At 50.2% G+C, this 282,211-nt stretch overlaps 10 protein-coding genes and 1 long non-coding RNA gene across 40 annotated transcripts; 5 read left to right on the top strand and 6 right to left on the bottom strand.

Annotated features, from left to right (window-relative positions):
* The first annotated feature begins 46,996 nt into the window (after positions 1-46,996).
* Positions 46,997-49,811, top strand: Ier5l (immediate early response 5 like). Its single transcript, XM_034493797.2, is given in 2 exon segments — positions 46,997-47,537; positions 47,539-49,811. Coding segments are annotated over 2 exon segments (1,212 nt in total). The 5' UTR covers positions 46,997-47,346; the 3' UTR covers positions 48,560-49,811.
* Positions 49,812-71,928: 22,117 nt separating this feature from the next.
* On the bottom strand, positions 71,929-103,094 carry Ptpa (protein phosphatase 2 phosphatase activator). 4 transcript variants are annotated; one of them, XM_034495205.2, is made up of 10 exons: positions 102,820-103,094; positions 95,616-95,713; positions 93,693-93,779; positions 87,987-88,112; positions 84,227-84,344; positions 82,456-82,555; positions 81,767-81,891; positions 80,355-80,455; positions 76,293-76,400; positions 71,929-73,309 (listed from the first exon to the last, which is right to left on the bottom strand). In XM_034495205.2, exons 1-10 carry the CDS (start codon positions 102,848-102,850, stop codon positions 73,232-73,234), a joined length of 972 nt encoding a protein of 323 aa, XP_034351096.1. In that variant the 5' UTR covers positions 102,851-103,094; the 3' UTR covers positions 71,929-73,231. The 4 variants fall into 4 exon arrangements, with proteins under 4 accessions (XP_034351096.1, XP_034351097.1, XP_076784563.1 ...); XM_034495206.2 differs by having other exon boundaries at positions 102,841-103,022; XM_076928448.1 differs by lacking the exon at positions 102,820-103,094 and adding an exon at positions 102,575-102,594.
* Positions 103,095-103,111: 17 nt separating this feature from the next.
* Crat (carnitine O-acetyltransferase) lies at positions 103,112-117,365 on the top strand. Of its 8 annotated transcripts, none has more exons than XM_076928443.1 (15): positions 103,112-103,815; positions 105,247-105,383; positions 106,029-106,292; positions 109,134-109,252; positions 110,414-110,467; positions 110,962-111,127; positions 111,303-111,477; positions 112,033-112,211; positions 112,696-112,796; positions 113,855-113,974; positions 114,068-114,190; positions 114,287-114,422; positions 114,784-114,846; positions 115,586-115,723; positions 116,534-117,365. In XM_076928443.1, exons 2-15 carry the CDS (start codon positions 105,357-105,359, stop codon positions 116,747-116,749), a joined length of 1,881 nt encoding a protein of 626 aa, XP_076784558.1. In that variant the 5' UTR covers positions 103,112-103,815; positions 105,247-105,356; the 3' UTR covers positions 116,750-117,365. The 8 variants fall into 8 exon arrangements, with proteins under 8 accessions (XP_076784558.1, XP_034351095.1, XP_076784559.1 ...); XM_076928442.1 differs by having other exon boundaries at positions 103,806-103,925; XM_076928445.1 differs by having other exon boundaries at positions 103,807-103,943; positions 106,089-106,292.
* Positions 117,366-118,786: 1,421 nt separating this feature from the next.
* Positions 118,787-127,097, bottom strand: Dolpp1 (dolichyldiphosphatase 1). The gene is made up of 8 exons (XM_034495209.2): positions 126,885-127,097; positions 123,563-123,663; positions 123,276-123,360; positions 123,084-123,183; positions 122,846-122,944; positions 122,248-122,376; positions 121,819-121,908; positions 118,787-120,166 (listed from the first exon to the last, which is right to left on the bottom strand). Exons 1-8 carry the CDS (start codon positions 126,958-126,960, stop codon positions 120,130-120,132), a joined length of 717 nt encoding a protein of 238 aa, XP_034351100.1. The 5' UTR covers positions 126,961-127,097; the 3' UTR covers positions 118,787-120,129.
* Positions 127,098-133,191: 6,094 nt separating this feature from the next.
* On the bottom strand, positions 133,192-154,911 carry Miga2 (mitoguardin 2). Of its 5 annotated transcripts, none has more exons than XM_034495296.2 (16): positions 154,792-154,911; positions 150,906-151,138; positions 149,611-149,821; positions 148,286-148,398; positions 147,435-147,552; positions 146,996-147,132; positions 142,373-142,490; positions 141,360-141,460; positions 140,706-140,821; positions 140,276-140,348; positions 140,058-140,144; positions 136,760-136,858; positions 136,438-136,572; positions 135,482-135,535; positions 135,002-135,118; positions 133,192-134,778 (listed from the first exon to the last, which is right to left on the bottom strand). In XM_034495296.2, exons 1-16 carry the CDS (start codon positions 154,877-154,879, stop codon positions 134,572-134,574), a joined length of 2,007 nt encoding a protein of 668 aa, XP_034351187.2. In that variant the 5' UTR covers positions 154,880-154,911; the 3' UTR covers positions 133,192-134,571. The 5 variants fall into 5 exon arrangements, with proteins under 5 accessions (XP_034351187.2, XP_034351189.2, XP_034351188.1 ...); XM_034495298.2 differs by having other exon boundaries at positions 133,192-133,580; XM_034495297.1 differs by having other exon boundaries at positions 154,524-154,804.
* Positions 154,912-159,724: 4,813 nt separating this feature from the next.
* Positions 159,725-173,862, top strand: Sh3glb2 (SH3 domain containing GRB2 like, endophilin B2). Of its 6 annotated transcripts, none has more exons than XM_034495011.2 (12): positions 159,725-159,910; positions 163,495-163,636; positions 164,173-164,301; positions 167,897-168,030; positions 168,170-168,262; positions 170,046-170,108; positions 171,548-171,571; positions 171,963-172,052; positions 172,236-172,336; positions 172,612-172,626; positions 172,736-172,976; positions 173,251-173,862. In XM_034495011.2, the coding sequence occupies exons 1-12, from the start codon at positions 159,848-159,850 to the stop codon at positions 173,356-173,358; spliced, it is 1,203 nt and encodes a 400-aa protein (XP_034350902.1). In that variant the 5' UTR covers positions 159,725-159,847; the 3' UTR covers positions 173,359-173,862. The 6 variants fall into 6 exon arrangements, with proteins under 6 accessions (XP_034350902.1, XP_076784550.1, XP_034350904.1 ...); XM_076928435.1 differs by having other exon boundaries at positions 172,236-172,382; XM_034495013.2 differs by lacking the exon at positions 170,046-170,108.
* Positions 173,863-174,486: 624 nt separating this feature from the next.
* Nup188 (nucleoporin 188) lies at positions 174,487-233,452 on the bottom strand. The gene is made up of 44 exons (XM_034493774.2): positions 233,367-233,452; positions 224,495-224,549; positions 222,250-222,323; positions 219,690-219,774; positions 219,484-219,564; positions 218,841-218,885; positions 216,480-216,572; positions 216,245-216,364; positions 210,296-210,507; positions 208,645-208,759; positions 207,474-207,674; positions 205,158-205,247; positions 202,486-202,551; positions 199,836-199,955; positions 199,125-199,251; positions 194,487-194,639; positions 194,184-194,310; positions 193,960-194,047; positions 193,783-193,859; positions 192,871-192,985; positions 191,039-191,159; positions 190,848-190,914; positions 189,830-189,958; positions 188,805-188,944; positions 187,355-187,461; positions 186,005-186,211; positions 185,749-185,918; positions 184,419-184,488; positions 184,002-184,069; positions 183,352-183,547; positions 180,319-180,396; positions 180,025-180,110; positions 179,683-179,828; positions 179,283-179,464; positions 177,814-178,014; positions 177,597-177,689; positions 177,242-177,400; positions 176,873-177,010; positions 176,283-176,357; positions 175,961-176,200; positions 175,703-175,834; positions 175,420-175,493; positions 175,177-175,306; positions 174,487-175,067 (listed from the first exon to the last, which is right to left on the bottom strand). Exons 1-44 carry the CDS (start codon positions 233,396-233,398, stop codon positions 174,891-174,893), a joined length of 5,262 nt encoding a protein of 1,753 aa, XP_034349665.1. The 5' UTR covers positions 233,399-233,452; the 3' UTR covers positions 174,487-174,890.
* Positions 233,453-233,490: 38 nt separating this feature from the next.
* Dolk (dolichol kinase) lies at positions 233,491-235,587 on the top strand. The gene has a single exon (XM_034493772.2). It carries the CDS (start codon positions 233,808-233,810, stop codon positions 235,416-235,418), a length of 1,611 nt encoding a protein of 536 aa, XP_034349663.1. The 5' UTR covers positions 233,491-233,807; the 3' UTR covers positions 235,419-235,587.
* Positions 235,588-238,724: 3,137 nt separating this feature from the next.
* On the bottom strand, positions 238,725-257,125 carry Phyhd1 (phytanoyl-CoA dioxygenase domain containing 1). Of its 4 annotated transcripts, none has more exons than XM_076928437.1 (12): positions 256,999-257,125; positions 252,388-252,466; positions 249,522-249,680; positions 245,912-245,987; positions 245,721-245,768; positions 243,575-243,630; positions 243,425-243,487; positions 242,984-243,005; positions 240,816-240,944; positions 240,612-240,728; positions 239,792-239,918; positions 238,725-239,106 (listed from the first exon to the last, which is right to left on the bottom strand). In XM_076928437.1, exons 2-12 carry the CDS (start codon positions 252,418-252,420, stop codon positions 239,061-239,063), a joined length of 876 nt encoding a protein of 291 aa, XP_076784552.1. In that variant the 5' UTR covers positions 252,421-252,466; positions 256,999-257,125; the 3' UTR covers positions 238,725-239,060. The 4 variants fall into 4 exon arrangements, with proteins under 4 accessions (XP_076784552.1, XP_034349658.1, XP_034349659.1 ...); XM_034493767.2 differs by lacking the exon at positions 256,999-257,125 and adding an exon at positions 252,714-252,732; XM_034493768.2 differs by lacking the exon at positions 256,999-257,125 and adding an exon at positions 252,536-252,605.
* LOC143441252 (uncharacterized) lies at positions 250,515-255,462 on the top strand. The gene is made up of 3 exons (XR_013108478.1): positions 250,515-250,617; positions 253,963-254,109; positions 254,449-255,462. It is a non-coding gene; the product is annotated as an uncharacterized LOC143441252 (long non-coding RNA).
* On the bottom strand, positions 255,584-281,323 carry Lrrc8a (leucine rich repeat containing 8 VRAC subunit A). Of its 8 annotated transcripts, none has more exons than XM_034494642.2 (5): positions 281,151-281,323; positions 278,215-278,323; positions 264,878-264,935; positions 262,229-264,393; positions 255,584-257,599 (listed from the first exon to the last, which is right to left on the bottom strand). In XM_034494642.2, exons 4-5 carry the CDS (start codon positions 264,383-264,385, stop codon positions 257,324-257,326), a joined length of 2,433 nt encoding a protein of 810 aa, XP_034350533.1. In that variant the 5' UTR covers positions 264,386-264,393; positions 264,878-264,935; positions 278,215-278,323; positions 281,151-281,323; the 3' UTR covers positions 255,584-257,323. The 8 variants fall into 8 exon arrangements, with proteins under 8 accessions (XP_034350533.1, XP_076784541.1, XP_034350534.1 ...); XM_076928426.1 differs by having other exon boundaries at positions 278,215-278,340; positions 281,151-281,268; XM_034494643.2 differs by lacking the exon at positions 281,151-281,323 and adding an exon at positions 280,287-281,028.
* Between the last annotated feature and the right edge of the window lie 888 nt (positions 281,324-282,211).

Raw genomic sequence — 282,211 nt, 5'->3', positions numbered from 1 at the left:
CGGGAAGGGAGGGGACTGTACTGGGTAATGTTTTGTCAACTTGACACAAGCTAGGGTCATCTGGGAAGAAGAAATCTCAACTGAGAAAACACCTTCATCAGATCACCCTGTAGGCAAGTTTGTGGTGCATGTGGTTCTTGGTTAATGAGTGGTTCGGACGGTGCAGCCCACTGTGGGGGTGCCGCCTCTGGGCAGGCGGTCCTAGGTTGTATAAGAAGGCAGGCTGAGGAAACCATGGATGGAAAGCTGGTGAGCTTCACTCCTTGCGGCCTCTGCTTCAGTTCCTGTCTCCAGGTTCCTGACTTCTTGAGTTCCTGCCTTGACTTCTCTTCATGGCGGATAGAGACTGGGACATGTAAACCAAATAACCCTTTTCCTCCACAAGTTGCCTTTGGTCATGGTCTTTATCACAGTACAAAGCACAGTGGGACAGAGACATACCCAAGCTGGTTCCTCCACTGTGTGTACCTCCAAACAGCAAGGAGGGATCTGATAGAAGCCTTTCTCAGTGACTGGCTTTCCCAGTGGACTTACGCCCGGCCACCAGCTACCTATAGAACTTGGGATGATGGAGGGGTGGGGCTGGAATGGTCTCCAGCATCCAAGCCCTCAGGAGCTCCCAGCTTGGATGGAGCCCCAGCCACCTACTGGCAACCCCCCCTACAGAGTTGTCTCTTCCTTCCCCTTGCCCCCTCAACCCTGACACACACATGCAAGCCCACAGTCTCCCCAGCCAACCACCAGACCTCATTTCTGGCTTTGTTTTCAAGGTAACCCCAGCCAAGTCAGAAGCAGCAATACAGTGACTTTCTAAGTTTGTGTGATGACCATGTGAGCTGGGGGTGGCTTCCAGAGAGCATGAGCACAGCAGTTGTGACAGGTCCAGGGCAGAGTGGCAGCAGACAGATGGCCACAGCCCTGCAAAGCAAAGTGGACACTGATGGTCCCATTCGCCAACCAGAAAGCAGCCCTCTTGTGTCAAGCCAGGCCTGGCACCATCCTTGGCCATGAAGGCCACATTCTCATAGGGTAAGTGGCCTTCTGTGAATGCAAGGTGACAGCTGCCTCCAGCCCCTGCCACCAAACTTTTCTCACCACAATGGACTATACTGGAAAACTGAGCCAGAATGAGTCCTTCCTCTGGCCTTTTCCCAGGTCACAGCAACAGGACAAGCAACTAATAATACATTTCGCATGTGTGAGGTCCTAGGGTTCAATCCTCAGCAATGAGGGGAAGAAAAAAGGGGGGTAAGGGAAGAGGAGGAGGAAGAGGAGGAGGAGGAGCAGGAAATCCTAAGTCAGGCATGATGGCTTACACCTGTATTCCCAGTGCTTGAAAGAATTGCTACGAATTCCCTGCCTGGTCTACATAGTGAGTTCTGAGCTAGCCTGGGCTACACAATGAAATCTTGCTTCAAAAAACAACACACACACACACACACACACACACACACACACACACACACACACACACACAAAGTGACAGAATCCAATAGGGAAAAGAAGAAACTGAGTGAGTTACTTGAAGCCCCTCGGGGTGCTAAGAATGTGGTCAGACATGAGAAGTGACTGTGCTCACCAGGCAGGTGGGTGGGACGACATTCCAACTGCAGCTGGCACCTGAGACACAATGAAATGGGTTGGGGAAGACATGGGCTTCAAGGACCAGAGCCATGAGTCCCCACACACCAAGCTACAGTTAGCCAGACCTTCCTTGGCCCAAGGGTGTCACCTGGTCCCTGAGCTGGCAGAAACACCTGAGAAAGAGGCACAGATATTTCTCCACCCTGACAGCAGCAGCTGGGCTTTTGTGGCTGTGGCTGGTTCCAGAGGGGGTCCACTCAAAGGACCTCAGCTGTGTGCAGGCTCCATGTGGCTCTGCCAGGTTTAGACTCCACAGAGAAACATGGCTGCCCTGCCTCAGCCCAGAGCACAGCCACAGCCACAGACCAGGCTTAGACATGACATCGAGTTGCTAAAGCATGGTGTCCCCTGCGACACTGCAGCTCAGCTTAGGCCACTTCATAAGGAAGCAGCAGAGCCAGGGGCTCCCCACAGGACAGGGTCATTATTGTTCACCCAACTTTCCATGCAAGGATTGGACCCGACATTGACAGAGTGGGGTTGGCCATTAGGCTGGGCTCTGTTGCATGGACAGTGAAACCCCAAACTTGGGCAGCTCGGCACAGCAAAAGTGAGTCACGCAGCAAGGCTGTGACGTCATTGTTCCATGCCGTAGACCCTCTTGGGACCCAAGCCCGGGCAGCTTGAAGCTCTTTACCTAAAGCACATGGCCTTCTTAGGCGAGTTACCTCTCAGGTCACTGGCCCAAGGTCAGGGAAGTGAAGGCTCTAATGGTCCTTTTGGTGAGCACAAGGTCAACAGGAACATAGCGTGGCCCCAGACCTGGTGGCTTTGGCCATGAGATTTAATCTCTTGGAGTCTCCTCAATCAGGGAGGTCCCAAGAGGTAACTCAAGAAAATAAGGGTTTCGTGCCTCCCAGGCCCTGCGACAGCTGGGCCCATTGGGATTTCTGAGTTTCTCTGGTCCTTGACTGCAGGGTTGTCAGGAGAACTATCCAGACCATGTACTTCGTTTCCTCTTACCCATCAAAAAGGAAGGGGAGGGCTGGAGAGGCAGCAGCTCAGTTGGGAGAGTGTCTGCTGAGTGTGAGTTCTAGCACCGAGTCAACCAGGCAGGCTCTGGAGTCACCTGGGAGACAAACATTTGGAGAGCTCAGGGAGAACGGTTCCAGGCTGGGCTGAGATAGGAAGCCCCACACCAAAAGTGGGCAGTGCCATTCCAAGTGTAGAGCTCCTTGACTGAATACAAAGAGAAAGTGAGCTGAGTTGCAGCTCTCATCTCTCCACTTCGGTGAGCAGCTGCCTCAACCTCTGGTCACTGTGTCCTCCTTCCATGATAGCAACTGGGTATGCTGGTGAGTGCCTGTAATCCCGGCACTCTGGAGGTAAGGGCTGAAGGGGCAGGTTGAGGTCAGTTTTGGCTGCATAGCAAGTTCAAAACCAGATGGTGCCATATGAGATCAAATGCGGAAAAACAAGCTCGCAGAAGGAATGGGAGCGGGAGGAAAGGGAAAAGGCGGATGTAATGACGGGAGAGCCGGGGAGATGGCTCAGTTGGGAAGGTGCTTGTCATACAAGCAGGAGGGCTAGAGTTCAAATCCTCAGCACCCATGTAGTACCTATCCATAATCTGCAACTTGTAAAGTATCTATTGGTGCTTCTGTGGTGAAGACGGAAGAAACCTCGGAAGTTCACAGGCCACAAACAAAGAGAGTGTCCAAAACAAGGTGAAAGGTAAGGACCAACACCCAAGCTGTCCTCTGATTTTCATGTGTACATGAGAGGGGGGGTTATTAAACAAGGTATAGGATGTTGACCTCCGGTCTGTGTGCACCTGTGTATAGACACAGAGCTACAGGCATTAAGAGCGTCGGGGTCCATGGAGTCCCTTGATGCAATGTTGACCAAGGGCAGCCATCGCAGGCTCCGTCAAGGGCATGGCCTCAGACCAACTGTGTTGGGAGCAGTGAGGTAACAGCAGCATTAAAACACAGGAGACGCTGGCTGTGCACACAGAAGGTAAAGACCTATATCACAGCCAGCAGGGAGACAGACTCAGGCAAGCTGAGTACAACAGCCGCATTCCAGCATGCAAACAGTATGCAAGAAAAGTAAGGAACAAGACCAGCCCAGAGGAAAGAGAACCTTCCCCAAGGAAGACGAAGGACAATGGGATGTTGACAGTAAAAATCCGGACATTTCCCCAAAGCTGTAGGCAGGTATAACATCTTTCATCATCCTCTGCCCTGTACTCCTATCCCAGGGCTCCATCCCCCCCTGTCCCTCAAGCACATCTGTGATGCACACCTGCATCTCTCTCTTACCTTAGTGCCTCTACGAATGTCTTTTCCACTACACTGAGCTCCTAAGGAGGGATTGGGGTTGGCTCATAATTTTATACCCCACAGAGACCTCAATGATTTTTAGTTAAAGAAAAGGAGACAGATGAGCAGATGGAAGGATGGATGAGAGTGGATGGATGGATGGATGGGTGGATGGATGGATGGATGGGTGGATGGTGAGTGATGGATGTATGGATGGGTGGATGGTAAGTGATGGATGGACAGATGGGTGGTGAGTGGATGGGTGAATGGATGAGTGTGTAGGTGAGTGGGTAGATTTGTGAGTGGATGATAGGTTGATAGATGTACAGGTGAGTGAAGATACATGAGAGTAGATAGATGCATGGATTTATAAATCTGTGAGCAGACACATGGGTAGCTGGACGATTCATGGATGCAGAGAGGGATGGCGAATGTCCATCAATGAGGACATAGCCCTGCCTCACTTCCAGTCCACTCTCTGATTCATGTTTGTAGTAAACAATATGATCTCTCAGCTTCCTGGTTCTGCCACGAAGCCCGCCCTTCCCTCATGCCTCCCAGCTGTGGACTCATCCTTCTGGAACTGTAAGCCAAAATAAAATTTTCTTCCATAAGTTGCCTTGATGGGTAGGGAAGTAGATGGATAAATGGACGGATATCAGATACATGGATACATGGATGCGTGCATGGGAAGGTGACAGGTGGGCAGACAGATGGATGTGTGCTTGCATAAGTGTGCATGCAAGGACTGATGGATGAATAGAGGAGAAAGCAGATGTGTTAGGGAATGGATCGGTATCTGAGCAACTTGGGTAAAAAGATCAAGAGGTATGGAAGTGAGTTCATGGATAGACAGTTAGATAAGTCTTCTAATTCACTAGATACCCACATGCTCCACATGGTACAGAATCATCTGGAAGCTCCTAAGAGCTGGAGCACCATGGCCCTCCCAGGATCAATTAAATTGGAACTTGTGGGAAGCCCAGGCTTTCAGGAGAGCCAGTGAGCAGCTGGGACGGGCACCTACTCAAGGCTTACTCATGTCAAGGAGACAAGGTGGGACAGGCACAGAAGCAGATCCTGGTGTCTGTGCTGGCTCCTCCACTAGCCAAGGCTACCTCTGCCAGAGAAGAGGAGCTACATGAAGGAAGGAGGCTAGTCCCAAGAGCCCACACAAGACAGGGCTGCTGGTGCCTCACAGTCTGCCTTCACATGCTGGAGTTGACCAGATGTCCCTATATCTTTGACCCTGGGTTTTGAAATCTGTAAAGAGGGAAGTCTTTGTGAGACTCAGGTAACAAAGTCAGGGTAGGACTACAGTAAGTCACAAGGTGACATCCTGGCTTGTGATGGTTGTTCTTGGTTGTCAACTTGACTACATGTGAAATTAACTAAAACCTAAGAGAGTACGCCTGTGAGGGATTTTTGCTTAATTTGAAAAAAAAAAATTAAGCAGACTTCTAATCCAGACCTTGAGGAGAAAAGACACACCTTTATTCTGGGCCACACTTTCTGCTGGGATCCTCCATAAGGACGTGGGAGAAGGAAGCTCTCCTCTATACCTTGCTAGCAAGTCCATTCCTTCACTGACATTAGAGTCTACTTCTTCCAGATCCAGTATCTACTGAAGACCAGCTGGGACACCCAGCTTCAGAGTGAGCAACTTCTGAATTCTTGAACTTTCATAGCCAGCCATTTCTGGATTAGCTGGACCACGGCCTATCATTCTAATAAATCCTGGATTGATCTATCTATCCATCTATCTATCTATTCATCTATCTATCTATCTATCTATCTATCTATCTATCTATCTATCTATCTATCTATCTAAATAATTGTTCCTCCATGCTCTGCAGACTGAGCATCCCTAGAGATAGAGATAGGGAGGATAGAGATAGGGAGGGAGGGAAGGAGAGAATGAGGGGAGAGAGAGAGAGAGAGAGAGAGAGAGAGAAACACTCATTCTATAAGTTCTGTTACTCTAGAGAGCCCCGACTAACACAAGGCTAGACCCACACACAGTGCTCACAGTGTACACCATGAGCGCATCTTCCAAGCCTTGGCTGACATATGCTCGGCTGCTGGGACTGGGAAGGAGGCACACCCAGCCCAGGCTGGCCCTGTACCAAGAGCCATCATCTCAAGTTCCCCTTGCACGAGCCCCATTTGGGGGACAGGGCTATGGGGAGTAGATAAAGACCCCCAAGCCAGGGAAGAAATTCTGTGAGATGCAGCCTTCCGACACCGAGCACACTGGTTGCTCAGCAGTCACGTAGGGTTTGCAGAGGACCGGGGCTGGAGAGACGCTCAGGGGCAAGAGTGCTTGCTCTGAGTTCAAATCCCAAGCACCCGCTAAGAAGCTGTGCATGGCTGTGCATGGCTGTGCATGACTATCCCCAGCGGTGAGGAGAAGAGCAGACCCCAGAGCCCTCCAGCCAGTGGCCTGACTGAAATGGTTATCACATGCTAAGGTATGTCTCCAGGTGGAGAGCAGCAAACCATGACAGTGCATGTCCTGTTCTAGCCTCCTCGTGCATGTGCATGGGTGTGTACGTGCCCATACTTGCATGAATACACAGCATGCATATAGCATACACCATACACATACATACCATACACATGCCATACATATGCACATGGCACACACCACACACATACATAACACATACACACATGCCATATACACATATGCACATATATACATACAGACCATACATACACTTATCACATACTATAAACATGACACACATGCATAGTACACACATACACACCATACTGCATATATTCACACTACACACACTATGCAGTGTCATTACCACATACATGAACACACACATATACACTCACTACATACCATAAACCCCACATACATATGACCACAGACTACACACCTACATAGACAAACATAGACAGACACACCCCACACATACACACCACATAACACGTACTACACATAACACAATAAATAAATGCAAAATAAAATTAAAGTGATCACAAAGGACACCTAGTCACCTTTGAACTTGAGGTGAACATCAAACCAATTTTAGTGTAATATTAAAATGGTTCATATACGGTAAAAACATTATCCCCTGTTTATCTGATAGTTCAGTTTGTGTGTCTTATGTTTTATATGGCAATCCTACTATAAGGAAAAGAATTCCTATGTCATCTTCTCTCTTAAAATCCAGCTGCAGCTTCCAGTGTCATCAGACAAAGCTAGGACTGCAGAGGCCCACGCACTATGGGCCCTCTTCAGGGAGACCTCGCTGAGGGGCAGAAGGGACAGTCAGAGAGAAAAATCCCAGCTTGGACCCTCTCCTCACCAGTAAGGGGCTCAAGAAGTCCTATGGCTTGGGGGTTACCCCTGACATGGGGGGCTTCCAGGTCCCTTTCACTCATTGGCAGTGACAACTGTCAGGCCCATGCTGGGAGCTAGTTCCACTGGCTGTGGCTGCCCTTGGATTTTTTTCTGGAATCTCTTGCTTCTACACCCACCCATTCCCATCACATACATCAGTATGAAACTTTACATTTGTGGGGGATGGGGATGATGTATGGCCTTGCCACAGTGCATGTGTGGAGGTCAGAGGATGGCATCCAAGGGTTGGCTCTCTCCTTCACCATGTGACTCCCTGAGATCAAAACTCATAGTATGCCTTTAGCCTGAGCTGTGTTTCCTGCTGGCCACAGTGTGTTATTCAGGGTCTCTGCCTCCTCCCTCTCTCCTCTCTGTGAGTGGGAAACCTTTGACTTCAGATCAAAAGTACCTCTAAATCCACAGGATGCTTGAAGTCAAACTGCCACCAAGATGTAGAACACAGAGTATTCCCAAGAGTTTGTGGGGACAAAGTCAGCAACCCAGCATCATAGACCTCAGGACAAATGACAAAGGACAGAGACCTCTCTCTTCCTGAAGGCTGAGCAACAGACTAATACGACACTGTCCTTCCGTATGCTCGCAATCACTTGCAGTTTGAGCTGGCCTCAAAGGAGTGTGACCTCAAAAACTGGGTGTGGAGACATCCAACTGTGGGGAGGTGGAGGCAGTTCAAGATTACCCTTGGCTACATATTGAATCTGAAGGGTGCTGGTGTGCATGAGATGCTGAAGGGAGGGGGTGGTGACTGACTGGGGCAGACTCCAAGGTGGCCCTTTGTCACCCACACTGAGAAATACTCAGTCCCCACGTGGCACTGCCATGGCAGATACTAGATAGGTCATGTTCATATCTTAGAAGCTATATACACAAGTCACCTTCCCCCAGAGATAGGGGTCTAGTTTTGAGGGAAAGCCAATTCTGTGTGAGGACTTCATGCCTGGCTCCCGGAGCCCAACCTTAGCCTCATGCCTGGCATAGAGTGGGAATTCACTCAGAGAGAGGAAGAAGAGGGTGGGCTCCTGGGCACAGAGCTCTGGCTGCATCCTGGGCCCAGCACACCGAGGATGTCCGATGGGAGGAAGGGTGAAACTCCCCACCTTCGGGGACATCATGACATCTTCCTAGAGTCTCAGTCACCAACCCTGAGAGGGAACCCCAAAACCTTCCTTCATCGCTTCCTCTTCTTGAACCTCTTACTCGGAGCTGGGGGAGGAGATGGCCTCCTGCACTGACGTCTTTCTGGAGGTGCACTGCATCAGCGACCTTATCTCTAGCCTACCTTCCAGATGTCAGGAACAGCTCGGTAGCACACTGCAGCTAAGGCTCTCCTCCGAGAGATGAGGAGAGCTAGCAGCTGAACATCCTTGCCATGCGGGACCAGAGATGAAGGAGGCAGCTGCTTCCCTGTGAAGCTTAATGTTGTGAGTCAGGACGCATTCGCCAGATCCCGGGCTGAATGACGTCTCAGCTTTGCTACACAGCAGCCGTAAGCGTGAGCAGGTCATTTGAACTCTCTACGCCTCGGTTTTACCATCTAAAACGGGAGAGCTGATAGCAGTTAAGAAAGAGCTTACACTGCTCTCGCAGAAGACCCAAATTCAGTTCCTAGCACACAGGGCAGGCAACTCACAACTCCCGAGCACCCAATGCTTCGGGCCTCCATGGGCACCTGCGCTCACGTGTACACATCCCTGCCCAGACATACACTCACACACTTCATTTTAAACAATGAAAATACATTATCTCTTGTTTTTTAATGGGAATAACAGCTCAGTGGGTACGCCTCCAAGCCTGCAACCATGAGCTCTATCTTCACAACTCCCGTGGTGCTTGGAGAGAAGAAACCCTCACCAGCTGGCCTCTGACCTCTGACCCCCCCATGTGTGCTATGGCATGTGAGCCCACCCCACACCTCCCCCCACACACAAAATATAAATAATCAAATAAAACTACACAAATGGGAAAGGTAAGGGAAGTTGTGGATCTATGGAAGCTAACCAGTTAGCCCAGCAACACAGGCCCAGGACACAGTGCTGCTATCCAGCAGGGAGGCCTTTGGGTAGCCACAGATTGTGAGTGGACAGGTACCTTAGCATTCCTCTCCAGCCTTTCTCTGAACGAGCCATACAGCCACACACAAGCAGCAACCTGACTCCTCTTCCCATAGAGGGACCGTCATACACAAAGCCAGGGTGTGTCCACCCCTCCCTGCCCACTCAGTGCCTTACTGGAAATACCGTGTCCCCAGCCAAGTGTCCCCACACAGTCATCCCTTTCCCTCTGGCTTCTGCCGCTTCATCTATCCACATCGATTGCCTCTCTCTTTCTGTGCCACTGTGCTCTTGGCTCCCTGGGGGCCTCTGGCTGCACAGGTAAATGGTAAGAAATCCCAGAGCCCTAAGGGAAGGAGAAATGCATCCTTATGGACCCTCAGAGCTCACAGCCAGGTTAGCCTCCACATCACCCCTACACACACAGAGAGAGAAAGAGAGAGAGAGAGAGAGAGAGAGAGAGAGAGAGAGAGAGAGAGAGAGAGAGCTCAAAGTCTGTCTGTGCCACATGGCCGTTCTCACCGAACCCAACCCACACTGACCCCTCCACTTCCACTTCCCACTGGAATGGCTCTTCTGTGGGTCCACACACTGTAGGACTGACATTCTGTCTGGCTTTCAACAGGTCTGCAGAAGAGAAATGGCCAGCATGAAGCCAAGGTGAGGCCACTGTCAGCCTGGTCACAGCCTAAGCCAACAAGACCTGGAAAGCCAGAGCCATGTGACCCTCCCCTGACTGGCTCAGCACGACCCAGGGGTGGATGCTGTAGCTATTATACTGCAGTGCCACCTGTCCAAAGCAGACATCCCATCTTTGGCCAAACCAGCTGTCCCCAGCTCCCACCCTGCCACCAGGATGAGTCTAGCTCATATTAGGTGATGTTAGATATCACCCATCACTGTGACAAGCACCTGAGACCCCATGGCCACTAGCAGCTAGCCAAGGAAGATTATTCCAAGACACGACTGTCACATGCAACGGCCCTGGGGCCATTGTGAGCCTGATCTATTGTCCAGGCTGAATGTAACCCCTCAGGGCAGAGAAGGAAAGACAGGGGAGTGGAATGAGCAGGTAAGATCTTCAGGGGATGGCGTGGGAGTGGGGGCACGAAAGCTGGTGGCTTTAGTCAGGACATCAGGTCCTAAACCCCACAGTTCTTCCATAAGCACTCAGAGGCTGGCGGCTAACAAGTCCTTTGGTCAGAACGCCCATCTCTTTAGTCCTTCTTCTTATCTCTCTTCTATCACACAAACTCCTCACCAGAGAGACCCAGCAGAGAGCCCTGAATGCACACACACTCATTCACACACACACACATACACATGCATATTCACACACACATGTGTGTGTGCACACAGGCACATGCAAGCACATGTGCTCATATGCATGCATGTGCACACACACACACACATATATACACACACTGGCTGAGCCAACAGCCTTGAGGCTTTTTCAAGAAGCAGCAGCACCACCACCACCACCACCACTACATCCCTCCTCCAAGAATACCCCAGAGGCCTGTGACTTTCTGCAATGGTCCAGGACTATAAGGAGAGTGGACAGGCAGAGCTTTCTTCAAACACTGCCCAGCCTGAGGCCACAGATGTGGAGGAGAAGGAAGGTGTCAGGGAAGGAAGGAATTCTCCAGATGTTCTCCCCTGACCCATGGAAAGTCCTCTGGAGATGTCACATAAGGTTCCTCGGGCCATGCCAGTAATCTTACTGCCTGAGAAAGTAGAGGTTGAAGGAAGAGGAGTTTGAGACCAACCTGGGTTACAGGAGACCCTGTGTCAAAGAAGGAAGGGAGGGAGGAGAGAAGGAATAACGTGTACGAAGGTCTTTTGTAAGCATCAAGTGTTGAGATGTCACACCCCGAAAGGTAGGTAACTCATGTCTATAATTCCAACTTGGGAGGCAGAGGCAGGCAGATCTCTATGACTTACACAGTAGCTTGGTTTACGTAGCAAGTTCCAGGTTAGTTAGGGTAACACAGTGAGACTCTGAGTCCTAAAAAAAATAAAAATAAAAATAAAGAAGTACCCAGAGGGGCTGAGGGGGTGGCTCAGTGGTTAAAATGCTTGCCACCCAAACCTGAGGACCAGAGTTCTGAGCTTGGGTACCCAGAAGCCCTGTAAACGCCAGGTGGGCATAACAGCCCACCTCAATTCCAACTTCGGAAACCTGGGACAGAGGCAGCCTTTCTCCTGGGAGCAAGCTGGCTAGCCAGACGAGCCATGTCAGCGAGTTGTGATTGGACTGACATACCCTGCCAGGTGTGCGGCCATAGCACCCTGAACTTGCCAGGGTCAGACCTACTTAGTGGATAGGAGAGACCCTGCCTTAGTGAATACGGTGAAAATTTGATCTAAAAAGACTCCTCGGGCCTCCACTTTGCAAATGCAGACATGTGCACACACCCTTCCCACACATGTGTGCACACATACCCATACATATGCACACCTTATACACACATATACATATGCATTCACATCCTATACACATATTTGCATGCATGCCCTGTATACACATACATATGCATGCACACCCTATACATACATATACACACACCCTGCACACTCACGTATGCATGCACACCCTACACACATACATATGCATGCACACACTACACACATTTGTATGCACACCCTATACACACACATATGCACACACACACATGCACACACACCCTACACACATACATATGCACACACACCCTACACACACACATATGCACACACATACATGCACACACACCCTACACACACACATATATGCACACACACACCCTACACACACATATGTATACACACCCTACACACACACATACATATGCACACACACACCTCTGAGTAAATGAGAACAGGGCCAGGCCAGTGCACAGGTCGGATCCTGACTGGGAAATCTTACGGCTGTGTCCCCAAGCCAAGTTTGTGAAGTCCTGGCAGGATGAAGCTCCCAGTAAATATGTGCAGATTTAATAAAATTAAGAAGGGAGCTGGAAGGCGGGACGTGGCTGCAGTGAGGGGGGGGGCACCCAGTGCAGAGAGAGAAGCTGACAGGCACAGCTCCAGCTCAGCGGCGGGCAAAAGTGCTGAGCCAACCCTGCTCAGAAAAGGCCCGATTATCCTCCTAAGTCCTCATATCGCTCCATTCCAGTTTAAGCAGCTACAAATATTTGAAATGAGCCCTTTCTCCTGATGAAGAGACCCTGATTTGGATTCTGCCTCATTTATTTTGGGATTTAGGGGAGCACCAGGAGGGGGCTGCTTGGCTCTCAGGCAGCCCCGACCTCTTCCCGTACTCTTTCCTCAGTATCTACCCAAGTTCCGAGGCTAGGAGGGAAGATAGGCCAGATATAGGCATTCTTGGCCCTAGAGGCATGAGACCCCCTCTTTTCCCACATTTTCTCAACTGGGGACAGAGCTATGGGCCCACACCAGCCCCTGCCCTCTCCACTGACCTGATCATCCACCAGCCCTGCCTGATCCCTCCATCCTCACACAGCTTCTGTGGTCTCCCAGGACACACCCTGAGCCTGCCTCACCTTCCCCAGAGCTTCTCTGATTTCTTCCACTTACCTGGACCAACATGACCCAGGCCCAGACACCTTTACGTGGCTAGTACTGGCACCAACCCTGTCCTTTCTACTAGGCTTGAGCTTACTGTCATCTCCTCTACAGAGAAAAATAAAGGACACTGGGGCCACCTGACACTGCAGTGACCTGCCTGGCACTGCTTTCCCTACCAGCTGAATGACCACGGCTGTCCCCAGCGCATGTTTTTCACACTCAGTGTGGGGCCTGCACATAAGGGAACCTGTCATCATAAACACAACTGCAGGAGTCATAAATGAAGCCACTTGAGGCAGTCACAGATTAACTTGGAACTCCACTGAAAAGACAGAGGCTCCATCTCTACCTCACCCCAACCCCCAGCAGGGCCCAGGCAGCCATGGGCCGGAGAGGAAACCTCCTTCCTATCCCTGCAATTGACACCACACTTGTGATCCTGTTCCACAGGTGAGACACAAAGGGACAGAGAGGGGACATGTTCAAGAAGTAAATTCAAGAAGGGAACATCAGGGTGTAAGTGGCCTGAACTACCAGGCAGATCCCAGCTTGAGGGACATTCAGCCCCAAGGACAACAGGAGACCATTGAATCTGACATCCCATGTCAGACACTTTCTTCAGACTTGGGAAGGAGGAGGGGACAGGATAGCAGGCCCAGATAGGGGACAGGAGTGAATTTGGAGACCTAGAGACAGGACATCGACCCCAGCACATGCTATATGTGTGTGTGTGTGTGTGTGTGTGTGTGTGTGTGTGGTGTGTCTGTGGTGTGTGTCTGTGTGTGTGGTGTGTGTCTGTGTGTGTGGTGTGTGTCTATGTGTGGTGTGTGTGTGGTGTGTCTGTATGGTGTGTGGGGGTGTCTGTGTGTGGTGTGGGGGGGGGTGTATAGTGTGTGTGTGTCTATGTGTGGTGTGCATGTGTGTGGTGTGTAGTGTGTATGTGTCTATGTGTGGTGTGCCTGTGTGGTATGTGTGGTGTGTGGTATGTGTGTGGTGTGTGTGTGGTGTGTGTCTGTGTAGTGTGTGTGTGTGTCTGTGTGTGGTGTGTGTGTGTGTGTGTCTATGTGTGGCGTGCATGTGTGTGGTGTGTAGTGTGTGTGTGTGTGTGTGTGTGTGTGTGTGGTGCCTGTGTGGTATGTGTGGTGTGTGGTGTGTGTGTGTGGTGTGTGGTGTGTGGTGTGTGGTGTGTGGTGTGTGGTGTGTGTGTGTGTGTATGTATGTGTGATTATAGCTGAACAAAAAGCTAGGCTGAGGTGACAGGGTGTCCTGTGGCACTTGCAATACCTGCCGGAACACACACTCTCCTTGGGTGACAGTGGCAGGAGATAGCTCCTAGTGACATGCTGTGCAGTGGCCAGGGAGGCTCGGCTCCTGCAGAGGAGGGTGGTCACCCTCCAGGGCCATGTGCTGGGAAGAGAAAACCCATTCTTGCAATTCATACTTTGAGGGCCTTCAAAGCCCTCACAAGGCAGAGCTGGCCTTAGTCCCAAGGGGAGAGGCAGCTTAGGTGGGGTGAGTAGATGGGTTCTTGTTCCTGTCGTTTTGAAATCTCATGTTCTGGGGTGAGAGGCAGTAGGGTTACTATGTGGGGTGTCGGTTTAAATGTGGGTCCCCAGACGCTTCATAAAGGCTCGGCCTGAGCCCAGGAATCTCTATTTGATCAAAAGACCCTGTAACTGGTATGAGAGGTGCTCCCTAGTAGGTGACTCCAGCCCAGAGCATACAACTGTAGCGACAGTCCCCTGCTGTGTGGCCCAGGAAATGCCCTTCAGCCATCAATGAGGCAGATGAGCAGGTGCCCTGTCCCTGTTAGACTTTGTATTGCTACGACAGAACACCATAACCTAAAGCAACCTTGGGAGGAGCAACAGGGACTCAAGCAGGGCAGAAAACTGGAGCAGGAGCTGCTGCAGAGGCCATGGAGGGGTGCTGCTTACTGGCTTGCTCCTCGGGGCTTGCTCAGCCTGCTTTCTGATAGCACCAAGGACCAGGGGTGGTCCCACCCACAATAGCCTGGGCCCTCTCATATCAGTCAGCAATCAAGAAAATGCTCCACAGGCTTGCCCACAGACCAATATGGTGAGAGCATTTCTCAGTTAAGGTTCCCACTTCCCAAATTACTCTCATTTGTGTCAAGTTGACATAAAACTAGCCAGCACAAGTCCAAGGCTAAAGCCTCCAGGTAGACCCTGGATTCCTCTCCCACCTCTGTAGCTGCTGCCTGTGCGACTTTCTATACTGTAACCTTCTGTGTGCTGGTCCCTCACTGCAAGGCACTGCCTGGTGACGATGTTACAGGAAAGATACACTTGGTCATCAGCTCCTGCCCTGCCTCAGCAACCAAGGGGATCCTGTGGCCGTCCGGTCTCCTCTCATCAGTCCACTGGACCTCTCCTGTCCTTCCACTCAGCCCTGCCCATCCTGAGTGCTGGTCACCACCCACATCCTCACTGCCTAGTGTGGCTCCTTCTCCCCTGCCAGGCCTCAGTGCACAGGTTGGCGCCTGCTGTGTGCCGCCTTCTTATAAACAGAACACTCGTAATTGGTGTGTCTACACCAAGAAAGGATCCAGAAGCTTCAAGAACAGTGATGATAGCTAGGGAGAGGGGGGCGGGGGGCTTGTATAAGAGACTGCAGAAAGAGGTACTGTATGGTCTCTTAACCTCCCTGTGTTCTGAAGCACACGAGTGCACCAAAAATGTAGAGATAAATGAGTGTTGGTGTGAATGAGCTGAGACAGGAGCATTGCGGTTTTGGGGGAAGCCTGGGATACCTATGGATAGCTTATCTCCAAAAGTAAAGGAAAGGGAACTGCAAAATGGCTCAGCCAGTAAAGCACCTGCTGCATGGGGATCTGAGTTCAAATCCCACTTGGTGCTGTATCACACCTGTGTAACCCACTGTCATGGTGGCAGAGACATGAGGATCACTGAACCGCTGACCAGCCAACCTAACCAAATTGATGAGTCTTAGGTTTAGCGAGAGACCTTATCTGAAGAAATATGGCTCAGAGTGATTGAGGAAGACACCCACCATCAACCCCTGGCCTTTGCATGACATGAACATTTATACACACACAAACACGCATGTGTGTACACAAACACACACCAAGAAGAAAAAAGAAAGAAAAAGAAAAGAAGGAGCTAAGGAAGAAGGGACGGCAGAGAGAGGGATGGGGTCGTTTTTGAAGCTACCTCCAAGGAGAGCTCTCCCTGCCAAGCCTAGTATGTCTGCTCTATTTTTTATACCCAGTCTGGGCCCCTAACTGCCCTCATAGGAAATGCAAGTTTAACTGAGCAGTGTGTACCCCTCCCATCAAAATACTGAGCACTGAACCCTGCCACTGAGTCAGGAAGCCTGACCCTGAGGGAAGAGAGAAGCCCTGTGCCACTCTGCCCACCTGACCACACCAGGATGGAGCAGGCACACCATAGGGGCTCAGTAAGTGTCTGTCACATGAACAAAAAAAATGACTGTCTGAGACCTTTGACCTGATAGGTGAGTTCCCTTGAGGGGCCAAAGCCCCCAGCCAGGAGCAACCAGCATACAGTAGACACCCAGCAGCAGTAGCTAGGCAAGCGGTCACAGCATTGAGGACAATGTCCCAAGACCTTTATAGACTGGTGTCTGTGCTTGTGTGTGCATACTCATGTGTGCGTACACAAGCATGTGTGTGCTTGTGTGTGCACATACATGTATATGTTCATGTGTACACATGCATGTTTGTGCTCATGTGTGCACATGTACGTGTGGGTGCTTATATTGCACATGCATGCATGTGCTTGTGTGTACACATGCATGTGCATGTGCTAATGTGTACACATGGTGTGCTTGTGTGTGCACATGTATGTGTGTGCTTGTGTGTACACATGCATGTCTGAAGCTCATTAACTCAGCAAACCTCACTGCTCAGCAGGCCCCTGCGATGCTCTTGTCTCTGCCTCCCTGGTGGAGGACCAGGCCTAGCATTTATTTTGTATAACTATACATGTAAGTACATGCATCTAGTGCGTGTGGTGCCCTCAGAAGCAAAAGAGGGAATCTGACACCCTTGGACTGGAGTGACAGACGGTTGTGAGGCCCCATGTGGGTGCTGGGAACTGAACCTGGGTTCTCTGCAAGAGCAGCAAGTGCTCTTAACCGCTGAGGTATCTCCCCAGCCCTCCTGTGCCCAGCTTTTTCCTGGTGCTGAGCGTGGTTCACAGGCCCTCATGTTTGTGAGGTTTACAGACTGCGCCGGGCCTACAGCCTGCATGCTCACCGCTTCACTCAGCCGTGTGTATGATGAGACCCACTTTTGCTGTTGTCACCGACGTGTCCAGGTGGCCAGCAACACTATCCTGGTACTGTGGGGCATCTGGAAGGGAAATAAGGGATTCCTGAACTCAGCACTAGGATACTGTGACGGAGAACCTACTCACTGAGAGACCGAGTGACCAGCAGATAGGCACCATACACAGCACGGATACACTGGGCACCCGGGTGACTCAAGTCTTGGGGACAGGCACAGGATAGCATGAGAGTCGGTCAAATCCCTCCAAGTTTGTAAGTTCAAACTCACAGATTGTTTCCTGAACTTTCCACCAAACATGTTCATATCAAACTTAACCACAGACAACTGTGAAGCTCAGAGAGCAAGGTCACCTGTAAGGGATATTATTGCTAAAGTGTAGATGGCCTTCCTCGGCTTCTATGAATACAAAGAAACTGGCCCAGGAGAAGAGACTTCTCTTGTATTTTGTTGTTATTGTTGTTGTTTTGTTTTTAGAAAGGGTCTCACTCTGTAGTCCTGTCTGGCCTGGAGGTCACTATAAAGACCAGGCTGGCTTCAGATTTACAGCAATCCTCCTGCCTCTGCCTCAAAATATTGGGATTACAAGCATGAGGCACCATAGCTGACAGCACATGATTCTAGAAACAGAGTTCCTCCTTGAAACTCCCACACTGATTACGCCACTTCCTTTCCCATTTCCAGAGCCTGGCCATGTGTGTGTTTCTTGCTTGCCCTCAATTTCTAAAGAGTTCCCAACAGTTCAGGGTTGTAGAAGTCCCCAGTCCCCATGGTCCTACTCATTAATAGCTTACCTGGGGGTGGGGCAGGGGAGGGTCATCATCTAGTCCTTTGTGTGTGTGATTCCCCCATGTGTGTGATTCCCCCTGTGTGTGTGATCCCCTGTGTGTGTGATCCCCCTGTGTGTATGATCCCCCTGTGTGTGTATATGTATGTGTGATTCCCCTGTGTGTGTTTGTGTGGTCTCCCTGTGTGTGATCCCCCGTGTGTGTGTGATCCCCCTGTGTGTGTGTGATCCCCCTGTGTGTGTGATCCCCCTGTATGTGTGATCCCCCTGTGTGTGTATATGTATGTGTGATTCCCCGTGTGTGTTTGTGTGATCTTCCTGTGTGTGATCCCCCTGTGTGTGTGATCCCCCTGTGTGTATGTGTGATCCCCCTATGTGTGTGTGATCCCCCTGTGTGTGTGATCCCCCTGTGTGTATGTGTGATCCCCCTATGTGTGTGTGATCCCCCTGTGTGTGTGATCCCCCCGTGTGTGTTATTCCCCTGTGTGTGTGATCCCCCTGTGTGTGTGATCCCCTGTGTGTGATCCCCCTGTGTGTGTGATTCCCCTGTGTGTGTGATCCCCCTGTGTGTGTGATCCCCCTGTGTGTATGTATGTGATCTGCCTCTGTGTGTATGTGTGTGTGTGATCCCCCTGTGTGTGTATATGTGTGTATGATCCCCGCTGTGTGTGTTTGTGTGATTCCCCCTGTGTGTATGAGCTCCCCCTGTGTGTGATCCCCCTGTGTGCATGATCCCCCTGTGTGTGTGTGTGTGTGTGATCTTCCCATGTGTATGTGATCTTCCTCTGTGTGTGTGTGATTCTCCTGAGTGTATTATGTGATCTTCCTGTGTGTATGTGTGGTGTGTATGTGTGTGTGGGTGATCCCCCTGTCCCCGTGTGTGATCCCCCTGTCCCCAAACCCTATTTCTCCAGACCCTGCTCCCACCACCCAGAGAAACCCTGAGCCTGAGCCTGACAGTCCTGACTTTACCAGACTCCGAATTTCCTAGCACATTCTCCCAGTTACCCTGCACTCTGCATCCTATACTTGGGGCTAGGTCATCCCCACAGCCTTCTCAGGAAGAAGTTCTGTGACTGGCCATTTCCCACACAAGGAAGGGAGGGCTGGAATCACCAGCTCCCACCAGCCAATGACCATGTGGTGTCATGCTTGGCACCCTTCTGTTTCAGCCAGGACCCTACTGTCAGCCTCGGTTTTCCTCTCTGTAAGGTGGAGGAGGTGATGAGGCCCTTTCAAGTTGGTTCTTCACATTGATCCCTCCCTCCCTGGAGAGGCCCTGTGTTCGCCTCTGGCTGCGAGAGCAGCCTCGATGAGATCAGGAAAATCCCTTCCTCTGGTTTTCCCAGAAAAGGGGGAACATGGAGTTGGGAAACAGAAGTGAGCTGTGTCATTTCGTATTCTTCAGGGGCTGAGGGTTCTGCCCACCTGTCAGCACGGGCCCAGCAGGCCACCGGATAATGGAAGAAGGCGGGCCCTCTACCTCCTGGTTCTTCTTCCTTCTTAGTCCTGGTTGTGTGTGTGTGTGTGTGTGTGTGTGTGTATGTATGTAGTGCATGTATGTATGTGTGTCTTTAAAGACATGTATGAGTGTGTCTGAGTGTGCATGTGTGTGTGCGTGTGCGTGTGTGTGTGTGTGTGTATGTGTGTGTGTGTGTTTAAATTCCAGCCGCAGAGCCGTGTGTTCCCATCCGGGCCTCCTGCCTCCTCCCACCTCCTCACTGGTGGCTGTCTCACGACAGACATTTTTAGTGGTGACAGCTGGCCTTGTGGAACTCAGCTGAGTACGGGAATGAATTTTTTTTTTTTTTTTTTAAAAAGAACGAGGCAAACCACGGCCACTTTAAATAGCTGTACAGAGAGGAAAGGCGAGGCAGGAAGGCGCGGGCCGAGCTCCTCGGTAGAGGGGAAACCGAGGCCGGATCGAGGGGGCAGACGACCCTTCTTTGCCACAGCTAGTGAGTGGCAGGGCTGGCAGTCCAAACCGGCGTGGGCAGATCCTCATCGGGCACCTTCCGGCTGAGCTCACCAGCACTGCAGCTACCCCAGAGCACCAGGAGAAGGGTCTGACTGATGTAGGGTCCCCAGGACCCGGCTGCACCCACCCATCCTGCCAGACATCCTAGGTGGACTGCCCTCGTGGCTGTTCCTCCCCCTCACCAGACTCAGATCCTGTCACTTCTGTCCCCTCTGAAGCTGGGAGTGGTTGACAACTCGGTTACCCATGTGCTGCCCTCGCAAATGGTCACGTAGCATCTGCCCCGTTCCTTGGCAACAGACACATTGCCAGCATCTGGTGGAGCTGGGATGACCCTGGTTCAAGTCCTACCTCTCCCTCCTCGGAGCCTCTAGCCACAGCTCTGTGGAGCCGGAATCTGAGTGGGTGGGTGAGGCTGCGGGTCGCACATTCTCAATGCACCTTGCATGTGGCAAAAGTAGCAAGGGTGTGTGTGTGTCCCCTGCCCCAACCCCAGCCAAGCTGCATCTCTGGATCCGAGTCCCTTCACCTGTGCCACTCCAAAGAGGACCAGCACAAAGCCTCGGGAGGCATTTAGGCTGGGAGTGGGGTGGGGGGTGCACTGGTTCCTTCTTGTTCTAGTGTCACTAAAGGTCATTGCTCCCCTCTCACACCCCTTGAGCCCCCCAGACACTGTGATGTAACCACAAGCACACACACACCCCCAGTATCCCTCTACCCCAAGTGGTACATCATGGGTGTAGACCAGGGAGCTCACCCTTTGCAGAATACCACCCTCTAGAGCAAAGCAATAGAAAACGTAACAGGAAGTGTGAACACAGCAAGACTTTCCCCATCCTGGGTTACCCAGTGCCAACATGCACCTCTGTATGTCTCCCCTACAGGACCACCTGCATATCTCTAGATTAAGGTTTGGAACATCAGGCTTTTTTATGATACTGAAGCTCAGAGAGGTGAGTACACTTGCTCAAGGCCACACAGCAGTGAGTGTAGAATCCTGACCTCTGACTCCAGAGTGTATATCCTGTAATTAAGAACTCCTAGGCCCTTGGTGCTTAGAGTGCTTACCACGAAAGATCAAAGCTTGGATTCCCAAAACCCATGTCCATACTGGGTGGGCCTAGCAGCCTGCCTGTATGTAATTCCAGTGTGCAAAGGTGGAGTCACGAGCCCCAGAGCTCTGGGTTTCACTGAGAGACCCTCCCTCAATGAACAAAGTGCAAAAGCCATCACTGAAGACTCCCAACACTAATCTTGGGCCTCCACATGTGTGTGTGTGTGTGTGTGTGCACATGAGTGCATGCGTGTGAGCGTGCACATACACACAGGTACCCACACACATGCCAACACATACATACACACACATACACATTAAAATGAAAATTTTAAAAAATGTCTAGTCCCACTAGACAGAGTTATCCTGTACTGGGCCAATGAGGGCCTTATTCACCATGGGGAAGGTTCTAGAACTAAGCAAGCTAGCATGGGGCACAGAGAGCTCCCCATCATCAAAAGAAGCCAAGGAGAGATTGAACAAGTTCAGGATGGCAGGACAGGGCTTTGGGGTTTCAGTGCGAAGGAATCTCCCTCCTAAAGCTCGCACTCCAAGCTGGGCTGTGTATCAGACGTCCATTTTGAAACGTGTGGTCTCATTCACTCAGACAAGCTGGTGTGATGAGCACTGGTCTCTGCGTGGCTTAGTCAGGTTTCTGTTTATGTTGTGGAACAAACAGCCCCACCAGACTGTGGCTTGCCACACCCTTCTTCAAAGAGGTCTACGGCTACCTGACACACAGCTGCACTGTTCTGTGAGCTGCAGTCCTAACTCCAGACTCCTTGAGCAGGACAGCCAGTAGGTGGAGGAGCAGTAACACTGTTATCTCCATACTGCAGCCATTCACACAGCAGTGGATCCAGGTGAGATGCAACTCAGCCACTGGCCTCCCTGAAAGGAAGCCCAGAGAATTCCAGCTTCCTTTCCTTTGCTGTGGTAAAGTGCCCTGACAAAAAACCAGCTTCAAACATTTGGACATTGGTTACATCATAGTTCAGAGCAGAGAGAAATAGGTGCGTGCATGCTTGCTTGCTTGTTCTGTTCAGCTGGATCTCTCTCCTTTCATAGAGTTCAGGACTCTCTGTCTAGGGAATGGTGCTGCCCATAGTGGGCTGAGTCTTCCCACATCTGTTCAGCTGGATCTCTCTCCTTTCATAGAGTTCAGGACTCTCTGTCTAGAGAATGGTGCTGCACAGTGGTCTGAGTCTTCCCACATCAATTTACTTAAAAAAAAAAACAGGCCAGGATGGTGACACATGCCTTTAATCCCAGTACTTGGGAAACAGAGGCATGTGGATCTCTGTGAGTTCAAGGCCAGCCTGGTATACAGAACAGCCAGAGCTCTGTAGAGAGACCCTGTCTCAAAAGAACAAAACTAAACAAAGAGACAATTCCCCCCGCCCCCGACATGCCCATGGACCAACCCAATTGTCTTAGTTAGGTTTCTACTGCTGAGATAAAATGCCATGACCAAAAGCAACTTGGGGAGGGAAGGATTTATTCCGCTTATAGTTTTACATCACAGTCTACCACAGAGGGAGATCAAGGCAGGTACTGAAGCGGAGGCCATGGAGGAGTGCTGTTTACTGGCTTGTTCTTAACTTGTCCAGCCTGCTCTCTCATACACCCAGTGGTGGTGTGGCCCTCGGTGGACTAAGCTCTTCTCCATAGTTATTAATCGCGAGTGTGGTCAGCAGCCATGCCTGCAGGCAAATCTAATGGGGGCATTTTCTCAAGTTCCCCCTTTATGATTTGTGTCAAGTTGATTTAAAAGTAGCCAGCACACCTGCAATGACCCATTTCCTCCAACAAGGCCCCACCTCCTCATGTTTCCCCCATTCCCAATATCCCACAAAGCTAAGGATCTCAGACGTTAGCCTTTTAGTGATGTCAGAGACTTCGTGATCCAAATACCCCTTAAGGAGCACTGCTGAGTTGGGGACTAAGCCTCCAACACAGGAGCTTCTCTTTTGGGGACACTTCTGATCCAAATGTGACACACTGACAGTTTGTATATGACCGTGGTTGCCTGAACACGTCCATGTTTCCACTCCAGTCTCTCCTCTGCTGGCCCCGAGACTCAGATGCTACCTGTTTCCCCACATATCTGGCTTATTCTTTTTGCTCACAAGGGTCCTTTCCCTGATTCTCAAGTCCAAAAATCCTGCCTGTGCCTTAACATCTTCCCCAAAGGTCAACACCTACACAAAGGTCACCTGTATTCCCAATCCCCACACAGCCACTTAAGTCCCAATTGCTAGGCTCACCTCAGCCGTTCCTGTCACCACTCTAAGACATTTGAGCAAGGAATGGGGCCAGTTTGCATATGGCAGTCACCACAGAGCCATGTCTGGAAGGTGAAAGTGGGGAAGTATGATTTCTGTGTTAGTCAGAAACATAGAAACCCAAATCTGAGCTGTCCCAATCAAAAAGTGACAGCCTGCCTCAGCCAAGGCTGGATCCAAGAAAACAGCATGAGGCAGTTCGTGTCACAGGGCTGCCTGGGGGCACAGCACTGGCTCCTCAGCCTCTTTGGCCAGAGTGCTGAGACCAGGATATCCTAATCATTCCTAAGGGAAGATTCCTCAGGATCCAGGAGCCTGGAGGCACAGGAGGGCACTGGGCTGACTGATGGGTCAGCAAGCCAGGTCTGGAGGACATTAGCCGCAATGCTTTGCCCAGAGGGGAAAACTAGACAGAGTCTTTCCAAGAATCCATCTCCAAAGAGGAAAGAGGAGGGACACAGCCCATGGAGCCTGGCCTCCAGGGCACTCGGCCTCTGACTGCCCTGGGGTCAAGTGGGCTCCAATAGGACCTGTCTACTCACACTGGCCACATGTCCCTGAAAAGAAAGTCTATCTGTTGTACTCTAAGCCACACCGGTGATAACGGCAACCCTGAACAGCCTCCAGCTCTGGCTGGAAGGGCAGTACAGCCACCACTACCTTACAGGCCGTAATGGCACAGATGGTCTGTAGCTGAGGCTACGTCAGCCCTAGTTCACCAACAAGGAGCTGGGGGTCAGAGAAAGGACCCTGCCAATGTCCTGCACTTGCAGTCGGTCTGGGACCTAGGACAGGAGCCTACTTTGGCTCTAGACTCAGAAGAGCTTCAGAGTTTGTTTCTGGCTCTCCTGGGGCTCCTTATATGAGGTCAGGGGCAAAAGTCTGCATCTCCTCAGCCTCTAGGACTGATCTGCCAGAGCAGCCAGTGTCTGGGCCATCATTTGGTTTCTAGAACATCAGCTCTGAAACCAAAGGAGAGGGCTGGGACAGGCAGTAGAGGTGGCACCAGGTCCTCAGGAGCTGGCACCAGTGGGGAAGAGAATCAAGCAGATCCCAGCATCATTGTCACGCCCCTGGGCCATTGGCCTTGTCTCTCTGTCCCTGTTGGGTGTACCACAGAGTGGGATGGAGGCCTAGCCATCCTTCTGTGAGATTCAGTATCTTCATGCAGAAGTGACATGCCGTCTTGCTACCGTGTGACCTGTGTTCTAATGAAAGGGTACTCTGTGTGTTCACCATTTTATAAATTAATTGTAGACAAACCATAATGGGTGGCAGGCCTCTCGTCCAGGGAATGAGTTCACACCACCATGGTGCTCCACTCAGCACCACTAGAACTTTATCTCTGCCAGGCTTTTGGAAAGCAGAAGGCAGAGTGGCTCAGTGGTTAGGAGCTCTTGCAGCATGTTTTCAGTGAACCCCAGTTTGATTCCCAGCACCCACACTGGGCAGCTCTTAACATTAATGCCCTCCAAGGGATTTGAGTCCCACTTCCAGACTCTTCAGGGACTTACAATCACCTGGGCACGCACGTGTGCACGCGCGCGCACACACACACAAACACACACGATTTTTTTTTTAATAAAAATAAGTCTTTAAAATAGGAATGTGTCAAGTGTGGTGGTGCACGCCTTTATTCCAGCACTTGGGGAACAGAGGCAGAAAAAAATCTTCGAGTTTGAGGCCAGCCTGGTCTACAGAGCAAGTTCCAGGACAGCCAGGGCTACACAGAGAAACCCTATCTTGAAAAATAAAACAAAAGCCAGAACATTAGAATCCCAGGACAGGAGGGGACAGAGAGAATGCCTAAGTTTCAGGCATGAGCCTTGTCTCTGTCACCTCTGGGGGGAAGGGAGGGTTGAAGAAAGGCCCTCCCCCAACTTCCTGACAGCTGAGATATGTCTGGGAGAGTCTCCCTGAGAGTCTCACTCAGCAGAAATTCTTAAGGGTCTCAGTTTCCCCGGCAAGGGGCAGGAGTTCTGAGACCACCTCCTCATTCCCTACCTGGGTTCTGTGGACAAACTGAGGGTGGCAGCCACCTCGCCCTGGGAAGTGCCTGCCCCAGTGACAAGCCAGGCTGTGAAGCCCGATGCCAGGCTAGATTCAGACGCCCTCTTTACCCTTGTCAAGGAGGACCCCTCCCCTACACCGCAGTCAACACAACCTCCCCTGCCCAGTCAGCTTCCCACTCACTAGCCCTGCCCAGTCCCCTCTCATCTCCAACCGGCAAGATTCTTCTGCTCCCCCCAAAGCTCTGGGGCATCTCTCTCCTGCTCCTGACCTCGCCCACCCAGCCCAGGCTGGATGCCAGTCCACCAGTAGCCTGATGTTCTCAGACTCAGGCAGGCCCGTCTGGCCAACTCTCTGTTCTACTGGGGTCACCTAGATCTCTGTAGTCTCCTCCTGCCAGCCCCAACTAAAGCCCTGTGCTCCAAAGGGCCAGATGCACAGGTGACAACCAGTCCTGGGGATTCCAGGACTTATGAAAAGTCTCCAAGAGCCAAGGGTTTCAAAACACCATGTGGGACACACCCTGAGGTGGAGCAGTCAAGGGTGGGACACTCTCGGCCTTTCCCCTTAAAGGGACCGCAGTCCCAAACCCGGAGTACTATACTCTGCGGAGTTGCCCAGGATCCCCAGGTCACCAAGGTCCATTCTTAGAAACTGTGGAATTGAGCATCCCAGGAGACCGATTCTCAGGGTCCTGGCCGCTCAGCGGAAAGCCCCGGCCACGTGCACCCCCGCCACGCCCATCCCCAGTGGCACAGAACTACAACTCCCGAGTAGCTGCGCTCTGCACCCTCGGGGACTTCTGGGGACTGTAGTTTCCCCGGGCCAGAGCCCGTCACTGGGCAGCCAGCCTCTCCCAGCATAGCTCCCCAGGGATAGTGAGAAGCAGCACTCTGGTTTACAGAGTACCTGCTGCATCAGGCCAGGTGCTGCTCTCTGGAAAGAGGAGGAAAGTCACCGTTCTTTTTCTTTGCTACACACACACACACACAGAGTTGCTGGGAACAGCTAACCTGCAACACTTCCTTACTGTGGGGGTCCAAAGGGAAGAAGCAAGGTTATACAGTAGGTGAGGTAGTCATTCTGTCAGCCAAGATAGACCTGTAGACAGATGACCTGGAATTCACTGAGGTCAGAAGACAACTTGTCAGAGTTCTCTTCTTCCCCCATGGGGTCCAGGGATGGAACTCATGGGGTCAGGCTTTACAGCAAAGCAAACACCCTTACCTGCTGAGCCATCTTGCCAACCCTATGTGTGCGACGTAGTGTATTTGGTGTGTATACTCAATGTGTACTGTGTGCAGTGTATATGTGATGTGTGTAATGTGTGGTATATGTGGTGTGGTGCGTGTGTATAGTGTGTGTTGTATATTATAATGTGTGTGTGGTATGTAAGTCTGGTGTGTGTAGTGTATGTGTAGTATTGTGTGGTGGTTTGTGCATGTCGTGTGTGTGGTGTGCATGTGTGCATGTGTGCATGTGTGCAGGCACACATGCCATGGAACCACATGTGAAAACTGGAAGACAACTTCCTGGAATGGGTTCTCTCCTCCCTTTCTGTGAGCTCCTGGGCCCGCCCTTAAGCAATCTTGTTGGCCCTCCCACTAAATTTGCCAGGTTTTGGTCCAAGGTTCTTTAGCCCTTCAGGAAAGTCATACTAAATGCCTTGCAAGAGGCAGGGAGCAAAGAGCAAAGGAACAGGAACAACCGAAGCCCCATAACCTCCTCATGGGCACCCGCCTCTGGTGCCCTTGCCTTCCTTCCACCAGGGCCACCTCCTCAAGGTCCCAGAGCCTCCCAGTAGTGCCAGGGGTAGAGTTGACACTATGAATGCGTGGGACTGAGAGATACTCAGAGTCCCAACTAGGGCTGAGAGGACTGCAGCTCAACAGAGTTCCTGCCAAGCAGCCCTGAGCTTGACCTGAGCTTGGGTCTCCAGGATTCCTGGAAAAGGCAGGTGTGGGTACTGTCTTTTGTGAATCCCAAAGCAAGATGGTACAGCAGATAAAAACATTTGTTACCAAGCCTGATGGCCTGAGTTTGATCCCTGGATCCATATGACAGAAGGAGAGAACGGGTTCCCCTAAGTGTCTTCTGACCTCCACACATGTTCCATGACATGTACATGCCTCCCCCTCCCCATAAATGTAAAAGGATGAATGTAGAAGCGCCGTCATGGTGAGGTAACACCAGGAGGGAGGAGGTGGAGACAGGATCCCTGGAGCTCATTAGCCTACAGGCTCTCCACACAGATGAGCTTCAGGTCCAGTGAGAGACTGTCTCAAAAACTAAAGATACAAGGGGCTGCAGCAACGGCTCAGCAGTTAAGAGCACTTGCTGCTCTTCCAGAGGCTCAGTTCCCACACGGGGTTCACAACAGTCTGCAGCTCCAGCTCCAGGGGACCCCACCAGCTTCCCAAGTCACCTGGTGCACACAAATTCATACATACTCCATATTTTTTTTTTTAAAAAGAATTAGCAAATCTCTTTTTAAAAATCATAAAGACAGTGGTCAAGGAAAGACACTCAACATCTGCGGACGGTTTCTTCCCGCATACATTAACACATTACACACAAGTAGATGAAACACACAATCCAAACTATAGCAGAGCACAGACCTGGAACCTAAAACTCAGAAAGCCACAGGTCGAAGCTCGTTAGCGTGTACTGCACAGCAAGACCTTGTCTCAAAAATGGGGGTGGGGGAGGAGGGGATCTGCCCAAAGTGACAGAAGGTATCAAAGAAAACTGGTCTGAGGAGGCAGGCCCTGAGGTCGAGCTCCCCAAAGGGCAGATATTACTCAAAGACTTCCTACCCAACCTGCCACACAGTGCCTCATAAGGAGAGGGTGTGGAGGCAAACACGACTCATGCCCAGTGTCCTAAGTCACTGGGAATACCCAAGAGAGGAGCTAAGGACAGTGACCGTAGGACAGGAGTGGATCCAGAGTGGCCCGAGGGTAGCAGAGTGGCCCGAGGGTAGCAATAGGGTGGGAGTTCATAGCGACCGCCTGCTCACTCATAAAGTGCCGTGGATTGCTAGCGTTGTTCACTGTAGATCATGAAGAAACTACTACAGTGTCTTAAGCAAGCAGGGGATTCTGCCTTAGCCAGCAATGAGCCTGGAGAGGGCCATCGGCTGGTGGGACCGCGTGTGGATGTTGCCAGGCATCTGGGCTCTGTCTCCCCTTCTCAGTGTCTTCAAGTATGGAGGTCTCACCCCTTCGCATTGGCCACCTCCTGAACCAATGGAGTTGGTGCTCCTTCAGGTCTCATGTCCGTGTTCAGACAAGAGCAAAAGTGCAAAGGGCCTGTCTTTGCCAGGCACCATCTCCTTACTCAAAGTGCACATCGCTCCTTGGAGACTTTTGACCTGTAGCTCTGGCTGAAAGTGGGTTCCATGGCCACCACAATCCACACAAGGTCCTCGAGACTCAGCTCTAAAGCAGAGGAAGGAGGGAAAGAAGGGCTTGGGATGCCTTTGTTGGTTCACAGCCTTAATCATGGGTTCACAAGGCCTCTTGGAGAGAAGGAACTGGTGAAGTCGGGGTTCAAAAAGGCAAAGACTGGGGAAGGATTCGGCTATAGAAGTGGACTCCCTCTGGGGGGCACAGGGACACTTGCATAGCCTTTACAATGCTGTGACAGGGTCCTGTGTAGATTTGTGTTAAAGCTTCTATTTTTAAATCAAATAGCTATGTATGACACATTGCTAAGGAGGACCTTGTCCATGGGTACCTCAGGGACAAACCAGGAGAACCCTCAGGGCTCTAATAAACTTGACTACCTAGAGAAGGCCCCTCAGCCTAAGTTGACACCCAGCGATGCCCCACAGAGGCTCCGGGCAGTTTTCTGCACAGTACCTGTGCATGAATGGAAAGTGACTTGGGCAGGCAGCTCCTGCCGGCTAAAGCCCATTCACATCCACTGTGTTAAGGGTTTTGGTTCAAACTGCCCACAGGGGAGATCTATACGGTTCTGTGGAGCTTCCTGGTGGGGAGGGCAACTAGGTGTGCGGAGGGTAGCCACCTGGACATGGCTGTATCCCGGGCAGGCCTAATACCACCCACACTGTACCCAGGAGGAGGCTGTATATCCAGCCCTTGCTAGCCCATACATCTGCCTGTCTGCTTGGCTAAGGTCCGTGTTCTTGGAGACGAAGTGAGGGTCTTGGAGGTCCTATGTAGTGAACTTCATTTTTCTCTGCCAAGTTTAGTGAGAGATCCTGTCTCAAAACATAAGGTTGGGCCAGCAAGATGGCTCAGCTTTATTCCTCATCTTCAGAAAGGCCGCTGTCCTTGTGTGCAGTGTAGAGAACCCAGGGCCCACTCCCTACTCCCCACACCCCCATACCGCTGCGAACTCTCACAGTTTCTCTGAGACCCCCTAACCCTTCCTCTACACACCTCTCCTTTTTCTGCACCAGATGTGGGCTGCGCAGAGGATGAAAGTCCTCGCCTGGATTGTTTCGCTAGCCCTGGCCTAGGGCACACAGTAGGTATTCAACAGAAGTTTACTGAGTGCAGTAATTTGTGGACTGGTCAATGTCATTCTCTTAGAATCATACTGTCATGCTCCTCCTGCTTGAGAGCTGGAAACCTCTCTCATTCCACATTCTGGAGTCCAGGCAGGGACAGCGATAGGTGCACCCTTGATTCTAGGATCCTGTCCTGCACCTCGACACACATACTGGGTGGCCGACAGCTTCCTTTGCTGCTTGCCACTCGCCTTCAGGTTAGAGTTTGAGAACACAACAGCTGTCTTCTAGCTACATGATCCACAGACAATGCCTGGCATCACAGATATGCTGATGAATGAATGAATGAATGAATGAATGGACAGGAGTTACCACAATGATTGGTCCATTTCCCCAACCTGGAAGATCTTTGGTTTGGATCTGGTAAAGTTCATGACCTAAAAGCATGAGGGCCTGAGGTGTGTTCCTAGCACCTACATAACAAGGGCATGCTGGCGTGTGTCTGTAATCCCTAGCACAGGCAGGGTGGAGATGGGTGGGTTCCTGGGGCTCACTGGACAGTCTGCCAAGGTGAGCAGATGACCGCAAGTTTAGAGAGAGAGATCCTGTCTCAAAACATAAGGTTGGGCCAGCAAGATGGCTCAGCAGGTAAAAGTGACTTTGATTCCCAGAAGCCACAGTGGAAGGGGAGAACAGACCCCTGAACGTTGCCTGCTGACCACTGTACATGTGCCAGGGCGCACGTGTTCCAATGTTCTCACACACATCATTTGTACATACACTAATATAAATAAAAATAAACTTTTAAAATTAAAATATACAAAATAAGGTGGTAACAGGAACACCTGACATAGACCTCTGCAATACATACCTGCACACACATGAACACATATGTACATGTAACACACATACAAGTATCCATCTAGCCAGGCATAGTGGTAACACCTTTATTCCGAGAACTCTGGAGGCTGAGGAAGGCAGGTCTCTGCAAGTTTGGGGGAAGCTGGTCTACATAGTGACTTCAAGGCCAGGCAGAATTATTTGGTGAGACTCTTGTCTCAAAACAAACCAAAAGTCAGTCTCAAAGGGAGAATCACCCCTCCCTCTCATCCTGTCCAACCAATCTGAGAAATGTGTCCCCTTGGAGAAATCTTCCCCCAGCAGAGAAGAGACAGCAGGCACAGCTCAGGGCGGGCGGTCTCACTGGACACTTGTCAATCAGGTTCTGCCTCTTCCCCCAGCCCTATCCTCTTTCCTCCTCTCCCTGGATAAACTGAAGCCCCATCCCACCGAGGTTCTTCACAGAACTTCACAAACATGGGCTCCTTGCCAGGGCAAGCAATTGACCCCAGGAGCCACCCCCAAGGTGTCATGAGTCACTGTGACAATTGGCCGAGCTCTCTGTTACACACACACACACACACACACACACACACACACACACACACACACACAAGCAAGAAGGCCAGACTGCTCTGACAGGTGCCTGTACTGGGGTACTGGGCCAGGCTGGTCAGGGACCCTGGGGGCTTCCAGGCAGAATTACCAATGTTCTCAGGCCTGAGGCAGGCTGAGGTCTTCTGCCAGCTAAGGATGCTGGATATCACCCGCTCCCAATCCCTGCCCTCTCTCCAATGGCTCTGCCTCTGTGCGTCCTATGTTTTCCAGGTTTCTGCACAGCCAGAAGCCCGGTGAGTGAGTGACCACTAACCTAGAAAGAACAAGTGGTACCCACTAGACTGGGCAGCGATTATTATTATGGAAATGGACAAGCAAGGGGTCAAGTTCTAGACCTGGCACTTGAAACCTCTGGGACCTTAGACAAATGATGCAGAGTGTTTGCCGGTTGGCTTTGGGTTGGACCAACTGTCCCCAGGGCTGCCAGGCTGCCTATAAGCAGCCAGGACATGGACAGAATGTCATGGGTCCTGGAGAGTGGCCAGGTCCTTAGCAAGGCAGCATCGATGACTCTGCAGAGTTGCTCCAAGGGCCTGGAGATGCGGAGGGGCTACGTGCATCTGTGAAGCTCTACAAGAGAGGAAGGGCCATGTTACTCCCTAAGGAGGAGCTAGTCACCGAAGCCCAGCTACTGCTGTCAGTCCTGTGTGAGCGCTGGAAGCTCCATGGGTTTCTGTTAAGTACCTGGGAAATGCCAAGACTTTAGAAACACCTCCCAAGTCCCCAGTTACCGAGCAGCCTGTGTACCCCAGGTCTGTGCTGAGCACAGACACTGCTTCTAAGCCATTACAAAACAATAAGGCACTGACCAGGGGCTTCCCATTAATATCCCAGATAGAAGACCCTAAGGCAAGTGGCCAAGACCACTGACACAGGGGTAGGACACGGTGGCTTGCCACTGAGTTGTCATTCTTTCTCTAACGTCCTTCCCATGATAATGTGCCCAGATAAAGATATTCACCTCCCAGATGCCTTTGCAGCTAGGCAGGTCTCCTGGTGAAATTCTGACCAAGAGATGAAATCCCTGTTGTGTCCAGACAACAAATGTTTTTCTGATTAAAAAAAGAAGAAAAGAAAAAAGAAAAATAGAAAACAAAAAACAAATAAACAAAAAAACCTGCAAAGGGTCCTTTTCCCTTCCCCAGTTTTTCTGCCTGGCGGAAGTGAAGCAGCCGCTTTGTGCTGAGATGAGAGTCATGTTAGAGAGGCCAGAATGGCTCCTGAAGAGGCTACCCAGCTCTGCCTGCCTGCTGCAAGGCTCTAGGCTTCCATCATGGCTGGGTTTCTGTGACTTGCAGCAAACTGCAAATCCTGACTCATCATCAGGCCATCTTGGGGACCTTCAGAATGCCCAACAGCACGTCAGCCAGGACAGCTGCCTTCTAAACACTGGGCAAGGGAGAGGACATCTGTCTTCAGGAGTCAGTGCTGGGGCTGTGTGGCCTGAGCAGCACACTGCCCAGAAAGGGAAGTGCTGTGTGCTGGCTTGAGACTTAGGAGGCCTGGGGTCCCCGCAGGGCCACACTGTGTGGCCACAAGCAAGCTCCTTTTCCTCCCTGAGCCTCAGTTTCCTTTACTGAGTGGGAATAGGAGGTTTCGGGAGAGTTGGTGGGAAAATGAGCAGTCCTCTTACTCTCTACTCAGCAAGGAAGAGGCTGTTTCCATCATGCATGGGGAGGGTCTAGGAAGGGCTGGCATGGGGGAGGGTCTAGGAAGGGCTGGCATGGGGGGGAGGGTCTAGGAAGGGCTGGCATGGGGGAGGGTCTAGGAAGGGCTGGCATGGGGGAGGGTCTAGGAAGGGCTGGCATGGGGGAGGGTCTAGGAAGGGCTGGCATGGGGGAGGGTTTAGGAAGGGCTGGCATGGGGGAGGGTCTAGGAAGGGCTGGCTTTGGTTCGTTTCCCCAGGGCCAAGAGTCACTTGTCAGGAGGATGGGGAGAGGCTGTAGTCAAAGCACTTGTTGTGCAAGAGTGAAGAGTGGAGTTCAAATCCTTCCTGCCATAAAAATGCCAGATGGGTACAACAGAGACAAGGATCCCAGAGCAAGCTGGCCAGCTAGACTAGCCAGCTTGAGCAGAGGGTTCACATGGAAGATCCCACCACAATGATAATAGCCAGGGAAGACTTCTGACACTGGGTCTCCACATGCATATGCACACATATGCACAAACATGTGCACCCACACACATTCCAACATGCATATCCACATGCTCGCCACACACATGGTAGGAAGGACCATCTGAGTTCAAATCCTAGAACACACAGTAGATATACACACAATAATATATGAAATGTCATAAGTGTCATGAGCCATCTCTCTGAATCTGCAAGCAATTCTAGAGACAGGCCACTGTGTAGGAAGCTGAGGTGCAAAGAGCAAACCATCTAAGCCAAGTGCAGAGGCTGAGCCCATGCGGAACTACAGATCTGGAGCTATCTTTCCCGCTACAGGGAGACCTTCAGGAAGTGAAGCCGTTGTCCCCCAAGTCCTAGGGAAAAGACAAAAGGAGTCCCAGGCCAAGACTCAAATCTTCCTACCAGCAAAGTAGGCACCCAGACCACAAGATTGCTCCCATCACTGACCACTGAGGGGACAAAGTCTGGAAGGATGGACAGATGGCAGCACAGGGCCAGCCCCAGGGAATTTGGGGGAAGATGATACTGTGCAGAGCCACTGGAGCAGAGAATGGTTCTAGTGGGGACATTGGGAAGGCTTCCTGGAGGACGTGACTGACTTCCTGACATAAGCCACAGGAAGGCTGTGTCCTCCTGAATGGGCAACGATGAAGGCAGCTGGCCCTTAACACATTAGATGTGACTCTAGATGTGACAGAGATGCTGAGAAGCCAAGAAATGGGAGGAAGGGAGGGCTGGAAAGCAACTGAGGGCAGAGTGCTCCCTCCCCCTCTTCCCTCTCTTCCTCCCTCTTTCTCTAGCCTATGCATCTCTCATGGTGGGTCCCTTCTAGGATTCCCCCAACACACACACACACACACACACACACACACACACACACACACACACACACACACACTCACACATACACACACTCACACACACTCACACACACACATACACACACTCACACATACGCACATGTGTGCACGCACGCACACACACTCACACACACACTCACACACACAATCACACATACACACTCACACACACACACTCACACACACACTCACACACACACACTCACACATACACATTCACACATACACACACACACACTCACACACACACTCACACACACACTCACACACACACACTCACTCACACATACACACTCACACATACACACACACACACTCACACACACACTCACACACACACTCACACACACACTCACACGTACACACTCACACATACACACTCACACATACACACACTCACTCACACACACACACTCACACACACACACACACACTCACACACACACTCACACATACACACACACTCACACACTCACACATACACTCACACACACTCACACATACACACACTCACACATACACACATGTGTGCACGCACGCGCACACACACACACAAACACGTGCACATGCCCACAATTCTGAAAACAGACAAGGTTAGCAACTTTAGACTCAACCTCTGCAATGTTTCCTTTTGTGGAAAATGGGAGAATGTAGCTTCACCCCCAGGTGTGGCTGTGGAGAGGGAAGGAGGACCTTGGTGTTCATTTAGGTGTGAACTGTTATCCCACCAATGATGGTAGAGCTTGGACCCAATCAGGAGTCCTCAACCACTATTCCACTGAACTATGACAATGGGTTTGATCTCCACAGTGACCAGGAAAGGTCTGGAGACCGCCCAGAAGCCAGAAGATGACTTCACTGTTGAACCATTCCTCCTGACCAGAAAGGCTCTGTATCCTCCCAGATCACTTCTAAAATGCAAACTTTTCAGGCTACAGACATGGCTCAGTGGTTAAGAACCCAGACAACTTGGGTTCAATTCCCAGCACCCATGTGGCAGCTCACAATTGTCCAAACTCCAGTCCTGAGGGATCTGATACCCTTTTCTGGTCTCCACAGTCATATAAATGATGCACAAATGGGCGTACAACACAGAAAAACACCTATAAACATTAAATATAAAAATAAATACAAAATTTCTCAACAAAGAAGACAGGGAAAAAAATAAGTAAACCCCAAACCCACCCTCACCCAAATGATGTCAACTGGAGTCAAACACCAATGCCCTGCTTCCTCTTTTTGGAACCCTGTATGCGGAACCCACTCTTGCTTGTTATAACAGAGGGTTAGCTTTTCACAAGAGCCCAAAATCACCAGCAGAAACAGTACCAGGAGAGGCTAGACGTGGAGGAGATTCTCTTCAGACAAATGCACCTGAGTTTTCAGTCCTTTGTATTGTATGGGATACAGTAGCAGGGCCCAATTGGGACCAAGTTGGAGTGCTTACACCGACTTGAACAAATGTATCTGCAGCTACTTGAAGTTGCCCGGCCAGGTAGTATGTTTCTAATTCAACTACTCAGTCTGCTGACCCAGAGGTTCAAAGTCAACACCTCAAGGTGTAAATACAGGGTTCTGGGGAGAAAAGTCACCAGCAGTTTCAGTTTGGCCTTGAACCCTGAGAACTACAGCACCAACCTGCCAGGCAAGATGTGCCCCTGGTACAGTCGTGGCATGGTTGTGGTAGGGGTAACCAGCTGTTTTCTGTAGAGATGTGTGGCTTACTACATAGGAAGAAATCCTTGCCTGGTACTGTAAATAAGATCAAAAACCCATGGCCCAGGTGCTCAGAGGCCCTAGGGGGAAACCTACAACTGTTGTTTGTTTGGCTAAATAGACACAGAATCAAGTAGGCTTCTGAATATTACTGTTTGTATCCATACATCTGTGCTGCCCTCAGCCTTGGTCAGAGACGCTTCTATCTGCAGAGGGCAGTGATTGTTACAGAGCCTCAGAGCTAGTCAAAGGCTGAGCACGGATGATTTCAAGAACTCAGCATAAATTGGACGGCTACATCACCCTCTTTAAGATTTAAGAAACAGGACACCGATTTCATCCCCTCCAAGATTGCAGAAGAACATCAAAACAGTAAGACCTGGAGGCTAGGGAGAGCTGTGGAATGTTGTCTTCTGACACGGGTGGGTGATGCCCTCATGAGCTCACATGGTTATCTAAGAAGAGATCAGAAGGTGCCCTGTGCCATATGTACCCCAGTCTGTATGTGTGTGTGTAAGTACACACGAGTGCCGGAGGCGTAAGACAGTGTAGAGAATCTTTCTCACTGGCTGTCCACCTTGTAGATCAAGGCAGAGTCTCCCCTTGAATTTGGACTCATCAGTCTTGACTGGCTGAGAGCTCTAGGGAATCCACCTTTCTGCACCAGGGTCACACATGTCACCACTCCTACCCCCTGCATGGATGCCTGCCAGGGTCCCAATGCTTGTGCAGCAAGCACTTTACTGGATGATTCATCTACTCAACCACCAAAACGTTTGCAATGAGGATCATGTCTCCTTCCTAGCCACCCCACCCCCATCCCCACACTGGTACTGCATGCAACTCTGCTGCAATGAGTTAGCTCACCTTCCTTGGTGAGCAACTCTGTGGGCACCTGAACCTATCTAGCCAAACCTCGCAGGGGTATGCATTCAACCAGAACCCAAGGAAGCTGGGCTTGCAATAGACTCTCCACACCAGCCCATCTGTGAGGCAGCCAGAGAGTGGAGTCCTTGGCAGCGGTTCCAACCCCCAGCCTTGCACTTTCTGACACTGTCAATCTAACAGAACAGGGATGCCTCATACATTCCCATCTCATCTAGAAAATGAGCCAATGACCAGATATGGGGTAGGGGAACCGTGTGTTATTGTAGAGTATGGGGCAATCCAATTCCTGAGCTGGAATGCAAACCCCTCCTATGAGGAAATTATTGAAGTGTTGTCTCCTCGTCTGTAAAATGGGAATGAAGGATGGTGTCAATGCTTGGTGTGAGAGCAAGCATGGGTGTCTTGCTCAGTGTTATTCACATCTCAGCAAAGATCCGCCCCCATCTCTTTTCTGAATGAACATCCTTAACAGCCTGGAACAGAACTTGCTCTTAAGGGTATAGTGATGGAGGCATGTCATAGCATGGTGCCTATTAATTTAAAACTATTTCCTATGATCAGGTGAGGCAATTGTGCATAGGGCCAGCCTGGTCTACAGAGGGAAGTTTCAAGACAACCATAGCTACAAAGAAAAACCCTGAACTAGGTCATGTGTTCCTTTAGCTTCTAACAACCACATACACATCCAGCCTCCCTTGCAGCTAGGTGGTACCATGTGACTCTTTTCTGGCCAATGGAAGGACTACTAATACAACTTCATCTTAAAACACCCTACCTTTCCCGGCAGTGGTGGCGCACACCTTTAATCCCAGCACTTGGGAGGCAGAAGCAGGCGGATTTCTGAGTTCGAGGCCAGCCTCGTCTACAGAGTGAGTTCCAGGACAGCCAGGGCTACACAGAGAAACCCTGTCTTGAAAAACAAAACAAAACAAAACAAACAAACAAACAAACAAACAAACAAAAATCCACCCTATCTTGCATGGTTACACACACACCAGAGCTCAGGAAACACTGAAGAAGAATTGGAAAGAAGTTAAGAGCCAGAGGTGGGGGTGGGGATCCGGAGTGAGATAGTGTCTCCTGAACATGCCAGGGTTCATGTGCTCCCAACAGCTCAGCTCTGGTTGTCTGAATAAGACCTGCGCAAAATCCAGTTAACACAGGGGGAGGGGGCGCTGCACCCCATCCACAGGTGTCGAGTTTTTGATCGCTGTTCACTGCTGGGGGAAGAGAGCTATTTTCCTTTTAAGAGTGTGGCTTCTGGAAGGTCGGGCATGCCCTAGTGGATGGCTCCACATCCATGGGTGGGTTTATAGACAGTGCACTTGAACTCAGTGACGTAGATTTATTAATTTTGGAAGACACAAAGTTAAAGTGAGGTAAATATGGAGGAGGTTATGGGGATTAGTGGGGGTGAATATGATAAAAAAAATCAATGTGCACATGCATAAAATTCTCAAAAATAAAATGTATTATATTTATAAACAGACAAAACCAAGCTGGAGAGATGGCTCAGGGAAAGGGCACTTGCTCCTCCTGCAGAGGACCCAAGTTCAGTTCTTAACAGCCAGCTAAGCACTCACAAACACCTAGCTCCAGGGATCCGACACCCTCCCCGGCTTCTGCAGGCACCTGAGCACATGTGGCAACCACTCACACAGACACCTAAGTAAATAATAAAGTAAGTGTTAAGAGAAAACCATCCTGACTCTACTGTACACACACACACACACACACACACACACACACACACACACACAGGTGGGGGCAGGGCGGGAGGGGGCTGGTCTACAGCTAAGCCTTGGATAGCAGGATTGTGGGCCATAGGAACTCAGGGCCTGGAGGACGGTGGTCTGGCCTACATTAGATGTGGCTGAAATGAAAGCACATGTCTATACAGTGAGAATCTGCCAGGCAGGTCACTGCTGCTGCTACAGAGCACAGCCTGGCTCATGAGTGTCCTTGGAAGGAGAGAGGGCTGGAAAACTGGGAACTGAAGGCAGACTCCAGCAAAGAAGATCGGTAGGGGCTGAGGCTCCAGGCTGGGCCATCGCAGCTGTCCCTAGAGGGGCAGTCACAAGGCAGGGCACTAGATACAATGAAATCAGGCTGAGGAGATGAACCAGAGCAAGGTGGAGAATCCCCCATTCATACCATACTCATGAACCCCAGCTCTCAGGGTTAGGGGGTCTCAGAGGCCACCTATACCCGAAAAGTGCCTCCATAGAGGTCAGGACTAAGAAGGGTCTATTCTGGCGTCAAACAAGCACACCCTATCTGTGAAATGGGTATGACAGTAAAAATACTTCAGCCCGGTTCCTGAGGGGGTCCCATGAACCACTTGTGTAGAGAATTTGGTGACATGCACTGATCCTTCACCAAATAAGCTAAGCGGAGAACAGGAGAGCCACCGTGGCAGGCAGGAGGCCACAGCCGGGGCCAGGTCTGGGGAAAGAAGCCCTGTTCTTCACAACCTTATCTATGGCTCCCTTTCTCCTCTCCATCCTCAGGCGTCTGAGGTCACGGGTGAGACCCACTCTTTTACATTTGAGAAACACACCTGAAAGAGGCAAGACCAGAGACAAAGACCCAGCAGGTCATGGGGGTCAGCAGAGCCTGAGTCCCCATCTACTCCACCACCTGCTAGAGGGAGGGCGACACCCCAAACCATTTCTGTCTCCGTGCCTGTTTCTGCATCGGCCTGGCAACAGGGCGTGAATCCCACAGAGCTAGGTAGGCGCATGAGGACCCGGATGTGGGGCCTTTTGGTACCTCCACCAGCATGAGGGCCAGAAGTGAAGAGAGCACTGGGTTTTTGTTTCTTTGCTTCGCTTTGACACAGAAGCTCAGATAGCCCATACTGGCTTAGGATTCAACATTGTTATGCAGCTGGAAAGACCTTGACCTCTGGCCTCCATCTCCCAGGCGCTGGGACTACAGGTGTGGGCCATGGTGCCTGCTTTATGAGATGCTGGGCAAGCACCTTCTGAGCTCCCTTTCCTGTTTTTAGCTTTGTTGTTTTTGTGGTAGTGGATTGAACTCGGCTTGGCATATATGAGGCAAGCATTGTAATGAAGATATATGCCCCACACCTTCAAAAAAAAAAAAAAAAAAGCAAACCTATCTTAAAGCAGGGTCTTGCCAAGTTGCCCATATGTACCTTAAACTCTTTTGATAGCTCAGGCTGGCCTTGAACTGCTGATCCTCCTGCTCCACCTCTGGAGTAGCTGGGTTCCTGCCTGTACTATCCGGCTTTGTTTTTGCTTTTTTTACTAAGTGAGAATAGAGAGGAGTTTGCGAGATGAATTAAGGACAAAGGAGCTAGAAACTGTCAGTGGGTTCTGTGCACTCACTCCCTTCATACACATGCAGACGTGAACACACACATGTGCGTGTGCACACACACACAAACACACACACAAGAGGAGTGAGTGCTCTCAAAACAAAAACTCTTTGTTCTGTGGAACCAGCATTAAAAATTCACCAGTTTGGGGGAGCAGGAGTGACAGAGGGGCAGCCTCAGCTTCATGCCCTGAACAATGAGCGGCAGGGGCGCCACCCACCAATGAAGGGGACCTGACCCTCTGCCCTGTGACCTGAGAGGATGAGCACTGTCATCTCCTTCTAGCCTCTCTTGTCTCCTTTATTCTTCAAGGCAGTCTTGTTTGCTTGCTTGTGACAGTCTAGCTGTATAACCCAGGCCTGCCTCACTCTCTAGCCTCTTGCCCATCCCCCACCCTCGAGTCCAGTTCACAGGCACCGGTCGCCATACTCTGAGCCTTCCGGTACACTTCTCTGCCCACTTATTCTTTGTTCCACCTGAAGTAAATGTAACGATAGTTCCTGACAGCAGGACTCCCATGGCTCTGGGAGCGGCACTTAAGAGACCAGTGCGTATGGGCAAGACCAAGACTGGAGGTGGCAGGGCAGGCGTGGGTAGAGGGCATTTCTTCCCAGCTCGGACAGACGTTGGTCAGGTCCACATGTGGAGCACAGAGGACGACTGTGTGACTGGCCTCTCCTCCCACCTCTGTGTGAGTTCTCAACTGGACTTGTCAAGTGCCTTTACTCGGAGGGCCATGCCAGGGTACGGCCTTCCCATCATCAGTCTATTTCCCTACAACAGCCTGCCCATCAATTTCCCTACTCCCTTTTTGTTGTTTGCTTTTTGAGACAAGATTTCTCTGTGTAGCCCAGGTTGGCCTTGAACACAACAGAAATCCACCTGCCTCTGCCTCCCCAGAGCTGCGATTAATGGGGTGCAGCCCAGTCCTGCTATGGCATCCCAGCTGGCCTGGCACTAATTATGTAGCCCAGGCTGGCCTCCCAGGTACTAAGATTACAGGCAGGGGCCACCACACCCAGTGTCACTCAGTGTCATTTGGTTTAATTTGGTTTCATTTACTGATGTTGGCCTTGAGATCACCCTGTAGCTTGAGTCCCTCTTGTCTGCACCTCAGGTGCTGGGATGACAGGCATGTACCACCACACCAGGCTTGGAACTTTGCTTCCTTGGACCTCAGTCCACTTAGCTCTCAAATAGGTCTGCAACACTGCCCACTATAGTCAATTGCTTTGAGAATTACTAAAAAGTAGCTCATGGCAAGGCCAGTGCTGACACAGTGGGGCCCGGGGTTATTACCTTTAAGGTGTGGGGACGAGGAAACGCTGTTCTCCTCAGCAGCCTCCACCACCCAAAAATAAAATTCGAAGGCTCTGTTCTAGGAGCCTTAGAAACTCCCAGCAGAGCTGTGCAGGGACAAAGGCCTGTACTGAGTTCTAAAAACAACTGGAGGGTTTAGCTGCTACCATTCTCACCTAACTCAGGTCAACGAGGCTTAGCCCAGCCTGCCCAGGGTAGTGTCTAGCCAGAATCTGAGGAAGAGAGGAAAGAACTCTCACCCTTCCCAGCTCTGCTCTCCTTTCCTCCAGCTTCTCAAAGGACTTCCTTCCCTTTGATGCTGGACCCACAACCCACACTCAATCTGTTGGAACCCCTAGGTGTCCAAATTGCCTAGCATACTGGTCTTGAAGACTCCAGCAGAGCCCTTGGCAGACATCACTAATCAACTGGGGCACATATCAAATTCCTTCTCACCCAGACCTCCAGGCAGACATTACCAATCAATTGGATTGGTCAGGGGATGAAAAGGATACTTCAAATTGAACTCCAGGTAGTGAGATCTGCTGTGTGTTCTTCCTACAGCCTAGTCAGTGCCTACAAGAAGGCTAGCCTGCAGACTGAATGAATAAACAAATGTACACCCAGCTAGCCCAAGTGTCCAGAAACCCAGGATAGAAGAGATATTGGCAACAGTGTACATTGTGAGCACAAGTACAGAGTCACCTGGAAGGCCAGTGTGTGTGAATGGTAGGGACCATAGCCCCTTCACCACCCTGGAAGGCCAGTGTGTGTAAATGGTAGGGACCGTATCCCTTCACCACCCACGGTATGGTGTCTATCTCTTCCAGATCCCACCACCTCTCCTCCTAACTGTATGACCTCTAGAAGGGCACATACTCTGTGCTTCTGTCCATTCATCCATGGGGCATGAAATGTAAGAGGCCCCGCCTTAATGACCAGTGTGGGCTTCCACTCTGGCCTGGTGAGAGGTAAGGGCACAAGTTCTTCAGAGCTGAGATGATGCCAGTCTTTCTTACTAGGTGAAGGTCCTTGAGGTCACTGAAGCCAGGCCCCATTGTCTTCCTAGGACTGCACCTCTTGCTGGGACCATGTAATGCAAACAGACAGTTGGGATCTTAACTTCTACTGTTCCCTTAGGGCTGAGAACAGCTGCTGTCCTGGCTGCAAGACCCCAAGCTTCCTCCCCAGCACTCCTGACTACATGATGACCTTCCTAGGGTACAGCTACAACCTCGCACATCTAAGAATAACCATTCTCTTGGACTCAGACAGGCCCCAGCAGCAAATCCTGCACTGCCATGCCCAGCTGCCACATGAGGCCCAGGGTCTCTGACCCCATAAAACAAGTCAGATATGAAACCACAGCCTCAGCTAGAGACTGGAGCACAGGGAGATAGACTAGTGTTGAAGGGGCCTCTAGGTCCCCAATGGAGAGTTAGAGAAAGGACTGAAGGAGCTGAAGAGGTTTGCAACCTCATGGGAAGAACAACATCAACCAACCAGACCCCCAGAGCTCCCAGGAACTAAACCATCAACCAGAGAGTACACATGGAGGGACCCATGGCTCCACCAACCAAAGAGCACACATGGAGGGACCCATGGCTCCAGCTGCATATGTGGCAGAGGATGGCCTTGCCGGGCATCAATGGGAGAAGAGACCCTTGATCCTGGAAGGCTCGATGCCCTACTGTAGGGGAATGGCAGGGTGAGGAGGCGGGGGTATGTGGGTGGGGGAACATCCATAGAAGCAGGGGGAGGGGAAATGAGATGGGGGCTTGGTGGGGGGGCAGGAAAGGGGATAACATTTGAAATGGAAATAAAGAAAATATCCAATAAAAAAAGAATCTCAAAAGTAAAAATAAATAAATAAATTTAGGTATCTCATAAAAGAATTAAAAAAGGGGGTGGGGAGGCATCTAAGCCAATTCCCAGAACACATCCCACCCTCTCTCTGGACTTCAGTTTACTGGTCTGGAAATGGGGAGAAGGGGTGCTTGCCCTTAGACTTTATAGCTTCTACACATTACATTCACTATAATGCTACAGATATTTATTGAGCACCTACTATAAACTAGGCCCTCATTGCACCCCCTTCCTGACTCTGTACTTGTGGAAAGCATCTCTCCCTGTTTGGTCTTAAGGTCTTGGTTTTATCACAAGGAGCTTCCTGGGCCTCCTGTCTGCTCTGTGAGATACCATCTCCTTCCCCGACTGCAGGGGACAACAGTTGTCTTGTTCTTCCTTACACTTCCATGGCCTCCAGGCAAAGGTTCCAAAAGCTTCTCTCAGCAGAGTGAGCAAGTAAACAAATCAAAGAAGTCCATTCCCCCCCCCCTGCCCGCCCTGCCCCACCCCTCCTAGCACAACGCCTCCAAGATGCTTTTTGACTGGGCATCTCCCCAAAACCATCCCAAAGCCCCAAAGGTTAAATCCCATCACTGGCCAGGTACCTTCCTAGATGCCCTGAGGACTGGTGTATGCAGCTTCTGTGTGCTCACAGGGCATAAGGGCACTGACCCACGAGGGGCTGGAGTCTCCTGGGGTTTGACTGGAACCCAGGTCCCCAGTGATCCGTGCCCTGCTCCAAGCTACCATCCCAGCAGACACTTGGTAAATATTGTGGCATTAATTAACTTCCTCTAGGGAATGGTGACTCAGGTCAGATGTACTCTCCCCAACTCAAGGAAGAAAGGGGAGTGCCCCAACCTCACTCAGGTGATCTCTAGAAACCTGATCTTGTGCACTGTTTCCCTCCACAAGGTGACTGCTGAGGGCCCTGCTCACTCATAGGAATACATGCACACACACACACATTGAATGGTCTCTGTAGCACACACACAGACACACACACAGACAGACAGACAGACAGACAGACAGACACACACACACACACACACACACAATGAATTGTCTCTGTAGCACTCTGCCAAAGCACTGTGTGCCCAAGCAGAGGTCTGTATGCAACTGACCCCTCTATCCATATTTATAAATCCTTACCGGGTGCCACCCCCAGTCCCAGCCACACCTCCCCCAGGACACCCCTACACACACACACACACACACACACACACACACACACAATTCAGCTGCCCTTTGCCCCTTTCAGCGGGAGGTTTTTTGAAACATCTGCAACTCCCCTGCCCAGAGCTACCTCAAAAAAGATCAAGGGGTTTTATTAAGCCAAACAGCTGCTCAGCTTGCTGACCCCAGAGCCCATGCATGCATCCTTGGGAAGGAAGACTGAGAACAGGCAGCAGAGAGAGAGATCCCCCCAGTGGGGCCACACAGGCCTCCCAGAGTGGCTGCACTTTGCCTGTCTCCGCCCCATTCCACCCCCAAGGCTCACGCTCACTCACACACACACACACACACACACACACACACACACACACAGGTGGAAGGGCCTTAGAGTTAGTTCAACACTCACCTTGGTGCCTGGGGGTGTGGCTCAGTGGCAGCTCAACTGCCTCAGAGTGTGAGACTTCATCATTCGAACTGAAAAGAACTTCACTTTCAGTGGTGGCTGGGGAAGGGATGGAGGGTACCAAGCCCAAGAGAGGGGCCTGATTTCCTGGCTGACCACCCACTTCCATTCCCTCTGATTCCCAGGCTGGTCCCTAGAGCTATATTCTGTGTCACAGCGCTAAAAATGACTATGAATACATGGAACCAAGAATGATATCTGTCTCCCCAGGAGCTCTGGAGAATCCTGGTCCTGGGGCACTTGGCAAAAATAAATAAATAGATGGATGGATGGATGGATGGATGGGGCAGGGGTGTTAAATCATTCATTGGGAGCTGGGCCAGAGTAAGTGCACTTGGCCCCACTGACATATTTCTAGGCACCTACAGAACTTGGTTCAAATCCTGCCACCACCTTTCAAGTCTCAAGTTTCTTCAGTAAATACTGGGAAGGGACAGCCCACATTGTGAGCCACAGACTCCTCCGATTCCAGCTCAGTCCTCCCAGCTGTGGGAGCATCTCACTCTCTTCCTGAGCCTGTACGCTTCCGAGATAGGTACTCAGGAGGTAGGCAGAGGTATGGCTTTCTACCCCCAGGATTCATGAGGGAACATCCCCAATGCCATATGGCCAATAGGATGCCAGGCAAGTGTGCGTGTTCTGAGCGCCCGCCCCCTCCCCACCATGTAATCCTGGCCTCTCAGCTGAAGCAGGTAACAGTTCCGTGTTCCCAGACGGCACACATGGAGTACTGTGCCTGGAGCCTGTGGTCGTGGACAAAGCCTCTCTAGAACTAGTGTCTAAGTTTCCTCATCTGAAAACCTGAGCAAACTGTTCCCTGCTTTTGACACTTGCCAAAACTTAGAGAAACATTTGCTGAGTCCTTTCCTTTGAGTCAGCAACAAAGGGACAGAGGTGCTGAGAGGGTCCAAAGGCAGAAAGTTTCACTGGAACCTCTACTCTCCAGCCCCACGGGTCCCATTTGCCATCAGTCATCTCTGTAGACGATGCTCGCCCCAGAGCCCAGCCCTGGACTCTTCCTGGGCCTTGAACGCGGTGGACGCGGCTTCTGGATGGCATCTTGGACACGTCCCCCAACACCACCCCCCCACGCGCCCTCTTACTCTCTTTAAGTTTCTCAGTACAAAAAGAGACTCCCAGGCATCTTCTCTCTTTTCTAGTGTCTGTCCTCAATTGGTCGCTAGATAAGTCAGACTAAGGACATAAAAGTCGAGGAGCCCTTGGCCTGGATACTCCTGGGGCTCACGGTTGCAACCAAATCTTAACAGACTCACTCAAGCAGGTCTCAGGCCTGGGCTCCAAGAACCTTAGAGAGAGGAATTCAGACCTTTCTGGTAAGAGATCCAAGCTAGGCACTTAGTAAGGGCTTCTATTATCATTGATATTAAGTCAGAAAAGAAGAGGCCACCCAAAGGAGGAAGCATGGGGCGGGATCATAGCCCAATACCCCAACCCCACCCCCAATCCGGGCAGGCACACGATCACAAAGTTTCTCTACTAGAAATCAAAATTCACTGGGTTTTGAGTCAAACAGAAGGGGAGGCCCTTCCCTGACCATTCCCAGAAGCCCCTGGGCTAACACATAAGGTAATCAGGCCTCAAACTCTCTCTTCTAAGAGGGTACCCTAGTTCCCAGGTGGGCCCCACCAGCAGCAGCTTTTCTCGGAAGAAGGCTCATCTCGCCCAGGTTACCCCCGGCCGTGGCAGGTGGAAAGAGGAGGCGCCGCGTGGCCAGAAGCGGGGAACCGCGCGCACCTGCGGCAGGTGAGGCCCAACCATGCGGAAGGGGGCGGAGCCATCTCCGCTGCGCTCAGGTGAGCCGACCCCCAGTTCGCAGGAGCCGGGTCCAGGATAGCTACGAGGTTCGACGTGGCTCCCAAGAGGCGACCCAAAGCTCTGAGCGACTACCTCGGAGGCTCCGAGTCCCACGAGATGCTGCGGCCCCCGGAGAACATTCGAGGCAGCGGCGGCGTTGGAGGCCCGGGGTCCGTTCGTTATTTGAATAGCACAAAGGAACCGCCTTGGTCTGATTGGCCAGCCAAGTGGCCCCGGGGCGGGCAGAGGCTGTCAATCGGAAGGCTCTGCACGCTTCTATTGGCTAATCTATAGTGGGGCGGGGCGCTGCTGCCCAGCTAAATACTTGGGGCCGGGGCCGGCTGAGGCTCATTGCTTTGGCGCCGTCTGGGGAGCGTGAGCCTGCGGGTGGCGCGCAACGCATGGTGGCCACTTCTCTCGGAGTGTCGCCGACCCGCCGACCCGGGCTCGGTTCCCTGTGCCCGGCGCGCCCGGGCGACCAACTGGAGACACACGCAGGCAGCAGCATTCGCAGCACCAGAGGCGGCTGCTCCGCCGCCCGCGTCTCCGCGGGAGCATGGAGTGCGCCCTGGACGCCCAGAGCCTGATCAGCATCTCCCTGCGCAAGATCCACAGCTCCCGGACCCAGCGCGGCGGCATCAAGCTGCACAAGAACCTCCTGGTGTCCTACGTGCTCCGCAACGCGCGCCAGCTCTACCTGAGCGAGCGCTACGCCGAGCTCTACCGGCGCCAGCAGCAGCAACAGCAAGCCGCCCCACCACCAGCACCTCGCTTACGCGGCGCCCGGAATGCCGGCCAGCGCGGCCGACTTCGGCCCGCTCCAACTTGGCGGCGGCGGAGACGCGGAGGCGCGCGAGCCGGTCGCCCGGCACCAGCTGCACCAGCTCCACCAGCTTCACCAGCTGCACCTCCAGCAGCAGCTGCACCAACACCAGCACCCGGCGCCCAGGGGCTGCACGGCGGCGGCACCGGTAGCGGTGGCCGGGGCGCCCGCGGGCTGCGCGGGGGCGCTCTCGGAGCTGCCCGGGTGCGCTGCGCTCCATCCGCCTCACGGCGCGCCCCACCGCGGGCAGCACTTGGAGCCGCTGCAGCCGGGTCCTGCGCCGCTGCCGCCGCCCGCGCCCGCCGCGCTCTGCCCGCGGGACCCTCGCGTCCCGGCCGCTTGCTCTGCGCCCTCGGCGCCTCCGGGGGCTGCCCCTCCGACCGTCGCTGCCTCCTCTCCGCCCGCCTCTCCAGCCCCTTCCTCATCCCCTGGCTTCTACCGGGGCGCGTACCCGGCCCCCTTGGACTTCGGCGTGCACTGCAGCAGCCAGACCACCGTGCTGGACCTGGACACTCACGTGGTGACCACCGTAGAAAACGGCTACTTGCACCAGGACTGCTGCGCCTCCGCCCACTGCCCCTGCTGTGGCCAGGGCGCTCCGGGACCGGGTCTGGCGTCCGCCGCTGGTTGCAAGCGCAAGTATTACCCTGGCCAGGAGGAAGAGGACGACGACGAGGAGGACGCGGGCGACCTGGGAGCCGAGCCCCCCGGGGGCACCCCGTTCGCCCCCTGTAAGCGCGCCCGCTTCGAGGACTTCTGCCCGGACTCGTCCCCGGACGCGTCCAACATCTCAAACTTGATCTCCATCTTTGGCTCCGGCTTCTCGGGACTGGTGAGCCGACAGCCGGACTCCTCGGAGCAGCCGCCGCCGCTCAACGGGCAGCTGTGCGCCAAGCAGGCGCTCGCCAGCCTCGGCGCCTGGACTCGAGCCATTGTCGCCTTCTAGGGACCCCCGAGGGCATGGGGACCCTGGGCCCCGCAGGGCTAGGGCCAGACAAAGACTCGGCCAAGGGGCGATAGGGAGCGAGCGGGTCCCGGCCACTCGGGGCTGAGCTGGGGGCGAGCAGAGGCTGATGTTTTATAAATTGTAAAATAAAAAAAAAATCTAAAAATCTTGGACTTTATTTTTGCAGAGAAAAAGCTCCTATTTAAGTATGCTTTGTGTTTCTCTTACTCTTTTCCCCCCTTTTTATTGTACTGATTGCAGTGGTGTTTAGCGAGGAGCCTGCCACGTGAGGCAGGGCTGCTGCCCGGAGGAGGTGCCTGGCCTCCGGGGGCGAGGCTGGGTGCCCGGGCGCTCCGGGGGCGCAACGTAGGAGGGCGCGGGGCCCAGGACGCCGATTCTAATCAGTTGTCAGAGCCGGGAAGCCCGACGTTCCGCTCTCCTGAGTGCCTCTCTGGGGTGAGGAACGGGTCTTGTGAAACCCTGAGCAAAAAAACAAAGGCAAACTCTATCTCCAAAAGGGACGTTTCGGTCACATTTCCTCTCTGGGGGCGGCCTCCAAAGTTCTCAAAATGAGAAGGCAGAAATGAAAACATTTCAACTTTTTTTTCTTTTCTTGCCGGGTTGGGCGTCTAGAACCCCTCCTCTCCCCGCCCCTCTGGCTCCGTCCTCCTCCCCCTCCTCCACCCGCCTCGCGGACTCGGGCGGGGGTGGGGGGACACCCTGACACTCAGCACAGTTGGGAAAGGGGTGGAGGGCGAGCAGGGCGAACTACATTTCCCATCATGCCCAGCACTGCGGTCCTCACTAAACAAAAAAGGAAGTCAATTCCTTCACCTGGATCCCCGGGGGAGGGAGGGGCCCGGACCGCCGACTGCGCTGGAGACTTTTCGCTTAGCTCCTGGTCAGCTGTAGTGTTTGTGCGCGCTTCTAAGTTACCTTGTCGTGCTTTAGCCTTCGGTCCCATCTCATGAAACCAGCATTGTTCCAGCCTGTGAGAACCCTGTCTGCGTCCTCAGCTCGATAGATTTTGTTTAACTTAAAAGCCTTTTGTTGTGAGAAGGTGAGGTTCGCCTAGTGCCCCTCTGGGTCTATGCCATCAACACCCCAGGGACTCCAAAACAAGTTGCCAGCCTTGCCTTCCCGGCCCTTCTTCCTTCTGTTTTTGTGCATACTGAATTGTATCTCACCGGGTAAAACTGTTCAGGTTATTTGTTTAAATTTATAATCTTAATAAAAAGTCGATTGTAGAGTGTATGGTGGTTCTTTGCTTTCACATGGGCCTAGAGGTGAGAAAACACACACATACACAAACGCAAGCAAACTCCAGCTTTCCAGGGCTGTGGTGGGCCGGATCTGCCCACATCCGCAGGGCCAGGGTTGGGAGTCGGGGAGACGTGTGTGTGTGTGTGTGTGTGTGTGTGTGTGTGTGTGTCCGTGCGCGCGCGTTCTGGGGATGGAAGCGGGTGCTACAGGTCTTCTACTCCCTGCGCCCTCCTCACCAGCTGGTCTTGCCCCCTTGGGAACCCGCTGCCCCTGGGTCTCCAGCAGGAAGCTGAGCCAGCCTCCAACTTATTTCCCTACGCCACCAGGGTTGCAAGGGCCTAGTTGGCCCCTAGTCCCTGCAGCAGGGAGACTTCTGGGCCACCCACACTCCCTGCCCCGCTCCTCGGACCGCACGTCCGCACGTCTCAAGCAAGCAACTTGGGGAAGTTTTTCCCTTTCCTCTTTCCTCTCTCTTCTTTCTTTCTTTCTTTCTTTCTTTCTTTCTTTCTTTCTTTCTTTCTTTCTCTCTTTCTTTCTCTCTTTCTTTTTTTAAAGTTGAGTTTGTTATCACTGCTCAGTGCCACTTGGTGGTGTGCTGGCGGCGTCTCCCTCCCTACTCGTGCCCCTCCCCTCTCTTTTTCTGCTCCCTCCCGCCCGCCTCTCCTCCCTCTTCTGTGGATGGAGCAGGAAGGCTCCAGGCGCGCGCTCCCCTCTGACCACCTACGGAATGACCTCAGAGTGGGAGAATGTGCCAAGGCACCGATGGAAGCTCGGGTTCTTCCCACTGGAACCAAATTCACATCTGGAGCCGCGGCTCCGGCCCCAGGGCACAGGGTGGTTCCAGCTTTGCTAAGGGGATAGGAAAGAAGAACCAACCGGGGAGGCGTGGAGGGCGGTAGGGGAAGATAAAACCGCAGCCTTTGCTGTTTTGGGGTAGCGTCTCTCGCAATGTCTCTCGTTTCTGGCTGCCTCCCTAAAGATTTCTTGCTCTCACTGGCTCGCCCCCGTGCTCCCCTTCTCTGCGCAAAAGCTGCCAGCCACTGGCCAGGCGACTCAAGCCGCCCCACCCCTAAGCCTCGGTGGGCGAGAGGAGGCGCTGTCGCCCAGCGCCCCAAGCACAGACGAGAGGCGGATGCTATTTACTCTCAGGGGGCTGCTCGGCTCTGGATCTCTCTGTTGCGCGTGGCGAAGTTCTTGGGGACACTCCAAAATGCGGGGAGGGGGGCGGGGGAAGAGGTCGCGAAAGTCCGCGATCCGGGTTGGGTAAGAGGGATGCTCTGGAGGTGTGAGTTACCGGGAAGACACCTTCACCTCACCACACACCCAAAGACTGTGCTCTCGGCCTCCCACGAGGAGAGACTGGAGCTAAGGAGGGGGTGCATCTTCCCCCCTCCCCATTTCCCCCTGCAAGTGTAAGGAAATAGCTGTTGGATGCAGTTTTGAGTCAATCCAAGCCAGTTGCCACGGCTCCCCCTAGCGTCAGTTGGAAGGCGCTGCAGCGTGTGCGGATGGGAGTGGGCGAATCGCAGCCGGGGGCGGCCGGGCTGCTGGGGGAGGTAACACAAGCACCCGTGGCCTAGCATCGCGTCCCCACCCATCCCTGGTCTGAACCGGGAACCTTGAGCCCGGAGCCTCCCCTCTCCAGGTCCGCGTGCAGGAAAGCACATGGTCGGACTCCTTTGTTGGGAGCGCAGAGCTGGGAACAGCGAGACTCCCAGTGAGGGGCTTAGGACCTTCGCATCTGTCCTTGGGACCCATGTGGCGAAAACCTGTAGGGGGGTGTTTGGGTGCGAAATAAAAGCTCTAAGATCAGCAAGACGACAGACTAGGGTCCTCTGCTCCCTACCCGCCAGGTGTCCTGAGCTTTAGCCCAGGGTATTGGTTACATTGGGATCTAGTGAAATTGGTCTTGGGGGGCGGGGAGCTCAAGGAGCTGCACAAGAGAGGACACCCCCCCCCCAGCCACACTGGGTACCTGGGGTCTTCAGGCCCCAGGTACCCTGAGCAACGATACAAAGGGTTGAGGACTTGCTCCACAGGGGACACAGATATCCCCCTGAAATAAACAGCAGCTGGCCACAGAGCACGGATGCTAAGGCCAGGCACTGTATTGAGGGCCATCCTCCTTCCAACTGCCTCGAACACGTGAATCTCCAAGCATCCTCCTCTCCTCACCCCACTCACAGCCCCTGGAGCTTTCTGTGCAGCACACAACGTGGCGGTCCAGAACTCCCCGGGAGAGACTGATGCTCCACAGACATACTGGGAGAAGAGGTGGGGCTGTCTAGCTATGAGATTACTAGGCTTGGGGTCACTGGTGTGGAGTCATCAGGTCACCTCCAGCAAGACCAAGGTTGAAGGGGAACTAGAAGAGACTGAGGGCTCTGCATGGTTGGCAGAAGGCGCTATCCAGAGAACAGAGGCTCAGCCATTGGTCATCCCCAGCTAATCGACTCTTCCCCAACATAAAACATGACCCAAGGCAGGTTGCCTCTGATGCTGGGGAAGGGCTAAGCCAGTCTCTAGCTGTGCTTGGAGCTAGATGCCAAGGTGACAGCTATAGAGCCTCACAGAGCTGCCCTCCAGAGCATAGTGTGGCTGGGGGTGCTCTAAACTCCCGGGAGGACCACTGTGTAGAGAAACAGGATGCACACCAAGTGCTGTGTCTTACTGTCTCTGTCCACTGGGTGCACATCTACAAAGTGTGCGCTGGCTGCTTAGCCCCGGGAAAGCTCTCTCAACACCACCAAAGCAATAAATACCCAGGGCAGCAAATGCCTCTGTGGATTACTAATTTCAACTTCCCAGCCACCCTTAGAGGTGGATTCAGCCTTTTGGAAATGAAAACATTCGTCCAAGGTCACAGCATTTAGGAGCCAGCCTCTACCTGTTGGAGCTGCCAGTCTGGTGAGGAGGATATTTGGATCCTTATGACTGGAGCCGGATGCGGCTTAGATGGCCAGATCGAGAATTCACAATTGACTGTTTATTAGGCTACAGGATCTAGTCATGTCCGAGCTGGCAGGTTAGAAGCACATTCAGTGCTTCCTTTTGCAGAGTACAGGACAAAGGCAGAGAAGACACAGAGTAGTGTTTGTGATTTGCCCTACCCAGGAATCTTCCATTCCTGAGGACAAGGCAGCTCTGGCCTCCCAGCTCAGAGATTTGCTACCAGAGAGGGACCACCTTTTTTTCCGATAACTCAAAAACTTCCAGGGAAAGACTGTTGGATTCTGAAAGCTGTGGCCAGGCCTCACAGTAGTTGATGGCTGTCACTGGAAGCTCAGGAGCAGAAAAGTCTTTTCTCAGAAAAGGGGGCACCTGCTAAATGCAGTGCAGAAGCTGCCTCCTGACTGGGGAGTGGGGGATGGGGTGCTGCACTCAGAGCTGAGGAGGGAACTTTCTGATGGATTTGGTAAGACCTGCGGCCTGTGTAGGGCCACTTGGGGACCTGGGTGACAGGAAATGGTCAACACAGTTCTGAAGAAGATGACCTGCTCTTGGCATGGGTTCATCTGGTACCTTCCTGATTTGCCACTCAGACATGCCCAAGGGCAGGAAAACTGCATGCCCAAGGCAGGGGGTGGATTCTCCTAGAGGTCCCAGGGTAGGAGGCCCATAGGGGTCACTCCCAGGGGACTAGGGACAAGGACACTGTTTGCAAGGAAGCCATAGAGGGAACTCATGTATGTCTTCTAGGACTTTAGATAGATTCAAAAGGGGCCTTGACGGGTAGCCAAGGATGTCAGCCAACAGGCCAAAAAGAAGAGAGACACTGTAAGGCCAACATGGCTTCCTGGAGGGGCCCATGGACATCTGGAACACAGGCAGTAAGATCTAGTTACCTGTTCAGATAAACAAGGCTGAATAGGTCCTTAAGAATTGAGACCACACTAGGCAGGGAGGCTATAGATGACCCTGATTCTAAGCATCTTCAGGTGTACATCTCTGGAGTCCCTGAATTTCTACAATAAGCATGTTTCATATTTAGAAGAAAAAAATGAACACCGTATGGTAGCAGGGGTAGCACACACTGATGATGATGTACATGAGCCACCCAGCAGAGAGGAGGGCACAGGCATGTCTGCTCCGCTGGGGCCTCCCATGTGCTCAGCAAGACTCTAGTGTCAAGTTTTCCTCTTCTCACCCCTGCCCAGCCCTCTGTTACTGTTGAATGAAATCTGAGCCAAGAATACAAGTTTGTGTCTGGGGCGTAGTCGGTGGAGAAGCAGTTGCCTGGCATGCACAAGGCCCTGGGTTTGATCATTCACTCTAAAAATAAACAAACGGCTGGAGAGATGGCTCCTCAGGTCAAAGAATTTGCTACTCTTGCACGGGACCTGGGTTTGGTTCCCACCATGATGTCTCACAAACTACCTCTGGCTCCTGTTCTATGAGATCGGATGCACACTGCTAGCCTTTGTGTGTGGCAGGCATGCAAATAGTGGACACACTTGCATACAATCACACAATTAAAGAAATAAGCAAATTAAACCGGGCAAAGCTAGCCTATCTAAAACCCTATCTCAGAGAGTGGGAGGAAACCACTCTTCCATTTCTGGCTAGGCAATGGTGGCACAAACCTTTAATCTCAGCACTCGGAAGGCAGAGGCAGGCAGATCTCTGAGTTCCAGGATAGCCAGGCCTACACAGAGAAACACTGTCATAAAAAAAAAAAAAAGAAAGAAAGAAAGAAAAAGAAGAAAACATATACAAATATGTAACTATGTGTGTGTGTGTGTGTGTGTGTGTATATACATATGTCTAGCCAGGCATAGAAGCCTTTAATTCCAACACTTGGGAGGCAGAGGCAGTAGAATCTTTGTGAGTTAAGAGTCCACCTTGGTCTACCTAGAAGTCCTCAGGACAACCAGGGCTACACAGAGACCCTGTATCAAAAAAAAAAAAAAAAAAAAGTAAAAAAAAAATGATTTCTTAGAGCTGTAGAGATGGCTTGGCAGTTAGGAGCACCCATCGCTCTTGCAGAGGACCTGGGTTTGGTTCCCAGCACACAGGTGGTGACTCACAACCATCTGTGACTGTGGTTCCAGGAGACCTTCACTGTTACTGAACATACATGGTGTGCACACAAGTGCATGTGTGTGTGCACACACACAAAACATTTTTGTGCATATGAGTGTTTTGCCTGTACCGCGTGTGCCTGGTGCCCATGGAGGGCAGAAGAGGACACTGTACACCTCCATCCATTTCCTCCCTCCCCCAGCCCCAAACTGTTTAAGAATAAGTAAAAGAAGCCTACAAGTTTATCTCGTGGTGAGATCATGGAGCCCCTGCAGAAGCCCTGTGTGTCTTTGTGGGACATGCGCATGCGGCAGCCTGAGGTTGGCACTAAGTGTCTTCATCAACTATTCTTCACCGTATTTCTGGAGACAGGAGACAGGGTAGCCTCCCCGCCCCCTGGAGCTGGCCTTATCCACTGATAAGGCTGACTTGTTACTGAGCTGCAGAAATCCACTGTCTGCCCACCACACAGTGCTGGGGTGACAGACTGAGTATCTAAAACTTACATGGGTGTTGGGATCTGGAATTAGGTTCTGTTCACAGCAGACACTTTCCTAGTGGAGCCATGTCCCCAGCTACAGGAGGGACCCTCCTCATTGTCACCTCTGAGCCCATCCCAGCTGCTAGCTGCCAGGAGTGCACTTGGGCAGGTGTTGGAGAACATGGCAGAGGCTATGAGGGAGCCACTAAGCTCAGTAGGAGGGGCTATTGACCAGGTGTCTAAAGACTCAGGGAAGGTTCTGGCAAAGCCAAATATCTATCTACCTTGGCACCTAGGAGGGGCCACTTCCCTTCCTTAACCAATCCATGTCTGTAAAGCTAAGGAGAGAGGAGAAAGGTTCCAGGCAGTTTTGACTCTGATGCTCCAGAAGTCAGAAAAATAACTACGGCTCCTGACTTTCTGATGACTTAAGGCTTTGTGCTCGCTGAGAGTTAGAAACACACAGCAAGCAACAGCACATCACAAAGACACCTCTCCCGGAGCATGGCCGGCTGCCTGTAACATTCACTCAATTAATGAACATTGTGTTTCTTGGGCACCTACATCTGCCAGGTCCTGGACTAGGAACCAGCCATGAGGCAGACAGTTGAGGGTTCTGCCTCAGAGGAGATCTGGCATCTAGTGGAGGAGACTGAAGACAAGAAGTAAACGAAGAAACTGTTAAGCAAGCGTTACAGTAAAATCCGAGCTTTGGGCTGGTTGGAGGAGGTGGATCACGACATTTGGTGATCTGAGAAAATGTCTGAAACCTAAGCAGATCAGATCAGCCAGAACTGGACAGGCTGCCTGCCTGCCATCAGCAATTAACCCCCAACCCGAGAGATCTGACAAGGACAAGGTTATTCTTAATTATTTTTATTTATGTACTTGTGTGTATGTATGCACACGGGTGCACGTGTTGAGAAACGTATGCAGAAATCACTGGACAACTTGAAGCAGGTTCTCTCCCTCCACCGTGTGCATCCTGGAGACCAAACTCAGGTTGTCAAGACTTTACCAGACGAGTTATCCAGATATACTCAAGGTTTATTTGTTGACTATGCAAAGTCCAGCTAAGTCAGACATCTCTCACAGAGACTCTGTGTTTCAACTGCTTCTATCTCCACACTGCCACAGCCACAGTGGCAGAAAATGAAAGTAGAGTCCTGTGCAGGCTCTGTACACCTCAGTCTGACAGTGACTCACCTCACCTACAACTCCTAGTCATTGGTCAGAATTAGTCTTGTGTCTCCACCTATCCCAGAGAGAGATAGAGATGCAGAGTTTGTGGTCAGCACTAGGAATCTCTATCACACCAGCAGATGGTGGAAGGGCATGCAAAGCTGGGCTGACAGAGAGGGAAAAGATGGCCCTGCCATGTAGGGAGGACCAGAGTGACAGGTGGAGCCTGGATTGTCAGGGGTGGGTCTGGCTGGAGGTGTCAGCCATTAACTGTGGAAACCCAATTCAGGGCATGAAAACTCTTATGGGGTGGGGGCATCCATTGCAGCTAGCCTCAAGCCTTGGCTCTGCCCGCCTCTGATGGGTGGGGGGACCACTGGTCTGGCATTTCTGAGCTTAGTTTCCTTACAGAACCAACTAACTGTAGGGACCCAGCAGTGTCTGGCATCCAGCTAGCAGTCAGGTACAGCAACAATTCTTGGTGTTACAGGAGACTCTTTTCTTTCCCTGGGCCAGTGGGAGGGGCTGAGGATGAGTGAGGGGCCAGTGGTCTTGGCAGCTGCCCCAACCAGTTTTCCTGGTTGTGCTTGGCAGGCTGGGGCTCCACAGAAATTTTGTCTGTTGCATTTCCTGTTGGACTGAGCCTAACACCCCTATCTCAGTGACCCTTAGAGTAGAAAGGGGGTGGCCCTAGCTGTGTGCTGGATTCCTGCTGGTGAAAGCCACATTCAAGTATGTTCAATGGCTGGTGACAGACTGGCCACCCCCTCTGGAGTGCTGGCCCCAAATCCAGGCAGGTGGTTCCTGGTCAGGCTTGAGCCACACTGGGGACCTGCCAGCTCTGTTTATGTAGGAGGTGATAAGTAATTTACCTTTGTCCACACAACTGAGATGCCAATGTGCAGTGAGTCCTGCACAGCAGCATCTTACGCACAAAGGTGCCCAGCCACAGAGATAGTGTTTGGGAGGCCATCTCCTCCTGGGATGTCACTCTCCTCCTGAGAGGCCAAGTCTTTCTCCTGTGGCTGCCCTGTTTAAGCCAAGGCTTAAGAAACAGAAGTCTTTCCTGGAGGACCCCAGCCCTGACCTCTTGCCTGGCCACAGACACAGTGGGCTGGCTTATCTTTCCTGCAGATTGGTGTTTTTACTGTCACAGTTTGCCTGATGGTTTTGTTTTTATTTGTTGTTTGATTTGGGGGAAGGGGGCGGGGAGTGCCTCACTATGTAATCCAGGCTGGCATCTACCTCCCAAGTCCTAGGATTGCAGGTATGCACCACCACACCTGGCCTGGTACCCATGTTTCAAAACAAAGGTTTATTTATTTATTTTATGTAGACGAGTACACTGTAGCTGTCTTCAGACACACCAGAAGAGGGCATCAGATCCCCTTACAGGTGAACCACCACGTGGTTGCTGGGAATCGAACTCAGGACCGCTGGAAGAACAGTCAGTGCTCTTAACCGCTGAGCCATCTCTCCAGCTCCCATCTCTCCAGTTTTTAATTCTGTCTTTACAAAAGAAATTTCAAGCCTGGTGGTGGCTCACACCTTTAATCCCAGTACTCAGGAGGCAGAGGCACGCAGATCTCTGAGTCTGAAGCCAGCTTGGTCTATAAATTAAATTCCAGGACAGCCAGGGCTACATAGAGAAACCCTGTTTCAAAGTGAACAAAACAAAACAAAAAAAAACTCGAACAAAACAAACAAAAGAAGGAAGAGAAGGAGGAGATTTCAACATGTATGGTGGTGCACACCTTTCATTTCCAGCACTGAGAGGCAGATGTGAGAATCTGTGAGTCTGAGACCAGCCTAATCTACATAGTAAATTCCAGGACAGCAAGGGAGAGGTAGGTTGGATTTCAGGGCTGAGATGGCTCAAAGGTACCTCTGAGTTCTATCCTCAGGACCCAGAGACCAGGGAGAGAGACCTGATTCCTGCCAGTTTTCTGACCTACACAGACAGTGCCTGGAGGGTATGTGCTCACAAATACACACCAAATAAAAATTTTCTAATGTCTAAAAAACTTTAAAAGAATCTAGAAAGACAGCTTGGAGGTCAAAAGCATACAAAGTTGTAGCAGAGGACCCCAGTTCAGTTCCCAGCCCTGGCCAGCATAAGGGCCTGTAACTTCAGATGCTGGGGGATTCCATGCTTTTGCCTTACACACACACACACACACACACACACACACACACACACACACACACACACACAAATTCTTGAAAGAAATTTCTGTCAAGATGTGTGATTGCAGCCTGACTGAACAGACTATCCATTTCAGGGTGTCTTAAAGAGGAAGCCGTTGGCTGGATGACCGAGAACCTGAGACTGGATAGGGCAAGGGTCTAGAGAAAAGCCAAATACCCTTCTTCTAGTTAATGCTGCAGTATCCATAGATCGGTGCCACATTCAGTCCTCAGAGGCTTCTTGCAGTAGACAGGAACTCACTCACAGAGACCCACAACTGCCTAATACGCAGAGGTCTCAGTCCCAAATGGGATGTCTTCATCAAACCCTCCCTGCTGGGCTTAGAGAGGTGTATGGAAGATGAGACAGGACTGACTGACTAGAGGAGGCAGAGGAGATGACTCCATGACACTGTGCTCCAAACACAACAGGACTGATGTCCTATGAATTCATGGTATGGCAGCATGGACAGGCCTGCACAGGTTCAAGTCAGATGGGGCGCCAGTCCTGAGAATGAGAAATGGGTATGAGCTCCCATCCCTACCCAAAAAACTAGTGGCAACAGACCAGCTTGCAAGGAAAAGTTTTCTCCAACGGCGTCTCATTGTCTACACTGCCACTTCAGGACAGGCCCCTTGACCAGGAGTAGTTGGCCAACATCAACAAACTCAACAGTATTTTTGTAGACTTTTTTGTTTGTTTGTTTGGACATTTTAAATTTTTGTCTACTGGTCTTTTGCTTGTATATTTTTGTATGTGTGTGGTTTTGTTTGTGTGTTAGTTTCATGGTTTCTGTTTTTGTTTGTTTTGGGTTTTTTTGTTGTTGGTTTTGGTTTCGTTGAGACAGGTTTTTTTGTTTGTTTGTTTGTTTGTGTGTGTGTAGTCTTAGCATTCTGAGAACTCTGTAGATCAGGCTGGCCTAGAAAAATCACTGCTTCTTAGTGCTTTGATTAAAGACACAGCAGTTTGTTTTAGATTTTTGAGACAGGGCTTTCCTGTGCAGCCCTGGCTGTCCTGGGCTAGTCTGGCTTTTTTTTTTTTTTTTTTTTTTTTTTTGGCTGGGGATGTGTGTGGGCTGGCTGGAGTTGGGCGGAACTGGGAGGAGTAGGAGTAGAGGGAGGGAAAAAGTGTGACCAGAATATAATGTAAGAAATAAATGTTTTTCCTATTAAAAAAAAAAAATCAACATTCATTAAGAAATGTTCCCCATGCAGGTATGGTGGAACATTCCTTCAATCCCGGCACTCAGGAGACAGAGGCAGGCAGATCTCTGTGAGTTTGAGGCCAGCCTGGTCTACAGAGTGAGTTCTAGGACAGACAGAGCTCTATGTCTCAAAATAAAAGATAAAATGAGATAGGGCTGCTCCCCTTTCTTCCCTATCCAGGCCCTCCCACTCCCATAGCTACCCGTCTCGCTTCCCACCTGACCCTACATTTCCTAGTGTATTCCCTGGGCAGAAGGCTGGTGAAAACAGCCTCAGCATGATGGGCAAGCGCCTTTCCTCTGGGTTTCTCCTTAGCTCTGGTTTTGTGTGCGTGTGTGCGTTTTGTGTTTGTCTGTGCAATGTGTGAATGCAGCACGGGCTTCAGCCAGAGGGCGTCAGATCCTCTGGAACTGGAGTTAGCATTTGAGACGCCATGCTAGTGCTGGGAACTGAACTCAGTCCTCTGGAGGAGTGGCCAGCATGCTCAAACATCTGAGCGATCTTCCCCAGCTCTTAGTTATTTCTGAGATAAGGTTTTGTCACATATCCCAGGCTGAGCTTGAGTTCACAGCACTCCCCTGCCTCTGCGGGAACAGGGGCTACAGTCCTGTGCTGCAGGGATGACTAATGTTCCCAAGTACTCACTGCCCTGCTCCTGTCTGTAAGTCCCAAGTACCTTCCGGAGTCACACAGACATGTCCCTCCACTGCCGCCAGCAGCCAGCCTGGAGAGAAGCTGAATGAGAGGGAAAGGTGCTTTCCTTTGTTCTAGAAAGAAACCTGGCCTAAGAGAGCTGATGCAGAGGACAAGCAGAGCTGTGAAAAGTGGGCTCAAGTCAGGAAAAGACCCCAGAGCCAGACATGTAAAGCCCAGCACACAGGAGGCTGAGGCAGGAGGATCATGAGTTTCTGGCTAGCTTAGGTTGCATATGCAAACAAGTCTAAAAAAAAAAAAAAGGAAGGTAGGTAGGTAGGAAGGAAGGGAGGGAGGGAGGGAGGAAGGAAGGGAGGGAGGGAGGAAGGAAGGAAGGAAGGGAGGGAGGGACAGAGGGAGGAAGAAAGGAAGGAAGGAAGGAAGGTAGGAAGGGAGGGAGGGAGGGAGGGAGGAAGGAAGGAAGGTAGGAAGGGAGGGAGGGAGGGAGGGAGGGAGGGAGGGAGGAAGGAAGGTAGGAAGGGAGGGAGGGAGGGAGGGAGGGAGGGAGGGAGGGAGGGAGGAAGGAAGGAAGGTAGGTAGGTAGGTAGGTAGGTAGGTAGGTAGGAAGGAAGGATGGAAGGAAGAAGTGGGTGCACTGGCCAGGCGGTTTGGAAAACCAGCTTCTCAGCAGGGAATAAGGAGGTCCACCAATGTTTCAACTAAGTGCAGCTGGACACATGATGTCATGGGCTCATGGCTGCCTCTTCGTGCTTCAGTGTCTTCAGCCTTGTTGTTTTTTTGCCAGAGGCAATGTAGTTGCACCGCCACTTCACAGGCCAGCGCTCTGTGGTTACCGTCTACAAACCACTGAGCCACAGTTTGAACTTGGGTTTTGCTAATGAATTCTAGGACAGCTGGAGAAGTATACTGCTTGCAGAGAGTCCATGGCAGCCCTGGGTCTAGTCTCCAGCACCTCATAAAAACAGGTTTGGTGGGCATACCTGTGATCCCAGACCTCAGGAGGTGAAAGCAGGAAGGCTTGGAGTTCAAGGTCATCCTTGGCTACACTGTAAGTTTGAGGTCAGCCTGAGCTACATAAGACCCTACTCAAATCTATTTACTTAGCACCGGTCACTGCCCTGAAGCAGCCACACAGAGCCGTCTGGTAGCCAGCCAGGCTGTGCCTAAACGTGGCATGAGCCTCCCACCCCCCTCTGGCCTAGGAACTGAGAACCTCAGAGCACTTAAGTGTGGTAAGCTGGTCAGTGCGTGCAGGATGAGGTGGTTCTGGGGCTTAGGACATTGACCTGAGGGTGCTCTCCTCTTTCTGTACCCTGGCTGGTGTTTGTTTTGGTCAGCCTTAGAGCAAGCCTCAAAATACAAATTGCATATTTCTGTGATTCCAAGTCAGCACTGGAGTGAACTGGGTGCTTCATGTGTGTCTATGAAGCTGGTGGCACACAATAGACGGTAAGCTGCATAGATAATACGCCTTCATTTTTTCCTTATTTAAAATGATATCGAATAAACCATTTAAAACACCATAAGGGGGCCGGAGAGACAGCTCAGCAGTTAAGAGCACTGACTGACTGCTCTTCCAGAGGTCCTGAGTTCAATTCCCAGCAACCACATGGTGGCTCACAACCACCTGTAATGGGATCTAATGCCCTCTTCTGGTGTGTCTGAAGACAGCTACAGAGTACTCACATACATTAAAAAAATAAACAAACCTTTAAAAAAACGAACACCATAAGGATTTTTGAGCTTTCTGAGTCCCCCCTCTGCTTTGCAGAGGGTCCTTTTCTCTGGATCTGTTACATGTATTTCCTCACCCCCAGTAAATGACTTAATTAGAAAAAAAAGCACCCTAAGTTTTGACAGAGATCATGGGAGTGTCAGTCCCTGGCCTTTTGAGCAACAGGCCTTTCATTTCCCTTTGCACTAAGCTCCACACATCCTACCCCTGGCCCTGACCCTGATATCCCCAGCAAGTCCCCAGCTCAGGATCCCAGGCAGAGGGGGTGCCCAATGACACTCAATGGTACAGCCTGGGCCACATTTTCTTTTTTCTTTCTTTTTTTTTTTTTTTTAAGATTTATTTATTTTTATATATATGAGTACACTGTAGCTGTCTTCAGACACACCAGAAGATGGCATCAGATCTCATTATGGATGGTTATGAGCCACCATGTGGTTGCTGGGAATTGAACTCAGGACCTCTGGAAGAGCAGTCAGTGCTCTTAACCTCTGAGCCATCTCACCACTGGGCCACATTTTCATGCCTCCAGCAGCCACAGTGGGTGGGAAGACAAGGTCCTGCTGACCGGCAGGCAGGTCTGGGCAGAAGGCCAGCCCTAAGTCTAGGAGGCCGGTGAGCCTCATCTTTGCCCCTTTTAATGGATTCTCTCGGGAAAAGGCTTCCATGCCCAGAGGGTCTGCAGGCCGGGCGGTGGTGGTGCACGCCTTTAATCCCAGCACTTGGGAGGCAGAGGCAGGTAGATTTCTGAGTTCGAGGCCAGCCTGATCTACAGAGTGAGTTCCAGGACAGCCAAGGCTACACAGAGGAACCCTGTCTCAGAAAACAAACAAACAAAAAAACAGAAGGGTCTTCAGAGCAACAAACCACATAATCTATCCTTGACTCACCTCACGCTCAGCTATAAACTAAAAAGAAAGATTGTCTATGTTGAAAAGACTAAGGGGCCTGAGAGACCATCCCTCCTGCAGCTCAGGGTGTAGAAGCCAGACTGGGTCGGGCTAGCAGACAGTGAATAGCCAACAATGGGGACTAAACTGACCATGGTACAGGTGAGAGAGGCAGACGGGTCTAGTTTATAATTTGGAGGGAAAGGAAATAGGGCCTGCTCAGGGGCTGCATTCCTGGGGTGGTACCTGGACTTAGGCCTGCTAACAGATCGCCTACTGCAGAGACATCTAGAGTGCACTGCACATGCAGGCCCAAGAGTAACAGGTCAGTCAGGCCTCACATCAACATAGCAAGAGCAGCTGGATGCCCTGGACAGCCACTGGTGCCCCTAAAACAGATGTGGTGGCACTTTCTCTGCTGGTTGTGGAATCCTATGAGGGCACAGACGCCGCCATCTCACTGTCAGCAAGAGCCATCACAGCCATAGCTACAATCTTGATGTTCTGCCGTGTCTGCACCCAGCACCTTGCCTCCTCTGGTGCCTCTGAGCCAGGACCAATCTGCAAAGATGGCTTCTGAAGCAAAGAGGGGCTGCTGACCAGCAGGGCAGGCCAGTACTTGGCAGCTCTAGATCAGTCAGCACCCTGAGCCAGCTGCTTTGGTGCTCTTCTCTGAGACATAAGGACACTTTTGAACACTTAGCTCCACATCTGATATGCAGACTCCATTTAGGAACCACCAGTTCCTGCCAAGTGCCCAGGGGTAGTAGGTTTGGTGGCTGGTGACTATAGTCCCTCAAGACTTAGATAGAAAAATTTCCCTGAGTTCTAGGTAGGGTTGGGCTACAGAGAACCTGTCTCTAAAACCCAAAACAAACAAAACAAGAAACCCCCAGAGAGCAAAATTAGACCAGCTTCCAGAGCCACAGCATATGCACAGAGCAGGAGCTGCTCCAGACAGGACTTGTTCATCAGGGAGGAGCCACCAGTCAGCCTAGCCCAGATGGGATGGCAGGCCTGTAATCTACAGTCTGCGAGAGTGTCCCCATGGGATCTTCACTAAGACCCTATCCACAGAGAGGCCTTCTTCCACTTAGTCCTGTAGTGCCCACAGCTCTCAAACACCTTCCCATGTCCCCAGAAGGCCTCCTAGGAGGAAACACACTTGCAATCTGCCCCCTCCCTTGCTCTAAGTCCTCCCTCAGAGCTTCACAAGAACAAGCACAGAATAAGCACTGTTCTTACCCTCTGCATGGCTCCCCATATGCTCACTTCAGGCCTAGAGATAAAAGGAGACTGTACCCGCCAAGCCCCCTGCCTTCACACTCACCCCCATAAGGCCATGCTTACTTATACATGAGGAAACCAAGGCTCTGAGTGATTAATGATGGCTCTAGGTCACACACCAGCCAGTCCATGAGCTAACTTCAGGGTCCAGAACTCCCTTGTTCACATTAAGAGCTGATATTTAGAAGGGTTGGCACATCCTGCCAGCCCAGTCAGAGTAGCCAATCAGGAGAGCCACCTGGGCCTCTGGTAGTCACCTGAGAACAAGCCACACACACCCTGCCCGTGGCTTGGGTGATTCTATTTCAGTTCAGTCCCCTCCACACACACACTTTTTTTTTTTTTGGACAGGGCCTCACAACATAGTCCTGGCTAACCTGAACTCTCTATGTAGACCAGGCTGGCAGATATCTGCCTGCCTCTTCTTCTCCCAGTGCTGGGATTCCAGTGTCCCCTTTTAAAAAACCTCAACTTAATCTCAAGCAAATAATGAGAGTAACAGGATTTGTCTACACCCAGACCAAGAGAGCTTTCTGGGATCAGCAAAGGTCCCGTCCTGTTGGAGAGGTTGCCGCTGATTGAAGAGACAGCACTCAAGCCACATGGAACATGACTTCTGGCTTACCAGCTACACCTGCAGCCTCTGTGTGGGCTGCCGAGAGCCACAGACAGCTGTGTCAGATCCTCCTTACCAAAGAGCTGTTGGGGCTTGTCCTGATCAACTCTGGGGCAGAGAAAAGTGTGGATGAGGCTGGACCACCACAGAATCAGTGTTGGATAAAGTAGCCATCTTGTCTTGGCTTCTATCCACACTTCCCACTCTAGGCCATCTGCAGGCAAGAACCCTCCCTCACCTTGAAGCTACAGCTGCATCTAATCCATCAGAAGATTCAGGAAAGCCAGGCTGGGCCCCACGGGGGCATGCCAGGCCAGGGAGGCTTCAGACACACACCAGGGAGACATGTCTGTCCCTGACAGAAGCATGTCATTCCTCAGGACTCTTCAGTTGAGCTCTCCCAGCAGTCTCCATCTGTCCTAGAACCACAGTAAGATGCAGGCATTGTAGACAGACTTCAGAGAAAAGCAGCTCAGTATGGAATCATGACAGAATGTCAGCATTCAGAAGGCAGAGGCAGATGGAGCCCTGTGAGTTTAAGGCCAGCCTGGTCTACATAGGAAGTTCTGGGAAAGCTAGAAAATACAGTGAGATTTGGTCTCAAATAAACAAAAGGGAAAGCCAACTGGAAGGCCTTTCTTTGCTGGGTCAGTGGTGGTCAGCATTTTTATAACCATACTTGATGGCAGGAAAGAACTCAGATTTCCCAAACCCCTCAGTTCCTCAGGCAGAGTAAGCACGCTACCACCTACATCCACGCAGGTGGATAGCGACAGAGGCCAAGGATAGGGACTTGCTCCTCTACCAAAAGGGAATGGCCTTTCTCGGTCTCCTTAGCTTCTTGCCCTACTTACCAGGCCTGTCACCAAGAGGAGCATAGATGCCTGTCATCTGACAACCACTGTGACTGCCCCAACTGTTCAACACATGGGCATTCCCAGCGTTTGCGTAGGAGAGTAAAGGGCTGACTTTGTCTGGATGCTTCACTGCAGCTTCCCAGTTTCTGCAGAGCTGGAAGCAGAGGGCTCTGGCCACACTACGCCAATGGAAGAGCTCAGGCCTGGCTACATCTCTGGCTTCATGCATCCTGGGAGTCGCTGGTGTGAAGACACACTGGGTCCTCTTTTCCCTCCAGCCCACAGCACTTCCACTTCAGGACCCTCGGAACTGTGTTGTCTGAGGTTCCCCATCTCCAGTTCTAGCTACCGGCTCAGCCTCCCCTTCCTGTATCTTCATCATCTCTGCACAGGAAGAATCAACCATCCTGACTTTAACCTGGCCATTCCCAAGTATAACCCAAACATCTGCAGTGTAAGGCACACTCCCACACTCCTAGGGACAGCAGGGAACAACACATGAGATCCCTGCCCTGCAGGAGCACTGATAGTGGCTCTGAGAGAGAATAGGGTGTTCATCAATCCCACAAGGAAAGCTGCATCTGCAGCACCAAGCACCCTGGGTCAAGCACATCACTGCCTCTCCCTGTTCAGAAAGCTATTGCAGGCCGGGCGGTGGTGGCGCACGCCTTTGATCCCAGCACTCGGGAGGCAGAGGCAGGTGGATTTCTGAGTTGGAGGCCAGCCTGGTCTAGAGAGTGAGTTCCAGGACAGCCAGGGCTATACAGAGAAACCCTGTCTCGGGGAAGGGGAAAAAAAAAGCTGCTGCAGTTTCAGCTGAGACAGGCAGCCCAGCTTCCACAGCTGTGTGCCTAGTGTGTGGAGTGGGAGGGGCAGCTTGGTTTAGAAGGCCACATGAGGCCTTTCAATCAACTGAGACCTGAGCTGAGCCCCAAAGAAACAGGGGGTTCCCTAATAGGGGTAAAAGGTCTAATCTAATCTCAGTAGGCAAGAGAGTGAGAGGAACAGAGCAGTCAATGTAGCTAGAACGTGGAAAATAGGAAGGAAGGCAAGGAACCCAAGACCCAGTGGCCTGGCTCTCCCTCTACCCACCAGGAGGGAGATGGCAGCCTTGCCAGGCCTTACCAGCCATGTCCAACATGCTACCCGGCAGCATCTCTAACCCAGTGGCCCTCGCTGAGCAGTGTCTTTCCTTAGAGCCTACTCTTTTTCCCTACCAAAGGTGATGGGACCCAGGTTCAATGAACCCTTCCTTCTTCTTCACCACCTAATCTCTCCACCTCTCGAGCAGCCCAGACCTCCTTGGCCTGAATCATTAGGTGACACCAGCTTCCAGGACAGCACCTACCCAGATGCCAGGAGCTTCCCCACCCTCTATATAGGTCCCTCAAACATTCATACAAACCCAGAGGGACCACTACATACAGCTCTTAGCCTCCTAGCTAGTCTATGCTGCGTGACAGGCTCTCGGGTCAACGCCCTACTCTCCTGAAGCTTGCCTACCAGAAACAGTAAGCATTGTGCAGAGAACTAATCTAAGTGCAGTTCTGTGGAGAGTCGAGGTGAAGTACAATGTGCTGTGGGTGTCCACAAGCATGACTCCAAGCTCCAGGAGGCCAGCACTTGAACTCACCTTCACAGCTCTCCTACCTATATGCTTTGCTGTCACAGGCTGAGATGATGCCCATGGTCTGTGGCCCTTGTTAGAACTCAGCTCACAGGCTGCTCTCCAACATCTGAGAGCCTTGGAGGCCAGCTTCCTTGATAACTAGCCACCTCCTTCCACAGCTGCTCCATCTTGTTCCCCACCTGTCAGTTTCCCGAGGCAGGAAACACTCATCCTATGAAGTGCTTGATATTGGGCAGACTCAGGGAAAGCATCAAGGAGCAGCGGTAGCGCACCCCTTTAATCCCAGCACTCCAGAGGCAGAGGCAGAGGCAGGAGGATCTCTGTGAGTTCAAGGCCAGCCTGGTCTAGAGTGAGGACAAGCAGGGCTACACAGAGAAACTCTGTCTTGTCATGTAAAACTGAAACAAAACCTATGTTGGGAACAACCATGCCCCCAGGTTTGTTTTTCCTGCAGGATTCTCTCCTAAGAACGGGCTCCTTCCCATCACCTCCCTGGAGCAACCAGGCTGACACATAGACTCTCAAACACAAAATGCATAATCCAGCTTGTTGTCAAGGTCCATTTAGCTTAGGATGGTGAGCAGAGACATGGCCATCCACTGAGAGCATGGCATGGCAGCATGGCAGGCATCCTTCATGGGTCCAGTATGGATGGGCAGTATGAAACCTCTCATCCATCTCCAAGGTATGACTGTACCTGTACCTCCCACCCACTCACGTCCACAGGGCTCTAATACCCTTATGCCCTGAGGCAGCTGATAACCGTGCCTCACATTCCTTGCTCAGGTAAGCCTGGTACAACCCAGCAGACAGCACCCTCTTGTAGACAAGGACCCGCTAGCTACCTGGGTAAGACTGCCCATGGCCTCAAGGGTTGACTCCATCTCTCCTCTGCTCTCCAGCATCACCTATGATGAATCTCATGGCCTCCAGTCTCAACCACCCACAGGTTCTTCTATCCTACAGGCAGACAGGCTGTGGTGTTCAGGGTAGCATGAGTACACACGGCCGTGCTGCACATCCCTCCTTCCTCTGAAAGCGCTGACCAACCTGATTCAGGAAGCTCTTAGACTGGCTAGTAATCACTGTGAGTTGTGGGCTTACTGCCCAGGGCCTGGCAATCTCACCTTCCTGCTCCCAGTCCTCAGGTCCCCACCCCCAGTCCTTGCCTTTGCTACAGGGAAGCAGTCCTCAGCAAGGGTGAAGGCCATTGCTCTGCCACCAAAGCCTTCTCCCCCGCCTCTCCTCGGGCACTACTCACACTTGGCAAGGGTCTGCTGACTATATCTGATCTCGATGCCAACTGCTCTGATTGCCTCACCCAGTGTTGGAGCAGGGACTCGGCACCTCCTCCCCACACTTTTAGAAGGTATACATTACCTTGGGTACTCCCTTCTCCTCCCACCGGGAACAGTCGAGCTATGCAAGCCAACAACTTCCTTCCCTCACTCGACTGGATTACTGCACAGCCAACCCTATCCTTGGGCCAAACACAGCTTCTGACTCCCAATCAGGATTCTTACACTTCAAACTAAAACCAAACCCCAAACTCCTGGAGCCTACAGCAACACCATGGTTACCTCCCCTGAGGACTTACCTCCATTTCCTTCAAGGTATCTATCTACTCATGCACACTCAACTGTAAACATAAAAGTATCACGAGACTTTCAACTGGAGGTGTGGTGGCTCAGTGGGCAGACCATTTGCCTAACATGCACAAAACCCCGTTGTCTCCTGCACCTCCACAACTGCGTATGGCGGTGCATGCTTCTAATTCCAACACTGAGTGGCCAGACATGGGATGATCAAGAGTTCGTCAAGGTTTTCTTCAGCAACTTATCAAATCTGAAGCAGCCTGAGATACGTGAGACAGTCTCAATAAATTTTTAAAAATGAGATTTAAAGTTCTGCCGGGCGGTGGTGGCACACGCCTTAGATTCTAGCACTCAGGAAGCAGAAGCAGGCGGATCTCTGAGTTTGAGGCCAGCCTGGTCTACAGAGTGAGTTCCAGGACAGCCAGGGCTACACAGAGAAACCCTGTCTGAAACTACCCCATACACATACACAAAAAGATTTTATTTTGAAGGTCTGTTTATTTTGAAGGCTGAGCATGATGGTACACTTTAATCCCAGCACTCAACAGACAAGAAGCAAGCAAGTCTGTGAGTTTGAGGCCAGCCAGTGCTATGGAAAGAGCCTGTCTCAAAAAACAAGTTTGTGCTTTGTCTGCATGTAAGCACACCTGCGTAGTACCCTTGGAGGCCAGAAGAGGGCACTGGATCACCCTGAAACTCAAGAAATTTATGAGCCACTGTGTAGATGCTAGGAACTGAATACAGGTCCTCTGTGAAATTAGCAAGTGACTTTAAACACTGAGCCATCTCTCTGGCCTCTTACTTTTATTTGAAAAGTTATTATGTGTATGAGTGCTTCACGTGCACGTATGTTTGTGTGTTACACGCATGCACTGCATGTGGAGGCCAAAGAGGGTATCAGATGCCCTGGAACTGGAGTTCCAAATGTGAGCCCTTGTAGGTGCTGGGAGCCAAACCTGATGCTGAAGCTTCTGGACCTTAGGCTGAGCCCTCTCCAGGCCCAGCCTCATGTATTCAATTGTTTACATGCTTACTTATTGCCTGTATGCATGTGTGATGGTGTTGGATTCCCTGGAACTGGAGTCAGACAGTTGTGAGCTGCCATGTGTGTACTGGAAACTGACCCTGGGTCCTCTGGAAGAGCAGCCAGTTCTCTGTACCACTGATCCACCTCTTCATCCCCCCAGCCCTTATTTTTAATCATACACATCTGGGTGTGAATGTGTGCACCTAAGTGCAGTTGCCCATGGGTAGATAACACTAGAAGACGGTTCTAGACCACGAAACACGACTGCACTGCTCTCAGGAATTAGCTTTATAGAAAACCCTGAGTCATAGTGTGGCAGTCTGCATGAAAATGGCCCCCACAGGCACACAGGGAGTAGCAATATTAGGAGCTGTGGACTTGTTGGAGGAAATGTATCAGTGGGGGTGGGCTGTGAGGTTTCAGAACCTCAAGCCAGGCCCAGTGACCCTCTTCTTGCTGCCTGCTGATGCAGATGTAGAACTCTCAGCTCCTTCTCCAGCACCATGTCTGCCTGCCTGCTGCCATGCTTCCTGCCATGAAGATAAAGCATGAAACCTCTGAACTTAGAAGCCAGCACCAATGACTAAACCTCTGAAACTAAGCCAAGCTCAATTAAACATTTTCCTTTATAAAAGTTGCTGTGGTCATGGTGTCTTTCCACAGACTAAAACCCCAACTAAGACATAGTATCAAAACTTAATTTCTTAATTACAATTCACTAACTACTGTTCTTTTCTAGTTCACTGTGGCCACAAATACACAGCTACTGCCTGTGAAACGATTAATCCTCCAGACCAGTGGTTCTCAATCTGGGGTCACAACCCTTTGGAGGCTAAAGGATACTTTCACAGGGCCACCTAAGACCACTGGAAAACACAGATATTTACATTACAATTCCTAACAGCAAAATTACAGTGATGAAGCAGCAACGAGAATGGCCTTGTGACTGGAAAGGAGCACACAGTAGGAAGCTGCGACCCACCGTGCTAGACCGCAGTGCATCATGATGCCTGGGTTTCAGATCAAGAAACTGGAGCTCAGAGCAAGTCAAGTCAGCCATCACAGACCCCCTCTATTGTAAGCAGTTGGCCTTGAGTCTGAATTCAAGTGTGCTGGACACTGGAGACATGGCTTTGGGTAACCAAGGATGTCCAGAGGAAGAGCACAGTGACTGAGCTGCGGCTCCTCCTCCTGCCTTTGTGCAAAGCCTCCAGAACAGCAGAAAGGCTCCTCCTTGCCTCCTCTTGGGACTGCCTGCTGTCTAGGAAGACGTGGTTCAACTCAGCCCTAGCATAACAGACCAGAAGGTGGGCTAAGGACAGAGAGGCCTCCATCTAACAACTGCGGATGCAACTTTCAATGTCAGCCTCATCTTTGGGCTGACATTTGGTTCCTGCTTAGCACATGCCAGGTCTAGGACCCATGCCTAGCAGGCTCAGGAGGTACACACACATCAGTGACAACACAGCATGTGCTCTGAACCAGGCCTAGACTCAGGGTCACCAGTGCCACTTGTGATTGTACCCATTTTCTAGATGAGGGTGCTGGGGTTCAGAGTAGCTCAGAAACTTACCCACAACTTTGCTGTTAGGAGTGAGCAGGGGATGGTCAGGATTTGAACCCTGTGGTCTGCATTAGTCGTTGTCACATATGCCATCCCCAGAAAGTCAACTGGTAAGGAGACCTGCTAGGGGACAGCCACTCAGACGTGTCAGGAAAAGATGTGTCACACAGGGGACAGGTGTAAAACAGAGGCTTTAATCCAAACAGCAAGGAAGGCGCGGGGCTGGGGACCCAGGGACAGGGAAGGGAGCCAGAAAGGCCGTGGCCTGACCCTGGAAGGAAGGCTGGCACTGGGCCTTTCCTGGGAAATTGCCCGAGACTCTGATGACTTCAGTCCCAGCTCTACCCAGATCATAGCTAACCCCTGGCCAAGCCCCTGGGTTGTGCTTCTCAGTGTCCACTCCACAAAAGCTAAGTGGGCACGCCCAAGTAGGCCAGGGAAGCCTGCAGGTACCAGCTCAGCCACAAGCTGGGAGAAAGCAGGGGACTGTGGCTAGGTCCCCTTAGCAGCCCTACCCATTCTGAGTGTATGCCCAGGCCCAGGCAACACTTACCTCATCTCACAAAGGGAAGCGGGAGAAGAGGGCTGCTGCTTTCTTTGCTCTCCTACACAAGCCACGAACTGACCCAAGGGAGCAGAGCAGCAAGCCAAGGGCCTCAGGTGAAGCTCAAGACCACTCAAAGCACGTAGGAGGCAGCAGAATCAGTAGGCCTGAGACTGACTGGAGGAAACTAGGTTCTCCACAGACACAACAGTCCTATTGCCTCCCTGGGTCTCTACCTCTCCCTGCTTGACAGTTCTGGAAAGTCAAATCTCACCCAAGCAATGGGCTTTCCCAGGAGCCCAGGACAGCTTCCATAGCTAGGCTATCCCCAGGAAGGGGAATGTTATGTTAACAGTCAGGAGACCTAGCAAAGCCAAGGGCCAGGGAACAAAAGCCAGCACGAGGATGGACACAGGTCCCCCAGGGCCTAGGATGGTACTTTGAGAAGACCAGCCTCATCATCCACGGCCCCTACACAGCCATCCCCCCAACCCCAACCCTCCCCACAGCTGATGGCAGCCTGACCCTCCAGCCCCATAGCAGATACCCAGTGGAACATGGCTGGCAGGAAACCGCCCACTCGCCCGCCCCTGGAGACATCACATTCATGGGGAGGAAAGGGAAAGCACTGGGAGGACAGGATGTCCTTGTCTCCTCCACATGGGCCAGGGCAGGAGGGAAAGGAAGCAGGAGCACGGGGATGGGCAGGGCCCGGGACCACATCCAAGTCCCTCTCTTCTTGCTTGTCCACCAGACAGACAGTCAAAAACTGGCCATACTTTAGTCAATTCCCCCAACTTGGGCCCTGCTTAGCACCCATCTCAGTAAACAGCCTCTCATCAAACAGAAAGAACAGAAGGTGGGCGGGAGGGGTGCTGGGTCAGAGTGGGCACAGGAACCTGGCCAGGGTGGCTCTGGTAGCTCAGCCTCTCCTAGCCTGATGTGACTGGATGGATGGGCAGCAGGCTCCCGAACTTGAAGTGCTGGATCACAGGGAACTTCTCCAGGCACTGAGAAAGGAGGGGAAAACCAGGGAGGTGAGGCCTGTCGTGCCTCTTACATCCCCAGGGACCCAGACACACATGAGGTTTCTGACTGCAGCCACCTCTGTGGGAATCCACCAGTGCTCAAGAGCACCCAGTCAGAGCAGCCCCTGGCCTAGGAGGAAGGTGGTCTTTTTTACCTTCACCTCATCCCCACCTCCCATTCAAAGGCACTCATACACAGTAGAAGCCAAGACAGGGAGCTGGGAGACACCACTTGACCCAGAAGGGAAGTGAGCCCTAAGAAACGGCAAAAAGCCCAAGCACAACCCCCAGCCCAAGCCTGACCCTAGTTGGATCGGGACATCTGACGACAACTGTGAAGAGGTTAGGGACTACTTTCTGTAGTCTTTGGCCTCAAAGGACATCTCAAGGACACTTCAGAGTGAGACAATAGGAGTGGGCTGACACCCCTGCCCTACCCTGGCACAGCCCCGTGGAGCTCTGGAGCTCGTGGCAATAACACTGATGGCAGGCAAAGGAGTGGGGACTCCTTGAGCCCATTCAGACCCCTGGCAGCCTAAGCCCACAGACTATGTATCTTTGCCTGTTACTGGCTTGTTCTGTCTCCCAGCCAGTAGCCTTAGCCAGGGTGTGAGGCTGGCCTCCTAAAAAACCCTCGGTGTGCTCAGGACCTGTAGGAGGAGACTTAGGGCCTCAGAGATGAGGGCCTGGCTACCTGTGTCAAAGGACTAACCTGATGGGCTCACCTTCCCTCACCCCAGAAGGCGGCTTCAGAAGAAGTAGGGACACATGTAGGAGCAAGTAGGACAGAGAGAGACTCGACTCTAGTATAGGGCCAGGCCTGAGCAAAGTGGGGAGAAGGAGGTGCAGTCTGTCCTGGGGGAGGAGCAGCATGTCCAGGCCCGAGGCAAGGCAGCTGCCGGTGCTTAGGTCATCAGGAAGTGGTGGGAGTTTGGAAGGCACCCCCACCCCCAGGGCCTGGAATTCCAGAAAAGGTCAAAGGTCAACCTGCCTCAGGCTCTCACAGAAGAAAAGCCAGAAAGGCAAGTGGGGGGAAGGGCCCTGTTACAGGACAAGCATGAGCTACATTGGTAGGAAGCGGCTGGGGTGGAGAAAGTCCAAGGCTCCAGGGCAACAGAAGCATCCAGGAGGGTTTTTCTCCAGTCCAGCAATTGGTCCTGGGCTTTAGAAACCTGGCACCTCCTGACCTAGCACAGAGTCCAGGCTGGGTATTCAAGAAGTCCAGTTATGGTGATAGCCTCCCTTATAGAGAGATCCCCGTCACACAAGGCCCAGAAAGCAAGCCCCTGGTACTTCTCTTCAAAACACCAGGTCAGGGACCTTCAACAGCTTAACTGCATATCCTGAGGCTGCCTACTGCCATGCCTGGTCAGACTCCCGCTGGCAGCTCAGGGGTCTTCCCTGTGGATGGAGAACTAGGCTGAAAAAGTAGGTTCTTTCCTGGGCCCTCTGAGCAGGGCTTATGGTGCCCTATACTCAGGGATTAGAGATGAAGAGCACCAGTGACAACTGGGTATACTGCCTGGAGGTGGTGGCGCACACCTTTAATCCCGACACCTGGGAGGCGGAGGCAGGTGGATTTCTGAGTTTGAGGCCAGCTTGGTCTACAGAGTGAGTACCAGGACAGCCAGGGCTACACAGAGAAACTGTCTCAAAAAACAAAACAAAAACAAAAGACTGGGTGCTACACAGCCTTAAGACGCTCATGGCTATCTGCGGGTGGCACAATTAGCCTGTAAACCCAGCCTGGCATGAGCCAGCTCCCACTTGTGGCGTGCACCAGGTGAGATGTCCAGTCTTTAGTCACACATCCTCAGTCGACAACTGCAGGGACACGCAGCATCGCCTCTAGGCCCTAAGGCTTAGGTCATGGCTTCCAAGGCCTGTACCTTGTATGCTCTTCCCTCCCGCAGCCTGCAGGTCTGCTGCTGCTGAAAGGGGGACAGAGTTTTGGACTCTAAGCAAGGAGGTACTGGAGTCCTGCCTTTGATGTGGGAGTGCTGTACACCCTCCTAGCTGACCCTCTGGGGGTCAGCAGAAGTAAGGCTGTGGAGACAAGGACCAAGGGTAGGTGGTGCCAGGGTGCTGGGGCCGGCCTGTAGAGCAGGAAGAGGTCTGGGCAGCTCCAGGAATGGCCTCCCAGATGACAGAGGTGTGTGGGCTGAAGCCTAAACACAGGATGTGAATCTAGAGGAAGAGGATCCAGGAGAGAACAGAAAAAGCTAGCCAGGCCCAAGCCCAAACCTGGTAGATCATGCTTTATTAACCCTGTCAGGGCCAAATCCAAGTGTGCCAGGCCAGTGGGAAATATCTGCACTACCAAATCCAGCTGTCCCTTCCTCATGGTCCCACCTCTGAGGGTGGATGGGGTGAGCTCTGAGATCTGTGAATGAGACTCCTCTCAGAATCAGAGAGAGGCTGCTCCAGGGCAACACTGAGGCTGTCAGCACATGCTGGGGTGGGGCGGGAGTGGGAGAGACACGTTTGGATCTCACAGCCCAAAAAGGCCAAAGTCAAGTAGCTCTAGATACTGGAGGGGCCAGGCAAACAGGTAGGAAGGGCATACTCTCCCTTCTGTGGAGAGTATGGAGTCCCTAGGAAGGTAGGCACCTTTCAGCAGGGAGCTTCCCAGCCCAACATCCTTCCCAGCAGCAGTTATGAGCTGGAAGCAGAAAAGACCACCTACCCTGTCCCATGTTTGATGTCCTAGTCACTGTGAGAGGCACTAAGGTTATCAGAGCTTTGCCTCCTGACAGGGAGAGAGAGCCCCTAACTTCTCCAGCAGCACAGGCTATGAAGAAATGAGCTGGGCTCTCTGCCTATCCATCAGGTTCTGAGGGCCCCAGGTTTCAGACAGCTGGCCAAGAGCCAGAGCAAAACAATGTGATGAAGAATCAGAAGTCCTGAGTTCGGCCCCAGGACCAAGTGTCATCAGGGGCAGGCAGGCTGGCCAGACCCCACTCACCTCTGCCTTATACATGCGAATGAGGCCCTGGTTCACTTTAGACCAGGAGGGGACAGCACTGATGTTCCACAGCTGGTTGGAGTGCTCTGCAAAGGGGCCGGTCTTCATCTGGAAAAGAAGTCCAGGAACTAGAGAGGCAGAGGAGACAGACACACACACACACACACACACACACACACACACACACACACACACGGGCTTGGCCTACAAGGGCTGCTGCAAAAAATATAAACCTCTTTCACCCACCCCCATCCTCTGCTTACTACCTCTTTCACACAGACAAAACAGAAGCTCCATTCCTAATACCTATCAAATTTAGCAACCCTAGGAAGAGACAATCTCCACCCTGGGAGAGCAGAATGTGCTGCTATCCAGATAGCAGCCAGGCTCCCTTCCCCACTCTGTAAGGTGCTTGGCCTGTACCTGCCAGGAGGACAGGAAAGGGACCATGGTGGGCTCTGATGCATCTGGCCCTCTGCACGGTAGATAGGGAGGCTCCAGATCAGTACAGGAGAAGTTTGTTTAGCAAAGTCAAGAGTAGGGCGGGGGGAAAAGCCACAGCAGCAAGATGAGCGGGCACAGGAGAGCGAGCCCAACACTGCAGTTCCTGCACTCTCGCAGTGCAGTGCAGTTCCTGGGGCATCAGAGTCTCAGCCCGGAACAGGGCAGGGAAGCCTGTGCCCTGACTACATCTGCCAGTTAGAGCGCCAGGCCGGCACAGTTGTACTTATCAGGCATGCAGTTCAGCACACCCTCCTCGCCCCCTTCAGGTTCCAGGCAGCATCTATGTTGGGGAGCAGGGCTCAGCGTCCAGCCCCACACTACAGACAAAGACGGAGAAGCTCAGTGAGTCTGACAAGGAAGCAGAGACTTGGACCATAGTGAGTGTAAGGTTCCAGAAGAAGTCACACATGAAAGTGGGGCTGAGGTAGGGGATAGTTCCAGGAAAAAGGATCAGCCTAAACTTTCTTCACAGAAGGACATCACAGGCCACTTTACTGCTGTGGCTTCACCTGGTGGTCTGTCCGTCCGTCCTCCCACCGGCCTCTAGTTCAGTAAGGGTGATGTCTAGATTTAAATTAGAAATGCTGCCATCTTTCCATATTACCTCTCTCCCCTGGCAAAAATCACCAATGAGAGAACCTGTTTCAGTGGTTTCGCCCCAGTGTTGAGGACAGGAGGTTTCCAAAGCCTGCCCTGTTCCCTACCAGGCATTTGTGGAGTCTTTCCTTGACCACAGGCACCAAAGTTTACAGTGCCCTCAGGTTCCTGAGATTTATCCCAACACTCCAGCAAAGACTCCACCCTCAGTCTCTCTCCTTCCCCACTCTGACTCTGCACACTTGGGGGCTGGAACTACGGAACAGGGTCCCCTACAAAGCCCCTGAGTAAATCACCAGCTGCTTTACCACACAGCAGGGGCTCCAGGGCCAGCTCTGCAAGGACACTAGGACAGAGAAAAAGATGTTGAGACCCTGCCTGAGGGCAAGGGACATTCAGAAAGGGCTGGCTGGCTGCAGAGTTGGAGGCAGGCCCAAGTTGTGTAGGCCAGTCATACTCCTAGAGAGGCCGTGGCATCCTCAAGGCCTTCAGGGCCTCAGGTGTCCCAAGTCCTTCAGAAGGAGGGTCTTCAACTCAGAGAAAGGACAAAACAAACAAACAAACAAACCCCCCAAAAAACAAAAAAACAAAAAAAAAAGAGGGAAAAAAAGAAATTGGGAATGAGAAGACCAAAAGAAAAAAAATAAAGAATAAAAATTTTTTAAAAATCAGCTCATTCTAGCCACAAAGGGAGAAGAGAAAGAGCGAGAACAAGCAAGCAACTGCAGTCCCGCAGTGACCCCAGGGGAATCGTGTGAGTCAGAGCAGCCATATTGAGCAGGAAATTACTCACAGACGCTGCGTTCCTGCCTCTCCACTCCCCAGAGAATCGGCCTTTTGTAAATGGTTCCTCTGTCAGTAACTGAGGGGGATGGGCGGGGTGGGGGAGGCTCAGCACAGCGCCTTCCTGTCAGCTCCTTCCCTTCCAGCTGAAATCTGATCCCTCCCTTCCCAAAACTCCAAATTTAGAAGCCAGATTGAAACTGAAATTCTTTTCCTGCCTGCCCTGGGCTCTTAAAGGCGCCAAGGCTACATTTCCTGAAGCAGTAGGAGCCCGGCAAGGTGGGCTTCCTCTGTCGTCATGCCCAGGGCTATCAAAGCAATCCTGACAGGAGACCCAGCAAAAAGAAGTGCTTTCCTTCCCAACTTCCTTGGGTTTGGTTTGACCAGTAAAAACTGCAGGTCTCCCTGACCAAAAGCCCTGAACATCCTGTAGGCTTCTGTGCCCTGGGGTCTGGATGAGACCACTCACTTATGGGTGGGTGTTATAAATAGAAGCTGCCAACTTCATGAAGTGCAGGGGTGGGGGATATCTATATATCTGTAGCCATATCTATCTATTGGTCTCTCTGTCAACAACAGTGGCAGCAGCAGAGCCCTGTAACTGCCCTACCCAGGCAGGCAGCATGCCCTTGCTACCACAGTGCCTAGCAACCAACCAGAGCTTGACTGACCCAAGAGCCTGAAGCCAAGAGAAAACAAGCTTTGCAGAGAAGGTGTACAACAGCCAAAAGCTATCCCTCCCACTTCCTACCTCTATTACTGAAGCCACCTGAGTTCAGCGCACTTTAGCGCCTCCTTGTGGTTATTTGGACTACCTTCTATGGGGTCCTCCATTCCAAACTTTGGGAAAGGTTTTGGGGTTTTATACCAGCAGAAACAAACACACACACACACACACTAAATCTTAGCATGAGATCGATCCCTAGTCCCTGAAGCCCAGCCTGGCTAGCCTCCTTGTTAGAATTATTGACAGGGACGCAAGGGGCTTGGCCAGCCGCCAGAGGAAGCAGTAACAGCTTAGGCTTTTGCCTCAAGCAGCAAGCTCTGCAGAATCTGTGGCTCCTTCCCACCCAGTCCTTCCCTCTCACCCTAAAGCCTCCCCAGCCCCTCACGCATGCTGAAGTCCTGCAAAGCTGTCTTTCAAGGCAGTGAGCCAGGCTGCCCCCAGTCATTCTGACCTTGAGTCTGCCACACTGCTGAAGGCAGCATATCTCCAAGAACCAAGTAGTGGCCGCCCAGCCGTCAGTCCTGGCTCCATTTGCTGACTTGGAAAAAATGTGTCATTCCCCTCTGGCCCCTGGAGCTTGGCACAACCCTGAGGCAAATGCTGACCAGAAGGAACCTAGAGTCAAGGCTGCTAACTAGGCTTTCCCCTATTAACAGGGAAAACGAGAACAGGGAGCCGAGAGAGTAGCATCCAGCAGAAGACCATAGGGCAAACATGCAGGGGGGCATGGAAAGAGAAGCCAGGAGGACTGTGCAAACTTGGGGTGACACTTGATAGGTGTATGTAGAGAGAATGAGCAGTTCTAACGCCTCCTGATACTGTGGGTCCCTTGATGAGCTCCTGGCTCCTGCCCAGGAGACTGAGAGAGAAAGCAGGCATAGGCCCAAAGCCATGAATTTTCAGACTCTCTGGGCCATCTTGGGGAATGTTCCAGCACCATACTATAGGGAATCCTGCCTCAGTGAGACAAGAGCTTCCAGTCCTAGAATGTGCCCGGTGGTGTGGGCCCAGTGACAGCCACCACAGGCTGCTTGTTTTCACCTCTCGAGCACTGCTGAGGGACAGAGACAGAACTGCTCTCAGCACTTCAGCTCCTCTAGGGATTTCGGCCTGAGTCCATAACCTCTACCCTCACTGTACCCCTCTCACAATGCATGGTACCCTTTTAGGCCTGCTGCAGGGTCACCAAGTCTAGCTAACACCTACATTAACCCACCAGCCCAAGAGCCCCATGGGAGCTGAGTGTGGTGGCTTATTTTCGAATCCCAAGCAGTCAGGAGGCTGAAGCAGGTAGACTATCATCAATTTAAGGCCAGCTTGGGCAGCAGAGTGAAGATCCAACTCAAACCTAACAATCAAAGAGTTCTCCCTGGATCTGGGAGGAGGCTGGCGGCTGGGCAAGAGGGCCCCAGCAGCCAAGGCTGCCTAACAAAGGCCGGTGTAGCTCTCACCTCAGTGATGAACAGGATGCACTGGAGGAACATGTAGTCCTTGTGGTTCTCACTCACTGCTTTCTCATCCACGAAATGTCTAGGTTCCAAGTGGGGGTGGTCTGGGAAAAGCAGAGACCTGGGCTTCAGAACAGCCCTGACCCAGCCTGAGCATAAGTTGCCCACCTTAGACATTTTACAACCAGTGTGATGGCATGCTAGCATAGAGTTATGGTAGAGTGCCTATTTAGTGCACCAAGATCATAATGGGTCTGAGAATTCCTTGTCACCTAGCGAGGTGCTTACTGTACACAGTCAGCTACCATGCATGTATCAATGGTGACACTGGTAAAACACAGACCTGATACCAATCAGCAGAGATGACAGTCAGACCTGAGCATCCACTTAACCATACAGTCTTGTCCTGGCTTGTCAGCACCAGCCTCTGCTGTTTAAACATCATTAGAGCACACACCTGCCTTTACAGTTACACTGCTCTCCAGAGGTCCTGAGTTCAGTTCCCAGCAACCACAGGGGGGCTTACAACCATCTGCAGTGGGGTCTGATGTCTTCTTCTGGTGTGTCTGAAGACAGCTCCAGTGTGCTCACACACATGAAATAAGTTACCTCAGCTGGGTGTGGTAATATGTACCTTCACTCCCAGCATACAGAGATAGGTGAGTTCCAGGCCAGCCAGGAAAGAAATAAAGTGCCCCTAGTGGAGCTAACTACACTCTGGCTGTGTCAGAAAGACATCATGGTAGGGGAAGCACATGCCACAGTGCCATGGTATCCTGGAGTCTCTGGAAAGACTGTGGGGAAGGTGCCTAGAATGGCAGGTTCTCAGCCACTGGGCATCTGAGTACTAATTAGTAGCAGTTCATTCTCTATGGAACTAAAGGAACCAGGAACCCCGTCCAATGGCAGATCCCAAGATGCTAACCACGCCTGAATAATCCTTTTCAAAGTCCGGAGCGTGACAGAGCACACCTGGGAAGACACAGCCAAAAGCACTTGGCGGCAACTCGCCTGTGCCCCTGCACAGAGTTCCATCAGTTCCAACAGTTAGTAGGTGACACTCATGATCAAAAGAGCCCCTAATTTTCACTGTGAACCCCACAGCTGCTGCCAGGAGCTGGATCATTCACCTGGTCTATCCTGTGGCAGGCACACACGGTCCTGGCCCCCCTCCACGTTACTTTCCATTATCTTGGTGGCATCCATGACCATGACCTCCTCTAGCTGGCCACACTGGCTCAAAACATTAAGTCAACAGCAAACAACCTCCATCAATAGCTGGTCTAAACTGGTTTAATGTTCTGCTCTACAATGTGTCATTGTGTGTCCTGGGCAGGAGGAAGGGAACAGGAGGGACTTGGGGAACACAGCTGCACCCATGGGGTATAGGTGGAGATGTGACCACTCAATAGTACCTATGAGCTGTGAGCTGCCCCAGATGAAGGGCAGGAACTGGAAGTCATCCAGACCCCACACGCCCTGGCTGCCTGCAGGCTCCATCCTGTATGTCTTCTGCAACTTCCGCATAACCTCAAGATACCTGTGTAGAAAGGGCAGGAAGAAAGGAGAGACAACGGTGAGAAATGGCATTCTTCAGCACACGAAGGGTATGGAGAATGGTGAGGCTGAAAGAGCCAAGGGGCTTTTTTTCCTTTGCCCTCAGATGTCTTCTGTCAGGGAAAGGGACAAACCAGGCTTAGTGTCATCAACCCTGGCAACCTGTAATACCCTGGGCAGGAGTCGCTAATCTAATCTTTCTCTAATCTCAGGTACCACTGGAAAGTGGGTGAGGTCCCCGGTGTCAGAAATCAGAAGCTGTGCACATGGGTCACCTGCAGAGTTGGCGGTGTGCCAACACCAGGATGGCAGTGTGCCCCAGGGGCTGTACAGCTCAGAGCAGGTCCCTGCACACATGTGCTGCCCAAAAGAGTGCCTCCTGTCTTTAGTGGACTGTGATGTCAGCAGTGTCAGCAGATACCTGTCTCTTTCCTCTTCTATGAGAGGCAGGCAGCGGCTACTGCATAAAGTTGTGAAATTGACCTGAGAACAGCGCCTCCACGTGGTGAACACCAGGCATGACATCTTCCCCTCCAAGGTGACTTACCTATCAAACACCTTGAAGACAATAGCCACCTGGTCGTCCACCCGGAGCACACCAATCTTGCAGAGACAGCAGAGGAAAGCAGCAAAGGCAGCCTCATGCCCTGGGGAAGAAAATGTCCCAGGCTGATATCTTCTAGAAGTCCCTCAGCACTCAGCCAGAAGGCCCATACTGTGGTAGAGACCTCTTCCCAGCCCAGAAGCCCTGAGCTTTTCAACAACCACAAGCACTGGCACTCTTCCTGACCAGCCCGATGGCTACTTCCTGCACAGGCACCTGCATCTTACTTTATGGGTTTGACAAATTAGAAACCCCAGCTTACTGAGCACCTACGATGTGGACAGACACTGTCCATGCTGGAGCCCAGTAACAAATGAGTCCTTGCCTCAAAGAGCTCATGATTTGTCAGAGACCACAGACATTAAATATTAAACATACAGTTACTACTTTGAGTTTATCTATTTGGGAGACAGTTGGGTAACTGAGGCACATCCTAGGGGAACCCTAATTTCAGAGTTCAAGGTTTTCCCTTAAGGAACTAATGTTTGAAATGAAAGGGGAATGGGAGATAGCCAGCAAAAAGGGCAGTAGAAAACCATTTTAGCCAGAAGCAACAGCATACAAAGGCCCAAGGTAAGTGAACAGTGTGTCCTCGGCAGAGGACACAGAAGGAAGCCCTGACCACATGGGTCTAACAGCCATGCTTCGAGCTTGCATGAGCACTGAGGACAGATCACAAGGTAAGAAGGACCTGCCTCTCTCCCAGTCACACCCACCAGTAACAGTCGGCTCTGCACAGAGCACTGGCTAGACCCTGGACCCTGTTCCTTATGTGGTAAGACATCTGCAGGGAGGTGTAGCCAGATGTTTCAAGCTATTTCTGCAGAATAGACAGTTACCAGATATGGATGCACACACGCTCAGTTATGTTCACTTGTAAATTTCCAAATGACAGCCAGGGTACCACACTGCCCTAGAAATCGTTCCCTAGTTGGGGATTGATCAAAGCTCCCCATATCCCAGGGTCTCAGAACTGTTGCCAGCAGCAAGAGGAACAGAAGACAAGGTTCTCCAAAGCTCTGACTCCAGGGAAGCCTAACTCAGGGCCTGCTTTTGACACTAGGCTCTCTCTCGCTCTCCTTCCCCAACCAGTGGGAGACAGCACATCTCTCAAATACTTGGTTTAGGGAAAAGAGGAAAGGAAGCCCTTATCACAAGGGTCTCCTGGGCTATACAGGCTATCCCAATCTAAAGAACACTTCTCTTTAAAGTGCCCTCAACAGCTTGGCCAAAATGGATGAGAAAGCCAAAGATCATCAACACAAAGAAAATGGCTGAGAGACAAGAAATACGAGGGAGTGGGCTATCAAAGGTCTTTCTTCTCTAGGTAGCTGCCTTTAGTAAGTGCTCAATAAACTATCTGTAGAGTGATGAGGTGCCTAAGCAGAAGCCAGCTTCACCAAGAACTGAAATCAACGCTCAGCAGGTGCCATGCCTGTGGCAGTAGCGCCACCTGGTGGAATAAGATAGAGCCAGCAATTACTATCCCCCTGCAACACACTGCTGAAACCCACACCCACACAGATCCTTCTGCACATGCACACACACACACACACACACACACACACACACACACACACACACACACACACACACACAGAGAGGGGCCTGACAAACTGTTGCTTACTTGCTTACTCAGAGGCCCCCAAGACTGTGTAGAAGACGGAGAAAGCAGCAAGGCCCCAATCACCCAGAGCCCCTCAGCAGCAGATACCTGTGCCATAGTCAATTCGTGTGGAGTTCCCCACAGCCTCCTTCAGGTAAACTGCCACTTCAGGCACAGCAGCAGCAAGGTGAGTGGGGACCACTGTGGCCACCAAGTTTTCTGCTTCCTGATAACATAAGAGACACATAGTGGTAGCAGGAGATTAGGCAGCATCTGGGTGAGCAGGCACCCATTGGGAAGCATCTGCCTGGGAGCCAGACATTGAGACTTGCTTCCTTCCCAGTTCTGACTAGCCAGAGAACAGGGGAGGGACTCCTGGGGTGACTCTGGGAGCAAGATAAGAAATCAACTCTCCCAAAGGTATACAGAGATCATGGGATGTCCGGCCTATTATCCCCATAGTTGCTGGATCCACTCCCAGGGCAGTAAGCGGGTAGGCTAGAGTCTGTCATGACATACACAAAAATGTTCCAAACAGCAATATTTATACAAGCAAAACATAGAAACTCAACTGGAATGTCCCAAAACAGCAGAATAAATACAATGGACTTATTTCTACAACAGAATACTACACAACAAAGAAAAAGCTATGTCCCAAGTGACAGTATGATGAACCTGGCTGATAAAACGTCAGGTAAAGGAGGCCACACGAGCATGGATATCAGAGCACACAAATAAAATCAAGAGAGGCTGGGGGACATCAGCTTTCCCAAGTTGGAAGGGCCCTGCCAGAGAGCTGGAATGTTCCGCAGCTTGCTTGGGTGGTAGGTGCACGTCAAGAACATGAAGGCTGGCAAGCTGCTGCAGCTTCTTAGCTATGGCTAGCTTTCTTCCAAGTTCTAACTTCACATTTATCTTCCGAGACACCAAGACCACGTACCAACAGGATCCAGTGGCACCCTGAGGCTGCTCCCTCCTGGACAGTGGTGTGCTCATGGAGTGACAGATTAGTAAGGAGCATCTCTCTAACTGGGGCTGGAAGCATTGCCACCACAGGCCTTGCTCGGCCTGTGAGTACTGCTGCTCTCTATAGAGACCCAAAGCTGTATTTCCCAGATGCTCCCAAGACTAAGACCTTGGGGGAAGTGTCTCACAGTGCCCACTCTCCATGGCTCTCAAGCACGGGCTGGGGGGTTGGCACAGGACAAACTTTATGGCGTTTGTCAGAAACCCATTAAAAACTAAGCGCATTTGTGAGTCCACAGTGGTTTTGGCAGCGTTTTCCTCTGCTGCATCGTGTCAGTACAGCCTTGGTTCTGAGCACCCCACATTCACCTCTGTACCATGCATGCTGTCATGTATGCCAATGAACCCTGACTGACGCACACAGACTCAAATGTTGGGACTCTAGTCAGTTATGACCTGCAGGACTTTCTCTGCACAAGGTGTTCTCTAACAGAAACAGAATGGCTTAATTGCAGAAAACAAGGACTTCTAATGTCCCTGCTTAATTGATTGTGCCATCAATCAAGTTAACGTATCTCTAGATTGTATTGAGATGTTTGACTTGTTTTTCTGGTTTCTTAAAAACATGTGTATGCTTTGTACCATCTATGTGTTATCACGTGCATTCAAGTGCCCTTGGAGTCCAAAAGGATGAATCCATTGGAGCTGCAGTTACACAGAGTTGTTAGCATTGGGTTCTGGGACCTGAAGTCAGGCTTGCTGTAAGGGTAGCCCATGCATGGCTAGACATAGTGACATAGGCCTTTAACTCCAATACTCAGGAGACAGAGAAAGGAGGATCTCTGTTAGTTTGAGGCCAACCTACAGAGCAAGTTCCAGGACAGCCAGGATGAACTAGAAAGACTGTCTCAAAAACTACTAGCAGGTACTCTTTAACTGTTGAGCTATCTCTCCAGCCACAGAGAATATTTGATTTTAAAAACTTCGATGAGTCGCCAACCTGAGTTTTAAAAAATAAAAACAAAACCAAAATGAAGAATGGATTCTGGGAGTAAAACAGAATTTCTAATGATTCCAGTTTGTGTCTCTGTTGCTGCAATGAACACCATGACCACAAGAACAGAAACAGGTTCCAGGAGTGGGGTGCTAGACCAGACCACATTTTGTTGGAAAATTGAGGAAGTGTTTGGAACTTTAGCTGGAAAAGACATCAAGTCCTTAGAGCTTAGTGGGCTGTTCTGTGGAAGCTTGGACAAATGTTGAAAGAGATGCAGACAGTGGGGCCTGGTGTGTGAAGTTTACAGAGAAGCAGATTCTATAAAGGCTGCTCATGGGATGGTTTCCGGCCAGCTGGTGCTGAGAAATCCACTGGGATTAATAAGAGATCAGATCAGCATCATTATACAGAACTCTTCTGAGAACTCTTTCATTCACGAGGGTCAGCAGACAGAAGCTGTGGTCCTGGGGGCAAGGCTGCGTTTCAAGTTGGAGCTGAACATGGTAATGTGTACGAGTCTCCACATGGTAAGGCATGAAGGAGTCATGGAGGAGAGAAGCTGAGAATGAACACCAAGTGGTAAGGTCCTAGTCCCTGAAGAAAGGCTGAGCTATGGGGGCTATTAGTGACAGGGCAGCCTCTGTTGTGGTAGAAACCACAGGATAGCAGGTGTAGTGTAGGGCTAACCTGAGCCTACAGGACAAGCTGTGTGTGCTGCAGATGGCAGAGCCAGAAGCAGGGCTGCACAAGCCCTGTGGAGCCCAGAAGATCATGCGTGAATTCCAGATGTTACAACCTGAGTTTGTGCACTGTTGAATTTGGCTCTGCTTTGATCTGATCATAACTCTACCTTGAAGCTCCCTGGTTTTGAAATAAGAAAGTATATAACTTGTCTCTTGTTTTATAGGAGCCCGGCTAAGATTCAGATTTTAAGGAGAACTGGGATCTTTTAAGTGTTAGGAGTTATTTAAAGATTGGGGCTTTTTCAAGTTACGCTGTTGTTGTTGTTGTTGTTGGTTGGTTAGTTTGGTTTGTTAATATATAGTCCTGGCTGACACAGAACTTGTTACAGATCAGACTGGCCTAGAACTCACAGGAATCCACCTGCTTTTGCTACCCAAATATTGAGATTAAGAGTGTGTGCCACCTGGGGCTGGAGAGATGGCTCAGTGGTTAAGAGCACTGACTGCTTTTCCAGAGGTCCTGAGTTCAATTCCCAGCAACCACATGGTGGCTCACAACCATCTGTAATGGGATCCAATGCCCTCTTCTGGTGTGTCTGAAGAGAGTGCCAGTGTACTCACCTACATAAAATAAATAAATAAAAAATCTTAAAAAAAAAAAAAAAAAAGAGTGTGTGCCACCATGCCTAGGTTTCCTTATTCTTTTTCATTTTTGTTTGTTTTCTCTGAGACAGTTTCTCTGTGTAGCCCAGGCTGTCCTGAACTCAATCTGTAGATCAGGTTGGCCTTAAACTCACAGGAATCACCTGCCTCTGATTCCCCTGTGCTGGGACTAAAGGTGTGTGCAGTCCCCACCACTACCACCTGGCTTCCTTACTCTTTTTCAAATAGTTGTATAGTACTCACAGAGGGGTGGTCTAGGACAGTTAGTTAACTTGCCCTCTCATGACGGGTACCTGAATCATTTCCAATCTACTGCTAATACAACGACTTAAGCAGCCTCATACAGGACATTATGTAACCACACCTGCCGTTCCCAGAAGATTGGCCGGGAGAGGATGATTTTGTAATTCGGGTAAATAAAACCGTCATTCTGACAAATTTCCTGCTTTTATGCTTGGAAACTCAACAGGCCTGCTATGAACACACACTTGCCCCTTCTGGGACCATAGTAGTCCTCCCACTGGCCCAGCCCAGCCCAGGCTCTGACAGTCAGGCTCACCTGATCAAGTTTGGCATACCAGGTCCTGTAGGCTTTGTTCCCAAATCGGGAAGGCTGGTCCACTGGCGGGGTTTCATCAATCCACCTATCCAGCGTATCAAGAAGTGCCACCAGCTTCTCAATGGCCTGTGAAGGTGCGACAGAGGAACCACACAGCACAATGACTAATGGCCCTGCTGGAGCCACAGAGGGAAGTTCCCTAGGCTGGCAGCTCTCCTAGTTGTCCACCCTCGTTCCCAACTGTCCAGAATATGAAGGTGGGTCAGGGAGCAACCTTCCCTTCAGAGAAGGAATCACACTTGGCTAAAAGGAGAGTGTCATGGGTAGTTCCAAAATAAACACCAGCCCCAACCTTTGTTAAAGCAGATACGATTGACCTTCACTGAGTAACACTGACACAAGAACGGAAGAGATGAAAACGCAGTGTGATGCGTTAGCTCTTTGCTGGCTAATTGTATGTCAACTTAATGTAGCTAGAGTCATGTGAGAAGAGGGAACCTTAACTGAGAAAATACCCCAGTAGACTGGCCTATGGGCAAGCCTGTGGTACATTTTCTTGATTGATATGGGAGGGCCCAACTTACTGTGGACGATGGTGGTTCTGGGTTCTACAAGAAACAGAGTGAGCAAGCCAGCGAGCAGCACTTTCCATGGCCTCTGCTTAAGTTCCTGTCCTGACTTCCCTCAGTGATAAACTGTGACCTGAGTTGTAAGTTGAAATAAAACTTTTCCTCTCCAAAGTTGTTTTTGGTTATGATGCTTTATTAGAAACACTAAGTAAAACAATCTTCATTGTTGTCGTGAACACTGTAGAAACAACCCAGGGCTGTGTATGCCTGAGGACATTTTCCAGATGGTTTGACTGAGTGTGGGTAGATCCTGTAGGTGTGCCCCCAGACTGAATGGAAAGGATAAAGAGAGAGAGCGAGCTGTGCGTCAGCCTTCATTCTCTGCTTCCACATCGTGGAGCCTCACAACCCTTCAGCTTGTCCTGCCTTCTCCTCCATGATCAACTGTCAGATTAACCCCCTGCTTCCTGTCAGGTCCTGATCACAGCAACAAGACAAATACTTAATACAGCCAGTAATCCTGACCTCCAAAAACAACTACCACCTGCATCTTAGCAGCCTGGCTTGTTTTCTCTACTGTTCCCCACTGCTCAATACCGTAAGAACTCTACAGGAAGATAGGCCTGGCTCCACTCTTCCATTAGAACAGCACTGAGCTGCTTGGAGATGTGGGCTTCTGTTTCTTCATCCCAAACGTGAGGGCAAGGATCTATATATACCTCCTAAGGCACAGGAGCCTGCCATAGTGCGACGGATAGATATACTTATGCCTGCAGACCCTGAAACTGGACCATGGACAGCTGCCTTAGCCTGTTCCTTTCCCCCCGAACGTCTTTCCACACCAGTGAGGACAAACGGTCCTCACTATTCAATGTCTGGGCTATTTTCATATTTCACCACTGCAGAAAATACTGGGTCACAATTCTGTGATGCCATCTTGGTGTAAATCTGGGGCCATCTGTATGAAACTTTGAGGGATGAGAGCCTGAGACCCCATCTCTCTATACCATCCCCGCAAACAGCGCCAGGAAGCCAAGCTAGTGTCACAGGTGTGGGAGGCATCAGCTATCCGTTCTTAGTTACAGGTCAAGCTTCTATCCAGAGATACAAGGCAAATCAATGAGGTAACTAGGATGCTCCCTCCAAGTGCAGGCCTGTCTCGGAGAAACAGGCGAGGATTAAGGGCTGGAAGATGATGTGACGAAGAAACAACTCAAGGCCAGGATGCCTTGGAAAAGGATTCTTGCCAGGAAACAGATCCTGTTAGTGCCAATGGGAATGCACAGTGTAAAGAGATATCTCCTGCAGATCCTGGAACTAGGTGAGAACCAGGCATGAACCCAGGAAAGGCTGTGGTTAGGCAGACATGCTGAGGCCCTGCCTGGAGGACTATTAGGTAGTCACACATTCTGTGTCCACGCTGGTGTGGAAAGAGGTCCAGTTTCAGGGTCTGCATAAGTATGTCTCATTGCCCTGTGGCAGGCTCTTGTGCCTTAAGAGGTATATATAGATCCTTGCCCTCACATTTGGTGTTGGGATAACCCACAAATATTATATTTACTGGCTATAAAAAAAAAAGTATGTTCCTTTGTTGTCAACAGTTAATTGAATCAGTACCAGGCTAACAGGATATGTAAATGTTCACCACTTCCTCACCTGCTTAACAAAGAAAGGCAGGCTGCCTTGAAGAAGGCCACAGTAGCCCCCAAAGCCAACTTCAGTAGGGAGTGTAGCTTTCTGCATAATTAAGAGCTGCGACAGCAAGATTGATAGACAGAAAAACCCAGGCAGACAGCAGGACAGAAGGAAGAACAGGAAGAAGACAGGGAGGCAAGGCAGTGAGAGCCACGTGGAGAGACGCAATGGCAGAGAGGTTGGTTAAGTCAGAGTCTAGCTGAGAGACTGACATAGCAAACAGGCTTTAAACTATATAGATGTCTCTGTGTCTTTATTATTAAACCACACAAGCAGGACCCTGAAAACCCTGCAACATTGGGATGGTAAGTTCTTTGTATCTCCAGGGAACTGCTGGCCAGGGTCTGCAGCTGCAGGGACTCAGAAGCCACAGTCACAGAAGAGCCTGCTGCACAGCATAACAATGGCCCTGAGTGCTGCCCTCCACAACCTTCACCTATGCTTGGGGCTGGAAAGGATAAAGTTGCCTGCAGGCTGAGGCAGTGGCTGGCTGCATGACATAAAGACGTCTTGAGCAAGTACTGTCAAAGCCAGGCTTTGTGAGAAACCAGGTCACTAGGAACTGTGCTAAGAACTGAAGCTCATTTCACAGAGCAACTCTGGCATACAGGAGGTTGGAACATCTTAGTCCCAGGAAGATCTCTGCTTGTGGCCCAGACAAGGCACTAAAGGAGATAAAGAACTGGCTCCTGAGTCCAGTAGGAGCCTGGACCCCACAGCTGGCTCAGCTGGGCCAATGAGTAATTAAGACTCACAGTTCCTCCTTCTGGTAGGACTTTTAAACTGGAACCTGGAGCCACCCTATTCCACCCCAAGGCATGAAGAATAATGTGTACCCCTCCCATCCCTATAAAGGAGCCCCTTAAACTTCATGGACCACTAAAATCTCTAAAATTACACTTACTAACTTATCATTCTGCCCCTCAGGATGTTAAAAACAAAGATTTGAGAAAAAAAAAAAAAAAAAAAAAAAAAAAAAAAAAAAAAAAAAAACAACATGTACTAACAAATGCCTTTCATCCCAGCACTCAGGAGACAGGTCTCCTGTGCGAGTTCAAGGCCAGCCTGGTCCATAAAGTAAGGTCCAGGTCACACAAAGACTATAAAGATCCTATCTCAATAAACAAACAAAACACCTATCTATCACTATTTCTCTCTCTCTCTCTCTCTCTCTCTCTCTCTCTCTCTCTCTCTCTCTCTCTTTATTTATTTTATGTATATGAGTACACTGTAGCTGTCTTCAGACACACCAGAAGAGGGCATCAGATCCCATTACAGATGGCTGTGAGCCACCATGTGGTTGCTGGGAACTGAACTTTACCTCCCTAGTACTAGCATGGGTAAAATCTAAAGAACAACTTGTCCTCATGGGTCTAGACAAACTCTCTACCTGGCTATGGTTCATCCTGTTTCAAGATGTATGGAAGTCACTAGTCTACATCTCTCCACTCTCTCTTGAGCCATCTGTGCTGCTATGACTGGTACCTTCTGCTGCCCCAGCCAATAAAGGACACTTCTGGAGACCAAACTGGCTATGGCTATACACCCAGTGCAGTGGGCATAGAGATGGACCTAGCTCGGGAGGGGCTCAGCTAAAGGAACAACATTTGATGGAAAGTTAGAGCTGAGTGAAGCCCCTGACATAGAGTGCCGACAACAGCAGAGCCATTTAGCATGTGGCAAAGCCCTGTATCTGGGATCCCAGTGCCTCGCCACCTCACAGCATGCACCGTGACGAGCCAGCCACTCTACAGAACAAGAAAAAGCTGGGTGTGGTGATAAAAGGCTGAAATCCTGGCACTTGGAAGGCAGAGAGGCAGGAAGATATCAAGTTGGAGGCCAGCTTAGTCTACAGAGTGAACTCCAGCCCAGCCAGGGCTATAGCAAGACCCTAAGCTCAAAAAAGAGAGAGAGAAGGGGGAGGACATAGTCTCAAGGACTAGAACTGGAGATGGGGATGTGGCTGGGTGGTAGAGCTCTTGCCTTAGCATGTGCAAAGGGCTGGATTCTATCCCCAACATCAAAAAAAAAGAGGACAAAGCCACTCAGCTGGGAGGTGCCGTGCTAACTAGCAAACCTTCTCAGTGTAAAACATGGTATGACCCTGCCAAAAGAACAGCCCTGCAGCCAAAGCCACCCCTGGTCAGTGAGGATACAAGGAGCCTTGGGAGCAACTGAGACCCCAAAGGGATTGGTAGCTCAGTACTTGCGGGATAATTCCGGCACTCTCCTTAATTAGCTCCCCCTTGATGTCTCCGGCACACTGGGCACTGGTGAGCTCGGCCAGCCAGCCTATGTACAAGACACAGCCCAAGAAGAGCCAACCCAGGAAGTCACTTGTGGGCTTGCTCTCAAGGGACATCTGTCTCTTCCGAGTACAGCCCTAATTACCATCTCGAATAAAGAACCAGACTATGTCACCCAGAAGCCAACAGGCCAAGAAGTGACTTACTGGGGACCTAGTATGAGGGTAAAAAGGGCAAGATCAGCTGGGACAGATGAAGAAACTAGGCCAGGGCCTTACCCAACAGCCCAGCTGTACCCAGAGGGCAAAGAGCCAAAGTGCCAAGAGATAAGAGGCTCAGGGTGGCTCTGGGCCAACTGGGACATGAACCCAAGAGGCAACTGGAGGCCTGGGACCTAGTTCTGGGAGCTGACACTGGAACAGCATACAGAATGGAAGACTCCACCTTCCAATGATAGAGGTAAGCCCTGGCCTTCAGCTCGTCTTACCTGCATTATCAAGTCATCTCTACAACAAGCTGAGCACCTATTACACTGGAGGAAGCAAGAGCAAGAGCCTGCCTGTGCTATCTGCTCAGCGTTTCCACTAGGAACGAAGCCTGAGGAAACAGGGTCTACAGATCTCGCTGTTGGGTGCCCAGAGACGAAGCTGGAAAGTCAGGACCCTTTAAACAAATGAGGGACTCTCTCAATAGGGTATGCCAATTATGCCAACAGAGAGGAAGTGTGCATGCACTGTTACTGGGGTTGCCCTGGGCAGTTGTGGTGCTGAGGTTTGAACTCAGGGCCCAACGCATGCCAAAGTCTGCTGATCTACCACATCGATGCCATACACGCTACTGCTAGTCATCTCTCCACAAACTCATCTACCTCCTTCGCCTTTTTTCCAGCACTGGGCATGGAAACCAGGGCCGTGCATATTCTAGTCAAGCACCTGGCCACTGAGCCACATCTCCAGCCCCTTATGTCGTCTTTAATTTCAAGCTTAATAAAAATACCAATTAGAAAAAAATACAGATTACAAAACTGTATATTTGCTTTGATTTCAGTTATAAATATTATTTTATTTATAGATTTAAAACATTAGGACTATGGGCCGTGAATGCTCACTGCACTGTCCTGGGACAACCTATTGTCTGTACCTGCCTGCTGTGATCAGCTTGCTTGGCTCTGCAGCAGGCTTCCTGCCTGCACCTACCTCAGAGACTTTGTAGTCGAAGGTCAGCTTCTTCCCTTTCACGCCTTCATTGAGGGTAAGGATAAAGCCGATGTAGTCAGCATATGCCTAGCAAAAGCAGGGAGAACAGAAGAAAGAGGGGGTCAGGTCTCATCCATTCCAGCTTTAGCCAAGCTCCCCCAGCTCCCACTCCCAACCTAGTACTAGAAGGAGACACAGAGTACCAGATGCACACATCCTTCCCCATCAATGAAGCCAGCAATGCAGTGAACACAAGCACCCCAACCTGAAGCCTAGGCTCTGAGTGCTATTAAGACAGTCCCATGGGACCCTACTGTCACCATTTTACCAATGCAGAGACTAGGACTTCAAGGGAGGAGGTAATCTGCCATGGTTTTCCACGAGCAGGGTTTCATGAGACGCTGCCTCTGCAGCCGAGTAGCAAATGCCTGACTAGTGCCCGACAGTGCCAGCAGGAGCTGAAGGAACACCCCAGCACCCCCTTTCTCAGATCATCTTCCGGCCAGGTCCCAGGTCAGGAGGGTAGCTATAGTGCAGTCTCTGCTTCCAGCAGGAGCTATTTCCTGCCTAGGGACAGGTCTCCTGGCCTGCCAGTCCCACTCCCAAATGCACTTTCTTCCTGTTGGACTGCAGGTTACCCTAGCACGGGGAGGAACCCCAGGGAAGCCATTTCTGAGAGCAAATGCCTTCATTCCATCTTGTGTCTTCATTTCTTCCTCTTTATCCAGCCTGCGGGTGCTGGAACACCCATAACGAGCCAGGGAAACACAGGCATTTTGGCATTTAAAGGGGATGAGTCTACACTGGGCCCTCTTACCAGCATACGGGACGGCCTCCAGCAGGCCAAGAGGATCAAGCACAGACGTTTTCCCACAGGCCAGGACCAGGCCCTTGTCCAGGGCAGAGCTAGTGTATGCCATGGAATGTAAAAGGTGTGTCACAGACAAAATAACTAGATCCAGATAAGGAACAGTTCTCAGCTAGGAAGGTATAGATAGTGTGTGTGTGTGATGACATTTAGTGGGTAGAGCTTACCATTCAAGGACTGTCCCCTACAAGACTCAACTATCCCCAAACATCAATGGTGCTGAGACTGAGAAACTCAGAGGCAGAGCAACAGAGATGACAAAGGGGCTCTATCCATACCTTAAGGCCTTTGCGCAGCTAAAGAGACTGAAGTGCTTAACCTGGTGACTAGTCAGAAAAGGACGTGATAGCCATCTGCAAATGTCAGAGGGCAGGCTTGTGAAAGAGGGACAGGCTCCTGTGACTGTTCCTACTCCATGGAGTAAGGCACATGGCTGTGGCATGGACAATCTGTCACACAAGCCCTTGTGCCTGCTGTCTATACAAATGACATTCTCTGTGACAGCTGCAGACCTAGCATTAGAGCCTGGCTGGAGCCGGCCGGGCTCAAGTCCCTTCCTAAGAATTCAAAGTGGTCTTTCTTTTCCTCAGTTATGGACTGTAAGCCTAAGTTGTTTTCTTCTGCCTACCATCTGGGCTGAGCAGCAGGGAAAGCCAGCCCACTCCTGGGACACTGGCTCTCAGTTTCTAGCTATTATTAGTGTGGTCATGCTCCTGGCCCAGGTGACACAAGCTCGTCTCTTCTCCCTATGTTGCACCGGCTCTTACATTTGTAGGAGACTCACGTGTATCCAGTATACCACCAAAGGAGCAATGAATGATTTCAGCAGAGCTGGATGCTCTGGTCAAACCTTCCTGACATGGCAACCATGTGCACTGCCCGGAAGGGAGTAGGTCAGCCAGCTGCCCTCATCCCCTCCGTAGAACTGACAGTTCAGGTGTCAAGAGCAGGAAAGGCCAGGGCCATATAAGCCTGGCCTGCCTGAAAAGCCGCTGACTGAAAAGCCTCAGGTTCTCACGCTTGCTCCAACCCTCAGGTACAGGCACCACTCGTACCTGAGAGCGCTTCCATTTGCCCATATCTGGAACTGTGTGGATCTCCTTTTTTGGAATGATAAAGTTCAGAGTAGCTGGAGGGGTCTCTTCTGAAGAATCTTGATGAAGAAAACAAAAAAACAAGCAGGTGAATAATTTCTCCCTCCAGGTCCTTCCTGGGTTTTTGGAGGCAGGGTCTCTCTATGCAGCCCTGGTTGGCCTCTAACTCAGAGAGCTCTGCCTGTCGCTACTTCTCAAGTGCTGGGAACAAGGAGTGGAACACCATACCCAGTTCTCTCTCTCTCTCTCTCAAACCCCTTTGCCCCCAGACAAAGTTTTTCTGTGTAGCCACTAGCTGTCCTAGAACTCACTCTGTAGACCCGGCTGTAGACTTTGAAGTCAGAGATCCGCCTTCCACATCCTGGGATTAAAGGTGTGCACCCATATGCCTGGCTCTCTCATTTTTAAAGCAAGACTACAGCCTTTAGGTTCAAGAAAAACTTAGCCAAACCCACCAGCTTCCAGTCTTTCATTTCAGAAGTGAAAATGCTGACCAGGGAGGTGACTCAGTTGGTAAAGTGCTTGCCACACAGAATGAGAACCCGCACTCAGATCCCCAACATACACAGCAAGAGCTAGCCGGGCACAGGCTCATGCGTGCACTTCCAGGGCTGGGGAGGGATGCAGGTGCAGCCATGGAGCTCACTGGTCAGCAAGCCCCCTGAAGCCATAAGTTCCTGGTTCAGTAAGAGACCCTGTCTCAAAAGAACATGAGGGCAACGCCCAGAAACGTCCTCTGGCTTCTGCTTACGTGCTGGCACACACAGATGTAAGCACATACACACAAAGTGACTGGCAATTTTTCTAGTAGCCACTCCCTAGCTGGACAACACACTTAAAAAACCAAAACCAAGCAGGCACAGGGGCAGACATCTATAATCCATGCACTTATCTGTAGTCTCAAGATTTGGGAGGCTGAGGCAGGAGGATAATCACCAACTTGGAAGCTAGTCTGGGCTACAGAGTGAGTTCTAAGGTAGCCTGAGTCTGTCTTAGAAAGAAAAAAAGAGAGAAAGAAAGAAAGAAGAAAAAGTTGGCCTTTATTCCTCCATAGAAAAATTTAAAAATATAAACTGAAACAGCTAAAAAAAAAAACATCAACATAACTGAATAAGCAAAAAGAGATAAATTATAAATTATGCAAGGTCTTTTTCCAAATAAGGTTGGAAGATCCAAACCACGTGGCACTAATGTGAGAAGGGAACAGGGCTCTCTACTGGGACATTTAGGGGGCGCTGCCTGCTGGGGCGGCTGTGGAGCAGCACTACTCTCTTCAGGTAAAACCTGCAACAGTGACCATGGGGCTCACGGCACCATGAAGCAGTTTGCCCTACAGGTGTGATCAGAGAAACAAAATTACACCCAAAGGTCCTTGCTGCATAGGAACAATCAGAAGCACCCCAAATATCACCAGTAAGAATTTAATGGGAAAGCCTTGTGACTGTTTTTCTGCTTTTTCAATTTTGTTATTATTTTAATTTTTAAAAGATATTTTATTCCCAGGCAGTGGTGGTGCACACCTTTAGTCCCAGCACTGAAGAGGCAGAGGCAGGTGGATCTTTGTGAGTTCAAGGACAGCCTGGTCTACAGCCTTTGTGAGTTCCAGCCAGGGCTGCAGAAACTTTGTCTTGAAAAACCAAAATTAAAAAAAAAAAAAAAAATCATTGTGTTTGACCGGAAAAAAAAAAAGAAAGAAAAGAAAAACCAAAATTCAAAACAATAATTTAGTATATTAGTCATATTAATTGATATTATTTATATGTATGTGAGTTCAGGTGTGTTCAAGAGGTCAAAGGCATTGGACCCTCTGGAGCTAGAGTTACAAACAGTTGTGAACCACCCAACCTGTGCCCAAGGAGTCAGACTCAGGTCACCTGCAAAATCTCCTAACCTGCCAAGCCATCTCTCCAGCATAATTCTTATTTGTCTGTTGTTGTAAGCCCTGTCTCCCCAACCCCCACTTCCTGGTATACAGATATATACAACACACACACACACACACACACACACACACACACACACACACACACAGAGTTTCTCTTTGTAGCCCTGGCTGTCCTTAAACTCTGCTCTGTAGACCAGGCTAGTCTTGAACTCAGAGACTGATTTGCTTCTGCCTTCTTAGTGCTGGGATTAAGCTGTGCCTAACCATGCCTAGCTTCTTTTTGTGTTTCGCTTTGTTATTATTAAAGACCTATTTTAAATTTACGTGCATGAGGTTTTTTGCCCAAATACACTCAGGCGAAACTAGTTAGACAGTTGTGAGCAGCTGTGAGGACCTGGCGACAGAAACATAAAACTAGTTAGACAGTTGTGAGCAGCTGCGAGGACCTGGTGACAGAGACATGAAGGGACAGCAGCCTCACACATCAACTCATTGACAAACTCTGGTGGGTTTTGTTTTGTCAATCTTTTTACACAAGCTTTCACTATGTAGCCCTGGTTGGCCTGAAGCTGTCTATGCAAACAAAGCTAGTACTGAACTCACAGAGATCCACCTGCCTCTGCCTCCCCAGTGCTGAGAATAAAGAGGTGTGCACCACCACATACAACACTCTGGTGTTTTTTTCCTTCAAAGACTTTATTGCAGTTTATTTCTCCAAGTCTTCAAAGAATGTATGCACATATTCCCACTACACTGTTTACTGCTGTTAAAGGTGAACCGTGCCACTTCATTTTACCTGAAACCAGAAGCCCTCCCCCAAATGTTTAAAGGCTTCAAATCATCAGTGTTGATAGCTTCTGGCCGGGGTGCACGTGAAGACCCACTTTCCCTTGGGGGGGCTGGCCACTAGAAGCTGATCATGCACCAGTGAGTATATGAACAACACAAAGTGAGTTGGATTTTCTTTCTTTTGGGGGAGGGGAGGTCAGGGGAGATGGGGTGGGGCAGACATGGGGGGATTGGGAGTGTATGATGTGAGATTCCCCAATGATCAATAATTAAAATAAAAAAAAAGATATGTGAAAACTCTACATGTGTTGAAATCATACATCTCACCATTAAGTCACCTCTGGACCAAGAAAGAAATCACAAGACAAATAACGTTTTGAACTAGATCAAAGATGACAATGTGGTATATCAAAATGGTGACCAGAGCTTCAAGACTTCAAATGCAAGGACAGTCACCACTTGGTGATGTGGGAGATCTGCTTCAGCTCCTTTAGTGTGGATATCAAAATCCTCAGATGGGCAGGTCCCGTGGATCAAATGTGTCCTATTTGAGCATGGCCTCCACATATTCTCCTCTTTAAAGATTATGTAATGCTTAACACACAGTATAATGCCACGCAAGTAGTTTTCATACCACACCATTGAAGTCATGGTAAGAAAAGAATCTGCATTTTGGTCCACACTTGATAGAATCCATGTTTGCAGAGTCCCCAAGAACACAGAGCTAACTAGGTGAGAAGAAGGAACCAAATAAAAACAGAACCCAGGCCCTCTGAAAGAGTAGCCAGTCTCTGAACTTCTGGGCCATCTCTCCAGTCCATTTTTTTTGTGTTTTTAAGACAGGGTTTCAAACAGGCTGACCTGAAGCCACTATGTTCCCCAGACTGGCCTAGAACTCATGGCAAAGCTCGTTTCAGCCTTATGAGTGCCAGGATTATCAAATCCAGCAGCTTCATAGTTTTCCCCCAAGATAGGGTTCCACTATGTAGCCCTGGCTGTCCTGAAACTCACTCTGTAGACCAGGCCGGCCTTCAACTCAGAGATCCACCTGCCTCTGTCTCCCAAGTGCCAGGATTAAAGGCTTGCGCCACCACTCTGGGGAGTTTATTTAATTTTATTTATATGAATACACTGTAGCCATCTTCAGACACACAAGAAGAGGACATTGGATCTCATTACAGATGGTTGTGAGCCACCATGTGGTTGCTGGGAATTGAACTCAGGACCTCTGCAAGAGCAGTCAGTGCTCTTAACCATTGAGCCATCTCTCTGCACACAACCCCCCCCCCCCCATACACACACACACACAGTCTTTAAAAGAAATAAATATCTGTCCTGTATCACGGGCGTAGAAAGAACTTCTACATACTAACAAGTGAAGAAACTCCACAGTTCTTGGTATAACCCCATTCTTGTAAAAACAGCTTACTCTCTACTAAAGGACTAAACAGCAAAGCCCTGCCAGTCACCTCTAGCATAACTTAAAAGTGCCTTCTACTTTTAAAATTATGTTTTCCAAAATCCCTAAAAGTCTGAAAACCCTGTTATTTTTAAGTAAGTTTATAGACTAGTATATGGACACTCACAGGCTTTGTGGATCTGATGCTTAGTAAAGGCATTTACACACTGAAATGATTTTGCTTGGTTAAGAGTGCACCTCCTTTAACACAGAGAAAATGAATCCTAAATGCACCTGCCAAGGTTTCAGAGAGCGCCTCAGCCTGAGTCTGCAATTGGAGATGTGGTGGTTCAGTAAGCATCCCCTTTAAAAATGCAACTCTCAGGATGGGTGAAAGATGATGAGACTCCATATAACACACCTACCCTCGCTGCGCTCCTGTAAAGCCCAGCCATAGCTACAAGCAGAAAAAGCCACAGGGGCCTGTAGCGGCTCTGCATATGGGGCAGCCTGCTTGGAGAAACCCAGGGCATTTGGAGACTGGAGGGAAGACTAGAAAACGAGGTAAGAGCAAGACAAGTTTTCTAGCCTTGGTAGAACCCAAAAGTAAAGCATAGGGGAGAAAAGGGAAAAGGACATGCAGGGGGAGTCCGGAAGCCACCCCCACTCCTCCTCCTATCCCACACACACCTTTTCCCACAGCCCCATCTGAGGCCCTTTGAAAAAGTAAATTGCTACTTGAAGTAAGACGCTAAATAAGAAGCTTTGAAGCTAGCCTGGTGAGCCAACCACAGTTTATGGGGACATAGTTTATGAGCAATGTCTTCCCCATCCCAAGTCACCAAGCTACACACAAAGCAGCCTACTGCATCTTTGGAATCCAGTCCTCCTGCACAGCCTATTCCCTGCAAGACACTACTTCACAGAGAAGACGGCCTCCAGGCCTGGTCACTGAACAGTCTGCAGAATACACAAACCCAAATCAAAAATAAACAAGCAAACACAGCTAACAAGTCTTCAGAGAGAAGACTCTAAGAGAGACCACACTCACAGCCTCTCCAGTCTCAGGATGCCTCTGACAAGGAACCCAGAGACTCTGGACCACCTGTACTGATTAAGATCATAACACCCAAAAGTAACCCAGCAGCTAGTGACGAGCAGAGGCGCACGTCACTACAATCCCAGCACTCAGTGGGTGGAGACAGGACCCCCATTCTAGTCAGCCTTAGGCTCATAGTGAAACCCTGCCTCAAAACAAAACAGTTAAGCATGGTGACCCACATTTGTAACCCCAGCTCTTGGAAGGAGAGACAAGAGGATTGGGTACACAAAGTCATTCTTGGCTATTAAGGTGATTTTTAGCCAGTGACCTTGTATCCAAAGCACAAACTGGATACAGCAGTGCAGGCCTTTAATCCCAGCACTCAAAAGGCAAAGGCAGGTGGATTTCCGGGCCAGTCTGAGTGGACCAGTGAGTTCTAGTCCTAAACAAGCTCTGGATATGTGGCAAGTGCAGAGAACAGAGTCTGTCAGGGGATTTGGAGATACACAGCGATACCTGTCCCAAAAACAGAACAAAAACAAAAACAAAAACAAAACAACCCACACACAAAACCCCAAGAGGGTGCTGGATTATCACCTCCCATATGTGACAAGTCTGCATCTGGTGAGGATTCGCCACACCCAAACGCTCTGCTCACCTCTGACCACCACAACCGACAACTCCAGGAGGAAAGTTTGATAACCTCATTTTAAATTATTTTAAAATTAAATCTCTGTGTGTGTATGTATGAGCCACAGCATGTGTGTGGAGGTCAGAGGACAACATGCAAGTCACTTCCATCCTTCTGTCTTGTGGGTTCCAGGAATCGAACTCAGGGTGCCAGACTTGGCAGCAGGCACCCTTACTGAGCCACAGTCTCCTCAACTTCAGTCTACTAAAAGACACACATGGTGACTTGCCATATAGTCTGTGTAACTCAAAAAATGTCCACAACCTCCCTGAGGTTGGTTGGTTTCTTTTCCCCTCCAGTACACAAGTTCTGGTCCCCAACTTCCCTTTTCTATTCATCTTCAGAGACACTCATTTCAAAAGGAGTCTGATCACCTGATAGCTATTATCTCTTGATGACAACATTAAACTCGATCAGGACACATTCATAGAGGTTTTGTATAATTTAAAATAAATGTGTGGTTTTTGAGTTCCACTGTGCTCATCTATTTTGGGGGGCACAGAAATGGTGCCTCTTTTTTCAAATTTTCTCCCTCCTGAGACTTTATTTGGGACCACAAAATAGGAAGTTGTATTGGAAGGATCATCAAACATCAAACACTTTCAAAGTATGAGCTGAGTTTAGCCAACCTATCCATTCTCTGTAAGAATTTTCCAGTCCTTCTGAACTACACGGAGTCGGCAAACAGCTTTCTTCTCCTCCAGGAAAAGGGGGTGGGGGGGTGGGGCGGCCTCTCCCGAAGCATCTGGCCTCTACCTCTGCCCTAGTTACTTGAGATGGACCACAACAAGGCCACAGTGTAAATAAAAGTTACGGACGATGATGCCACCAACCCTCTCTCATCTTGCCAAACAGCCTTTTTAAATTAGTGGTTTAGACACCGCGGGTAGTTTCTCTCAATTAACTCTGCAGATACTGAAACCCCCAGAGCCAAGCCTGCAGGAGGGCGGGAGACAGAGAGAGAGAGAGAGAGGAGATGCAGGGTGGGCAGGGAACGGGGGAGGCTGGCGTCCCAGCGAGGCCCAGGTCCACTCGAGCAGTTTCCTAAAGATCCTCCTGGATCCCTCTCGCCCCGACCTCAGGCAACTCTGCCACCAGATCAAGAGCCTTTTACCTGTACGCGCTCTGCCCTTCTCCACCGCTCTGCCCGCCCGGCCCGGATAACCCTGGGCTCCCCGAGGTGGGACGCTCTCCCCGCCACCCGCCACCCGCCACCCGCCTGCAGCCCAGGGCTCTGGCCCTGCAACACCCGCCAGGCCGTCAGCTTCGCCTCCTCCGTCCCTCCATCTCCTCAGACTCCGGGGACCCCTGAGCCACACCCCTTTCCTACCCGCACGCCGGGCCCTCCGACCGCCCTACCTGGCGGCGAGTGCCGCTCACCCTCGGCCATCTTCTCGGTCAGGAGCCGGAGCGGATGGTCGCGGTTCCCTCTCACCGTTCACCCCGCACCTCTCCCCGGCTCCACCACGCTTCTAGCAGGGAAATGAGCGCTGGCCGGCTACGACCGGAAGCCGAGAATTACAGTCACTCGTGTGAAGGCGGCAGCCATGCCGGTGCGAGGCACTCACGGAGCATGCCCACCAACTGCCGTCTCGCGACGGCCGCGCCGACGGAGGCAGCGGCCATCTTAGTGCGGGGCGCCAGAGAGCATGCGCACTAACGTCTGCAAGCCAACTGCAGAGCTGGCAGCCATATTTGTGCGGGGCGTCGGGTCCCTTTTTGTTTGTTTGTTTGTTTGTTTGTTTTGGTGGGGGTGATAGAGGGAATAGGTATGGCAGCAGTACTTTCTCGGAGCAAGGCCACCTGTCATCTTTGTGCACGGCTCAACCCAAGAAATCTGAGACAGTTCCCACTTGTGTTCTCCTGCCACTCCAAGAGTGACTGACGTCCAAGGACACCAGTCAGACTTGGACGCACGCGACCGCCGCGACAGCTTAGGTAGCTTTCGGAGGCGGAGAGCGCGAGCTGGACGGTGACTACCGTTGTGACCCCGTGACGGAAGCTCAGTGCCTGGCTGCTAACGGCTGAGCTAGAGGTCCGTCTCTACAAGCCCCGCCCTCTGTGGCCACGCCCAGGCTTGGGCCCGCCCCTGGGTTCAGGCTAGCGGCGGGGACTGTGATCCACCCAAGCTCCGCCCCGTGAGTCCTGCCCCACCGGCAGCCCGCCGGGCCCGGTGGCCGCGGGGCCGCCTCTACTGGCTAGCGGCAGTGACTCGGCGACCTTGAACCTAGAGCCCGAGCCGCGAACCCACTGACCCCAGCACCCCAGCGGTGCTTTACTCAGTGCGAGGGGCGGAGCGGACCGAGTGTCCGCAAACAGACTGGGATGATGTTAGCTTTTGCTGTCAGAGCCGTGGTGAGTGCGCCCAAAAGGGCCCTGGACGGGACAAGACGGGCGGGCCTCGGGCTGTAGGGTAGCAGTGGTCAAGAGAACCCCACACCGGCTGGTAGTGTGCGATTTGCAAGGTGGGCAGAGGAGACCAGGTAAGGGGTGGGATCCAACCCAAGACCCGTGGCACTCAGTGTCAATGACCCTGAAGAAGACTGAGAAACCTAGGTTCAAGTCTTTTGTACCTTTACACTCCACTTCTCCTTCAGGCTCTCAGTTATTCGGACTCAGGCACCTGTCGGGACTACTGGCTAGAGAGCCTAGAGGGCTCAGCCCTAGGCTGTTGCTTCTGCCCAGACTAGAGCCACTTCTCCAAACCTGATCAGTTGCTCAGTCTCCTTGAGTTCATTAGATGCTCACCCTCCCCTATTGCATATGGCTAAGAGAACCTCAGGTGAAGACTAGTAGTGAAAATCCCCAAAACAGGCAGGAGGAGGCAGGAGGTGGCAGGAGGTGGCAGGCTGCCCCTTGCCATCCTTATCTAATGCAGCTAGCCTAATGGTGAGCTGCTGTCCTCTCTGATTCAAGTTATTTGTACAGCTGAGAACTGTACTGCCCTGTCAGACACTGGGTTGGCAGCTAAGACTGAGATTCTCCTAGGAGTCCCGGCAGCACCTGAGACCCTCCTTGCTCTCCTCAAAAGCCGTATCCCATCCAACAGCCTCTGGGACCACCGTGCTGGCATAACCACTTCAATGCTAGAGAGACTGAGGGAAGGAGACAATCATAGCCCATGGCTCTGCTAATCAAATTTAGCCCAATCCACAGACGAGGTCTTTGGGTTATTATTCATACCAAAAGTACTGAAGTACTGCTGCCCCCTATATCTCCCCCACTTTTGATCCCAACCTGAATGATCCAGAACTCATAAAAAAATAAAAATTAAAATAAAAAAAAAAAAACAGATTTTGGAGAGGGGTGGCCACCAAAAGCTCCTAGGTCTAGAAGAGAAACAGATGGGCAGGTTGTGGCAATCATTGTCCACTAGTGGCCCTTTCCTGGCATCTACTGTCTTGCACCATTCCCGAGCAGGACTGATTTCAGGGCCACAGGTTAGCGGCCAGACTGTTCCCACCCTCCAGCCAAGTTTTCCCACATCAAAAAGATCTATGAAGATTTTGACAGGTGGATTTTTTTAATGCCTCTTGGCTTGCCTCCCTGGCGCTGGGCCCATCCAAAGAAGAAAGGAGAAAGTTTCAGGTTTCCTCTTACCTCAGTGCCTGCCTCCAGCCCTCTTACCTGCCTTACTCCTCCTCTACTGGAGGCTAGGGAGCTACCTAGAACAGCATCTGCAGCCCAATGGCTACCACTGCTTCAGCTTCAGATGCTACCACGCCAGTGGCTACTGCCTCACGACTCCTTCACTCCTGAATTGTGAATCTTGTCTTCTCTTTCCAGTCCAGGCAGGTGGCTGCTCTTGCTAGTTTCTGCTCGTCCAATTGGTAGCACAGTTAGGCTTAGAGATCCAGCCCAGGCAGACAGACAGGGCTCACATCCTCAGTCCTGCCATGGAGGACGAGCAGCAGAGACAGAAGGTATGGAATGGCGCTTCTGCCGCTTGCCTGCCACTGTGCCAGCAGCCTGGGCCCTTCCTGTCTTGCTTTCTGCCACCTTCAGAGTCTCCGGGACTCCCTCCCCTGTCTCTCTGCTACCTCTCATCCTCCATGCCAGGCCACTCGGCTCTCTTGCTGCAGCACTGCCCACGCCCCTTACCATCGCCCCACAGTGAAGAGAGAGCACAGAGGCTGAAGCCTCCCCCAGAGGTGCTATCACTGGCTCACCCATTTCCAGTTCCCTCCTATTCCTCAGGCTGGAAGCGGGAGTTGAGAAGGTGGGGGCTTCGGCTTAGAAAGCTAGCTGCCACCTCTCTGCTGGCTGATTTATCTGCCCAGGGCAAAGATGATGGGTCTTGTGCATTCTGACAGGTGGGAGGCCCCCTTACCCCTGCCACCCCAATAATGTCATTCATCCTCACCTCCACCCTTTCCTAGCCTTCTGTGCTGCACCTCTAGGCCCCTGAGAGGTGGGACTCCTATACCTTGAGGGCTGGGCATCCAGGGCAGGCACCACCCATGAAGCCGTCTTTGCCTCTGGGGATGGCATATAAGCCCTAGGACTGTAGTTTGCCACAAGCTGTGCTTGAGTCTGAGAGAATGAGTAGACTGTTCTGCATCCCGCAGGGAAAACCCCTGGGCCTCCTCAAGCCCTCCTCCTTGATGAAGGTTTCCGGTCGCTTCAAGGCCCACCAGGATGCACTGCCACGGCTGCCAGTGCCCCCACTTCAGCAGTCCCTGGACCATTACCTCAAGGCCCTACAGCCCATTGTGAGTGAGGAAGAATGGGCTCACACCAAGCAACTGGTGGACGCGTTTCAGACCTCAGGGGGTGTAGGGGAACGCCTGCAGAAGGGACTGGAGCGCAGGGCCAAGAAAATGGAGAACTGGGTAAGTGAGGTGGCAGCATCCTGACAGTCGCCCAGGGGGCCGTAGGTCCTCCAGAGCACCCCTAGAGCTGACACTCAGGGGCATGGGAGAGAAGGCTGATAACCGGGATTGTACAGCAGCAGGTGAAGCCATGTTCAGCAGATTACATGGAGAGTTTTAGAAAGGTCCTATTGGCTGGGACTGTGGCTCTGTGGGGGCACATTTCCCTAGCGTGTATGAGACTGAGGGGAAGGAGGCAGAGACATGGATGGCAGTGTCTGTCAGAGGGAGGGCAGGAGGAAAAGGGAGCAGCAATATGGCCTGCTTTGGGATAGAGCCTGGGCTGCAGTGTGTTCAGAGCAGGATGGGCAGTCAGGAAAGGCATGTACACTTGAGCTTGGTGGGACAGCTGAGGCAGGGAATTTGTGTCAGTCTGAGGTTGTTTTACATGTTCCTCTGTGTCTGATCAGTTAAGTTAGTTCAATTTATAAAATACATCCACACTGGTGCATGGTACACATTTCTGTATTCACATTATACATAAAGATTAAGGGGGAAAAAAAGAGCCCAAGCTGCTGGGAAGGAAGCAAGGGCAGGAGCCAGGGGCAATGAAGAGGCCGAGACCTTCACCTAAAGGGAAGTGTTTGCGCCTGAGCCTGACACAAGGAGACAGGAAGTCATGAGGTCCAAGGCTGTTTGGAAGACAGCCAATGGTACTTGCTAATGCAGGGGACTGAGGAGTGAGATGCCCCCTTTTTAAAGCAGCTGGGAAGTAGGAGGTTACCAATATGAAGCTTGAGGAGGAAGCTGGCCGTGGGGGACAGCTGGGTGAAAAACAGTCACCCTCTGTGTACATGGCCCCACAGATACCAAGAACTACAGAGGTTCAAGTCCCTTAGGGAGTTCAGCATTTCGGTCTCACCTAAATACCTGTTCCCATGGACCCTAAGTCATCTCCAGATGGTGGGAGACCTAACACAGTATAATCGCTGGGTAAATAAGTATGCGTATTTATATATTTAATTTATATAGTTTATTTATTTATACAGTTTATTTACATAGTTTATATTTAGAAGAGATCATTATCAAGAAGTGAAAATAAAGGCCTATGCGTTCAATATGAATGCAAGTTTTTATTTTTCAAATATTCTCCATCTGAACTGGTGGATCTGTAGATACAGACTCTGGGGTAGACCTGTGGATCTGGGCCGACCGCAATAGGAGACAGGTCGATCGGCCTCAGTGGCGTCTGTAGCCACAGGTGGGAGTCGTTAGGGACAAGCATTTGCCAAGCCTTAGCAGGTCAGAGCCTTTGACTACTGAAGTCAGAATGCTGGCCTTAAAAAGACCTTAGAGATTCTGGGGTCTAGTGGCTTTCTGACTTCATTGGCCAAGGAATCTTTGAAGCCAAAGGCTCTGACTAGAGTTGGGACCATCTCAGGGCCCTTGAAGCATTGCTGACTCTGCCAGGAAGCACCTTCTCCCCTGTGTCTAAACTGTAGCCTGCAGTCCTTGCAGGTGTGAAGGGCCCTGCATGAGACGGAGCCCTTGTCTGTCCACTTCCTACCACTGAGGAAGCTGAGACCTAGAGAGGTGGACCAAAGTCCACATCCTCACAGTAGCTCTCAGGAAGACCCTGAGATGTACAGGAAGGCCTGCATGCCTCAGGGGGTCCAGTCCTTGGCTATGAGTCAGCAGATGGCAGTCACATGTTTATCCAGCCTGTGGCAAGTCACCTTCCCTTCTCTCTTACCAAGGGCCCTGGATGAGTGGCCTGATGCCACAGGCTAGCCACTGTATGTTACGTAGACCTATCCTGCTGCTGGTTGGGATGGGCATGGAGCACACTGGGAGGCCCAGGTCTTGAGGTCTAGGAACTTCTAAGAGACAGGGTATAGGCGTGGTGGTCCATGCCTAGCACAGGGAGACAGGGTATAGGCGTGGTGGTCCATGCCTAGCACAGGGAGACACATAGGCAGATCTCTTCGAGCGAGTCTACTCTGCAAAGCTCTAGGCTAGCCAATGGCACATAGTGAGATCAATAAATAAAAATAAAATAAAAAGCAAAGGGGGATAGGTGGAAGTTAGGGACAAATACCTACTTACTATGAGTTGTAATGAGCACAAAGGCCGTTCACCCCATGCCTATGGCTGATCCTAAGAAACCCCATCCATGGGGCAGAAAAAGGACCCACCCTCATGTTCTCACTATTACAATAACTTGCCCTCTCAGTAAGGCTCCCCCTTAGAATTGCCCTGATTTTGAGATGAAAGCCAGTGTCCATCTCCTAGTCTAAGGCCACTGAGGAGCACCAGTCCCTGTGGAGAGTCCTGATGCAGGTTGCTGGCTCCTTGGACAATTCCCAGCTGGAGATGGTTGGAAACCCACTCACTGGGCTTCCTTCTTACGTGCTATCCTTGTACTTTATTCTACACATCTAGGGATGTATTTCATTTATTACAAGGGGACTATATTATAATCATTGACAGGGAATTTGTAAGAAAAAGTAAGGGCTTAGCCACAGACTGTGCTGATTAGTGTGTGTGTGCGCGCACGTGTGTGTGTGTGTGTGTGTGTGTGTGTGTGTGTGTGTGTGTAGTTCTGGGTTCAAGCCTCACACATACACACAGAAACAAGAGGAAAGCTGCTCACTGCTATATCCCTTTGCCAAGTTTGCTTTTAGTTGTTTCTCTCAGGCTATTCTCTTGGCAGTGCCAATTGCATAAGCTCAGGGGAAGATGATGTTGAAGGAGTTATGGAGGGGTACTGTGAACCTCAGCGTTTCCTGGGAGACTGTCCTGCAGAGAGGCCAGAGGACCCCAGGGGCACCCCCTGATCAGTTCTATCTGGTCCTTGCCCAGCTGTCCGAGTGGTGGCTCAAGACAGCCTATCTCCAGTTCCGCCAGCCTGTGGTCATCTACTCCAGCCCAGGAGTGATGCTGCCCAAGCAGGACTTCATGGATCTACAGGGTCAGCTCCGGTGAGTGTCTGAGACTGGCACAAGGCTGGGCAGTGCCCATGGACAGGGTTCTGTGTGTTTCCAGAACCCTCAAGTCTGCACCCTAGGAAACTAGAAAGGCCTTGCTTGGCCTTATGCTTTTACCCCACCAACAGCCTCATCTCACAGATGGGGAAACTGAGGTTCAGAACAATGAGGGGACCATCTCCCATGGTCACAACTCAAGTTAAGAGAACAGGCTTCTAGTGCCAGGGCTTTATAATCATTCACCCTCCAACCGTGCCCCGAGTCCCTCCCACTCTCGTCAGCTGGCCACACAGTGACCTTTATACACAGTCCCCTTTTCCATATTCAGCCATGTCACCTGCCCTGGCCCCTGTTCCAGTCCTACCAGAGATAAAAATACTAACAGCAGGATCTCCTGCCCAGGAGCCTGCCACTCACTCCTGGCACCAGCTTCTCTTAAAGAGACCAGGGCAAGAACAGAGAAGCCAAAAGGGGAAAGGAAGAAAGAAGTGTGGCTCAGTGGTCCGTGACTGTCCAGCATGCGCTAGATTCTGGGCTTCACACACACAGATAATAAAGGGACCAGGGCCTCCTGGTTACAGATGGGACTCAGCCTGGGTTCTCTCACATACTGGATAAAGTATCTTTATTTTACATTTCTTACTTTATCCATCTATAATGGGGTAGGGGATAGCCTCAGACATTGGGAGGTAATTGGTGTGAGCCAGGAAATCCTGAATAGCCCAAAGAGGAAGAGGTTGACACCAGTGTCATGGGGACACAAAGACTCATAAAGAGAAAGGGACATAGCAGCAGGGATACTTGGACCCCTTAACTATTTCACCAAGGTAATGAGTCTCCACATAAGGAATACTTCAGGCCGGCCTGGCCCTCGGTGGGAGTCAGTCACCACTAGCCTCTTAGCCTGCCATAGTGCACCACTGCTGGGCAACACTCAGGGCCTTTCAGGTCCTCTCGACGCCAGCATTTCCCCACTAAAGATGAAGAGAAGTTCAGAAGGGTCTCACTACTGCGGGTCTACTTTGAATTCCTTAGGCCTGTGTCACCTGAGGGGGAGTGGTGATTTAACAGGTCCTTCCCACACTTGGCCAACATCCTTATCCAGGGTCCCCAGTAGATGTCCACATGGCTTCAGAGCTCTGCTTCATTCTCCAGGTTTGCTGCCAAACTCATCGAGGGAGTATTGGATTTCAAGTCCATGATTGACAAGTGAGCAGCCCCGCCCCGACCTGAATACCACCCTTGCCCACCCCTGCCTAATACCATAGCCACCCCTGGCTCCAGCCCTGAATAACCAGTGTGTCAGCACGGGCACCGAGCAGGCCCACATCATTTTCACTTCCTGTTGACCTAGCTTTGGAAGGGGTTTAGGACAGTGATTGGGTAGAGTGGGGACATGTAAGTCTTCTGCTTCAGCTCCCAGGACTTCTCCTAGTGACCTTGTCATCCTAGCCAAAATGGATTACAGTTGCCTGTGACAAACTGAAGCCCAGATAAGGGAGAAGGAGGCAGTTTGTGGGTGACTCATAGCAGACTCCAATCCCTCAAGGCCTGTACTTTCACCTTTACACCCTACTCACCCTGTTCACGCTGGTGGCAACTAGATACAAGGAATAGGTCCCTCACCCAGATCCAAGTAGTAGAGCAGGTGTCTGTCTACCCTGGCCTCTTCCCCATTCACCTGCCCAGTGACTCTCCTACAGCGAGACGCTGCCGGTTGAATTCCTGGGAGGACAGCCACTGTGCATGAACCAGTATTATCAAATCCTATCTTCTTGCCGCGTGCCCGGCCCCAAGCAGGACTCAGTGGTGAACTTCTTAAAGTCAAAGAAACCACCCACGCATATAACCGTGGTGCATAACTACCAGGTGGGTACACTGCCCTGTCCGAGGTGCCCAGCCCCAGCCCTCTGCCTGCCCCTCCCAGCCCAGCTCTCCTGGCCCAGGCTGCTGGTTGTGGCCTCCATTGCCAAGGCCAGGGGAGGCTGGTGGTCGTTCTCTACCTAATGATCACTCAGCCCCTTCTCTCCGTCGGGCCTAACAGTTTTTCGAGCTAGACGTGTACCACAGCGATGGGACGCCACTCACCTCTGATCAGATCTTTGTGCAGCTAGAAAAGATCTGGAACTCCTCACTGCAATCCAACAAAGAGCCTGTTGGCATCCTGACTTCCAACCACCGAAACACCTGGGCCAAGGCCTATAGCAACCTCACCAAAGGTACTTCCAGGGCAGGGGCTTCCTTACATGCTAGATAGGTCCAGTCCTGAGCTGGGGCAACCACCATTTCATCGGACCCTCTCAATTTGGAGCAGGTACTGGCCCATTTTATAGATGAGAAAACCAAGGTTCAGGTTGACAAAGCCAGTTTCTCCCTATGAAGTAGCAAGTTGGATTTAGACAAGTGTTCTGGCTGAGGTATCCTTCTCTATATACTCTTTGCTCCCAGAACCACTCCCTTCAAACCCCATACTGGCCATGGGCTGATTGCTGGTTTTGGATCCTGGACTGCCACGCCAGCTTTCCATGTGACTGTTGGACTTCTGCTTCTCTATGTCTATAATGTGCCAAGTGTTAGGCCCGGCCTTTGTCACATGGGGCATACCTGTAGGAATTCGTTGTAGGCAAAGCTCACTGTGCATTCACAGTTCCCCACATGCCCTGAAGGCACCCAAGGTGGGGAAGTCCCCATCTCCAGAGGGCATGAAGCAAGAAGAGCCCAGGGCAGTAGACAGTGGGCTCTGAGGCTCCCTACACCTACCCCAACTCCTACAGACAAAGTCAACCGGGAGTCGGTGATCTCCATACAGAAGAGCATCTTCACTGTGTGCCTGGACAAGCCAGTACCCAGAGTCTCAGATGACGTCTACCGCAACCATGTGGCAGGCCAGATGCTACACGGCGGCGGCAGCAAGCTCAACAGTGGCAACCGCTGGTTCGACAAAACTCTGCAGGCAAGTGAGGACCTGGCAGGGCCAGGGCCCCAAAGTTTGGCTCACCGAGGCTTTGAACTTCCTGCCCCCTCCTTAGGCCCAGCGTCCCCAGCCTCCTGCTTGTAAAGCAGGCAGGAAGCGAGGAGGTTGGATGCTGTGGATGCTGCTGTAATTACCAGGCAACCGGCCTGTCATTACCAGGCCTGCATGCCACTGACACCCCCAGCAGAGCCCTTCAGCATGTCAGACACCGTCTGGGGTCAGTCAGTGTGCAGTCTGGGGGTGACTTTTCCTCTGTGCTCACACACAGGAGCAGAACTGCTGGGGGTGTGCCTCTGAGGATCTGCTCTCAGATATGTGAGCAGAGAGCACTTGGGTAGATCTGCAAATGGACTGGAGATGGCTTCAGGGACCCTTCCTATGAGACCCACCCAGAGAGCAAGTGGGCCAAGGAGCCCCCCTCCAGCAATCTGGGGCTGACAGCATGTCTCCTTTCTCACCACAGTTCATCGTGGCAGAAGATGGCTCCTGTGGGATGGTTTATGAGCACGCAGCTGCAGAAGGGCCCCCCATCGTCGCTCTTGTGGACCACGTCATGGAGTATACGTGAGTATGATTCCAGCCTCATTCCCCAGTTCCTGGTGGCAGGTGGCATGCAGAGGACAGACTTAGCTTGTAGAGAAATGTTACTCTCATTTGAAGAACAGACTCCCTTTTAGATTTTTTTTCTTTTTTTTTTTTTTTTTTTTAAGATAGGGCTTCTCTATATAGCCCTGGCTGTCCTGGAACTCACTCTGTAGACCAGGCTGGCCTTAGACTCAGAGATCTAGGCAGAGATCCTGCCTCTGCCTCCTGAGTTCTGGGATTAAAGGCGTGTGCCACTACTGTCTGGCTTAGAAAAAAAATTTTTAAAGGTTTGTTTACATGTTTTATGTATATGGTGGCTTTGTCTGCATATATGCCTGCACACCAGAAGAGGGCATTAGATCCCGTTATAGATGTTTCTGAGCCACCATGTGGTTTGAACTCAGGACTTCTGGGAGAGCAGAGCAGCCAGCACTCTTGACTGCTGAGCTGAAGGAAGCCGCAGAGGCTGTAGTGTTTTAAAGTCTGCCTCTAGCCCTGAACTTCCCAGCTCGTGGCCGTGGGCAGGGCTGTTGTCCCCAGACACTCTCCCACTGGCCCCTTTGTGTTTGTTTGTTTGTTTTTAAACAGTCTCACTATAGCCTGGTTGGCCTAGAATTCTCTAACTCATCCAGGCTAGCCTCAAACTCAGAAATCCACCTGCCTCTGCCTCCTCTAAGCGGTGTAGGACTAAGGATGTACCCATTATGTCTGGCTTCCATCTGAGCTCTTAATTTTTTGGTCTTTTTGTTATTTTGTCTTTTTTTTTTTTTTTTTTTTTCAGAGCTGAGGACTGAACCCAGGGCCTTGCCCAGGGCCTTGTGCTTGCTAGGCAAGCGCTCTACCACTGAGCTAAATCCCCAACCCCCCATCTGAGCTCTTAAACGCTAGAGTGAAGTCAGTTTCCACAGGAGCTAGCCCATAATCTCTGAACCTCCTACCCCTAGCTTCAGGGACTCCTCCCCCCCACCTCTGTCTCAGGGACACTCGTGGGCTTCAGTGACACCAGCATGAGCCGTAAGCCTCCCTGTCCTATGTAGAAAAAAGCCTGAGCTTGTACGGTCTCCTATGGTGCCCCTGCCCATGCCCAAGAAGCTGCGGTTCAACATCACACCGGAGATCAAGAACGACATAGAGAAGGCCAAACAGAACATCAGCATGTGAGTGCAGGGCTGGGCCCTTTTAGGGGAGGACCAGCCATGAGGCTTCCAGGTGCCTGCTTCTCACACATGCCTCCTGCGTCTCCACCCCAGCATGATCCAGGACCTGGACATCATGATGCTGGTATTCCATCACTTTGGAAAGGACTTCCCCAAGTCACAGAAGCTAAGCCCTGATGCCTTCATCCAGATAGCTCTGCAGCTGGCATACTACAGGTGTGCCCTGCCTGATCACCTGCCCCACAGAGTAGGGGAGGGAAGGTAGAGGCAGCCCTGGGGAAACGGGTGTGCTGAGACCCACCTTCCATCCAGGATCTATGGGCAGGCGTGTGCCACATATGAAAGTGCCTCTCTGCGCATGTTTCACCTGGGCCGCACTGACACCATCCGCTCGGCCTCCACAGACTCGCTGGCCTTTGTCAAAGGCATGGATGACTCCAAAGTACCGGTGAGAGGTCTGGAGCAAGGGTGTGTAGGCTGAGCTTCTGCCATCTCCTTCCTTTCTGTTCACACTCTTCTGCACATGGATTACTCCTCTATGGTATTTCAGCCCACAATGGGCAAAGGGGTGTTAACAGAAGATGGAGCCATGAATTTCGTTCTAAGCTTTCTGGCCGCTGAAACAAAACCAGGTATCTGTAAGAGATGCCATCCTCTGTCCACTCACATGTGCATGAGTGCTGGGCTCTAGAGAATGAGGAGATGGCAATTCAGCACTTGTGTGGTGCTCGGTACAGATCAAGCTGCTAAGGTGGGAGAGGGAGAGGAAGGACAGGGCTTCAGCTACCTCTGTTCCCACCCACCCCCAGGAGCATCAGAAGGTGGAGCTGCTTCGGAAGGCTGTGCAGGCCCACCGAGCCTACACTGACCGAGTAAGTAAGCGCTGCTCCCCTTCCTCACTGTCCTTACCCTGCCTCTTTGTCCACCTTCCATCCATTCCTGCTAAGAACTGCCTCTTCCCAGAGTTTTGGAGCACATGGAAGTCTATTTTAAATTAATAACACCATTTGATAGCTGGTATAACTAGGATCATCGTAGTAACCGCCCTGGTCCCAGTTCTATGATCCCAGTGAGCACAGGCCCTCTGATCTTGTGTTTCTCACTCTCTCTCTAGAGGCCCAATACGTGGCATCTCTCCTGTTCTCCAGCAGTTGAGGAAGGTGGTGGTGTGGCCATCAGTGCGTGCCCATGCTACAAGACATACACAGACACTGCCTGTCATATGGAACGCACACTGCCCCATGTCACACAACATGTGCAGACATTGCCCTGTTGAACACATGTACAGACGCCACCTATTATACAGCATGTATAAGCCCTGCCCTTGTTACATGGCATACCCAGGCGCTGATCATGTTCCATGCACTCTCTAGCTCTCCCCTATGTTTTAATCCTGTATGCCCTGCCTCCCTGGGCAGAAGTCTACCCTCTGTAACCCTGGGTTTCCCCATCTGGGAGGTGAGGACAATTCTGCCTGGGCACCTTGGTCTCATGGTTCTAAGAGACCAGTGTCTGGAAGGGTCAACACGGTCACAGGTTCCTGAGGAGGGCAGGGATGCCTTGTGATCGACCCTGTAGCCCCTGCCTCTGACACAGTTCTTCCACCCACAGGCCATCCGAGGGGAGGCCTTTGACCGGCACCTGCTGGGTCTGAAGCTGCAGGCCATCGAGGACCTGGTGAGCATGCCTGACATCTTCATGGACACCTCCTACGCCATTGCCATGCACTTCAACCTGTCTACCAGCCAGGTAGGCCGCTGGCCCAGGAGCCCTAGGACACAGGAGAATAGAACCCATTGGCAGGGCTGGAGAGATGGCTAAGAGCACTTGCTGTTCTTCCAAAGGACCCAGGTTCAGTTCCCAGCACCCACATCAGGTCGTTTACAAGCACCTGTAACCTTAATTCCTGGGATCCGATGTCCTCTGCTAGCCTCTGTGGGCACACACACACACATAAAATATAAATAATCTTTACAATTCACTGGCAGCTGGACTTTACTGGTGATGTGGCCCACACAACACATCACCAGAGGCTCACTGCCAGAACAACTGGGTTCCCAAGCAGCAGCTTGGGGTAGGGACACTGCTGTAACAAGGGTGGGAAGGCTTAGGCCTCTTAAGAGAGAGAATGTGCCATTCACTCACTGGCCACTGTAACTGACTACCTGGTGAGTACCGGCTGGGTGCTGGGACACAGCTGGACATAAGCCACAGTCCCAGGAAGCTCACAGTATTTGTGGAGCACAAGCAAGGAGGCAGACGTGGCCTCGGGGCAGTGCTGGGAACCCTGAGGAGGGCGGAGGGAGCACCACAGGAGCCCTGAGGACAGAGGGAACACCACAGGAACCCTGAGGAGGGCAGAGGGAACACCACAGGAGCCCTGAGGAGGGCAGAGGGAGCACTAGTGCTCCCTCTAGGAATGTGAAGGAAGGCTCACCCTATGGAGAAAAGTAACGTGCACAGAAGAGGAGTAGATACAGAGGGGCAAACTGGTACACCCAAGGGGCAGGAGGGCCACCGCAGGCCTAGGTATGAAAGCTTAGATCCTGCTGTCCCCAGGTCCCTGCCAAGACAGACTGTGTCATGTTCTTTGGACCTGTGGTACCAGATGGTTATGGCATCTGCTACAATCCCATGGAGGCCCATATCAACTTTTCCGTGTCAGCCTACAACAGCTGTGCCGAGACCAACGCCGCCCGCATGGCTCACTACTTGGAAAAAGCTCTGCTGGACATGCGTACCCTACTCCAGAACCACCCCAGGGCCAAGCTCTGAGCCCAGGCCCAGGCCTGCCAGTTCCACAGCCAAACCCACTTTGGAATGGACACCTACCGTGGCTCACTGCCTTGGCTCCCAGGCCCTCCAGTTTGACTGAGCCAGAAAAGCATTCTCTAGCAAGGCCCAAGGTCCAAGCCAAGTGCCTGCCAGGCCCTGTCCTCAGCACCTGCCATAGTCTGTGTGCAAGGCTGAGTCCAGAGGCTGAACAAGACCAAGGCCCAGGTCACCAACGTATCATCCACCATGTAAACCATGGGGAAGCGATCCAGCCCATCCCTTCTCACAGCAGGGGCTGGGAAGAGTCCCTTTCCTTAGCCCTGGCCAATCTCTTTCATCTCCACAGCCAGGCCAAAATCTGTCTTCATCGGTAAATGCCCAAGGACCAGGAGTCAGAGGATTATCTATCGATGAGGGACTCTCAGCCTCCCCATAGCTGAGGGACACCTAAGGCCTAGCCTCCACACCACCTCAAGGTGCCATCTCCTGGCTGCCATGCTCTGGTGACTCTCGAGCCCCAGACTTCTTGCTTCCATTCAGCGTGATTCTTGCTGCAGTCATGGTTGCATAATGTGATTATGCCAAGTGACCAATAAAGGGAAGAAGTGCTGGTGAAGTTGATTCAGCTGAGGGCAAGCAGGGCAGACGCCCGGCTCTGCCATCTTCCACCTGTCTCTGGGAGCTGGTATCCAAGCAGGCAGTGGGCCAGCAAGCTCCCAGAGAGAACATCCTCAGGCCAAGCTATGAGAACTGAGGTGCTGAGCCAAGGAAGTCGCCAAACCCTAATGTCCTGGTTTAGGCCTTCCCAAGTCCCATGGTTAGTGGAATGCTATGGGTCTGGGATGGCAAACACTCACCAGCCCAAAGCCAGGTGCAGCTGCCCTGCACTGAACTCAACAGGAGGGGTAATGCAGCAGGGACATGCTAGATGCCCAGTCCATACAAGCAAATGCTGACTGGAAGTGGGCTGGAGAAGCAACCACTATCAGAGTCCCCAACCCTGACACTTGCTAGAGGGTACATGTCCTGTGAAAGTCCCTGGGTACATTATGTGCTTGGAATGTGACGCTGGGAGGCTGGCACACCTGTGAAGGAAGTGCTTCATGGCTTGACTGACCTGTGTGTCACCTGAGGCAGGGCCTGCACCATGTACCAGTTTCCATGTGATGAAAGCTCAGAGAAGCTAATGCCATTGCTACTGAATGGCAGGCTCCCAAGAGTACATTAGTCATCTGTAAGGCAGGAAAGGTCTGAGGTCCTAAAGCTCAGCTCACCCAGGCTCACACCACACCCCTCAGCTGTCCCAGGGTAGCAAGTATACAGAAAGGAACTGCCTAGCCAGGATGCTAGCACGGGCTAACCAGATTTCCCCAGGGGTGTATCCTAGTTCTGACTAGAGAAGAGCTGGCCTCCACTGTAACTAAAAACTGTAACAGTAATTTGAAGTCTAGAATACATTCTCTCCTGGGGTCACTACTGGTTAGAAGTCATAATTGTCAGGACCGTGGCCTCCCTCCACTGGCTTCAGCAGGCTTCCCACAGGTAAGGGTGCGTCTCCCATACACCCTCACCCAGAGGGTGTGGCCAGGGAAGAAAACTACCTGCCTCAACTAGCCTGTACTCACTCAGTGCGGCAAGGCCTCTGGCCACCAGCTTGGTGGCAGCAGTTCTGAGGTACAAGTCTCCTCAGTGGGGCAGACGATGCAAGTGGAGCTGGACATGGAGTCTTGTGAAGGGCAGATGCTCCCCAGTCCTCAGGACTACTCTATGGAGGAAAACCTGGCCAGAGGTAGCCAGGCAGGGAAGGCTTCTGACAGGAGCACAGACCAGACATCCATGGCATAGGCACCAGAGGTTGGCAGGCCTGTGGCAGATACCGGGGACCATTCAAACCCTCACTTTGGGGGCTAGAGGTGACTGACTATCCTGGAAATGCTTGTGACTTCGTGGTCTCGCCACATCCTTGTCACTGAGGGCCATGTGTGTCCCAGCCACCCCAGCCTCCTTCAGGAGCTCAAGTAATGTATACTCAGCCTCCAGAGTTTCAGATTTTATTTGAAAACAATAGTAAACAATTTCATTTGTTTTCTTAAACCACCTCACACTTGGCTTGTCTCAGGCAAAAAGTAAAAAATAAAAATCCTAGGGGAAGGAGAGGGATGTGACTGACCTACCTCCCTAGAAACCAGCCCTGGCCCTGGCATCTGAGGGGCTTGGACTCGGCCTTTAACAAACACAAAGGAAAGCACCAAACACTTGTGCTTCAGCAGCAGGTTAGGGACCTCCACAGAGAAACGGGGGAGGGTTCAAACAGCTCCCCCAGGGGCTGCTTCAGTTCTGGAAGCATCTCCACAGCTGTGGCAGGGCAACTTGGAGAGAGCCCCTTAAAAGGGACTCCTCAAAGCTGGGAAGGTGGGGATCAGAGAGCCCACACCCAGGCAGACTCCAGGGTCAACCTGCACTAGTTTCCAGCCTCCAGGGCAGGCCAGGAAGGACAGGGACAAATCCAGAGCACATGGGGCAGGCGATGGGGGAGGGTGGGTGCACTGCCACACTGCCAGCATCCCAGCTTCTGGGTCCTCTCTTTTGTTCAAGTGGGGATGAAGACAGACTGCTACCGGATGGCCAGACAAAAGGAGCTGTAAACGCTTGGGTGTGCTCACCCTCTGTGCAGGCTCTTTTGTCAGGAAGGGATAGAGGACCAGAGAAAGCCCTTGTGATGTCGGGTTGATACAGGGAAGAACACAAGCCAGCAGCCCAGGATGGGTGCTGGCTCTGGGCCCTGCCCCAGACAAGAAAACACTGACAGGGTTCTGGAATGGCAATGGTGGCAGGAACAGGGGATGCCTCACTCCTGGCCCCAGGCCCTGCTCAGGCCCAGCAGGAGGCAGGCTGTCCTGCTCGAGGCTCAGAGCACAGGGTCTGGGAGCTAACCTGGGCCCTCTGTACACAGGGCAGCCACCACGGAGCAGCCTCTTCAACATGAACTCTACATCCCAAAAGAATAAATAGTGCGCACTCCGCTACCTGGAGTTCCTGATCTCAGGACCAGAGGTGCAAGCGCTCTGCCCGTGCTCTATCCACACACTGAGGCTCATGCCAAGAGCACTTTCTAACCCAGTCAGGGCTGGCAGCAGCAGAGACAAGGGCTCTGGCCATGTGACCCCCACACAGCAGGCCCTCCCAGGGTCCTGGCTGAGGACCTGACTCAGCACTTTGGTCCACTATGTCCATAAAATTAAAATAAGAAAAAAAAAGGCTCCACTTGGTGACTCGGGTCTGTAGAGGTCTCTGCTTCACCCCTCCGTTCATCATTCTGTCCATCCTGCAAGGCATGGTGCAGGCCAGATTCGGAGGCTCGACCCAGCCACTCCCACCAGTCACTGCAGTTTTGTTCCCAGTTTGCGCTGTCTGTTCCTGCAAAATGGGGCTGCCTTAGATCCGGGGATGTCTGGTACTGAGTGGCCCAGTCAGTCCCGCAGCTCCCAGCTTAGTCTCAACATCAAACCATAGCCACCTGGGCCAGAGCCAGGCCAATTGAGCTCCTGCTGTGGGCTGGGACCTGAAGAGCATTTGGCTGGGGTGTATCATGATGACCCAGGATTCGAGCTCAGGAAGTAAGCCAGGGGAAGGCAGGACAGGGCTGGGACAAGACATGAAAGGTCAGTGGCACTTGGCTGGGCCTGACTAAGTGTGGGGAGTTCCTTTACAGAGAAGTCAGCCCAAGGTTCTGCTACCACCAAAGGAGCTGCAGAAGATGGTGTGCTCTTCCTGTAAGAGGATGCAAGCAGAGGAAAGTGCACTGAAGAGGTGCCCAGGATGAAAGCAGAGGAATCTCTGCTGTTCTCTGGAGGGCTAGCTGAGGCTCAGAGAGAACAGCGCTTGTGTGAGGTACCCATAGAACTAGAGAGCTAACCATGGCCCACAGGACCCTGGTGCGGTGTGGCCCCAGCCCTCCAACTTGTTCCCCGGCTCTCCTACACCCATCTGTCTGTCTCAAGAGCATCATGCATGCTGTTCCTCTTCTCAGATGCCTCTCTGTCAGCCCTGCTGCAAAGGCCTGCTTGTTGGCATCACTCAGGCCTGCTTCCTCCTGGGAGGCCAGTAGACTGACCTGCGACCTGCTCTACTCTGGGAGCCTGTCACTCTCTAAGCCTCTGAGCTTCACTCCCTAACACGGATCGAACTGTGTGGCCGGCCCTTCCTTCCTCATGCTCCCCGCTGCTCTGAACACCAGGAGGGTGGGAGCCTGGCTGTCTCACTCTGTGCTCAGCCTTTGCACACAGCCTGACACGGAACAGGTGCCAGGGAGAGAATGAAGGCAGGTGGCAGCTGGCTGAGCAGGGCAAGACAGCACTGGCCACTCTGGGAGCCAGGTGGAGAGCTGAGCCTGAGGTATCTGGGGCCTTTCTGCCACTAATGGGATTGCCTTGCCCTAACCCTCAAATCCCCTTTCCTCATGGATCCAGGCTTTACCCTTAAGCTTGTTAAGATAATGTGGACCTTGGTGTACTAACTAACACACTGCTTATGCTGGACACCTAACCTGTTCCACCCTTCCCAATGGCTTCTATTACCCTCTTGGAAAATCTCCCAGGCTTCCTCGGGGACCTAGGGAGAAGCTGGCTGTCCCTCCATCCCAGACTAAGGAAAGTTAAGTAGAAGAGTGTGAGTCAGGAGGCACCAAAGCCCAGCTTTGCTCCAACTTGTACTCAGTGTCAAGCTGGCCCCCAGCTCAGTGTGCCTCAGCTTACCCACCTAATAGAAAGCTAGTCAACTGAAGATGGTCACACTCATGGGCCCTGAAAAGCCCCGAGGCACAGCTCTCCAGACCTGGGCTTTAGAGGTAAAAGCAGACACACTGGGCCAGCAGTTTCCCACCTGTTCCCTCACCCACTAACAGATCTCAAGCAGCTTCCTTCTCTCTGAGCCTCAGCTTACCCACCTGAAAAAATGGGAGCACAGCATATGTCAGTGTCAGAAACCAAAGCAAGTACTTAGCTTCTGAGGAGCCTTCCTAACGGGTGGGGTTGGGGTAGGCAGTGATGACTGCTGATCCCTTAACTCACCTGGCTTCTGCCCTGGTTACTGTGTACTCAAACCAGAGCACATTGGGAATGAGGCTCGTGTCCCGGATGAGGAAAAACTCGGAGATGGGCCTGGAGAGACAGACAGATACCCAAAGGCCAAGGCCGCAGTGAGGATGTGAGCAGGCTACAAAGCCAGATGTCCCAACAGTTCCTGGAGCCCCTACAGGCTCCTCCAAGGCCCCACAAGACTCTGGCTGTCCTCTAAGTCTCTAAGTGGTGAGCCAAGGACAGAGGTCACTCTGGCTGCTGAACCTGAGAGACCCCGAAGCCACTGGGGGAGGTGGTAGCCAGGAGAGTGGGTTCTAAGCCTTGTGCCACCAGACACTGGGCCATCCAGAACACAAAGCTCTCCATAGATGTAACTACAGGAAGGGCAGGGACACAGAGCTGGGAAGGGGAAGTGCTTACCAGGCTGCTATCCTGGGGAACAGTGGGGTGAGGATTTCCTGGGTGATAATGAACCAGGCGATAGCCATGAGGCTTCCAGCAACACCCCCATAAAACACCTGGCTCCAGGTGTGATACAGCAGGTAGACCCTGGGACAAGGCCAGAAAGGAAATTCATGAGAGCCAACCAGGGAAGGCCTACACAATACCCCATGCCTGACGTTCCTAACAGGTTCCTCAGGATCCTGGGTCTAGGTGTGAAGACACACAGATAAAATAGGCACATCCAGAGGGCAGCAGGCATGCAGAAACAAGCCCATCTCCACACCTGCTCCCTTCTGCCCAGTTCTTAAGCCAGAGCTTATCCACATAGCCCACCACTCCACAGAGAGCTGGGGACAAATGGCTAATGCAAGAAGCTACCATTAGAATCATTGCTTATCTGCTACATTGAAAAGGGCAGTGGGAGCCCGTCTGTTAAAATGAGAGACTGGATTCTTTACCCAGTCAAAACCAACAGTGTCTGGCCCAGGTCCACAGAGGCTGTTCAAAAGAGACCAAGACCTAACAGGAACTAGGTGGGCAGGCTGCAGGGCTGGGGCTCCTCCTCCCTCCATACCTGCTATAGGAGACGAGAAAGGCTGCCGTAAGAAGCCCTAGAGACAGCACGTGCCTCCACAGCAAGTCCAAGAACCTGGCGTTATTTGTTTGGTGCATTCTGGGAAAAGAGGTGCATCAGACAGCCTCAGCCCACAACCTGGATCCAGGCCTCCCAACAGCCCCAGGTCCCATTCACAGGCCTTAGTCCAGCAGCCCCGCAGAGCAGAGCTGCACAGCAGGGGTGCGGGGGCACTCACCTTAAATACAGGAAAAGGAAGGAGTAGACAGAGAAGAACCACATGAACTGGGAATGGCTGGAGGGCATCCCGTACTTAGTGCCCACTGCTGTGTGTGGGCCTGGGGGAGAAAAAGAACAGGGCATCATGGGAAGATAGAGGCTTCCTCACAATGTCCAACATGGAGCCCTGGGTCCTACATCTCAGCCCTACCTCCACAGGGCCGAGGCTCCTGGATGACGTGTTTGATCAGCCAGTTGACACCCTCATTCAGTGCCAGTCCCCCAAGGAATGAAATCTGCTGGGAGAGACGGGCACTCAGCTGGACCTCTACACACCTGCTGGCTGCCACCCAGTCCCTGTGATCATGGCCTCTCAATGGACAGCCCAGACCACTGAGTGAATGACCTGGACCCAGCCAGGAGACCCCACAGGCTTTGCAGGGGAAGGCACCGTAGACCAAAAGAGGGTACTGGTCAACGGCTGGGGCCAAAGCTCACCGTGTGTAGCTCTCGCTTGAAGATGATGAGGGTCACGAAACCAACAATGACGAAAACAGGGCTGAGGCTCAGGTAAGCCAGGAGGTGGCCAGACAGATCACCTGTGGGGACAGAGGAACAGCATGAGACAGAGCATGGGATCAGAAAAAGGTTCAGCCCCTTGAAAGCCAACAGGGTTTAAACAAAAGGAGAGGTCTTAGAGTCCAGGACCACAGCCATGGACATCCCAACTCCCTCCCCCACACATACACAGTTGTAAGGGATCCACACACCATGACTTTTAAGAAGGTGTCTCTTTGTCCCCATTTTACAGAAGGAAGTAAGTCTTAGCATGGCTATGTGACTTGTTACAAGTTACACAATCAGAGAGACATAGGACCTGGATGGAGGCCAGTTTCTGGCCTGGTTGAGATATTGTACCCATCACTCTGCCAGAAGAGAAGCCTGAACCCAAGGTCCGATCTGGCATGTGTCTGGGCTGCCCTCATAGGGCTGGGGCTGCCAGAGAAGCCGGTGCTCTTCCAGGCACCAGATATAGAGTCACACTGAAGACTCCAGCAGGGCCAGCTTGAAGTGGCCCCCCACAATAGTTAGCAGCTTCTCAAAGCTTCTCCACAGGTAAGGCATTGTGTTTCCTGTCCTGTCAAAGTCTGGAGGGAGGCAGTGAGGACCACTGGCCTTTCCAAGAGGCAGAAGCTAAGATTAGAGTCATGTCTTTGGACAGGCAAGGCCATGCCCAAAGGCCACACTCTCAACACTGAAACAAGGTGGCAAACTAAAAAGCTACTCTAGGGACAGGTGCCACTATTCACTTCCTGTGGCATCTTGAGCTGCTTGCAGAATCGTAGGCAAGTCCACCTCCCTACATTCACACTCTTTCCTTTGGGATGTATCTTTCCCAGAACTGTGTAGAAGTGATGTCAAGTCCCTGGCAAATGTCTCTGGCACACAGGCCGCTCACACAGTGGTGATCACAGAGGCTGGGTGAACCCACTGTGGGAAACGGCCTGCACCAGCAGTCTGGCTTTACATAAACAGGCATACACCCACAGAGGGCAGAGAGCAGATTCCAGGCCTTAAGGGATAGATTCACATATACCTTCTCTGAGCCTACCAGGAAAGACTGACTTGAGTTGGCCAGAAACCTAGGTTCAAATGCTGATGTCCCACATCCCACTAAGTGACTCTGAGTGCCCTCCTTCCTCTGAGCCCATGTCTTCCCATACCTGAGATCCTGACTCTGTCACAGCTCAACTGATAACTGCTGGGCTATGAGGCCAGGGCACAGCTAGGGTCCCTGAACCAGCTCGTCAGGCTGTCTTATAGCAAGTAAGACCCTGAGGCTTTCCTGAGGCCAGGGACTCTACCCTCAGCTCTCTTTGGTCCACAGGCCTCCCCTGCCCCTGGGATGCATTTCCTTAGGCCCTGCTTACCAGGTTCTGTGCAGACCTGGCCCACTTCCCTCCCACCCTCTGCTCCAGTTGCAGGGACATTACTCTAGCTCCCTGAGCACACTGTGCTGTCCTACTTCTGGACCCGTGCACACGTGGCTTCCCCCACCTAGGATGATGCCTAGGTGAACTCAAAAAACAAAAGCTAAGACCCAGCTCAGCCACAGATCACACGGATGAGAGCCCATAGTCCCCAAACTCTCAGCCTGACTGATGGAGATGTGTGACTGGGACCTGGGTCATGAGGTTGGTATAAGTAGCTGGGGGGTGGAGGGGGGCTCTCTTTGCCCTCTGTACTTTAGGTCCCATGAGGGTAGTGACAAGGTCTCTTTACCCTACTGTTCTGAGTGTAGCAATGTATGACGCATCATAGGACTCAGGCATGAAAGAAGCATGTGCAGTGTAGTGAGTGACATGAAGTGCAGGGGCACCTTGCCAGATGTCCTCAGGCTCCACCAGGTCCCACATCACACACAGCCTGGATGTGCCATGCTGTGCACAGCTGCAGGGGCCTTCTCACCTGAAAGGCCACGAGCCCTCCAAGAAGCTACTCTGAGGCCAGGGAGGGAAAGGGAAGCTGTGGAGGCCCCAGGCAAGTCTCTCCTTTTCTTCAGGCCTGGTTTCCCTCCTCTGGAGCAGAGACTTCCCACAGAACCAGAGTGCAGGGACTTCACCATTCCAAACCCTGAGCTGGCCCAGGGCCTAGCACTTGGGAGATGCTACAGTACTGCAGAAGGAATGGAATGGATGGCTGGCTGGATGGATGGATGGATGGGTGGGTGGATGGATGGATAATGAACAGGCACTTTGATAGGGCCCATCCCTGCACTGCCACACCTTAAGTATAACCCAGAACATGCAGAGCCAAAGTTCTCCTGGCTTGTGGCCCTGCGTTCTCAGCAGACTCAAGCGCTCAGGTCTCTACCCAAGAGAACAGGCCCTTCCTGGACAACCAGAGGCCAGCAAGGGGCCCCTGGCTGCTCAGCAACAAACATTTACCCAGGGAGGGTGCTGGCAAGCTAGAGATAGAAACTACAGGTTTTTACTGGGTGTCCTCTGTGGGCCAGGCTCTGTGCCCAGCACCTCTCAGGCCTGTGGTCATTTGAGTCACACACCATTACAGAAAGGAGACACTGTACTTGGAGTCCCTTAAGATGAAGTGACTGGAGGGGTGGTGCCTACCCTGGAGCCCGGAAACGTCTCACCCCAAGGCCTAAGCTCCCGCTCCACTCTACGGAGCCGAGCCGGAACTTTAGAACCGTGGTTAATGGACCTTCCCACCAGAGAGGCGGGCGCTCCCAGAGGCGTGTCAGATGGAAGCTCTTACAAGTCAAGCTCCCGGGGGCTGCATGCCCCTTTGGCGGCCGGCCTCTTGCCGCGCTGCTCTGGGCGTGGCGCTGCAAATTCTCCCAAACCTGGCCTGGGTTTGCACAGTCCCTGCAACTGGGAGCTTTCCCCAGCGAGCAGCCCGCAGCATAGTGAAGGAACTCCCTGCACGGCCCAGCAGGAGTGAGGCCTCTCTGGCTCGGGGGAGGGCGGGGCACAAGGGACAAAGTCCAGGCCCAGATCCTCGCCCGCTCCACCCAGATCCCCGGCCCAGTACAGCCCACCAGCACCCCGGGACCCCGGAGAGCGACTCGGCCGCGCAGCCGCAGAGCGTACAAGCGAGCCGCTCACAATTTCTCCCAGCTCATCGCCGCTTCACTGCGCCTGCGCGGCGCGCGCGCCGGCCGAGCCCCACCAAGGCTCGCTGTTTGACAGTTCCCACCGCGGTTCCACCGCGCCCCGAAGACGGCCCGCGAGGCCCCGAACGCTCGGGGCTGAGGCGCCGGCTCCGGGAGAACATTCTCAGAGCCGGGGCAGGCTCTTACCTGCAGGGTATTCGACGTGGGTGAGGGTCACTGGCCGCCATGAAGCGGGGAGCGAGCACTGTCCGTCCGCTGCCATCTTACCCGGAGACCGGGCTTCGCGGAGCAGCCAATGGGGAGCAAGGGGGGCGGTGGTCCTGACCTATCACGCCGGGGAGACGCCACGCACCCAATCCGAGGCCGCTGGCAGGTAGTGGCGCAGCCATTCAGTGTGCAGGCCGTGAGGCTGGCCCGTGCGGCGAATCAGAGAGCGGGGACCCTCGCAGCTTTGCCAGTGTCCAATCCCGTGCGAGCTCAGGTAGCTGTCTAGCCAATCAAGAGAATGGAGGGCTCCAGCGCAGGACAGAGAACAGGACAGCCAATCAAAACGTAAGCTTGGCTCGGCGTGTGGGAAGGGCGAACCAATCAGACGCTATCTCGGGGGGCGTGTTGTACTTTGGTGGGAGCTTTGGTTCGGCTGGCACCTGCGCCCAGAGTTAAGGCTTCTGAGCAGCCAGAGCGCGGTGGAGAGGGAGCCTCAGCACCACCGGGTCTCAACCGACCCATTTTGAAAACAAATTTGTCCCTCACTATGAAGCCCAGGCTTGCCTTAGCATCATTTTGCCTCGTCCTCCAGGTTCTGGCTTCGTGTCCATAAATGTAAACTGAGATCAAAGACCTAGATTGATTATTTTCTGCTCTTTACTCACAGACAAGAGGTGCAGTTCCACAAAGGACCCTTTTCTGTTAAAAGCTTATTGGTCCTAACTTCTGCGATGTAGCACATATTATAGTTATCTTACATGGAATGAATCATCAATTACGCTTTGTAGTGAGGCCACTTGAGACCATTTTCAGTAAAGTCCAGATGTTCCATCCACCCTTCTCTGTTTTCCAAAACACTCTTGAGGGAAACAGCCACATCTCATACCCACGTCCGCTTTCTGAACTCACTCTCTCCAAACAGACCTACTTAGAGTCTAGGCCAGATTCCAGTTCTTCTAATTCCTCTGCTAGGAATGGGCACACACTCCTGCTCCATTTGCCTGGCCCAGTCTGGCTTGTCAGTTCAAACCTTCAGGTTCTCAAGATTAAGAGAAGGGCGTCCACAGAAACAGGGGAATCTCCATGAGTTGGATGCCAATCTGGGCTGCCTCAGAAAGGGGGTGGGGCACTCCAGTGGTCTCCCACAATAGCACCTCCTTTGCCTACCTCATCTCTGGCTACACTGGACTGTAATTATTTCCTTGTCTGTCTCTGTCAGTATGCAACGGTTCTCTGACCTCACTAAGCACCAGTGCATAGACAGTTTAAAAAAAAAAAAAAAAAAAAAGCAGGTTCTCGGTCTGCCTGGGGACTCTGGGGGAACCCAGTAGGTTGGGGTTGGAGCCTTTGCCTCTATAGTCTATGTTCTGAGGTCATCACTAGCCAGAGTGACTTAGTCTGGCAGCCTGCAGAAGCCAGAATTGTAGGTTAGTCTAAGTAGGCTGAGGACATGCTGGGGACTCAGAATCCAGCTGTGGGCTAGGAAGACCACTGCCCCCAGCTATGTTCAGCTTCCCTTCCATCTCCCCACCCACCCTGAACTTGTCTAGGCCAACTGGCCTCACCTCCTTGTCACCTGCCCTTAGCTCTCTCTCAAGCAATGTCATTATTAGCCTCTGAAAGAAAGAGGTGTGAGAAGTGGTCATGAGCTTCCTAGAATAGTTCTCCGAGACAGAGCACGGAAGATGAGGCTGCCTTGCCCTTCCTCAGAGTCTCTGACACACAGGAGAGCATCCCCGAGGAAGTGAAAGATGAAGAACAGAAAATGTGTGGGAGTTATTGGGGTGAGTCTCCAGCAGGGAGAAGAGCTGGACTTCTTGTGGTCCAGCCTGGCTGGGTAAAAGAATCCAAGGATCATGGGGGAGGTGGGTGGGGTTGGGCCACTGAGGCTCCGAGGGTAAGTAAGTAATGTGAGTTTTTTTTTTTTTTTTTTTTTTTTTTTTGAGGCAGAGTCTCACTTTGTAATCTTGGCTGGCCTGGAACTTGTTACTTAAACATTTTGCAGGCTGATCTTGAAGGTACTGAGATCTGGCTGCCTCTATCTCCCACGTGCTGAGACAAAAGGTGTAAGTCACTTGCCTCTGGTGTTTTTTAATTATATAAAATATTTAGCTAGATGGATACCCTAAAATGTAGCATCTGAGAGGCAAAGGTAGGATAATGGAATTCCAGCCCATGCTGGAATTTGTCTCAAAAAAAGAAATGGGCCAGATGGAACATGCCTATAATTCCAGAGCCTGGGAGAGGCAGAAGGACCAGAAGTTCAAGGTAATCCTCAGGTCACACAGTGAGGTTTTGGTTAGCCTGGCATACCTGAGAATCTGCCTCAAAAACAAAAGTGGGGGCTGGAGAGACGGCTCAGTGGTTACGAGCATTGACTGCTCTACCAGAAGTCCTGAGTTCAATTCCCAGCAACCACATGGTGGCTCACAACTGTCTGCAACTCCAGTTCCAGGGAATCTGACACCCTCAAACATCAATGCACATAAATTACAATACAAATAAATTACAAAAAACAAGGATGGGGAACTAAACTAAAAACTAAATTGTGTGTGTGTGTGTGTGTAAAGCTGAGGCATGAAGATCCAGAGTTCAAAGTCATTCATTTGATGTTCATATGTGACATTCTTAGATAAAGTTCCAGAAATCATATGGCTATATAGGTCATGGGTTTCAGAAGTTAGACTTTTTTTTTTTTTTTTTTTTTTTAGGTTTTTCAAGACAGGGTTTCTCTGTGTAGCCTTGGCTGTCCTGGAACTCACTCTGTAGACCAGGCTGGCCTCGAACTCAGAAATCCGCCTGCCTCTGCCTCCCAAGTGCTGGGATTAAAGGCATGTGCCACCACCACCCGGCAAAGTTAGACTTTCTTGTGTGAGAATCCCCCAGGGAAGGAACAACTGATGGGCCTGTGCAGTCATTCTGGGTGACATCTAAAGCCATCTATCAGGTGTTTGGCACTGACCATGGAGCTCTCCCTGCTGTGGCCCATGGCTGACCTTGCTGAGTGTTCAGTGGTATGAACTACTGGTTTAATTCCCATTTTACTCTCAGAGGACATTTGGGACCAGGGGCAGCTGCCATCTCAGGTGTGGACTGAGTTACAGTTCCCATGTGGGTCAAGAGAGACCAAGTAAATCCCTGGGTACATCCATCTTTTGATGTACCTGAGTGTGTTTGTTACTGATGGAGGTGTGCCCAGGAGACATGGCAGAGGTCAGACCAGCTGTGTGGATGAGGGGCTCTGTTTCCTCCCTCAGAGTAGAGTTAGATCGGTGTCATATGAAGTCCTGACTATCCCTTAGGAGAGTCCCTTGTACAAGTCACAGTGGCCCTAGGAGACAGCACTTGTTTTGTTCATTCTTATTTTATGTGTGTGGTGTTTTGCCTGTATGTATATGTACCATGTGCATGCAATACCTGTGGAGACCAGAAGAGGGCATCAGATTTCCCTGGGCAGTAGCAAGGGAGTGACACTGAATTTAGAGACATGGAGTTTGTCTCTGAGCATGCACCCATTACAATAGTTTGTGTACAAAGCCACAGCTGAGGAAACCATCTTCCCCGCCCTTGCCTCCTGAGAGGTGGCTGCCCTCAACAGTGACAGGACATTAAGCACTCCCAGAATGAAGAGAGAATGCAATCAGCCTGGGTGCTGCCCTGGCCCTCAAGGAACTTCTATTTTTTGGTGGTTGTGGAATTCCAAGGCTCCAGAGATGACAAAGACTGCTGCTGCATGTGGTGGGGTACAGGAGGAGAGGGGGTGAGTTCAAAGCCAGTAAGACGCACATAGCAAGACCCTGGGACAGGGTTTTTTGTTGTTGTTGTTAAAAAAAAAAAAAAAAAAAAAAAAAAAAAAAAAAAAAAGCAGGGCCTGGAGAGATGGTTCTGTGTATGTACTGCTGTATTGCTCTGCCAGAGGAAACTTCAGGTAAGAAAATGCCTCCATAAAATTGAGCTATAGGTCAGTCTGAAAGGCATTTTCTTAGTGATTGATGGGGGAGGACACAGCCCATTGTGGGTGGTGCCATCCTTGGGCTGGTGATCCTGGATTCTATAAGGAAGCAGACTGAGCAAGTCATGGGGAGCAAAGCCAGTAAGCAGCACTCCTCCATAATTTCTGCATCAGCTCCTAACTCCAGGTTTCTGCACTGCTTGAGTATCTGTCCTGAGTTCTTTCAATGATGAACAGTGATTTGGCACATAAGCCAAATAAACCCTTTCCTCCTCAAGTTGCTTTGGTGATGGTATTTCATCATAGTAATGGTAACCCTCAGACAGACAGGCACACACGTGTGTGTGCGCACACACACACACAAATACACATTCAAAAAAATTTTTTAAACCCAACAAAACCAGGAAGTAGGTCTGGCTCAGCTGGCAGATACTTGCTTAGCATACATGAGGCCTGGAATTGTCCTGAGCTGCAAAATGAATTACTCTCATATTCTTCTAGCAGAATGAGCACCAACTCAAAGACCATATGATATGACCCAATTCACAGGAAAGGTTCAGAAAAAGCAAGGAGGGGAGAAAGCTGGTGGAGGGTTTAGAGAGCTCAAGAGGGTGACAGAATGTTCTAGAAGTATATTGTAGCAGCTGGTACATTACTCAAAACCCTTAAAGTAACTCACTTATGGGGTACACAGTACACCTCAACAAGGCTGCTGAGACACACCACTTACTTCCCAGCACTGGAGTGGCATCTGTCACACCTGACAAGCTGGTGAAGAGAGCTCAAACACATGGTGTTCCTGTTGAATGTCTCAGGGGCCCCAGCTTGCCTCAGGAGTCCTTTGGAGCTGCTAAGGACCATCTTGTCCTGATCCTCTTCTCACCTCCACAATGCTGGCGCCACAGGTGTGTACTGCCATCCCTAGTGTAGATGATGCCATAGAGACTGAACCCAGCGATTCCTGCATGCCAGGAAAGTACTCTACTAACTGAACCACATCCCCCACCCTGTGTTCCTCCTTCTTGAGAGGGTCTTATGTAGCCAGAGACGGCCTTGGACTCCTGTCCCTGACTCTTCAGTACCAGGACTGTTTAAATGTGCGCCACTTCACCTGTCCCTTTATTTTTTGAGACAGTCTCCTGAAGTTCATGCTGTCCTTGAACTCCCTAACCCTATAACCAAAGACGGCTGGCTCTGCCGTTTGGCTCTTCATGCCTGATCTCCTCCCTCTCCACGGTGACAAACCGCACCACCATGCCTGCATCATTTTCCAGTAGGACTAGAGTTAAGTCCTGTAGGAATTCCTGCACACACAGGGCAGAGCAACTGGGATATGGGTCCACACACTGGAAAACTACACTAGAGATGAACCTGCTGAGGTGCTCATGAAAGTTCACACCTGAAGCTTGTTCTGTGTTCTCTGGAAACATGAAACAAACACGGCAGGACGTTAATGACCAACTAAAGGTCTTAGTTTTGCCGCTTGCTTTGTTTTTGAATAATGCGGTGCTGGGGATTGAACTTGGGGCTTTGTGAATGCTGGGAAAGCGCTCTGCCACAAAGATACACTTTCAGACCTAGAATTAGAATTGTGAGGGTTGGGGATTTAGCTCAGTGGTAGAGCGCTTGCCTAGCAAGCACAAGACCCTGGGTTTGGTCCTCAGCTCTGGGAAAAAAAAAAAAAAAAAAACTGTGTTAAAATGAATGTAGTGGCCCAAGACTTCAATCCTAGCACTTGGGTGCAGAGCCAAGCAGAACTCTGTGGATTCACGATTAGCCTGGTCTGCACACAAGGACCTGAACATTCTGGGCTACATTCAAAGAAAGGAAAAAAAAAAAAAAAAAAAAAGAATCCTGAGCTCATATATATGTATGTTCTACAGAGGTCAATATTGAATGTCTGTCTTAATCACTCTCCATTCGTGCTTTAAGGCAGGATCTCTCACTGAGCCCAGGTTATGATTCAGCTAAACTGGTTGGCCTTCAGGGCCACAGGGAGGAAGGCAGTGTGCAGCTCCTGCCCTCACTGCTGTTGATGATGAAACGTTGTTTCTTCACTGCAGTAACCGAAGCCAGACATCCATGAAGACACGTTAAGACCTGGCTGTGTACAATGCCCATGGCTTACAGGTGTGGGAGAGGACCAGAGGTGCAGGCCACCCACATCTGCATCTTGTCATCCCAGGGACACACAGACCCCACCAGGCTCTCTCACAGCCACATCAGGTTGCTCCTGACCTGTTCCTCCTGGAGCCTCTTCCCACTGCACAGGGCAGGTGTCCAGCCTTTGGCTCAGCACCGTGCCCCCCGGCCCCCAGCAAGACACAAAGAAGAGGCGCTTCGATCCTTTATCTGACTCACAGGCCTTACACTCATGCTCTACCATTGCTGGTTGCGAGCTAGAGGGCGGGGCGTGGACATACGAATGGACAAAATGAAGATGCCACAGCTGTGTGGTTCAGGGGCCAATCAGAGTGGGCCTCGGCCCGGGGTTACATTCAGAGCTCAGGGTAAGTGCAAATGAATGGAATGTCAAACAGTGCGTGAGGGCTGCTCCCTTCTGAACGCAGGCCTCAGAGAGGACCCAGAGCCATGGCTGCCCTCTCTTCACTGCATCCTGCTGACCCTGGGGAACCCTTTTCCCTTCCAGAGAGAGGAACTTGGTTCCAGGAGCCAGTGCTCAACTCCAGACCAGGAGTCTTTTCTCCTGCATGTCTCACAGCCTGGAAGGGACGAAACAGCCAAAAAAGTATTAAGGCAATAAATAAAAACTTTCCAGCTCAGGCAACAGGAGGGCCGCCAGGACTCCTGCAGCTACCGCGACAAATGCCAACAGAACTGCTTGCAGGACCCTGGGTGGCAGCAGCTCCAAAGCACATGTGCATGGAGTTGAAGGCGAAGTGCTGAGTCCAGCTTCCTGTCAGAAAGGGGAAAGGGGAGCTGCCCTGCTGTGCAGCTTCTGCACACTCTGCCATGGTTCCCAAGTCCTCACTTTTGGAGCAACAGACGGCAACACAAGAGATGGGCTCTTCTGAGCTCCGGCTGAAGCCCTAGCCTAGCACTGCCCAGGAGCTCCGGGTTCACAGGGAGTGGGAAGTGGCTAGTTCTGCCTCCTCCTCCATCTTTGGTGGTGGCAGAGGTGGGATAAGACCGAGTTTTTGGCAGGGCGTGGGAATGTGGGTTTGTGAAGGGCTCAGATGTGAGCACACGTGGGGCAAGCCGACCTCTGGATGGCCCAGATGGGGCTTTCCATACCGGCCTAGGTGCTGGGAATTATGTAGCTATAGGTGGCTGCTATTGCAAGACCCTGTGACTGTCACCACCTAGACCTGCATGTTCCATTCCTCACCTATCACCTCCTTGGCCTCTGTCAGCAGGGTTCTGTGTTCCATACTCAGAACCAATCTCTACAGCCCTTTCTTTCTTGCTGCCTGCCCCCCGGGTCAGACCCTGACGACTCTGGCCTGCCTCTGATGCTCAGGAACCCCAAGGGCAGCTGCTGTCCACTGCTCCTAGTGGTTCCTCTCCATGGAGATTTGTTCTCTAGGTGTTAGGATTCCCAAATGAGGAAGTGGAGCAAACTCAGGGGCAATGGCCCTTGTCCACCCTGGCCTTTGGGTGGCAACCCAAGGGAAGGGAGGGGCAGCTTTCTCTCTCCCAACACCCTCGTGACTGAGGCCTAAACAGCCACCTCTCTCGTTCAGCCTGACCCTATTACTGTAGCTCTTCCAGGGGCCCGTTCTCTCGAGGCAGTGGCCCATTCAGCCCGGTGCTACTAGCCACTGGTACCCCCAGGAAGCCCAACAGAATCTCGCTGCGGCGCCGGGACAACTGTAGGATATCTTCTGCTAGGGCTGGCACAGATGTGTAGCGCACGTTGTCCAGGTCAAACATGTCCCTCAGGTATTGCACAATCTGGTGCTGGGGGTAGGAGACTGGTGTTGGGTCTGGGTTCTGGGACATTTTCTACATTCTACAAAGTCCCTTTCTCAATGCCCAAGCCCCAGCCCACTCTCCCAGTCTCAGGCATCTGCCTTCCTGGGCTCCTCCTATAGTGTTCACCTAGAGCAGCCCAGGCCTCCACCCTCTTCTGGCACCGTGGGGTGTCTGTGGTAGCAGGAAGGCGGGGCTGGTTGTCACGTACCTTGAAGAAAGCACATACTTCCGAGAGTTGGGGTTTGGGTCCGAGGAAGCCAAAGGCCAGCACAGGGCTCACATGCTCCGATACGGAGTAGAAATGGGAGATGAAGCCATCCGGCACCTGTGGTGAGTGGCAGCGTTAAGGAGCAGGCTAGGGTTGGGGATCGGCGGTTACCTAAAGCCCCACTAAGTCCTGGCCAGGTGACCCTGGGCAAGTGGTGAGCTTTTACAGCTGTGGCCACAGGCCAGCCACGGGCACTAGCCCTCCTCCCTCTCCCAGGATGTGGATCTGCTCTGCTGGGATGATGGTTGCTCCGCAGGGAGAACCTCTGGGGCACCTGGCCAAGTGGGGCGCAGTGGCATGATGGGTGGTCGGTGTGGGGTGTGGGGGCTTGATACTTTGCTGCACCTCCCCTCCCCACTCAGTCCAAGTGGTTAGGGGAGTTCTTCCGGCTTGGTCCCACAAGCTTCACCAACCACTCACCATCAGGAGCCTCCTCTTGGCTTTCAAGACGGACCAGCACGCGGTGGCTAGGGCCTAAAACACAGGTAAGCCCCCGTCCTGGAGTTAGCAGAGTCTAATCCAGGGCCTCAGCCCTGGCCCAGGATGAACTCTCCCTACAGCCCACCCGCACCTAACTGCGCCTGAGTCTTGCTTTTTCTTTACCCTAAATTTGGCAACAGATGCCTAACTTTTGTTTTGTTTTTCAAGACAGGGTTTCTCTGTGTAGCCCTGGCTGTCCTGGAACTCACTTTATAGACTAGGCTGGCCTTGAACTCACAGAGACCCACCTGCCTATGTATGCAACACTGCCCACCGCCTGGCCATATCTGAACCATGTAAGCATTAGGAGGCAAACCTGGGTCCTTTGCAAGAGCAGTGAGCCAAGCTGCCATCAGCCCTATACACATCTATTCTTGAATCCAGGCTCTAACTTTTATGCTTCAGAACTCCATTTAGATGTGGAGGCTTCCCAAGCCTCAGTTTCCTCCTCTGTAAAATGGTCATAACATAGTACCCCACCCCCTCACCTGGTGGTTGTGGGAGCCAGCATGAGCATCTATAAATGGCCTAGCTGGAGAAGAGTCGTGGGCAGCAACACCACCACACCACTGGTGGCCTTGGGTTTTGCTGTCGTTTTGTTGGGGCTGGGTGGAAGTTCTCCTCTATTTTAACTTAATGGGACGCATTAAATGAAAGTACTTAGTGCCCGCCCAGAGTGGGGGCTCTGCCCATGTAAGGACAACACAGAGGGAAATGTGCACACTGCTGAAACTAGGGCAGCAGGGAGTGCCTGAGAGCCTGGGCAGAGCCCCGGTGTGATGTCCCAGTGATGGGACAGGGACAGTGGGCAGGGACTGACAAATGAACTCCAGGCATAAGACGAGGAGTGCCCGAGGTCCCAGGACATACACACAGAGGAAAGGACGGGCACCCACTGTTTCTTTGAAGCTGTCGGATAGCCAGCGGTTCCGCAGGACAGCAAGCACCGAAGATGGAGGGTTCTCTAGGTCCTCGAAGGCATCCATGAGGATGAAGTCCAGCACGATGTCAAAGAAGCTCATGCATGCCACCTTCAGGGGGGAGGGGGCACTAGAGCTACCGTGTGGAGGCCACGTGGGGCCTGTGCGCGACACATGGGGAAATGGCTTGAACCCAGGCATCTCAGCTGCGTAACACTGATGCTGAACTGGGAACAAGCTCCCAACAAAATGATTTCAGTCCTGAAGAACCCCAGGATCTCAACATGGGCAGACTCACCCCTCTGCCCTCCAGCTCCAACCGGGTGGTAGCCCAGGTCTCAGGCCGCAGGGCGTAACTCAGCATCTCCTCATAGCTCTCCAGGAAGCCTTTGGGACTCTGTGAGTACAGCCAGATCTGGTTGTGAGAGAGGTCCTGCGACCCAGTTGGCTAAGATTTACAGGCAGGCTGGGCTGTAGATAAGAATGTGCCAAGTAGGGCTGGGGCCTTACCCTAAAGAGATGGCAAGGAGGTGTCTTTTGCCTGAACCTTCCAGAGAACCAGGGTGTGTCTGGGGCAATTCTGCATCCAGGGCACCCAGCTATGTCTCAGTTTGGCTCATCACTACACACCTGTAGCCCTGTGGCAGCCAGGCACTATTACACGGTCTCTCCTTGGCAATGCCCAGGAAAAGGTGTAGTTTCAAGGGGTGAGAATGGGATGAGCCGCACGCACAGCTGTGCCACCACTGCCCTGGCACAGGAGCACTCTATAAGCAGTGGGGAAACTGGAAGGGGCAGGGGCCACGGTTCAATAGCACAAGCTTGTCTAACATGGAGTGTGGCTGACACAGGACATGTCCACATATACATGGAAACAGCCCACCCAGAGAGAGACACAGGCTTGGATGAAGGCTGCATGGTTAGAAGATGGCCCTGATGCTACGACTGCAGAGCCTGCACATTTGCCACCTGGCCAATGTCTTCAGAGATCTGCCCAGGGAACAGGGCTGAGTGCTCCTGGCGTGGGGCTCAGCAGCTGCCATGGGCCTTTTCCACCTTGTAGAGGAACAAAACCCAAGACTGACTGGGACGGAGCAGCAGAGGCCTGCTTGGCATGGCCTGGCCTCAGGCCACCTCACTTCTATTATCTATCCTCTTCCTGGGAGGCCAAGGAGAGCCAGCTAAGGGCATCGGCCGGACATGGCAAACTCGACCGTAAAACCTGGCTCTACAGTCACTTGCTCAGTGGCCTGGGAAAGCTCCTTGCTCTCACCAGGCTTGGTTTCCTTATCTGCTAAACAGACTGCAGCGGAGCTCTGATGGTGGCTGGAGGGAGATTTGAAGGAGCAGCCTGGAGCTCACTTTGGGGCAGATGGCAGGCACTGGGGCAATCACCTGGCAAAGGTGAATGCAGCATTTGTCATGGCTTACAATCCTGGCATCGCAGGCATCACTGCTGGGTGAGGAAGACAGGGGCACCATATGCAGGATACAGGGTGGTAAGGCCAGAGATGGGGATCCTTGGGGTTCATTTTCTTCACCATTAGACACTAAACACAGCTTTCCATACTCTCTATGTAAATTGTCTAAATAAACAAGAACTGAGGAACAGTGTTCTAGGCACACGGGCAGCAGAGACAAAAGTCCAAAGCAGGTAGAGGGTCTGGTGCACATCCAATGCCCCAGTGCCCCAAGCTGCACAGGGCAAAGTGTGTCCAGGACAACCACAGATCAGCACTCAGGCCATGGCTGAGGGCTGGGGGGGTCTCACGCTGTGGAAGACAAGGGTTTACACAGGGCTTTTAGATCATTCCTCCAGCTAGGAAGAGCAAGAAGGACCAAGGGGACAAACTTTGCTCCAGCAGAGCCTCAGGAGGCTGAGGCAGAAACATTGGCATGAGTTTGAGGCCAGCCTGGGCATTAAAAACAAAAAGTCCAAAAGAAGACCAGCAAGATGTTGCCGTGGTAAAGGCCCCTAGCGCCATCCTGACAACCGAGTTCAGTCCCTGACCCTCGATAGTAGGATAGAGGCAATTCCCACTACCTGTCCTCTGATCTCCACATGTGCACAGTGGTATGTGCGCATCCTCACCCATGCCCCCATACTCATGCACACCAAATAAAAAATTTTAAATGCAATTAACAACTAAAGAAGCTGGACATGACTGGGCTTTTTATCCCCTCACTTGGGAGGCAGATGCAGGAGGACCAGATGTCAAGGTCTATCTCAGCCACACAGCTGGCCTGGGTTACAGAAGACCCTCTCAAGAGACTTGCCCCATTCATTAACAGAAGCACCAGTAGGTAGTAAATATGAAAACTTATGCAACCTCTTCCACAAGCAAACAAGGGAGCAGTGAACAGCGGCAAAAGGTCAGGGTTACAAAAACCCAGTATGAGCCAAGACACGAGGACAAACTCTTATGCTGCCAACAAGGACCTAAGGTGAAGGTCCCGTAAAACATCCTCCTGCCAGGACCTGAGACAGAACCTCACAGATCTCAGATACCCACCAGGAGGTAGGACACAGCAGAGCCTGACCACAAGCTGGAATAACTACCAGGGGAGTACATTAGCGAGGGAAGGTGGATGGGCTACACTGTGATACCACTGAGGAGAGACTGCAGGCTGCTTGCACAGCACAGACGGGGAGGCGGGCAACGACACCCATGGTCAGAATGTCCATGGAGCAGAGCACTTGGGACTCCAGCAAGGGTCACCATGGACCGAACACTTGAGATTCAGCACGGGTTGGCCATGGACAGATGCAGGGAACATTTCTGCAGTCTGCATTTATTTGTTTGTTTTGTTTTTCAAGACAGGGTTTCTTTGTATAGCCCTGGCTGTCCTCAAACTCAGTCTGTAGACCAGGCTGTCCCTGAACTCCCAGATCTGCCTGCCTCTCCCTGAGTGCTGGAATTAAAGATAAGCCACCACCACTTGGCTTGTGGTTTGTTTCATTATTGACCAGTTTTACAAAAGTATACTGTTAGAATCACCAAGTAAGAAAGAGTTCATGTCTCTAGTTTTCCAAGTTGAAACAGGAGTTGGGGGACCCACAACCTTTTTTCAGCACCCTATGGGTATAGGAAGCTGCCAGGACTCCTGCACTTGGTTTTAAAGTGTTGTACGTGTGTGCAGGCCAGAGAGAACATCAGATGTTCCTCAGACAGAATCTCTCATTGGGGCCGGGGGCTCACCAATCAGACTGATTGGTCAGGAACCCCGTGGATCTGGCCATTCCACCTATACAGCACTAGGACTAAACATATTCTGCCGCACACGGCTTACACAGACAGCACTTGCACTGTCTGAACTAGCACTCTGTCTGTATGCATGATGTGAGTATGGACACATCTCTACCACAGCTGCTGTGGAGGAACTCTCGGGGCATGGGTCTCTCTTTCACCATGACTTTGGGGGATCTTATATAGGTCAACAGTTCTGTAGAATGAGGGGTTTTCCCAATGAGCCACCTCATAGGCCCAAGATTTTTGTGTTAAAGACCCAGTCAACGGTCAACAAAACAAAGCAAAACCCCAGCCTGAAGTAAGGCTCTGGAGGGAAATCTGAAACAACAGTCCCACCCCAGCTACCTTCTCAGCCTTGGTCATTAGGCCTGTCACCATCTGCCGGCCGACCTCCCCGAAGAAGACCTGGTTGTTTCTTTCTTCTAGAAGCCCCTGAGGAAAGAAGGTGGTGAGTGGGAGCCTCCCAGAGCCAGTGGAAAGGGCAGAGTCATGGCCGGGCACAGGGTGGCCCTGTATGAGGCAGGCCCAGCACTCTCCCCCAGTGGCTCCTGCACCACACCCACCTCGAAGGCCTGCCGCACACAGTGCAGCTTGGCCAGGAAGTCTTGGTCACTGTAGCAGCCCAGCAGCTCTGTCCTGAGGAAAGGGACAGACAGTGTCATGCCACCTGATCGTGCCTAGCATAGATCCAGTAGAGGGTGTGTGCCTTGGGTGAGGAGGAGGGGACAAGGGTCCAACCAGGCCCTGCCTCAACCTAGCAGGGTGACCTCAAGTTGGTATCAGTCTTCTATCCTTCAGTCTTCTCTCAACCGAAGGCAGAGGCTGGCTGGCTGTTCTCTGGGGTCACATTGGCCCCTCTGGACCTAAGCACAGTGGTAGTTATGGCTATGGTACCTGGGCTGACCTCAGCCTCCTTTGGTCACAACCAGTGTCACTGTGCACCTCTGCCTCTCCCCCCTTGGGCTGGAGCCCACCCATCCCCCTCACTCTCACCTGAGTGTTCGGCAAGGTACTTTCCCATCCTTCACCAGCTGCAGAGCCTCCTCGTAGGCAGCAGCAGGCCTGGAGAGGGGAAGCGGGTACTCTCCAACCTGCAGGGACTCACAGAGCTGGGAGGGGGCCAAGGAGGCCAGTGAGCACCACCCTACAGGGGCCAGAGCTCTGGGCCCCAGCAACCACAGGGACCACCCTAGGTGCCTCCCTTTAGCCCATCATAATGATACCATAAGCACTCTGGCCCCATGGGACAGGAGGCCTAGGTTCACGTCCAGCCCTGGACGTCAGCACTCCTACTGCCAGGATCCCGTCCCAAAGGGGAATCTGCTGGATACATGTTCCCATCTTCCTGTCCCAGGCACAGACTCCATGCCTCCTGCCCCAGCCTGGTGGCAGACTAATGCTAACCAAAGGACTAAATGGATTAGAGAAGCCAGAGATGGGTATGGTTTAGAGCCCTATGGATGTGGGCATATTTCTCTGCCTGACCATGCTTTAACCCCTGGCTTCTCAGGCTGCCCTGACCTTGGAACTTCCAAGTATCTGGAAAGCAGGGCCCCATTCCTACACAAAATAACCCAATTTCTCACACAGCCTAGCTCTGGCCCAGAGGGCCTGGCCTAACCCAACTCGGTCCCCCAACCTATTTACCTCAGTGGCTGAGAAAAAGGAGTCTTCTGAGGTCAGGCTGTCCTCATCATCAGCTCGCAGACGCAGGGAGCCCTCAGTCAGGGGCAGCATCAGGGTCCTCTCTGGAAGGGAGTAAGCCTGGGCTGAGACCCGCCCCACCCTCCATCGACAGGAATCCTGGTACACAGCACTGCTACCCCAGAGGCTTCACCTGGGGCAGATGTTGGCAGAAGTTACAAAGCAGCCCTGAGCTGGGTGGTAACGGGGGGGGGGGGGGGGTGAGGGGCATCTCCATGCCCATTCAGTTGCTCTATGTGGCCTAGTAAGTGTTCCTCTTTCTAAAAGGCTGTAATTGCCTACAGGCATCTGCAGGCACTTAGCCAGCAATTCCCTCATCGACAGGCTCTACAGCTAAGGGTCCGGACCTTCTGAGACACTTCAGAAAGGCGTGCCAAATAAGTAAATGATGGTGGCCGCCTTGAAAGTCCTACCAACCTCTGATGTAGAGGAAGACCCAAGGGGACAGGATTCTCCAGCAGGCAAAGTCATGCTGAGACCAGTGCCGAGAAGCCAGGGCCCGCAGCACTAGCCAGCCCACTTTGGACCCCAGCTGCTCCCACAGTGCACTCTGGGAAAGGCTAGACACACGGCAGGCGTGAGGAGGACATTGGACAATGGGCAAGTTAGTTCCCTCCAGGTCCACATTTCTTTACCTCGGTGGAGGTAAAGAACTTTTTGCTCCCCTCGGCCTGCCTCTGGGTAACAGCCATGTGAACCCAAAGGCCCGCTGCAGACCTGTCCAGGAGACGTAGGCACTTAGCTCAAAGGAGTTCCCAAGAGGCCAGGGTAAAGCACACTAACTATGGACTCCGAGCCTCCTCTTGCTTCAGTGTCTGTCTGCCATGTTTAAGGGAATACCTCAGTTTCCCTATTTGTTCAAACTTCAATTGGGAAGCCAGTCCTGGCGCTCTGGACTTGTCCCCCAGCTGTGTTCCTGGCATTTCAGGCCCACAGCAGCCTGTGCTCATGCTCACCAAGGTCCAGCAGCATGCTGTCAGAGGGGAAGGTGGAGCCAAACTCTTCCTGCAGGTGGTAGGCCCGGTGCAACAAGGATTCAAGCTTCTCGGCAAACTCCCTTCGTTGTGACTCTGGCTATGACAAAAGCAATGACCTTCAACACAGAACTGCCAAACTCCTTCAGGTAGGGCCTCAAGGAAACGGAGCTGGCTCAGGGTCCAAAAGAACTCTAGACTTGTGCTGCCCATTACTGGCCGTGCCAGTACAGGAGGCACTGGCCGCAGGCACTATAAATACACACTGCGATGCCAGAAACACATGCAGAGGATCTCGGCCCAAGGGGGTCACGGTGAACGCCTGTAACCCAGGATCCCTACGGGAGAACCTCAGTTTGAGGCCAGCGTGGGACATGCACTGAGGAGTGAGTTCCAGGCAGCCAGGACTGCACAGGAAGAAAGACCTAGTCTCAAAAGAAAAAGGCTGGGTGGGAGCAGCGCAGGCCTTTAATCTCAGAACTCAGATGGCAGAGGCAGGAGTTCGAAGACAGTGGGGTCTACAGAGGGAGATTCAGGACAGCCAGGGCTGCACAGAGAAACCCCAAAAGACAAAGACAACAATAATAGTAATAACAACAACAACAATAATAAAACAAGTAGATCTCATCTAGTTTTTTTTGCTTCCCCCACCCTGAGGTAGAACCTAGGCTGTCCTCAGACTCACTATATACCAAAGATGACCTTGAACTCCTGATCCTCCTAGCTCGACCTCCCAATCCTAGGATTAAGGCAGTGTGGCACTACGCCTGCTGTTCCCCGGTGCTGAGGACCGAGCTCAGGGTCTCCTGCGTGCTGGTGAGCATCCCTGGCTCCTCCTCTTGCTTTTCTCATTGGCTGGCTGGCTGAACATATTTCCTAGAAAACACTGTGTTTCTAAGTGACTCAAGCCTTTCCCTGAAGTCCCCCTAGTACAGATCCTGTGTCCCTGAGCAAACCCTTTATGGTCTCTAAAGCCTTCTCTATAGAAGGGACTCAAAAGCTTCACCTTAATCCCAGCACTTGGGAGGCAGAGGCAGGTGGATTTCTGAGTTCAAGGCCAGCCTGGTCTACAGAGTTCCAGGACAGCCAGGGCTACACAGAGAAACCCTGTCTCGAAAAACCAAAAAAAAAAAAAAAAAAACCAAAAAAAAAAAAAAAAAAAAAAAAAAAAAAAAAAGCTTCATCTTGTGAAGAGGGTTTCTGGGACTCAGGTGTAAATGGCGGTAGCTGTTACTGAGAATTACCAAGTAAGGGTAATTCCACCTCATGAGTGTCACGGTCTGCAGGGGACCAGCTGGACAACAAAGGACAGGCTGTCCTGAGAAGGTCTAGGTGGCGGGAGAGTACTTGCAAAGAGGCACACGCAGGGTCTCAGCTAGAGGGAGATGGGAGGAGCTGGTGTGGGGCACAGCTTCCTGTGACCTCTGTGTGATTCTTGACCTCCATCCCCAGCATGGGATATTGGGTGGTGCTCTCTCCCCCCTGGGGCTCTTAGGTTTGGGTCCCAGGGTGAGGCAAGAGTTAGCCTGACTACTCTCTCCATGGAGGTGGAGGTAACCAGAGTAGAGCCTGTTGCTAAAGTAACCAGAGCCCAGGGAGGAGACAGATGAGGGCCAATTAAGCTTGAGAAAGGGCCAGAAGAGAGGCAGCCATCACCGAGGCCCCACCCTGGACCGTGCTGTTCAGCCTCAAAGCTTCTCTCTGGGACGGGGACATTCCACAGAGAAAATTCAAGGTGGTGAAGTGTCCCAGAGTGTCTATCTAAAATATGGCAGGACAGTGATCTGGCCCAGACCTCGGAGCTCTGGGTCACGGCCACTCTGCTGGGCTCCTACCTGACTGGCATCCGGAGGACGTCTGTCAGCACTCTAGGAAGTAGCTGTGAGTGGTTAAGGCTGCAGGGAGTTAACACAGAAGCTCAACCAACTCAAGAAAAGCACGAACAGTAAACTTCAGAATTAAAAAAAAATTCACTTTTGAGACAGGGTCTCATTTAGCCCAGCCTGGTCCCACACTATGTAACCTTAAACTTCTGGGGTTTTTGTTTTGTTTTGTTTTGTTTTGTTTTGTTTTTTTGTTTTTTTGAGACAGGGTTTCTCTGTGTAGCCCTGGCTGTCCTGGAACTCACCCTGTAGACCAGGCTGGCCTTGAACTCAGGGATCCGCCTGCCTCTGCCTCCCGAGTGCTGGGATTGAAGGGGTGCGCCACCACCGCCCGGCTGTCCCCTTAAACTCCTGATCCTCTTGCCTGTACCTCCCTCTGCTGGACTGCTGGCATATCCCTGCTTCTGTGGAGCTGGGGTGGAACCCAGGGGCCTAGTGCCTGATAAGCAAGCTTCACCTCCAACCCAGAACTTAAAAGTGTCCTCTGTGTGTTACAATGGATGCCATGAAGAATGTGAAAGAAAACTCCATGCCTTTAAACCCAGCACTTGGGAGGCAGAGGCAGGAGGATCTCTGTGAGTTCAAGGCCAGCCTGGTCCACAGAATGAGCTCTAGGACAGTAGTCATGGATATGTAGAGAGACCCTGTCTCAAAACAAAGCAAAACCACTCAATATCACCATCGTTAAGACTAAAAACCGAAATGTTTGCAATTCCACATGCTGGGGGCTAAGACAGGAGGATCAGAACAGACATTTCCAAAGGACACACACAGATGGGGTCAGCAACACAGCTCAGCAGATAAAGGTGCTTGCCAATAAATCTGAGTTCATGTCCCAGGCCCACACGACAGGGTCACCTCCATATGTGTACCACGCCTGCCCCAAAACAACATACACACAGACGGGCCAGCAGCATAGGACAGGCAAGATCAGCATAGGAGTGTAAATCCAAGCCGAGCAGAGGGCTGGAGAGGAGTGCAGGAAACCTGAGGGGACTGTTAAGGTGTGTAGCAATTGTGAAATGGCTGAGGTTGATGGTTGATGGCCACGATCCCCCAAATACACTGACGCCACTGACCCGCATCATGTGAGCAAGCTGTGAACAACCCAGGGTGGCTGTTCAATATGACTGAAAAATGTCAACACAGGAGCTGGAAAGGTGGCTCAGGCGTCAAGAGCACCGGCTGCTCTTAAAGAGAGCCAGGTTTTATTCCCAGCACTGTATCTGTAACCTGTTTCAGTAGATCTGACCCCTTTCCTGACCCAGTTGATACCAGGCACACATGTGATGTACCTGCATACATATAGGCAAAATACAAACACACAAAGCCAAAGAAATAAATCTAAAATAACAACAAAAAGGATGACCCAGCGAGATATCTCAGCAGGTAAGAGCACTTGCCACCAAGGCTGACAACACGAATTCAACCCCCAGGAAAAATAGAACTGATTTCTGTAGGTTGTCCTCTGACCTCCACAAGCCCACTGTGGCTCAATCTACACACACACAGGCACACACAAACAAACATAGACGTAACTTTAAAAGATTTAAAGGCCTGACAAACCAGATACAGTGGTACATGCCCTTAATCCCAGCCTCAGGAGGCAGAGGTAGGTCTCTGCGACTTCTATATAGCCAGTTCTAGGCCAGCCAGGGCTACAGTCAGACCTAAAGTAAAAATAAAAAGTAATATAGCTGGGTACGGTGGCACACGCCTTTAACCCCAGCACTTGGGAGGCAGAGGCAGATAACCCCCTCTGTGAGTTTGAAGGCAGCCTGGTCTACATTGAGAGTTCTAAGGCAGCTGCGACTCCCAGTGGTACCTGTTTTATGCACACATGGCTTGTGTGCTTGGCCCATGCAAGGTTCTCAGCTTACTCCCATAATTTTTAAAGTATGTCTTTTTATTTTAAACATGCAGAAGAGAAAGGCACTGTCAACCCCATGAAAGCCTTTTCACCTTTCTTTCCAGAACTCTCCATAGGTAACTACAGACTACATGTGCTAAAAATGGACACCAGATGGACATGGTGGCACACGCCTTTAACCTCAGCACTTGGGAGGCAGAGGCAGGCGGATCTCTGAGCTTGAAGCCAGCTGTGAGTTCCTGGACAGCCAGAGCAGAGAATAACAAAGAAAGAGGGGAGGGCTGGAGACATGGCTCAGCCGTTCAGAGCACTTGCTGCTCTTCCAGAGGACCCAGGTTTGGTTCCCAGCACCTATTTGGTGGCTCACACCTGTAACTCCATCCAGTTCTAGGAGATCCAACACCCTCTTGTGGACTCTGTGGGCACCAACATGGTATACAGACATACATGCAGGGAAACACATTAAAAAATAAAAATATCACAAATAAATAAGTATATGAAATTACAATAAAAAACTTGAATGATGTTGTCCCCCCCCCAAAACAAACAAACAAACCCATAAATAAAACCCAAAGGCCCCAGAATCCAGTGTATTTGGAACAGAGACCCATCTCCTACAGTCCTGCACCAACACCCCCACCACCCCTCACACCCCTAAACAGAGCTGAGAAGGGTGTTTATCAAAGTGGGACTTGCTCACCAAGCCATCACCAGTGCGACAGCACCAAGCACGTTACTTGAGCTGTTATATTCATTCTAAGTGGATGGAACCCAGTGAGTGCCCTGTGGAAGGGTGCACTCAGTCAGCTGTCCACCTGACCAACCTTGCAGCGACTGGGGAACACCACCTACCTCTGACAGTGCTTCTGATGAGGTGTCTGGGTTCTGGAGGCTGTCCCCTGGCGTGGGGGTGCTGCCTCCATCCGCTCTCTGACCCACACTCAGTGCCTGCTCCCATTTCTGCAGGGCTTCCTCAAACAGCTCCATGCCTGAGAACACAGAGAGGAGAAAGGCTCAGGTCCCACAGGCTCGCCCTAAGGGGATGAACATGGGGCACAGAGGGCCACAGCAGGGTCAGAACTGGGCAGGACCCTACAGCTGGGTCTTGCCCTCTTCCGGGTCAGCCAGTGTGCAGGCTGTTATCTAAGCAGGATGTGTCTTCTGAGTATTGACAGGTATCTGGGGTTGGGCAGTACCTGAATAAGTGAGCTGCCGTGCCCAGACTCCTAGAAGGCCACTCCCTCCTGCCACAGTTACCCTACCCCAGTGCCCTGGGGTACTCCCAGCCAACCTTGCACATAGAGGCTCTCGGCACTGCCATCAGTGGTGGGTATAGTCTCCTCCATCCCTCTGGTTTCCCAAGAACCTGAGCACGCAGCTGTGGGGCTAGATGAATTGACCACTACCATCTAGGGACCAAGTACACAGATAATAAAGCAGTGAGACCCTTTGTGGGTACCCTCTGAGCCCACCCCAACTGCCTGACCACAGGCCACAGGTATCTCTCCTGGATACCTCCCGAGGGAGCTAGGCCAGGACCCACATGCTCAGAGCAGCTCAATGATGCCCCACAGAGACTGCCTCAGTATGAAGAAACACAGAGGTCAATACCCAAGGCCACGTGTGAAATGTCCCTGGGCCCAGTCCCTGCTCTACTAGTCTGTCAAGGAGGACAGACAGCTGCCACCTTGTTTCAGGACCTTGTAATCACAAGATGGTTTCAACCTTTCCAGAGGAGACTCAAGAGCAAGGGTGTCACCAGCAAAGAGCTGGAGCAGAGACGAGCAATGTTCTCACAGTGAGTCAGTGAACCAAGGCTGGGCTCTATGGAGATAGCTAACCTCTGTCTCCTTCATCTCCAGACCCTCAGCCCAGCCCCACCCTGTCACCTCCCAGGCACTTGCTCAACGTCTGATGACCAAGCCTGCTGATAAGCTCCCTCTCTGGCACCTGTCCACCTGTCTCCAACTGGCGTCTCCAAGCAGCATGAATAGGCTGTGAAGGCCGAGTTCATGCGTGAGGGTGTGAAGGAATGAAGGGGCCTATCTCTCATCTCCCACACAGCCCAGAAGTTCCTTAGGGCAGAGTCCAAGAAGGTCCTGGTGGCGCCTGCCTCCTCACATACCCTCCCTGGTTCCTTACCGAGGCCAGGCTGTGGGAGGAGCCCGAGTGCTTGCTGGGCTCGATGGAGGAGATGCCACTCAGAGTGTCGTTGCTCCTGCTGCTGGGGCTCTGAACCCTCCGGCTGGAGCAGCCTGTGAGGAGAAGGGTGGGTCCCACATGTGTCCTCCCACTGAGCCTCCCTCCCATCCTTATCTTCCTGGAAGTGTGTCCTGACCTAAGCCAGGACATCAGAGGACTCTTCTGAGTGCGTACCCTCAGCAGAGGACTAAGGCTTTTCCTTGGCCTACTGACTTAACACAGGGCCAGGCCCACAGGAGGGCCCCAAATGCTGGGACAAGCCGAGAGCAAGGCAGGTCGCCTCCCTACCTCTTACTCAGTTTGCCTGTGTACTTGATTGAGTGACTGATAAAGAATTCTCTTTTCCAGATGCCTCAGCAGGTAAGGGTACTTGCTACCAGGTCAAAGGACCTGAGTTCAGTCCTCGATGAAGGAGAGACCCAACTCCCAGTAAATCAGAGAGGTCCTCTGATCACTTTATATCCACCATGGTACAGTGCATACAATAAATAAATAGATAAACAACCCTTAAACCTCATTGTCAGTTCTATTTTTTTTTTTGAGACAAAGTCTCGGTGTGCAGCCCACGGTGGCCTTGAGTGCTAGGATTATAGGCACATACCATCACACCTGGCTTTAAACATTTATTTTCCAAGAAAACTTGGTCTTCCCAAGTTGTGAACCTATGAGAACGCTCTGCCTTGATGGAAAGCAACACGAAACAGACCTGCAGCAAGCAGCCATGTATCATGATTCCCAGAGAAGAGGTTTTCTAGGGCCAGCAGGATGAGCCTGCGCCTTGGTTTGACCCCAGAACCCACACGTAGAAGGAGAGAACTTATGCATGCAAGTTGTCCTCTGACCCCCACATGTCCACTCCGGCACACCTACACACCTTTGCTCACACACGAACTCCGAGATAAACTGTTTTAAAAGCTTTCCCACAGTGGCTTGGTTCTGTGATAGCACTGTCTCAAAGTTCAGGACACACTAAAAAGGCGAATCTTACTTACACACGCAAACCCCTTTTCTCTCCTTTAAAGAGGAGAATGGAGAAACACCACTGGGTTCATGAACTCCATGTCTTTATTCCTGAGCTCGGGGAAATTCCCTACAGTGACAAGGACACCGGTACCAATGCCACCCACCACAGTGAGCCCAGTGTCTCAAGGAATGGTTCTGCTGTCAACTCTACCAAGGGTAACTTGGCTATGAGGTGGGAAGGCACCCACAGTCAACAGTGCTGAGCTGCGACGAACGTCAGAGGTTCCCGACCACATACCTACCTTTCTTCACCGAAGGGAGCTTGCGGGCCGTGAGGATGGGTACGGGCACCGTGCCCAGCTGCTCACCTCCCGTCTCAGGGCCCACCTGCTTCTTCTTCCGCGGGCGTCTTTTCAGCTGGTGGGCAGCCAGGGCCAAGGCCACAGTCCCGAGGGCTGTGGCAAAAAGAACCTTCCTCAGGCCTGGTGTCAGCCGAAGTTGGGAGAATGCAGACTGGAGGAAAGAGACAAGTGGTCTGGTTATGTGGCCCAAAGGGAAGCTCTCTGGGTGTGGCCACAGTATCCTTCTGCTGGCTGAAGGGGTGACAAGGGGCACTGAAGAGTAAATCCAGTCACCCTCTCTGAAATGCTAATCAGAAATATAAAGATAGCATAATGTGTTACAGAGATGAATCCTGGGTCCAGTGTGCCCCCACACAGCTGGTCTCCATTCTGTGCCAATGCACTGCACCAGGGCTTGATCTGTGTCACCTGTCAGAATCCCTGCCCAATGAGGAACCGAATGTCCACGTCAGTGTGCAGACGTGTGCAGGCAGTGATCAATATACAGCTCAAATCCCAGTGACTCCATTTCCCAATGACACTCACTACCGCGGCCACCCATCCAAGCAGGCTCATCCTGGCCTCCCTCTGCTGCTGGCCCAGGTGGACCTCTGTCCCACAAAAGAGAGCTTTAGGGGGTGTCAGGGGACTTAGTTAGAGACAACTAAGGCCAAGAAGTCACCTAGCCTTTGGGTAAACACTGGGTTTAGGGCCCCATTTTTTAATGTAATCCTGATTTACTCAGAGAAAAGATACTAGATACACATACAGCTAATGCTGACTGTTAACCTGATAGAACCAGAGTCTCCTAAGAGGCAAGCCTCCTGGCATATCTGTGAAGAATTACTTATCATAATGTTAGCCTCTAAGAATGTCTGTGAGGGATCTCAAGTCATTTGGTGGGAAGATCATCTTATGTGGAGTGGACCACTACCAGGCAGGGCAAGATGCCCTGTGTAAAATGGAGAACGTGAGCTGAGCACTGGTATCCGTGCAGCATCCTGTCTCCTGAGCACAGACGCTGTGTGACCAGCTTCCCACCTCTATGGCCACGCCTTCCACACAAGGGACTGTAACACACTCAGACCGTGAGCCCAAATAACCTCCTTCTCCCTTAAGTTGCTTTGGTCTTTAAACACAGCAATGAGAAATTAACTGAGACACACGGAATTATAATAACACAGTAAGAAATTAACTAATTCACACAGCCTTGACAAGGGCTCAGCTCTCTCAGGCACTGAGGACACCCATCTTACCTGACCAAAAGTCGTGTACAGGAACACTGGTATTTCAGCCACAGTCATGGCCAGAGCCTGGATCATGGACATCCCCTCAGTCCTACGGAATGCCATGGTAGGCCCAGCACCCGGGACGGGACCTCCTGGGGTGAGAGCTTCCAAGAACGTCTTCAGCTGGTCTCTGGCTGAGTCCTGGGTACCATCCACTCCCCAGCAGGACAGAGGCACACATAACAGGTCCTTCCACAAAGCTGACAGACAGATGACCAAGTGAGACAGCAGAAGATGCATACAGGGTATGAGTGTAGAGCGCTCACCTCCCTACGTCCAATACCCAGTCCTGCCAACAAGCTTTGTGTCCGTGAGATGGGTAAGCAGATAAAGAACCTGCTGAGCAAGCCTAACTGAGTTCCCCAGGATCCAAGGTTGAATGCAATAGGTCTCTGAGCATATTCATGAGGAATGAAGTATGTTATTAGAGGTGAGGAGACCCATCCACAGGAAGTGGCGCCATTCCCTAGGCTGGGGCCATGTACTGTGTAAAAGCACACATGCATTCTTTGCTCCTTGCCTTTTGACTGAATGTAACATGAACAGCTGTCATGAGACCCTGTCATTGTGACTTCCCCACAAGGATGGGCTGTTATCGGGGACTGTGAGGCAAAACAAAACCTTCTTCCCCTAAGTTGCTTTTGCTGGGGTGTTTTATTACAGCAACAGAAATGAAACTAGACATGGAAGGAGAGAACTGACTCCCAAAACCCATTCTCTGGCCTCCACACATGCCTGTCTGCGCCCATATACACAAATAATGTACTTTATTTATGTATGTGTGTATGCCATTATGTTCAGATGCCTGCAGAGGAGGTCAGAAGCAGGTATGGGAGACCCTGGACCTGGGATCACAGGAAGTTGTGAACTACTTGATGTAGGTGTTGAGAACTGAATTCAGGTCCTCTGGAACAGAAGCAAGCATGCTTAAACGCCGAGCCATCTTTCCAGTAAAAAAATGTTTTAAAAGAAGGTCGGGACTGGAGAGATTGCTCAGTGGTTAAGAGGAACAGATGCTCTCCCAGAAGACCCACATTCAATTTCTACCATCACATGGTGGCTAGCAACCTTTTGTGATTCTGATACCGGAGGCTCTGTCGCCCTCTTCTGGTCTAGCCTATATGGGCACCAGACATGGATAGAGTACACAGACAAACATACAGACAAATCATCCTTACACATAAAATACTGACAACTTTGGGGCTTAAAAGAGTTGGCTCAGCAGTTAAAAGCACTGGCTATTCTTCCAGAAGGCCCAGATTCAATTCCCAGCACCCAAATGCTGGCTCACAACTGTCTGTTAACTCCAGCTGAAGGGGATCAGACGCCCTCTTCTGGCCTGTGAAGGCACCAGGCACCCACACTGCACAGACATATACACATAGGCAAGAAACACTCATCCACAGGAATTTTTTTAAAGAAGGGTGTACCTGTCAGAACACAGAAACATAAACAAGAGTGTTCTCAGAGGTTGGGCATCAGGGCACTTCAGGCTTGTGATCCCAGCTGCTCGGGACACTGAGGCAGGAGGATCAAAAGCTCAAAGAATGACTGGGCAATTTAGGTAGACCCTGTCTCAAATGTTTTAAAAGCATTTGTCTAGCATGTAGCTGGGGGTGGGGGGACAGTGCCTCCAGTGGCTGAATGAACAGCAAGTGTGCATCAGGAACTCCAGGTCCCAGCCCTCTGCCCCCACGGGCAGACAAGCAGTCAGATACCCCACAAACTGTCTCCATGAGCCTGGGAGCAAAGGGAGGCATGCACAGCGGGCCAGCTGCAGAAAGCACCCCAAGACTGGGAGATAAATAGGTCACCCTCTAACTCAGGGCCTTCTGCACTTTCTCAGTCTTTTTAAAAACACTGGCCATTTTCTAAATAAAGATCTCAGGCTCCAGACTGAGAACCATGACATCCTTCTCACAGAGCCAGGAATGCTTCACTTCCTGTGGCCTGAATGCTTGTGCTGATCTTGGTGGTGGTGGTGGTGCATTTTTTTATTGTAGTTTGTTTTGACTTATATTTGTTTTTGAGACAGAGTCATATACTGTACCACATGCTGACCCTGAATTCCAAACACTTCTCTTGCTTTGTGTCTCCCAAGTGTTGAGTTTACTGCTATGAACCTACTGAATCATGACAGCTATTCAGACAGATGTTTCTCCCTGCCTCTCCCCACCTTCTCATGAAGAAACTGAGTTTTGTCCAGCCTAAGCCAGGAGTCCAAAATAACTCAGTTGCTAAGGAGTGAAGAGAGGGTACTTCCAGGTCTACTGGGCTCTGGATTCTACTTAACACAGTGGGAGCAGGCAGCCCACCCCAGAAGAAGCACAGAGGAAAAGGAGAGCCCAAGACCCACCAAGACCCCAGTCCAGCTCAGAGGTCTGGTCACATATAACTGGGACCTGAGACCCTGCAGGGGTCTTGTTCAAGTTCAAGGATGCTTTCTGGGATCTTCAGAGGAAAGAACACACAGGATAGGACAGACCCTGTCTCTCTGGGATGATGGCCAAAAGTCACTAGGCCAGCACAAGAGATGAACAAGGAACAGATTATCCTTGGTGAGTGGGAAAAGGCAAACAGTCCTATCGGACTGGCCCTAAGGCTGTGGGGGGAGGGGAGAGGGCAAGAGGCTGGCAGGCAGAGTGAAGTTCAAGGGCTAAAGAAACTGCCACACTGTCAAGGGCAGGAGACATGTTTGCCTAGAGGTTGTGAGGTGGGCTGATATGTACAGTCCTCCTGGAAGCCTCCAGCCTGGCAGGGCGCTGAGTGAGAGACAAGGCCATCAGATAGCAGGAGATACACTTCTCTGTGCATTTCAACAGGACAGTGCACTAGCTGTCTGTGAGGACTCTTGAGTGGAGTCCTTCTCGGAGCACTCAAGGTAAACAGCATTTACCACAAGTATATGAATATTGAGGCTTTGAGACACGAGGCACCAAGGCTATGCTGGAGCACCCTGGCCATTGCCTGCTGCTTGCTTGTATCATACCCGAGGGCCTTGAATGTCTGTGAAGGCCACATGTTATTAGAGGTGAGCCTACTCTAGGACCCAGGCTAGGAGGAGGTGAGGACTGAGGCCTGTTATCTGTGTGCAGGTGAGTCTGTGCCCAAGAGAAAGGTCACTTCACAGAAAGGAAGGGTCCAAGCTCAACATCATACCCTATCTGTCTCCGGATTCTAATGCTGGCCACTAATCCTGCTCCACATTCTTGAGCAGGTAGGTTGTCTGCTCCTCCACCCTGGCACCCTGGGCCTGATATCCCGGCTTTCCAATCCAGACCCTCCTCTCTTGTGCAAGACAACCCTACTAATTGGTGTGAGCACTCTATCATCCCACCTTGACCTAGCCTGTGTTCCCAGAACCAGAGAACCCTAGGGCTCACTCTGTTTTTCCCATCCCGGAACTTCTCTGTGGGATCCTACACAGCCTGGCATTGGGCAACCCCACAGTGAACATCAGCAATATTCCAAGCTTCAGTATCTGCTCCTTGCAGAGCCTAGGTAGGGACCTTCCTTCTCTAGCCCCGACCTCCGTAGGACATCCTTGACGGCCGTCCACATACAGCGCTGCCCACAGCCGCACACCTGCTCCTTCCAGGCTGGGGGTCACCCGCGACCCTACTTAGATGGCCGCAGCGTTCCAGGCCCGGGAGTCTCCTCTCTGACCTAGCTCTCTTCTCGTTCCACCCACGGAGCCATGCATCCTCTCGCGCCGCCTGGTCCAGGGGATCCACTCATAGCACCTTCGCGGGGCGGCTGGGTCGCGGACCCCGGCGTGGGTCAGGCTCCATGCTCCGCAAGCCTCGCTCCTAGCCCTACTGAGCTGGTCGCCCGCGCAGTGACCATCACTCACCCGGGATCCCATCGCTCGGGAAGGGCAGCGTCTCCTTTCCAGGCGGCAACACAACCAAACCAGGACGCTGGGAGCGTGGGGGAGGCATGGCCTTGGTCCGGCCGACACAGTCCTGACCAATGAGCGTCTCCAGATCGCTCCGCGCCGCCGAGGCCCTTGGCCAATGAGGTGAACTACGTGACCACGTTGACTCCGCCTCTCCCGCTTTTAGCCCTGCCCCCTAAGTGTGGTTGCAGTGTAGAAGTGCCCTCTTCTCTCCTCCGATTGGTCACTAGGATTAGACTGACACATGGACACTCAAAAAAGGCCATGGAGTTAGTGGGTGCCTGGGGCTTTCTGGGAGGCAGCTGCATCGGGAGTCGCTTTCACCTGCTGGTCCTTAGGGTTGTTGTCACTGGGTTGTCACATCTGATTACCAAACTATCCTGCGCTACACTCACACCAACAGGCACACACGCACGCACACACGCACATCTACAACCCTTATTTATGTGTGGTTTGGTTTGGTTTCTTGTTTTTTGTTTTTTTTTTTTCCGAGACAGGGTTTCTAAAGGATTCATGCTTTGGAGACTAACAGGTTTTGTATGTTTGTTTGTTTTTTGGTTGGTTTGGTTTGGTTTTGGGTTTTGGTTGGTTTGTTGGTTGGGTTGGGTTTTTAGTTTTTTATTTTTTCTTTTGTTTTGTTATTTTTGAGACGGCTTTTCTGAATAGCCCAGGCTGTCCTGGAACTCCTGCCTCTGCTGGAATTAAAGCCATGTGTTACCACCGCACTGCCGATCTTGACTTCTTGATCCTCCTGCCTCCAATCTCCAGAAGTGCTGGAATTACATGCAAGCACGTGAAACTCTGCCCAGCTACATCCAAATTCTCTTTAGTAAATAATTATTGTTTGAATATTAGGGAAAAAAAATTAAAAGACCAAAGTAAACTTTTTTGGGAAAAGGTGCGTGTAGTGCCTATATAGGCCAGAAGAGGGCGCCCTCTGATGCCCTGGAACTGGAGTTAGAACTGTTTGTGAGGTATTATGTAGGTGCTGGGAATTGAACTCTAGTTCTCCGCAAGAACAATACCCTGGGCTTACCAGCTGAGCTATCTCTCCAGCCTTCAGTTACTAATCCTTTTCAGTCAGCGTGAGTTACTGGATGAAGGAATGAATTATAAATGACTTTAAGAGGACAGGGCTGGATGCTGTCTAAACGGTCACTATGGCTAGCTACAGACAGATACTGGTAAGTAACTGAAGAGGAACAATTCTTTATACAAGGCTGTGAACACAGACACTTGGGGCTTGTGAATTACCGGTGTGTAGTTACAGAGTCTGACAGAGGTACCTCATGCAGAGTAAGCCACTGTTAATGTTAGGTCAGTGTTAGGAGACTGGCATGCCCTGAAGTTTTGTTTGTTTGTTTGTTTGTTTGTTTTCAAACTCCACATATCTGGGCCCTGCCTCCTCTTAGGACAACATCCAGATGCCTGAGCAAACACCCAGGTGACTCAGATTCACCCCTGTACGGACAGATGAACAAAGCAAAAGGTACCAGCTGAAGAACAGTTCTGGGTGAAAAGATGATGCTTTGATAGGCTTGGTGAGATATGTACCTTCATCCCACTTCTGGGAAAGCAGAAGCATATGACTCTCTGAGTTCTAGGCCAGCCTGGTCTATATAGCAGCCAAGGCTACGTAGTGAGACCCTGACTGAAGAGGGAAAGGAAGAGGAGGAGGAAGAAGAGAAACAAACTTTGAAGGGTTGGACAGATGGCTCAGTGGTTTAAAGGCGCTTGCTGTTGTTTCAAAAGACCTAGGTTTGGTTTCCAGCACCCAAGTCAGACAGCTTACAGTAGTCTGTAATTCCAGCCCCACAGAATCCGATATCCAATTCTGGTCCCCTCGGGCACTGCACACGTGGTGCACAGACACTCATGCAAGCAAAACACCCATAATGCATAAAATAATAATTAAAAAGAAAAATACATTTTTTAAAAAGGTGAATCTTTGAAGTAGGAGCAACAACAGATGAAGTCAGATACCAAATCCTGTTTTCTAAGCCACAGGGGGAGCAGAGAGTCAGGAGTATGTGCAGGGCATCCTCCTGCCTTCCGGGGCTGAGGATCTGGACTCGAGGTCAGGGCACACTCATGTCCTAGAGATGACTGTTTTCTCCACCTGGCAGAAGCATGAACTTAGACCTGTATTAGTTCTCTAGAACAAGTTCTAGAGTCACAGAACTTATGGGTAGTCTCTATATAGTAATGGAATTTGTTGATGACTTACAGTCTGTAGTCCAACTCCTCAACAATGGGCAGCTGTGAATGGGAGGTCCGAAGGTCTAGTGGGTGCTCAGTCCCACAAGGCTGGGTGTTTAAGCTGGTCTTCTGTAGAAGTGGGTTCCGACAGATGTGCTGGCAAGTAAGTGCAGGCACATGAAGAAGAGCGAATCTTCCTTCTTCCAATGTCCTTCTGTAGGTCTCCAGCAGAAGGTGTGGACCACCACGCCTGGATCTGGGACTTGTTTTGTCCCCAGGCTGACCTTGAACTCAGAGATCTTTCCTTAGTCTTCTGGGATTCATGGCCACTATGCCTCAAGATCCAGGTCAGAAACTTGTGTCTCCCTGCCTCAAGATCTGGATCACAGGTGAGCCTTCCAATTCTGGATAGTAGTTCATTCCAGATATAGTCAAATGGACAACCAGGATCGGCCGTTAGTTACAGACCTCTCAACTAAGAGCCTCCATGCTCGTCTTGAGAACCCTCTCCCTGGGCTGGAGAGATGGCTCAGCCATTAAGAGCACTGACTGCTCTTTCCAAAGGTCCTGAGTTCAATTCCCAGCAATCACATGGTGGTTCACAATCATCTGTAATGTGGTCTGATGCCCTCTTCTTGTGTGTCTGAAGAAAGCAATGGTGTACTCATATACATAAAATAAATAAATAAATCTTTTTTTAAAGAAAGAAAAAAGAGAACCTTCTTCCCACCTGTGAGCCCTCTGTCTGTCCATCTTTCTCTCAGCCAGATGAGGAAATAATGGGGCCTGTCCTTAATTTAGTGGCCCTGCAGTGCCACCAGGTCAAAGGCAGAAGAAACAGGTTGGTGTATAGAAGCAGAGTCCCAGAGAGAAAAACAGTGGGAGTTGAGAGAGGGTTTTACTGGGCCAGAAACAAAGTTCAAATAAAGAGAAAGTTCTGGAAAGGGAAAGATAATGGCAGGGGACAAGGGGACAGGGGACAGGCAGAGAAGATGGCTGATATCAGAGCTCTATTGCACAGCAGTGGGGTGACAAGGACTAATCAGATTTTGCATGTTTTAAAACTGCTAAGGAGATGGACAGGACTCTCATCACAGGTCAGACATCCGTAGATGAGGGAGGTGTGAGCAGTGAGCTTAGTTTCAGTGTTCCACTGAGCTAACATACACCCAGTCGTCACTCTGTGCCTGCTGCAAACATACAGTTTACAGCTAGGAGGGGAGACACCTGCCTGTGATTCCAACCGGAAGATGGAGAAGCCGAACCCATCCTCAACTGTGTGTGAAGTTTGAGAGCAGCCTGGGCTGTATGAGACCTTGCATCGAAAACAAAAACAAAACCCCCAAAAACCCAAACAAATAAACAACAACAAAGCAGGCAGGAGAAGCTGATCAGAGGTTAAGATCATACACTGTTCTTCCATAGGACCAGAGTTTGGTTTTCAGCCTCCATGCAAGGCCTCTCACATCTGCCTTAGGTCCCAGCTCTGCAAGATCTGACACCCTCTTTTGGGCTCCACAGGTGCCTATAAACACATGGCATATGATATTCACATATACACAAATAAAAACAGAAATAAATCTTAAATGTAGGGAGGGGCTGGAGAGATGGCTCAGCAGTCAAGGGCACTGGCTGCTTTTTCAGAGGTCCTGGGTTCTGTTCCTAGGACTCAGATGGTGGCTCACAAGCCTCTCTAATGCCAGTCCCAGGGGATCCAACACCCTCTTTTGGTGTCTGTGGGCACTGCACACAGAGTCCATAGTATGTGCAAGCAAAACAGCCTTACACATAAATACATTTTAAAAACCAACAAACAAAATGAAAGGAGGCTGAAGGTGGCTCAGCAGATAACAGAGCTCGCTGAGTTTGACCTTCAGGACCATAGAACTCATATACAAGTGGAAGAGGAAACTGACTCTAGAAAACTGTTCTCTGATGTCCACACATGTGCTATGGCTTTCTGTGTTCCCCATTTCACATGCATGTGCTAGCACACGAGCTCACACACACAAAGACACACACACACGCGCAAATAAAACATAAATTAAAATTCAAAAGCAAAAACAGGTTTGGGAAAACAGCTCCATGGTTAAAAGACTTAACTGCACAGCCTTGAGAATCCAAATAAAATAAATCATGTAAATTCCAGAAGCATGGTCCTGGGCTCCTATGGCCAGTGTGGTGGGAGGCAGAGTGTCATAGTCAGGGCAATACCCAGTGCACATGTCCAAGCAAGCCTACACACAGATAGAATCACAAACATACAACCACACACAGAGGAAAATAAATTTAAAACAGGAAATCACAACAAAAACGGGCAGATGTGGCACACACCTTTAATCCCAGCAGAGGTTTCTGTGAACCGGATGCCAGCCTGGTCTATATTTGGAGTTCTAGGCCAGGAGGGACCTAGAGAGACCCGGTTTCAAACAAATATATTCCCAACGATTTAAAAAAAAAAAAAACCAAAAATTTGCACAAAGAATTGACAAGATAGAATATTGACCTCGGAAACCGTTTTAGGAAAATGTTCATGAGAGCGAGCAGCCGGCTGGTGTGGCCGGAGACCGGCAGGGGGCAGCAGCGTTCTCAGCAAAGCCCCGCTCCTCCCCGTCTGGCCCCGCCCCGGCCCCGCCCCGCCCGGCCCCGCCCCGCCTGGCTCCGCCTTGCGCTCAGCTAGTCCGCGGACGCGCGCGCGCAGAGGGCGGGCGCAGGCAGCAGGTGGGCGGGGTGCGGGCGGGGTGCGCGAGGCGGGGCGGGGGGCTGCCGGCTACTCTGCGGCCGGCGCGGCGGCCCTGCGGACCGGCGCGCCATGGACTTCAACATGAAGAAGCTGGCGTCGGACGCGGGCATCTTCTTCACTCGGGCGGTGCAGGTGAGGCCTGGCGCGACGCCGCGCATAGGGCCCGGATGTGGAGCGCGCCCCGGGCACCCTGCTGCGGGAGCCCCTTCCCTGCAGCTGCGGCGGTGCGCGCTGGGGTAGCTCGGGGTCCCTGCTCCCCTGCCTTGAGCTGCCCAGGGGAGCTCCCAGCGAGGTCAGCTGCACCGGGACCAATGGGGGCCTGGGCTCCGGTGCCTGGGCGCCTGGCAGTTCACCTTTGCACCGCCAGGTTTACTCACTGTCCTGGTGCCTGCACAGCCCGGGAGATGAATGTGCACTGGGTGGTTCCTACCTCCCTACACTAGTCTCCCTTTCTCCCCACCCCCGCCCCAGGCCAGGCTGGCAGGCTGAGGGCCACACAAGAATACCCAATCCCTTTTGCGGGCCTCAGTCTCCATACCGGTGCAATGGGCAGGTTGGTGCTATGGTTCCATCCAGTCCCTTTCACAGGCTTGGATAGTCAGGCCGGAAGCCAGGAGTTATTTCCTTTCTGCTCTGCGGGAGGCCTGTTTCCTTTTACTTCCCAGGCCTAAAGGATGTTGAGAAGGCTAGGATCTGGCAGGCTGCCCTCTTTGGGTTCTGTCCAGGCCAGTAATGCTGATATTGGAACAAGTCCTAAACATTTGGTATAAGAAAGAGAAACTGAGGCGAATTCATGTCTCAGTAAAGGGCTGGAGTCAGGATATGGGTGTTAATGCTTCTCGTGACCTTGGGGGGCAGGAGAGCTTTACTTCAGGGCCTCTGTTTCTCGATCTGAGAAATGGGATGAGTGGCCCTCTTTCCTGGGTTGTCTGCAAAGGCAGTTGCTGGGGTTAAATACACCTGTGCAGCGTGTGACCTTGGACAAGTCATGTCAGCCTTACTCTGCCCTTCTGTAAAGCGGGTGCAAGGCTCAGGTTGGAGGCCCTGTCTGCTCCAAGGGTGGGTGTGGGATTCCTGAGGTTTCTGCACCCCTGGGCTAACCCATCTTAGTACCCCAGGAATAAGTTCTAAGTTCTGTATGCTGCCCTTGTTGACTTGCTGGGCACAGTCCCCCTCCCCCTCAGAGGCCCATGTGGCTATGTTTACTAGAAAGCACAGGTTTCCCATGAGGCTTAGTGCCCCAGTGAGGATTGCCATTCCTGTTCCCACTTCCAAGCTTGGTGGGCAACCCTAGCACCAGAGAGGATGCTAGGACCTCAGAGCCTCAGCTCCTGCAAGAGGGGGAAAGCCTGTCCCAGGGTTGGCATGGCAACCACACTATCTCACACATCTGGGAAGAACCTGATCTGCTGGTTTCCTGCCACTGCCGGTTTCTGCCATCCGACCTGGCCAGGTCCACAGAGAGGGCTTAGAGGTAGTGGTGGCACAGGGCTTCTGGGCCTCACTCTGCCTGATAGGAGCAGGCACCCCGGTCACACTTGAGCGGCAGCCAGGGCCCAGGCCCAGGCTGGGGTGGAGGAGGGAGCTGGGCGTGTTATAAATAGAGGCCTTCTGTGCTCTGCACACCCACCCTCCTGCCGATGCTGTCTTGCTGGAAACTGCTGTGGACTGTCTCAGGCGTGATCCCCTTCCCCTCTGAAGGGAAGGAACTAGGTATCAGAGGCAGAAGTGTGACTTAGAGAGGTGTCTGCCATGGGAGGCATCAGGAAATATGGATGTGACAGCTCCTATGGGTCAGTGTCCCTGGCCAGGCACCAGGACATGCAAGTACACATTCCCTGTGTGGACCAGTGACAATTTTGAGAGACTCCCCTCACCTGCATCCCAAAAGGAGCAAGGCCTTTCCAACTTGAAACCCAAGGACAAGGTCCTTTCTACAAGAGTGATTTTCAGGCTGGCATCCTTCACAAAGGGCCCCAGAGTTATGTCCGGAACATTAGCCAAAGTCTGTGAAGCAGATGCCAGTGGCAGTGTGGCCCCCTCAGGGCAGGGAGGCAAGGACAGCCACTACAGAGCACAGCAGAGTGACGTGAATACTATGGTGTGGTGGCTGTGGGGAGCTGCCCTGCCGGGGCCTTAGTAGTAATCAGTACTTGTGGCAGGCATCACCCTCCTCCAAGTAGGGCAGGGGCATTGGGGAAGGGTGGAGGCCCGGGCCTCAGGAAAGCCCAGTAAGCTTGGGGACCTGTATGTTTGGCGGCTTCCGACCCCCAGTGATAGCATTGGGAGACTTTATAATGATGACACTGGCTAACACTACCCTTGGGGCCAGCAGGAGTCTTCTGTTCCAGGTCGTTTGAGGCCCCAGGTTCCATTCCCAGTATTTCCAAAAAGAAACCAACTGTTAAACCCAGACTCTGTGCTAGCTTGATGTTCTGTGAGGTGGGTTTTTGCCACTTTCCGGGGAGAAACTGAGGCCCAAGGAGATGCTGCTGCCTCTCTGGGCCTTTTCCTCAGCTGGAAAGTGGGACTAACAACAGCGTCAGAGGGCTGGGAGGGCGGGGAGGGCTGGGACCTGCAAAGGTTTGGATCTCTGGAGAGTTAGGACCACACAGACAAGTGCAGGGACTGTGAAGACAGGGTGAGGCAGAGCCGCCCAGGGAGCTGAGGGGCAGGTCTTAAAGTAGGGAGAAGCTCAAGGCCCTCTGCATAATTGATGGCTGCTAGAGACCTGGCGGCTCCTTTGCCGGCCTCTGGATGATTCCTCACAGGCAGTGGCTCTGCAGAGTCTCCTGCCCATAGACCCTGACTCCACCACAGCCCTTCACTTGGCCTCAGTGGCTATATCTGTGTAATGGGAAGCTTGACCCTGCCTGCTTCAGGTACCACAGGGACTCAGTGCCCTAGGCTTTATCTTGGTTTTTATCTTGGACCTGTAGAGGTTTTACCGGTTGCTGCTGGATGATGACCTGCGGCCTGGTCACCGGGCTGGAAGAAGCCTTTGCTTGTGGATATCTGTCCCTGGGTTTCTCTACATTAGATGGTCAGGACTTGGACCAGTTTTCCCTTTATCCCTAGGTGGCCCACATGGCTCCAGCCAGCTCTGATGGGGGACCCGTGTGACCTGCCAGGTCCTGGGTACGCTCAACAGCTCCCAGCGGTAGCAGTGTGTATATTCACGCTGGGCACAGGCTCAGCTGCCAGCCCCTCACGTCTAGTCCCCATCTTTCCTATCTTACCCTCTATAGCCTGTGAGAAGCATTTTACTGTCTGTTTTAAGGGGAAACTGAGGCCCAGAGGGGCAAAGCCCTTTCTCAGTGTCACACAGTTCAACGAGTAGAGCTGAGACAGGAATAGCACCTCTTTAATCTAGGACCTTGAATCTTTCTATTCTCTGTTCGAACCCCTTTTCCCTGAAGCCCCAAACTGCCTCTGGAGTTCCATGGTAACTCAGACCCTTGCTCTGGGCCCCACCTGCTCCCTAAGGACTTGCTGCCAAGTTCTCTCCCTCAGCACTGCTGGCCATCTCCTCAGGGCTGACGCTCCCTGGGACCACACATGCTTTTGTGGAAAGAGGGGCCAGGCATGCTATGGGGTTTCCGGGAGTCTCAATCCTGACTTACCCATCCCCTCAGCCTAGAAAAAGGCAACCAAGACCCAGGGTGGGTTATGAAAGGTTTTGACTTCAGGACTTCTCTCCTGTACTTCCTCCACAGTTCACAGAGGAGAAGTTTGGCCAAGCTGAGAAGACTGAACTTGATGCCCACTTTGAAAACCTCCTAGCTCGGGCAGACAGCACCAAGAACTGGACGGAGCGGATCCTGAGGCAGACTGAGGTGCTGCTGCAGCCCAACCCCAGTGAGTGGGTGTGGGGCAGAGGCAGGTGGGCCCCCGTCAGGCTCAGGACCAGGCTGGCAGGAGTTGAGGTGGGGAGAGAGTCGTGCAAGCTACAGATGTGGGCCTGGGCTCCGGCTGGAGCTAGGCAAGGACTCGACCAAAGTCTTAGAGTTAGCTGCCTGCCAGAGAAACTCCAGAAATGAAGGCAACCTGCATGTCACCTGTAAGCCTGCAGTGTCCCTAAGTGTTCACAGAGGCCCCGGGGACCAAGGGCAGGCCGTTCTTCAAATGTGTGTTCCACACTGTAAATTCTGTTAAATAGGGGAGACAAGGAGGTGCTGACTTCAGTGCTGAGACTTTCTGCTGTTATTTTATGTCTCTGGGCCTTGGTGTCCTGTAGTCTCACGGGGTGGATGCAGATGTAAGGGGTGGGTCTGGAAGTCTTCAGGATGGATGCTGGGGGCGGGGGTGTGGCTGCCCAGGGCGTGCATTCTCATTGGCTGCTTCTTTGGCTTAGACTAGAGAGTCCTGTGGTTTTGGCTGTTCTCTCCCTGCAGGTGCCCGAGTGGAAGAGTTTCTGTATGAGAAGCTGGACAGAAAGGTGCCCTCGAGAGTCACCAATGGGGAGCTGCTAGCTCAGTACATGGCAGAGGCAGCCAGCGAGCTGGGCCCCAGCACTCCCTATGGTGAGCAGACCACAGAGCCAGGAGCCAGTGTGAGGCGCTGGCTCTAGCTTTTCAAGTTCCACCTTTCTCTCTCCCTCTTTTTTTTTCCCCCTTTGGATGGGTTTTGCTATTTAGGGCTGGCCTTAAATCCCAGAGCTTCATAGGGCTTTGATTGCCGAATGCTGGGATTGAGGGTAGAGGCCAGCAGGCCAGCCTCCTCCTGTTTAACGTTCTACAGACAACCTGAGCTTATTCTAAATGTAAGGCCCTCCTGGGGATAGAAGAGAATAAAAGAGAGAATTCTACCTTAACTAGTTTAGATGTATGTGTGAGGTGTGTGTGTGCGTGAGTGTGTGTGCGTGGTGTCTCTGTGTGGTATATGTGTGTGTGTGTGTGTGTGTGTGTGTGGTATGTATGTATGTTGTTTCTGTGGTGCTGGAGTTAGATCCTGGGGTCCTGTGGATACTTGGCAAGCCTTTACCCCTGAGCTATGTCCAGCCCTAGGTCATGTGTGTGCACATTGGTGTTCATATATGTATGTGTGTAGAGGGTAGAGGCTCAACCTTAGGCATCTTTCCTCTCACTAGGAATTGGGGTTTACTCACTGGTTAGACTACGGCTGGCTGGCCAGCAAACCTCTGGATCCACCTTGTCCCTACGTCTGGAACACTGAGATTCCATGTCACCCCCCTGCTGTACATGTGTTCTGGGGATTGACTCAGGGTTCATGCCTATGCATGGTACATCTGAGTACCATGCTGAGCGCCTTCCCCAGGCCTGACATGTACTTCTCAATAGGATCGTCTGTACCCTGCAACCTAACTTTTTGTTTGTTTGTTTGTTTGTTTTGTTGTTGTTGTTTTGTTTTTTCGAGACAGGGTTTCTCTATGTAGCCCTGGCTGTCCTGGAACTCACTCTGTAGACCAGGCTGGCCTTGAACGCAACCTAACTTTTAAAAAAGGATTTATTCTTCTGCGTGTGGGTCTTTTACCTGCATATGTGTATTGCACCACTTGTGTGCCTGGTGCCCAGGGAGACTGGAAGAGGGCATCTGTTCCCTTGGACCCGGAGTTCCAAGCCGTGTGAGCTTGGCAGCATGCCTGCTGGAAACTGTACTCTACTGGTCCTCTGGAAAGAGCAGCCACGCTCTTAAGTCCAGCTCGTCATTCAATTGCCACTATCTAAGAGATAGGAGTCATGCTGGGCATTCAGAGAGCCTCCTCTCTCTTCCTTCATTTCTGAATTTTATTCAGATATACCTTAGAGATATACCATCACATGGACTGACTCCTTTAAATGTACTTTTTACTTTATTTTTTTTTTTACTTTTTATATACTCCAGTGAATAGTTGTACAGATATCTCCACCTCATCCAAAAGTCCTGGTGCCCAGTTCAGACAACCAATGGCATGGTTTTGTCTCGTCATCATTGCTTCAGCTCCGGATCTAAACTTTTGAGAAAGTGCGTGGCTGTAACTCTGGCTCAGACAGTTAATAATGTGCTGCCTGGCTTGACAGCGTCTGTGACTTGTCTCTAGCACCCTGAAAGGCTGGGATGATGGCAAAGAGAAAGAGAGAGACTGCTAACATGTTCTTCCCAAATGGTTCTGTGAACCCCACTAGCAGTTCACTGGTTGCTCTTCAGTCTGGGGTTTAAAACAGTGGACTTCTTTCACAGACTGCAACCTCCCCAACACCGAGACCCTTTAATACAGTTTCCAATGTTATGCTGACCCCCAACCATAAAATTCCTTTCATTGCTTCATGGCTATAATTGTATTACCATTATGAATCGCGGTGTAACTACTCATGTTCTCTGATGGTCTTAGGTGACCCCTGTGAAAGGGTCATTCGACCCCGGGGCTCGACTCACAAGTTGAGAACCTCTGACCTAGGATATGACCTATGAGGGGATTGGTGTGAGTTTACATTATGTGTGACTGAGTGAAGCATTGTTCACGAAGGTTAGCTGTTGACAGTGTGCTCTTGTTGACTGTGTCACATGGTTATTGGGAAGGAGCAGGGGCCTTTCCAGCCGCTGGTTGTACTGTCTTCTTGTGCAGTTGGTCAGTGTGGGGTGGTATTCGCCTGTCTTCCGGATGGATTGGTGTGTGTGCACGCGCGCGTGGAGGCCAGAAGTCAGGTTCCCATGCCCTCCTCCACTGCTCATTTGCTGTGCAATTCTTGGTAGCCAGTCTCCTGCCTCCACTGCCATCTGTAGTATGGTTATAGATGCACGCCATTGCACTGAGTTGTATGTAGGTCCTGGGGATCTGAGTTCAAGTCACTGAGTGACACCCCCGCCAGCCCTGGATTGACTGTTATCCCTGTGAACTACCGCTGTAGCCAGCGCGGTATAAGCCTGTAGTCTCGCCACTTGGGAGACTGAGTATGGAAGGTGTCCATCTCAGAAACTAAATGAGAATGCTACTTGTTAAGCTCTCTGCCTGAAGGTCCACTTGGTCTGACACCTGTTGGGCTACATAGCTCTCCAATGCCGCCCTTTGCACAGTATCTTCTTCTCTCCTCAGTCTGTTTATATCATAAAATCTCACATGTGGCTCTAACCAATAGCATTCAGTATAGGCAGTATTTAGTTTTTTTAAAATATCCATTCTGGTGGTCATTACCTTTTCATTCCCATGCTTAAGTCCACTTACTGTAATTATTGAAGTGTTGGATTCACAAAAGTCTTTTTTTTTCTTCTTGGAGACAGAGTCTTACTGATTTGCCTGGAATGGCCTCTAACTCTGGTCTTCCAGCCTCAGCCTCACAGCTGCTGAGGTTAGAGGCCTGCCCACCATTTCCAGCTTGCTGCTCTTGTTTCAAGGTAGCCCCCAGGGAGCCATGCCTGGGTCAGTGCATGTTAGTGGTCAGCCAGTATTGGTCAGAGGTATCTTCATCTCCTGAGATGTCACCAGGAAGTAAGTGTAGTGTGAATTGGGAAACTTGTCTAAAGGTTGAACAGTGTACAGATCCAGGTAGCTTTTGCCTCGTGGGGGCCAGGCTTTGCTGGTGTGCGTGTGCTGTCCACCTGTCTCAGACATACCACAGGTGTGCTTGCTGAGAGACATCCAGGACACCTTAGACTTTTCTGGATTGTGTTCAGTTCTGGCAGGAGGCAGCGCTCTTACCACCATGCAGGTCTCCTGCCTGTCCAGACCTGACCAGGGAGCGATGTCACATGCCCAGGCTGATGCCACTTGATTGCTTTTACCAGGGTCCACTAGTTATTCAGAAAATGTTTCTTCATTTGTTTTTGTGCTTTGAACAATACCCAGGGTCTGGAAGTTGACATCTTTGATAGTTGTGTTCAGTAAGTGTGACTTTGGGGGATACTCAGACTCCTTCTCATTCTGGAACTCCCCAGTCTTGTGTTTGTTCTTGAGACACCAGGCCTCATGCCTGCCTTGTGGGCAAGGCTCTACCCCAGCCACACCTCAGCAGCCCTGGCCATTCTTTCTGGACCATTCTCTTTGTGCTTCATGTTAGATGTCCAGCACATCTGCCTGTCTGAGGGGCACCTCTGTAGGTTGCCTATGCTTGCTTCTCAGCCCTGTTGGAGGCAGTATGGCGTGTGTCCTGCCTCTCCTTCACCCTACAACTCTCTTCCCAGGGAAGACACTAATCAAGGTGTCAGAAGCTGAAAAGCGCCTGGGAGCAGCAGAGCGGGATTTCATTCACACTGCCTCCCTCAGCTTCCTCACGCCCTTGCGCAACTTCCTGGAAGGGGACTGGAAAACGATTTCGGTGAGGATTCTGGGACCACGCCTCAGAGGTGGCTCCTGCAGGCTGAGTGACCAAGAATGACTGTCTATTTCTCGGTCTCAGTTTGCCAGGGGTCCCTGAGCAGGTCTAGCCCAGTCTCACTGTCTCTGTCATCCTGCAGAAGGAGAGGCGGCTCCTGCAGAACCGGCGTCTTGACTTGGATGCTTGCAAAGCCCGGCTAAAGAAGGCCAAGGCAGCCGAAGCCAAAGCCACGGTAAGTGGCCCTGCCCACTCCTTCATCCCAGGCTCTGCTGCGGAGTTCAGGGGCCTGGTGTTTGGCATGTTCTTCCTCCTTGGCTGGGGCTGAACTGTGCTGACTGGTCGGGTCATGGTCTCTGTCCCCACCCAGGGAACCCTGGTGGCTCCAGGACAGACACGTATGAGGTGGGCAGATTCACAGTGCCTGTAACTGTGCTGGGCACCCTGAAGCCTCTAAGATTCCAGATGGAATTTGTGCACGCCTTTCCCGCCTCCGTGGATGCTCAGCCTGGCGCTGCCTGGGCATGGCTCCCTCACTAACTCTCCACCTGCTGCTTGAACATGGGGTACAAGGTGCCCTATGCTTAGGTTCCCCCAGGCTGTGGAGAACACTAGAGCTGGCCAGCCCCCATAGCCCATTCAGGGACTGTCTAAGGAGCAGGGCCTGGGCCATCCTGTTCCTCCTGCATCCCCAGCCCACTGGAGCCTGCTCAACCAGGATGGGATAGGCTGAGTTGATTGACAGGGCTAGATCAGAAGGGCTGCACACTTTGTCTTGGTATGCAGGCTGCTCGAGGGTAGAAGGGACCTAACAGCCACCACAGGTCCTGGGAAGGAAAGTCTATGCCCAGGGTATGTTAGGGAAATTTCTCTGTGCTTCTCTGCCTCTCAGCTGAAGGTGGGGCTAGACTAGGCAAGCCTGCTGGGCTCTGCACTGCCCGTAACTCACTGCTTTCTTTATACCCTCCCTCTCTACAGTATGGTCAGTGTGCTCGCTGGGGCCTACACTGCCTCTGGCGAGAGCCATAGCCAGGTCCAGGGTCACCAGTGTGCACGGTCCATATGTGAAAAGAATATGGTTCTTGGCATCACTTGTCAATGACCTGTGCAGAACAGCCCCACTCCCTGTCACTTCTGCCTTTCCCTAGTCATTGCAGGGTAACCGCTTTCCCCACAGGGGCCCAGAGGGCCTTGGGCCTGCGAGTCCTGTGAGGTGTGAGCAGTGTCTCTAGTGCCTGCTACCCAGGACTCCTGAGGGTGGCTTGTGTCCTTAACTCGGGTCCAGCTGTGCCTGCCCCCCCGCTGTGGACTTACTAACTCTCTGTTTTTGTTCCTTTTCGTTCTGCTTTGGGTAACTTGGCTCAGTGTGAGGGAGATGTGAGTATGCCCGTCCCATGTGCTGTGCTGCTTCCGGTTCGCCCATCCTGCCTGAGGGCCCAGGTGCTGCGGCCAGCCCAGGGCATGCCCTCAGGCTTTTGCAATTGGCTGGCCTCCAAGTGCAGAGGCTCTGGTTTGTGGGGATGCAGGCATTGGCCTGTGAGGCAGCTTCTTGCAAATGTTAAAAACCTGTCACTCTGTCCATCCATGCATCCATCTAGCTACTCTTGGGTGGGGGGGATGGGGCGGGGGGGGAGCATCTGGCTTTGATGGAGGAGCCAGAAACTGTGGTGAAGTTCATAGCTGGAGAAAGCCGTGGTGGGGAGGGAGGGCCATGGATCTGTTGGGCCTCCTTGTGTGCCTGAGACCCAGAAGAGGGGCACGCCTAGCCTGTGGGTTCCTTGGGCTCCCAGCACACTGCCACTTGATCTTCAGTTTGAACCCATTGAGCCCCTAAGCCTGTCTCATCTCCACCTGGCTGGAGTGGGCAGAGGGTCTGTGTTGTATCTGTCTTTCCCCCTGTCCCAGGGGCCAGGGTTTCTTGTATCTCCTTATAGGAGACCCTGGGGCCACCTCCTGGCCTCAACACTGGTCTTGGCCCAGGGTGACCCCTCTCCCCCATGAACTCTGTTCCCCGCCAGACGGTGCCTGACTTTCAGGAGACTAGACCGCGTAATTACATTCTCTCGGCCAGCGCTTCCGCGGTAAGCACCCCTCGCACCATGCCTTGCCCCACCCTGGCCTCCTTGGCCCACAGCTCCTGCTACTGGCTCTGCCAGTGCGGGACCAGAAGACAGCAGATGAGCCAAAGGGCCCTGCTCATGTTGCAGGCTGTCCTGAGAGGCTGAGGGGCAGCTCAGAACAGGGAAGTGACAACTCCATGTGCCCCAGTCTGGTCCAGCAGGCAGGCTGAGCTGGTTTCTCCCTAGGCCAGGTAGAAGATATTTTGACCAGCTGTTCAGAACCCTTCGTGTCCTTAGTTCAGCACACAATGCCATCTCTAGGGATCCTGAGGAACTTGCCATTCTGTGCTTTCTCCCACAAAGGTACACCACTTCAACCTCCCTAAGGTCTGGGGGGACTCTGTGGTAAGAGAGGAGGCTGCCAGGGTCTGGCTTCCTGTCTCAGACTCCTTAGCACCATGGTAGGCTGCAACCAGGTGGCCTGGGAAGCTCCTGGAAAGCAGGAGGCCAACCTAAGGAGTAGGTTGGAGGCAAGACGGAGGGAGGCAGGCTAGGCTGGTACAGTCGCCTGGTTGAGTCAGTAGGTGTATGTTGACTATGTCGGGGCCAGGCTAACCATACACCTCTCTCCCTGAGCCTTGGTGAAACTCTCCTGTGCAGGCCGTCCGATCCTCCGCTCCCGTTCTGAGCATGCTGCTGTGTGACTTGTGCTGTCATTCCATGGCTGGCAATTGTCTTTGAGATGTCTCTCAGGCCTGTTAGCCCTCCAACATGGCACACAACGGTGCTCTCTCACTGTGGGCTGTGCATTCTGCTGGCCCAGTTCAACAGTCTGTGTGTCAGGGTGTTGTCCTAGGCCAGATTTCCACAGATGACCATAAATTGGGTCTCCTAAGTCATGGTGGGGGGAGGGGGGCTTTTCTTCCCTAGACTCTGGATGACACTTCCCGCTGCCCTCCCTGGGCCGAGTGGAAGGAGAAACACCCCGGAGGGTGGAGGCTGCCCTGTTTTTTTCTTTTGCCACTGACCCCCAGTGTGACTCTGGCCCGAGGCTGCCTTTCTCTGCCGGAGGACAGAAAGGTTCAGTGACTGGCCCAGGGTCACTTGTCCTGTCCTGCCTCCAAGCAGGAGTCAGGGTGGGGTGGGGACATTCGGTCTCTAAGACCCACTTAGAGTTGGGGGTGGCTGTAGGAAAAGCACAAGCAAGACTTGCAGCTGGCTGGCCCTGCATGCAGCATGCTAGGTGGGGTGTGTGCCACCTCCCTGCCCTTACACCAAATCTTGTTGCAGCCTCAGCTCCTGGTTGGGCTGGGGTAGGTTGAACAGGATAAGGTGGGCAGAGGTTGGGTTCCTGGGAGCTGGGGCAGGCATAGGCTCTGGCGTCTGGCTGTCCCCACTCTACCACTGACCAGTGCCCACCTTGCCTTCCCTGCTGCCCGGCGCTGTTCTGGTCTCTACAGCTTTGGAATGATGAAGTAGACAAGGTGAGTTGGGGCTTTGAGAACTTGGGACCCAGACATAACCGCTGCTGTAGATGGGGTCTTTCAGTTCTCCTTACACTCACTGCGGAGGGGAAGTGGGAGAAACCAAATCCCCCTCTGGGAAGTGATCGTTCCACAGCACACTAGGTCCGACAGCAGCATCTCCTGACAGATTCTACCCTGTCAGGCTGGGGCGGGTCTGTCACTGCAGCTCTCCACAGGTTCCAGATGGGCTCCGGCTCATCTGGGTGTCAGTTATAGGTGCAAAGCCAGGGGTAGAGCCAGACATCTGTGTTCCTGGAGGGCACTGATAACTGTTCCTAGTAGGCGACAGGGAAAGCTAGTAGAAAGGTTGCAGGATGCAGCTGCTCTCATGACTGCCTGCGCTACCTAGGCTGAGCAGGAGCTTCGAGTGGCCCAGACAGAGTTTGACCGGCAGGCAGAAGTGACTCGTCTCCTGCTGGAGGGGATCAGCAGTACCCACGTGAGTCCTACATTTGTGTTCCGCTGGGTTTTGCCACAAGCAGAGGCCACAGAGCCAGCCCACAGACTGACTATCCCATCCCGCCTCCCCCCCATGGTGTCTAGAGAATGGTCTGTCAGAGCGCAGGATGGGGACAGGCCATGTTGGGGCCAGAGGTTAGCTGGAGACCTTCCTTCCTTCCAGGTGAACCACCTTCGCTGCCTCCATGAGTTCGTCAAGTCTCAGACAACCTACTATGCACAGTGCTACCGCCACATGCTGGATCTGCAGAAACAGCTAGGCAGGTGTGGCTGGACCCAGGTCTCTGAGGCCCCCTATCTCCCAGACCCAGTGAGTGGTCCAGTGCTTCTGGCCAAGGGCCTTCTCTTCTGAGCTCAGAAAATCCCATGATACATGAGGTTGGACTGGGGCCTCTGCCTAGAATCCCACTTGGGTACCTCATGTGGTGAGCCCTCGGGGACCAGAATCCCAGGGGCTCACGATGGTGGGAGGTGGGCAGGGACAAGCAGGTGGGACTATCTCAGCTTCCTTTATTTTGCTTTTCCCCTTGTGCTGCCAGCTCCCAAGGTGCCATGTAAGTTATTGAGAGTTGGGCCTCCTTGTCTGTAATATGGGCCAGTGTCTCTGGTCTGTCTTGTACTCTCACAGGTTAGTACTGGCTGCTGAGACACCCTTTTCTGTAGATTTCCAGGCACCTTCGTGGGCACCACAGAGCCTGCCTCTCCACCCCTGAGCAGCACCTCACCCACCACCACTGCGGCTACCATGCCTGTGGTACCTACTGGGGCTGGCTTGGCACCCCCGGAAGAGGCAGCACTCTGCCTGGAGGAGGTGGCTCCCCCAGCCAGTGGGACTCGAAAAGCCCGGGTGCTCTACGACTACGAGGCAGCTGACAGCAGTGAGCTGGCCCTGCTTGCTGATGAGGTTGGTCTTGAGGGGGCAGGCAAGAGCTGGACAGACCAGGAACACTAAGTCTGCACAACTCTGGTCATTCTCATGGAACCCCTGAACCTTGGGGAGGAGCTGTGGGAGTCAGGGGAAATGACTACAGGTCTAAAGCAGCAGTCTCTAACCTCTATGGCCCAGTACAGCCCTCAAGTGACATCTCTCACAGGGAAGTAGCAGCTTTGCCCTGCCTTAGTCCCGGGGCTAGGCTTACCCATGTCTAGAGTCTGAGTGTAGTGTCTTCTCCCCACAGCTCATCACTGTCTACAGCCTGCCAGGCATGGATCCTGACTGGCTCATTGGTGAGCGAGGCAACAAGAAGGGCAAGGTTCCTGTCACCTACCTGGAACTGCTCAGCTAAGCAGCCCCTCCCCAGGTCTGCTGCTTACAGCTGTCTGCTGGCGACAGCTGCTCAGGATAGGGGACCTAACCCTCGTCTGGCTGTGCTGTCATTCAGCTATTAAGGACCCCACAAGACAGAATGGCTCCAGGTCCCTCTGCTAGCCCTGCTCTGACCTGTAACCCTGCACACCCCAGGCTTCCCACCCCTTAGCAGGAAGGCCACTACATTGGATGCCACCATGGGCCCACAATATTCTGGGGATGCTCTTGGCATGAAAGGAACATCTGCCTTCCAGCTGTGCAAGGTTGAGGGGGACAGCAGCAAAAAGGCAGGGCTGGGACAGTGTGGCAGGAGACCAGAAGCGTCACCCAGAGCAGCAGCACCAAGTGCTGCCTCCCCCCACCTCCCTCATGACTCTGGCTGGGTGCAGTGGCTACAGCCACCATCCCCCTCAGTTTCTAACATTCTTACTTCTGCCTGTCTGCTTGCTCTCTGGCAAATAAATCCTCCCTTGTGTGCAAATTGCCTTGTCAGGGTCTCAGAGTCCGGGAGCCACCCTAAAAGCATGATGGTTAAGACTTCACTGGTCTCTTAGGGTAAGGTTGTGTGAGCCACGGCACTAGCTGCTCCCAGAGTACATAGCAGAGGAAAGTTCTTACGGCATCCCATCCCCGGAGCTCCGCACATACAATTACACAACACTTTGTACCTAAGGAAAACGTCCATCCCTAAACCTGGACCCACATGTGGGTCTACAGTGGCTTGCCTGTTATGGAGTAGGGAAGCTTCAGTGGCCAACAGTTATGGGCTCAGCCTGAAGCTGCGAGGACAAAAGATTATCTACCTCTTCAAGGTACTAGTTTGCAAGTGGCAGGCAGGGATCCCTGTATCAGTCTGATTCTATAAGTATCCAGTGTGGCCATGTTTTATTTTAGATGGTCCCAGTGGGCGTGCTGGGGCTTCACAGCAGGAAGAACTACATACATACTGAGACCTAGACTCTCCCTTGTATGCCTGTCCTGATAGTCTGCTCAGGACTAAATGGGAAGGTACTGGTAAGTCAGCCATCAACAAGAATCCTGCCATTTCCAGCCACCCCGTACCCTCAACATCCAGGGCCTCTGAAAGTTGCCACATGACACAGGCTCTATAAACAGCACTTTTAATATTTGTATAAATAGACCACAGTATTACCAAAAAAAAAAAAAAAAAAAAAAAAAAAAAACCCTGCAAGAATAGATCATGGAAAACCCCCACTACACAGAGGCCTGTCCTGTGCTGCCAGCACCCCAGGGCCTCCCTGGCTGGTGAAGTGCCATGGGATGCTTAGAGAAGGAGGGCCACCCTGGGACGTTGTCGGCGTCTGAGCTCCCTTTGCTCCCTGCCCATGCTGTTGACCTCTTCAGCTATATAAAAATACTGTCAGCGGTGGGCAGGGGGCGGGCGAAGGGAGCTGCTTGCTCAGTGGCTGGCCTTGTGGTGGCAGTGCCCTCTGCCCAGGCTGCAGTGCAGGTTGGTAGGGTGCAGCAAGTGGATAGCACTCCACTGCCCTATCTCTGCACGTGCCGGACAAAGGCTTGCACAAGTTGGATCAGAGGCTCCTGAGACTCTGGGCTGGCTTTGGAGAGAGAGGTGGCCTTGCCCTGTGGTGAGGGCAGGACTCCAGCAGCAGGGGAGCTGGGGGCTCCCCGTCTGAAGTATCGTGAGAGGCTGGAAAGCAGCGTGCTCTGCAAGGAAAACAGATAAGTGAGATCCAGGGCCACTGTTCCTGACCCCAAATGACAACATGGGCAGCATCCAAACAGCTTTCTCTGCTGGCCAGCCCAACATCCATACCAGCTCTGAGCTCAGCTCCTGCTTCATCCGCTGCTTGTCCCGGGGGTGCACAGCTGGGTCCCTGAGGTAGCGTACTGCTTGGGAGATGAGCAGGTAGAAGCAGTTCTCCATGGTGAACATCAGGAGGGACCTGGGGAGGTAGGCATGGACAATGTTGCAAAGTTACTTGACAAAATGCAGCTGAGTCAGAGATGGGAGGACAGCAGCCCACAACTGCCCCAGACCTCAAGACTTGGGTCTCACTTTAATGTTCGGGTCCCTTCTGCTTGTGTGCTGAGTCCCACGGCCTGGGTGAGGGATTCCTTTTTCTTGTCCAGCTAGAGGAAGCAATACAAAAATCAAGTTAGCAGTTAAGAATGGTCAGTTAGAGAGCTACTTACAGGTCTTGCATACCAATCCACCTGGCACCTCACAGGGTACTCAGGGGAACCCCTAGCATGGCCTAGGCCCCAGGGGCTAGAGTTGCATATTTCTAAAACAAATGGAAAGTTATGGGGGGGGGGGACGGGGACCCTCACCAGCTTACCTCTCCAAGCATGTTGAGGGCCACATTCACGGTGGCCAAGAGGGTTCCGAAGGAGGGGGCCACTTCAGAGTCAAAGGTGGGAGTGGTGAAACTCAGCGCAAAGAGGAAGTTGTATTCAGCAAGATCCAGGGACTGAAAAACAAAACAGCACTCTGGAACTTGCTGGGAACTCTCCAAAGCACAGCATAGTATACTGCAGAGCCCGGTTCAAGGCTGAGTGTGGGAAGCTAGTGTCTGTCTGGAGGTGGCGACTAGTACCTGGTCCAGGAGGATCTGGCAGACATCTGGAGTGAAGTGGCGGAGGGCTGCCAGGGTCCTGCTGAGAATCTTAAGAAGGCCATACTGGACTGTGTGTAAGGCTCGCTGTTCCAAGGCCTCAGTGTCAGCACTAGGCTGCTTGGAGGAGCAGCCAGATGGGGTAGCCACAACAGTGGTAGTGGTGGATGGCCGCTGAACTCGGGGAGTGACAGCCGAAGGGAGGCCATCGCCATTTTTATTCTAGGGAGAGTCAAGACACGAAGGGTGAGTCATGGGAGCCCAGAGTGGCGCTGCCAGTAGTGACAGGCTGGGCCTTCATTACCTGTAGGTAGTGCTGCAGCATCTTGCGACTGTGTAGGAGGGAGGTACAGGCCTGGCACAAGTAACCCAGGTTCACCTGGGACACAGAAGGGACAGGAAAAACTCATGGGGGAATTCCCCCAGGACAGCAGCATACCTCCCCCTCACTGATGCTCTAACTCAACGGCCACCAGCAGGGCTCAGGCCTGGAATGTCTCCCTACACTGCTGGCACAATACAATCCTCAGACATCAGCAGGATGGGATTACTACTATTTCCACACTGCAGGTCAGAGGGGATGTGACTGGTCAAGGTCAGAGAGACAATAGCCATGGCCACAGCCTACTGCCTCTCAAGCCTGTGGGCTCCTCCAGCTTCAGGCCTTCTGAGGGTTTTGAACCTAAGTCTACCTTATAGAATCCAAGTTCTCAACTCATCCAGTCTCACTTCACTCTGGAGGGAAGAACTAGCCTGAGTAAGCAGCCTGAGTCAGACCTATGCCCCAAACAAGGAGCCCATGTTCAGAGACAGCCTGCAGTTCATTGAGGCTATCCACTGACTCCCTGCCCCTTATCTCCCCAGACCCTCCAAGAGGCAGCGTCTGAGGCCCACCTGGACATCACGCATGAGCTGAGGCAAATGGAAGTGCCACTCCTTCCTGAAGTGGGACAGTTGCAGGATGAAGCCCACAGTGTGATCTGCTTCCTCCAGGCAGGCGAGACTCTGTACTGTCCTCACGGCACTGAGACACTGTGAGGACAGGACAGCAGAGAATGCTCAGGGACCCGCACACCATGTCTCCCTACCTATAAAGAGTAGGTCCTGGGCCCACACATGCTTAGGTAGCTGGCATTACAATGAAGGTTTCCGCTTTGTCAGGTGACTCAAGTCAAATTTCTTAAGATCCCTCAAAGATGAGGGCGTTGATAGCACAAGTCGTACAACCACCTGCCAAAGGCTTTGAGGTAGGCAGCCCCTCACCTGCAAGGTCCGCTCCTGATGGACACCCACAAAGTCTAGGGCCTCAGTCAGGAAATTGTAGCGTAGAGTCTTGAGCAAGCGCTCCATCAAGGACATGGACAGGCGGTAGACCCCTGGCCAGGACGGGGCATCCAGGGACTTTCGGGAGGTGCTGGGTGCCTATGACAGATGGCAAAGAGGCTCAGGATTGACACCACAGGAAGGGACCCACTCAGAGCAGCACAGTCTCTTTGTGGCCCCAGTTGCTGGAATGAAAAGTCTCACTGCTACCAGGGAACTGGGACAATGAGGGGAGAGCAGCACGGTGGGCACCTGTCACCTGAGAGCTACAAGAAGCAAGACCCTGGGCACTCACCTGTCCTGTGCCATTGCTGCTGAGCTGGTACACACTCAGGAGGGGCAAACAGATGCTCTGGGTGATGCCAGCTCCAGCCACTGCTGTGGCTCCCTGACAGAAAAACCCATCATTAGATGATGGGGCATGAGATTTGCCAAGGGCAGGAAGACAAATCCGAGTCAAACTCTGGTTTGCAGGCGCATGGAAACTATTTGGCACAAGCAGGGTGTCTTACCTGCTGGGTGCGAGCCAGGGTGAGGAGCAGGTGCAGCGCAGCCTCAGTGAAATGCAGGTTCTGCTTCATGCGGAGACTCAGCTCCAGGGTGGTGAGTAGCGTGGGCAAAACGGGGAGCCTCCGGGTCACCTGCAGCCATGAGTCCCCATCCTCATCGGCCTCACACAATTCCTTAGCCAGATGCAGTCCCAGGACACACACCTGCTGGCAGGCAGGGGGAAAGTCAGGGAGAGGTGGAGTAGGCTGCTGCCACCATTGGGTTACTTGCCGCTCTCAGTACACCTAGCACTCTAGTTCCTCCCTTTATTCTGAAAATGTTGAAAATAATGCATAAAAAAATAAAATAATGCTCAGTTTAAAAATGAAAAAACAGACACAACAAAACCCCCCAAAACTCCTTTTCTTATTTTAAAGGGGGTTTAAAACTATATCTAACTGTAGTTCCAAGGCATCTACTGCCCTCTTCTGGCCTCTGGGGGCACCACACACATATTGCGTGTGTGTACACACACATATGCAGACAAAACACTTAGATACATAAATATTAGTAAGCAATGCTATCCAGACCCGAGGACTCGAGTTTGGTGCTAGTACCCACGTGACAAGGCAGTTCTACATACGCCCGTATCCCCAGGTTTGAGGCGTGCTGGCAATCAGTAGACTCCCTAGGCTCTACTGTGCCTGAGAACCCATGAGCCCCTGGTTCAGGAAGAGACTCTTCAGAGGAGTAAGTGGAGATTGACAGAGGAAGACAGTATACATTTATTTGTGACTACAACCCATACCAAGACACTTAAGATTGTGCCCCAGTATCAACATATGTATTGTTTTCCACTAATAGTACTTGCTTTCACATCATGCAAAACATACACGAAATTCTCTTTAGGAGTAGGCAGGAAGTTAAGAGGCTAGCCTGGGCTACAAAGGAGGACTACAGGGGTGGGGGTGGGGGGAAAGCTGATATACAGTTTTAAAATCATGTTCTAGTCAGGTGTGGTACAGCATGTCTTTAATCCCAGCTTTTGAGCAGAGGAGGCAGAGGCAAGAGGGCAGTGGATCTCTGTAAGTTTTAGGTCAGCCTGGTGTACAAAATGAGTTCCAGGACAGCCAGGGCTACTACACAGAAAAACCCTGTCTTAAGCCCTGCCCCCACCAAAGAAAAGATTGTTCTATACTGCATCCGTTCCCTCTTCTAGAGTCCTTTGGTTAAGAGCCTGCGCTGCCCTGTAAAGCAACTCTCTCAAGCCTACACCTGCCCTCATTTGCTCACCCCAGCCAGGGATCAGACAGAAAACGCTAACTTGAAGCTGCTCACGGTTTTTCAGGGTCCAACCTTCCTGGTCCACGATGCCTGCCTGCCTGCCTAGTTATGTTGAAATGGCTTGGGAGCCTGGCACCTCTTCAACTGCTTCCCTCAAAGGCCTGAGCCCACAGGGCTCTGGGCTCCTCAGGCTCCCACCTTCCCTCACCCCATCACGCTGGTCCTTGTGCCGAGGCCGAGGGCAGTCATCTGTCTCCATGCTGTCCTTGTCCTCAGCAGCACTGCCTGATGCTAGGCTGTGGCGGGTCTGGTCAAAAAGTGCAATCACCTCTTCTTGGAGGGTCTCACAGACGTTCAGCACCAGCTGGGAGTACTGTGGGATATCACTTACTGCAGAACAGATGGGAGGGGTGCTGTCACGCAAGGCAGGCCATTCTGACTGCAGGGGCTGGAAAGGCAGTTGCGTACCAAGATGAAGGGTGTCATACTACTGGGATGGGAAGGGATAATGGGAAATAAAGCATTCCTGGGGTAAAACCCCGACACTGAAATCTCAAGTCTCACAGGCAGCGCATGTGTGTGGGCCTGCGTTAGGAGCTGGTGCTCACCTCGCAGCTCCTTCATCTGTAACACGGTGACGAATGCAGAGAACACCTTGGCCTTGGTCTTTTCCATGAGCTGCTGGTCTGCCTGGAGCACCCCTTCCAGGATCTCTGTCAAGGGCCCAAGGATTTTATCCACAGCACCCAGCTCTCTGAAAGAACACGGCAGAAGCAGCATGCCTCACTCACTGTCCCCAGTGCCCCTCTGACACCACAGGCAGTCTCCCTCACTGCAGGCTCTGCTGAGTTGCTCCATTTCCTGTGAAGTATACTAGACCCCTTGGGTTGTGAGGAAGGGTCAGCAGGCAGTGCTGAGGCAGATGGGCCACCACCTCTGGTGGCACTCACCTCTTCCACTGGCGTAGGAGGATGAGCAGCAGGGTACACATCATGGAGCCCAGGCGGAGGCAGTTCACTGACGTTGCAACAAGGAGCTGAGGGGAGGAGCAGCAGAGCAGTCAGGAGGCTGGCTGATCCTAAGCAGACACAGCTACAAAGATGCAGCCTCGGGCCCTCCTCACCTGATCCCGACCTCTCACAGGAGCAGAAGCCAGGGCACCTCCCTCTACCTGAGCACTGACGACTGCCAGACTGTGAGCTCCCTATGGGACCTTAGGAAAGGGAAACTCTGGGCATACTTACTAATGCTTTGGTCCCATCAAGCACATCAAGAAAAAGCTGGCGCCGAACTGCCATGTCAGTCACGTGCATGATGTCTGCCTGCAATGGGTGGGAGAAGGGTTATGTTTGGGACAGCCAAGAAATGAAGGGCTTCATGAAGCCATTACAAATTGGAAAGTCAACAGGGCCCTGATGAAAATGAAGCTTCAGGCCCTGCAGTTTTTTGGCTCACCCTGAGATCTGCTCTGAATCAAGCCCACATTCGTCTCCTCTGTAGAATGACATACATCCTTCCTGTGCCCGACACTCTTCACAGGCTTCCCAGGGCTCAGAAGGTCACCTGCTGTATCACCCTTAGCCCCACCTGTGCTCACCCTAGCCCAGTGCTCCCTACAACCTTTTCAGATTTGAAACAGGTCCTACCATGTTGATCCTAACTCAGGATCCTTTGTTCTTCAGCTTCCTCATTACCATGTGCCAACCACAACTGGCTCATCAATGGGTCCTGAACATACCAAGTGCTTCCTCCTTCTGCTCTTGACATCTGCAGTTTCATCTGTCTAGACTCTGCCCGACACGATCTCTGCTTAAGGTTTCTTCACATACTCAGGTGTCTGGGCATCACCTTACCTGTTAGCTATCACAGCACCTTCATTACCATTATCACCAAGTATTACAATCTGGTTACATTTTCATCTGTAAATTTACAACTTAACCTCCCTTAAGTCTTTATCTCCCCACCCCCTTCAACACAGTGTCTCTGTGTAGCCCTGGCTGTCCAGTGACTGACTTTGTAGACCAGGCTGACCTCAAACTCAAAGATCCACCTGCCTCTGCCACTGGAGTGCCAGGATTAAAGGCACGTGCCACTACTGCTCAGCTTTTCTCCCTCCCTCCCCCTATACATTACAGCAGTTTCCCCTCCCTCCAGCATCTCAGTCCTCACACACCTTTCCTCTCCTCTATTCCATTAAAAAAAAAAAAAAAAAAAGAGCGGGCCTCCCAGGGTGTTCAACTCAACACAGCATAACAAGTTACTGTAGACTAAGAACAAACTCTCATATCAAGGGGGGGGGGGGGAACGGGACCCTGCAACCCAGGAACAAGAGAAAGGTCCCAAGCACAGGCAACCGAGTCAGTGTATCTGTGAGGCTCTGGAGCATGGTTAGCTGATCCTGTGGGCCATCTTTCTTGTGCTGTCCTCTCTCACTCACCATGTGACCAGGCCTTCCCTGCCTAGTCATTGCTATATCCTGTAGTGGTAATTCTCAAGTTTTGACTTCTTTAAAAAACACAGAAATATTTAAGAATGTGTTTTCAGTTTTTTTTTAAGTATTTATTCATTTTATATACGTGAGTACACTGTCGATGTCTTCAGACACACCAGAAGAGTGTATCAGATTGTGAGCCACCATGTGCTTGCTGGGAATTGAACTCAGGACCTCTGGGAGAGCAGTCAGTGCTGTTAACCCCTGAGCCACCATCTCCAGACCATGTGCTTTTGTTTTAATCCCAGTGTGGAATATGAGGCTGCTGCAGATTGTCCACAGCAGCTGACTATGATTTGCCTTGTGGTCTGGCAGGGGTGTGGTTTTGCGAGCTGCAGATAGATGTGTGACATTAGGGATCCTGGGGACTTTTCTGAGGGTATATAAATGCTAGAGCCCATAGGTGGGCTGTTGGTGGTCAAGAAGAAACAAGAAGAAATCAGATATTCTGATGGCAAAGATCAAACTTGCCCCAGGATCTCTGTGGCTGTACTCAGCAGGAAGTGGTCTAAGGTAATGCTGCCTCCCTTCTGACCTCAGACTTTACTGAGGGATCTCTTTCCTCTCTAATTCTTTTTTTTCTCTCCTATCTAGGGTTACAGGGTTTGAAGGGTAGAAGAAAAAGGGTGGAGAAGTAGCCAAAGTCTAGCTATAATATCTCTAGTGCCTGCAGGTACAGAACAAATATTTTAGTAGCCATGGGAGGGAGGGAAGGAGAGAGGGAGGGAATTAAGGTTCATCAGGTCAGTTTCTCAGAAGGCAGAGGGCAGAGAGATACAACTTGAGAACTGCTGTTTGGTTGGGTTTCCCCCCCAACCCCCCAAGGGTCTTACTGTGTCACTCTAGCTGTCCTGAATCTCACTCCATAGAACAGGCCAGCCTCAAACTTCCGAGCCTCACCTGCCTCTGCATAGTGAGTGCTGGGATTAAGGCATGTGCCACCTCACCAGGCTATTGCTGGATTCTAAAAGGCAGCGACAGGCCCTATCAGGCAGGCAAGTCTTCCAGTAGGTCTGGAGACTCAGGGGTCTATAGGCAGCCTGCACTGGAGAACAAATCAGACAGATGGGCAAGGTCTTTGGAACAAGGAGGCACATGCCAGGTTCGACTGTAATCAATAAGATATGGCCCAGAGGAAGAACAAACAGTTCAACACCACGTGCTATAATAAACACAATGGTGCCAACTCTTCCCAACACCAACTTTCTCTCTTTAAACCACGGCTGGGGAAATAAATGCTCAATGGGTAAGGCACTTGCTGCACAAGCCTGATGGCCTGAGTTCAATCCCCGGAGTTCACATAAAGGTGGAACTGACCCCACAAAATTGTTTCTGACCTCCACACACAGGTGCATACACTAATAATAAGTAAAAAATGTAAAAACTCACTACACAGTGAAGAGACAGTGGCCTCCGTCCTTCTCCTAGAATCAATGAGAACACACAGCACTCTAAGAGATCTGGGCTGCTGCAGCTGCAGATGTGTCAGACACCTACAGTGTCTGTCCAGAAGGCACAGCCCCAGAGGCAACTACTTCTGAGAGGCATACCCTAGACCTATCCAAGCCCAACACCAGGAAAGCCTTCGGGGGTCTGACGGGTTTGGAATTGCTTCTCTGTCCTGTCCCCAAGCACCTGCCCATCCCCATCTTTTGGCATACAGTGTCTGCATTTCAGGGACAAACTCTCATTTCCTTTAAACCCAGGAGTACATGTGCTAGGCACCTCAGCAAATCACTGCTTCCTAATAAGCAAAAGCCAGGTGCGGTGCCCACGAGGTGCTTACGTGACTGGTAGCGATGATGAGAAGCATCCTCCAGGCGGACACCAGCATCTGATACTCTAGCAAGGACGTGCAGCTGCTGCCCTCTGTTTCAGCCATGTAAACTGCCAAAGACTTGACGTAACCTGACCAGTAGGCAAAGCGTTTCTCGCTGGCAAACTTCTTGAGTGTATCTTTTAATGACTGGTCTAATGAGCCCCTATACAAAATACAAACCCGAGTGAGTCAGGATTCAGAAGTAGATGGAGCTGAGATGAGCACATGGCAGCTAGCTCTAGAATCAGCTCCAAAGAAATGAGCAAGACTGGGGCCTTGCAGAAAAGCCTCTACTCCATCAAATCTCAGTAACATGGAATCTGCTCAATAACTCTTCTGACAGCATAAATGCCATCAGTGCATTGGTCAGGAACAGTTCACTGACCCTCCATAAATGAGCCAGACCATCCCTCCCGTGTGCCCTGCTTATCGACCATGCCCTCAGGGATAGGCCTCCACCATCTACCACCCCCCATCCTTGGTTCAAATCCCATGGGAGAGTGCTAGAGACATGGCTCAGTGGCGGAGCACTTGCTCAGCCTGCAAAATACCTGGATTCTGACCCCCAGTACCACTCACTAACAACAACAAAACCATCTGAAGGGGAAAGGACTCACTTAACTACATAGTATATCTCCAAACATATTATCTTCATGATTAGGGCACAGGTTTCGAGGATGCTGGGCTGTGGAGGGGAGAGCAAAACACACTAATTACATGCAGAAACACCTCCACCTCCACCCCTGCTGACACACGGGCCTTGTTTTCTAAAACTCAGAAAGCAAGTAAACACATCTTTATGGAATGCAAAGAGCAAATGCCAATGGACAGGGCGACATGTCCACAATGTGAAGAGGCTAGAACTTCCCACCCAGAGCAGCCCTGTTCGTCTGCTTCCAGAGGACAGGAAGCAGGCACTGCTCTGCAGATGGGGCTGCATGTAAAAACTCGAGGCAGGGTCCTTTTCATGACGCCACAGACCAACCCTTCTGCTCAGGGACCCTAACCTCTGCCATACCCTCCATATAGCTCACCTCAGATGTCTCTGAAGGAGGAGAGAGAGTTCCAAACAGCGGACTTGTTAAATTCTCCCAAAACTTGGGTCTAGGACAAAAACACGTGTTGAAATGCCGCTTTTTCCTTCCCACGACCCTTATCTCTCTAGTCCCCTTGCTGGTATTTTTTTATACTTTAATGTCCCAAATCTAAAATGTTTCTCATAAATCAATTATTCTTATATAAACATAAGAAGTCCATAAATAAAACTTCATCTTCTACTTAAGAAGTGCAATTGGGGGCCAGGCAGTAGTTGCCCAAGCCTTTAATCCCAGTACTCCAGAGGCAAAGGCAGAGGCCAGCATGGTCTATAGAGCGAGTTCCAGGACAGCCAAAGCTACACAGAGAAACCATCTCACCCCCACCCTCCCCCCCATAAAAAAGGAAAAAAAGAAGAAAGAAGAAAGAAAAAAAGAAAAGTGCAACTGGGGCTGGTGAGAAGACTTGGCACCAACCACCAACACTGATGATCTGAGTTCAATTCCAGGGACCCACATCACAGAGGTTGTCCTATGGCCACATATAACTGTGTGACATGTGCTTGCACCCATAGAAAAACTTAAAAAAGAAAACAAAACAACAAAACAACCCTTGATTTTTTTTTTAAAACTATTTAAAAATGAAAACCAGGGGGCTGGAGAGATGGTTCTGCAGTTAAGAGCACTGGCTGCTCTTCCAGAAGACCAGGGTTCAATTCTCATCACCCACATGTTACTTCACATCTATACCTGTAACTCAGTTCCAAGGGATCTGATGCCCGCACACAGATGTACATTCGGGCAAAACACCACTGAATATAAAATAGAATTAAGTTAAAAAAAAAAAAAAAAAATCAAAACAGCCAGGCAGTGGTGGCGCACACCTTTAATCCCAGCACTTGGGAGGCAGAGGCAGGCGAATTTCTGAGTTCGAGGCCAGCCTGGTCTACAGAGTGAGTTCCAGGACAGCCAGGACTAAACAGAGAAACCCTGTCTCGAAAAACCAAAACCCAAAAACAAACAAACAAACAAAAAATCCCTGGCCAGGTGTGGTGCTAAAAACCTTTAATCTCTGCATTTGCAGGTGGGAAGCAGAGGGCTGCAGGTCTACATAACGTGCTCCAGATCACCCACACCTACAGTGAGACCCTGTCCCCCAAAAAAGCAAATAAAGAAATAGAAAGAAAAAGACATCTAAGAGTCCCTGGTACTGAATTGTGTGCTATGTGTTCCAGGCATTAATCTGGTAAACTCACAAGAAACCTACTTCCATTTTTATAGACAAGATCAGTCAAGCTCACATGTCAGCTAGCACCCAGAGGGAACATACTTGGTTCTGAGGACAAGCATTGCACTGTCCCTACGGTCTTGCCACAGGGCATGAAGGAAGGCAATAGCTGCACGATGCAACAGAGGTGGGCACCAGTATCCATCTTGCTGCTGGGAATCAATCAGCTCCAGCACCACATGGAGACAGCTCCACACACCAAGGCTGAACTCCTACAGCAGGGACACATGGGCATTCAAGTTCCATGACAGCACTTCCAAGAAGCCCTCACCAGGTTTCACCCATAGTCCAGGCTGACCTTGGAGCCATTGCTGCCATCCTTCACCTCTAGATTCAGAAACAGCTCGATGAGACCTGGTTGTGTCTCTACTGCAACTGTGAGGAATTCCAGGATCATGACTTTGATGCGCATGTCCTCGATCTTGCTCTGAAGGCGGGTCAGGAAGGCATCACGAATGGCAGCTGCGTCACTGCCCAGGCAAGCATACACTGACATTGGGGCCACCTGGAGACCACGACAAACAAGTTTAGGATTCTAGGTCGAGAAAAATTTCAGTGGGGTTCTGCAGAGGGGCACTGATGTAAAATAAGAGAACAACACAGACGTAAGTTTCTGAGGTGAAAGCATTTACAGAAGAAAGACAGTCACTGCTGGAGAGATGGCCAATTAACAAGTGCCGGCTGCACAAGCATGAGAACGAGCTCGGAACCTTAGCTGAATGCACAAGCTGGGCTAGAAGAGCACTAACCCCAGGACTGGGGAGGCCGAGCCAGGAGTGTGGGCTTGCTGCCGAGCCAGGGTAGCCAACAAGCGAGCTCCAGATGCAATGAGACTGTCTTAGGGACAGTGACTGAGGATGACACCCACTGCTCACCTCCAGCTTCCACACCACGTGCATGTCTACACGTGTGCCAGCTGTCACATGTTACATGTGTCTCATGTCTGAATTAAGTAAAAAATGAAGTATCTGTCTGTCTATTAGACTGATGGAAGGACATAAAATTTGATGTTAAGAGTACAAAGTGTAGGGGCTGGAGAGACTGCTCAGTGTTTAATAACACTTGCTCTTAGTCAGACATGGTAGCACACACTTTTAATCACAGAAGTCAGAGGCAGGCAGAACTCTATGAGTTTCAGGCCACCTTGGACATGAGACTCTGTCTCAAAACCCAACCCAAACAAACACACACTTTTTCTTGTACAGAATTCAGGTTTGGTTCCCAGCACCCACATGGTAGCTTATAGCCATCTGTAACTGCAGTTCCAATGGATTCAAATCCTTTTCTCCAACTCTTTGGACACCAGGCACACAGGAGATGTACATACTTCCATATATACACACAGACACATACACATAAAAATAAGTAAATCTAAAAAGAAAACTGAGTTGGAGAGCTGACTGGGAGAAGAGAGTAGGTACCGCTTACAGAAAAAGTGAGTTTAATCCCTAGCACGTACACCCTCCTTCCTGTACCTCTACTTTGGGGATCCGACATTTCTAGACTCAGTGGACACCTGCAGTCCAGTGCACACACCCATACACAAATGCACTCCCAGGAGGATGAAATGAAACACAGTGGGAGAGCGCTGGGGAGCAGTGGGGGGAAGCTCATGCTGCAGGACTCTGCCTAGCAACCCAGATCCTACCGTGGCCAAACGTTTCAGCAGCTGGATGGCCAGACGCGGCAAAGCTGGGTCGTGTCTGTGGTAGATATACTTGGCTAGGACAGCAATGAGGTTGTTCCCGTGGGCACCTGAAGAAAAACACCAGAGAGCCAGGAACCTATTACAGTTCTTTCAGAACACAATCCACTGGGGCTGACTAGTCCCAGGTGGCCAGTTCAGTCCTGTTCTCAGTAGTAAAGAGATAACCAGGATTTCAGGATAAACAGTTCAACACAATGCATTAATGCAAAGATATATTTTAAAAGAAATATTCCTTGATAAATAGGTTACAAAAGGCACTGTACTGAAATTTTTTTTAAAAAGATAAAGAAGATCCCTAAAGCAGGAAGCCAGTAAGATGGTTCAGTGGGGAAAGGTTCTTTGCCAAGCCTGACGACTGAATCAGTCCTCCAAACCTACATGGTGGAGGAAGAGAGCCAAGTCCCACAGTATGACCTTCACATGCACATGGAAGTACGTGCACACGCACACATGCGCACACACACAGACATCATGAACACATATATAACAAATGTAACAAATTGAAATGGGGGGGTGGGGAGTTGCAGGACATCCTTGGCTACATAATCAATTTAAGGCCAGCCTGTACATAATTGATGCTAGAACAGTGACTTAATAGTGGAGCACCTGCTAACACACATTAAGGCCCTGGGTTTTTGCATGATATAAAACATTACTAATAATGAAGTTAAGCTACAGATTAACTGACTTAAAGACACACTGTGATATGAGCCAATGTGTCTTGAAGGACTTCTGTGCCTGTTTTTTCAGGATTGTTTGTCTTTTGAAAGATCTTGCTATACAGAGCAGACCGTCAGGGACTGGTGACAGAGAATGCCAGCTTCACTGTCCTGACCATCAGCAGGTGGCCCTAGGCCCTTCTGCTTCTGGAGAGCAGAGGGGGACTGTGGGCATGAGGCAGGCCCTATCTCCTGTGTGCATAGTCAATCACTATGTGTGCTCTCTGCACTTCCATCATCATTGTGAGGGACAGTGAGAGCCACCCTCCTCATCCTACAGTAAGACACCTTCTCACCCTGTAGTCAGTTAGATGGCCTATCGTCTTACTTGTTAGGCAGCCCTAGCTGAGCTTATCCTCCTGCCTCAGTCTCCCATGGATGCTGGGATTACAGCAATTTACTTCTATACTTGGATGAGATGAGACAGAGCTTAAATATGTCTGAGGTTCTCACACAGCTGAGCAAAACCTAAATTTGAACCAAGGAAATATGACCCCAGTCTCCATCCTTAAGTATTACTGTCATCAGTAGGAGTCCAGAATAAAGGATGATGTACTCCCCTTGTTACCAAGTCTAAAGAAATGAGCTGAGAATAATTTCTGATGTCCAAGCAAAGGGCACTAAATATGTCTTTATAGGCAGAAATGTAGCTGAGGAAGAGAAACACATACCATGCTGTGTGAGAGCCTGTTCCAGGGGGGACACCACATTAGAAGGAGGTTTCAGCCGAATAACATTGTTGGTGACAGAGAACGCCAGCTTCACTGTCTTGATCAGCAGTTGGCCCTGGCCCTGGCCTTCTGGCCCATCACTAGGTGCCAAATGGAGATCACAGTTAGTTCCAGTAAGAAGGTCTCATCAGGGTGTGCTCTCATGAGTCACACTGCAGTTGGGGCCCCATTCAGACTAGAAAAGGGAAGAGGCTATGCAGCAGCCACTAGCTAGGAAATACACGGATTTTTTTTTGTTGTTGTTGTTGTTGTTTTTGTGTTTGGAGACAGAGTTTTTCTGTGTAGCTCTGGCTGTCCTGGAACTCACTCTGTAGCCCTGGCTGGCCTCAAACTCAGAAATCCGCCTGCCTCTGCCTCTGCCTCCCAAGTGCTGGGATTAAAGGCCTGTCACTGCCATCTGGCTACAAAGTTATTTTTAAAAAGCAACTGCAAGGACCAGAAAAGATGTTATGAGACTGTTTTTTGGGTTTTTTTGTTTTCAAATGAAGCTTCACCCATGATACCCTGTCAACATGGCTGCCTGAACAAGACCTGAAGGGATACAATACCAACAGACACGCTGAAGACAGGAAGAGGAAAGCTCACGAGGTTCCATGCTTAAACAAAGAACAGCAGGTGAGTAAGGAGTGCAGAGAGCAGGAGAACTTGCTGTTCCCAGGTTATAATCTAAGGCCAATGGCTCAGTCCTAAAGTCATGTACATGTAAGTAACACCAAATGTACAGAGCTGGTTGTATTTATATATTTATGTACACACAACGGGCGTGTGTGTGTGTGTGTAAGAACATATCAATCTGAAGGAATACGAGGGGAGGGTGTGGAAGGAGTTAGAGGGAGGAAAGGGAACAAGGAAAACGATGTCAGTGTATTTTAATTTTAAAAAGATGGAAAAACAAACAAAGCAACTCCAAGTTAAGCTAAGTTGGAGCCTGAAGGTCAACAGGGCGGGCACAGAGGAGGCCCTACCTGCGGGGTTGAGCAGCCATCACCATGTCTATGGTGTCCACACCAATTCCCATGATGCTGATGACGGTCTGTCCAGCTTCTGTATAAGCCAGGCTGCAGATGCAGAGGGAAGGCAGGCTGGGAGTATGGCTGGAAAACACAGAGGGTTCTCAGTCACTAGGAGCTCCTAACCAGAATGAAGCAGGGCTGCCCCATGCACCCTGCCAACTGTCTGTGAAAGGAAGATATTCTAAACACTTTTCTCAGACTTGGTCCTAAACGACCTTCCTGAAAAGTAATTTAAATCCCATCAATTAATGGTTGAAAAAATTATTTAAATAATTCAGGATTAACCCATTCATGTAATCTACAGAAATACAAAACCAAGAGAGGACATAAAATCAAGTGTGTTAACAGGCACCTCTGAGGCGGCGCACTGCATCACAGCAGACTTTCTGATAGATGGGCAGCATTTCTATAATTATCGTAACACCTGATTCTGTGTGTATACATGCACCTTCCTCTGTCCCTTTCTGTCCATAGGGAAGAATGACAACTGAGCCAGTGGCCAATAAACTGTAAGTAGAGATGAATGAGTTTTGGGTTTGCACTGGTTATTAATCTTTGTCAACTTGACAAAGGCTAGTCTTTTGAGAAGAGGGAACTTCAACTGAGAAAATGGCCAACCGGATTGGCCCATGGGTTATTTCTTACTTAGTGATTAATGTAGGAGGCCCCGCCTGTTGTGGGTGGTGCCATCCCTGAGCAGGTGGTACTGGAGTACATACGAAAGAAAGCTGAGCAAGCCAGTAAGCAGTGTTTCTTCAGCTCCTGCCTCCAACTCCTGCCTACCCAACTCTCCTCAGTGACAGACTGTAATGAGGACCTTTTCCTCACCAATTGCTTCGGACATGGTGTCTTATAGCAGTAGAAATTCAAGGTAAGACAGGATTCAACTAAGGTGACATGTTTGGAAGAAACAAGGGGACTAGAAACAGCCAATACAGTGTTTTCCTGCTGAGCCTCACAATCCCATTACCTGCTATGCAGCTCTGTCTCTTGGCACAGGTTCAGTATTGCATGAATCAGCTCCAGAATTAGGCAACCTAGACTCCAAAAAAGACATGCAATGGATGATGCAGCCTTGTGTTAATGACCTGCCTCAAAGATGGGAGGGAAAGATGTCCAGGGAGCAGAAATTCTAGGGTGTTCAGCCCACACTGTCCTTACCTATCAGCTCCCTCACGCCATGAGAGTTGTAGCGCCATTTGTGGTAGCTGGGAAGCATCTCCTTCAACACAAACATCACACAAGGCACCAAGCCTTGGCTCTGGGTACTACCAAGCTGCCCCTATAGGAAAGCATTCTGTGAGGGCCTTGGCCATGTAAGGAGCATCCTTTATTACTCAAGATTTAACCTCAAAAGCGTAGACAGGTCCAAAGGAGAACCAGAAACACCTTGACCAAGAATGGAAGCGGACATCAGTAATTCCTAATTCAACTGAACCACTAGGTGAACAGAGAAAACAACCAAGATCGAGGTGACAATGTCACCAAAGGTGCTGACATGGAGGAGCAGGAGGAAAGGTAATCTCACAGGACAGAGGTTCCCTAATCACCAGATACAGGACTGTCAATAACAAAGAAAGCCACTCACCACCAATGACTGTCACCCATCCCTGAAGTTCCACTATCATGAAGCACAGAAGTAGAGCACTGATACCCCAAACTCTCTTTTAATAGTGCTGATTAATTCCAATTTCTGTATCTTTGGTTTTTTTGTTTGTTTTTTTCGAGACAGTGTTTCTCTGTGTAGCCCTGGCTGTCCTGGAACTCAACTCCATACACCAGGCTGGCCTCGAACTCAGAAATCCGCCTGCCTCTGCCTCCCAAGTGCTGGGATTAAAGGTGTGCGCCACCACCGCCCGGTGCAATTTCTGTATCTTAAAACTGGACTCTAGGGCTGCAGAGATGGCTCAGCAGTTAAGAGCACACTGACTGCTCTTCCAGAGGTCCTGAGTTCAATTCCCAGCAACCACATGGTGGCTTACAACCATCTGTAATTAAATCTGATGCCCTCTTCTGGTATCAGTGACAGGATGCTCATCACATACATTAAATAAATTTTTCAAAAATAAAAAATAAAAATAAATAAAACTGGACTCTCACTTTGACTTTATGCACAATAACTTCTCTCTAAGCCCTCACTTATTTCTACAGGAAGGATATGTGCAAGGCACTGAGTGTTTTGTGTGTATGCAGTAATTGTTATATTAAACCCGGTCTTATAAGAAAGTACTACCACTGAGCTCCAGCCTCCAGGCCTGACCTTACTCAACAGCCCAAGGAGACTTGAAGCCTGCTCTTTTTGTGTTGGGCTGAGGAACTCTTTCCATGTGTGAACCTCTAAACTCCCTCAGGGAGGGACCATAAGGGAGCTCTCAGAAATTCAGACCTGCCCAAGGTCAGAGAAATCCAAGTAGTGAGTAACGAATCTCAAGTGTCACCATAACCTCTCCAATCCGAAAACTCTCGTTCTTAACCATACATTAGTTTCTCAGAGTCCTGATCCATTATCAGCTCACAGCTACAATCTGCTTAAGAAAGAGATGAGAAAACTGAGCAGGCGGGATCAAAGTACTTCCTATGAGGTAAATACTAGACCATAAAATCAGACCATGGAGAGTACATGCAGGCACATACTGGGTCAAGATATACAGTGCACATATATTGCCTGGACGACCACCACAAAGCCTGACCTATAAGTGTGCACACAAGCATACGATAGGACAAGACATAAAGTGCACGTGGATGAGAGTTTCCTAGCTTAACACACACTGCAGAGCCACAGAGCTCTCAAATCTCACTGCAAGCCTTCTTACTACTAAACAAAGTCCCACAATTAAGCAAGCACCAAGGAACACACCGGGCAGACTGTCAACACACAGAAGCTGATGTGCCATGACGTCATAACAGATGTCCTGCATAAGATATCCCGCATAAGGTGACGATAGTAGCAGGTAATAGGGGAGTTGCTCCAGAATTATCTCATCAGATGGTACCTTGACAAGAGTGGTGACCAGGCGCAGAAAGGCAATGGTGACGCCATACTCGCCCTGGGGCTGCTCACTGTTCATCAGGAGGTTGCCATACCCTCCAGCATTCATTCCCTCCGCACTAGGGACAGACAGAGGCAGAGGGAGAAAACCATGAGCAACGTTCAAGGTTTGAAGAAACTGACTATACACTCTCGATATTGTCTAGATAACTCCAGAAATCACCAAAAGCTCTTCAAAGGGAAGAATCAAATGCAGGCAATTTTATAGCCAGGGAAGAAAATGTAAGATTATGCTTTATTGATGTCTAACTCAAAGAAGTTTAGAGTGAAAATCAAATGAGCCATCAGGGAAACACCCGTCATGGAAGAGAGTGAGGTGAGCATGCTCAGGTAGGAAGATGGAGCCTGTGTTTCAGTAACTGGCCTAGCTCATATACTCTCAGACTGGAGGAGAAGCACACTGACTGTGCTTGAGAATAGGACACCAAGTCTCTGGATCCAAACACTCCTGGACTCTCTCAGCTGGAACATAAATGCCCACACAGCTACTGTAGTTGCAGCTGCATAAGAAAAGTCCCATTCTATCTCTCAAACGTTTAAAAACTGTGAACCATCCAGTACTCAAAAGGCAGAGGCAGGCAGATCTCTATGAATTTAAGGCTAGCCTGGTCTACATAACAAGTTCCAGGCCAGCCAGGGCTACAAAATGAAGTGCTATCTCCAAACAAAATAAACCCCTGTGAAGCACCAATGTGCCCTGAGGAGAGCAGTTCTGTGCCCCTTCTTCATCATATCTTCCCTCACCCTCAAGTTTTCACAGACTGAAGGTTCTTTAAAATGAATAAAGGCAGACTGGAAATGACCGGGAATGGTTCATAGCAAGGAGTAAGGTCTACCCACTCAGGACCTGGCTCACCTAATCATCTGAGTCATGTTGGAGACAGGGTGGGCCACAAACGGCAAAAAACCTGTGTGACGAAGATCAGTCCAGACCTGAGAAGAAAAACAAAAGAATTCAGGGTCCACATCCTTCCAGGTGACGATCATCCCACCAAATGAGATGCTCCTTAGTGCTACAAAGACGCCATCTCACCTTTGCTGGATTTCCAGCAGCCAAGACAGTTAGGCAGTTGACACAAGAAGCAATGACGTTTACCGGAGGGGAAATCACCGTCGTGAGCCTGGTTAGAGAACAAAGTGCTGTGAGGTTCTAGTGCTCACCAAACTACTCTGAAGAATGGGAAAGCCCTTGGCTGGAGAACCAGGCTCCTGGAAAGGAGCAGTCACTGCTGCCAGCTCCCAGCCACAGAGACTCACCGCTGCAGCAGCATGTAGATGCGGGATGTGATGGGCAGCAGGCAGTCTGCTATGGACAAGTCTGTGCTGATGACCTTGTGAACCAAATCAATGATGGGCTTGACCCGCTGGCAGTGCTGGATCACATCTGTGGGGAAGAAGCCTGTGACTTCTCAGCACACCACTCTATAAAAAGATCACTGTGTGCGCGTTCAGACCCCAAGCTGGATGGCCTCCAATTTTACCTTCAAGTTGGGTCTATGCTCCCAATCCTGCAAGCACACCCAGTCTTCCTATTGCTTGCGCTCCAAGAGCTTGGCTTACCTGCCGTGGAGACCACGTGGAGCAGCATCTCGATCTCACATGTGAAGAGGGTCCAGCTGCTGTATGAGTATTCCCAGCGGACCAGGTAAGCCCTATCATCCAGCATGACTTGGCCCACAGTGCCCTGAGGAATTCGAAGGTTGGTCTGACCCCCTATGAAAGAGAAATGCCTGTAATCCCGGTACAAATTCAGAAGGAGTTTCTTCTGGCAGACAACACAGGACCTCCTCAGCAGACACCACTCCTACAACTTTTACATTAAAAATGCTAAAAGCAGGAGTGCTGGTCCACACCTGCAATCTTTTGAGACTTTTCTAGGTTTAAGCAGAGAGCACAAAGAGTTTAAACCCACTCTGGGAACTGAAATCTTGCCCCCACCCCCACCCCAAATTTTTCTCTATTCCTCCTCCTCCTCCTCCTCTTCCTCCTTCTCCTTCTTTTTTGGGGGTGGTGGTGGGGTGGGGTGGGGTTCGAGACAGGGTTTCTCTGTGTAGCCCTGGCTGTACGGGAACTCACTCTGTAGACCAGGCTGGCCTCGAACTCAGAAATCTACCTGCCTCTGCCTCCCGCTCTTTTTTTTTTTTTTTTTTTTTTAATTTATTTCATGTATGTGGGTATACTGTCTGTTGCCAAACACACCAGAAGATGCCATCTGATCCCACTTCAGATGGTTGTGAGCTATCATGTGGTTGCTGGGAATAGAACTCAGGACCTCTGGAAGAGCAGTCAGTGTGAGTCAGTGAGTGCTCTTAACCACTGAGCCATCTCTCCAGCCCAAGACTAGTCTCAAAACAACAACAACAGAAAAATTGTGTTTTTGTGGCTGGTTTATTTCTCTTAAGAAGCCGGCTTCAGGGTTTATACCTGACATAGTCTATATCAGACTACAAACTAATACATGTGCTACCATGTATTAATAATATATGGTATTATTAATAATAATAAATGGTCTAAGATACAACTTTCTCTTATACATATAGCACATGTTCACTTATCTCTCAAACATCTATCCAAAACTTTTATTTTATATACATGCTTTTCACCTAACTATCTCTTGTTGAGGATTGTGTTTACTGAAAATGAAACATTAGCTCCTGAGTTCACAATTCAGTGTAGTATTTATGTATGGTGGCCCAGCGCAGATGCAGAACAACAGGAAAGGATGAAAAGGATGAAAAGGATGAAAAGGATGAGCGAGACAGATGCTGGTTCTTGTAGCTGACAGCGCAAAGGGCACACAGCCAGGACAACGGGTTACCACCCTCTATCTGGTACTGAGGTGTGCTCTCCAAGAGCAGCACATGGTTAGCCAAGCAGTCATCTCTCCCGTGCCAGGAAGGTTTTCAGAGCATGTTGATCTTTAAATCTTTTAAGGCCGACCCTCAAGACCACCATTTTGACTAAGCTTCACGAAATATTCTAAAAGCAAGAACTGAATTGGCAAAGTAATGTTTGAGTCTCTCTAAACCTTAGCCGTGTGCACTGCTGCACAAGCTGTTAGCGGTGCACAGCTGCACACTGGGCCGTGTGCTCTATATACAAAAGGGTTATTAGTCCACTGAGACTGAGCGAGAGAACTTAGCAAACAAGACGGCCCTGGATCAAAGCAGAGCAAGCAATGTGCCGAGTCAACAATGTCTCACAGAATTCCCACTGCAGTGCAGATCGAGACTCTATGATGGTGATCGTTTCATGCAGTTTGCTAATGTAGTCTCCTTTTTGAGACAGGGTCTCAATATTTAACCTTGGCTAAATATCCTAGACCTTGCTGTGTAGACCAGGTTGGTCTCGTCCTCACAGCAATGTGCTTGTCTTTGTCTCTACCACAGTCAGCCCAATTTGAAATCTTAACAGCCATTCACACAAAACAGGTCATAGAAAGACCACCTATTTTCTACATCTTTGAGTCTACTACCTTGTAAGTCTGACTTTTTGACACCAAATTCTGTGTAATGGTGACAAATGAGACCCATCTCCTTTGGAGAGTTTTGGTGTGGTATTCTTGGTAGAGTGGAGCCAGTGCTGATCCTCCACACCCACATTACATCAGCTCATGGGCACACGATCACTTGTGCAGGAGGCCAATGGAAGGACCACTGGATTTTCACTAACTCTTACTCTGACATTACTAAGTAAGCAATCCCCAAAGTCTCTCCAATGGTGGAGCGTCCAGTGTGCTTGTTAGAAAGGACATCTGAGAGTATCAGAAGAAAACTGTGCATTACGCCATCTGTGATCTCTACAAGGACTTGTAGAGAGACTGTCACTGAGCAGGGCACCATTGTGCACGCCTTTAACTTCTAGCACTCAGGAGGGAGGGGCCGTAGAATCTCTGAGTTTGAGGCCAGCCTGGTCTACAGAGTAAGTTGCAGAATAGCTAGGGCTATGTAGACAGACACTGTCTCAAAAAACACACAAACAACAAATCCACCCAAAAAAGATTTTTAAATCAAACTTGAAATACTAAAACTAAACACAATAGTAACAACATGTACATATAGAAAAGCAGAACTGTTTTTCCCTTAGTTTGATATTTGAATTATATGTGTAACAAAAAGATAGGTTTTGTTTTTTTCTGAGTGCTAATATTTTGTATTACTAAATTAGTCAAAATTGGCTGGGACTTATTGGTTTGTAGGTCTAGAAGGCTTAAACTGTAGAATGCACTAAAGAACCACACAATGCAGGAACTGGATTCTACCTCATACTGCTTAGACTCTATGGGAAAAAACGTTTAAAAAGCAAACCACCAAAACCTCCAGTGTTTAGGGGGTAAAAAGTCATCAAGCCAGAATAAACACAAAGCCAGCCTTTGGCTGATGCTGACACACACACATACACACACACATACACACACACACACACACACACACACACACACAACTCCAGAATCATGAACTGTCCCCATGCCCTCAGCAGGGCTTTTCTTCAGAAACCAAGAGGTGTCCTGGAGAAAGAGAAAATGCTCAGATAACATTTTGGATCAGTGTGCTGGCTACTATGTTAACCTGATACAAGCTAGACTCATGTAGCATGAATCTCAACTGAGAAAACATCCCCTCCAGACTGGCCTGTGGCATTTTCTGGACTAATTATTGACGTGGAAGTCCCAGCTCACTATGGATGGTCTCACCCCTGGGCAAGTATGAGAATGCAGGCTGAGCAAGCCACGAGGAGCCAATCAGTAAGCAGTGTTCCTCCAAGGCTCTTGCTCTGACTTCCTTTGATGATGAAGTGTAAGAGGAAAGCAGCCCTTTCCTTCCAACATTGCTTTGGTTGTGGTGTTCGGCACAGCAACAGAAACATGAGGACAATTAGCAAATGAAAAGTCCCGATGTACTCTGAACATTATATGTGGAGGGACAGACATCCCATACTTCACTCACTGTGTGATGCACAGACCTCTGTCCTGGTTACCTTGTTACAGCACAACAGTAAGAAACACAGTAAACTAGTAAAATCATCCATTAAAAAAAGAAAGGCAAGCCGGGCAGTGGTGGCACACGCCTTTAATCCCAGCACTTGGGAGGCAGAGGCAGGTGGATTTCTGAGTTCAAGGCCAGCCTGGTGTACAGAGTGAGTTCCAGGACAGCCAGGGCTACACAGAGAAACCCTGTCTCGAAAAAACAACCAACCAACCAACCAACCAACCAAACAAACAAAACAAAACATAAAGAAAGGCAGAAGCTCGGTATGAAGTAGGAGAATCATGGATTCTGAGCCAGCGTGGGCTAATAGCAAAATAAGATGCTCTCAAAACAAATAAGCAAACAAACAAACAAGAAGAAAAAAGTAGAGAAGTGAAAGGAAGACAGTGAGCAAGTGCAGCTCTCCTGAGTCGGGGAGTACTCACCTCTCCGCACACATCGTCCTAGTCTGATGCTGAGCACTCAGTGAGTCGCGGAGCACTCACCTCTCCGCACACAACGTCCTAGTCTGATGCTGAGCACTCAGTGAGTCGCGGAGCACTCACCTCTCCGCACACAACGTCCTAGTCTGATGCTGAGCACTCAGTGAGTCGCGGAGCACTCAGTGAGTCGCGGAGCACTCACCTCTCCGCACACACTGTCCTAGCCTGATGCTGAGCACTCAGTGAGTCGCGGAGCACTCACCTCTCTGCACACATCGTCCTAGCCTGATGCTGAGCACTCAGTGAGTTGCGGAGCACTCACCTCTCTGCACACAACGTCCTAGTCTGATGCTGAGCACTCAGTGAGTCGCGGAGCACTCACCTCTCCGCACACAACGTCCTAGTCTGATGCTGAGCACTCAGTGAGTCGCGGAGCACTCACCTCTCCGCACACATCGTCCTAGTCTGATGCTGAGCACTCAGTGAGTCGCGGAGCACTCACCTCTCCGCACACATCGTCCTAGCCTGATGCTGAGCACTCAGTGAGTCGCGGAGCACTCACCTCTCCGCACACACTGTCCTAGCCTGATGCTGAGCACTCAGTGAGTCGGGGAGCACTCACCTCTCCGCACACATCATCCTAGCCTGATGCTGAGCACTCAGTGAGTCGCGGAGCAGTGAGAAGAGGAGGAAGGGCCTCACGGGCGCTTCCTATGAAAAGATCCAGCCAGCATCAGGGCCAGCTGGTTCCCTTGAAACAGGGCCACTGTGGAGTATCTCTGTCTTACCTAGAGGGTACAGGAGTTTGGGTGTCTGCCTCCGCCACAGAGTTCCATCTTCATGAGAGAGCACATCATGGGGCTTGTGCTTATGAAGTTCATTGTAGAAAGACATTTTGTCCAGGAAACTGTACACCTGTCAACACCCAGCGAGAAACCATCCGTTCCTTAAGTCATGGGCCATACAAAAGGTTCTCCATTTGCTCTTTAAGCCAGCTGTCTATGCCCATCCACTAACCTCCTCCCACAGGCTCTTCTTAAAACTGGCCCCCTGCTCTTCCCAGTTAGGCCTCAGGATTCTGCACCTAACCCATGATCCTCTCACTCTACAGAGCTGGCTCTCTGCTTACTTCTCCTTTCTCTCACCTCCTACCCCCTCCAACGCTAGGGATCAAACCCAGGGCCTTGCAGAACCTACGGAGGCACTAACCACATAGCACACCCTCAGGAGTGTCACTCGATTCTTAAGTCTGCTGTTCCCTGCTAAGCAGGCACCAGGCAACTTCACGCTTAGTCTCACAGCACCTACAACAGGTACTTAGAGGACCAATTTTAATGTGCTTATACAGAACCAAGGGGACACCATCTAAACGGCATCTTTCATTCACCTCCAGATAACTCCATCCTGGCAGCGCACTGGCAACGCAGATGCACACAGGAGTGCCAGTGACACCTCAGCCAGCCCCTCCTACTTTTCAGGAATCCAACCAAACCACTCACCTTTTTGGCAGTGGACTTCCCTGACACAAGGGCTCGGAGCAGTTGCAGAAGCGGGGAAAGGAGATGGGGAAACATCCCACACACACTGTCCAGAATGATCCCAAGACCAGAGGTTGGCTCCTAAAGTAGAAAGGAAGAAGTTAGCCCTCTTTGCAAGTGCTCAGAAATCCTCAGAAAACCTAGAAACAGGCTGCAGAGATGGCTCAGCAGGAAGACTGCTCTCTAGAGGACCCAGCTCCTACCCAGCAGCCTACAACCATCTGTAACTCCCAAATCCAGGATCCAACATCCTCTTCTGGCCTCTATGGGCACTGCATGCACATGTGCACAGATATAATATCCTTACACAAAAGATAAAAACAAAGATAAGTATTTTTTTTTTTGAGACAGATCTCTGTTTGCCTCTGCATCCAAAGTGCTGGGATTAAAGGTATGCACCACCACTGGCCATTAAAAGAAATATACTTTATAAAAGTTCATACATTTAAAAGAAAACCTAGACATACAGTTTTTGTTCACATAGACATAAATAACAGCTCCTTAATAATTTAAGATGTTCATATTTCACTGAAAAATGATATACTGCCTGTCTATCCAATGCCCTCTTCCTGGCCACCCTTTGTACAGACAAACAATATAATTCCTTCCATTAAATGTTTCTATTAAAGTGAGAACTGCCCCCAAATCATACCAACGCTTAGCTGTCAGGAGCCATAACGGGACAAGCTAATGATTATTAGATGATCATCCTGAAATGCTTGCCTCAGATTATTATATAATCTGTGATGAGTGTGCCCCATTAGCAAGGCTGTGGAGATGTAATTTTTGGAAAGATTCCTGCTATTAATAAGCTTTTCCCATTATTATTATTAAACATATATAACAATCACTAAGCAATAGCACACCCTTTTGTAGCAGATCTCTGCAGATCCACGAAGATGTACTGTCTTGTAGTGATACTATATAGACAAATAGATGACTTCTTAAGTCTTAATGATGATCCTATAAGAATTCCTAAAATTATATCAATGATTACTAAGCTCTTTTATAACGGGACTGCTATTAGGTCACTCACACATAGTCAAAACTGCAATGAGAATTCTGCCAGTCTCCCGAGTGTTATCAGTTAATTGCCCCGAGAGAGATAGTAACTAGACTTTCTCCTACTCAGAAACTTCCAAGAAGTTGTAAAACAATTAACCAAGGTCACTAAAAGGGAATTCACAATTTATTATAGGTACCAGGACAGAAGAGAAAATATTGCCTGGGTTTATCTATACAAAACTTCACGAATTTCTTAAGTTATAGTTTCAAACTTTCAGCAAACCTGTGGAGCTAGACAGGTGATGGATGTCTAGCTAGATAATTACTCCTAATGGATATGCATATAAACATTCTGTGTTGTAAACTTCTATTTCAATTTATGATTTGAATTTTGGTGTGAGCTTGTGATGAACTTTGTAACATGTGACCATGTACTCTGAATGATGTATACTAAAGTCAGACACAGGCGACGTTAGTTAGAGGCCGTTCGTTTGTCCTTTCCTTTTCTTTTTCCCTGCCTAGAATTTTTCTCTCATAGAATTTTTACTTTGTTAGAATCTTTTCCTTTGCACCACTCAGGACCTTTCCACCTTTCCCCTCAGATAGCTGCATAGGATACTTTTTACACTTAAATCTATAGCAACTTTTTATAGTGTCTTTTCTTCCTGTGACCTCAGACTAGAAAGTTAGACTAGTAGTTAGAGCCCAGCAGTTCCTGCTGAGTTAGAACAAAGGCCACATTGCCTAATCCTCTGCTGTTAGGCTGCAGGTGTTAATCACCCTAGCCTGCAGTCTCTTACCCTCAGAAGTTTTTACAATAGCATAAGGCTATTTACTTAACCCCTTGCTGGTTTTAGGGCTGAGATGCAAGTGCCAGAAACAGCAGTTTCTGGCCACAGGATCGTGGATGGCAGGTCAGCTACAGTAGCATAGAAAGTGAACTTTTCTAGCATAGATAAGTAAAACTTTTATTACAGCAACACTAAAAGTCTTGTAAGGCTCAAGGCTTGTAAGACCTAAGTCTTACCCCCTACCTACACTCTCCCACCTTCCATCTCCCCCCACCCCCAGGGGCTGCCTCAGGAAGAACCAACAGGAGGAGAAAGAAGCAGCTTCTCCTCTCTCACCCATGCCGGGGCTGCCCACCCCCACCCACGCGCATTTAGCCAGCACACACAAGCAGTAGATGCCCAATCTAAAATATCTTGTTCCAGCTTCTCTCTGTGTCTGCAAGGCCTCTGCAGCATCTCTGGAGGGAGGGAGCTGGAAGCTACACAAGCATACTGTTCCAGCTGGGCCCTGTAATCTCTCAGAAATGTTTCATCATTCTCTTTGCTCTAGAGCAGGTGGTTCTCCACTTAGGGTTGTGACCCTGGAGGTAGAACAACCCTTTCACAGGACTCACCAAAGACCATTAGAAAATACAGAATTCACATTATGATTCCTACCAGCAGCCAAATTAGAGCTGTGAAGTAATAACAGCATAATTTCCCATGGGTCACCACATGCCACATCAGGAGGCACTGTACCAAAGGGCCGCAGCCTCGGACGGCCGAGAACCGCTGCTCTAGAGGTGCTACAGCACAAGTCCCTCTGACATACTTACTGTTCCCCAGAACAACTCTGGAAGAGAAGGGTCTGCCAGGACTTCACATGCTGTGTCAATTACATCCTGTGAAGAGAAGGAAATGGTTTGGCTTGCTGGCTCGAACCACTCTACCTTTTGTATGGTATTCCATGACCACGAGGACCAACGAGCATGTCACACAGCATGGCAAGAGCTCCAGCTTACAGTCAGGGCACAACACTGCAGTTTGCAGTTCTGGCAGATTGCTGCAAGCCTATGGTTATAGCACTACTTGAGAAGCTAAGGCATGCACGTCTTATCTGCAGACAGATTCACAAATTCACCTTCCTTTCTTATTTTTTTCCTGAAACAGGGTTTCTCTGTGTAGCCCTGGCTGGCCTGAAACACATTACGTAGATCAGGCTGGCCTGGAACTTAGAGATTCGCCTGCCTCTGCTCCCTGAATGTTGGGATTAAAGACGTGCACCACAATGCAGGGCCACCAAATTCAACTTCTTGATGTGTAAATGCGTATCTGTAGAATGGAAATGATAAAAGCAGGTAATACTGGGCTTTGACACAGCCTGTCTCACACACACAAAAGACCATGTTGTTATGCTTAGGTGGACCAAGCTCTTAAGTCAGAAATAATATCTAACTTACTGTGTTCTCAGCACTTAGCTTAACACACTCGACAGTCATTTAAGGAATACTGAGTGAATGAGAGAGAGGGGAGGGTAGAATATATCACAAGTATGCATAAGCTCATGGAGGTCAAAAGAGGGCATCAGATCCCATGGAAATAGGGATATGGGGGGGGGGGGGCCTGGAGAATTTGCTCAGTGGTTAAAAGCACTGACTGCTCCTCCAGAGGTCCTGAGTTCAATTCCCAGCACCCACATGGTGACTCACAATCATCTGTAATGGGATCCAATGACCCCTTCTGGTGTGTGTGAGGACAACTACAGTGTACTCACATACATAAAATAAATAAATAAATAAATCTTAGAAAGAGAGAGAGAGAGAGAGAGAGAGAGAGAGAGAGAGAGGAAGAAGAGGAGGAGGAAGAGGAGGAGGAAGAGGAGGAAGGGAAGGGAAGGGAAGGGAAGGGAAGGGAAGGGAAGGGAAGGGAAGGGAAGGGAAGGGAAGGGAAGGGAAGGGAGAAAACAGAGACATAGGCAGTTGTGAACTGCTTGGTCCTGGCAGAGTGGCCAGCGCTCTGAACTGCGAGCCATCTCTCCAGCCCTAGGGTATTTTCTTCCTGTATTTCTTTACTTAAAGGCAGGGTCTCAGAATGAAGCCCTGGCTGTCCTGGAACTTACTATATAACTATATAAGCCACGCTGCCTTCAACTCACAGAGATCCTCCTGCCCCCGGCTCCTGCTCTAGCATCAAAGGTGTGCGTCACAACTAGCTCAACATTTTCTCTCAATGTGCCAGGTCTTCCTGTTCAATCTTAAAGACTAGGTAAAATCTGAAGTCACAAGAACATTACCATTTTTTAAAAGTTATCTGTTGGGGTCCAGGAGTATATGTAGTGGGTAGTTTTGTTTATGTAAATTGCCTGACAAACCTCATAACACCAATCTCAGACAGGGAGAGCTTATTGAGCAGTACTGATCAATCAGGTCCATGGTTCAGAAAAGAACTGAACCATGACATTGAGTTAAGATTCTACAAAGCTTTTTAAGTCTAAGTGAGACCCACAATCATCTGTGCCAAGTTACTCCACCAATCAGGATTTAGGAATAGGGACTTTCTTAGGAACAGTCTTTGTTGTACACGTATCCTGCTCCCAATGGTTGGGGTATTCACCTGCTGCCGTGTCTAACGTTTGTGTCTTAACTTGCCAACCAGGAGGTCAGTTACCCATGTACATGTCTCTTCTGCTAAGTAGGATGTCAGTTCCCGGGGGGTCTTGGGAACTTAAACTTTACTTAACCCGTACTCAAATACTTAAATAGATGCAGGTGTCTCTCTTATGTTGGGGTCCATCCCAGGGGTACCTTATAAAGGCAAATACCACAAAAGCTTTTACACAGGCGCAGCAAGTGCTGCTGGAGGCGGCCGCTCTGGGTCCAAGTTAATTGTGGGTAACAATACTATGCAGTTCTAACTGTGTGATTGGTGTCCAAGGAACAGAATATAACAATATGCAATCAACTTGGGCATGAGAAAGTTTCCTAGTAAGAGCAGAAACAACACATGAGAACGTTTCCTTATAATATTACTAACAGCACAAAATGGCAGGCTAACCAGGTAACAGTTACCTAGGCATTAACATTTACCTAGGCCTTGATATTTTACATAGGCTTTCAACATTTTCTATGCTACAAATGACAGGGCAGGAAAAACTGAGTCTTTCAATTGACAACAATCTCATTTTCACCAATTTATAAAATCCTAATCATTACAAATGAACACTATAAAGCCAGACACACCTTTAATCCCAGCACCCAGGAGGCAGAGGCAGAGGCAGGAAGAAGACCTTTGAGTTCTAGGCTAACCTGGTCTACAAATTGAGTTCTATGACAGCCTAGGCTACACAGAGAAACCTTGTCTTTAAAAACTATAAACAAACAAACAAGCAAATAAATAAATAAATAAATAAATAAATAAGAAGTAGCAAGAAACAAATCTAAGGGGCAATGTGGTGACCGGACTGTAACTGAAGGGCAGCCTGACAGAGTAAAGACAGCCATGTACTGACCTGCTGGTTGCCCAGTGTGTGCAGCTCCAGGGAGGTGAGAGCAAAGGAGAGAAGACCATAGACACACATGCAGGCGGTACTTGTGGTGCACTGGAATGACAAAACAATAGACGGCTAAATCTGAATAACCCGACTCTCTCCAGGACTCAGTCATCATATTTAGAGCCCTTGAAAACAAACCAAAGGGAATTCCAAACACTCAGAATTTTCCTAATTTATTTACAAGATTAGAAGGAAGGATTAACAAACATTACAACACAGGAATAAAACCAAAGGAACTAATCTCAAAACGACCAAAGTTTTTGTAGATAAAAAGAAAACTACAGCTGGGCCATGGGTGCATGCATTTAATCCCAGCACTTGGGAGCCAGGGCTACACAGAGAAACTGTCTCAAAACAACAAACAAACAAACAAACAAACAAACAAACCCACATCCAGCCAAGAGACTGGATCCTCTAGAGGCTCTACCAACTACTCCAAATGAGACACCAATAGCCATCAACCTGCAGAACAGAGAGCGTCCTGCCTATCAGTTGAAGTTTCTGTTTGAAGACTAATTTCTTTGTAAAACTTGTGGTACTGGGATTTGAACCCAAGGTCTCATGAACAAATGGCTAGGCTCATATTCTGCTAGTGAGTTAAATCCCCAACCCCAAAGAGTAGTTTTCAGAGCAGCTTTGGGCTGCCATCAGAGAGAGTTGTACTGTCCTAAATCCCATTTGGCTTACCCATCTCTCCTTCCCAACTCATCCTTGGCAGCAGCTGCTCGTCTGACAGTCTCCAGAGTGTCACTGGTGGAACCACACACTATGTGGCCTCTTCAGACTTATTTCCTTTACTTAGTAATATGTATCAGGATTCTCCTACCATTTTTCAGTGGGGTGGAGAGGGTTTGCAGGGGGAACCAGGAATCAAACCCAGGGCCCCGTGTATGCTAGTGGAATGCTATATAACTAAGTTGTATCTACAGCCCTCTGTTTTCTCAGGGTTTCATAGTGGATTTCTTTTTCTTCTTCCTCTTCTTCTTCTCCCCTCCCACCCCCCCACAGGGTTTCTCTTTGTAGCTCTGAAGACCAGGCGGGCCTGGAACTCCGAAATCGGCCTGCCTTTGCCTTCCAAGTGCTGGGATTAAAGGCATGCACCTCCACTGCCCGGCTCCTCTTCTAGTTTCTTTCCCAGACAGGGTTTCTCTGTAGCCTTGGCTGTCCTGGAACTTGTTCTATAGTTCAGGCTGACCTTGAACTCAGAGATCTGCCTGGTTCTGTCTCCTGAGTTTTGCCACACCAACCTGCTGCTGTCTTGCAGTGAGGACCAGCCCACTGCCTGATGTGCCACAGTTTACCTCTAGCTCCTTCAGGACATCCCAGCCCTCCATTCCTCCAGCCACCGTGAAGAAGCTTATGACAAGAGTGAGGCTACAAACATGTGAATGGGATCTTCTAGGAGACAATCTTCTCAGTAGAGAAACCAATGATCACAACATCAAATCTACCTTTTCTTCTTCTTTTTGGGGGTTGAGGGAGTGGCACAGAAGATGAATTCTCGGGCCTGCTCCTGGTATCTCACTTTAGCATATCAATATCAGCTAACTAACTAAGCCAGGCAAACTCCATCTGAACCTCAAGCAGAGACTCACAAGAGTTTCTCACTTATTGTTACAGGTGAATAAGTTCTCAGTCAGATGTCCAAAATTCATCCTGTAGAGCAGTGTGCTCAGTGTTCCTACTGCTGTAACCCTCTAATATAGTTCCTCATGCTGTGATGACCCCATCCATAAAAACAATTTTTTTGCTATTCCATAACTGTAATTTTCCAATGTTACAAATAAATATCTGTTTTCTGATGACTCCTGTGAAAGGGTCATTCAACCCCCAACAGGGTCACAACCCAAAGGTTGAAAACAGCTTGCTCTAAAACAGGAGTCAGACTTATCATCAGTTCAAACCCTGTTTACCACTTACTAAGTATCACTGCTTGCAGCCAGTTACATCCTCCTGGGTCTCAGCTTTCTAAGGTTAGCTGGTACTCCCAGGACAAGTAAGATAGCACTGGGGAGTGCTAACAATGCTGTATGATCACCCTACAAAGCCAGTGAAAACACCATCGCAAAGTTGGCACAGTAGCACATGCCTGTGCTCCCAGCCCTTCAGAGGCCAGAGCAGGAGGATCAAGAGTTCAAGGCCAGCCAGGGCTACAGACTAAGATCCTATCTCAATAAAGAATAAACAGCACAATGAACGAGTCACCACCTGAGGTCTCATTGTTCTCCAAGGCCTGCCCTCCTCATGCTCAACTACCAACAAGTCAAGGCTTACATCATTTCCCCCGCTGGCAAGAGACCGAAGCAGTCGAGTCAAGTACTGAAATACGTTCAGCTGGATGGCCGTGCCCCCTATCTTCCTGACCACGCTGCTGGTCTCTTCTGGGTTTAGTGTGTGACGGAGGAGAGCCCAGGCCAAAAGCACGGGGGCATGGTGCGGAATGTCTCCTAAGGTCAACATCACACGATCCATATCCTAATGAGGGGAGAAAACACTTGTGTTTATGAAAAGGGAAGGACCGGCTTCGGCCAGGCACGTCAGCATGTTCAAGCAAGCCTATCACCTAGAGACCCTGGATCCCACACCAGCTCTGCCCTCATCTTCACCCCAACCACCCTGCTAGGAAACCCAACACTCTTACTGTCACCCACAATTGTTTCTGATTTTATATGATCTGAGTTTATTTATTTATTTATTTTTTTGGTTTTTCGAGACAGGGTTTCTCTGTGTAGCCCTGGCTGTCCTGGAACTCACTCTGTAGACCAGGCTGGCCTCGAACTCAGAAATCCACCTGCCTCTGCCTCCCAAGTGCTGGGATTAAAGGCGTGCGCCACCACCGCCTGGCGATGATCTGAGTTTAAAGCTATAAAATACACATTACGACTTGAGAGCTGTTATCAGCCTGATCCTTCTTGAACATTCCGTGACCTCTCCCTTTCTGTCTTTTTTTTTTAATAAATGTTTTCCAAGCCCAAACTTTTTTTTTTTTTTAGGTTTTTTTTTTTTTTTTTTAAATGTATGAGTGCACTGTAGCTCTCTTCAAACCCACCAGAAGATGTTATTGGATTCCGTTACAGATGGTTTAAGATGGTTGTGAGCCACCACGTGGTTGCTGGGAATTGAACTCAGGACCTCTGGAAGAGCAGTCCGTGCTCTTAACCGCTGAGCCATCTCTCCAGCCCCCTTTCTGACTTTCTAATCATTTTGACTCACACCCCCTTTTTTCATAAAACCCACATATGCCCATAACCCCCAAAGGATTTGCCACCTCTGTTAGTGAGTCTACTTCCTATTAGCTTCAATTATTATCTCTGCACAAATAACTCTGAGTTCTCCCAGACCTAATTAAAAATATAGAAGTAAAATTTCTGTGCATCAGGGTAATTGAGAGGTTAAAAACTAACTATAAACCACCCGGAAAAAGGGAAAGGCTCTTCAAGTTCACCTGGCAGATAAGCCCATCCTGAGCAAACTGGTGCAGCTCTCTCCTGTCGTCCAAGGCGTACTTATGCAAGGACTCAACATCCATCCCTTCCACCAGGATAAGGGCACTGAAGTACCTGGAGAGGAGAGCCCACAGCAGAGCCTTAGCCACGCGGTTCTGAGCTGCGCTGAAGCCACGGGAGCTGTAAGCACTCGCCATCACCACTTACTGCTGCACATTTCACACTCTTCTTCCCACAGCGTGGGGGTTATTCTTGGTTTTTTGTTTTTCAAGACAGGGTTTCTCTGTATAGCCCTGGCTGTCCTGGAACTCACTCTGTAGACCAGGCTGGCATCAAACTCAAAGAGATCCTCCTGCCTCTGTCTCCCCAGTGCTGGGATTAAAGGGGTGTACCTCCATCACCCAGCTCCTGCTGTGCTTTTAAATATGAAGTTGTTTGGTTTTGTGGTGCTGAGGACCAACCGGGCATGTGTGTCAAGCACGCGCTCCACCACAGCTGACCCTCAGACCTTGGAATGTAGTTTATGTTCTTGTTTCCTGCACATCTCAATCTCTACTTGAGCCCGACCTGTGACTGTGCGGATCATTCAAGATGACCGAGAACTAACACTGAAGTGCTCTATAGCTGTAACTTACCCCTGACGCGGCTTTTACTCCTTAAATGTATTTCTTTGCTCAGAGCAAACGCACAACATGTGGATATACCCACAGCCGTCAGGACAGAAAAACTAAATTAAAAAACTACAGACAATGACCTCAAAGACAGTGGAGACTAAACACCTTGCTCTTCAGTGTCATTGTGGCCCCTGTACCATGCCTGCTCTAGTTACTCACCAAGTACTCTTGTTGAATGGATAGTGGACCAACCTCCTAGATTAAGACAAAGACTCCCCGTCTTTGCTAGGCCGTTGGGAACACACCTTTAATCCCAACACTTGGAATGCAGAGGCAAGCAAATCTTTCAGTTCCAGGCCAGCCTAGTCTACAGAGCGCATTCCAGGACAGTCAGGGCTACACAGAGAAACAGTATCTTGAAAAACAAAGAAAAGGCACAATGTCTTTGGGACTAAAGACATGGCTAAGCACAAGAACATTCACTATTCGTTTGTTTGTTTGTTTGTTTGTTTGTTTTGGTTTTGTTTTTTGAGACAGGGTTTCTCTGTGTAGCTCTGGCTGTCCTGGAACTCACTCTGTAGACCAGGCTGGCCTCGAACTCAGAAATCCGCCTGCCTCTGCCTCCCAAATACAGGGCTTAAAGGCATGCACCACCACTGCCCTACAAGCATTCGCTATTCTTGCAGTGAATCCAGTTCAGTTCCTAACACCCACAACAGTGGCATGCACGTGACTCAATGCCATTTCTTGTCCTCTAAAGGCAGCAGGTACACAAATAGTGCACATGTATATGTGAAAGTAAAATATTCACACACATAAGCAAAAATAATGATAGATAAATAAAGAAAGAACAGGACAGTTTTGGAAGAAGAAGTCTCCTTAATTTCAAACTATACCTCTTGCATGAACAGGACATGCCGACACTCATACCCACTTCCCAACCCGCTGAAGGAACGTTGCATCTTCCCTCTCCACTGCAATACCAACGGTCTAAACCCTGTAGAGTTCACAAACTGCAATCCACTCTCAGACTTACCCAATTCGATCTACAAAAGGATCCATGGTTTCATCCACAAGGTGTCTATTGGTCTGCCTACTACCAAACCCTTGCTCCTTGAACATCTTGGTTAGTACCAGTAGGTCACTAGGTGCCATCTCGAAGTATGCATAATAGAGGAAAATAATTTCTAGTAGCATGGACTGTTCCCGGAGGCACTGAACAAACCATCGAGACACCTGGCGCTCAGTCTGCACCAACAGAGAAAGAATGGGAGAGGAAACAGTTAGACTACACAACAAATTAACTTTTTTTTTTTTTTTTTTTTTTTTTTTTTTTTTTTTTTTTTTAATACACAGGGCCTCACTAAGTAGTCCTGCATAGCCTAGAACTGGTTATGTAAACAAGGCTAACCTCAAACTCAGGGATCCTGTATTTGCCTCTAGATGCAGGGATAGTGTCTGTCCATCCGTCCCCAGCTCCCCACCCCCACCAAGTGCTGGCATTAAAGAAGTGTAGCATGACATCCACCCCCCAAAATGTTATTTTTATTGGATAACATATCCATACTAAAGGTTTTAAAAATACACCAAGTACAGAATAGTGTCTGTATGAATAAAGAAACCATGTCTCTGTGATTTCTATTGCCCGGTCATCTACACTTCTGTACAAAGCAACCCGTCTTGGATTCCAGTCTCTTTTCAGCAATGTGCCAAATGTAATAACTGATTCTGATTTAGCCTATATTCTTTCTATAAACAAAATAATGTAATAACTACTTGACCACTTCCCCTTTATTTAACACTGTCTCAAGGATGACTCAACAGTATATTCTCCACTCCTTTTCAGAGAAGCATTAAGCTGATTTGCTAGTATTTAGCTGGTTACTTCTTTTTAATGTTGCACAGGATTCCCATTTATATAAATGTTATCATTTCAGGGTCTACTTGGAAGGGGGGGGCTAGGTATATGTGTGGGGAGGGTGTTTTATGACAGTCTCATGTTGTCCTTGAACTTACGACACAGCTCAGGTTGAGTCTGAGCCCCATACTTTTGCTCTGTCTCCCAAGTGCTGACATTATAAATGTGCACCACTTCCAGCTTCTTACCAATCTTTGCTAACATAATCATATTATAATACCTACAGAACAATCTGGCAAAAACAATCAACAAAGCAAAGACCTGGACAACATCAAACAGCCACCACACTCTATGACTGTCAAGCACACATTATGTAAGTAGACATGAACATGGTATATTTACTAAAACAATCTCAAGATGAGAAATAAACCATAGGACACTAATTGGAGACAGAATCTTACCTTAGCTCCCCATGCTCTAAGACTGGAACAGCTTAGGGACAGTACCCTTTAGAACACTACCAGAAGCTGCTGGCTGTGGCCCATGCCTATAATCCTAGAATTCAGGAGACTAGGATGGTAGGATTAACTTGATGTAAAGGACAATCTGGGCTACTGAGTGAGTTCTGATAAACCTAGGCTAGAGGGGGGGAGGAAAGGGAGGGAGAGAGGAAGAGGGAGAGGGAGAGAGGGTGAGAGGGAGGGAGAGAGGGAGAGAGGGAGAGAGGCAGAGAGAGAGGCAGAGAGAGAGGCAGAGAGGGAGAGAGGGAGAGAGGGAGAGAGCGCGAGAGGGAGAGAGAGACAGAGACACCGAGACCTATTTCCAAAAACACAGCCAGGCATCAATGACACCTGTAACCCCAGCAATCAGGAGGTGAGAGGACCAAGAGCTCAGGCTATCCTCAGCTACGCATTCAGCTCAAGGTTAACTAGTGTTGTAGGAAAACCCTGTTTCAAATAATAAATAAAATAAATATAAAGACACTGATCATGACTGAGTCAAATTTAATAGAATCAACTAGGCATGATGGTATGTTTGTGACCCTGGCACTCAGGAGGCTAAGGCAGTCTATGAGTTTCAAGCAAGCCCAAACTACAGCGTAAGACCCTGTATCAGAAAACTGACAAGACAGTTCCGATGGTTAGGGTGCTTGCCGCCACATGTAATAACCTGAATTCAGTCCGCAGCACTCACAGGATGGTCAGGAAAGAAGCAGCCCCTGCAACATCTCCTCTGATACATGTATCATGCTGAGGGACCTATATGGAACCTATATACGCATACCACATCCATATACACAAACTAACACACCTCGGTTTTTTTAAAAAAGGAAAATATATAATGCCTGAACACTAGGCCTCATTGTTTTAAGGCGAGTGTAGTGGAAGAGCAGGCATCGAACCTAGGGCCTCATGCTTCTGAGGCAAGTGCTCGGCCACAGAGCCCAAGCCCTGGCTTTAGAAGGGTTGAAATTCTATGCTTAGTAATTTCCTCCTTCCTCTTCTTTCTTTTTAAACTCAGCTTTTAGAAAAAAAAGCGTGGCTGGAGAGATGGCTCAGCAGTTAAGAGCACTGGCTGCTCTTCCAGAGGTCCTGAGTTCAGTTCCCAACAACCACATGGTGGCTCACAACCATCTGTAATGGGATCTGATGCCCTCTTCTGGTGTGTCTGAAAAGAGCATTAGTGTACTCATATACATAAAATAATAAATAAGTCTTTAAAAAAAAAGTCTGCAGTAGAGATGTGACCTAGAACTCCACGCTCTTAGTTCCCACTAGTGAAACGCCACTTTCTGTTTCTTTTTTTTTTTTTTTTTTTTTTTTTTTTGGTTTTTCAAGACAGGGTTTCTCTGTATATCTCTGTATAGCCTGGGCTGTCCTGGAACTCACTCTGTAGACCAGGCTGGCCTCGAACTCAGAAATCCGACTGCCTCTGCCTCCCAAGTGCTGGGATTAAAGGCATATGCCACCACCGCCTGGGCCACTTTCTGTTTCTTACATGTCCCTCAGTATTTTATGTGTATGGATGCTTTGCCTGTCTGTATGTTTACATACCACATTTGTGTAGTATCTGCCCAGGCCAAGAAGGTGGTGTTGGATCACCAGGAACTAAGGTTACAGATGACTGTGAAACACCATTTAGGTGCTGGGAATTGAATGCAGTGTCCTCTGGAAAGACAGCCACTAAGCAATCTCTTGAGCCCTCAAATGTCAATTGTTTTACTCTATAATGGTTTCTATAAGGTTGGCCCAGGGAGTGGCACTATTTGGAGGTGTGGTCTTGCTGGAGGAAGTGTGTCACTGTCAGGGTGGGCAGAAGGACCCTCCTCCTAACCACACAGGAGCCAGTCTTCTCCTAGTGGTCTTCAGATGAAGATGTAAAACTCTCAGCTCCTCCTGCACCATACCTGCCTGGATGCTGCCATGTTCCTGCCTTCATGATAATGGACTGAACCTGGGAACCTGTAAGCCAGTCACAATTAAATATTGTCCTTATAAGAGTTGTCTTGTGGGGGAGCGGGCTGGAGAGATGGCTCAGCAGTTAAGAGCACTGGCTGCTCTTCCAGAGGTCTTGAGTTTAATTCCCAGCAACCATATGGTGGCTCACAACCATCTGTAATGGGATCTGATGCCCTCTTCTGGTGTGTCTGAAGACAGTGGCAGTGTACTCACACACATAAAATAAGTGAATTTAAATTAAAAAAAAAAAAGAGTTGCCTTGGTCATGGTGTCTCTTCACAACAGTAAAGCCCTAAGATACACATTCACTTCCCACCTGTTTTGTGTCTATTCACATGCTAGCTTCTAGCTCTGTATTACTATTCTGTCTCTGGTTTTCCTTCTTTCCTGCAGGTTTTTTTAAACACAGAAGTATTTTTTTTTCCTGGAAACATAATTTGGAGTTAATAGATGGCAAACCAAATCACCCATTACTGGTGCTGAATCTCTACACTCAATAACGTGACACGAAGTCAGGCAGCAGCAAATGGTGTCAGCTGAGACACACATGCCTTTAGTCCTAGCACTTGAAGAGGCAGGCAGATCTCTGTGAGTTCAAGGCCGGTCTCATCTATAGACCTAGTTCTAGGACAACACAGAGAAACCGTCTCTCAAGAAAAAACAAACAAAATAAAAGTGATAAGGAGCTCGCATGTGACATACTCCATTAGTTAATCCAGGACTTAGGAGGCAGAGGCAGGATCTCTGAGATGGGGCCAGCCTGGGCTACACAGAGAGACTGTGTCACAAAGCAAAGATTGTGGCAGTGTGTCTTCCCTCTTAGTGACAGCTCTGCAGTACCTTCAGGTTCTGTGCATTTGGACTTTAGGTTTCACTAAGCTTTTTTTTCGGGATCCTCTGTTTTCAATACCATTTTGTTTTACTCTAAGTTTCCAAAGAAGACAGTAAAAATCTATGCACTACATTGTAATGGGTCTGTTTCTTACCTTTTTATTTATGCTATGTGTCTTTGCATATATTCAAATATGTGTAAGTGCCCTTTAGAGGTCAGAAGAAAATATTGGATGTTGGGATTCCTTGGACCTGGAGTTACAGGTGGCTGTGAGCTACCCTACGTGTGCTCAGGAACAGAACTCAGGCCCTCTGGAAGAAGCAATAAACACTTCTGCCTGCAGAGTCCTCTCCAACCTGTCACGGACCTGTTTTCATTGTCCTCTGGGGGCCAGTGTTGAGAAACATGGGGCTGGACCCTCATGTGTCTGCTAGCCAAGTGCTAGTCACTGAAACGGGTCTTGTTGACTTCCTCAGATTACCCTTAAACTCAATCTCTAGCCCAGACTGGCTCTTGAACTAACAACTGTCCTTGTTCTGCCTCCTAAACTGTTGAGGTAAACTTTTTGTATGTTGTGTGAAGGTTGTCTTTGTATTATTCAATTGTTAACTTTGTACCAGCAGAGATGAGGAGTGGCTGGATCTTGGTATTGTTATGGTTCATTACCTTCCTGGGTATTTTGTAAACAACACCTTCCTAACTCACTGATTGGTTTAATAAAAGTCTGATGGTCAATAGTTGTGCAGATATGGTAGGTGGGACTTCTGGTCTGAGAGAGGCTCTCTGGGAGAAGAACCAGGAGCTGCACATGGAGAAGTTGGACATAGGGAGGGGATGTGGGTAATGAGGCCATGTTACAGTACCTGGACAAGGATAGTCAGGTTAAGTTCAGTGAGCAAACTGGGTAGTGGCCTAAGCTAAGGCCTAGGGCATAATCAAATAAACAAGTTTCTGTGGCATTATTCAGAGGCTGGCAGGTCCAAGAAACTCCAGCTATACTAAATAATTTGGATTTCAGACTTGTAACATTAAGCCAGGCTTGGGTACTTTTCTTATATAAAATATTTTTAATTGTTAGCATTTGTTTATGTTGAAGTTTGTTTGTTTTGCTGCTCAACCATATTGGGAAAGTTTGTTACCAATGAATAGCACCCTCATGCAAACATGTTTTAATGTTAATGTATTATTTTCAAAATAAAGTATCTTGGTGGGGTAGCCTGTAATCCCAGATCCTGGGAGGTGGGAACAGAAAGATTAGGCACTCAAGACTAGCCTTGGCTATCTAGGGAGTTTGCAGCTACTCTGTATAAAGTTCTATCTGCAAACAAAAGCAAGAAGTGATATTATGATCTATACAGTAGTTAGTTTAGCATTTACAATGAAAGAAGCAGCCTAGTATTACACATGGTACAAAAAGATCACAGGGAAATGGAATCGATGTGCACGGCGGAGGCAGAAGGATGCCATGAGGCAGGTGCAGGCAGCCTGGGTGGGACAGAGTGTGAGACCCTGTGCTGCCTCAGCCTACCCCAGGACTTCTCTCAAAAAAGAAAAGATGAATCCTGAGTTTAGAATTCCATTAACTGCTAAGAGAATAATATAGGAAAACAGGAAAAACCAAAGAGGGTTTGGTGGGTTTTAACACTATAATCCTAACACAAATGAGCAAAGAAAAAATATAAAATGGACTAAGGAAAGGCTCAGAGTCAGGGACCATTAATCAGAGTTTTGTTCTTACCCATTCCTACAGATGCTCAGGTGTAACCTGAGCCACCAGGACTCCTTCAACAAGGCCCATCCCCTGCTGAGCTAGAGTACTGCGCATGTGCTACCTACCATCAGGTTGCCATGCGTCTCCCAGGTCGGGGCTTCTGTTCTATACAGCTCCTCAAACTGCTGTCGGTACTTTAAAACCAGCTCCTTCTCCAGCTTGTCAACACAGTCAGCGTATTCAGCCTTAAAACCCAGAACACAGTAACTCATGTAAACACTCAAGTGAATATGAGTAATATGAAATTATTTAAATCTGAAGGACACCAGATAGAGGACAAAGAAAACCAAGCAGGCTTACCCTGTAGGGATGGCGTTCATCTTGGAAATATGTCAGAAGATGTAAGACACAACGAAGAATGCACGTTCTTTCTTCATAATAATAATCTGCAATCTAGGGGGAAAACATGAAATTTCAAAATCAGTCACTCACTCTGGCAAAAAGAAGACTCCCCTTTACAACTGCTGATAATCAGATCCTTCAAAACTGAATGGAGGGCAGGAAAGATGGCTCAGTGGGTAAAGGTCAACAAACCTGACAACCTGAGTTCAAGCTCTAGGCCCCACATGGTGGAAGGAAAGAACCCACTTCCACAAGGTGTCCTTTGACCTCCACATGCTCACTATGCAGGTATACACAAGAAATAAATACTTTAACATTTACTTCAGCTTATTTTTGCAGCTGTCTACCAAAGCCAGAGGAAGACCGGCAAGGAGTGCCCTGGACCTGGAGGTAAGGCCCTCATGAGCTGCCATCAGTACTAGGAACCCAACTCAGGTCTCTGGAAGAGAAGCAAGCACCCTGAACCACTGAGTCACCTCCAGGCCCTAAAATAACATTTTTAAACACAAACAGAAAAACCTGAGAGCCAGGCAGTGGTGGCGCCCGCCTTTAATCCCAGCACTTGGGAGACAGAGGAAGGTGGATTTCTGAGTTCGAGGCCAGCCTGGTCTACAGAGTGAGTTCCAGGACAGCCTGGGCTACACAGAGAGAAACTCTGTCTCGAAAAACAAAACAAATCAAAACAAAAACAAACAAACAAAAAAAAAAAAACCCGAAAAGAAAAACCTGATGAATATCAGCAATCACAGAAATGTAAGAACATTGAATTAAGAACCTCCACAATCATATACCAAAGAAGATTATACGAATTATTAGTTAATGTAAACAAATTTCCAGAAAAACAATTTTTTCTCTACTGGGTTGCTTGTATTCAAATACTAAATTCTGGTCCCTGAGATCTGGTTGTCCCTGATGAGATCGTCACAAACACCAAGTGATGCTATGTAACCTTGCTCCCCAAGTTAATTGGTCAAAAAAAGACTAAAGCCTGTGATTGGGCAATAGGTAGAAATAGACAGGACTTCATTTTCTTGGCTGGAGTTGCAGGTAGCAGCGGGAGGGAAGAAGGAAGAACAGAGACTGGAGGAGGCCGCCATGAGAGGCGATGGAGCATGAGCACATGGCAGTGAGAAACTGCACATAACAAGGGATGCTATGGCTGGGAAATGAGTTAGAATAGCTGCATACCTACCCAATCTGGACTTACGGCTTTTCAATAAAATACCTGGGTTGTGTCTTTTATATGGGCTAGCAAGAATTTCTAATTCTTTCTACAGTTTTCTAGTATGAGTTCTCAAAGGGTTCAAATAATACAGAAGATACAAGCTGGCAGGTCAAATACATAAAACAAACATACAGCAACCAGGACTACATGTTCAATCATGTTGCAAGCAATGGACTTAAACTGCATTGAGTGTCAACAGGAAATACTCCAGAATTCAAATCCCTGGGACAGCCTTGAAGTGAGAAGACTGCAGGACAGATGAAGAGTATAGAAATACAAATCAATCCTGCTGAAGTTAACCTAAAAAGACTGAGAAGAGGACTTTGTGGGGGATTCTCTTAACATCCCTGAAGCCCCGAGTTATCCCTCTCCACCCAAAATCTCAAGTTAACTGAGCCTCAGAGAACAGTCATCCCCAAAAGAGTTCTGCACCAGCAGCAGAAGGCACTCTGGGAAAAATTCCTCAGCTGGATCATGGGATTGAGAAGCCTCAGCTAAGACCTAAACACTGAGGCATGGCAAGGCAGTGCCTCACACATATTTATTACCCAGGACTGAGGAACGGAGGGAGGTGACTCTATATAGTGAGGTGGTCTACACACTCAGTTCCAGTGAGCTGGAGAGATGGCTCAGTGGTTAAGATCACTGACAGCTCTTCCAAAGGTCCTAAGTTTAATTCCCAGCAACCACATGGTGGCTCATTGTGAGTTCCAGGCTGGCCAGGGCTACACAATAAGACCCTGGCTCCAAAAAACAAAAAAACAAAAAACCAAAAAACCCAAAAAACAAAAAACAAAAACAAAAAAAAACCAGAATGGAAAGTCAGGAACACTCAGAAAACAGAGTCAAGAAGCTGCCACACAGCCGAGCAGTGGTGGTGCACACCTTTAATCCCAGCACTTGGGAGGCAGAGGAAGGTGTATTTCTGAGTTCGAGGCCAGTCTGGTCTACAGAGTGAGTTCCAGGAGAGCCAGGACTAAACAGAGAAACCCTGTCTCGAAAAACAAAACAAAACAAAACAAACAAACAAACAACAATAACAAAAAAGCAGCCACAAGAGTCCACCAAAGAGTGAGCCAGCAATCAGTGCTTACCTTGAGGGTTAAGGCCTGGCTCTGCCTCTCATCTTGCAGGACTGTCTGAAGGAAAACAGAACAATCAAAAAGCTGTCTTACAAGTAGAATTCAACTGGCAAAGAAAAAGATGCACCATACCCTTCTTGCCTGCCCTTGTATTTTGTTTCTGTAAACATCTCTAAGTCATGTTTAAGCCAAGTCTAACCAAACTGACACTCAAATCCTTCCCTCTCCTCAGGTCTGTCTCTTTATACAAAAGATTAAAGCCGGACAGGCTGGATGTTCTTTCAGATCTCTCACTTACATGTAATTCTTTTACATTTCAACCCCTGCACGAATAAGACAGATGTCTTCTTAAACACATTGGGATATCTCTTTCCAGCCTTTAAAAGCTTTGCCTAGCTGGGCAGTGGTGATGCACCCCTTTAATCCCAGCACTTGGGAGACAGAAGCAGTGGATCTCTGAATTTGAGGCCAGCCTGGTCTACAAAAGCAGTTCCTGGACAACCAGGGCTACACAGAGAAACCTTGTCTCAAAAAACAAAAACAAAATAAGTAAGTCTTGCCTAATACGTGTATATCTCTAGTTTCTTCTGTAAAGGGCAAGAGCCCAAACTCTACAAGGGAGACAGGCCAATGGGAGCTAGGCGGAGCCACAAACCTTTAGTGAGTCCCGAGTACCCCTGTAATCCTCCTGAAGGTAACACTGCAGCAGCTGCACACTCTGCTCTTCATCAAGACCCTAAAGCAAGAAGCATTAAGTGAACACTAGCCACGGAAGCTTAGAACTTGTACTGACATTATTAACAACGAAGCCACAGGCATCCACAAGCAGCATAAGCTGACCCTGTGCTAATTTTTACTCACCAAGAATTTGCTGACTCTTAAGCCCAGCTCCTTCAGAGGTGACGCTACATCTTTATTAGCTTTCACTCTTTCAGCTGAACTTGGACTATGAGAAAAACGCCAAGTTATTTCCTCATTTACAATGACCCCCAAGGGTATAAAATAAAAAAACACTCAATGGCACTGGCCTGTAACGTACACACCTGTTCATATCTGTAAACTTTGTAACAACACAGCACTGGCTGTGCCTACGCACCATCATCATGCATGCGCCTTATAAACTAGTTACAGCGATGCTATCTGCACATCTCTTTTGCTATGTTTATTTTCTTAAACACTGTGGAGGGCAGTATATGTGGAGGCCAAAGGTCCCTGTCAGATGTCCTCATCCTCCAACTCCTCAGTAGAGTGACCAAGGGTACCATTACCACTTGTTCCATGGGTCTAGCACATATAGCTGAAATGATGTAACATGAATGGCATTTCCCTTTGGGAAAGCCCAGACCTCAAGTCCACAGTGAGAAATATCAGACAAGTCCAAGTGAAGGGCATTGTATAAAATACTCGGCCACTCTACTCAGAACTTCTCAAAGTCATGAAAGCAAGGAAAAAAACTGAGACACAGTAACAGCTGAGCACAGTCACAGTTGAGCCCAGACAGGGACACATGACAACTAAATGTAACACGTGGCCCTGGAGGGGATTACAACACAAGAGAAGACACTCAGGCCTAGAGATGTTAGGGATGGAGGTCAGCTGGTAGAGCCCCTGTGAGAGGATTTTCAGTTCAAGTTCAGAGCTCAAAAAGAAAAAAAAAGGTTAAATGACAGTAAAGTCTAGAGTTTAATTTTAGTTATTTAAAAAAAAAAAAAAAAAAAAAAGATTTAGCTGGGTGTGGAGGTGTCAAGGCATAGAGCCATAAGCCTTACTCCCAGCCCTTGAGAGACACAGGCTGGCAGGTATCTTTAAGTTCAAGTCTAACCTAATCTATATAGTAAGTTACAGTACAGATAGACTTTTTTTGAGACTTTGTTTCAAAAAACGAACAAACAAAAATTTACCAGACTTCAAATGACATGTTATTGTATAAAATCATCTCTCTCTCTAAACATCCCCTTGTTTTTACTTTATATGTATGGGTGTTTGGCCTACATGTGTGTCTGTTGCCTCCAGAAGCCAGAAGAGGGCATCAGATGCCCTGGCACTGGGAACTTGGACTTGTGTGTATTCTTTGGGTGACTGCATTGTTTTCTCCAGTGCACAGTGGAGAATACAAGTCACACAAAGGGCCACTTTCAAAATTAGAAAACCAGGAGGCGGTGGCGCACACCTTTACTCCCAGCTCTTGGGAGGCAGAGGCAGGTGGATCTCTGAGTTCGAGGCCAGCCTGGTCTATAGAGTGAGTCCCAGGACAGCCAGCGCTACACAGAGAAGCCGTCTCAAGCCCCTCCACCAAAGAAAGATTAAATGATGCAAGATAAAGGGGTGAGAGAACTGAGAGGAGAGGGAAGAGGAAAACTGCAGTTGGGGAAAAGTATATGAGGAAAGAATTAAAAAAAAATAAGTATTTAAAAACCTGTGTGATGAATATACAGGTTACTTTTTTGTTGAGGTGCTAGACTTTGAATGAAGAGGCTTGGGTAGACAAGCACACTATCAGTGTGATTTCCAGGGTTTCTAGCAGGATGATTTCCAGCCTCCTGCTGACTCTCTTACCATACAAAGCCTCTGCCTAACTAATTTATGAAAAATGCTTGGAAGGACTGGAGAGATGGCTCAGCAGTTAAAGACACCGACCGCTCTTCCAAAGGTCCTGAGTTCAATTCCCAGCAACCATATGGTGGCTCAAAGCCATCTGAAATGGGATCCAACACCCTCTTCTGGTATATCTGAAGACAGCTACAGTGCACTCACATACATATAATAAATAAATCTAAAAAAAAAAAAAAAAAAAAAAGAAAGAAAGAAAAAGAAAAGAAAGAAAAAAAGAAAGATGGATGCTTGGAAAAAGAAATGTCACACTGCAAACACTATGCAAGTATCAGCTATTAGTAACCTTTTTGTTGTTTGCTATATCTCTGAACTTAGATTTTAAAATGTGGTCAACTAGAAATATTATAGCCGGGCAGTGGTGGTGCACGCCTTTAATCCCAGTACTTGGGAGGCAGAGGCAGGCGGATTTCTGAGTTCGAGGCCAGCCTGGTCTACAGAGTGAGTTCCAGGACAGCCAGGACTACACAGAGAAACCCTGTCTCGAAAAACAAACAAAAAACAAACAAACAAACAAAAAACCAAAAAACAACAAAAAAAGAAATAGTACTTGAATACTCAATAAATCCCCAAGCCAACCTGGTCTACAGAGTGAGTTCCAGAAGAGCCAGAACTCCAGAGAAACTCTGTCTGGGGAGGGTGACAGACAACTGGATTACTGTGGAGGAAATTACTCTTCCTTTTTACAGGCATCCAAACTGCTCACTTTCTAGCTGAGCAATTTAAAAGCACACAGGGCAGGTGCATCCATGCTGGAGTCCTGAGGGATGAGGATAGGGACTGGCATCACTAGACACTAGAATGGCCATACCTGGGAGGTTTGTAGTAAGAAAGCCCTTCTAACAACCGCTGCCAATATTTATTGAGTTCCTCCTCAATCTGATTCTGCAAAAGAAGAAGGCAGTTACACAAACGCAACCTGAGTCAGACTTCAGGGTCACACCACTCATTGTACATTCCTTTGTGTCTGTCTGAAATGTTCCCACTACAGTTTAAAGCACCATTTCTCAGCCTTTAGGTCACAACACCTTTTTTTTGGGGGGGGAGGGGGGGGAACAACCCTTTCACAGGGGTCTCCTAAGACCATTGGAAAATATATATTTTTGCATTATAATTCATAACAGTAGCAACCAAAAATAATTTGATGATTGGGGGGTCACCACAACATGAGAAACTTGATTAAAGGGTCACAGCATTAGGAAGGTTGAGAACCACTGGTTTCAAGTATTCTGAATACAGAATGTTTCAATGCTTTCTTTGATTAATACTGTAGTATTGTTTATGGAAATATTTATAAAGTAGCTTTCTATTGATTACATTATTTTACTAAATAGCAGATCTTGTCATTCTTCTAAAATGCTAGATACACTCCAGAAGTCATTTTTTTTGTTTTTTGTTTTTTTTTTTTAATATAATCACTCCATGGGGCTGGAGAGATGTGTCAGCACTTTAAGAGCACTGGCTGCTCTTTCAGAGGACCCAGGTTCAATTCTCAGGATCCATATGGTAACTGTCTGTAACTCCAGTTCCAGGGAATCCAACATCCTCATATAGATATACACACAGGCAAAATGCATGTGCATAAAAACAAGTAATCATTAAATAAAAAATAAAATCACTTTACTGTAATGAACTAGATGAAGGCAACCACTCAAGGCACAGGAAAGACTAAAGGCACTGAGTGCTCTTGCAGAAGACCAATTTCAGTTCCTGCTACCGACATGGCAGCCAACAACTGTCTGTGCCTGCAGTCCAGAGTGTCAAATGCCCTCTTCTGGCCTCCTTGACACCAGACATGCATGTGGTATATATACATATATGCAAGCAAAACACTCACATACATAAAATAAAAATAAATAAACAATATTTGCCCAGACCTAAGCATTTGGTGTTTGTAGTCTAAGCTGGTCTAACCCTGAGAGCTTACTCCAGGCTCTCAGTACTGGGGTTAAAGTATAGCCCATGCCCAGATATGAAGTAGACTGCTGTGCCAGAGCACTCTGAGCACACAGTACTAAGATGTCCTTTCCTAAGGATCCATTCTAGAAGCAATGTTATCAGAGGAAGGCATATCATATAAGGTTCTAAGATGGGTATAAGTCTATGTTATTCATAACAAAAGTTAACAGTAAGTGAATGTCATCAGTACACTCCTCACAGGGTAAGAAGCTAAAGGACCAACGTGAAGGACTGTCCTTCTCTGGTCATACACTTGAAAACATTTGAGAACTCACACCTAAAGGCTGCAGGAGGTGGTTCTGATGCTCGGATGGGGAATCTGCGTCTGAACCCTGAAGATCCTGTTCCCAATTGGCTCTTGATCAATCAATAAAGATGCTAGCAGCCAGTGAGCTGGGTGGAATAAGTGGGACTTCCAGTTTTCCCACAGGCAGGCAAGTAGACGAAAGGGAGGAGAGAGATTGCAAGGAAGGAGAGAGACTTCATATGCTTTGGAGCAAGAAAAGAACCACCAGCCATATGAGATCTCAGACAGATTTGCCCTCAGCCATCTCCCCAACTGGGGCTAGGAAGCAGGGAGATTAAAAACACAACTGAGCTGAGGGCAGATTTAGGATGCTGAGCTGGGAGTAAAGAGAGGGACAGCGACAGTCAAGGAAGGCTTGGAAAAGCCCGGTCATTGCGCTAAAGTATATCAAAATTAAGCGTGCGTGTGCGTGTTTCATCCGAGGATCTGAGGGAACCTGGGCAGGACTGGTATGGGCAGGACTAGTATCGCAGTCCGCCCGGATCTTAATGAGGGGTAGCAGAAACTATACACTACAGAAGGCAAACAAAGAGCATGAGCAAGAGGCCTGAGCGCCTCCCTCAGCCCAAGCAGCAGAGGCTCTCTCTCTGCAGTGTGTTCTCAGACAACCTCAGCGCTGGCATGACTGTCTTTACAGAAGACATGGTACAAGCAAAGGGTGACTTAGAAATTTTCAGTAGCTACACAAGAACACAAGTCTCCAAGTCTCCATTTTGGGTTTTTCTGATTTTATTTTTTGTAATCAAAATATAAAAACTCCTAAAAATCAGTCTAGAACACTGTAACTCACCAACTCTCTAAGAGCTGACCTCCCGAGTAGAATTGTCCAGAGTTCTCTACTGCTCCTGAAAAAAGAAAGTACAGACATAATTTTGCTCCTCTAATAAAAAAAAAAAGTTAAAGAAATTTGATATTCAAATTAAACATAAAACATAAGAACATAGGATTTTTAAAATTGTTTCTTATTTTTATTATTAGTAGGCTTTGTGATACAAGCTCTCATATCATAGCCCAAGCTAGGCTGAAATTTATTACTTAGTACACCCTGGTCTCAAACTTAAAGCAATCCTCCTCCTCCTCCTCTTTTTCCTCTTCCTCCTCCTCTTCTTCCTCCTCAGCCTTCTAAGTGCTGGGAATATAAGAATGAATCATTGTTATTTGGTCTAAAAGTTTAAGATATTAGGTTAGGCCATACAGTATATAAAAAACAAACACAGCTAATCCCATAGAGTTCAAGGCCAGCCTGAAGTATATGAGAATATCATATCTTAAAACTGTGCTTGCTGCTAAGGCCTGCTGATATCATGAATCCATCTGGTAGAAGAAGAACTCTTCAAGTTGTATGTACATAAATACATACTAAGCCGGGCGGTGGTGGCGCACACCTTCAATCCCAGCACTTGGGAGGCAGAGACAGGCAGATTTCTGAGTTCGAGGCCAGCCTGGTCCACAGAGTGAGTTCCAGGACAGCCAGGGCTACACAGAGAAACCCTGTCTCGAAAAACCAAAAAAATAAAAAAATAAAAATAAATAAATACATACTCAATAATTGTAACTTAAAGAAGTTTTTACAGAGGTGCAGATGTAGCTCAGCTGGTAAAGTGCTCACATGCGCAAGGCCTCACAAGGCCTCACAAGGCCTCAGGTTTCATCCCAGCCCTACAGAAACAGGTGTGGAGGTCACACATGTGATCCCAGCACATGAGAAGCCCAAGCTACATAATAAATAACAAGCTTAATGTCCTAGAAACAGGAGATTTGGGGCTCAAAAACAAAATCTAAGGACCAGAGAGAGCGCTCACACATACAAATCAATATAAAAAAAAATTTAAACAAAACCTAGGGCCAGAAAGATGGCTCAGTGAGTGAAGGTGCTTGTCACCAAGCCTCACAAGCTGAGTTTAATACCCAAGACCCACATGAAAGGAGAGACCAGCTCCTTCGAATTCCCCTGAGCTCCACACCTGTACTATGGCATGCACACTCCCACTCATGTGTACAATAAATAAAACAAATGTAATGTTAAAAGAGAGAAGGAAAAAAAGGACTAAAACACAAAGTGTTAGAGCCATGTACACCACAGCTGTCATTCAGGAATTTCCCATCAGAGGCATAAACACACCTAAAAAGTATGCATTTCCCTAACAGTTAATGCATCTACAAAAACAACTTTGATTCTATTAAATCTATAGCTACCAACTCCCACACCATTGCACTGGACTATGTATAATCTTTTTCTGATAATAGGATAAGATTCAGAGTCCAAAAATAATTGGGGGATTAGATCCAGTTATCGGAACAAATTTTTCTCTTTATGCTGATAATAAAGCAGCCTCAAATAATGACACGGAGGTGAGGGCACTAAAGAGATTCAGGTGTTCTGAAAATCATCACACCCTCTGTCAAGGCATGCTTACCTTTGGCTTACTTATTTGACAAGCCTGGCTTTAACAAATGTAAAAGTGAGAGTCTTATTTAAAATGGCAACTGCTGTGTGTCTAGTCTGCATGAGGCTGTGGGTTTAGTGTCTGTTTGAGAATTCTAATGCTCAGTTGACAGAGCACTTGTTCAACAAGCACAAGCCCTTGATTCCATCTCCAGCACCACATAAATCAGACCAGATGGCACTAACCCCATGATCCTAGTACTGGGGAGGCGGAGGCAGGAAAATCCAGAGTTCCAGGTCATGCTCAGCTACATAACAAGTTCAAGGACCATGTAATAAGAGAAAAAGAAGGACTGGAGAAACAACTCCACAGTTAGTGTGCTTGCTGCTCTTCCCAAGGGCCTGCCCTGGGTTCCCGGCATCCGTGTCAATCATCTCACAACTGCCTACAACTCAAGCTTCAGGAGCTGTTAACACTGTCCCCTGGCTTCTGAGGACACCCATCATGTCGGCACACACATACACATAAAATTGTAAAATTTTTTAAATAAATTAAAAAAATAAAATTCTTGGGCTAGAGATGGAGAGATGATGGCTCAGTGGCTAAGAGCACTGGCTGCTCTTTCAGAGGTCCTGAGTTCAATTCCCAGCAACCACATGGTGGCTCACAACCATCTGTAATGAGATCCAATGCACTCTTTTGGTGTGTCTGAAGACAACTACAATATTTTCACGTATATAAAATAGATAATTCTTTTAAAAAAATTAAAATTCTCAGGCTAGGCACAAGAGCAAAAGCTGAGGCAAGTTCAAGGCTGGCCTAGGCTACAAAGTGAGACCCTACCAACGAGAGAAGGAGATAAATAAAATTTCTCAATGAAATATATCATTTTGCTTGGCATATACAGAAATATAAAAACATGTTTATGTTCTAAGTATATGTAATGTTCGATAATTATTCCTTAAGTAAAACTAAATAGAAAGTAAAAAAAAAACATGAAAAGGAAAAACAGAACAAAACACTCTCAATTATAAAAACCATATTATGATCATTTTTGTTAGGTATCAAAATGATGTTTTGGCTGGGCATGCACACATGTGATCCCAGCACATAGGAGGGAGAGGCAGAAGATCCAGACAGAGCTGGTCTCAAAAAACAAGTATTTAATAAAACTAACTTTCTTCTTTACTTTTCCAAACAAATGAAACAATGTTGCATCCTTTTTACTTCTTGTGTGTGTGTGTGTGTGACATTTATTTTTATTTTAGTGACATGTATAGGATTTTGCTTTCATGTAACTCTATGCACTTGTATTTAATACCCAAGGAAGCCTGAAGCAAGTGTTAGATCACCTGGAAATATAGTTACAAAAGTTATGAGCAGGGCTAGAAAGATAGCTCAGTGGTTAGGCGTACTGGCTGCTCTTCCAGAGGACTCAGATTCACCCACCCAGCACCCACAGAGCATCTCACAACTATCTATAACTCTAGTTCCAGGGGATCTCTGACATCCTCACACCTGTGTACATTTAAAAAAAAAAAAAAAAAAAAAAAACTTTAAAAAAAGAAGGAAGGAAGGAAGGAAGGAAGGAAGGAAGGAAGGAAGGAAGGAAGGAAGGAAGGGGTTCTGAGCATCTGTGAAGATGCTAGGAATCAAATCTGGGTCCTCTGGGACAAGCAGTGTTCATAAGCCACCACTGAGTGATCTCTCACTGAATAAGTCCCAGTGTGCGAAGGATTTACCTGAGGGTCTCAACAGCACCAACCACTGATCACACCCCAGCCACAAAGTGAAATTTTTATTAAAAACAAAAGGGGGGTGGGATTTTGACAAGCAAGATAGCTCAGCAGGAAAGGAACTTGCTTGCCCATAACCCTGATGACCTGAGTTTGATTGCTGGAACCCACATAATAAAACCAACTTCTGCAAGTTGTCCTGACTTCCACACACCTGAGGTGGAACACGCCTGCTTCCACCTCTATGAAGCAGACACTATTACTGTCCTTAGTATGTGGCCTGAAGTCACAAGGATAACACACCATGAAAGCAGGTGTACACTAGGCATGCTCGAGCTAGGCCATCATAATACTCACACTGCAATCAAGATTCATCTTGACGGGGTGGAGAGACAACTCAGCAGCCAAGAGCAGTGGCTGTTCTTACAGAGTTTAATTCCCACCAACCACATGATGGCTCACAACCTTCTATAATGCAATCTGACCCCCTCTTTTGGCATGCATGAAGATAGGGTACTCACATACATAAAATACATGAATAAAGAAATCTTTTTTTAAAAAAAGAAAAAAAAAAGAATTCATCATGTGCTAGGTTTTGTGGCTCCAGCTTATAATTCTATAGCTTCAGGAGGTAGAATCAGTTTGTTCAGGAATTTATAAGCAGCCTCTATTACACAGTGAGTTCCCAGGCTACCCTGGGCTAATGAGACCCTGTCTCAGAAAAACAACTCATCCTGCAAACTGGTAATCTATGGATTGCAGTGAAGCTTCCAGTTTTTAGTAGCCAACCATGACCTTAATACAGTAGCAGACATACAAGAGGCCAAAATGAATATATGCACCATTACATGCTGAGGGGCTCAAGATGGCTCAGTGGGGAAAGGCTCTGGTCAGTAAACCTGAGAACTTGCATTCTACCTGTGGGACCTACATGGTGAAAGGAGAGAAACAAAGCAGCTATTTTAGGTTGTCCTCTGACCTCCACATGTGCCTCCAGCACATGCATACACACACACACACACACACACACACACACACAAAATGAATTTTAAGAACAGTGTGAGGGCTGGAGAAATGACTTAGTGGTTAAGAGCACCGAGAATGGCTCAGCAGTTAAGAGCAGATTGCTCTTCCAGAGGTCCTGAATTCAATTCCCAGCAACCACATGGTGGCTCACAACCATTTGTAATGAGATCTGATGCTCTTTTCTGGTGTGTCTGAAGACAGCTACAGTGTACTCACCACATACATAAAATATATAAATCTTTAAGAATAGTGTGAGCAGCCAGGCAGTGGTGGTGCACGCCTTTAATCCCAGCACTTGGGAGGCCAGCCTGGTCTACAGAGTGAGTTCCAGGTCAGCCAAGGCTACGCAGAGAAACCCTGTCTCGAAAAAAACAAAACAAAACAAAAAAAAGAATAGTGTGAGCAGAATGAAAGTTTATCAGAGTAGAATGATGTAAGTAAGTCCCTTCTAGATTCTAATCTACTTGGAACAGAAAAACAATTTAAAATGCCAAGAGGAAGGATGGAAGAGAAAACAGTACTTTATGAAGAATAGAATCTTTGTTGAATTAAGTGTTAATGGTCCCTACACACTGCATTGGCTGTGAATGATGAGATGTAAATTAGTCTCAGACTTGATGCTACTTGCAAGCTGTGAAGGCACTGTTACAGAGCATGTTCCTCTGGGTACGACATGCCCTCCAGGAGGGAAAGGGAGGCTCAGAAGGCATAGGAGAAAACCATGATCACAAGGGGTCACAGTTGCTGGGGTAGAGACCCTGACTAGCCACCCTGCCCAGAGAAGAGCTGCTCCAGTTGTGCAGCTCCTGCAAGGGCTGCAAGCTTCAGACACCCCCCAGCCTTCAGTTGTCACCACAATCAGTTGGGCTTTCTGCTGATGCAGCTGCAGTGTCAAACTGTTTGATACAGGGTTACTCTGTATAGCCCTGGCTATCCTTTAATTTACTTTATAGACCAGGCTGGCCTTGAAGTCAAGAGATCTGCCTGCCTCTACCTAATTTGAAGATTAAAGGCCTGTGCCACCACACCTGGCTTTGAAGATAATTCCCACACTTCTGCTAAGTAACCGGAATAAAAGTTAATTGAATCACCAAATTAGACATTGGTGCACCCATCACTTTGGTCTTCTGTGGCTCCCTTTCTATGCTGAGTAGAGCTGTATGTGTTGCAACTCCCCAGGAAGTCTGTCACACAATAGCACATTACATAATCTGCAAAAAGCAAGTTCTATAGGGTGACACCAACAATGATAACGTCCAGAGGAGTACACATCTACATGACAGACTCAGAGGGCACTAGAAACTGGCTCAAGAAAAAGACCCCCTCCCACAAGCAAGGGAGGGACATCAGATACACAGATGAGGCTGGTACTCACACAGCCAACCTGAAGGCTCAGGAAGGAAACAGCTTTTGCCATTATCCTACAGAAATTACCGGACAGTAGTGGCACACGCCTTTAATCCCAGCACTTGGGAGGCCAGCCTGGTCTACAGAGTGAGTTCCAGGACAGCCAGAGCTACACAGAGAAACCCTGTCTCGAAAAACCAAAAAAATAAATAAATAAATTATATATATATATATATATATATATATATATATATATATGCGCACATGAACATAGTCCTCCTTAGAGACATCCATCTGGTTGAAACTTTTGGGGGGAGGGGCTGCACCTCACTGCTCTTAGAGAGAATCCAGGTTCAATTCCCAGCACCACAAGGTGACTTACAACCTTCTGTAATTTCAGATCCTGGACACTACACAAGGTGATGCACAAACATACATGAGGCAAAATATTCACAGTCATGAAAACAATAAAGAAAACGTTCAAGAAAAAACATTTTAAAGACTTTTGGACGAGAAAAATAACACTGAGCTACCAGAGTTATTCTCATAAATACAGACTTTTTGAGAAACACAGAAACAAATGCGCCACTGTCCACCTGCCTCCAGAAAGCACAGGCTCTCCTGTAAACTAGGACTTAAGCTTAGCAGCAACGGCTTTTAACTCTTTTGACACAGAGTTTTACTGTGTAGCTCTGACTGGCCTGGTGCTCAGAGATCAGCCTGCCTCTGTCTCTGCCTCTGCCAGGATTTAATGTGTGCACAACCACACCAGGCCCGGCAATAGCTTTCCAAGCAGTGTCTTCACTTTTTACACACCCTGCACTACTCAGACTCTATAAACACGTTAACTGAAGAACACCAAGAGATCTCAAAATACCAATGTCCAAACCAAGTTTCTGCCACTTTCTGAGTGACTTTCACAGAATTCTGAGTGGTCATTCCAGTGCCACTAGTGCTGGCTCCTCTGCACACACCTACAACTGCAGCAGCAGAATGGCTTAGAGGTCGGGGTGGAGGTGTCACACTGCCAGACCAGCCACAGCTACACAGAACATTAGGCTTCATGATCACTCCAATAAGCTTCTAAACAATACAAAGACTGCAGAGATAGCTCAATGGATAAAGCACCTGATGCAAAGACCAAATTCAGATTCCCAGCACCCATTTAAAAAGCCAGGCAAGTGTGGCAGCCCACCAATAATCCCACTGCTCACAAACAGGAGACAGGAGACAAGCCCAAGGCAAGATGGAGAGGCAAACACCCTGAATCAGATTAAAAGGATTCCCATTTGGAAAAGTAGGAGCTCGAAACGGTAAGGTGATTTCTCAGACCTACCACAAAGCAATAGGTACAAAAGCCAGGATAGAGGTTTCCTTGCCCCAGATCTCAAGCTTTTCAAATACTGCCCACTACTCCCAACTGCTAAGAAGCAGGCTTTTGCTGGGCGGTGGTGTCGCACGCCTTTAATCCCAGCACTTGGGAGGCAGAGGCAGGCGGATCTGAGTTTGAGGCCAACCTGGTCTACAGAGTGAGTTCCAGGACAGCCAGGGCTACACAGAGAAACCCTGTCTCAAAAAACCAAACCAAACCAAACCAAACCAAACAAACAAACAAAAAAAAAAAAAAAAAAAAAAAAAAAAAAAAAAAAAAAAAAAGGCAGGCTTTCCAGTGCTAAGTCATTGTCCTAATAGAGCAAGGCAGCACCTAGAACCCTGCTGCTGGGTGCCCTCAGGCTGTGACTCAGTACTAGAGTGCTTGCCCAGCATTCCTGAGGCCCTGGGTTTGACCCCTAGGACCTCAAAACAAAGGTAAATTAAAAACCCTAGGGTCAGTTAAAGTCCTCCCTCAACAATGAGTTTGAGAAGTTCCACAGAAAGCTCAAAGCCTGCTGGCAAGCCAAAGTTTCCTTCCCTTTTGAAACATTCATTTTTTAAAGTCTTCATACAAGTATGTATCCATTGCTGTGGATACAAGGTCTGGCAAGAAACAACATGGGGAAGAAAACCAAACTGGCCCCCACAAGAATCACACTTTATCCACAGGGAACGCCAAAGAAACTGTTACCTCTGGACGGTGAAGAGACTAATGTGGATAAAGACAAGCAAAGTGTGTGATATTTACATGTTTATCTGAGTGTTTAAGGGTTCAGCAGGGAACAAGACCCCCCCCCCAAAAAAAAAGCCAACCTAGCAGAGTCAATTCCAGATGACAAAGAGTATTTACATTTTAGGGGAGGTGAAGACTTTCTCATCTATAATGTGGATACATACAGACGTCTGGTTAAGGCTTTAGTGCCTTCAATCTGAATCCTCATGGGATTACACGATGGGCAGATGAGGGGGCTGCCTACTATGAACTGGACTTCTGAGTCCTGTGTAATAGAAGGCGCCTCTCCTAGTTAGGAGAAATGAATGAGATAAGGCTTGCAAGGCATTTTCCCAGGGTCTGGCGCTAGTAAGCGCTCTTTAAAGGCAAGCAGGGCTCACAATTCATGCCTGTGATTTCCGCACCAAGGAGGCAAAGGCAAGAAAAAAGGGAGATCAAGGCCTGCCCGTGATACAAGAGACTTTGCCTCAAAAAAAGAAAAAAAAAAAAAAAAAAAAAAAAAAAAAGCACTCCTTAAGTGAGAACTGTGTTTGTTCTGGGGTAATTCATTTTGTGTCCGAAGCCTGGCACAGCACGCGGAATCGCTTGGAAGATGTAGGCATGCCTGCTCATTGAATCAATACCGGCATTAGACAAAAATAAAAGGCGGGAACTAAGGATGCCCGCGGGAAGAACTCGCGGCGTGGGCAAGGCACACCCGAGGCGGAGCAGGGCGCAGGGACAGCAAGGCAGGGATCGCGGTGGGGTGAGTCTTCCAGGCGACCCCAGAATGTCTCGCAGTGCCTACAGGGAGCGTAGTGGAGGCAGCGTGGGTGTGTGGGGAAGACAGGAGGCATAGGGACCACGGAGAGAAGGGAGAGCGTCCGGCCCGCTCCAAAAGTGTCCTCAGCCCCGCGAGCGGGAACGGTTTGGACCTAACCGCCTCCCCGGCAAGTGTCTGTCCATCCATCCCGGGCTGGTCTCCGCCATTGCTGCTGAGTCCCGTTTCCAACTCCCGCCCAGCTCCCCCACCCGGCGCCTCCCGGCCACCCTAGCCCCCCGCCGCGCCCGACTCCGCACCTCACACACGGCCCACCGGTGGCAGCCGCCATCTTCGCGCGCGCGTCCCAGCCCCGCCCCCACACGCTGCACCCACGTGACCGGGAACCTCCAGACTGGGGGGGTGTGGATTGCCGATCACGTGGCGGTGGGCGTGGCTACGATGGGACTGTCAAGATGGCGCTACCCTGGAGTGAGACGAGTCCGCGGTGGAGGCGGTGGAGCCTGTGAGAGGTGAAGAGTGCAAACATCTGCTACACCGTAGGTTAAAAGCGGTGGAGGGTGACTGGGCGCCGGCTCCCAGGCCTCAGAGTGGCCCGCGGTGGAGCACCCTTTTGGAAGCTGGAGAAGGTTGCTGGCTGGGTGAAATTGCCGCCCCTCTACTTGGCGGGTTGAGGGCCCCGGAGGCCAAGGCGTCCCTAGTCACCAAGCTTCTTCCCCAAGAGCCCCGGGCCTAGAGACATGACCCGACAGTGCCCTTCCCAAGCCCCGGAGTCTGGGTTTGCGCTGAGCGGGTCCGTGCTGGCGGAGGCTGCAGTGGTGTTCGCAGTGGTGCTGAGCATCCACGCTGCAGTGTGGGACCGATACTCCTGGTGCGCCGTGGCCCTCGCAGTGCAGGCCTTCTACGTCCAGTACAAGTGGGACCGGCTCCTGCAGCAGGGGAATGCTGTTTTCCAGTTCCGAATGTCCGCGAACAGTGGCTTACTGCCCGCCTCCATGGTCATGCCTTTGCTTGGGCTGGTCATGAAGGAACGCTGCCAGTCTGCAGGGAACCCATACTTCGAGCGCTTCGGCATTGTGGTTGCAGCCACTGGCATGGCAGTGGCCCTCTTCTCCTCGGTGTTGGCACTGGGCATTACTCGCCCAGTGCCCACCAATACTTGTGCCATCTCGGGTTTGGCCGGAGGCATTATCATTTATATTATGAAGCACTCGCTCAGTGTGGGCGAGGTGATCGAGGTCCTGGAAGTCCTGCTAATATTTGTTTATCTCAACATGATCCTGCTGTACCTGCTGCCCCGATGCTTCACTCCCGGGGAGGCGCTGCTGGTATTGGGTGGCATTAGCTTTGTCCTCAACCAACTCATCAAGCGCTCGCTGACTGAAAGCCAGGGGGACCCAGTGGACTTCTTCCTGTTGGTGGTGGTGGTAGGGATGGTGCTTATGGGTGTCTTTTTCAGCACCCTCTTTGTCTTCATGGATTCAGGCACCTGGGCCTCTTCCATCTTCTTCCACCTCATGACCTGTGTGCTGGGCCTTGGTGTGGTTCTGCCCTGGCTGCACTGGCTCATTCGTAGGAACCCCCTGCTCTGGCTTCTTCAGTTCGTCTTCTACACAGAAACTCGCATCTACCTCCTAGCCTATTGGTCTTTGCTGGCCACCATGGCCTGCCTGGTGGTGCTGTACCAGAATACCAAGCGGTCATCTTCTGAGTCCAAGAAGCACAAGGCTCCTACCATTACAAGAAAGTATTTCCACTTCATTGTGGTAGCCACTTACGTCCCGGGCATCATCTTTGACCGGCCACTGCTGTATGTAGCAGCCACTGTATGCCTGGCGGTCTTCCTCTTCCTGGAGTACGTGCGCTACTTCCGAATCAAGCCCTTGGGCCACACTCTGCGGAGCCTTCTGTCCCTCTTCCTGGATGAACGAGACAGTGGACCCCTTATCCTAACACACATCTACCTGCTTCTGGGCATGTCTCTTCCCATTTGGCTGATCCCCAGACCCTGTACACAGAAGGGCAGCCTGGGAGGAGCAAGAGCCCTGGTCCCCTATGCTGGGGTCCTGGCTGTGGGTGTGGGTGATACTGTGGCTTCCATATTTGGCAGCACCATGGGAGAAATCCGCTGGCCTGGGACTAAGAAAACATTTGAAGGGACTATGACATCTATATTTGCACAGATCATCTCTGTAGCTCTGATCTTAATCTTTGACAGTGGAGTAGACCTGAACTACAGTTATGCTTGGATTTTGGGTTCCATCAGCACTGTATCCCTTCTGGAAGCTTACACTACTCAGATAGACAATCTCCTGTTGCCTCTCTACCTACTGATATTGCTGATGGCCTAGTATCAGTAGCAGCTGTAATGGGGAAACAGGGAAATGGGGAGAATGAATGGTCCCCACAACAGCTACCCACTTGGACACCAAGAACCGAGTGATGAAAAGCAGATTTGGCTTCATCCAGGAAGATGAAGCCAGAAAGTTGATTCAGACTTAAAATAAAGAAGCAAAGCTCTCCTGGTTTTATTTTTGCTGATATTTAAAATACAAAAAAAAAAAAAAAAAAAAAAAAAAAGGTTTAAAGGCACACATCAACTCAGGGAAGTTGAATGCGCTGCAGAGCTCCCATCGTATAGGCTGGGTAGGGCATGGCTGGAGTGCAGCTTGCAAGCAGCAGAACAGAAAGCATAATGCTTAGGTGTTCCATGTCAAACAAATCTGGTCAGAGTCCTTGGCCATACAGCTTAACTGTGTGGCCTTCAGAGAGTCTAAGCCTCAGTCTGTAAGATGGGAAAATGACAACCTGACTCTGGATACTGGAAGTCTCGACTGAGAGGAGATGTGTAAAGTATCTAAACGATTCAGCCTGGGTGACAGTGAGATGATGGCTCTGTGCGTAGAAGTACTTGCAACACAAGGCTGAGCACCTGAGATCAATACCTAGAACCCACACAAAGGTGAGAGGAGAGAACTGAGTCCACAGACTTGTCTTTCAACATCCACATGGGCACATGGGCTCGTGCACGCCTCCGCAGATGTCACAGGCACATATGCTAATAACGATCATTTTAAGTGTTCAGACTGTGACCCACATGCTGGGCCAGTGAGGGAAGGTGTCATTATTACCCAAGAGTAATCTTGTCTCAACAAAAAGCCAGCTAAGATAGGAGGAAGATAGGTTGTACTTGGAAGCCAGAGTGACTTTTCCTCTCCTGGCTTCACTCAGAGGAAAAGCCAAAGAGGGAAAGAGCTGAATGCATGAGCTGCTTTGCCTAGGAAGAGCCGAAGGGAGGCCATAGGTCAGCTTGTGTCTGTAGAAAGGCTGAAGAAAGCTGGCCCCACCCTGCCTCTGCTACCCAGAGAGGAGGCAGTAACTAGGATGAACCCAACAATCCTTAAATCCAGACCTGTCCAAACCTGTATTCATCTCTTCTGGTACAGAGTCCAGATCCACAGAGGCTGGGGATTTTCTGGAGAATTTATAACAGTTCTACTGTAGATGTGGGTGCAGGCTATCTAGTCCCATGCCTGAGTCTCCACATCTCTCAGGGTTCACATGGAGCCTGGCCGGTGGCAAGAACTTGGTAGACCTTAACTAAACAAATGAACAGTTGCCATCCTGAGAAGATAACAGCAGGATTCCCAAGGCCTTCCCCAGAGAGGTCATGGGAGTAAGAACAAGGTCAGGAGCCAGGAATGTCTATTCTTGGGAGTCACTGCCAAGCCCTTTCCCTCAGAGCACTGGGCTGCTCCTCTGGGGCCAATGAAAAGTCACAAGCCCTTCCCACCCCCAAAGAAAGTCTGGTGGGGTTTTTGTTGTTGTTGTTGTTTTTTGAGATAGTCTCACATAGTTCTGGCTGGCCTGGAAGTTACTAGTAGGCTGGCCTTGAACTCGGAGATTCCAGCCTGTTCTGCCTCCCTTCTAGGATCAAAGGCATGTGCTACGATACCCTGCTCAAAATATTTTTTTTAAGATGTCACCAAAACAGCTCAGTGGGTAAAAGCACATGTCCCGTGTTAGGGCTGGAGAGATGGCTCAGTGGTTAAGAGCACTGACTGCTCTTCTAGAGGTTCTGAGTTCAATTCTCAGCAACCACATGGTAGCTTATAACCATAGGATCTGATGCCCTCTTCTGGTGTGTCTGAAGACAGCTACAGTGTACTCATATAAATAAAATAACTCTTAAAGTAAAAATAAGTCAAAAAAATTAAGGTGGAAGGTGTTGGCACACAACTTTAATCCCATTACCTGGAAGGCAGAGGTAGGTGGATCTCTGAGTTCAAGGCCAGCCTTGTGTACAGAGTGAGTTCCAGGACAGCCATGGCTACACAGAGAAACCCACCCTGTCTTGAGGGCAGCATACACCTTTACTCACTGGGTATGTAGAGGTGGGTAGATCTCCTAGTTCAAGGCCAGCCTGGGCTACACTGCAAGTTCCAGGCCATCCAAGCAATAAACCTGTGTCCAAAATAGAAAAAAAAAAAAAAAAAAAAGAATCAGAAGTTGCCAGGAACTCCATGACTGAGGATTATTAGCCCAGTGCGTTGTGTACAAGGTCCTTCATCTTCACTTCCACCACACAAAGAGGGAGGGAGCCCAGCCAACAGAGACTGTAACAGTGGAAGCCTGGTGTTGCCAATGGCCCACTTACTGAAGAAAGCTTGAAAACCTCAAGTTTCACAATTTATGAAGTGTAAAGTATGTGGACTGGGTGGTGGTGGTGCACACCTTTGATCCCAGTGTTCAGTAGACAGAGGTAGGTAGATCTCTGAGTTCGAAGCCAGCCTAGTCTACAGAGGAAGTTCTAAGACAGCCAAAGCTACACAAAGAAACCCTGTCTCCAAAAACAAAAAAAGGTGTGTATGTTGATTTGTGACATGGGGCCCAGGGCCTTGCGCTTAAAAACAAAACAAAGCCAAGACCAATACACCTGTGATTCCAATCACTGATTCCTCTCCAATTGCAGTATCTGGCCAGTCCTCCACTAAGCAGTATTGGGATCAGGTAGTTCCGGAAGGTGCTGTTAAGCATACCAAATCCAGAGTGACCTGCAGGCCCTCATTGACTTCCTTACACTGGTTTGAAGTAGGAAGAAACTGACCTGAGATTCAGAGCCAGAAAGATCTGAGCCTGGATTCGTAGCCCCAGGGTTCTTTCTCCTCTCCCAAGGAGAAAGGGGTTGGAGGTTAGACACTCAGGCCTGGAGGGGACTGGGTATTTGTGTGACCTGAGCAGGTCACTTGTCCTTTCCTGGTTTCTAGTCCTGGATGCATACACATAGATGAGCTACTCCCCTTAGAGGGACTTGGGGATAGAGCTGAGCAGTAAGTCCCCACTGAACACTGCTCACTATTGTTAAGTGTCACCACACCAAGCACAGTGGAGTGCCCTTGATGGCTTTCTGCAGTGCTGTTAGTGAGAGACGGATGGGTAGAGAAGCTACCCTTCAAACTCATTTTGTGAGTCAAAGAGGTCTCAGCAGTTAAGAACACCAGGTGCTCTGGCAGACAAGTGTTCAAATCCCAGCAGATACATGGCAGCTCACCACCTCCTGCAACTCCAGCTCTAGGGATCCAACACCCTCTTTGACTTTCACAGGCACTGCATACACGCGGTGCAAATATATGTACAAAGTACCCATACACATAAAATATATTTTAAATCATTTTATTCAGTGCCCTACACAGTAACATCCATCCAAGAAAAACCCGAGTCTCAACCAGAATTTCTGCACTGCTGAGTGGCCACTTCCGAAAGCTGGGTTGGGACAGAATGGTGTAGAGAGATAAAATCTTGGACGAACCCTCACCCAGCCTGGGCTGCTGCCCTGTCATTTCTGCTTCTTGGCTCCCTGTCTGCTGGACCAAGGTCACAGACACCATCAGAAATAAAGCCCATACAGGAAGACATGACCTTGAGTTGAAGCCAGGAGGGCCTGGTGTTGACAGCATCACTCTGTGGAGAGCAGCCCCATCCTGTCAGGGCCTTCAGATGTAGAGCTGAGGGAAGGGCAGCTCAGGCGTGGGCTGGAGCCTGCAGAGAGAGCAAGAGGTGCTGTAGCTGGGCTTTGGCTACTTTGTGGGTTCTTTCCTCCGCCCTTCTCCACCCTAACACTAGATAGGAGAGAAAAAATAGGGGAAAGGGGTGACATTATTGTTTAACTACTTCCTGCTGATTAGGCAAATCAAGTTTCTTGGGGCAAGTTTGATCTTCACCAAGATATCTTTTTTGTGGTTGTTTCTTCTTTTAATTTTTTTTGAATTTTTTATTAGATATTTTCCTTATTTACATTTCAAATGTTATCCCCTTTCCTGGTTTCCCCTTCTAAAACCCCTATCCCATCCCCCTCCCTCTGCTTCCATCTACCCGATGTTTCTTCAAGACCAAAAATTCATTTTGCCTCTTGGGGCCCTAGCATTTATAGACCCTCTGAAAAGTCCCCAGAATCCCAATTGTCAAACAATCACAGAAACTATCTGATGCTGGCAAAATCACGCCCCTGCTAGAGCACGGGGCAAGTTATAATCAGCTGCTGTGCACTGCATGTCTCATACCTGGGATTAAAACAAAAATATATTCCCATAATATTTCTGTGTTTTTTAAAGGAACCAAAACTCCAAAACTGTCACTACAATTTCCGGCTTAAGGGATCACTGTGCCTAGCCTAAAGGGTCTTCTCGGGAGGTTCTCTGGGGCACATAGCAACCCTGCTACCTACCAATTCGCTGGGCTCCAGACAGTGCCGGCAGCATCCATGAGGTGGAAGGTATAGGCCTGGCGTGAGTGGTCGGAAAGGTTCTGCTCACTCTTATGCACTACCTCTCCATGGATCAGGACCAGACCCCCTTTGGGAATACCATATTGTTACCAGCAAGTCACCACCAACCCCATAACAAGCGGTCTTACTCCCAAGGGAATAATGAACTCAGCCCTCCTTCCACAAAGGGAGAAGTGTCCATTCCTATCCTTAGAAACTCAGGCTGTCACTCGTGCTCCAGGATCTGAGGCCATGTTGTTAGACAGAGGTTCCCTTGGCATCAAGTCTTCTCCACTGTGACTTGCCTTGGGAAGCCTTATGCAGGGCCTTCCCAGGTCAGGGAGGTCAGTGCAAGTCTTTAATCAGTCCCAGCACTTGGAAGGCAGAGGCGAGCGGGAAACCATGCCTCAAAGGGCACGGGGGTCCCTAGACAGACAGAGCTAGCATCCAGTATCCCCATTCCATAAGGAAAACCAGGCACTACCTGCCAACACACTTAGAGCACGTGTGCACCTCACATGTTCCCTGTAAACGTCCTGCAGTGATTGCCTTCAACCTGGGAACACTGAGGGTCAGAGAGGCAATCATCTACTTCAAGAAATGGCCTGTGGAGGACTATAGTCTGACCTTAAAGAGCCTGCTGGAAGCACGCTGCTTGCTGACATCCAAGCCCCACCAGTCCCTCCACCAACCATTCTACAATTTCAAGGCCCTCAGATGGCAGGCACCGCAGGGAACCTTTTGTATGCACCTGCCTCCCTGTGCTCTGCACCCCACCTACCTCTCTTCACTGGCAAAGGCACAAAGAGGTTGTTATCCCAGGCTGGCTCTGACCCGAGGAAGCTGGTGCCAGGCCCAGAGTCTGAAGAGGCTCGGATCATCCTTCTTGACACCCCAGCTGTGGGCCAACATGGTGTCTTTAGTCACCCTTTGTGCATGTCCCTCTCCCTGGGGTGGGGTAAACAGGGATAGACAGTGTCCTCACTGGTGTGAGAGCCAGGGATGAACCAGAGGCAACCGTTCTCCAGCATGGCATCCTCCGTTGCTATCCACAGACCCAGCACTCGGCCTAGGGGCTCCGTGTACAGGAAGGTAGCATCCTGGTGAGGGGAGACTGTAAGAGACCCACCCAGGAGTGAGTAAGGTACCAGGCCTTTGGCCAGGCCTCACCTCACCCCGGCCAGATTCTCATTCCATAATCTTTCCAGGGTTAGCCTATCCAGCTCCACTTAGGAGTCTCACCACTGCCTGGCCTACAAGCTCTAAGCAAGAGACTGCACCTCTGAAGGTTTCCATCTCTTCAGCTGGTTCCAACCTGCTTCAAAGGCCTGCTAGAGGCTCTGTGGCATGACCTACTAAAATTACCTAGTACAGGAGAGACAGCTAGAGAGATGGTTTGATAGTAAAGGCACTGGCTGCTCAGAGGTCCTGAGTTCAATTCCCAGAAACCACAGGGTGGCTCACAACCATCTGTAATGGGATCTGATGCCCTCTTCTGCTGTGCAGAAGTACATGCAGACAGAGTATACATATACATAAAACATATAAATCGTTTTCAAAGTTTCTTAGCACAAGGCCAACCTTGTAATACTAAAAAGAAAGTAGCTATGTTTAACCCCAGCCACATCATGGAAGCCACCACTCTTATCTTTTTCAGAGACAGGGTTTCTTTCTCCATGTAGCTCTGGCTATCCTGGAACTCACTCTGTAGACTAGTCTGCCCTGAACTCAGAAATCCTCCTGCCTCTGTCTCCTGAGTGCTGGGATTAAAGGCCTGTACCACCACTGCCCTGCTAAAGCCTCCATTCGTAACCAGGGGTAAGCAGATTTGAACCACCAAATGGCCCGACAGTAGGATAAGCTGGAAACATAAGCAGAGCAGGGTACCAACTATGAATGACCAAGCCACGACATTTCTTTGTTGTTTTGTGACAGGGTCTAGCCGTTGTAGCGCAGGTTAGTCTGAAACTCAAAATCCTGTCTCATCCTCCAGGATACTGAGGCTATAGGTTTGTGCCACCAGACCCTGATAGCACCCAGATTTGCTGGGTAGGTATTCTCCCGCTGACATACAACCTTATCTCCTTTTACCCTTGAGACAGGGTCTTTTCAGTAAGTTGTCAAGGCTAACAACTCAGTCCTCCTGAGTAGCTGGGATTCCAGGTTTGTTGTCACAGGCACTAATATCCTCTCTTTACTAGTCAGGAGACACAGCCCCTGTCTATTTGCATCTACTGTTTAAAGCCCCCTGTGATGATGCCAGGCAGATGCAGGGTGGAGATGCCCCTGGAGAGGAGCTCAGGCTAGAGCAACAAGTATCATCTTCATTCTTCTGGGGTAACTATGCACTCTAAGCATACATAGAGGGACTTTGAAATCCCCAATGCTATCCTGAGGAGATTGGCCAATTAAGGAGGCTTCAAAGTCTCTGAGGAGGAAAATGGCCAAGGTATCTGGATGTGCTGGATTTAGGCAGAGCAGGCACAGGGCAGTGGGAGGGGCCCTTTGCTGCTGTGTGGGAGACTGGTCACAAGGAGTCAGCACAGGGCTGCATGTGAGTCGCACAACAGAGGCATCTAAGCAGACCACCACCCACCTTAGAGTCCCAAAACTTTTATCAACAAATCACATGCTGGATGATTTAGGAAACAGTGTTATTAAAAATTCGTATCTCTGCCTCATGGAGTGCTGTAGTACTGGGCAAAAGGAGTGTGCCGCCACCACAATAGTGACACTGACTTGTTTGTTCTTGGTTGGTTGGTTTTTGTTTTTTTTTTGTTTTCTGTTTTTTTCGAGACAGGGTTTCTCTGTGTAACCCTGACTGTCCTGGAATTCGCTCTGTAGACCAGGTGGCCTCAAAGAAACCCTGTCTTAAACAAAACTAAAAACAAAACTATCTCAGGGAGAAGGACTGAGAGTTCTGGTTTCAACCAGCTAAGTTTGCCATTGGAATTGGGACCACTGTGACAAGGGCTCTAGGGACCCCCTCCCCAGTCTACTGGCAGGGATAGAAGGTAGCTGTTCCTCCCTGGCCCGGGTTCTTGCCCATTCCACAGACTCTGAGGGAAGCGTTTTTTCTCCCTTCAAACACCCGATGGCCACTGATGTCCCATCTCCAGCCTTTGATGCCCACAGCAGCCCTTCTCGGCTCACCTTCACCACCAACGTGAGGTTGCTGCAAGAGAAGACAAGGAGCTGGTAAAGTGGAGGAGAGCAGGCAGGGCTCCAGCTGAGTCTTGTAGGTCCTCTGACCCTGCACTAGCACCCATCTACTGAGTACCTACTATGTGCTCAGCCTAGGAAGGCTACAAAGAGATTTAGATAGTTTCTTAGAGGAGGTAGCACTGAGGTGGCCCTTGAAAACTGAGAGAAGGACATTCAAGGAGCACTGGGTCCCCTTTCCTTCTTTTTTAAACAGTTTTAACTGAGCATCTGTGTAGCACCAGGCACCGTAGCCAGAGGCCAGCCTTACATGTCCTCCCCACAACCTAACCAACTCCAGCAGTTCCTGGTCTGCTGTAAGATAAAGCTCTGTATGAACAGTCTTCCATCTTGGGGGCGGGGGACTGAGTTTGAGGAGGCTTCAGGGCTCACCTTAAAGATATACATGCTCTGCACCACCACTGGCATCTGGAGGCCCAGACTCCTGACCAAAGCCTAGAAGATGAAAGCCACATACTACCAGCCCGATCACTTATATCTGCTCCTCACATCTTCCCGCCCTTACCTCCAGCCCCCACTCACCTGCACCTTGGGAGAGTGTGTGATGCTCTTGAAGACGGGGTCATGGGCATGCAGAGCTATGGATCAGAGATGGGTTCATGGGCTAGCCTCAGACCTTGCATATCCCTCCCACATTGGAATTCTCACGTATTCAAAACTTTATGCTTGTTTATAGCTAAGTAAAGGGCCACAGACACCTTGACCTTACTCCATGCAGGGCCTTATTCCTTTCTTGTTTTATTATGCTTTTGTAACAGGGTCTTATGTAGCCCAGGATGGCCTGGACTTACTGTGTACTAGAAGATGACTTTGAACTCCCCATCCTCCTGCTTCCAGCCCCTGAGTGCTGCCATTGAAGGCACAGGCCACTAAGCCTGGCTCATACCGTGCTGGAAATTAAACCCTGGGCTTCATGTGAACTATACAAGCACTGCACCGACTGAGCTATACTTCTGGTTGCCTGTGACTTGACTCAGAACCTTCTGGGCACCTGGAAACCTCATTCCAGCCCTGACTCCCCAAAGCTCAGAGTCAGAAGGACCCGTCTCTTAGTAGCAATCTCAGGACTGCTACTGCATCTGTGAGAACTCAGATGATAGGCCTCCCTGTAAGCCTCAGTCTGCTTCTCTATAAAGTGAAGTGACAGAAACAGCTGTGTCCCCAGAGATGCTGCAGGGCTCTGTGGGCTAAGGGGTGTGCTACCGCAGCCCGGATCCTACCCTGAGTGACCCCTCATCAGAAGCAATGGCAAAAAAAAAAAAAAAAAAAAAAAAAAAAAAAAATTGAACATACTTAATGACCCTGAGTTATATACTTTGAAACGGTAATGATGAACTAGCTAGTGTAGTGCACACCTGTGGCCTCCGCACGAGGGAGGCTGAGGCCCAAGGTTTGTGAGTTCCAGGCCAGCAGACAATGAAACCTTGTTAAAAGAAAAAACAAAAAATAAAAACAAAACAGAAAGGGAAAATGAAAGAGAGGGGCAGTGAGATGGCTCAAGGGTAAATGTACTGCCACCAAGCCTGACAACCCCAGTTCACAGTACAGAAAAAAAAAAAAAAAGTCTCCTACAGGCCATCCTCAGACCTCCACAGTTCTCTGCAGCACACGCATGCAGGAACATGCCCCTCTAGCTGGTTTTACACACACACAAGGGCGGAAGGGGTGCTGGGAGGGAGGAAGAATAAATAAATGTTTAATTTTTTAAAAAGTCTAAGGAGCTGGAAAGATGGCTCAGCAGTTAAGAACACTGTGTCAGAAGACAGTGACAGTGTACTCATATAAAAATAAATAAATCTTTTTTAGAATTTTGTAAAGATTTATTTATTTATTTATTTTATGTGACTACACTGTTGCTTTCTTCAATCAGCCACACCAGAAGAGGGCATCAGATCCCATCACAGATGGTTGTGAGCCACCATGTGATTGCTGGGAATTGAACTCAGGACCTCTGGAAGAGCAGTCAGTGCTCTTAACTACTGAGCCATATCTCCAGCCCAATAAACCTTTTTTAAAAAGTCTAAAAATAAATTGTAATGTGTCATCCTGAGAAAAAGGTAAGAGTTTGATACTTGATTTGGAGGTCTTAGTACAAGAACTGGAATGTCACATCAGGTGTCCCTTAAAGAAACTCCAGGAAGTAGTTGGAGCCAGAACCTCCCATCCCCAGGGATCACTCCCAGAGTGGAAGAGCCGGCATTGTCCATCTTGGGGGCCACACAAGTGGATCCCTTTCTCAGTTGGGGTGGCAGTGCCAAGTCATCAACATCAAAGGATGCAGAGGACTGAGGCAGAGGAGAGCCTGTGGCCAGAGCCTGTGGCCAATGTCATCTTTTATTTTGTTTTGTTTTTTTGAGACAGGGTTCTCTGTATAGCCCTGGCTGTCCTGGAGCTCATTCTATAGACCAGGCTGGCCTCGAACTCAGAGATCGCCTGCCTCTGTGCTCTGAGTGCCACCAACACTTGGCTAACTACCATCTTTTTTTTTTTGGGGGGGGGGGGTTTCAAGACAGGGTTTTTCTGTGTAGCCCTGGCTGTCCTAGAACTCACTCTGTAGACCAGAAATCCGCCTGCCTCGGCCTCCCAAGTGCTGGGATTAAAGGGGTGCGCCACCACTGCCCGGCTGGTTAACCTACTTTCTTTTCTGCACTCCCAGACCCCTGCTCACCATGGCCAATTTTGTTGATAGATTTCTCTGGAGCAACCAAGAAATTTCCTGTGGTACAAAAAACAAAACGAAACAGACAAAGGCAGCAGGCCTGGCATCCGGCTTCCTTCAGGTAGCTGGTCTCAGCTTCCTCCCAGCCTCAGGAGTTAGCCACCCTGACTCCAGCCCCACCAACCCTCATGGCTCCAAACCTTTCTCATCAAAAACGCCTTTTTCAAAGAAGAATCGTATCTTGTCACCGCTGCTTAAGAAGTAGTCCGTGTTGCCCTATGGATGGGAGCAGAGGAGAGACTAGAGAAGAGCTGGGGGACAGAGCAGGACCAGGAGCTGCCTACCCACACAGGACTACAGATGCCACCTGGGGGCTTCTCAAACATGGCCACTGAGGTACAGACAGCTAGAACTCCAGGTGCCTAAAGCCACAGATTGGGATTTCCTGGACATCTCTTACTACAGATGCTCCTCAGTTTACTATGGAGCTTTGACCAGGTAAGTTTACCTAAGTTGAAAATCTTATAGATCAAAAATGCCTTTGTGTATGTACAGGTACAGGGGCAGAAGACAAACTTAGGTGCCATTCTCCCAGAGCCATCTACCCCATTTTCATTGAAACAGGGTCTCTCACTAGCTCGAGATTCACTAAGTAGACTAGGTTAGCCAGCCAGCAAGTCTCCACTTCTGCAGCAGAACTACAGAGATTCACCCCCAGCTGCTTTTAAATGGGGCCTTACTTAAATGGGACTGAACTCAAGTCCCCACCCTAGTTTGGCAAGCAGTTTACTGACTGGGCCATCAAAAAATACCTTTGGGGGCTGGAGGGATGGCTCAGTGGTTATGAGCACTGACTGCTCTTCCAGAGGTCCTGAGTTCAATTCCTAACAACCACATGGTGGCTCACAACCACCGTTAATGGGATCTGATGCCCTCTTCTGGTGTGCTTGATTGAAGAAAGCAACAGTGTACTCACATACATAAAATAAGTCTTTAAAAAAAGACTTGTTCTTTCTGCCTTTAACACATCTAAGCAGTTCTTCCAGTATATATACAAATGTGTCCTCTCAAAAGGGCTCATGCATTGGAGGCTTGGTCCCCAGCTGTGGTGATCACTGGATAGGAAAAATACTAACTTGGCTGCTATATGAGTCCATTCATGAGCTCACAGTTGGGGGACTCTTGGGAGCTTGGCCCTTGTTAGAGGAAGTAGGTCACTGGGGGTGAGGCTTTGAAGGAAGCGTTCATTCATCTCATCAGACCCTTCCTCTCTGCTTCCCGGCTGCCGTGAAGTGAGCAGCTCTGCTTCATCATGACCGCTCTGCCACAACTCTGTCTCACCTCAGGCCCATGGACATGACATCATGGAAAAGGAACTTTTATTCACCTAAAATATCTCAGAGGTTTGCTCCCTATGTCTGCTAACCTAGGTCTGGTCCTCTATTCTCCATACAATCCAGTTTAGGCCTAGAATGTTTTCAGCCTCTGAGACTTACTTACTGAATACTACTGACTTTCTTGTTCTTTCTGAGCTCTGGCTGGCAGGTTCAACTCACCTGGCTTAAACTCTTCTCCACAATGACTGATTCAATCTGGCTCCTCTCTTGGCCTCTGACTGAATTGCTCTGCTTGGCCTCATACTAATTTGGTAATATGTTCTAATCTTCTGGCTCCTTCTCGTTGTCTGGCTTGTTCTGTCTTCACCTGTATCTAGCTTGTTCTCTCTTCAACCTGTCTCTATAAAACTCTCCTGGGAAAACTGCCTCCTTCTTCCTCTCTCTGTGCTGTTCTCTCCTAAGCAGCCTGTTCTCATGAGAGTTGGGCATATCCTATTCTGCCAAAACTTTCTCTGATTCATCACTTTGTCTGCCACTCAATTAGGCATCACTTTTTTTTTTTTCTTCAAGACAGGGTTTCTCTGTGTAGTCCTGGCTGTCCTGGAACTCACTCTGTAGACCAGGCTGGCCTCAAACTCAGAAATCCACCTGCCTCTGCCTCACAAGTGCTGGGATTAAAGGAGTGTGCCACCACCGCCTTAGGCATCACTTTCAAACATGGGTTCTTCCTTCTACAAACTAAGTTTACCTTCATTTTTTGGGATTAAAGGTGTGTACTAAGGGTGTGTCTGTATTCCAGTCAGAGGGGTTAAAGCTCTGTGCTAAGGGCTGAGGCACATCACAACTAGAAGTAGGTTTTTCCAGTAAACAACACAGTCTCAGGTTTCACAGTACAATCAAATATCCTGCAACAGAGCCAAGTGACCATGGACTGAACCATCTGAAACAGGGAGCCCAATAAACCCATCCTCCTTCTGATTGCCAGGTTTTGTCACAGCAAGAAGTCATCATCACACCTGCCCAATTGAACAGCTTTACCTGACCCTAAACATACTAAGAAAACTTACATTAGTGGACAGTTGTTTTTATTTTCTATGTTCAGTATCTTATATGGTATATGGAGTCCTGAGCTGAAAGTGACAGAATGATTGTGGCTGACAGATCTCTGTGCCACTGCTGCTGCCACCTGCCCACACCAACTCTGCCTTCTCCTTTTCCTTTTCCTTCTTCTTCCTCCTCTTCCTCCTCCTTTTTTCTCCTTATCCTCTTCCTCTCCTCCTTCTCTTCCTCTTCCTCTTCTTTTTCCTCCCTCTCCTCTTATTCCTCCTTCTCTTCCTCTTCTTCCTTCCCTTCATTTGTTTTTTGGTTTTTTTTGCAACATAATTTCTCTGTATAATAGCTGTTCTAGAACTCGCTTTGTAGAGTAGACCAGCCTAGAACTCACAGAGATTCGCCTACCACTGTCCTGTTTTATGTGCATCAGTGTTTCTGATACACATAACATATACAGTGTTCCTGCATACAGTGCCCACATGTGTATCTGTATGCGAGTACTGGGCCCTTGGAATTGGAAGTACAGACAGTTATGAGTACCATGTGGGAGCTGGGAGCTGGCAATTGAACCCTGAGCCTCTGGAAGTGCAGCCAGTGTGCTCAACCAATGAGCAATCTCTCAAATACCACCCTTTCTTCTTTCATCACTCCTACCTCTGTTATCAACGAACTGTTAGTCTTCTCAGTAGATAGCTAGGGAAAGGGACAGGCTTTACCTCCCTCACGCCTTAGAGTGTGTCTGTCCTACTTAGTTGGGGAAATACTTAGTCTGTTATGTGTCTTTTGAAGACTCCATCCTCCCCTTTGGAAGAAAGCAGTTTCTGGCTGCTGTAATTCTATTTAGGTCCACCAGATGGCGGAAGCTCCTTGGCATCTGTATAAGGTGAGCCATGTTGCCTGGACCACTTAGAAATTCAGACTAAGAAGGCAGAAAGAACTACCTATCCTGTCAAACTGTGTTGAGTCTGAGGAAGCAGCTGCCCTTCCTAGTCTGTCTGGGAGATAACTCACCCAAGAGTGGCCTATCACAGGGCTTACTCTGGTCACAGAGGGTTCTTTGTGACCAGAGAACTTGAGAAACCACAGCAGGTCAATGACTAGCACAATTTGATATCAGAGAGGTGAATTCAAGTCTCTATCAGTTACACACTGTGTGGTTGGAGCAACACAATATTACCCAGAGAAAAGCCAGTGTTTCTCATTGCCAAGCGAAAACAATAATAGCCACGTTATAAATACATAGTGAGGAGGTGAGGAATGATACCACACAGCTCTCTAGCCAGCTTCCTGGCATGCAGAAGGCTGAGGTCTGATCCCCTATCAGAAGTCTGTGGCCTTAGGGTCCTCATATCCGGGCTGCTGCCTAAGACTGAGCACCCACCAAAGCCAGATGCCCATCCTCATTGCCCCAGGTACCTGCCTGGGTTTGAAGCTGCTCATCTTCCTGGGTGGAAAATTCTGTCCGGCAGTGCAGAGGAACATTCATCTCAGCCACAATCTCACCGATCCTCTGCTGCATGGCCACACACTCATCTGCTGTGAAGAATCCTTCCAACAGCAGAAACCCATCCTCCTGGAACTGCAGCAGGGACAAGGTTCAGGCTCCCTCTGCCCTCCCCCCTCCTTACATCCATGTGTGACCACAAACCCGAACCAAGATCAAGTGTCCTGCTCCATCCCCCATCCTGGACATGGGTGTCCAGTGCTTAGTGAGGAGAAGTCAGTATTGGCCACTTGGATCTTGGCAAAGAAGGGGAAGCCGAAGTTGTCTCTGCTCTTGGGTTTGGGACATATGGAAACACAACCCTCATTCATCTGTTAATGTGAGTACAGAACGTGTGTGAACTCCAGGTGCGCATGTGCAGGAGCATCAGGAGAGAACATAGGGTGCCCCCTCTACCATTCTCTATTTCTGAGGTAGGGGCTCCCCTTGAACCTGGGCTGTTTTCTTCACTAGACTGGTAGCCTGTGAGCCCTGGCCATCCTGTTTCACCTTGAAGCTGGGGTTACAGGTGAGCGCAATTCCTTAAGTGGGTGCTGAGATTTGAACTCTGATCTTCATGCTTGCAGAAGTGCTCTTAACCACTGAGCCACCTAACTCCCTTGTTTTGTTTATATTTGTTTGAAGACAGGGAGGCCTCAAACTCAAGATCCTCCTGCCTCAGCCTCCTAAATATTGGCATTAGAGGCATGTACCACCATGTCTGGCTATTTCCGATACTAAGCATTGAGCTATGAGATAGCTTTAGCAGACAGACATGTGATTATGAACAAGCTGCCCTCACACAACTTACAGTCCAGTGAAGGAGACTCATCATCAGGCAAACAAAGCACCCCACATCATGCTGACTTACAGGGAGACAGGGGCAGGGTTTTGAGAATTAAAGGCAAACAATCTAATGAGGTGAAGGGTCAAAGGGCAGCTTGGAGAACATGGGTTTAAAGAGAAGCGCAGAACATTGGGAAGCAACGAGAGGGAAGACCACTGAAGACAGAGAACAGGATGTACAAAACCTGTGAGCACTGGACAACTGTGAGGAATTGGAAAAGGCTGGAGCACAGGCTGAGGGGAGGGCCAGAGGAGCAGACAGAAGGGAGGCTGAACAGGCTCATGCTATGGCTTGTCCTGTAACCCCAAACCCAGCCACTGGAAACTTAGTTCCACTGCATTATTTAGTGTGGGCAGGCAGGAGACTGCCAGGATGCGTGAGTCACCACTAGCATGAGGAGGGTAAAGGCCTGAAAGTCCCCGGTCACAGGGTCCCCCTGGCCAGACAAGGACTTGTTGGGCTTTCTCCTGAGTGTAGAGGGGCTAGGGGTGTGAACACAGATGGCTTATTCTGATGTAGCCCCACGTCTCTTTGTTCTGAGGCTAGCGTAAGGTGCTGAGGCAGAGCATGTGCGTGACAAAGACGCCTCTCTGAAGCAGACTGCTTGCCTAGCATGTACAAGGCCCTGGCTTCTGTCCCCAGCACTGAAGACAAACAGAACCAACACACTAGGGGTCAGAAAGCAAAGATGGAAGTGTGGCCAGGCATGGTGGCCCACGCCTTTAACCCAGCACTTAGGAAGCAGAGGCAGACAAAGCTCTGTGAGTTGGAGGGCAGCCTGCTCTATAGATAGAGTTCTAGGCCAGACAGGGATACATAGTAAGACCCAGTCTCCAAAAATCAAAACAGAGCAAGCAAACAGCAACAAACCAGCACTGGGGGTTAACACATGGGAGGCCCTCCATGAATCACAAAAACTGAACAAAAGTGCAACAAAAAACATACTGAAAAATACTGACATAGGGCTCTGTCCCGGACAGCCTGTACGACAGAAAGAAAACGGACTTCCAGTACAGATGTAGCCACAAACAAATTTGGGAATTGCAGCAACAGTGGCAGCAGGCAGAAGAGAGTAGATGTATGCATGCATGGGTGTATTTGTGTGTGTGTGTATGTGTGGTGTGTCCATGCATATGCATATGTTTGTATGTGAGTGTGTGTGTGGTATGTGCATGTGTGTGCATTTGTATGGGACATGTGTGAGGGTGGGGTATTTGTGTGGTGTGTCTGTGTGTGTGTGTATGAGTGTGTATGTGTGATATGTGGTGTGTGTGGTAGTGGTGGTGTGTGTATGTGTGTTGGTGTGAGTGTGTGTGGTGTGTGTGTAGTCTGTGTGTGTTTGTGTATTGTGGTGTGTGCGGTATGTTTGTATCTGGTGATATGTGCAACATGTTTGTGTATGTATATTGGTGTGTGTGGTGTGCATATGTAATGTGTTTGTGTATGTATATTGGTGTGTGTGTGGTGTGGATCTGTGTGTGGTGTTTGTGTATGTGCAGTGTGTTTGTGTGCTGTGTATGTGTTGTGAGTGTTGGGATCAATCTCAGAGAGCCTCCAGCAAGCACTCACTGCTAAGCCACACCCAGAGCTGCAGGAGGGACAAAGATCCTAAGGCTAGATCTAATAGGTTAAATTAGCATATGAAATTGTGAGTTGTTAAAGTGTGATTAGTCCAACCCCTATATGGTAGGCCTTCAGAACGGGGCTGACCTTCCCCATCCAGGTCTGCATCAACAGGCCCCTGGGGTTGGCTGAATCGGCTAATCTGAATTGTGGTTTCTAAGTCCTATCCCCCAACCCCACCAGACCAAACCTGGGGGTAGTGTGACCTGGCTCTCTCAGGCTCGGTTCACAGAAGTTAGAGTTTATACTCGGGGAGCCTTTCTCCTTTGTGAAATGTCAGAGGTAGTTCAAGGGTCACTAGAGGTCTGTAACCTCCAAGCCGCAGGCCCCTACCTTCTTGAGTTGTGAGGGACTCAGGCAGGCCATGGGGAATACTGCAGGACTCTGCTGGCTCAGCTCGATGGCTCCAGAGCTGGAGAGGAGAAAGTTCAGGAGGGAGAGACAAGTGACTGAGGCCCAGAAGGACTTAACTCTTACCTACCCAGGAAATGTTCAACTGCTCCACCCTCCAAAACAAATCCTGTCTGTGCCTTCCACCCAGGGCCAGGTCCCTCCTCTTGCTCCTCCTCCCGAACTTCCGACCTTGGAGGTGTGGACCTTGGAGGTGTGCCCAGCCTCAGCCTGGCCCAGCTTCCAGTTAATCCTGGATTAGCTTTTACCTGGTTCCCTTCACAGGCTGGCTTGATCCCTCAAGTAGGGATTGTGTTTAGTGTGGGCCGGCAGGAGACTGCCAGGATGCATGAGTCACCACTAGCATGAGGAAGGAAAAGGCTAGAAAGTCCCCAGTCACGGGATCTAAATTTACCCTAGAGGGGCATCTGTTGGATTGCAGGGTTTGGGCCCTGAGTGGCTTTAGACTGTGAAGGCCAAAGGGTCCCAGAAAGATAACTTTGTGTGCTTCTTCAGTTTTGATCTCAAGCTCTCTAGATGCTGGGAGAAAGTCTATGAAGAGGAGCTAATGGCAGGCAGATAAGGGTGTGCTGGGGAACAGAGGACCTCAGAATGAAGAAAGATAGAGACGCTTCCTGCTCTCCAGCCTCAGACCCAGGATGACTGGTGTCTATAGTGGGGGTGGCAAGGTGGTCAGAACTACCTGCTGGCTCTGCAGACGATAGGGACAATGAACTCTGAAAAGCTGTTCACGGCCTTCCCAGAAATGGTGCTTTGAACAGCCAGGGGACAGAGTGTCTCAGGAGCAAGCGAGGGGACACTGCTCGGCTGTCAAGAGCCTTGGCTCTTGACCAAGTGTTTTCTGGGCCATAGCAGTGGGAGCTACTGCTTTGTCTGGGCTGTCCAGGCTTTAAGAAAGCCAGTGAGGCCTGTGCTCACTGGCCCCTAAGGCTGATGGAAATTCTCTCAGGTCAGGCTGGAGAAGGCCTGGAGACAGAACTGGGAAAGTCACAAGGCACAGCACGCAGAACTTGTCCTTTCTGATGCAACCGCTGAGCAAAAACAGACACCCAACCAAGTTCCAGGAACACAGAGCAGAGAGGGCCCCTACTGCTGAGCCAGCAATGACCTGGGGACCTCACCAAAGTGGGGGAAGGGGCTCAGCCAGACAGGTGGTCCCTTACTTTCTCTGCAGCTGGTGATAACAGGTCAGGGTGAACAGCAAGTAATCCTGCGGCTAAGGAGCTGGGCCTGGGGCTCCATCTAGGAAGCGCCTCCCAAAGCTTCCCCCAACGCTAGCAGGGTGGGGCTGGAGGGGTGGAAATATTTTGTTTTTAAAACTATTCTTCAGTTTCTCCAAATTTTCTAAATTGCTTTTGTAGGTAGGCCCACACTGATGTTTTAGGTAGAGTGGCAAGGCCTGAGTGGGTGGGGAGCCTAAGGGGCCTGTTCTATTCATCCTGCTGGCCTCAGGGGGAGGGGGAGTGGTGTTTCCACAACTCTTTTTTTTTTCCTCAGAAGCTAACCAGTTCCAGATGGATTCTACAGGTCTGGGGCAGAGGCCTGAAAGTCTCTCCCAATCCCAACTCCTACTCCAGGGTAGGGTGGGGGCAGCGGAACTGGATCAGATCAACCCAGACAGGACAGGAAGTTCCCTGATTGGAGGTATGTAAGAGGGTCTTTCTGTGAGTGAAGCCCTCTGTTCAGCCTCCCTATCTGCAAGCAATGGGGGGGTGGGAGAGGGGAGTGGTGGAAACGTGTATGCAGAGGAGACTCAGGTCTGAGGGCTCTGCCTGTGGAGTGCAGGCCTCCTCTTTGGTCACACTTTGGCCACTTCTTCACCTAAATACTTCTGATGGAGGGGCTCCTGATAGGCACATAGTCCAGGACAGTGTGACCACCGAACAGGCTCATGCTATGGCTGACCTGTAACCCCATATCCATCCATTGGAAACTTAGTTCCAACTATTTTTGATAAATCAACCCTCTCTGCTTTTTCTATAGATCTGCTTGGAAAACTATATAGTCCATACTGGCTTTGGCCTCTGGAGGCCTCCCTGACTCAACTTCCAGGCTTCTGAGTTTACAGGTGTGACTGTGACTGGAGTATACCGGGTTTAGAAGCTTAATGGAATTCAACAACTCAGGGAGGCAGGGACATAGTGGGAAGTGTATGGTCCACTCTCACAAGTGGGATTACCCTTCCTGAGGCCAGGCTAGCCCTAACGCTCCCAACTCCTGTGAAGTTCAGAAGTGGCATGTATTCCTCACTGGGTACAGCTGTCAGATCCTGAACTTCCGGTTTCTGCAACTGCTCTGTAAGGAGGCACTCCTCTGTGGATCACCCAGAAGTTAAGGGGTCACACAGAACACTTGTTCAGCACCTCCCAATCCACACACCATTTTTACATACTACAGGGATGGAGAGTAGACACTATGTAACCACAGTCTCTTTAAATAAACCTGCCTGTGCCATTATTATTCCAATGATGGGGGTGGGGCAGGGGACAAGCAAAAAAAAAAAAAGAAAGAAAAAAGAAAAAGAGAAAGAAAGGAACTAGAGTCTCAGTAGAGCTGAGGTCACCCAGACAGTTCTTTTTACCAGAGTCTCTGCCCTTGACCCTCAAAGGGGCTGGGAGCCAGGGAGGCCTCCCCATGATGACTGCCAGCCTTACCTTTGCAGAACCATGGAGCCTTGGGTTTTGGAACCCCAAGCATCTTCTGAAAGTATGGTGGAGATGCCCAAGGCACAGATAGGGATATAGAGGCCACAAGAGGAAAGAGATGGGCTTGGCTTCATGCACAAGACAACTGGGCTGGAACAAGGGCTTCTGACTCCCATTCTCGGTGCCTCTTCTAGCCCTGACCAATCAAAGCTCAAGCTCGTGAGAGCCCAAACAACAGGTGCCTGGGACAACAGAAAATATGCAGGCCACAGACCCCTCATCAGGAACTATGCCTGATGCTTACAGGTGTTCTGTTTGGCTCACCACATCTGGCAGACCATGCTCAAGTTTCACAGGGCAGAGAAGGAAGCAGAGCAATGGTCCCTCAACAAACTATTCAGGGAGGACCAAAACACCTCAGAGAAGTGAAGGGACAACCCCGAGTTCTATGGTATGGAGACCTCCAAAGGCAATTGTGTTATAGATTTATTTGATATCTGAACTGAGTCTACAAGTCAGACCCATGTGTAACGGATTGCTTCATGGTTGTCAGAGGCTAGTGTGCAGTATTTCCAAGGGTTACATCCAATGACACGACGCAGAAAACACAAATGGACGGAGAGACAGACATAATCATTAAGACAAGAGACGCTAAAACGTGCCTTAGTGTCCGTGTGATTGATCTAAGGCGAGGACCCTTCTAAGTGGGACCCTAGTGATTGATCTAAAGCAGAGTGGCTTACTGCCACTAGATGCTAACTGTACTGTGTGCAAATCAGGTGCCCAGGACAAACTGTCCTGGAACCCCAAAACTGGGAGCTTGCCCTCACAGTGCTGACCTCTCATGCCCAATCTGCCTCTAAATGTCAGCTCTTCATGAAGGACCAGATGGTGACAGAGCTAATGTAAGCAGACGAGGCGAGTGGTGGCACTGAGCAAACCCATGATGTGGGGACGGAGTTGGGGGTGGGGGTGGGGGTGGGGTGGGGAGCAGCAGCTCTGGGCTCCTTAACACTGTGCATGGAGGGGCATAGTTGGGGTGGGGAGGGGGATGGAGCACCGTTCATCTGGGAATTAACCAGCCCAAGTCTCCCCGTTCTTGGCAGCTCCAGAGCCTGCCTTTTGGCTGACAGCCATGAAAAGGGTGCCTGCCAAGACTCATGGAGGAGAAAAAAAAACAAAAACAAAAACCACCACCAACAACAAAAAAAAAAACAGGACACCAGAAAAAAAAAAAAAAATCTTAAAAGCAAACAAAAATAAAAGCCTGCCCCAGGAGAGGAGAAGAGTAAACAGCACTTCTGGACCACGGTCAGGACAGACTGGGAAGACATCCTGGTCCATGCACCAGGGACAGGAAATTTTGTTCAATGTCTTGCTGCTTTGCTCAAGGGGGAAATACCACCACCCTGAGACTTCAACTCACTGGCCTTTAGTGTCTTTTTTTTTTTTTTTTTTTAATTTTTTAAATACCCAAACCATCATTTTCAAAGCAAAACAAACAAACAAAAAAACAAAAAAACAAAACAAAACAAAAAAACAACCAAACAAACAAACAAAAAAAAACCTCACTGAAAAAAAAAAATCTAAAATTGCTTCAAAAACTGATAGGGCAAGCCCCAGGCCTGATCCTTCCACCTGGAGGGCTGGTCTCCCACACACTTTGCTGCCACAGCCTAGCCCAGTGCCAATAAGGCAATCATCCTTCGACTGGCTCACCCTACCCAACTCTGCCCAAGTCTGGGTGGGCACTTGATTCTCTCAGCATCACCCAAAAAGAAAGAGGTGAACACTGCCAGGGTGTTAAACACTTCCCACAGAGCTGGACCTTCTTGGGAATGTGTAAGTTATCTGGAGGGAAAAGATGGGAAGTGGAAAAAATAAATACCCAGATAGATCTAAGTTACTCTTCCTGGGCCTCTGATGCTGGTTCAGCCTCTGAGGCAGAGATGGCCTCCAGCGTGAAGACCCTGATTGTCCAAATACTGCACTCTGAGACTAGTCTCAGAGATTCTGGTCTCCAGCAAGTGCCTGTCCTGGGTGTACATGTCCTAGAGGGAGAAAAGGGACCAGCCCCTCAGTCCCTGTTTTCTGCTCTGGCCCAGCCTCTGCCTGGCTGGACCCAGCTGGCTGTCCAGCAGTCCTGGGAGAGCTGGGCTGCCCACTTGGCCTGAGGGTGTGCTGAGGCTTTTTGCTGCTCCTCCAGGCTGTGCTCAGGCCTGCTCCTTGTCAGCTCTCCAGAGCCGTTCCTTCACCTCTGGTGGCAGTGTGCTGAATAGGTCCTCCTCCACCACCAGGCCACTGCGCTTGAGCAGGGGACACTCGCCCAGCTCCACAGGCAGGCATTCCAGCCGGTTGCCCCGAAGCTCAATCTGCGTCAGGTTGGTCAGCTCACCCACTCTAGAGGGCAGCGACTGCAGTACATTGTTGCCCAGGTGAAGAGCCCGCAGCTTCCGACACTGGAAGAGCTCTGGGGGGAGCGCCTCGATCTGCAGGAGGGAGCAAAGGGCTAGGGTGAGGTGTGTAGCTGGACAGGGCCTTCACATCAGTTCCTCTGGATTCTGACAATCCTTACTGTAGGCCCCAAACTGCCCAAGTTACAATTACTTTTCTCCAGGAAGCCATCATGACTGCCTCCAGGATGGGTCCTACAGCATCCACTATGCTAATTCTTCTGACTGTCAACTCTTGGGCTGAGGGCTCTACCCAGTACCAGAAGAATATCAACCTGGCAGCTACGCTTACCCCACCCACCTCCAGGGCCCAGGGCCAGGGTCTTGGTCCTGCCTAGTGTAACAGCAGCTTCTGAATGGAAGGCAGCAAGTTCTGGGAACTGGAGAGAGAGTTCGCTGATGGGGGCCAGAATCCCAACTACAGCACTTCTCCTTCCAGACCAGGCCTACCTCATCTATCAAGCCACAAGGTTAGCTAGGGTGCAGGGGCCCAGTACTGAACACTCAGGACCCCTCCTAATTTGGCCACACGGGAAGAACACACAATATCCATGTGCAGCTGATCCCAAGGTGGCTCACTCTGAACACAGATACTATTTAGGGTTTTTGTTGTCTTATAGATTTACATATTTTTATGTGTCTGAGTCCTTGTGCATGTCTAGTGGAAGGCCAGAAGAGGGCATCACATCTCCTGGAGCTGAAGTTAACAAATGGTTTTAAGTAGTCGTGTGGATATCGAGAACTGAGCTCAGGTTCTTTGCAACAAGTTTTACAGGGTTTCTCTGTGTAGCTCTGACTGTCCTGGAACTCACTCTGTAGACCAGGCTGGCCTCGAACTCAGAAATCCACCTGCCTCTGCCTCCCAAGTGCTGGGATTAAAGGCGTGCGCCACCACTGCCAGGTAGGATTTATTTCTTAGGTTATGAGTGCTTGCCTGCATGTGTGTCTACATACCACAATAATGCCTAGTACCTACAATGGCCAAAAGAGGGTGTTAGAGACAGTTGGGAGCTGCTGTACAGATGCTTGGAACTGAACTCAAGTCCTTGGCAGAAACAACACTGGTAACTGAGAAGCCAGCCTTTCAGACCCTATTTTTATATGTGTCTATGTGTATGTGTTTTTATGTGTGTTGACTACTTGTGTGAGGGTGCCTGAGATCAGAACAGGGTATAGGGCACTGGATTCCTTAGAACTGCAGTTCTGGGTGGTTGTGAGCTGCCTGATATAGGTGCTGGGAACTGAACTCATGTCCTCTAGAAGAGTCACATAACCACTGAGTCATCTCTGTAGCCTCAGCACAGATACTGTTAACTCGCCGGGTGGTGGTGGTGCATGCCTTTAATCCCAGCACTTGGGAGGCAGAGGCAGGCGGATTTCTGAGTTCAAGGCCAGCCTGGTCTACAGAGTGAGGTCCAGGACAGCCAGAGCTACACAGAGAAACCCTGTCTCGAAAAAAAAAAAAAAAAAAAAAAAAAAAACTGTTAACTCACTCAGTGTTCAAAACCAGCAGTAAATGTTCTGTGACTGCTACACATACTGAAGACATAACTTGCCCTGAGTTCAGCAGGTTGGAGGTGGGGCCATGACGTAGTCTGATTCAGTAGTGATGCTCTGTGTTTAGAAAGCAAGGAGCAAATCACAGGGACTGGGTAGCGCTGCACAGTGCCCACTCTCAGGGACTCCACCACTGTCCCTATGCTCCTGCTATGGAGAGGTGACACACACCGTCTGAGGTTGCTGCCCATTTTGGTGAGAGGGTGCAAGTTTTGCTTCTGGCCGCCATTCACACAGGAACCACATTCTCATTGTGCTAAATACTTCCTGTTCAAGAACAGGAAGGAAGCCTCTTGCCCTCCTGGGCCTCAGTTTCCCATTTTTGAAACACAAAGCTTGGACTAGAAATACTCATCTCCAGCATTCCCAAGTCTGAACCCTTTTTTAGCGTTGGACCTGAACGTCACAGGGAAACAAGTGTGGCTACAGTCTCACAGCTCGAGTATAACTCGTTTGTTCAAGGAGATGTTGCCTCCGCTGTGGCCAGGGGTCAGAGATGGGATAAGGTGGCTATAGAGTCTGAAGTTCAGGGATATAAAAGTTAAAGGTAGATGGGAAGTGGGCCCTGCAGTACCCAGGGAACAAAGCCTTCCCAAAGTAGCCACACTGCCTCCCTGCCCCCACTCCCGATGCCACCGCCACCACTGCCACCACCTAATGACCTCTAATGATAAAGTCAAAGGTAGTAGAGACAGTTCTGACCAGAGAGGGGTAGGGTCAGATCTACTCAGTCAGTCCATGGCTCCAGAGGTCCCTTCTTGACAGTCCTCTCCCCAGAACCCCACCCCCATCACTCTGCCACCACATACTCCCTAGCCTCAGAGAAACAAAGGTGCTTGGCTCTCTGACACGGCCACACACATCTTTTGTCCCGAGTGTCCCTAGTCCACTGAAGGATGAAAGTTGTTTCCCATCACCTTGAACCTCACCTCTGCTGTCTCTCCCTGATTAGTGTTGAAATGGCCTCAGGGCCACTTGGTCTTCAATAAGGACAAGCCTTCCAGGAGCCTCTGAGACACTGCCTCCCCCATGGCTTTTCAACCTTTCTGACCAACCATCTGGAGAAGTGTCACCTCTGAGCTCATACAGCATAATCTGCCCTTCTGCCAGCCTTGCTGCTGGCCAGTCACAAGCTCAATCCACATCTGTTCTTCCACTGAAGTCCCACACACGAGCAGCCACATGCTCCAACCCAGCTTTACTTTTCACTCGAAAGTTCATTACAGATCCTTGTCTCTCCCCCTCCCTTCTCCTGGATGGTTATACCAAAGATCCCTCTTCCTCTAGGAGCGCAGTAAAGATGACTGAAAGTTCCAGGACAGTTCACTGAGAGCCCACAGGATGTACAACTGATCATTCCTCTGAAGACCTACACTGCCTCTCAGGTCCTGGCTCAGGGTGTAAGATACCTGAGAACCCCACGCTTCCTCCCCAGCCAGTGACCCACGACTCTCCCTCCACAGGCTCTTCCAGATTCATCTTCATTTCTGTCCCTAGCAGCCTTGTCCAGTTCAAGCCTCCCACCTCACTGCCCACCCTACTGTAGTCTCAAACCCACGAGGGCCCTGCCTGCCTATAACTGGCCCAAGCACATTTTTCCCGATAAAAGGCGTCTGGGTGCGTGTAAGGGTGGAGACAGGATATGACTAAGCAATGTGCTAAAGAGGGTGTCAGAGGGTCCCCTTCCTCTAGTACAGGACAACATGCCTCCGCCAGCTCCTTCCCTAAGGGATGACCTCAGCCAACAGGCATGACACTAGCAAGCAAGCCTGGTGTGAGAACCTGGGGGTGAGGGACAGGATAAGACAAGGCTGAAAGCTAGCCCACACCTTCCTGAACCAGTCCAGCACCTGGGGCACACAGGCACTTCAGGGTGTGGGGTGGAGAGTCCATCCCAACTCCCTGAGGTAACCAGCCTCCAACACTACTTCAACACTCCAACACTACTTCAACTACTCCAACACTACTCCAACACTCTTCAGAGGCTCCTGCTCTACGGGAAACAACCAGAGTTGGATCATCATCCTTGACCATTCTCAAATGTACATAAACCAAGCCAAATAAGATTGTCCCAATCCCTCTGACATGGAGGATCTAGGCTGGCCTGCACTAAAGGTCCCCAGGGACAAATGAAGGAAGCATGTTCTGGGCCACGAAGAGGTGAGTCCCAAGCTAGATCCATTGCCTCCATACCTGAGGCTGGCAGAAAGAGGTGCTGGTAGCAGGAGTGTCACACCTGCTGAAGGCCACCACAACTCCACTCAAGAGCCAGCAGTGCCTGCCTACTTTAAGGACCAGATTAATGGAGATGGTGGCTGAATTGGCTCTGTCTCCTGATCCCTAACCTCAGGCTCCCCACCTTTTACAGGAAGACGTCCTGCAGGCCTTGAGGACAAGGGAACCTCCTAGCTAACATACAGTAGCTGCAGGCTGGTTTCCCCTGACCACAAGCCACACAAGTGCTCTGCCCTTAGCCCATCTAACTGCCCCATTACCTCTTGGTGGGGGCTTTCCAGTCACACACAGGGCTGGTACACAGGGGCCACCTACAGTTTCAAGGGCGTTGCTTTCCACAGTTCTGGCCCTCAATTTCCTCTCCAGAAAAGCAGTGGGGATGAGCCCACCCCATCTAAGCTAACTTTGTTCTTCACCACTTTGATGCAGAGAAGGGAGGGACATGGGCAACGTTGGAGCTACAGAGACCATCTGGCTTTACCTCAGTCAGCAAAGCCACCCACAGAGTTTCTCTCGCTGGGAAGATATAGGCTGGTCTCGGCTCAAAATGTTGGGAGACAGATACCAAGTTAAGACCCGCCTCCCACTACTCCATTTCAAAAGAACCTTGGTGTTGGGATTCCTGTGTTATGCACATCCCTGAAACACAGGCAAACAGCACCTCTTACAGCATAACACTGATCTTCTGTGACAAGGCCAGACTCCCAGCCCAAGATTCTGATTTAGCAAACCTGCAATGAGGCCTAGGAGTCCAATTCCTGAACTCTCGATGTTTCTAGAACACAGAGCTTCTGGAACCTGAAAGCATCAACTGTCCTGAAACACTAGTCCTCTGAGCACCCAGAGCAGGCCACCCTGTAGCCAGGCACTCACCCTGTTGGCTGTGACAGCCAGGTTCTGGAGGTTCTGCAGGAGGCCAATGTCGGCGGGGAGGAAGGTCAGGTTGTTGTGGCTGAGGTCCAGGTAGCGCAGCTTGCGGCAGTAGAAGAGCTGGGTGGGGATTTTCTCGATCTTGTTGCGGTTCAGGTAGAGCCGCTCGAGGTTGGTGAGGTTGCCGACCTGGACGGGGATGTAGGCGATGTGGTTGTACCACAGCTTAAGGCAGGTGAGGCGGTGCAGATGCTGGAAGCTGATGATCTCCTCGATGGTCTTAAGGTTGTTGTCCTTCAGGTCAATCTCCTGCAGGTTGTGGAGGCTAAAGATGGAGTGAGGAATACGCTCCAGGTCACAGCGGATCAGCTCCAGCTCCGTCAGGTTAACCATCTTCTTGAGGCTGTTGAGGACGATGAGCTTGGTGCCCTCATTGTTGATGGACAGCTTCTGCAGGTGCACGCCCACATCCGTGACCACCTGCGGCAGCTTGCTCAGGTTGCTTTTGAGCCGCAGCACCTTGAGACGTTTGAGCTCCCGCAGCCCATCGATGACGATGTAGCGGTTGTTCTCTGCGCTCAGGTTGCCTGTCAGGTGCAGCTCCTCCAGCGTCTTCAGGCTGTAGATCCACAGTGGGATCTCCTTGATGTCTGTGAACTTGATGTGCAGTGCCCGCAGGTTCTCACGCAGGAAGGCCAGGGCAGGAGCCTCGATCTTGGCTGCTGTGTGGTACAGCCACAGCTCCTTGAGGCCTGTGAGCTGGGCAATGCTGGGCGGGATGGTCACATCGGGTATCAGTTCCAGCTTCAGGACCTCTAACTCAACCAGGTCAAACACAGTGTCAGGGATGCCACTGAGCATGAACAGGTGCAGCTCCAGCTTGTCCTGGGCATTTTTGGTGAGCCGCTGGCGCAGCTTGTCCAGTGTCCACTCATTATTGAGGTTCAGCTGGCGCAGTTTGTTTTCACTCACCTCAGACAAGAAGACGGCAAAGCGCTTTGAGTAGAGGGGGTCATACTGGTCGATGAGGTGCAGCATGAAGGCAAAGTCGTTCTTGACATCTGGGATGTCACTGTAGCTGCTCTCCTCTCGGATCGACTCAAATGAGTACTTCTTGAGGGAGCGCCGCAGCATCCACCACAGTGTGTACATGCAGATGAGACCATAGAAGATGACCAAGCTGATGTAGAAGGATGCCAAGATCTTGAAGAGGGTGGCCAGGGGGTGGGCACAGCGGTAGGTGCGGTAGCCGGTCAGGCTCTCGATGTCCACGGTGCAGTCCACATCGAATTTGATGTTGTGCACGTAGTAGACGGTGTAGCAGATGATGAGCACGAACTTGATCACCTTGATGATGGTCTGCCGCATGTAGAGGCGGTACACAATGTCTCCCTCCTCCACATGGGTCCGGAACTTCTTCACCTTCTCAAACAGTGCCTTCGCCTGCTCCCCTTCCTTCTTATCCAGCACGCCCGTCTCGGATCGGTCAACAATGCCCTGCTCAATCCGTGACTTGGTCCGCTGTAGCATGGGCACAGTGGCCTCCACATCCTCACTGACTGTAGAAGACTTCTTGTCCATGGAGCCGTTCATCTTGCTGAAGGCTGGCTTGGGATCACTCTCCTCCACTACTGTCTCTGACAGGGCCCGTGTGGTCCATGGTGAATCGAAGCACTTGAGCAGGATAGACACAAAATGTTCCAGCTTCGAACTGGTGCGTGGGAACTTGAACCAGAAGTTGCTACAGGCCAGGAAGATGAGGGTGTGCAGGAGCACGAGGTAGGGGAAGTACTTGGCAAACCAATGCAGGCGGTTCTCGTAACACACAGCATCCACATAGTTGTACTGGTGGCGATCTAGGTCATACTTGATACCTGTGGGGCCTGTGTCAGGAGTCGGCAGGACTGTGGAGTTGGGGTACGTAGGCTCTGGGCTGGAAGCTGCCCAGCCCCGGAAGGAGTCGTTACAAGAGTCTTTGGTGACCCACTTACAAGGTAGGCAGATCATCTTGTCCTGGGTGACTTGCAGCGTCCCCCCAAAGACAGCAATCATCAGCATGACAATGGAGATGTAGTCAGTGAACACATCCCACCATGGCTTCAGGATCCGGTATGCTGGCTGTGTGTCCGCAAAGTAGCGGAGCTCTGTCACCGGAATCATGGTTTAACCTGAAAGGGACCCAGAAGAGGGGTTTATCACAAGGCAGTCTCACAAGTCTGGACCCCAAGGATGAGGGAAGAAGATAAAAATTCCACCATTGTCCAAAACTCCATCCTACAAGTTAGGTGTGGTGACACACACATGTCTTTAATCTTTTTTTTTTTCTTTTTTGGGGGTAGGGGGGTTGGTTTTTTCAAGACAGGGTTTCTCTGTGTAGTCCTGGCTGTCCTGGAACTCACTCTGTAAGCCAGGCTGGCCTCGAACTCAGAAATCCGCCTGCCTCTGCCTCCCAAGTGCTGGGATTAAAGGCGTGCGCCACCACTGCCCGGTACATGTCTTTAATCTTAATCACTCAAGAGGCAGAGGCAGGGTTCTGAGTTCCAGGCCAGCTTGGTCTGTATACAGAGTGAGTTCAAGACCAGCCAGAGCTACACAGAGAATTTGTCAAAAACAAAACAAAACAAACAAAAAAACCAAACAACAAAAACCTACCCAAAACGTAGCCAGAGGACCAGCTCCATGAAGCGGCAACAGTGACTTGGAGGAGTTTCTGCAGTGAGGAAGACCAAGACTCAGTCTTTTTTGGCTTTGTTTTGTTTTTTGAGATAGAGTCTATATACTCCTGGCTAGCCCAGAACTCTGTAGACAAGGCTGGCCTTAAATTCACAAAGGGATGCCTGCCTCTGTTCCCAAGTGCTGGGATTAAAGGTATACACTATCATGCCTGGCAAAACAACCTTTTAAATTACTTTACTTTATACATATGGGTGTTTGGCCTGCATGTATGGCTATGTACCAGTATATGTCTCGTACCCACGGAGGCCAGACAGGGAGTCTGATTCCCATGGAACTGAAGTTACAGGAGGTTGTAGCACCATGTAGGTGCTAAAAATTGAAGCCAGGTTCTCTGAAAGAGCAGCCAGCATTTTTAACCGCTGATCCTTCCTCTAGCCCTCCAAAACTCATAAATCATGAAGTCTAAAAATCTACAAACATAGTGGCGGCACACACCTTTAGTTCCAACAGAAGCAGGCACATCTCTGTGTGTTTGAAGCCAGAATGGTTTACATAAAGAGTTCTAGACTAGCCAGGGCTACATAGCGAGACCCTGTCTCAAAAACAAAAGAAACCAAAACACGTCTCCACATTTATACACAGTAGGTGTAAACAGGGCTATGGAGACAGACAGCAAGTCTAGTGAGGGACTCCTGGAGGTGGGGGTGCAAGAGGGAGGCTATGGGTAACTTCCTGTGAGTGATCTGTGGTGTGAGGAAGGGAGCTGTAAACAGCAAGTGAAGGAATGCCTCCCCAGGGAGCTCACCTGGCTGGACTGGAAGCCTGGAAACCTGGGTCTAACTGGTGTCTGGGCTCCAATGGCTGGCCTAGTGTGAGAAATGTTGAACCAGGAGCTGCTTTAGGAAGAGCTGGCCTGCGCCACAAACACGAGTGTGAGAGGAGGCCCTGGAATCCCAGAACTTTCTGCAGAGGTGGCTAACTAAGCTTACTCTGCTCTACAAAACTGTAGTGAGTGGGCTACAGGAAGTGTCTATCCCTGGAAGTTCACTAGAGACCATCTGGAAAACTATAAAAGGCATGAGATGAAGGAGAAACCATGGCCCCGTTAACCCGGCTGCACTCAGCGTTTTCATCGACTTCTGGTTCCACATCTGAGATAGGGTCTTATCTAGTGTTAGGCTGGCCTCAGACTCATCCAGGACACAACCAATGATGACCTTAAGCTTCTGATCCTGTGTACTTCCTAAGCTACCACACTCAGTTTATGAGTTGCTAAGGACCAAACCTAAGACTTCTAGCATGCTATACAAGAGCTGTATCACCACCGCCATTTTAAAAAGTGAAACTGTGCTTTTACTTAACACCATATGTTCTTGATCAGAGTCTAGTTTTCACACCAGTTTTCAATACTGTGTCAGATAGGTGTCATTTTCTCAGAAGAGGATGGGACACCCAGCAGAGGGGCCTACTGTATTTTCATACTGATGTTGACCATGGCAGTAGTAACCCTCTCCACAAAGGCCAAGTGCTCCCAGCCGGTCTCTTGAGGGCACCTGTGTGAGGCTGGGGGCACCGCGCACTTAGTACAAATGGCAATAGCTACAGCACAGGGCAGGCTCCTCCCACACTGGCTCTAAGGGACTCTGCTCTCTCTTCTTTAACCTATTTCACAGACAGGAAAACAGATTCAGGAAGGCAAAACACCTGCCCAATGTCATTTTTTATCCAGTCAGACATCAGCCCACTCCTCCTGGCTAAGCTCAGGCTTCACTGCTCGATGAAGTTTGCCCTCCTCTAGCTCAGGGTCCCAGGCACAGGAGGTGCCTGATACACATGGTGTTGAAGAGACCATTGCAGGTGTTTAGAGTCCCTATTCCTGGGTTCCCACTGTTTAGGTCGCCTCAGGGCCAGCAGACACTAACACCAGCCCTAGTCCTGCAGCCACCAAGACAGTTCTGATGAGGCCTGGATTCTTGGGCCAGGATGAGTGCCTATCCTACAGGAAGGCCCCAGCCCCCTAATGACCAGCTGGCTCTGTACACCACCCACACTCCTGGGAGAGAGGGGCACAGGGGTGGAGAGGGCTGACTGAATCACAAAGCTGACCTCTAGCAGAGAACTGCTTAAGGTATCTTTCCTGGCTCTAAGGTCTCATCCAATGTAGCTGAAGACTGGAGAAGGGGATGGGTAAAGATTTAGGACCCAAGGGAATAAGATATCCTGTCCTGTTCCTTCAGGAGACTGGTTGGGACAGACAGACAGACAATTAGGGTCAGGTCAGCTTCTGGCTGTGATTTCCACTCCACAGTACTTCCTTTGATTTCTGGTGGGAAGTTGAGCCCGCCAATTCATGGAATATATACAGCCTCCTTTAGAAAGACAAGCTCAGCTGTGCTGCCCAGCAAAGTAGTGGTCAGAGTCCAAGATGCAGGTGAAGCAGCCTGGGCAGGCTGCTGAACAGTAAGACTGCTAGCTCCCTTAGGAAGGAGACAATCCAATCTATTCATGCCAGCCACCTGGCCCTCCCCCACCTCCAAGCACATTCTGGATTCTATGTAGCCCTTCTAGGCTCTGTGAGGGTAATGAACACATCCAAAGTGTACCCCACCTCAGGCTAGAGTGTGGGCTGACTCCAGAGCTGAGAGGGAAGAAGACTGAAGCCCAGAGGAGGACTGGGCCTGTGACTTGTGTAGAAGACAACCCCTAATAGCAGGCTTATGACTTCTGCAGGTGAGCCGGCATGATCTGCTACCATCCTCCACCTCCGCGAGCCAGACTAGATGCTTCTTTAGCACAGCAGTCCACAGTACAGTGGGTAGTAAACACAGAGGCACTCTCAAAAAGAGGGTGGAAGTGGGCAGGGATGGGTGTGGATCTGGGTGTGGTAAGCCAGCAGTTTCAGGTGGATGTGGCTTGGGTAGAGCCAGCAGGGTGACCCCTCCCACTTCCTGCCTCAGGGAGGGACTGGAGCAACAGGGAGTGGTGAGGTGCAGTACCCTCCAGCAGCCCAGGGAGCAAGAAGAGTGAGCACCCACACTGGGGACAGCTCTTCATGCACAGGCTAGGAACGGGGCCAGTCCAGAATCCACTGTGCTGCCCATGGCTTTCTTGGCTGGCTTTGAGACCTGATGAGATAACTACTATAAATGTAACCATTGTGCCACTCCTGTGTCCCGCCAGTGCTGTGAAGCAGAACTGTGGCTCAGATGCCCCCACTATCTACTGCACTGACTTTTTGTCTTGCACAACAGAAACTGATCGGTAGTCACTGAGTGGCTACCCATCGCCATGGACGTCATGGTTCTAAGTCTCTCTGGAATCACACAGCACTGCCCTGCTTAAGAAGAGGACACTGGAGCAACAGGCAGTCGTTAAGTCACAGGATATGGGAACCAAACTCTGATTCTCTGGGAAAGGAGCAAGAGCCTTAACCACTAGGCCATCTCTCCAGACTCTTTTAAATAAAAAAGAAACATAAAAAGAGTTCTTTCTTTCTTTCTTTCTTTTTTTTTTTTTTTGAGACATGGTTTCACTATATAGTTCAGACTTGCCTCAACTCAGCAATCCTCCTGCTTCAGTTTCCTAAATGCTGGGATTGTAGGCACACGACACACACTCTGCTTTTTCCCTAAGGCTCAATACTACCCCCTATGCCCATTTTACACGGGCACACAGGCTCAAGACAGACTGCACACCTAGGCACAGTGCAGCCCAGACAATTCACACCAATGAGCAGAGCTACCTGCCAGCTGTCCTGGACGTCCCTGGGTGTGAAGGGAGAGCAGCAGAAGGATGAGAAGGGTACAGGGGAGTAGAACCTTCCTCAGGAAGTGACCTGCGGGTTGTCTAGCTTCTCTGTCTGGAAGGGAGCAGAGACTGCAGGAAATATGTCTATGTAGTGTAAAATATGGGCCAAGGACGTGAAAGGCAAGTGACAGAGCCCAGTCTTCTGCCCCTCCTTTGCACCCTACCCCAGATCATTAAACAGGGCTTGGGCCCTGGGACCACTGTTATCACCACAAACACTCCTTGTCCTGACCATGCCTCTTGCTGCTGCAGCAGGAGAGACACTACCTCAGTTTCCTAACGTAGGCTGCCATTCAAATACGGCAGGACCAAGGCTCTGCAGAGGAACAGAATGGGGCCAGGCTGGCTCTGCTGCTCTCTAGGATGAGCCAGGCAGGTGGCTGTCCCTTTCTGTACCCTGACGCTTTCCTGACATAGTGCCAGGTTTTAGACCAGAGCCTAGAGATGGGAGTGAGGGAAGGGAACAAAATAGATACCCTACCCAATGTAGTAAGCTTTCCAGCACTTGCCTCAGTTTTTGTTTGTTTGTCTGGTTGGTTTTTTTTTTTTTTTTTTTTTTTTTTTTGGTTTTTTGAGACAGGGTTTCTCTGTATAGCCTTGGCTGTCCTGGAACTCACTCTGTAGACCAGGCTGGCCTCGAACTCAGAAATCGCCTGTCTCTGCCTCCCAAGTGCTGGGATTAAAGGCCTGCGCCACCACCGCCCGGCTGTTTGTTTGTTTTAAGATTTCTTTAGTCATATATTTTATGTATAAGAGTGTTCCTTCTTCATGTACACAAGAGGGAATCAGATCCCATTACAAATGATTCTGAGCCACCAAGTGGTTGCTGGAAATTAAATTCTCTGCAAGAAGAGCCAGCATTTTTACCTGCTGAGCTATCTCTCCAGCCCCCTTGCTTCAGGTCTTTAACTTCCTGGAATTTGTTGCTGTGACAATTGTGATACTTGAGGCTGGCAGCTTTGAGGCCCTGTTCTTTCAATAACACTGTCACATCTGACATTCCCAGATCTGCACACTTTGTGCAGCTCTGTGCATCTGTCCTTCTGTCCAATCTCTGAGACTCACATGGTAGAAGGAGAAGACAGAGCTTGAATGCAGCCTGACACTTTCCTAAGTGTTTGAGCTACTTCATTATGCAAAAGTCGCCCCCAGGGGCTGGTTCTTTCCCATCCTCACACCTGTGAAGGCCCAGCAGGCAGCAGTGGCTGCTGTACAGGTTACCATGATAGTGAGCACTCCTCCTCCTTCCAACCTGTACACTCTCTGCCCAAAAACATTATCCCACAAATGAACTCAGGACAGCTCCATCCTTGCCAGATCATGCCACATCCCAGACACACAGAAATGTATTCTATATAAGCCACACATGGGAGCAGAAGGGTCAAAGAAACAACCCAGTGAGCCACTGCTCTCCCTACATGGCAGGCAGACAGATGGCAGAGGAAGAATAGGACATAAATGAGTTCAAATTCATCCCCAGCACAAAATATTCTTGTTGCCCAAGAACGAAATTTAACTCAAATGTCTGTTGTTGTACCTCTGTAATAGGAATGCCTACGCTTCACAAATCTGTACACAATGACCCAGATAAAGTCCCGGGGATACTAGCATAAATAAAAGGCTGCTGACAGGGAGGAGGGGGTGATCCCCAAAAGCAGCCAGTCAAGACAAGGCTATTGCTCCAGTGACACCAACAGCAGTTCCAAGGAGTCAAATCCAACAGGAAGTGAGTCCTCAGGGAGTGGGTTGCGTAATGGGGATGGAGTTTCTATTTTGCAAGATGGACCTTTGTTAGCTAGAGGAGGTGACTACTGTACAGGGAGGAATACATCCACCACCACCCCTGCCATCCAGCAACCTTGACCTGAGGCATCAGCCTGCACCCCAACAGTGAGAATAAGGACCTTATATTACATGTGGATCATACAATAAAGACAAAGTATGAGCCCACTCTTTATTTTTGTGCCTTCTCACCTTCAAGTCTACTTTTTTTTAAGCCTTTAAAACTTTATGCTTGTTTGTCTGTTTATATTTTTGAGAAAGACAAGAGACAAGTGCGGTGTAGCATGCCTTTGATCCTAGCACTCTGGAGGCAGAGTCAGGTAGATCTCTGAGTTTAAGGCTAGCCTGGTCTACAAACTGAGTTCCAGGACAGCCAGTGCTACACAGAGAAACCCTGTCTTGAAATACAAAACAAAAGAGGAAGAGAGAAAGGCAAGCGAGCAGAGTTTACAAAAAAAAAAAAAAAAAAAAAAACAAAACCCACTCCCTGCATCTATGCATCTAGAAGATGACTCAAAAGTGAGCTGCCCAGTCTTTCTTCTTGTAGTGAATTAATTCCCTTTACTTAAAGTGTGTGTGTGTGTGTGTGTGTGTGCACCTGTGCACATGTGAGAACACACCACAGTACAAGTGCAGGTCAGAGAACAACCTGAGAGAGTCAGCTCTCTCCTTCCACGGAGCAGCAACGGAGGAATGAGCCCAGTTGTCAGGCTTAGTGGTACCTTTCCTCACTGGCCCATCCTGCTCACCTGGTATCTAAAAATACCTGAGGCTGAGACCCCTTTGAGATTAAAAGACCTTTTCTCAAGGATCAAATATCAGATCGCCTACATATCAGGTATTCACATTATGATTCCTAACAGTAGCAAAATCAGTTATGAAGCAGCAACACACTCATTTTATGGCTGGGGGTCACCACAGCCTGAGGCACTGTATTAGAGGATGGCAACATTAGAAAGGTCATGAGTCACTGACCCCATGAGCTGGAGCAACCTACTGTAAGCCTGTTCTTATTCTAAAACAGTCCATCAGTTTAAAAACCAAAACAAAATGAAACAAAAACCCTCACTACTGCATGCATGGAAAAGCAAATAAACTCGCTGAGATTAAGTCAGACGATGAATAAGGTTGTCTTTTCTGTATCTTGCAATTTACGTATCATGGGCTTTTAAATAGGAAACACACGTAAGAAAAAGCCTTCTGCCTTTTCTGTGGTATTTCTCCAGATGGTAAGGGGGCAGCATGTAATCTGAGTGTGAGTGTGTGTGTGTGTGTGTGTGTGTGTGTGTGTGTGTGTGTGTGTTTAAGAAGGGACTGGAGAAATGGCTCAGGGACTGTGCTACACTGTGAGGAAAGGTCACAGTAACTCTAATCTAAGGGGGCAACACACAGGGCAGGAAGAGCTTGGAGAGGGAAGTGCCATTCAGCCATGTCCCCTAGGCTATCTCAACTGTAAAGGGGGACCGTGGCTGTCCAGAGTGCCACTGTAGGAACTGAGGACAAGATGTGCTACACCTGTTTGAAACCTAGCATGGCCCAGACCAACCTGCCATCCCAAAAGACCCTCCCACAGTTCTGTTGTCTCCGGCTAGGAGGGTAGAGTACCTTCCTGCTTCCAGGACTCAGAAAAGGCCACTAGAGCCAGTCCTCAGGCATTGTGTCCCATCTTCAGGGCCTCCCTTTCGCATCCTTCCTCTTCCTTTCCTTACCCCTCCACTCTCACACCTCTTCTTTTCTCAAGAGGAATCTATGTTACTCAGGTTGCTGCAAAGCCCTGGTATGGACAACTCTCCAGCCTCAGCTACCTGAGTGGCTGGAACTACAGCAGTGTGCACTGCACCTAATTTCCTGTTGATGCTGCTGCTGCTTCTCCTTCTTCTTCTTAAATATTTATTTATTTATTTATACTGTTGCTTTCTTCAGACATGCCAGAAGAAGGCATCAGATCCCATTATAGATGGTTGCAAGCCACCATGTGGCTGTTGGAAGTTGAACTCAAGATTTCTGGAAGAGTAGTCAAATACACACACACACTCAGATTACATGCTGCCACCCTACCATCTGGAGAAAGACCACCAAAGCATGCATGCCCAGAGACTCAGGCAGCTCCTACACCCGGGCTACAGGTCCTCTGAGCTGCAGAGCACAAAGAGCCCTTTGTTGAAGCACAAACAGAACCTAAGGGAAAACTTCCCTGCAAGTGGAGGGAGGCTGTCCCTCTAAAATGCTCCTGGGGAAGTGGAAGGGCTGGTCCTTAGAGGCTCTGTGAGACAGAGTGGCTGGCTATGCCCCTCCCTCCCATGGGCTCAGGCCTATGAATCCGCCCTAGGGTTTATGCTTCCTCACTACTAGGCCAGGAGGAGGGAGGTCTTACCCTCACGTGGTGTACAGTCCCGTATCCTGGCCAGACCCCTAAGCCCAGCTGGAATGAGTGAGAGACTGTAGGCTGGGGACTTACCCTGCACAGAAGGGCACTCCCTCACCTCCTGGGAACCAGCCTAGGGGAGATGACAGGCTGGAGCAGGAGGGTTAAAGTATCTAAACTGCTTTGGCACTAGGGCAGAGCTTCCCAAACAGGTCTGTCTTCTGCAAACCCAGAGGGGTGTGGCTGTGTGGTGGTAAAAGGTGACAGGCAAGGGCTACCTCCTGAACTACCCCCACTGGGCACTGGACTCTAGTATACAGCTCAGCTGCTAAAGCTTCGACCCAGCCATTGTCCTCACTATGTGCCCAGCACTTCTTGACCCTCAGCTTCCAACATCATGGCAAACCACTTGGCAGCTCCCAACCTCACCAGTGAGTGACTTGGGAAAAGACTTCCATCTCATCTGTAAAATAGCTGTAATGTTTGTTTCTTCTGGAGGGTTGCAGTGGGGACTGAATAAAGCGGTTCCCAAAAAGCTTTTGGATCCTTTCTATGCAGTAAGAATTTTTACTATAGTTATTTGTGATGTTGTCCAGGCTGCCTTCGTAAACTCATGAACTCCTGTCCAGCTCCAAAGCAGCCTGGACCACAGACTACTGCTGCTGCTCCAAGAACAGGAAGGCTGAAAGTCCTTTATAATGTGAAGAGTTTGAGGTCCAGAGATATTAAGTGACTTGATGTTACAGGACCTGTTGGCAAGATGGACCTAGAGCTGACTTGCCACCGTGCCAAGCGGTTCCTAAGACAACAGGTCTCCTCAACAGGTCCTCGTGCTGCATGCACAGGCCTTTTGAGACGCTTCTTAGGAAGAGCCTCCTCTTGAGGAGGCATGAACAGAAATGAGGCCTTTGTAAGCAGGTCAGACTCAGGAGCCTCTAGTACTTCAGGTGTTAAGGAAACTGGAGCCCAACTTTAGGTCTGTATCCCTGGGAGAAAATAGCCTTGAAGATTGGTCATGATCTTTAAGAGCATGTTATATTCTGAGACTGTTAAGAAATGCAGGTGTAAACATCCTGGACAGGCTGCAGACACATTGGCTGTGGGTCCAGGAGGTGTAAGCACCCTGGACAGGCTGCAGACACATTGGCTGTGGGTCCAGAGGAACTAGGTGCTGGCCTGGACAAGCAGGCAAGGGGATCCAGGTAAAAGCAAGCTGTCTATCCACACCCCAAATCAGAACCCAAGGAGCCAGCTGGGGAATGCAAGGTGTCCCTAGGCCAGGATTCTGTCATGCCACCTGAGCTGCTAGGCACACATTTGTCATGTTGACTGTCAAAGAGGGCGCAGGTTTGGCAGATGCGCCTCTGAGGTAGGGTGGCATGTGAAACATAGAATTTTACAGCCACTTTTACTCTAGAGGGAGCATGAGGCTGTAATGCAGCAAGCGATTTAATTTTGAGATTTCAAGCCCTCAGGAGACAGAAAGAACTTACCAGGAGAGCCCAGGACATCTGCAGTAGAGTCACAGCCTTCCAAAACCTCTGTCTCATGAATCCTTCATGAGAGAAGGTAAAGCCCATCACCCACACACACACACGCACACAAAGAAAGACACACACATACATACAAAGAGACAGGCAAACATACACACAAGTACACAAAGAAAGACACACACACATACACAAAGATAGAGACAGACACACACACACACACATACAGACACACATACACAAAGAGATAGGCAAACAAACAGACACACAGACACACAGACACACATACAAACTAAAAAAAAATCCAACCTGGTTCTGGAGGAAGCTCCACTCTACTCCCTCCTGTCTTCAGCCTAGGGGATTTTTGTCTAAAGGCTGGCTGGAGCTAAGAGTGGCTTTCTGGTTAGTGTCCCAAGTATGGTCTGCAGACCACCAACTTGACCACATAAGGAGCTTCTGCCACATGCAGACTCCTGGGCCCAGTCCTCCAGGACTGACACCAGGTCTGGGGCCTGGGTCAGTGGGTACCACATTATAAATACTCTGAAAGTGACTTCAAAGTAAAGAGATAAAGAAGAGCCGAGAGGGTGGGGTAGATGGAGCACGGGTCCCCAAGCTACTTTCTACAGTTTCAGGCCTGCTATGTATTCCCACTTACAACTTGAGGCTGTAACAACATCTTCTAAGCCCTGGTCTCTTTGTGTGTCTGACAGCAAAAGGACAGTACACACACATACACACACACACACACACACACACACACACACCACACACACACAGCTGGGGTGGAAGTGAATGCCATAGCCCAATAGGCTTCTTAGCACCAAGCATGTCCATGGAGGATAGGGTGTTGGAAGGAGGGGAAAGAAGAGGGCTTGAGCCATCAGCTACTCAGGGGCCAGCTTATATCTCTGAGAAGCAGGGAGACTGCAAGGGATGGGCAGAGGAGGAACTGGAGTGAAGGTTGGGAAGGGCCTAGGAGAGCCATGCAGTCAAGTGGGCACCAGGAGCTCAGCAAAGAACACAGATCCTGCCAGACAACACTCCACTGACTCCAGCTCTCAGGCTTGACATGTCTCACTATAAAACCCCTGTTGATGTTGCATACAGAGGTCTCACCTGCAATCCCAGCACTTGGGAGGTAGAAGCTGGAGCAGCAGGAGTTCAAGGCCAGCCTGGGCTGTATGAAATTCCATTGTGTAAAAAAATGCTGATATGGGGTTAGAGGGATAGCCCGGTGGTTAAGAGCACTGACTGATCTTCCAGAGGTCCTGAGTTCAATTCCCAGCAACCACATGGTAGCTCACAACCATCTGTAATGGGATCCGATGCCCTTTTCTGGTGTGTCTGAAGAAAGTGACAGTGTACTCACATACATAAAATAAATAAATATATCTTTTAAAAAATGCTGATATTTAATTGTGCCCAACAGTGGCTCTGTAGACTCAAACAACTGGGAAGCCCTTTTCCTTGTCTTCCAACCCATGGGATTTCTGTCTGAAACTCTCTGTGGCCAATACAAAACTGACCTGGAGATACTGTAAAGACATTCAGGTCTAACTTACGACTCAAGTGTCTGCATGGACAGACTCAGGAATATATAGCAATCCAATTCCACTCAAATGTTACAATTCTCCCTGACCTGCACATGGGCCCCAGCTCAGGCAGACAGTGGAGACTAAAGCTGGCAGGTCACACCTCAGGCCAGTGTGATAGACTCTACACTGTTTACAAGCAGAGAAGGAGTTCCCAGCTCATGTAGGCACTTCCTCTGGCTTCCTGTTCTCCACTGCCCAGAAAGGCAGGCTTCAGTTCAGGTCTCCACTCCCCAGGGACAGAGTTCCTCAACAACCAACAGGAAGCTCCCACAGGGCAGGGCAGTCACTGCTGACCTTGTTCTCATAAACAAAAGGGTATGACAGCACCACACACCAGGTGTTTTCCACCTCCCTCTCTGATGTCAATGCCCACACAGCCAGAAAGGCCAGCAGGGCCCCAGGGGTGCTGCAGCAGGAATGTGCCTTCTGTCTGCCAGCCTCAGCAGCCTGTCTGAGTCGGTCCTGGGAAAGAGCTCTAGATACTGGCTGCCCTTCCAAGAAACAGGAGAGCTAAAAAGCAGGTAGCCCCAAGTGACCTGACTTTTATGAAGTATGCATCAGAGAAAAGAGAGTTGGTTGTGTGTGTGTTTGTGTCTGTCTGTCTGTCTGCCTCCTATTTATCTGAAGATGGGGTCGGACTTTCCCTTCTCCGAACATCTATATTTCCAGCCCTCTAGAGGCTGAGGTAAAAGGATCAAGAGTTTGAAACGAGGGCTGGAAAAATGGCTCAGGAGTTAGAAACACTTATTGCTCTTGGAAAAGACCCAGGTTCAATTCTTAACACACACATGGCAGCTCACAATTGTCTCCAACTCCAGTTCAAGGGAATCTGAAGCTATCTTCTGACCTTCAGGGATACCAGGCACACCCACGGTGTACAGACATATATGCAGGCAAAACACTCATCATTCATACACATAATGAAATAAAACTAGAGAAGAGGGAACTGGAGAGATGGCCCACAGTTAAAGCACTGTCTGCACTTCCAGAGGTCCCGGGGTTCAATACTCAGCACTCACATGGCAACTCACAACTGTCTGTCTCTAACTCCTGTTCTAGGGGATCTGACATCCTTACACAGACATACATGCAGTCAAACCAACAATGTACATAAAATAAAGACAAATAATTTTTTTTAAAAAACTAAAAAAAAAAAAAAAAAAAAAAAAAAAAACTAGAGAAGGAGGAGGAGGAAAAGTAGTAGTAGCAGTAGTAGTGGTGGTAGTAGTGGTGGTAGTAGTTGTTGGGTTTTGAGGCTAACCCAGGAGTAGCCAGCCTGGGCTACACAGATGTTGAAAGGAATAGTCACCATCCCAGCTGCCTTGCCTCAAAAAGCAAAGCAAAGGAAAACTATACCAAGTATAGGAAGATATCTCCAAGAGACCCATATGTGGCCACGTAAGTGTGAGGGCTGCTCCCACTCGTCATGCTTGGGACACATTCTCAAGGCTCTGACGAGTCCCACAACAGCCACACAGCTCTCTAACTTCAGTGACCAAAGGAACACCTCTTGGGAAATGTGTCACAGGCAGCACTTCTAGCTATCCACACTAAGGAGATAGGCAGGGAGGAACAGGTGGTGCTAACAATAGTCGCATATCCCTCTCTTTAGGACCTCTGTGAGAACTGGTGTGGAGAAGGCACTACGCAGAGCGCAGAGTGTCTCAGAAAGTGTTCTTTGCCTAGAGCTGGCCTGTGCTGACAATGCTGTGTAATCTGCAGAACACACTGACAAAGGACTGCAGCAGGATCATTTCCCAAAGCTTGAGCAGTGGTCTCTGTCCAGTGCTGACCCATGCACAAGCTGAAGCAACATGCTAAAACCCCATGAAGGAAACTGCGGCTGTGGACTGAACTCAGCTCCTGTAACTGTCTGGGTCTGGTCCTCTGGTCTTGCTTCAGTCCCCCAACCTCCGTCTCTGCCTCAGCTTTTCCTGAAGGATGCAAGAGGCCTCAGCATTACCCCAGAATGATGTTTGTGTGCCTATAATCCTAGGACTGGGAGACTGAAGCAGGAAGATCAGGAGTTCAAGGCCAACCTCAGATACACACTGAGTTTTGAGAAGTAACTTAAAGGTAGAATGCTTGTCTATCTAACACATGTGAGGCCCTGGGCTCAACTTTCATTACTGAAATAGAACCCAAAACATCAAAGCAGAGAGAGCAGGCACCACTCAGATGCCCTGGATCCTATACAGGTCAAAGGACTATGAAAATGGAGGTGTGCTCATTCCTGGGAGAGGCAGTACAAAAGTCTGGAGACAGCCTTACCCTGAGATGGCTCTGCTATCTTTGTGTTGGCTGTTGGTGCTGAGGCTGGTCCCTGTCTGGATGCACAGGGTCCTGACATTCCTTTTGCTCCATGGATGCTGCTGCTGCCCTATGAGAAAGGGAGAGCTACGGTCAATAGGCACATTTGTGGCTCTCAAAGATACTTATATTGTTCACAGAGGTTTTTTTAGAGCACCTGGAAATAAGTGACAGAGCCTACATGGGACTCTAGATCAACGGGAGCTACCAAAAGGGGCCTGCCCCACAGCACAGATCCTGGTTCTCCAAAGCCTTTTCAATCTGGAGGCAAGGTTCTGCTAGGGACTCAGGCTCAGCCCTAGAACCAGACCAAAGGGGTTAGTCCAGTTTCTTAGAAGAACAGGTATCTGGTGAGTCTTGGGTGTGAAGAGAAGGATCCCAGCAGGAGGCACAGCACAGGCAAAATGCTTCAAGCTACTCTTTGGTCACAGCTAGTCCTGGAGGTGGGAGATGGTGAGAGAGGAATGACAAGGGCTGAGCCAGGGCAAAAAAGGACTTTCACTGAAACATAAGGACATACTCTCCACAGTGAGCAAGCACTCAACTACTGATGGGCACCATGCTCTGCACTGCTTACCAAAGATAAGATGGCTGTGTGAGAGAGAAGTGTAGACACGACTCCAGACAAGGAAGACAGCAACTGTAGCCCGAGATGGGTGTGAGGCCCAGCCATGAGGGAGTTAGAGCATTATAGCAGTAGTTAACCAGGAGGGAAGCAGCAGACAGCAGGGGCTGGGGGGAGGGGTGTCTAGGAGGGGCGGGGAAACAACTGGCACACTTGTGGAGATTTAGGTTTTGGTAAAGAACTTAGTCCCCCAGCAGCAGGAAGACAAGACAGGCAGGCTGTGTGTGACCATGCAACAAGGACCTGGAGTCAAGGAGGTACAGAGGCCACCCAGTCCACCTCTGCCCCGCCCTCTCACACAGGACTGGAACACTGCTGGTGCTGGACAGTCACTTGCCCACTTCACAGCCATAGCTGAAGTAGGACTCTGGAATCACTGACTCTTCTAGTCCCACCTTGAAGGACATGTACCCTAGATAGCTTACTCAATAACCCAAGATTCCCTCCTCTCTCCTCTGGGCTGCTTCAGGACCACTGCAGTCTATATTTATTTAATGTCTGCATTTATTCCTCCCAAGTTATCAGGAGGTCTTGCTGGTCAGCCTGTGCTTCAATGTCTCTGTGTAAAAACCTGGACTCATCTACAGTCTCAGGAGAGTGAGCTGGGAACAGGCTGGTTTCAGGTCTTCTAAGCAAGTTGGGATTCTGCCCCATTAGGATGACCCTCAGAAGCCCATGCCTTCTACAAAGGCCACTCAACTTTTCAAAAAACTCCATCCTAGCAGGTGTGCTATGGTATGGAGAACAAGTGTGTGAGGCTGACTCCTGGGGGTGGGAGGTGTCAGATGCTTCTCTGGTCCCTGCTTTGTACACCATCCCCAAAACAAATGGAGCTTCAGACCCCAGGAGGGCTCCAGGAAGTTGTCCTCCAGCACTGCTAACCTGTCCTTGCCTGCCCATGACATCTGGAGGAGAGCCTGACCTTCAGAGAAACAGTGTATGATGGCCTAGCCCTCGGGAACCACCCCTGGACCTCTGAATACACCCCCACTCTCCTACCCTCAACTGTCAACTTATTGCACTGTCTGTCTGTTGGCCAGGCCATTGTATCAGCTCCAGAGGGATGGCAGAACTAAAGGGACCACTGACACACTTGCAAGGTGGGAAAAGACCTTGTGGCCTCTGGCTATTCATTTGTCTCCAAAATTCAGCACACAAACGCCCTCTGTCCTCACACACACTCTCTCCCCTCCACACCTCATCCTTAAAGCTGTCCTAGTTGGAGCAGGGGAAGAGGAGGCAGTTCAAGTGTGCTGTCCTACAACTATCACCATGTCAACCCAGTTCCCAGCAGAAAAAGGCTACCGAAAACTAAATGTGTCCTTCCCAAAAAAAGACAGCAATTGCATCAAGCAGAACCAGCCCCTCTCGATTTACTCCAGTTCAGAGGAAGGAGAGGAATCCTTACCGAGGCAGGCTCATGAACCCAGGTCTCAAACAGAGGTTAGAGGCCCACGTCTTTACCCAGCACTCAGGAAACGGACAGACGAATCTCCGTGAGCTCGAGGCTAGCCAGCCTGCTTTACATAGAGAGTTCGAGGACAGTCGAGACTACATAGTGGAGACCCTGTCTCAAAAAACAAACTCCCAACCCCTGCCTCCGTCATCCCGGGCTCTCTGCTGTTCCTTCAGCTTCGGATCATCTTTGCTGACCTCCAGCTCAACAACAACATCCTATATCTGTTACTCCTGCCCAGGAGATGCCCAAAACAGGGACAGAACCAAACGGACTTTCATATCAGGAGTCACTCGTTCGGGGACCCGGCCTGAGCAGGGTCCCAAAAGTCTGTGCTCCCGTCCCCATAACCGGGGACAGTCCGGGAGATCAGGAAGAGGGAGTGGTCCAAGGAAAGAAGCCGGCGTCGGGAAGCCCACCGCCAAGAACTGAAAGAGCTGGTGGGGTAGCTGTCAAGAGAACGCCGGGGTGGACCCGCTGGGAAGGGGGGCGCGTGCGCAGAGGGGCGCGGATCTGCGGGACCAGCGCGGCAAGCGCGGCCTGAGGAGTGCGGCGGAAACGCGGGTGAGAGGCGCGCGCGGAGAACAGGGTTCCCGGGAGGGGGCTCGCGCGCCGCTGCACGGCCTGGAGGGTGGAGTCCGAGCCGGCGCCCGCGGGAGGCAGGGCGGAGCGGAGGCGAGCGCAGGGCCGGGGTGGCCGGCGCCCTCGGGCAGCAAGAGCCTCCCGAACTGGAGGGGGCGGAGCGCGCGTCCGAGTGGGTTCCGTGAGGTGACAGCGCGTGAGGTGGAGGTCTCAACCCCCGCCCGACCCACTCACCTGGGCTCGCCGCTCGCAGCCGCCCGGCAAGCAGCCCCGGCCCTCCACCACCCAGTCCGGCCACCGGCCGCCGCGCTCCCCCGGCGCCTCCTTTTGTTTGTCCCTCACTGCACCACTCTGCCTCCCCCGCCCCGGAAGTGACGTCACGACCGGGCGCAACCGCGGCATCCCGGCCGTCGCCACATCTGTTAAGGGGAAAAGCTGAGGGCCGCTTCACCCTACTTCCTCCCACGCGCCTGCGCCAAGACACTTCGGGGCGGAAGTAACGGAACAGAGTTCAGCCCCTTTAAAGGGACAGGGATCCCTGCACTCTAAGGGATGCGTTACTCCTGCAAGAGCGGCCAAGTGACTCAAGCCGACGCAAGTATCCGTTCACCTCCTTTGCTTGGGTTTCGATCGCCATTGGGCCGGCGTCCTCATGCCTTTAGTGCTGCTCGTTAGCTGACTACCTGCCCAAAAGATGCAGGTGCCCGCAAATGTAACTGCCTTGCTGATAACCGACGCGCGCTCCCACAGGTCCGGCTGGCGACGGTTGTCCCTGAAAAGCCGCATAATTCCGAGTTAACAGAATGGCTTCGCCGCCGCCGCTGCAATAAATACAGTTGAACTGATTGAAAAGTTTATTTGCGGATTAGTTGCTCCCGGGCGAGTTTACTCTCTCACAGCAGGAGGGTTTTGAAGTCTCCCGACTGGACTAGGTTAGGAGTTTTTTGTAGCTGAGGGGAGCTGGGCAGTGCCGTGCTTGATTAGTTATTGGACTTTTGCCTAAATTTGGGAGTCCGGCAGCCTATTCTGAGTCCAGTGGTCACTTTGGAACTAAGTATCCGCTTTATCCATTGTTTTGCACCAGCTTTTGAAAGCGCAGGTTTCAGGCGGCAATCTCTTTGTGGAGTTCCCCGGCTTCTGCAAGCGCTGGCTTCTGGCTGGAGAGAAAGGGTTGGCTGAGTGAATGAGGGGGATTCTTTACCCCGAAACCTCCACCCTAACATTAGCAGTGAATTCTGAGCTGAGCTGAGGATAAAACCACATCTTCAGAACCACACCTCCAGGTCTTCAGCAGC

This window comes from Arvicanthis niloticus, chromosome 2, assembly GCF_011762505.2.
Source record: "Arvicanthis niloticus isolate mArvNil1 chromosome 2, mArvNil1.pat.X, whole genome shotgun sequence".
Classification (NCBI taxonomy): domain Eukaryota; kingdom Metazoa; phylum Chordata; class Mammalia; order Rodentia; family Muridae; genus Arvicanthis; species Arvicanthis niloticus.
The sequence above is the reverse complement of the archived record's forward strand: the minus strand, read 5'-3'. Positions and strand labels throughout refer to the sequence as shown.

Bases quoted from the DNA above. Each gene is read 5' to 3' on its own strand.
- Ptpa (XM_034495205.2), bottom strand. From the start codon at position 102,850: ATGGCCGAGGGTGAGCGGCACTCGCCGCCAG. The intron at 81,892-82,455 runs GTAAGTCACCTT...CTTTCTACACAG, and splicing joins GTCTTCAAGGTGTTTGATAG to GTATCTTGAGGTTATGCGGA. The intron at 73,310-76,292 runs GTGAGTGGGGTC...CTCCTTTCTCAG, and splicing joins TTCGCATGTATAAGGCAGAG to TGCCTGGAGAAGTTCCCTGT.
- Crat (XM_034495204.2), top strand. From the start codon at position 103,786: ATGATGTTAGCTTTTGCTGTCAGAGCCGTG. The intron at 110,468-110,961 runs GTGAGCAGCCCC...ACTCTCCTACAG, and splicing joins TTCAAGTCCATGATTGACAA to CGAGACGCTGCCGGTTGAAT. The intron at 114,847-115,585 runs GTAAGTAAGCGC...TTCCACCCACAG, and splicing joins ACCGAGCCTACACTGACCGA to GCCATCCGAGGGGAGGCCTT.
- Dolpp1 (XM_034495209.2), bottom strand. From the start codon at position 126,960: ATGGCAGCGGACGGACAGTGCTCGCTCCCCGCTTCATGGCGGCCAGTG. The intron at 122,945-123,083 runs GTGAGTGCCCCC...CTCTTTTCCCAG, and splicing joins TTCCTTTTCCTGTATTTAAG to AATGCACCAAACAAATAACG. The intron at 122,377-122,845 runs GTATGGAGGGAG...GCCTTGTCCCAG, and splicing joins TTTCTCGTCTCCTATAGCAG to GGTCTACCTGCTGTATCACA.
- Miga2 (XM_034495296.2), bottom strand. From the start codon at position 154,879: ATGCCTCCCCCACGCTCCCAGCGTCCTGGTTTGGTTGTGTTGCCGCCT. The intron at 140,822-141,359 runs GTAAATAGGTTG...GCCCCCTCCCAG, and splicing joins CCTTTTTCTCAGCCACTGAG to CTCTGTGAGTCCCTGCAGGT. The intron at 140,349-140,705 runs GTGAGAGTGAGG...CCCTTTCCTCAG, and splicing joins GTACCTTGCCGAACACTCAG to GACAGAGCTGCTGGGCTGCT.
- Sh3glb2 (XM_034495011.2), top strand. From the start codon at position 159,848: ATGGACTTCAACATGAAGAAGCTGGCGTCGGACGCGGGCATCTTCTTC. The intron at 159,911-163,494 runs GTGAGGCCTGGC...CTTCCTCCACAG, and splicing joins TCTTCACTCGGGCGGTGCAG to TTCACAGAGGAGAAGTTTGG. The intron at 168,031-168,169 runs GTGAGGATTCTG...GTCATCCTGCAG, and splicing joins GGGACTGGAAAACGATTTCG to AAGGAGAGGCGGCTCCTGCA.
- Nup188 (XM_034493774.2), bottom strand. From the start codon at position 233,398: ATGGCGGCTGCCACCGGTGGGCCGTGTGTGAG. The intron at 191,160-192,870 runs GTACCATCTGAT...GCTTTCCTATAG, and splicing joins TGGTCACCACTCTTGTCAAG to GGGCAGCTTGGTAGTACCCA. The intron at 177,011-177,241 runs GTGAGGGGCTGC...CTGTCCTCACAG, and splicing joins ATCAGGAGCGGACCTTGCAG to TGTCTCAGTGCCGTGAGGAC.
- Dolk (XM_034493772.2), top strand. From the start codon at position 233,808: ATGACCCGACAGTGCCCTTCCCAAGCCCCGGAGTCTGGGTTTGCGCTG.
- Phyhd1 (XM_076928437.1), bottom strand. From the start codon at position 252,420: ATGGCCTGCCTGAGTCCCTCACAACTCAAGAAG. The intron at 243,631-245,720 runs GTGAGCAGGGGT...TCTGATCCATAG, and splicing joins TATCAACAAAATTGGCCATG to CTCTGCATGCCCATGACCCC. The intron at 239,107-239,791 runs GTAGGTAGCAGG...CTCTCTCTGCAG, and splicing joins GTCTGGAGCCCAGCGAATTG to GCTCCAGCCCACGCCTGAGC.
- Lrrc8a (XM_034494642.2), bottom strand. From the start codon at position 264,385: ATGATTCCGGTGACAGAGCTCCGCTACTTTGCGGACACACAGCCAGCA. The intron at 257,600-262,228 runs GTGAGTGCCTGG...TCCCTCCTGCAG, and splicing joins TGGCTGTCACAGCCAACAGG to ATCGAGGCGCTCCCCCCAGA.